The 288,358-nt window shown below is 42.7% G+C and overlaps 4 protein-coding genes and 1 long non-coding RNA gene across 9 annotated transcripts; 3 read left to right on the forward strand and 2 right to left on the reverse strand.

The window, feature by feature from the left end:
• Nucleotides 1-2,440: 2,440 nt before the first annotated feature.
• Nucleotides 2,441-8,978, reverse strand: angel2 (angel homolog 2 (Drosophila)). 3 transcript variants are annotated; one of them, XM_024420125.2, is made up of 9 exons: nucleotides 8,765-8,978; nucleotides 7,467-7,948; nucleotides 7,075-7,304; nucleotides 6,750-6,819; nucleotides 5,928-6,349; nucleotides 5,492-5,600; nucleotides 5,295-5,364; nucleotides 4,593-4,750; nucleotides 2,441-4,127 (listed from the first exon to the last, which is right to left on the reverse strand). In XM_024420125.2, the coding sequence occupies exons 2-9, from the start codon at nucleotides 7,939-7,941 to the stop codon at nucleotides 3,979-3,981; spliced, it is 1,683 nt and encodes a 560-aa protein (XP_024275893.1). In that variant the 5' UTR covers nucleotides 7,942-7,948; nucleotides 8,765-8,978; the 3' UTR covers nucleotides 2,441-3,978. The 3 variants fall into 3 exon arrangements, with proteins under 3 accessions (XP_024275893.1, XP_024275892.1, XP_024275894.1); XM_024420124.1 differs by lacking the exon at nucleotides 8,765-8,978 and adding an exon at nucleotides 8,199-8,374; XM_024420126.1 differs by lacking the exon at nucleotides 8,765-8,978 and adding an exon at nucleotides 8,199-8,374 and having other exon boundaries at nucleotides 4,125-4,443.
• Nucleotides 8,979-10,113: 1,135 nt separating this feature from the next.
• Nucleotides 10,114-140,046, reverse strand: galnt14 (UDP-N-acetyl-alpha-D-galactosamine:polypeptide N-acetylgalactosaminyltransferase 14 (GalNAc-T14)). The gene is made up of 15 exons (XM_042321712.1): nucleotides 139,656-140,046; nucleotides 122,580-122,749; nucleotides 64,349-64,447; nucleotides 55,515-55,582; nucleotides 55,203-55,268; nucleotides 48,364-48,485; nucleotides 43,656-43,743; nucleotides 41,946-42,030; nucleotides 34,897-35,000; nucleotides 33,129-33,255; nucleotides 31,313-31,405; nucleotides 29,565-29,648; nucleotides 28,330-28,474; nucleotides 13,038-13,157; nucleotides 10,114-10,587 (listed from the first exon to the last, which is right to left on the reverse strand). Exons 1-15 carry the CDS (start codon nucleotides 139,785-139,787, stop codon nucleotides 10,429-10,431), a joined length of 1,662 nt encoding a protein of 553 aa, XP_042177646.1. The 5' UTR covers nucleotides 139,788-140,046; the 3' UTR covers nucleotides 10,114-10,428.
• LOC121846500 lies at nucleotides 25,305-27,524 on the forward strand. Its single transcript, XR_006083391.1, has 3 exons — nucleotides 25,305-25,610; nucleotides 25,815-26,098; nucleotides 26,194-27,524. It is a non-coding gene; the product is annotated as an uncharacterized LOC121846500 (long non-coding RNA).
• Nucleotides 140,047-142,929: 2,883 nt separating the features above from the next.
• On the forward strand, nucleotides 142,930-186,024 carry LOC112250335 (EH domain-containing protein 3). Of its 2 annotated transcripts, XM_024420398.2 has the most exons (7): nucleotides 142,930-143,110; nucleotides 143,531-143,728; nucleotides 156,085-156,261; nucleotides 159,372-159,469; nucleotides 178,317-178,729; nucleotides 183,089-183,253; nucleotides 183,824-186,024. In XM_024420398.2, coding segments are annotated over exons 1-7 (1,584 nt in total). In that variant the 5' UTR covers nucleotides 142,930-143,108; the 3' UTR covers nucleotides 184,355-186,024. The 2 variants fall into 2 exon arrangements, with proteins under 2 accessions (XP_024276166.1, XP_024276165.1); XM_024420397.2 differs by having other exon boundaries at nucleotides 142,930-143,728.
• Nucleotides 186,025-251,781: 65,757 nt separating this feature from the next.
• LOC112250336 (protein stum homolog) lies at nucleotides 251,782-286,109 on the forward strand. 2 transcript variants are annotated; one of them, XM_024420399.2, is made up of 4 exons: nucleotides 251,785-252,196; nucleotides 283,382-283,561; nucleotides 284,848-284,856; nucleotides 285,368-286,109. In XM_024420399.2, the coding sequence occupies exons 1-4, from the start codon at nucleotides 252,028-252,030 to the stop codon at nucleotides 285,400-285,402; spliced, it is 393 nt and encodes a 130-aa protein (XP_024276167.1). In that variant the 5' UTR covers nucleotides 251,785-252,027; the 3' UTR covers nucleotides 285,403-286,109. The 2 variants fall into 2 exon arrangements, with proteins under 2 accessions (XP_024276168.1, XP_024276167.1); XM_024420400.2 differs by lacking the exon at nucleotides 284,848-284,856 and having other exon boundaries at nucleotides 251,782-252,196.
• The last annotated feature ends 2,249 nt before the right edge of the window (nucleotides 286,110-288,358 follow it).

Here is a 288,358-nt window from a genome sequence, read left to right on the forward strand (position 1 = left end):
CGGTACAGGATTCCATATCTCTATTAATCTGTTTTACAGCAGCTGTGACATGCAACGACACAGAGAGCATATTTATACTGAACAAAAATATAAACGCAACATGCAACAATTTCAAAGATATTATTGGGTTACAGTTCATATGAGGAAATCAGTCAATTGAAATAAATGTATTAGGCCCTAATCTATGGATTTCACATGACTGGGAATACAGATATGCAACTGTTGGTCAAAGATATCTTACAAAAAATGGGCCTCTGGATCTCTTCACGGTATTTCCATGCATTCAAATTGCCATCAATAAAATGCAATTGTGTTTGTTGTCTGTAGCGTATTCCTGCCCATAAAATAACCCCACCGCCACCATGGGTCACTGTTCACATGATGCCATACATGTGGTCTGCGGTTGTGAGGACGGTTGGACGTACTGCCAAATTCTCTAAAACGACATTGGAGGCGGTTTATGGTAGAGAAATGAACATTCAATTATCTGGCAATAGCTCTTGTAGACATTCCTGCAGTCAGAATGCCAATTGCAGGCTCCCTCATAACTTGAGACATCTGTGGCATTGTGTTGTGTGACAAAACTTTTAGTGGCCTTTATTGTCCTCAGCACAAGGTGCACCTGTACAATGATCATGCTGTTTAATCAGCTTCTTGATATGGCACACCTGTCAGGTGGATGGATTATCTTGGCGAAGGAGAAATGCTCACTAACAGGTGAAACAAATTAAACAAATTTGGGCACAAAGTAAGCTTTTTGTGCGTATGGAAAATTTCTGGGATCTTTTATTCAGCTCATGAAACATGGGAGCAACATTTTACATGTTGTGTTTATATTTTTGTTCAGTGTATAAAATGAATCCCTCGTTTCTCATCTCTCAAGCAGCTCAGGGAATGCCTCCCTCTCTCTAAACTCGGAAATTAAACTGTAGATTTCAAAACGTTCTCACCTTGTTTACTGTCCCTCATTCCAACTGATCTAAATTACACAATAGGCAATAACTAACAGGAAATTAGGGTAAAGGACAAGAGCTAAATAAAGGAAGCATCTTCAAAGTATTGGGATTCATCCAATATCTAAGCAAGAAGAGTCATCCCCAATGAGGCTGGATCTCACCAACCATCAAATGATAAGCCTGTAAACACTCTCATCCCAGAAATCCCACAAAGCAGCAGTAGCAGCAGAGACTTTGCAGATGTCAGCAGAACATCACTTAACTCTAAGACCAGAGACTTGAGTCCTAAAGGCTTTCATTCACACCATCAGCCAGACATGTCAGCCAGGAGTAGGTGGTGAGGAACCAAATGAAATTAATACTTTTGGCACACAAAAAAGACAAAAGTCAAGAACAGCATCATTTTAGAGATTCAAATTTAAAATGAGTCAAAGGAGATGCAATAAATCAAGTCCAGAGAACGTATTTGAATGGGACGTGTGTATGAAGGGGCTCATCTTTTTATTTACAACCGTTGGCATGTCACTGGCAAGGCATCATAGGCTAATTCAATTTGGCTTCAGACTTTATCACATTTTATTGAGAAGGTGAGCAATGTCAAAACAGAAGCAGGGCCAATTAGTGAAACAAGACTAACCACTTGATATTCACTACATCTAATTCAATGGTCTTCACAGCAGCGGTTTGTGTGCTTGAGAATGGCAGTTTATAGCACTAATGTTGCCATTATATAAGGCAACCAAAATAATACACATTAGAGAGCTGCTTCTATGCCTATAAGGAAATCCAAATTCAATGTCCTTAAACTCTGACTTAGTTTCGGTCTAAAGAAAAAGATTGATGTGCAATATTGGGAATAGGCTTGAGGAATCTGCAGTGTGGTCTTAGAGAAGTGTGTAGAATATTAAAAACACAAATACATGTTGAGAGAAGTTGTCTTGTCAGGGACTGACTCCAATGGTTCCTCATCTAAAGGCAGAGATGGCTGTTCTTATCAATGAGCTGTTCATACTCCCAAGGTTCTGCACCCTGGGTTCACCTTCATTCCTCTCTAGGGGCCTCGTTTATCAAAGGTGCGTGCACACACAAAGGTGTGTCTATCTCTAAGTATATCTCAAACCATGTGTGCACACAACTTCTGGAAGTATAGAATATGGCTGTGATTTATCAATGAAGACATCAATGTTGCAAATCCCAGAATCTCCATGTACCCCAGAATTGAGTATGAAATTGACACACGGTTGATAAATGAGGCCTCAAGTGAGAAAGATACATTTTTTCTGATCATCTGCATCGCTTGCCGTTCGGGGTTTTAGGCTGGGTTTCTGTACAGCACTTTGTGACATCGGCTGATGTATTTATGAAGCCCTTTTTACATTTGACTGATTGATTCTCTGTCCACCAGTGTGCCTTAATCTCTGAGAGGTACTGTTCATACAATCCCTGGAACTCATTCAATGCAATGTGATATTATTACAGAGAGCTGAACAGGTACAGTGTGTCTTTAATTGCAGGTCTATTATTGTGTTACATGCGGTACAATAGCTGTGACGGACACAGCCTTCATTTTCAATACTAACATTATTTGATTTGAATCTCCTTTAGCCCAAAGGCTAGTCTTCCATGAGTCCTTAAGAAATGTAAAAACATCCAGAAATGAGAAAACAAAAGCAAAATAAAAGCACAAAGATCCACATTCCTATTACGAGTTACACCCCCCAGCCCGTGTGCATATATGAATTGAAATACAACATAGCATACAGTGTTACAATAACCTTAGACCGACTCTAGTTGTTCAAGATATTTTATGAATTAATCTCGTAAATCAACTATTTGGCAAGTTTTTTAAAAACTTTCTGCCAAGGAGTTCCGGACTTCACTGCTCTGAAACTAAAAGCTATTTTGCCCTGCTCTAATTTGGGTTTTGGTGGTCTTGGTTCTGCTCCATGTGTTTACATCTTTGACCATATCCATTTATATAGTGGTTGGTCTACCAGAGTGGTGAATTTCATGAAAAAGGCTCTTACATTACTCCAGACGACAGAGCAGTAGTTCATTTGACAATGGATGATTTTCTTTATTTAACCAGGCAAGTCAGTTAAGAACAAATTCTTATTTACAATGACGGCCTACCCCGGGCCAAACCCTAACAACGTGGGCCATTTGGGCTCCGCCCCATGGTACTCACAATCACGGCCGGTTGTGATACAGGAATCGAACCAGGGTCTGTAGTGACGCCTCAAGCACCGAGATGCAGTGCCTTAGACTGCCTTAGACTGCTGCTCCACTCGGGAGCCCGATGATAGCTTTTTTATTTGAGAATTTGCTCTGGCATATATTTTGCAATCCTTCTGAGATTACAGGAGGTGCCGATGATTTTGTTGCAGACCTGTGAAATGTGTGACGACAGAGACTGTTGTCTAACAGTACACTTAACAGCCTAGTCTATAACAGCCTAGTCTATAAAACCTATTCTATGGTGTCCCGCCAGCTGCAAGGTAGTTTCTTCCTTCTCTTCGTATATATATTAATTCTTCCTTGGTAAGTACTTTGCATTCATTTGTGCTAATTATCAAACCCAATAGTACTGTATGACATTAAGATATATATATATATTTTTTTTAATGAATTTATCAACATTTATAAAATCATTCAAATCTAAAAATGTATATTTTCATATCTTCAACCAATGTAAAAATAACACAAAAAAGTTAAAATGTGTAAACATCTTGATGCAGTAGCCTAGATCTACACACTAGAGTCAGGCCACTGCAAAGCTCCAAATTCATCAATAATGTCTTTGAAATTAAAGTTCAACATCTACCAGTGTCAGTGTTTGTACCTTTCCAACATTTCCTGGGGATATGAGATCATGAGAGATGAGAGACAAAAGCCATGGTGAGCTTGTGTACAATTGGTGTTTGGCTGCTGGTGAGCGGTATGGATGGATTTATGGGTCTCCCCAGGTCTTTGACCCCCAGTTCTGTCCAAGGCGCTAACCCCTGAACCCTAACATCCAGCCTCAGGGGCAGAGGCGGAAGCAGGCCAGTATGGGCAGGTGGTCGGAGGAGTTGTGCTCATTGGGCAGCCCGTTGACGGCCTCCAGGTCTGTCTGTCCCACCAGGGCCAGTCTGGCCAGCAGCTGCAGCCCTTGTCTTGGCAATGGACCCTCTGGGAGGAAAACAGACATGGCTAAAGGGATACTTAGCATGATAGCAGATAGCACGATGACTGGAAGTCTATGGGTAACACTAGTTAGTTTTGTAAGCTAATGCTAACTAACTTCCTTCATACTGGAGACATAAAAATGGTATCCACTAGTTCATCTGACTATGGGGAAGTAAATAAAGTGCCCCTTTGCTAAAATCCCCAAGTATCCTTTAATTCCCTGAGTTTTTCCAGATGCGATCTTGATCAGGGAAAATGTAGTCATAGTTCCTTAATGCAGCCTGGAAGTCTCACTCCACAGCCCACTGCACTGCAGCATCTACAGAAGTCACATTGCAGGACCGATCTTATTATAAACAACATTGTTTATCAGATGCCACCCTGCTCCAAGACCTGTGTAACAATCAATCAACAAATCCTATGTGATGTATATAGTGTGTGTAATGTTATGTGGTATACTGTGTGTACCTGGCTGAGTGGAAATGTCCCCAGTTCCTGCAGAGTAAAAGATGTAGTCCACAGTGATGGCTGTCCTGGAGTGACAGGTGGTGATCTCAGGCCTGCTGTCCTCTGTCAGGTAGTGGGAGTAAGCTGATGTCAGCCTCAGACTGTGCTCTATACTGGGTCTGGACATGGGGAGAGACAGTCACACAGGGCACTGGCGTCACTTCAACCACTAATTAAGACAGACAGTTGCTGCTTGTAGTTCGGACTACACTGGACAAACAACAAATCATCCAGACATAGACACTTCTCCCTATGAGCAGTTCCACTTGCTTCAAATTAACATTGTAGGGGAATGATGTAGCTAACTGCTGTCTCCTCCATTCTCCAAGGCATGCAAACGAGAGAGCGAGAGAAGGGGGGAGGTGAGAGACGGGGAGACAGACGTGGAAAAAAAAATCAGCTCGGCTGTCAGATGTGCAGACGCCAGTCAAAACAGATTACAGTGCTGTTGAACGGCAGAGACTCAACTGTTTGAAAAGCATTAATATTGAAGGCTGTTAGTCAGAGGAAGTCCTGGTGTAGCACCTCTGACAGGATCAGATCTCTTACAGTTACGTGACAGAATTAAGAACTAACTGACTGTAAAACAGCAGAGACTGGAGAAATCAAACTGTCTCAACTAAATGATTATTTAACCCAGAAATCCAACCGGAGATAACGGACCTGTTCATAGCTGCCATAGGTGGTGCTGCAAAGTCCTGCACAGACAGGTTGGTGATTCCCCTGTCAACATCTGGGAGGAAAGAAGAGTATTAACGTCATATGCAGATCAGAAGAAAGAAAGGTGCATTTCCTCAGTGTTGGTAACGGCCAGAGGCCCTTCACTGAGACAGTGTGGTGGATGGACTGCGATAGGTCACCTGTAGGGGCAGTCGCATACTGGCACTGCTGGGTGACGCCCAGGCTAAGGGGCCAAATGGGCACGGTCAGGATCCGCTGGCCTCTGGGATTCTCCTCCTGCCCTGACACCTGCACACACACGCTTGCTTTAAGATAGACAAAACGGTGTGAACCTAGCGCAGTAAATCAACTTGCTGTACACTAATGTGGTTATTTGGTGGTAAGCACAAAAATCATACTGAACGGGCATTCCAAACGGGTTGAAAATGAATGAGAAATACTAGAGCATGTCTGACAGAGAAGAGCGCAAGGAACATTTCATAGCAGCTCACATTTTATAGCAGCTCTCTCTGAACATTATGTTCCCTCTGCAGTAATCAGCATCAGCCAATGAGCTTCTTATCTCACTGCAGAAAGTGACAGAAAGAGGCTGGGTGTGTAGATGATGGCCCTCACCTTGCCTATGGGAATACCGTCGTACTCCAGCCTGCTCTCCCTAACAAAGCTGTACAGGGGAGACCAGGGCACAGAGTTAAAGTCCCCACAGAGGATGATGGGACAGGAGCTGCCGTCAGGGAGGCGGGACACTGTACTGATCTCTGCCAGCAGCATGGCCAACTGGGCCAGCTTAATGTCCCCGCGCCGGGGGTTGTACAGGAGGTGTGTATTGGCCACACAAACGCAGTCCTCCGGCCTGGAGGATCCTGTGGGGCGCAGTAACAGCACCAGGCCCACGTTATCCCGGTCTAGCAGGGGGATGCCCCGGCGGAAGTACTCCACTGGGTGACTGGACAGCAGGGAGAAGCGGTCCTTCTTATAGACCACGGCACAGCCGTCAGGCTTCCTGCCTGTCCTCCTCTTGTACTCACACTGGTAACCTGGGGAAAGAAATGGGAAATAAATCACTACATCAAAGAAAATAGAACACATTTCTCATAAACTGTGATTATTTTTTTTTGACTTTAATGTTTTTTAATTATTGAAAGAGGAAATATGTTTTGGAATACCTGAAGCGCTGGTGCTACTTAATTTTCTTCAGGAAAACGAAGTGGTTTGAGAAAATATTAATTATCTATGCCAGTGGCTCCCTCTAGTGGTCATATCATATGTAACCTCCAAAGGCAATATCACTTGCAGTATTGTTGTTGTATTATTTGACAGGCTTTCAGATTTCAATAGGCAGAGCTACAGCCCTGTTTACTAAGAATAGGCTTAGTAAACAAAACAATATGGGCACCACCGAATACAAAACAGTAAGGGACCAACAGGGTGAATTACCTAATGCTTCTAGAGAGGGTTTGATCTGTTTTTCATAGTGGTCCTCTTGAACCTCCTGCAGACACATTATCTATAGAGACAAAGTTTGACTTCATTTCACAGTACACATCTAACATTAAAACAATCGGTGTCATCACTACTTTGACTTGCTTGAAGGGAAACAGACTTAAACTAGTCAAAAGAGGGCCACTATGTTGTGTTTTCTGTTCCTTGTGATGATAATCAATGTTGGTAAATCTGAATCGATCACAAGCCAATAGATCATGTAAATGGTGGGAGATACTTTCTTGTACCATCAGTAATGATTCATGAACCATTCACTTACATCTGCGTTGTGCTCTTTGAGCTCTTTCAGGATGTTGGAGAGCCTGTGATTCCAGTTGAGGATGGAGGAGCTACAGTGTTTGTACAGGTAGTTATTGTCATGTAGTAGGTCCTGGGAGAGGATGTTATACGACATCACAGAGAACTCAAAGGGTGGTTCTCGCCTCCCACCACCAGACTGGGGTCTGGACTTATAGCAGTGTGAGAAGTCCTCCCATTGTCTCTTCAGCTCTGGAAAAGCACAAACAGCACAAAACAATACAGTTAGAAAGTTAATGACACTGCTTGACATGGCCCATATTGGACTAAACCTAATCCACCTCAGGTTCATTCCAGATCAAAGAATAACAGTGTTCTCAAGAAAAGCGGCAGTTTTTGAAACTTAAGTATTACCCAATGCCTGTCTTGGCGGACTTGTCCCAGGAGGCGGTGGTTTCCCGTCTTTGAACCAGCAGTTGGGGCTGGTTGTGTCACTGCGAGCCTGTCTTGGTGCGTACTCTCGTTTGGGGGAGCCCTTGGATCTATCCCCTGGAGCCCTCTCCTCTGAACTCCTCCTCCGCTTGTATGGAGGCTCCTTGTCTGAGCACTCCATCAGTCCAAGGTGGAAGTGTCGATGAGGAAAACCGTGAAAAGGGAACCCTGGTGGGAGGTGTTGTTTGGACTGTAGTCTTGCCCAGTTGGTGTTATGGGTATCTTGAGGTTGGAAGGCCCCTGAGAGGTGCCTGGTGGGATGGGAGAGTTGAGGTGGAGGGGGCACACCCGGCCGACATGGATAACTGGGGAAATGTACGTTCCTCCAGCCGCCGAATGGGGCCTGAGTTGGGGGCAACCAGTGAGAGCCAAACGCGGTCAGGTGTCGAGAAAACATGGGTTGACTGCGGGAGAGAAATTATATGCACTCAGATCAAGCAAGCAGCAACGCATAGCGTTTTCTTTACAAAAGCATATCCTGTCATTCAATAGCATCCGGTCATTCAATAGCAAGGATTTGCATAGGCTAACGAACTACCTGTGTTAGTGATTATGACCACCAACCATACTAGCTGGCTAAGCTAGGTAACTAGCAAAATAGCATAATCACAATAGCTAGCTCTTTAGTTGTCTGAAATGAGCGTTACAACTTACTTTTGTTGGGCGTTTGGATAGACATGGTTTAGGTTTTGATGTCGAGACATGGAATATTATCTGCAAACATCACAGTGTATTCTACAACACAGCGAACAAGTGTTTCTGCCCAAAACAAATCTGAATCTAGTGCTTCAGCGAATTTCAGCAGGCCATCTTCGAGTCCTCAAATTATGACGTTGGTAAACATGACGCAATAATAAAGCGCTCCGTTCATTGTCATGGGATATGTAGTGTTTTCCATTATGAATCTCCAATCCAACATAATCAAATGTTCCGGAAAAAACTACATCTACCATTATGTTCCAATACGATGCAGACAAAAATGTCATAACGGAGGACATCGAAAACTCAACAAATGTCACTTTCAAATTGTAAAGAATTCAGTCGACTATACAATTATATTATTGGACAGATTTCAGAGAAACTAATCGTAATTGATTAGCAAAATATGCTCGACAAAGACTAGTTTATTTAGAAAATGTCTTACCCAAATAACAAGGGCACTAGATAGCTATTGCTAACATTACACCGGCCGGTATATCTGATAGCGTGACATAACATACCTGCGAATGATCGTTTACCCATAGAAGTTAGCCAGGCATTTTCCTTTGAGTGAGTGGTTATTAGGCTATTTATTCTCAAATCCTTCCCTTTAAGCCGTGTTGCGGTCAACACCTCTTGACGTTCGCCTGTCTTTGTAAATCCATTGATATGCGGTACATTGTGGTCTATTCCTCACTGGGCTGATGTGTCGCTGCACCGCACTGGAAGATGCTGGTAATGCCTACCGAGCTGCCAGTGCTGTGCTGGAAACAGTAGCATCATACAATATTTATGTAGTTGAATAATTGAAGAACATTTATACTAATTATACTGAAACTGTAATTCATCAGGTAAGGGGCCATTCCACCTTCACCATTATAAAATGTTATCAATATTCTTACATAGTTTACATGTATCACTGACGAACACAAAAATAATAACAAATGTTCTGCATTTCTTTTATTTCCAGGTTTGACATCGCAGCACTGGCTATTACAGTCTCTGTGTGTGTGTCTCTGTGTGTTTTCAGGATCATAGACATTTTGTGTAAAGATCATCTCCATTTCAATGAAAAAGAAATGGGAATCATTAAATGTTTTTCACAAATCCTAAATTAGGATATAAAAATATTGTCATTTGACATGTGCATTCAATTTGCTGTCACAAATTCCACCACAGCTGCAAACCATCCCATATTAGATCACCATTGAAATGTAATTACGAAGACAGGATTTCTACATTTGAAGTAGCAGTTAGAAAAATAGTTGTGAGTGACAGACCACATGTGTTTCAATGACAACTGCAATGAAAAATGGTGTCCCTTGTATTTCCATCTACAGTATATTAGCCCAAAATACATGACTTCAGCCCTGCTGAGTAGTGGTGTAAAGTACTTAAGTAAAAATACCTTAAAGTCCTACTTAAGTCGTTTTTTGGGGGTATCTGTACTTTACTTTACTATTTATATTTTTGACAACTTTTACTTTTACTTCACTACATTCCTAAAGAAAATCATGTGCTTTTTACTCCATACATTTTCCCTGACACCCAAAAGTACTCGTTACATTTGGAATGCTTAGCAGGACAGGAAATTGTCAAGAGAACATCCATACTGCCTCTGATCTGACGGACTCATTAAACACACATGCTTCATTTGTAAATTATGTCGGGTGTTGAGTGTGACCATGGCTATCCTTAAATATATATATAGATATATATTTTAAATAGTGCCATCTGGTTTGCTTAATATAAGGAATGTGCAATGATTTATACTTTTACTTTGGATACTTAAGCATATTTTAGCAATTACATTTACTTTTGATACTTACGTACATTTAAAACCTAATACTTTTAGACTTTTACTCAAGTAGTATTTTACTGGGTGACTTTCACTTTTATTTGAGTCATTTTCTCTTTCTTCTTTACTTTTACTGAAGTATGACAATTGAGTACATTTTCCACCACTGCTGCTGAGTGTCTTGTTGAACAATTGCATGTGCTGACGTCAGTCCAAGTCCATGCCATCTTATAAAGACTAATCTCAGTGACCAAAAATACCCTTTACGCCAGTGTCCAACCTCCTCCATCTCTTTCTAAAAGCTCTTGGCTACAGTAAGTACTGCAGTAGGTCGTGAGTGCTCGTAGTGTAGTCCTCCTCTACAGGAAGGCTTGTGTTGTGGATGGATCATGAGAAGGGCATCTCCCATCTCTGGGTGTAGGCTGTCAGTTCACAGGGGCTGATCACCAGCATCTTGCTGCTCTCGATGCCTTCCAGGGCCATCTCACTGTCCAGGCAGAAGTGGGAGACCAGGTGCTCCAGGTGGGTGCCTGACTTCTGCCATCGCTGGAACACAACAGGTCATACAAAGATCAAGAAACTATACTGTACACAGAGACAGGCATTCTAATGCAATGAAACTGTTATTGTCCATGAATTGTTTCTGAACGCCATTGGTTCAAATAAATACTGTAAAAGAAAAGGAGTTTGGGCAACTATTGTCCAATATTGACCCCGTAATGTCGACTTCTTATTTAGCTAATGATCTTTATTGCATGGCATGTGCATGGATGGCACTGTTACAGTATGGGATGCCATTATCTACCATTTCTACCTCCCACTACTCACCACTAGATGTCCCTCTTGACTTAATTTTTGCCGAGTTACAATAATCGTTCAGAGCAGGGAATTAGGCTACTCTTTGCTCAGAATTGCTGATACCGTTGAACTAATTAGCATATAAACAAAACTACAGGATATTAACAAACATGCAAGGAATTTGTCATTGTCTCATGCATCCATCACTGGTTAGATAACTGACAGGCAAAGTCTGTTGCCAAGACTAGTGGGGCATATCAGGATCATGTATCCCTCCTGAGTGGTAGAAAACAATACATTGAATATGTGACACTGAGATACAGCTGTCTTTGTTCCACTGTATTTAGACTCAGTGAACAGAAACAAGCGCTGTTCCATTGTACCCCTGATCAAAGCAGCAAAGACTCAAATTGCCATGACACATTTTTTCCTTTTTTTTATGAAGCAAAGGGAGACTACACTTTTTAATTAAAAAAGAAAATAATTCAAACTAAATCAATTAGTATTCAGTGCCTGTGGTGCCTTGAAGTCATTGTTCTTGTTACTGGCTGTTGAAGCACAATTGATAGTAAAGCACATTCGTGGGATGCTGAGAGCCTCTCTGCTGTAGCCTGCAGTGGCCTGAGGGAACACATGAGCACGGTTGTAATTATCTATCTTCATTGCACAGTTTCTGTCTTGTGTGCCAGGGGTGGAACATACTGCTCTGGGAGCCTTCTTAGCAGGAGGAAGTAGTTTATACCTGAGCAACTTCTGATAGCGTGAGGGCTGGGGCTACTGTTAACAGAGCACTGTTAATATACTGAACAAAAATATAAACGCAACATGTAAAATGTTGGTCCCATGTTTCATAAGCTGAAATAAAAGATCCCAGAAATTCCCCATATGCATAAAATGCTTATTTCTGTCCAATTTTGTGCACAAATTTGTTTATATCCCTGTTATTGAGCATTTCTCCTTTGCCAAGATTATCTGTCCACCTGACAGGTGTGGCATATCAAGAAGCTGATTAAACAGCATGAACATTACACAGGTTCACTTTATGCTGGGGACAACAAAAGTACACTAACATTTGCAGTTTTGTCACACAACACAATGTAAAAGATGTCTCATGTTTTGTGGGAATTGGCATACTGACTGCAGGAATGTCCAACTGAATGTAAATGTCTCTACCATAAGCCACCTCCAACGTCGTTTTAGAGAATTTGTCAGTACGTCCTACCGGCCTCACAACTGCAGACCATGTGTAACCACGCCAGCCCAGGACCTCCACATCCGGCTTATTCACCTGCGGGATCGTCTGAGGAGTTTTTCTGTCTGTAATAAAGCCCATTTGTGGAGAAAAACTCATTCTGATTGGCTGGGCCTGGCTTCCCAGTCAGTAAGCCTAGCTCCCAAGTGGGTGGGTCTGTGTTCTCCCAGGCTCACCCATGGCTGCACCCCTGCCCAGTCATGTGAAATCCATAGATTAGGGCCTAATATATTTATTTCAATTGACTGATTTCCTTATATGAATTGAAATTGTTGCATGATACATTTATAGTTTTGTTCAGTATAAAATCTACCTGCAGATATAGAGCTCTAGAATGTATCTATCTATGAAACACTCACTTGACTCTGACGGAGCTGTGTATAATGTTTTAAGCATTATATGTATAATCTAATTCCCTCTCACGATCCCAGACACTAATCATTATCACCACATATTCATGATTCATCTGTCCCTGCAGTCTCGACCCAAACAACAATGTTAACACATTTTACAGTCATGCATGCTGCTCAAAACACCCTCCAACTCATAAACAGTATCTGAAGACATTCTGCACAAACCAACTCCTCTGTTTCTTGTTTTGTTTTCCTTATTGTTTACCATGAATGTCATAAAGCATGTATGACCTTTTCAGACAGCCTCAAACCATGTAAACAGCATCGCCAGCGTACTGTTAGAGAAGCTGAAATAGACTGAGGACCTTGCCTCTGTCTTAGGGTGCAGCAGCAGGCTGGTGATACAGCCAGAACTCAGAGCTCTAAGGTAGCTCTGCTGGGGCCTCTACACTGTGTGAAAGCCTAAGTGAAAGATGATTTATGGCTTTTAGAAGTGTCTTTGTTTACGGCAGGGGGCTGCGGTGGCAGTGGCGGGCCAGCATGGTGTGGCATGCTGGGTGTTCAGGAGAGGACGGCGCCCTCTGGGCTCTTACTTGTTTCCCGTCGCTGATGTTGCAGGGCATGAGCATGACCTGGGAGGCAGGGAAGGTGGTGGAGAGAGAGAGGCAGTGCTGCTGCTGACGGATCTGCTGCCCGTGGGTGTAAATCCACTCCTGAGGAGAGAGATACACTGCTATTACAAACAAATACCACAACAACAACACACTATTCATTCAGTCTTATACACTCTCACTACACAAAAAGCACAATGTACACCTAGTGTACAAAACAGAATCCAGGTGAAGGCTATGATTGATCCCTTATTGATGTCACTTGTTAAATTCACTTCAATCAGTGTAAATCAGGAATAGGCAACTAGCATGCGGCCCGCAGCCCAATAAAAAAAGTTTTGGTCTCAACTTACTGTTGAGAATAATAAAATACACAAGGTGCAATTTTGAAATTTGGTTGTGCATCAGCAATCACTCAATTAACCCATGTCAGCTTAATTTATTTTAGATTGGTAAATTAGTCTAGCGGCTAATTTACTACATTGGTAAATAGTGGCCCTGGGCCACTGCGACCCCTCATTTATTTTGTGGGCCCCACCCTCTTCAAAGTTGCCCATCCTTGGAGTAGATGAAGGTGAGGAGACATGCTAAAGAAGGATTTTTAAGCCTTGAGACAATTGAGACATGGATTGTGTATGTGTGCCATTCAGAGGGTGAATGGGCAAGACAAAATATTGAATATTGAAAATATTGAATATTTGAACAGGGTATGGTAGTAGGTGCCAGGTGCACCGGTTTGTGTCAACATCTGCAACGCTTCTGGGTTTTTCACGTTCAATAGTTTCCCGTGTGTATCAAGAATGGTCCACCACCCAAAGGACATCAAGCCAACTTGACACAACTGTGGGAAACATTAGAGTCAACATGGGCCAGCATCCCTGTGGAATGCTTTCGACACCTTGTATAGTTCATCCCCCGACGAATTAAGGATATTCTAAGGGCAAAAGGGTGTGCAAATCAATATTAGGAAGGTGTTCCTAATGTTTTGTACACTCAGTTTATATGCGTGTGGACACATTTACACACAATCATGAGATACTGATAATACAAAATGACATATTTTTTTTCCCATTATTAAAACACCCTCAGATGACAGACTGGGTATGTATGTGTGTAGGCTACATCCAATCATGAGGCAACCCAATCCCTCTACCCGGGCAGAATGTGTGTCCCCAGTCCAGCACACACCACTACCCACGCCTCCAGTGCATCTGTCTCTGGTAGTGGGTTCACTCTACAGGAACATTCCATACATCATGAAATAATAAGAGTCTGTCTCTGTAGGTCCAGCCTGGGGAAATGTTACTGAAATGGCATGCTGGAGATTGACACACACGCACATGTGCGCGCCAACAGTTGAGACAGTCGAGTCTCAACAATGGCAAAACCCCAAATGAAAAACAATAAATACTTTATGTCCCATGTCCCAGACCGAGACATTCTAATTTCATTGACCACTTAAACTCGTAAACGATGTAGAAGCAATGCTGCTAAGCCTGTCTGTGTATGGTGGTGCATGCACATCCAGACACTTTCCATGGTCTAGCTAGCTTGCAGAGGATTTGATATTGATCCAAGAATCAAATTATTCACACATATTAAGTCATGAATCCTAGTGTTTTATGGTAGAATGTCAGACAGAAAGCCTATTTTTAAACGCAGTTATTAAAGTCCCTCCTGGTACCAGCTGCCAGGTGACATCTCTGTACCCATATGTCCTATACAGGCCAGATGCACTCCATAACAAACTGTAGTTTCATTTGATTTTATAGTTGTGGCTAGGTCTTCTTCCCCTGAGCCCAAAAAGAAACAATAAAGCATCTGTGTCCTTGTCTGGTGGAAAGCTTGTATTCTTGTAACAGTTGTCATGTTCTTGGATTTGACTTTTGTACACTTCCTTGGTTCCATTACATATAACCATGTGTTTTGAAAAGATGTTGTACATGGTTAGTCTGTGTAAGTTGTCTAAATATGGCCGTTCCTCGCCAAGCTATACAATTGACCACTTATGTATGTTTGCTTTCATTGATTTCCCAACAGCAAGAGCAAATTGAGAGCTGATTTCACTCAAGGGACTCATTGAATTACATGTTGAAACGTTAGATCCTGTCAACGGTTTTGTTTGGTATTAAAGAAACTTGAGTTGTTAGCAAGCGACATCTGAGGGCCAATGCCAAGACATGAAGAGGATTCTGGCTATGAACAGTGCATTCGTAAAGTATTCAGACCCCTTGACTTTTTCCAGAATTTGTTACGTTACAGCCTTATTTTAAATGGATTACATTTTTTTTTTAAATGCTATGAGACTCAAAACTGAGGTCAGATGCATCCTGTTTTCAACGGAGTCCACCTATAGTAAATTTAATTGATTGGACATGATTTGGAAAGGCACACACCTGTCTACAGTACCAGTCATAAGTTTGGACACATCTACTCATTCCAAGGTTTTTCTTTACTTTTACTATGAGAAACAAGATTCTCTGGTCAGATGAAACCAAGATTGAACTCTTTGGCCTGAATACGAAGCGTCATGTCTGCAGGAAACCTGGCACCATCCCTACGGTGAAGCATGTTGGTGGCATCATCATGCTGTGGGGATGTTTTTCAGCGGCAAGGACTGGGAGACTAGTCAGGATTGAGGGAAAGATGAACGGAGCAAAATACGGAGAGATCCTTGATGAAAACCTGCTCCAGAGCGCTCAGGACTGGAGTGAAGGTTCACCTTCCAACAGGACAACGACCCTAAGCTCACAGCCAAGACAACGCAGGAGTGGCTTCGGGACAAATCTCTGAATGTCCTTGAGTGGCCCAGCCAGAGCCCGGACTTGAACCTGATCGAACATCTCTGGAGAGACCTGAAAATAGCTGTGCACTGACACTCCCCGTCCAACCTGACAGAGCTTGAGAGGATCAGCAGAGAAAAATGGGATAAACTCCCCAAAAACAGGTGTGCCAAGCTTGTAGCGCCATACCCAAGACTCGAGGCTGAAATCGCTGGCAAAGGTGCTTCAACAAAGTACTGAGTAAAGGGTCTGAATGCTTATGTAATGCTTATTTCAGTTTTTTATTTTCAATACATTTTCAAAAATGGCAAAAAAACTGTTTTTGCTTTGTCCTTTGCATTGTGTGTCAATTGACAAAAAAACTATTGAATCCATTTTAGAATAAGGCTGTAACATAATGTGGAAAAAGTCAAGGGGTGTGAATACTTTTCGAATGCACTGTAATTGAAGTCAATTAGGAAGATATGTAGTGAGTGAGCACTGAGCAGCAGCAGTAATGACAACCTTTCCAACTGGTGATTCCTATTCTAGATGTTTATCAAGGGCACACAGCAGGAAGTGTCGGTGTGTGTGATAACACAAGAGCGATCCCATGGTGATCACTACATGGGCATGCTATGAAGCACAAAGTGGCTATAGTCATACTTGATGAGCAACATGACCAATTTGCTTTCGACCACAGTGCTGACCAGGTGCCATTGATATTGTACCAATCTCTGATCACTAGATATATTAACCAATGGAGTGTTTGAAAAGTAATGCCATTTTCTGAAGTGGCGATCTTAGTGGTGGAGGTGTCAGAGATGAGGGAGCCCGGAGGAGTGAGTGGGTCCAGAGTGAGGATTCATAATGAATGCTAAGAAATAAAGACATGACCCTCAATAAACATATTCAGTTTACACATTCTCAAATACCATAAATATATACACATTACAATTACTACTGGAGAATCCTGCATTAAGAAGAAATAAACTAGGGTACACATTATTCTATCAATTGGGATTTAGCAACCATTGCGCATGTGTTAATCCTGTAGCATGCTTCCTACATGAAACAGTTTGCTCATATTTTATGATGACGTTTTTGTTCGTTTTGGTCTAGGCCACTTCGTCTGTGATTGGTCAACAGTACTAATCCTAGTAAGAGTGGGATCTATGGAGGGATTCTTCAATTAAGTGTTTTTGTCATTCAACGAGAGACAAACAGTTTTCATGCACATTTTTACATTGAGAAATACTGCATCATACATCTCAGTTAGATGTCAAATTGCACTACTAAGACCTCGCAAAAACGTAGAAATGAATGACATATTTCTTCATTTATCTTAGATCACTTCAGACTATTTTGAGGATGTGTACTGGCTATATTGTAGCTACAGCGTCTCAAGTGGGACAAACAGTAATATTGCCGCTTTTTTCTAGTTTTTCAAGTGACTGTCTTTTAAGGTAGTATGCAAGGCACAGACGTTCACTTCGCGTAGCTGGGTTCTGCTAAAAGCAAACCGAACCTAGTATGCTGGCGCCTGTAACCAAACCATAGGATAATTGGCGCTCTCGAACACAGAAGGAAGAAGGAGCACTGCTGAAGGAACAAACATTTCACCTAATCAATAACGAGGAATCAAAGGTAAGTTCTTACCATTACTTAATTTAGAAATAGCAATCTTATTACCAAGGCATGTGCACTTTGTAGTGGTAACATTTATACACAAAAAAACATGATTCATTTAGAGTGAAATGTTCTATCATCCGTTTCTTTCTCTTTACAGGTAATTATAAACATACCGGAGGACACCCCAGGCAAACATCAAGCTGTGTAACTGACATGAAGAGAGAGGAGCAGCTGAGGTAGGCCTAGAAAGTGGGTCAAAGGAGTTCGCGCTACGTTCAGCCGTCTATTGTGTGGACCACGTTTCCAAGGGTTTTCCTTCCCCAAGGACAGGCAGAAATAAAAAAGGTCACACAAAAACAAAGTCCCATCCAGTCTCACAGCCACAAACGTTAACACTTTCAAATATATTTCAGATTTTATATTCTTCAAAGTAGCCACCCTTTGCCTTGATGACAGCTTTTCACTCTCTTGGCATTCTCTCATCCAGCTTCACCTGGAATGCTTTTCTAACAGTCATGAAGGAGTTCCAACATACGCTGAGCACTTTTTGGCTGCTTTTCCTTCCATCTGCTTTCCAACTCATCCCAAACCATCTCATTTGGGTTGAGTTTGGGTGATTGTGGAGGCCAGGTCATCTGATGCAGCACTCCATCACTCTCCTTCTTTGTCAAATAGCCCTTACACAGCCTGGAGGTGTGTTGCGTCATTGTCCTGTTAAAAAAACAAATTATAGTCCCACTAAACGCAAACCAGATGGGATGGAGTATCACTGCAGAATGCTGTGGTAGCCATGCTGGTTAAGTGTGCCTTGAATTCTAAATAAATCACAGAGTGTCACCAGCAAAGCACCCCCACAACATCACACCTCCTCCTCCATGCTTCACGGCAGGAACCATAGATGAGGAGATCATCTGGTCACCTACTCTGCGTCTCACAAAGACACAGCGACTGGAACCAAAAATCTCAAATTTGGATTCATCAGACCAAAGGACAGTTTTTCACCAGTCTAATGTCCATTGCTCGTGTTTCTTGAACCAAGCAAGTCTCTTCTTATTATTAGTGTCCTTTAGTAGTGGTTTCTTTGCAGCAATTAAACCACGAAGGCCTGATTCACACAGTCTCCTCTGAACAGTTGATGTTGACGTGTCTTTTACTTAATTTATTTGGGCTGCAATTTCTGAGGCTGGTAACTCTAATGAACTTATCCTCTGCTGGAGAGGTAACTGGGTCTTCCTTTCTTGTGGCGGTCCTCATGAGAGCCAGCTTCAACATAGCGCTTGATGGTTTTTGTGACTGCACTTGAAGAAACTTTCAAAGTTCTTGACATTTTCCAGATTGACTGACCTTCATGTCTTAAAGTAATGATGGACTGCCATTTCTCTTTGCTTATTTGAGCTGTTCTTGATAATATGGACCTGGTCTTTTACCATAATATGGACCTGGTCTTTTACCAAATGCTATCTACCATATACCACTCCTACCATGTCACAACACAACTGAAGCGGCTAAAATGCATTAAGAAGGAAAGAAATTCCATAAATGAACTTTTAACAAGGCACACCTGTCACGACTTCCACCAAAGTCGTTTCCTCTCCTTGTTTGGGCGGTGTTCGGCGGTCGGCGTCACCGGTCTTCTAGCCATCGTCGATCCACTTTTCATTTTCCATTTGTTTTGTCTGGTTTTCCTACACACCTGGTTTCCATTTCCCTCATTAAGTGCTGTGTATTTAACCCTCTGTTCTCCCCATGTCCCTGTGTGGAATTGTTTGTTTGTAAGTGCTTGTGCACTATGTTACTGGTGCGCATCGGGTTTTGTACCCATGTAGGTACAAAACCCGATGTACCCATGTACCCATGTAGGTTGAGAGAATGCCAAGAGTGTACCTAGCTGTCATCAAGGCAAAGGTTGGTTACTTTGAAGAATCTCAAATATAACAAATATTTTGATTTGTTTAACACTTTTTGGTTACTACATGATCCCATATGTGTTATTTCATACTTTTGATATCTTCACTACTATTCTACAATGTAGAAAATAGTAAAAATAAAGAACAACCCTGGAATGAGTACAACCCTGGAATGAGTCCAAACTTTTGACAGGTACTGTATATGAAAAGCATATGGTAACCATAGTAGCAAGCTATTGAAAGGGAACTATATGGAGATAATGGGAAAATTGTTAGACCACACTTGTTGCAAGACTGGATCCAAACCATTACACTGTTGACTTTATTTGCATTTTACATTTACTGTACTTTTCGCCGCAACTATTCTGGATATATTATGTAACATGCTTAGACTATTCATGGAAAATGTGGGGTAGGTGCAACATGAGACCAAAAAAATACAATGGTTTGAGTAAGAGGACTAACTGGTGTCCACACACCTCTCCAGAGTGTGCACAGTTCCTAAGCACTTTTATGACTCAGAATCTTCAACTACAAGGTACTTTTTTCAGCTCTCCTAGCTGTGCTGTTGAGGAACTAGAGCAAGCACACTTGTCGCTGTTTCGTTTGGAACACAACCCTGTATACCCACCATCACACAATGACGGTTGTTTACGGAATCCAAAAACGGTTGATTATAACTTGTAATCTGGGTCAGGTGGACATGATTTGATGGCTTGTTATATTGCCAAGATGACTAGCTAAGTTATAAAATAGGATCTTACAGTGTTACGCTTTCACAAGGCAATTCAGAAAACCAGAAAATGTTGGTGCGCATAGAAAGGAGTTATAAGTGGATTCAGGCATGTGTGCTGCTGCAAATTTTCTTCACAATAAACAAAGATACGCTCGCTCTGACATCATTTATAGCATGTTACTGTACCGCCACTATGTTCCAATTTAGGTGCTTGTTAGAGCCCAAGTCGGCCATTTTCAACCTGTATACAGGTACAAGTGTAAAGGGCTACCAAGCTCTGCAGTAGCATACACTAACAAGTGTACAATATCACAGCTAGCATTTCATGATTTTTAAGGCTCTTTTTTGTACATAGGCCTACATCAGCATGAAATGTTGATATGCTATTTTACACCCCATTTCTTATGAAATACACTGCTCTACCATGAGAATACAGCCCATATTGTTTATGACATGTTTATTGTAAGAGCTGGTCCACATGGATCATCAGTGATTATCTTTCCCTGCAGCAGTCACATCATTAGATTACAGCACTGCTCCAATAAGAATCACATCACCTGGAAACACATCCCAGAGGATAGGGCCTAGTGTGTGTGTGTGTGTATGAGTGTGTGCACATACGTTATTTGTGGCAATGTGCGCACAAGTGTGTTTGCGAGCTCGTGCCTATGTCTATCAGTAACAGCAGCCTCGCCAAAGGCCTGTGTGGAGGTGTTTCACTGTGGAGGTGACAACAGTAGGCCAGTACAGCCCAGTACAGTAGGTCTCTCTCTGGGCAGAACAGAGCGGAGGTCTGTAATAAGAAGGCCCAGCTGGGCTGTGTGTGTTAAACGGCAGGTGGGTGGAGATGAGGCCTGCTAGCAGATGAACAGGTCAGAAGGCACAGGGTATGCACATATCACTGCTTAATAGGATAAACTGCACTGTGTAAATGTGCTCTGTATTAAATCTAATTACCCTGCGGTAATGGCACAGCTTTTTTACGATGTCCGTTGTGGCACGCCAATGTTCATTTAATATTAATCTAGCATGGCTCGAAGTCTAGGGGAAGAAGCTGTGTGCTACTTCTGGAGGCAGACGCACAGTTGCTTTTAGGAGCTTTACACAAGAGCGCAGACAGACTGGTTGAATAAAGGCTGAGTGAAAACATCACTCGAGTCCTTCATATTGGAAGCTGTGTTTTTGTCTGAATCTCCTTCCACTTCCCTGTTTTAATCAGAACACCTGACAACCATCAGTCTGGATCATAAGGAACAGCTGTGGCCATACTAAATGTACTTTGAGTGAAGCCTAGCTAACAATTCTAGGGAAATAAATGTTTTTGTAATGTTACTCATAATGTTCACCTAATGTTTGAGTGTCCACTTTTCTGTTATTTAGTGGAACGTTCTATCTATTTTTAGAAAAAACCTTCTGAGAAACTTTTAAAGCATGTTTTTGTGTTAAAGTTAGGGGAACCCATAATGTCTAACAGACCTTATTTACAACGTTCTTATTTACAATATTCTCAGAATATACAACACTGAAGTTCTAGACGCCTTTTATGGGACGTTGCAAGAACATTCATGTGTCCAGTTTTCTGAGGGTTCGGAGAATATTACATCAATGTATTACCAAACATACACAGAACATGGTTGCCATGTTCTCATAATACACTGCTCAAACAAATAAAGGGAACACTAAAATAACACATCCTAGAACTGAATGAATGAAATATTCTTATTAAATACTTTTTTCTTTACATAGTTGAATGTGCTGACAATAAAATCACACAAAAATTATCAATGGAAATCAAATTTATTTAAAATTTGTTTAAGTGTTCCCTTTATTTTTCTGAGCAGTGAATATATACAATATATAATATATATACAATATTAATGTTTTAGAGCTCTGATCTTCCTGCTACTCCACCATGTCCATGTCAGAGACCAGTTAGTCTGACTATTCTCTCATCGTTGATTTGATTGACCTTTTTCATGAATTTAAGGGCTTTCTGTATATGTATCTAATTGTGGGGCATAGTAACCTGTTTAAACTTATAATCCTGAATCACTATGATCAATAAAACATTATGAGTGTACTTTTATCACATTTACATCCAAATGCATTCATCCTATTGCTTACACCTATCAAGTTGTTTCAGTTCTACTCAAAGGCCTAGGGAGGAGGGGTTAGGGTTTCTTCTGGACAGGGCCTAATTATACTGTCCCTACGGATATCCATTATTGGTACAGTGATTACGGTGTTGTGCTTATTGGGCCGGTATAGTTAGGCCCTGTCCAGAAAAAACCTTAACCCCTCCTCCCTGGGCACTTGTGTAGATCTGAAACAAATAGATAGGTGTAAGCAATAGGGTGAAATCACTTCGAAGTAAATTTCAGCTCTGTTAAAAGTACACTCAAGAAAAACTTATATTGATCATAGTGATTCGGGAGTAAAATTAACAGGTTAATATGCCCCACCAACACCAGCTATACAGAAAACCCTTATATTTTTGAAATACGTAAATCAAATTTATGGTGAAAGAACAGTCAATTTAACTTCTTATGGCTGGAGGCAGTATTGAGTAGCTTGGATGAATAAGGTGTCCAGATGTGCCCAGAGTAAACTGCCTGCTACTCAGTCCCAGTTGCTAATATATGCATATTATTAGTACATTTGGATAGAAAACACTCTGAAGTTTCTAAAACTGTTTGAATTATGTCTGTGAGTATAACAGAACTCATGTGGCAGGCAAAAACCTGAGAAGAAATCCAACCAGGAAGTGGGAAATCTGAAAAAATAAGACTTCTGAACATCTAATCAAATGGCCACCCAGACTATTTGCATTGCCCTCCTCTTTTACACCACTGCTACACTCTGTTGTTATCATCTATGCATAGTCACTTTAATAACTCTACCTACATCTACAATATTACCTTAACTCACCGGTGTCCCCGCACATTGACTCTGTACTGGTACCCCCACGTATATCATCTCGCTATTGTTATTTTACTGCTGCTCTTTAATTACTTGTTACTTTTATTTCTTATTCGTGTTTTTTAAAACGGCATTGTTGATTAGGGGCTCGTAAGTAAGCATTTCACTGTAAGGTCTACACCTGCTGTATTCGGCGCATGTGACTAATACAATTTGATTTGATATCCCTAACCTTGCCACAGACAAAAAGAGCTGTGAATGGATCAGTGGTTCACCAATCAGGGCTTGAACAAGGCGTGATGTGTAATTAAACATTAATTTTTTTGAGAATACTTCTTTGGAACCATCAGGCGACATCCCGTCAATTGATTCACAGAAATGTTCTTGCAACGTTCCCATGAAACCCATCTAGAACACAATATCTTACATTCTGAGAACATGGCAAACATGTTCTGTGTATGTTTGGTTGGACATTGTTGGAATATTCTCCTAACCCACAGACAATGGATACAGGAATGTTCTTTCAGGAATGCCCTGACCCTCAGAAAACTGAACACGAATGTTCTTGCAACGTTCCCCTGAAACGTGTGTAGAACATTAATATCTTATATTCTCAGAACATGGCAACCATGTTCTGTGTATGTTTGGTGGGACGTTGATGGAATATTTCCCTAAACCACAGAGAAATGGACTAATGAATGTTCTTGCAACGTTCCCATAAAACATGCATAGAACATTAATACCTTATGTCCTGAGAACCTTCCTTGCACATCAAAGCAACATTCTTATGAAAATGTTGGTTACTAACCTAATAAGACTCTTAAGGGAACCTTCTCTAAAGTTGTGGGGACATGTGTTGTTAGCTGGGAGTGTCCTACCTAGATCTAGACATGTCTGCTATTCTTATACACTGTAATAATAAAATATAACTCTTGGGCTACTACAGTACTGCACAAGCATAATAGGCCAAGACTTAATTACTGCTGACACAATCATTATACAGTACCTTGTTTTAGCATGTCTCAGCACTGAATTATATCTAAATAAAGCACAATGAGCTTCCTAGGGAAATGAATTTGGAGAGAGAAAACACCCTCCTCCTATCCAAAACAAGTCTGATATTTTATTCACTAATTGGTCTGTTGAACAATCAGATTTGAAACATTTCTGATGTGAAAAGATCTGGTCAAAATATCTGATGTGATTGGTCAAAAGACCAATTAGTGGAAAAAAGATCAGAGTTGGCTGCCTGTGTAAACGCAGCATAAGTTCCTTCCTGCCTTTTGCATAAGACATCTAGCTTTGTGATATCATCTGATTTACATCAACTATATGACACGTCAACAGGTAACACTTGGTCTTAGACCAATCTTGACCACTGTGGGGAAAGGTCTTACAGTTTTTCTCAATTGCTAAAACAAAATTTCTGAAACCTTGTTCCATTTCCTGAAAACATTAAACACAAAACCTCATCTTCAAGCACTTAACCTCTGACTCCTCTTGCAAAATGAAACATTCGCCTCAAAACAGTTTTACCTGTGTTCAAAATCAAACACTGCTCTCAAATCATAAACAAAGTGATCAAAATGATATACACTCTCAAGCAGTCAGTAAACAATACACCGAAAAATAGAAAACACATTGTTCAAAACATACAATTCTCAGGGAGAAGTACATTTTTTATCTAAAAAAATATTCATATTTTTCCGTCATTGTCTTTTGATGAACGAAAACATGTTCTATCATAGTAGCTCAAACTTGATCAGAAATTACTACTCTGCTTTGCTCTTTGCAATTTTGTTTTTTGTTCTTCCTCCTCCTTATACCCCTATTTTTACAGTACTGTACCCTGCATCTCACAAACTTGTCCTTTGTCTCTGTGATACTGTAATTCTTGTTCTTTGTTGATGTGAACCTGCAACCAGTCAAAATCTATTGAGCTTTCAGTACTGTTACAGTTTTTTCCAATTGCTAACACACTAAAATGACATGCACAGCACAATTATTTAAACTGACACACAGAGAGCAAAACCTCTTCTCAAGTCTCCAAAAGTCTAAACACATTTTCTGCTTTACACACATTTTGCAATTCAAAATGGCACTTATTAAATGCACTGCACACGGTTCTCTGCATAAGACACAACAATCTGACATAAAGTCACATGTGTGCCATTTCAAAACACTGCCATTCAAAATGACACTACATGAGCTAATTGGCCAATACATGTGCCACATGGCCACACACTTCAATGGTTAATTGTTACCACTTCAATCAGGAAGTAAGCATTATGAAAAGACCACAGGTGAGCACCTTTTGTTTTACAACAACAATGGAAGCCGTTGCAGAGAGAGGAAGAGGAAGAGGAAGAGGAAGAGAAAGAGGGAGGGTGAGAATGAGAGGGGGAGGAAAAGTGAGAGGTAGGGGTAGAGGAGTTCATGGCCAAAGAAGACAACAACTTTCAAATGAAATCAGAGCAACCTTAGTTGATCATGTCATCAACCATGGGCTGACAATGTGAGAGGCTGGACAGAGAGTGCAGCCCAACTTGAGCCGTTTTACTGTCGCCTGTGTCATCCGGACATTTAGACTGGAGTACAGGTATGTAACCAACATTTCTTTCACACTATGTAGTACACCCCATGTCATGGTGTATCAGTTGGGTGACACCTGTTTACTTCATGAATGGCTGATGTCATACACTAACTGCACAAATTTCCTGTAGAATTTACTCTACTGTGGAGGAAATATCTTTAGGCTGCATTGTCCAAGCCCTATATTTATTTATTGATTTTTTTTCTAAAGGGCTGAGAGAGGCAACCATGGTGGAGGAAGGGGCCAAATGTTCACCGGGGTACAGGAAGCTGCCATTGTAAACTTGGTTTTGGAAAATAATGGATTCAGATTATGAGAAATTCAAAGCCACATCATCCAAGACAACACATATATTCAACAACATTCAACGAGTCAGTCTGTCCACATTGGCTCGTATTCTCAAGCGAAACCAAATCAGAATTAAACAACTTTATAAGGTGCCGTTTGAGAGAAACTCTCAAAGAAACAAAGAGGTCAGACGAACATATGTGGATGTAAGTACAATATTGACTGCAGTACACTACACGCAACATTGTTTCCCAGTGTACTGGATAACACCATATTGACTGCTTTTGTTCTTTGTTTTCAGGGAGTACTGGAAATGGATGCTCAATCCCACATGAGTTCATCTTTATAGATGAGGCTGGGTTCAACCTAGCAAAGAGCAGAAGAAGGGGGAGAAACGTCATTGGCCACAGAGCCATTATAGATGTTCCTGGCCAACGTGGTGGGAACATCACAATGTGCGCTGCCATCTCCAATACGCATGGTGTCCTCCACCGTCATGCCAACCTTGGACCATACAACACAGCCCATATTCTCACATTTCTGGACAGACTCCACAACATTCTCATACCACCAGAGCGTATGAATGATGCAGACCATCAAAGAACCCGGTACGTTGTAGTATGGGACAACGTGAGCTTTCATCGTGCAGCCCCAGTCCAAAACTGGTTTGCTGACCACCCACCATTTCTTGTGCAATGACTCCCATCATACTCACCATTTTTGAACTCCATAGAAGAGTTATTTTCGGCATGGCGGTGGAAGGTATACGACCGGCAGCCCTTTGTGAGCATGCCTCTTGTGGAGGCTATGGAAGAGGCATGTGATGAGATTGATGTGGGTGCGATTCAGGGATGGATAAGGCACTCAAGGCACTTCTTCCCTCGATGTCTGGCAAGGGAAGATATTGCCTGTGATGTGGACGAGGCGTTGTGGCCAGACCCAGCTGTGACGTGGACGAGGCGTTGTGGCCAGACCCAGCTGTGATGTGGACGAGGTGTTGTGGCCAGACCCAGCTGTGCGGCAAGATGCTGCCTAATTATTTTTCTTGCCTCTTTTTTTCTCTATATTTTTTCTGCACATTTTTTCTGCAATTTTCTTTTTCAGTTTACTGTTTTTTTGTGAGCATATTTTTGTTCAGTCCAATGTAAATATATCTGCTGTGCATATGTTGCACTGACTTGTTTGGTGAAAAATGAAGAAATACTTTTTTCAACAGCATGTGTGTGTATCTGCAAATATTTCTGTGCATCTGAAGAATTTTCAACAATTTGAACTATTTTAGTATTATGGCAAAGCATACTAAAGATGAGAGTGCTTTTCATTATGCCCAACAGTGTGTAGTTGGTTAGACAAAAATCTGGTAATATGAATGAAGTGTGTGCAATTTCGTGCAAACGTTTGATTTTGATAATGCTATATGTAGTTTTGGTTGCAGTGCTTCATTTTGTAGGATATATGAGGTATTTTGCAGTTTGGGGGTGTGGTTTTGTGAGTTGTGTTAAGTATTTTGATAAAACCAGCCTAGTTTGCAAAATTGTGCTTTAGCAATTGGGAAAAACTGTAATAAATGGAAAGCACAATGTTCAGGGCCATACAATTTGCCCATTGTACAGTATACAGCCTACAATGCACTGTACTACAGTATCCATTCTCAGACTTCTCCTTCCCACCTTCAACAACTTGTTTGCTCTCTGAACTGGCTTATATTGGTTGTGTCGCATCATTTGAAACAGGTTAAATCCATTTTCAGTGGTTGTGTTCAATCAATGACATATGTTCTCTATCTGTATTTGATTGTTGCCACTTGTGTTTACCAGTATGGATGACATGTGCATTAGAGTGCAGAATGTGTTTTGAGAATGAGAATGTGTTTAGAGTTTTGCTGAAAAGTCTAAGTGAGATCTGCAAATTGTGTTTTACCATGTGAAATGGTTTAAGGTATTGACAACAGACTGCATAATTAGCTAAATGAGTCCAGGCAACTGAGAACTTTGTTCAGCCAATGGGTTTTAGTGTTTTAGCAATTGAGAAAAACTGTAATGATTTTTATGATCAATAAAACATTTTGAGTGTACTTTTAGCACAGGGTGTTTGTGTGTGTGTGTGTGTGTGTGTGTGTGTGTGTGAGAGAGAGAGAGGTAAGTCAATCAAATCAATCAATCTAACTTACAGTACAGTACATTAGTTAATTGTCACAAAGTGCTGTACAGAAACCCAGCCTAACCCCAAACAGGAAGCAATGCAGGTGTAGAATAACATACGTTTAGGGAGAGGTGCTATGATAGCCTGTCACAGCAGTGAGAATGAGCAGAGAGAGAGAGAGAGAGAGAGCTGCATTGGCCTGTAGCTCTGTTTATGAGTGTAGAGTCTTGCGCGGGGCATAGGTCTCCCTGTTGGAGATTGAGTGTAGGCCGTCTGAATGTTGTTTAGGCCGTACCTGGTTGAGTGCTGGCACAGCTTTTGTTCCGATGCAGGGTGCTAGTGTGAGAGAGGAGAGGTTCTGTCCCTCCACCCTACGGGACTCCAGACAATTCTGTCTTTGACGAATCACCCCTGACTTAGAGTCCGAATCATCTGGCACTCTGAAAATACACAACGTAAACTTTTCACAGGTATTTTCTTGCTTTCTTGTATATTCACCAATGCAGACAAGTCTGGATACGAGGTAGATGTATCATCTCTGACTGTTATGTTTTCATACTCACGCGTGGGATAGATTCATGGTGGCATTTATACATGCAAATGAATAATGATTTATTGTAGAGATTAACGTTGAGGCTATTTAGAGTGTCATGTTCCGTGGCCTGGCATAAATGCTTCCTCAAACAACGTCTGAACGGAATTACAATCAATTTTCAAATGTACAAAAAGAAATAGCTCATCACATGGCCATTCATCAGAGGTAGGAAGAACCCACTTCTCTGGGTGGGGGGGCTGTGTATGTGTGTGTGTGTGTGTGTGTGCGTGCATGCGTGCGTGCATGAGAGTGTGTATGTGAGAGTGAGTGAGTGAGAGAGAGAGGTAAGTAATGGGATCTGCTGCCAGTGTGGGTCTGTGGAGGCTTTACAGCCCAGTTCATTCACTTAGTCAGCAAACTGAAACCTGGAACCAACAGTAGTGAATCCATCACACACACACACAGCCCCCCATAGGTAACATCACTCATATCCCTCATATCCTGCTAGCAATTTAGCCTATGACTGTACTTCTCTCTGTATATTGCTCTCGTATGGCTTCACCATTATCTGTGTATACTCTCTCTCACGAGACATGTCCCCACCCTATAAACTTTTTCAAATCAAATTTTACTTTTCACATGCACTGAATATTAGCTATTTCTCAACTTGTGTCAATTCACCTGTTCTTCAACTATCTTTTTAAAGTAGTTTCTTCTTAGTATGCAATTATTAGTCGATCCAAGTCATCTAAAGGTCAGACCATGCCCTCTCCTCTCTCCCCTGAGTCCACATTGTTAGTTTCAGTCCATGGGATTAACCTAAACTCCATCACGCCTGGCTGTTGTTGTATCAGTCAGATTGAGCTGCAAGCCTGGGCCTCGGACCAATCAGGGGGCAAAAAAAGAGAAGCCTGAGTAATAAAAAAAATGATCATGAATCTATTCTGAATTAAGCATAATGGGATGTGTGTGATTAGCCGGCCACACACACTCACTTGAGCTCTGGGTAGACGTTGTCCAGATACCACTTGAAGGATTTGCACTTCAGACTCTTACGGAGCTCTTCCCTGCTATGAATGCTGATAAGAGAGAGAGAAAGAAAGGGAAATGAATGTTAGAGAGAGGAACCTTTTTTTATAATGCAGTCCTGCTCTTATCACAGAAAAGACAGTGCTACACACTCACACACAGGGAGGCACACACACACACACACACACACACACACACACACACACACACACACACACACACACACACACACACACACACACACACACACACACACACACACACACACACACACACACACACACACAGGGAGGCACACACACACACAGGGAGGCACACACACACACACCTTATGGTGAACCATGTGGAATCCATTGGTGCAATATGTAATGCAGGGAGAAGAAAAACACTTTTAAATAACCTAAAGAATATGGTTTGAACTGAATTATCCAGGTTATTCATGCTATTCTAGGTGCAATATGGGTTTGTATTCTCTAATCTGTCTCTTTTTCAGCCTTTGCTTTTCTCTATTTGTGCATATTTTTGATACTGAATGTTGAATCAGATCTTCAACCCAAACCTAATATTAGATAACGGGAACCTAAGTTTACAAATTATTTTATTTATGTAATTGAAAAAGTTAAGCAACACCCCCTGTGTGAAAAAGGAATTGCCCCCTCACACTTAATAATTGGTTGTGTCACTTTTAGCTTCAATGACTGCAACCAAACGCTTCCTGTAGTTGTTGATCAGTCTCTCACATCGCTGTGGAGGAATTTTTGTCCCACTCTTCCATGCAGAACTGCTTTAGCTCAGCGACATTTGTAGGTTTTCAAGCATGAACTGCTCGTTTCAAGTCCTGCCATAACACCTCAATTGGGATTAAGACTAGGCCATGTCGTCCAAAAAGCTATACTTTTGAGTCATCTGTCCATAGAACATTCTGTCCATCCAGGTGCTTTCAGGTGCTTTTTGGCAAACTTGAGTCAACTTTTTGGATGACATGGGTCCCATTATGTCTGGTGAAAAACAAACACTGCATTCCCCAGTAAGAACCTTATACCAACGGTCAAGCATGGTATGATGGTTTGGGGATGCTTTGCTGCCTCAGGACCTGGATAACTTGCCTTAATAGAAGGAACCATGAATTCTGCTCTGTATCAGAAAATTCTACAGTAGATTGACAGGCCATCCGTCTGTGAGCTGAAGCTGAAGTGCAGCTGGGTCATGCAGTAAAACAATGATCCAAAACACACAATCAAGTCTACATGAAAATGGCTATAAAGCAACAAATTTGAAGTTTTGGAATGGCCTAGTCAAAGTCCAGGCCTAATCCCAATTGAGATGTTGTGGCAGGACTTGAAACGAGCAGTTCTTGCTTGAAAACCCACAAATGTTATGGCAACTCTGCATGGAAGAGTGGGCCAAAATTCCTCCACAGCGATGTGAGAGACTGATCAACAACTACAGGAAGTGTTTGGTTGGAGTCATTTCAGCTAAAGTTGGCGCAACCAGTTATTGAGTGTAAGGGGGCAATTCATTTTTTACACAGGGGGCATAACTTTGTTTATGAAATCAATGAAATAAGAATTGGTCATTGTTGTGTTATTTGTTCACTCAGGTTTATCTAATATTATATTTTGGTTGAAGATCTGATAACGTTCAGTATAAAAAATATGCAAAAGGTGTAGGTGTAGAAATGCGGTGTAGAAATGTATGGTGGTGTTTCACTCACTCTCCGTAGGACTTGCCCCGTGCTGCAGGGCGAGCAGAGTAGTAGAAGAGCTTGAACTCATCCATCCACACCTCCGCCGTCCGTCTGGTGTTCCTGCAACACAGCCAGTACAGCACACAGTAGGAGTCGGTAGGCGTTTTACATTAAAGCACTTCATCTCAGGGTGGGCCAGACTGATAGTGTGAAAACACCTAGCACGTATGTGACCAAAATAACCATAAGCCAAGCCTGCCCTCACATACTGGTCTCAAACACATTCCAAGAAAATGAATCATCTCGTTTGCTGGAAGAAAGCAGAGAAACAATACATGTTCTGAGAGTCAAATGTACACATCCTATTCTCTGCATGTCTAGCTCACACTTTTAAACATTCTACGAATGTGATTCCGCTGACACTGCTGCTGCGTACTGTGGCCCTCCTCCCGATAGATATGTATGTATCTTGATTTAGACTTTCATACACCTCTTTTGACATTTGAAAGCCTCTGGCAAACTTTGGATTTGGGGTGAAGACACATTTACACGTACATTTCAGTGCATCTCTAGCGTTCCACACTGTCCTGTTCAGCTCATTAAGCTAGTCTACACCCCTATCCTATGCTATCCACTTGACCCTCACAGGCAGGAATAAGACAGCCTACTTTCAGAACTCACATCACTCCTTTCCACCTTACACGGTCTCAGACGGAAGCATACTCAACACTACTGCGACACAGCCTGGCTTCTGAGCAGCAGCAGAAGATTTTGGGACAGAAAAGGGAGTAGCAGCTTGTAACACAAATTACAGTGATATTGTGCAGAGAGCGGAGCATGGAGAGTGCAGGTGAATAAATTACATATAATTATCAGAGAGCATGCTGAGCCACCAGCTGCCATTAGAAGCCTGGCTTTCTTTTCAGGACATGAAATCAAACATCATACTTGGAGTAATTATTCATTAACTTGGCTGAACTATGCTACACATACAAATTTTGTTGACAGGATTCATTAATTATTCATTGGGGGGGCCTAATGTGTTTTGTGTTGTAGGTAAAGAGGGAAAGCTCATCAGTGAATGAACAGTGAACACACACTGCCAGTCAGTCAAAGGAGAGGCAGCCAAGTCAAGGGTGATTTTTGCACAACACATTTTCTGAAAACGGCTCTGTAATCAAATCAAATAGTGCGTTGTTCACTTGACATATTCAGTCCATGCCGTGACTTTCCTGAAGGCTAAATGCAAATGAGAAATACAAATGAAGAAAACTGATTCTGTCAATAATTGCATTGTTAACCAAGGGCAGCATTTCTGATTCATGCCAAAATTGAACATTTGATAAAGAATGACATATGTAGACAAAACTTTTCAGAAAGAATAACAGAAATTGGGTGTGCACTCGTACGATCAGCTAACTAAAGCTTTGCCAAACACAGCAAGAACATGATTCTAATCCCCAATATGGAAAGAGAGCCAAACTACTCTGATGTACAGAAGAGAATAGAGCTTAGCATAATGCATTCAAAAGACAATGTTTGGCAAAGCTTTAGAGAAAACTACAGCAAGTCTTCAATTTGTATTTGCCACGTTCGCTGCAAATCCTATCCCACTATTGGGTTGCATTGCACGAATACCGGCCTACAGCTCAACAACTCACACAGTACATATCGAGTGGTACCGTGCAGCACTTATTTTGGTTGTTGTAGGCTGCCTTTTTATCTTGGAGCATACGGATAGATACAGTAAGATATAGGTCTTACTTGATGTAGGTGTTGGGTGCCTTTGTATTTTGGAGCAGGCTGTGAGATAGGATACAGTACAAATGGAGTCAAGTCTTACTTGATGTAGGTGTTGGCGTTGCCCTCAGGGAAGATGTAGGGGTGTTTCTTGCGGAAGACGTGGCCGACCCTGCTGCAGGGGATAATCTCTAGGCTCCCTCCACACATCCACACCCGGAACGAGATCTCTATAGGGTTTCACACACACAACACAACACACACCCCACACAACACAACACACAAAACACAGCTACCATTAGTTATCATTGTCCCATGGAATTACTATATTGTATGTTGTATGTTCAGTGCTTGTAGACTGTATGAGTTATGGCTGAGAGGAGGTGCAGTGGGACAACAGAGTCCTAAGGAGAGAGCGCTCATATACTGTAAGATGGAGAATGGTTACAGGGGATAGGAGAGGTTCAATTCTAACACACAAAGTTTTGCATACAATGTCTTGATCATCTACAAGTGAAACCAAATTAAGCTATACTCCTGTTAAGACGTTATACTATTTCTCATCCCAATACAATCCATACACATTACTCATCATCTTTATCAGCATCAGCATCTGTATATGGGGCTCTGATGCCTTGAATATTAGATAACATGCTTGCCACCTCATATCTCATGTTTAAATCTGCCATGTCCAATGCTCACTTAAAGAAGCCACAAGAATGTAAATGAAGTCCTTCCATTGCCTGGTCTAATTTAGCCCAGACTAATATACTAGCCTAAAGACATCCGGCTGTTGCTACACACCTGTCTTTCAAACCCAACAAAGTTGAAGTTTCATAGCCTCATTATCATTGTATATGCTGTGTTTTTCTTTTTCAGAGTAACATCTTCAACACTTCCCCAACAAGCCTATGAGTTTTTTCTGCATTTCAAAGTGTCAAAGGGAGCAGCATAGGGAATATTTTCCATCTAGGAGAGAAAGCGCAAGAGGGAAAAATAAACGAGAGATGTGAAAGAGAGATGGAGAGAGAGAGAGAAAATAAAAAAAGACTGGGGAGAGAGATAAAGAGAAAGTGTGAGAGAGAGAGCATCCTATTCAAGTCTTACTGTACCCCTGTCTCTGCTTTGTTCTCTAATGATCTGAAGCCTCAGCAGCAGTACAGACAGTGGAACCTGTCTGTCTAATATATGAACCCCAGCATCCTTCTGCCAGAGATACATGGGAGAGTACTCGTCAGCCTCCTGGCCTTTTTAGAATCTGGAACACACTATGAATCATCCCCACCACTACCACGGTTAGCTCGGGCTGCTGTGCACACCTCGCCTGCAGATGTACCTGACAGGAGCAAACATGAAGCAGGGAAGAGAACTACTAATGCTACCTATTGCTCCAGGGTTCTGGCTATGACTGGAATAGCTGAAATGTTTACACTCTCTCTAGCTTATTTGACAGTGGTGTGATGTTATGCTGGACACTGATTGGTCCTAGAAATTCTGCTTAATATTTGTGTCTTCTTGACCATTGACACTTTATAGTCAACTAAACAGTAAGTGTTACAAGTCCAACATTTGGAGTGGATTTGATTGATTTGAAAAATTATAATTTTTGGGATTTGGGGATTTGGGACTGTGGTAAAATAACCATTACAAACCCAGAGAGTATCCCTCAAAAACTTCCAACACAATACATCAACTGTCCCACTTTAGTAAGGAAAGTTCTCATGACGGCAACACCCTTTAGCAGACAGAAGGACTGGTGTCAGCTATAGAGGCAGGCTATAAGTGCTGACAGACTGACACGCTGCTGCCACTCGGGTGCTCTCAGGCAGCCTAATCCCCCCAGCTCCAGCCCAGTCAGCTGACTCACTCACCAAAGTTCTCCCCGCCCCAGATGTCCATGGCTGTGTCATACTTCCCCAGGTGGTTGAACCACGACTTGTCAATCACAAACAGCCCTCCGGCAATGATGGGAGTCCTGAGAAAGAGAAGGCGAGAGAGAGAGTACTCAGGGGATATTATTTTATGAAATATTGACCAAATAGGATATGATGCCTTCTCCCACCAAAATGTCAGTCAGACATGAGGTAGTTTGTTGATGTTTTTGGCGATACTAAGAACACATTATTATAAATCCAAGTCGCTGGTAGAAGAGTCCAACCTATCTTAAATCCGTCTCCACACAGTTGAGTCTTGCTGATGTGAATAATGATGCTGGCCCGGCCCGGCGAGTCTCAGTGAGTGTGTGTGAGCCGCTGAGTAAAATGTAAATTGATTGAGTGATACAGGAGCCAGCCGGCGACAAACCCGGGCTGGACTGGCTGACAAGCAGAGTTTAAGCGGATACCTTCTCATTATCAGGCGGAAGCTGCAACCAGGCCCTCCACGGTGTGCCAACTGGGGCCTATCTAACACAATAGACTCACAGCACATGACCAGACAATGCAGAGGGAGAGAGAGCTGAGAGAGAAAGGGGAGGGAGAGAGAGGGGTAGAGAGAGAGAGCTCTCATGTTGCTGACTTCAAGGCAAGCCATTTTAAAAGATTTTTGATTCTTTCATTTTGAAAGACGAGGAGCATCGTCTTGTCTCTAGAATAGACACGCTGTGATGCTCTCTGGCGTCAACAACATATTCTCCACATTCATTTTCTCACAGCGGTTTCTCATTCCCTGTCTCTGTCTCAAGAACCTGAGTAATTTACACTGAACAAAAATAGAAACGCAACATGCAACAATTTCAAAGATACAGTTCATAGGAAATAAATCCATCCAAATAAATAAATTAGGCCCTATGGATTTCACATGACTGGGAATATCTGTTGGTCACAGATGCCTTAAAAAAAAGTAGGGGCGTGGATCAGAAAACCAGTCAGTGTCTGGTATGACCACCATTTGCCTAATGCAGCGTAGAGTTGATCAGGCTGCTGATTGTGGCCTGTGGAATGTTGTCCCTCTCCTCTTCAATGGCTGTGCGAAGTTGCTGGATACTGGCAGGAACTGGAACACGCTGTCATACATGTCAATCCAAAGTAGAGGTCGACCGATTATGATTTTTCAACGCCTATACCAACGCCTATATTATTGGAGAACCAAAAAAGCCAATACCGATTAATCGGCCAATTTTTATTTATTTATTTGTAATAATGACAATTACAACAATACTGAATGAACACTTATTTTAACTTAATATAATACATCAATAAAATCAATTTAGCCTCAAGTAAATAATGAAACATGTTCAATTTGGTTTAAATAATGCAAAAACAAAGTGTTGGAGAAGAAAGTAAAAGTGCAATATGTGCTATGTAAGAAAACGTTTCAGTTCCTTGCTCAGAACATGAGAACATATGAAAGCTGGTGGTTCCTTTTAACATGAGTCTTCAATATCCCCAGGTAAGAAGTTTTAGGTTGTAGTTATTATAGGAATTATAGGACTATTTCCCTCTATACCATTTGTATTTCATTAACCTTTGACTATTGGATGTTCTTATAGGCACTTTAGTATTGCCAGTGTAACTGTATAGCTTCCGTCCCTCTCCTCGCTCCTCCCTGGCTCGAACCAGCAACACAACGACAACAGCCACCATCGAAGCAGCGTTATCCATGCTGAGCAAGGGGAACAACTACTTGAAGGCTCAGATCGAGTGACGTTTGAAACGCTATTACCGCGCGCTAGCTAGCTAGCTAGTCATTTCACTTCGGTTACACCAGCCTCATCTCGCGAGTTGATAGGCTTGTAGTCATAAACAGCGCAATGCTTAACGCACAACGAAGAGCTGCTGGCAAAACACACGAAAGTGCTGTTTGAATTAATGTTTACGTGCCTGCTTCTGCCTACCACCGCTCAGTCAGATACTTAGATACTTGTATGCTTGTATGCTCAGTCAGATTATATGCAACGCAGGACACGCTAGATAATATCTAGTAATATCATCAACCATGTGTCGTTAACTAGTGATTATGATTGATTGATTGTTTTTTATAAGATAAGTTTAATGCTAGCTAGCAACTTACCTTGGCTTACTGCATTCGTGTAACAGGCAGTCTCCTTGTGGAATGCAACGAGAGAGAGGCAGGTCGTTATTGCATTGGACTAGTTAACTGTAAGGTTGCAAGATTGATTCCCCCAAGCTGACAAGGTGAAAATCTGTTGTTCTGCCCCTGAACAAGGCAGTTAACCCACCGTTCCTAGGCCGTCATTGAAAATAAGAATGTGTTCTTAACCGACTTGCCTAGTTAAATAAAGGTACACTTAAAAAAATATATACAGATTTCCGATTGTTATGAAAACTTGAAATCGGCCCTAATTAATCGGCCATTCCAATTAATCAGTCGACCTCTAATCCAGAGCATCCCAAACATGCTCAATGGGTGGCATGTCTGGTGAGTCTATTATTTCAGCTCATGAAACATGGGACCAACACTTTAAATGCTGCATTCATATTTTTGTTCAGTGTAGTTTGACCAATATTCTTGAGGCAATACTACCTTCTCTGGTAATTTATAATGTCTCCAGAGTGCACTCGAGGCTACGTCTTAAAAAGTTAGCACCAAAATAGATACAGTACATTGACATCTGACAAAATACAACTCTCGACAGTGAGAACCTTGGCTGCACCCTGAAAACAGCTTTAGGCTGCATGTTTTCCTCCTTCATTTAAAGTCTTGCATCAGGACATTACTATTTCTGGTAGAAAACATAAAGATTCATGATTTATTGATTCAGCTAACTATATATCAGCATAAAGTTAGAAATAGCGTATGAGGAGGCCTTGGGAGAGCCATTATTTTATTTAACCTTTATTTAACTAGGCAAGTCAGTTAAGAACAAATTCTTATTTACAATGACAGCCTAGGAACAGTGGGTTAACTGCCTTGTTCAGGGGCAGAATGACAGATTTTTACCTTGTCAGCTCAGGGATTCGATCTAGCAACCTTTTGGTTACAGGCCCGTCGCTCTAACCCCTAGGCTACCTGAGAACATTCAGCCTAGAAACACAATAAAATAGAGAACTTGATGCTTCTCTATTTTCCAGAAAGAGACATCCTTTGTTGTATATTTCCCCTGCTGCAACATAAGTACAGTACATGCCAGACCTGAAGGAAGTATTACAAGAGGAAAACCTAATTTGACAATGCTGTAAAACCCTGAGGTACATGCATCACCAAATCCTCCCTAGTTATTGGTGTCTGCCATGAACTACTGCTGCTGCTTCCATTTTCAGATCCCACTTTTTTTCAGACACTGTCCATAAATAGACACCCCCTCCCACTGGAGAGAAGAAATGACAGAAATTGACATGCCTATGACAAACAGATGATGATGATGATGATGATGGGATTGAATGACTGGGTGATGATGTGCCGGCAGCGACAGGAGAGCAACAGGCTAGTAAGAGATGGAAGATGGGGGGATAATGACACATTTGTGACTCAACATGCCCTACGGAGTCTTGTTAGCAGTGCTCTTTAAGTGATGTGTATTATTGGGTGGATGCAATGAAGAAGAGTGATTGGCAAAGCAGAATCTGTCTCCATTGACCTTCTCTCTAACACTGTGCACGCACACACACACACGCATGCACGCACCCACACACACACACACACAGACACACACAGACACCCACAGACACACGCAGACACACGCACGCATGCACGCACCCACACACACAGACACAGACACACGCACACACACGCACGCACCCACACCCACACACACAGACACACACACACACACCCACACACACAGACACACGCACGCACACACGCACGCACCCACACACACACACGCAGTCACACACACACACACACACACACACAGGAACCCCATGCTCCAACCATCTGTGCCTCTTTAGCTCACCGCCTCTTCCAACACCCTCTCAGTTTCAGTCCCACCACTCCTGGTAGGTCTCTGCTAAAAAGTGTGTGTGCGTGTGCCCGAAACCACACGTCTCTATCTGTGTGTCTATCTCTACCAGTGTGAGGAGCAGACTCCATGTGACACTGCACCAGTCTGGGCACTTGGCCCATGCTGCCAGGCTGTGTGATGTGGGATCGGCTTCCCACCAGGCCTGGGTCTGTGCCTGGGCTATTAGAGGGCCTTATTATTCTAACACCCCCCAGGGGCTGGGTGTTGGGGTGGGCACAGAGGGATGTAGGGTATTATACAACGGGTGGATCTAATCCTGAATGCTGATTGGTTAAAACCACTTTCCAGCCGGTGTCTATTCCACAAGTTGCCACAGGCTAAATCTATGACGTTAAAATGCCCATTTACTCTGTTCCATCTGACTGTGCAATTCACTGTCTAATCAGCCCAGGCAGGCAACTTATGAACTTGATCTCCGCTATAAGAAAAATCATCTAGACATTATCTCACATTTCTTTTAGAATAACATACCATTTTCAACAGCGGATATTTGAATAAACCTTACCGTCTGGCTCTCTAACATTTGCAACATTGTTTCAATATTCAAATTTGATTTCCTGCTGTCCCATAGTAATGAACATGTCGGGAGTCGGGACGAGACAGACTGGCGGGCAGCTTTTCTCAGCCAGTTGAAATCATGAATCAGCCGTCATCATTTTTATTGATATATACAAAGAAATGTCAATTGAAAAAAGGTACAATGGAACACAGCTAATTTGCAGTCTTTCCAGCTTCAGTTTGAAGTGATTGTGTTACTGTAGCTGTGTTGTTGGCTAGCTCCTCTGAACAAGTGTCCTGACGAGAGAGCACATTTTCTATGTCAGGCAAAATCGCGCCTCATTGGCTCATTGTCATGGATGTATCCAAATAAATGTCACTAGAAAACAAAAGCAAATGCAGCTACTTTGGTGTTATTCTGGCTGCATTTTGATGTGACTGTAAGTTAGCCGTAGATGGCTAGCTAGTAAGCAAGGGATAAGAACGTTGCCAGCCAGTATGGCAATGCAACATTTAGAACGAACGACTGGGTCGAGTATCCAGCAACCCTAGATTTGTGTCGGGACTATATCTTGTGGAAGGATGAAATAGTATGAATAAATTCATCAAAATAAGAGAGGAATGAAAGATGGAAGTACAGACAGAGAGCTGAGTAAAGAAGTATGAAGAGGAAACGTAGACGAGGGGAGGAAAGAAAAGAAAACAGAAAGAGAAGAGGAGGGAAGATGGCAGCCCACAGTCCAGCATCTCTGACACTCTCACCAGCGCTCACTGGCAGGAGCCAAGGCTCTCAATCCCCGCACAGCACAGTGAATATTCATGATGGAAACACGTGTGACGGACCGGCTCGATTTGGCCATATGTAGCCTCAGAGCTAGAAACACTACATTGGAGGAACAATGTGGGAAAGTACTTCTGCTTTGAAAGTTGATAAACTTGTAAGCTCACTTTTGAGAAAATGGCCCTTGGATGTTTTGGTACACCTACTGGAGAGCTCTTCTTGTCCACACCCACTCAGCATCGTTCACACCCTCTTAAGCTTTAGCTCCACCCATCTCATTAAGGGTTCACATCTGAGGCTAAACATAGTGAGTACGGTAATATACTTATTAACAACCAATGATTTCAAGACTAAATACTGGTTTATACTACGTCTATCGACATGTCTATTTACAGTTGTCGCAGTGACATCATAAACATTCTATTGTCGTCCGACATCAAACTTGTTGTAATTTTGTAAAAGTATAAACAGACAGCGGCCTGGTGGTCCAAAATAGCATAACTGGTGTATTTTAACACCAATAAACCCATCCGTTTACAAATGAATTTAGTATATATCAATCTAGCAAACCAGGTAACTAAAAGCAACTTTCTAAACAATATTTTGGTTAGTTCCTAGCTTGTTAAGTTAGCCGGCAATGTTTTAAATTGGGGCTAATTTGTATTCATTATTACAGAAACAGAAAGATGACCTACGAGTTAATGGCGAGCTAATTACAGAAAATAGCTTACGGTTGTGAGTGTGACGAAATAAAAGCAGGGCATTCTACCAGAGAATTTTAGAACTGAGACACTCGTTGGCCTAATGTTATATCCTAATTTGACTTTGGTGCAGGTCATGTTGTTCTCCACATTACCGTCTCTGTTAAACACACACTATATAAAATCAAAGTTTATTTGTCACGTTCACAGGATACAGAAGGTGTAAATGGTCACTTGCATATTGGAGTCTTTTGTTTAGACATGTAGCTGGCTAGCTAAACAATTGACCATCATTCCAACTCATAATGTTACTACCCTGCCTTAATTTTGACAACAGTATCAAGTATTTTCTTAGAAAATATGTTCCTTCATAGAAATGTGTGCTAGTGTTTTGAATATAAAAGTTGTTTATCTCTGTACCTGGAGAATAATTATTACCGCAAATGAACAGAGAGACTGAAAGGGAGAGAGAGAGATGTGTGAGAGAGATCAATCAATCATTCTAGCCGAGCATTAAAATGACCTGCCCTGGATTCAGAGCCAACCGGGGCCAGGAGGATTAAAGATGATCAACTATTTTTGGCTAAAATAATGCAAAGGTGCTTTAACTGGCTGTGGTCCGGTCCCCTCTCTGATCTTCTCTGGGCTGCATCCTCATTAGCTGTGCTGCTGCTATCTCTGCAGAGATCACTGGTTTAACTGCCTCTTCCAGCTGCTGCTGCTGCCTAGTCCGCCTCTCCCTCTCTCCTCCCTGATGGACTGTTCAGATCACAGTGCAGTGAAAGGCCACAGGGAGAGACTTCATTCCACTGTTCCTCCGCTCTGCTCCATCAGATGAAAAAGAAAAAACATGGCTGCATGCTGCCGGCCACTGGACTTAGGAACGGAGGGATGAGCTGTCAGGCAGCCACCCCCTACTCCCCTCCTCTATCCCTCTGTCCCTCTACTCTCTTCTCTTCTGCAGCCAGGCCAGACCGTCCCGTAATATCCGTCTTCATGCCTCCCTTCACTTACTTAATGGGTTCGGTGGGGTCAGCTCTCCTGGCTTTCTGCTCAGCAGACAACTGCTCCCACTTGAAATGTAGACTCCAGTCGAAGCCTGCAGCAGAGAGAGAGAGATAATCACAACATGAACTGGGAATGTGGGAGGGTGAGGGAGAGAAAGAGCGGGAGAGAGAGGGTAAGTCAGGGGAGGATCAGGAGGAGAGCATTGCAGGTCAGAGAGAAGGGGACCAAACGACTAACAACAAAAGGATGATGGGAGGAAGGGGGTGAGAAGGAGGGTGGACTATGAACTATAAAGGCGGGGTTGATTATATAAACGCTGCAGCAGCCTCTTCCTTCATCACACGCTTTATTAATCTCTGGCAGAACACTGTCAATAATTACAACCACCAGTCCTGCAACCATCTCCTATTTAATTACTCTAATGACTAATTATGGGCCCCAGCCCATTGGCTAATAGCTGATCTGGGCTGAACCTTGGGAATGACCTTTATCAGGCTTTACACAAGAGCTTTTAAATAGCCCTTCCCATCCTGTCCTGAGACAGACGCAGTGCCCTTGATGTCTTCAAATATATGCATGAGAGAGCCAATGAATATTTGTTCTATTAATAAAGTACGTGGGTGTGTGTCTGTTTGTGCACGTGAACATGTGTGTCCGTGTGCACGTCTTAGTGTGTCTGTGTACGTGTCTCAGTATGTGTGTGTGTCACACCCTGATCTGTTTCACCTATCTTGTGCTGGTCTCCACCCCCACCAAGTGTCTCACATTTTTTCCCCATTATCCCCTGTGTATTTATACCTGTGTTTTCCATTTGTCTGTTGCCAGTACATCTTGTATTGTCAGGTCGTACCAGCGTGTTTCCAGTTTCTTTTTGTTCTCAAGTTTTTGTTTCTAGTCTTCCCGGTTCTGACCTTTCTGCCTGCCCTGACCCTGAGCCTGCCTGCCATCCAGTACCTGCTCGGCTCTGACCTGGTTTACCAACTTCTGCCTGCCCTCGACCTGTCCTTTGCCTGCCCCCTGTGTTATATTAAATTATCTTAGAATCAAACTATCCGCCTCCTGTGTCTGCATCTGGGTCTTATCCTGAGTCGTGATAGTGTGTGTGTGTGTGTGTGTGTGTGTGTGTGTGTGTGTGTGTGTGTGTGTGTGTGTGCAGGGGAGAGAGATTGGGTCTGATTTGGAGCAGACCCAGGAGTGCTGGCGCAGCAGTCTGCAGGCAGGCAGGGCTGGCTCTCAGTGGATCCATACGGCTCTATTGACACCACATCTTTTTCCTGTTATGAGCGATGGCTACATCAATAATTAAAACGTCCAATCTGAGAAGGCCTTGGACTATTATCCCCATTGGCTGTCGTATCCAGTTCTCTGGGAACACTGATTGAAGCTGTTCATCTGGCTGTGTGTGTGTGTGTGTGTGTGTGTGTGTGTGTGTGTGTGTGTGTGTGTGTGTGTGTGTGTGTGTGTGTGTGTGTGTGTGTGTGTGTGTGTGTGTGTGTGTGGCCTCTACTATCCAGGTAATGGAGACCCAGAAGCCTGGGGGAGGAAATGGAAAGAAGGAAGGGATGGGGTCAGGGATAAGGGATGAAAAGAGGGATGGAGAAAGGGAGGGTTGGACAGAGAGCTGGACAGATACAGAGATTGATAGACACAGAGAGAGGGACATGGCTGTGGTGATAGCGATGAGGACAGGGAGGTCAAGTCCCTGTCGCTCCATACCTCCACGGAGGTCAGAGGAGGCTGCTACGTAGGCGAAGGTATCCATGTTGATGATGTCAATCACTGGGCTCACCACACAGGTCGGGTCCTGGTGAGACGAGAGAGAGAGAGAGAGAGAGAGAGAGAGAGAGAGAGACGGGAGTCAGAGACCATGTTCAAAACTCACAGTAAGAGCCAATGGCACGATTCCTTATTTACAGTTCAGAAGCTGAAGTTAATGAAAAAGATATGGGAGTAATGGGAGGCATTGATGTGCTACAGGGCACTGATTAAACATACATTATGTTCATACAGTAGGTCGCCCAGTAGTGTGGATGATGTTTCAGTTAATGCTCTGGTGCTCATTCAGTTGTCATAGCCTTGTAGTCCTGAAGTCAAGGAAATAACCAGGGAAAATGTCCACCTTTAGGACATGTGATACATCTGTTGGGATGTGCTGATTAATTGCTGTTAGGGTCACTTGAAAGACATCATAGTGGCTTGGGGTCATTGTCTTGTCTTTTCTTCTTCCAGCTAAAGGAAAGTACATCGATCAGTGTCTGATCAGATCAGACAGAGTGAAGAGGAGGTTAACAGGCGGTGTGTGTGAAAGTCATGTCTTGAAATAGTCTGCTCACACACCCATGCATGCCATGCACACACACACCTGTCAGAACTCACAGACACACACACACACACACTAAGTCTCAGTCAAAGGCCATGACAGAGTCATCTTTAGGAGCTGACGCACGCACGCACGCACACACACACACACACACACACACACACACACACACACACACACACACACACACACACACACACACACACACACACACACACACACACACACACACACACACACACACACACACACACAGTCCCTCTCTCTCACTCACTGTCCCTCACTCACTGTCCCTCTCTCTCTCTCTCTCACGCACGCATGCACACACGCACACGCACACACACACACACACACACACACATTGACAAGCAGCATCCTGGGCGGTTTGACCACATTATCTCACATTTGATTGGCTCGTCTGCTCTTCTTCAGACATTCACTTTCTCTCATCCCTCTATTCCCCTCCTCTCCCTCTTATATTTTCTCTCTGCCAAGGTGATTTACCTTGACCAGCACCCATGCTTCACAAGACTGCTTGGGTGCGCTTTCCATTTTCCATGAGACTGCTGAGTTTTCGATCCCTTTCAACCATTTCAATTGCAAATTATCTTCTGTTCTCAGACATTATGCGGCTCTGAGAGGAATGCCCCTTTACAGCGGCGTGGTGTGTCATGAATGTTACACATGCGTCTTTGTGCCTGCATTTACATAAATCAATAAGTAATACATTTAGAAATAGATATGTATATATGTGGATAGTGATGGATGACTCCCTCAAAACAAAATCAGTTCTGTTTATTTGAATATATTGATTGTTTGTAGACAAGAGCTTCCTGTATTAGTACACCCAGTACAAAACATTATGCTATGCCTCGCAGCGCCAAATCCAAAATAATGATGAGACGTTGTTGAGAACTTAACGCTAGATATCGGCAGCCGCACCAGGGAATTAAGATGCAGACAGCACTTTGAAATCAGACATGCATGAAGGTTAGTATATAATTGAATATAACATGTAAGCCCCCAGTATTAGGGGGAGTCAACCCTCTGTCTTAGCCTGGGGGAGAGGAAGAGTGAGGAAGAGTGAGGAAGAGTGCTGTTGGTGTAAGTTGAGGGAGGCACTTCTTCCAGATTAGGGGCAATGAGAGGAACAGCAGAAGGTAAACTGCCATTTTCTCCCCAGTCACAACACACTGAGAGCTCTGAGAGCTGCTGGAGAGCTGCTGGAGGGGTGGTGGTGGTCCCGGAGACAGTTCACAATGCTACAGTTACACACCAGCTAGGAGGGAGTTTTTCATTCATTCCTGGAGATATAGACATATACTGTATCAAAAAGAGAGAGTATGTGTAGGAGTCCGAGAGTAGGGTGGGGGGTTCTGTTGATTGAAGTTCACAAAAAAACGGACAGTTAAGTCACCTGATAAAAATATGTTGCAAGAACAAATATGCATCAGAGTTCATTTTTCGTCATGAATCTTGTTCTTGAGGCAGTTCTGCAGAGTGGTCACTAACTGGCACAGTCACAAAGTAACCCTAATGCCTAACTGAATTTTTACAATATACTAAATTTTGACTTTGCAGATGGACTATCTAAGGGGAAATCTCTTAGTTCTGCCTCCATGACAAGACTCATGACAATAAACATCAACCTGCATTTTAAGGTTGGACTTTTCTCTCTGAAGTTTGCAAGTAGCTTTATTCTGTCTAGGAAAAATAATATCAAATGAGTCTACGAGAATGGGGTGTATTTTCTTTCTATTCTGGGAGATGTATCAGAAGGTGCAGATTAGATGTAGGAGGTGTCACTGCCTGTACTGAACAGTACTGTTACTGTAGATGTAGGAGGTGTCACTGCCTGTACTGAACAGTACTGTTACTGTAGATGTAGGAGGTGTCACTGCCTGTACTGAACAGTACTGTTACTGTCGATGTAGGAGGTGTCACTGCCTGTACTGAACAGTACTGTTACTGTAGATGTAGGAGGTGTCACTGCCTGTACTGAACAGTACTGTTACTGTCGATGTAGGAGGTGTCACTGCCTGTACTGAACAGTACTGTTACTGTCGATGTAGGAGGTGTCACTGCCTGTACTGAACAGTACTGTTACTGTAGATGTAGGAGGTGTCACTGCCTGTACTGAACAGTACTGTTACTGTAGATGTAGGAGGTGTCACTGCCTGTACTGAACAGTACTGTTACTGTAGATGTAGGAGGTGTCACTGCCTGTACTGAACAGTACTGTTACTGTAGATGTAGGAGGTGTCACTGCCCTTACTGAACAGTACTGTTACTGTCGATGTAGGAGGTGTCACTGCCTGTACTGAACAGTACTGTTACTGTAGATGTAGGAGGTGTGTGTCACTGCCTGTACTGAACAGTACTATTACTGTAGATGTAGGAGATGTCACTGCCTGTACTGAACAGTACTGTTACTGTAGATGTAGGAGGTGTCACTGCCTGTACTGAACAGTACTGTTACTGTAGATGTAGGAGGTGTCACTGCCTGTACTGTTACTGTAGGAGGTGTCACTGCCTGTACAGAACAGTACTGTTACTGTAGATGTAGGAGGTGTCACTGCCTGTACTGAACAGTACTGTTACTGTAGATGTAGGAGGTGTCACTGCCTGTACTGAACAGTACTGTTACTGTAGATGTAGGAGGTGTCACTGCCTGTACTGAATAGTACTGTTACTGTAGATGTAGGAGGTGTCACTGCCTGTACTGAACAGTACTGTTACTGTAGATGTAGGAGGTGTCACTGCCTGTACTGAACAGTACTGTTACTGTAGATGTAGGAGGTGTCACTGCCTGTACTGTTACTGTAGATGTAGGAGGTGTCACTGCCTGTACTGAATAGTACTGTTACTGTAGATGTAGGAGGTGTCACTGCCTGTACTGAACAGTACTGTTACTGTAGATGTAGGAGGTGTCACTGCCTGTACTGAACAGTACTGTTACTGTCGATGTAGGAGGTGTCACTGCCTGTACTGAACAGTACTGTTACTGTAGATGTAGGAGGTGTCACTGCCTGTACTGAACAGTACTGTTACTGTCGATGTAGGAGGTGTCACTGCCTGTACTGAACAGTACTGTTACTGTCGATGTAGGAGGTGTCACTGCCTGTACTGAACAGTACTGTTACTGTAGATGTAGGAGGTGTCACTGCCTGTACTGAACAGTACTGTTACTGTAGATGTAGGAGGTGTCACTGCCTGTACTGAACAGTACTGTTACTGTAGATGTAGGAGGTGTCACTGCCTGTACTGAACAGTACTGTTACTGTAGATGTAGGAGGTGTCACTGCCCTTACTGAACAGTACTGTTACTGTCGATGTAGGAGGTGTCACTGCCTGTACTGAACAGTACTGTTACTGTAGATGTAGGAGGTGTGTGTCACTGCCTGTACTGAACAGTACTATTACTGTAGATGTAGGAGATGTCACTGCCTGTACTGAACAGTACTGTTACTGTAGATGTAGGAGGTGTCACTGCCTGTACTGAGATGTTACTGTAGATGAGGTGTCACTGCCTGTACTGTTACTGTAGGAGGTGTCACTGCCTGTACAGAACAGTACTGTTACTGTAGATGTAGGAGGTGTCACTGCCTGTACTGAACAGTACTGTTACTGTAGATGTAGGAGGTGTCACTGCCTGTACTGAACAGTACTGTTACTGTAGATGTAGGAGGTGTCACTGCCTGTACTGAATAGTACTGTTACTGTAGATGTAGGAGGTGTCACTGCCTGTACTGAACAGTACTGTTACTGTAGATGTAGGAGGTGTCACTGCCTGTACTGAACAGTACTGTTACTGTAGATGTAGGAGGTGTCACTGCCTGTACTGCCTGTGTCACTACTGTTACTGTAGATGTAGGAGGTGTCACTGCCTGTACTGAACAGTACTGTTACTGTAGATGTAGGAGGTGTCACTGCCTGTACTGAACAGTACTGTTACTGTCGATGTAGGAGGTGTCACTGCCTGTACTGTTACTGTAGATGTAGGAGGTGTCAGTGCCTGTACTGTTACTGTAGATGTAGGAGGTGTCAGTGCCTGTACTGTTACTGTAGATGTAGAAGGTGTCAGTGCCTGTACTGTTACTGTACCTCCTTGATCCTCCGGAGCAGTGGGGGCAGCCAGTCCTTGTTGACCTCACAGTGACTGTCCAGGAAGGTCAGGACCCCAGCCTTCGCTGCATCTGCCCCACGTACCCTGGAGCGGATCAGACCTGGAGAGAGAGAGATCAGAGACAGAGGGGTCAAAGGTCAGTCTCATCCATAACGACTGCTCTGTGTGTGTGTGTGTGTGTGTGTCTGTCTGTCTGTCTGTCTCCAAACCCAACCACTGTATCTAAACCCAAACACCAATACTATCTGATCTCTAGATGATGTTGCTAAAATATACACTCAAATACTCTGAACACAATGTCCCTTTATTGTCCACCTCGTGCGTGGAGACAAGGGAGGTCTTAAAAAGGCCATTTGTGTCTGTTTATGACGCAATTAAGGCCCTTAGACATGATGGTCTGAATGGGACATCACACTGTTAAGAGGTCTCAATGATTGAAGGACATTCTTTCCGGCTAAATAGCGAAATCAATAGTCTCTGACATAGGACAGAATGTCATTGTATGAAATTGTAGGACTCTGTAACTTTCGCACTGCGCCGCGACTCCAGCCAATTAAAAATCCCATTTCATCCTCAATAACGCTTTATTTTCTGGATGGGTGAGCTCACCCTCCCCCCTCAACAGTTGCTAGTTGAAGGCTGACTGTGTAGCTGCCAGAGAGAGAGAGAGAGAGAGAGAGAGAGGGAGAGAGAGAGACAGAGAGAGAGAGAGAGAGAGAGAGACAGATAGAGAGACAGATAGAGAGACAGAGAGAGAGAGAGAGACAGAGACAGAGAGAGAGAGAGAGAGAGAGACAGAGAGAGAGACAGAGAGAGAGACAGAGAGAGAGAGAGACAGAGAGAGACAGAGAGAGAGAGAGAGAGACAGAGAGAGAGAGAGAGACAGAGAAAGAGAGAGAGAGAGAGAGCGAGAGAATTTACTACTAAAGCTTGATAGAGACGACATGGCATGACAGCTTCTGCTGTTTGTAGCATTAAAAAGACAATCAAGTCTAAATGCCTCAAACCATTTACAATTTAGAGTGTGAGTTGAGGCCCCGGGGACTGTTAACTACACCCAGGCCCCTATACACACACAAGTTCATCAACACTGTAGTGGAACACTGAGGCTGGGTAATGAAACCTCCGGCTCCAGGAATAAACAGAGGACTGCCTAACAACAGCCTAACGATACCATTTGTTACAATCTAATTGTGGTTGTAATGATTTTTACACTTGATTAGGTATTGTCAGAGAGTCATTTCTTAGTTTTGTAGATGGAACCTTGGAAGTTGTCGTCTTGAGATTAGAGGTCTCTGCTTTTCATTAGCAGAGCAGGAATCTAATTACACACAATGCCTCACACACCTGTCTCACCACTACAACGTGCACAAGAACAGCTATTTCAAGGCTATTGATTTCAAATCATCATACTATTCCATTAAAATGTGCTCCATCGTTAAAAGTCAGATCTGACTGCAGAGTGCATAAGAGACTAGCATGTTTATAACTTGCCAGCAAAAGCCTATCAGTCCCAGGGTCTGAAACAAAATGATAACAAGACATAGCAGGACCTGGCAGCCAGACCTGTGATTGCAGAGCTCTAAAAATCCTCACCACTGCACGCGCAAAACGGCCTGGAGGACTATCCATCAGTACAACGGCCAACCTGCTGAGTAATCACAGCATGACAGTCACCCTCAGCTCATCCTCCTCGTCCGCACCCTTCTCACCCCTACATCCATCCCCACAACCCCTTCAACCTCCCCCCCCCAAGTCTATGACTTGGGTGTCTGGAGTCTTTGACAATTTTGTTCGTAGAGGGCCAATGTCAACATTATGCATGTCCATTTATCTTGGCTCAAAGTGGAGGAGAGATTGATTGCATCAATTCTTGTTTTTGTGAGAAATTCTCATGTTGAAAATTACACATTTTCTGTATAATCAACTTACATATACTGAGTGTATAAAGAAAACAGGAACACCTTCCTAATATTGAGTTGCACCCCTTTTGCCCTCAGAACAACCTTAATTAGATGTGCTTTGGGTGGTGGACCATTCTTGATACACACAGGAAACTTTTGAGCATGAAAGACCCAGCAGTGTGGCAGTTCTTCACACACTCAAACCGGTGCCCATGGCACCTAATACCATACCTTGTTCAAAGGATCTTAAATCTTTTGTCTTGCACATTCACCTTCTGAATTGCACACATACACAATCCATATCTCAATTGTCACAAGGCTTAAAAATCATTATTTAACCCGTCTCCTCCCCTTCGTCTATACTGATTGAAGTGGATTTAACAAGTGACATAAATAAGGGATCAGAGCTTTCACCTGGATTCACCTGGTCAGATTATGTCATAGAAAGAGCAGGTGTTCCTAATGTTTTGTACAGTCAGTGTAGCTCTAACAGACACACTTACCCCACCAGACATGTCACTAGGGGGTTTCTTCACAGACCCCAAAATTCAAGAAAATGTACAGTATTATATAGAGCCATGATTGCATGGAACTCCCATCTCATAGAGTGTAAATTTGCTTTCAAAAAACAAATAAAGTAACACCTCACGGCACAATGCCTCTCCCCCATGTGACCTACCTTTTGTGTGTATGTACTGACATGTATGTGTAACTGATAGATGCACACACACACACACACACACACACATTAACACACACTGCACACTCACACGTTATTATTTTGGATTGCCTTGGCTTGTTATTTAAAGCAGGTAAACAGGCATCGAGGTATTCAGTTATTGGTCGATTGAACGTTAGAACGGCCAAAACGAGTGACCTAAGCAACTTTGAGATGGTATGATCGTCGGTGCCAGGCGCGCCGGATCCAGTATCTCAGATACAGTATGTCCGCCCTCCTGGGCTTTTCACTCACGATAGTGTCTAAGGTTTACAGAGAATGGTGCGACAAATAAAACACATCCATTCAGCGGAAGTCCTTTGGGTGAAAACAGCTGGTTGGTGAGAGGTCAAATGAGAATGGCAAGAATTGTGCAAGCAATTCGCCACAAGGCGAGCCACAAACAAGGCGGGCCACAAACAGACAAATAGCGGCGCAGTACAACGATGGTGTGCAGAACGGCATCTCGGAACGTACAACTCGTTGATCTTTATCACGGCTGTGCTATTGCAGCAGACGACCACACTGGGTTCCACTCCTATCAGCTAAAAACAAGAACAAGTGGCTCCATTGGGCACGCGATTACCTACACTGGACAATTTGGGGGTATTTTTTGGGGGGTATTTTATTAGCATCCCATTAGCTGTTGCAAAAGTAGCAGCTACTATTTCTGAGATCCACACAAAACATGAAACATGACATAATACAGAACAATAATAGACAAGAACAGCTCAAAGACAGAAGCACATACATTTTCAAAAGGCACACGTAACCTACATATTTCATACATACACACAAACTATCTAGGTCAAAGAGGGGAGAGGCGTTGTGCCGCGAGGTGTTGCTTTATCTGTTTTTTGAAACCAGGTTTGCTGTTCATTTGAGCAATATGAGATGGAATGGAGGTCCATACAATAATGGCTCTATATAATACTGTACACTTTCTTGAATTTGTTCTGGATTTGGGGACTGTGAAAAGACCCCTGGTGGCATGTCTGGTGGGGTAAGTGTGTATGTCAGACCTGTGTGGAAGTTGATTACGGAAGCAATATGGGATTTAAAGAGTGGAAAAACAGTGCTTGCAACATGACAGCGAGTTCAGTTTACTTGAGTGGCCTGCACAGTCCCAAGACGTCAACCCAATAGATTATCTTTGAGATGGAACGGGCTGTTCGTACAGTAGCATGAATGTACTCCCGTCCAATCTGCAGCAACTGCGTGATGCCATTGCGTCAGCATGGACCAACATCCCTGTGGAACATTTACGACACATTGTAGCATGTCCCAAATAATTCAGGCTGTTCTGGAGGCAAAGGGGGGTCCGACCCAGCACAAGTACCAAACAACCTGGCCGGTGAGTGTGTATATACAGTACAGCATTGTAGAATAATAGTGAAGACATCAAAACTATGCAATAACACAAATTGAATCATGTAGTAACCAAAAAAGTGTGAATCAAAATATTTTTTATATTTGAGATTCATCAAAGTAGCCACCCTTTGCCTTGATGACAGCTTTGCCAACCCTTGGCATTCTCTCAACCAGCTTCACCTGGAATGCTTTTCCAACAGTCTTGAAGGAGTTCCCACATAGGTTTATTTAGAATTCAAGGCACACCTAACCAGCAAAGCTCCCACAGCATTCTGCAGTGATACACCATCCCATTTGGTTTGCGCTTAGTGGGACTATCATTGGTTTTTCAACAGGACAATGACCCAACACACCTCCAGGCTGTGTAAGGGCTATTTGACCAAGAAGGAGAGTGATGGAGTGCTGCATCAGATGACCAGGCCTCCACAATCACCCGACCTCAGCCCAATTTGGAATGAGTTGGACCGCAGAGTGAAGGAAAAGCAGTGAATAAGTGCTCAGTATATGTGGGAACTCCTTCAACGCTGTTGGAAAAGCATTCAAGGGGATGCTGGTTGAGAGAATGCCAAGAGTGTGCAAAGCTGTCATCAAGGCAAAGGGAAGAATCTCAAATATAAAATTCACACTACCAGTCAAATGTTTTAGAACACCTACTCATTCCAGGGAGTTTTCTACATTGTGAAATAATAGTGAAGACATCAAAACTATGAAATAACACATGGAATCATGTGCTAACCAAAAAGGTTTTAAACAAAATATGTTTTATATTTTATATTTGTCAAATAGCCACCCTTTGCCTTGATGACAGCTTTGCACACTCTTTTGTGTATTTTGATTTGTTTAACACTTTTTTGATTACTACATGATTCCATATGTGTTATTTCATAATTGGGATGTCTTCAGTATTATTCGACAATGTAAAAAAATTGTAAAAATAAAGAAAACCCTGGAATGAGTAGGTGTGTCCAAACCTTTAACTGGTACTGTATAGATACACAGACAGATATTTAAAAGTCTGTGATGTCTATGCTAATGTTTTAAATGTATGTAAATTGTAAAGTATTTTCCGACAATTCGTTGCCATTGGCAGCAACCACTCATATCTATCCCAGGCTGAGAACAAGTCAAGAAGGTACACTAGATTTTAGGTTTGTTTGCAAGAGGAGGTTTATGACCTTTCAGGCATACTTGCACCGAATACAATGACAACTATTTATTTGTTATTTTACCAGGTAAGTTGACTGAGAACACGTTCTCATTTGCAGCAACGACCTGGGGAATAGTTACAGGGGAGAGGAGGGGAATGAATGAGCCAATTGTAAACTGGGGATTATTAGGTGACTGTGATGGTTTGAGAGCCAGATTGGGAATTTAGCCAGGACACCAGGGTTAACACCCCTACTCTTATGATAAGTGCCATGGGATCTTTAATGACCTCAGAGAGTCAGGACACCCGTTAAACGTCCCATCTGAAAGACGACACCCTACACAGGGCAGTGTCCCAATGGAAAGTGTGTTTCCTACTGGCCCTCCAACACCACTTCCAGCAGCATCTGGTCTTCCATCCAGGGACTGACTAGGACCAACCCTGCTTAGCTTCAGAAGCAAGCCAGCAGTGGTATGCAGGGTGGAATGCTGCTGGCATAGTAGTGAACTACAACTAGTGAATACAACTAGTGAATAAACATAAACATATTTTGCACTTGCCTAGAATGACATACTTCAAGATACTGAAGACTTCAACAATGATGAAAACTGCACCCTATCTTGTGTTATACAGTAAAGTGAGGTGGATGCTGTAAGATAGTATCCATATGCCTTGGTGTTATTAGCTGAAACTGGCTGCTTTTGGAGTCTTTTGGAGGTAAGATTGTCAGCCTGTGAGGTGAGATGGGGTTCATCTCCAATACCTCTACGCTGAACTCTCTGATCAGGGGAACTTCAAACGCCTGTGAGAGCTGGGGCTTGCGCACCTCTATCCACGCACAGCAATCTGCATCTCGTTACTGTCTGAGTTCACATCTCAGCATTTCAACATATATTTCACCTCAGACTGTATAATGTGCTGAAGCAGAGGCAGATAGCGTAGAGGGGTTTTAACTAGCAATCAGCACACGCTGCTTTTTAGTATTCCATTTTTTTTGTATAAACTGTAGTCTATTACAACAGTGCTGTATGGCATCGTAGAAAAGTCCTCTGTGGAGTTATATAAAGGTGAAACAGGAAGCATCAACATGATAACCATGATAAATATGTTTCCTGAGCACCATGACTCATAGATGCAATATAATAGGGTTGCATTTGTGCTCAGACTATGTTCCAGTCAACCTTTTGATGTCTTGCTATAATCAAATCAATCTATTTATATAGATACACAGACAATTCCCACGTTGTCTAGATGGGATCACGGTGTGTCTGACACAAAAAGATCCAACCCTCTCGAGTCAACACATCCCTGAATCTGCTCTCTTGTCTCACAGCTGTTGCTTGAGCTTCTCCCTGTGGTCTAACCTGAAATCATCTACTGTGGGATACTAGTGGGGAAACATCCTCCTCACAAAAACACTTGCATGAGGCTCTAATGCTGATCTTCCCTCTTAGGCTTGGCAAAGGCAAGTGGTGGTGGGCTCTAAGGTGTGTGTTCAAGTGGAGGACACAATTGTATATTGCACGGATGAAATACTCTCCACACACACACACACACACACACACACACACACACACACACACACACACACACACACACACACACACACACACACACACACACACACACACACACACACACACACACACACACACACACACACACTAACTAGGTTACCTTCTCTCCTGTCATTCCGAAGACACTTTACTTTGGGCAACTTGGTGAGTAGAAGGCAGTCATTTGCTGAAAGGGAACATTTGATGCAGGGTGAGATGCAATGTTCACAAAACCGTCACCCACACAGTGCATGGAATTGGAATTCAATTGTAAAAAACACATTGACAGAGACAGGGGAAATCTTTTCAATCACTGATCCTTTTTCTCCGGCAGCTGAGCCAGAATGGGAGAGCTCATCACATCCATCTCCAATCCATTTCCTCCTGGAATCAGATCTATCTCTGCTCACAGCTGCTCTTCTGTTCTACCCACCATCCCCACTGTAGTCATCTACCAGGATGATCTCGTGAATCAGGTGGACTGGCGTCCTGTTCAGCACACTGCAAATGAAAAAGAGAGCAGCAGTAGTGTTAGAAACTATTGTATTTCTTTTAGACGACAATCTTTATAGAGCAGCAACCACTGAAATCTACTTTTCCCCCCGTGTTATGTGAATTGTTCTATTGGAAAAATGGAGAATGACATTATCGTTCTGAGAATGTATTACGGCTTAAATAAAATAACAATATTTCATTAGTTCTGGAGATGACTTTTTTTTATAACTATAGCTCCCAAAATGTAATTTGGATGATTTTCTATTACAAGGGTATGGGAAAATACAGGACCACTCATTTTGGCACCATCCTCTGACACTAGAATCTCTCACTATAAGAACCACACATAAATCTCCCTCTAATATTCTCTCCTCTCCTGGGGTACATGGCTGAACAGCAGGTGATGAGGCGAGGAGAGATGGAGGGAGAGGTACACCACCTCCCTCAGATTACTTCACCTTTAATCCCAGTCTGAATCAAGGCATCTACCCTCTCCTCCTCCCTCACACCGTATCTCTCTCTCTCTCTCTCTCTCTCTCTCTCTCTCTCTCTCCTGTCTGGGTGAGTAATTGGAGCGCTGTCAGGCTCGTAGGTCTGTTCTTCCATCGTCGCTGTGCATGCTGGACCCATTCATCACTCCATTCCCCCCTCCTCCTTTCCCCCTCCTCCTCCCTCTCTCTCTCTCTATCCCGCTCCATCCACTGCCCCTGGATCCTCATGCCTTTATTAAGGCCCCTGACAGAAATCCGTTCCTAGTCGTAACAGGTAAAGCTTTACAGCAAGACAGAGAGTCCTGATTCAGCCTCTAAGTGCAGCCTAATCAGGGGACGTGGATGACTATTGCCCTGTGGGTTATATCTAGAACAGCAGCAAAACGAATGATTGCTGTAGACTTCTAGACTGTATTTCTTCTAGACTGCATTTACAACCTCTTTTTGTTATAAACTGTCTGTTTCATATAAAGATATTGAAGTTAAAGTTGTCTTGAAACCATGTGAAGTACGTCATATAGCGTGTGAGTCAGTGGTACAAACACAATAGAGTTGAGTCTCATGTGGGAGTTCCAAGGCTGGGTCCAGCCCAACACTGATGTAGGATCAAAATCAATTCAAATCAAATCGTATGTCACATGTGCTGAATACAACAGGTGTAGTAGACATTACAGTGAAATGCTCACTTACAAGCCCTTAACCAGTAAAATAACAATAGCGGGGCTATTTACAGGGGATGCCGGTACAGAGTACATGTGCGGGTGCACCGGTGTCGAGGTAATTGAGGTAATGTGTACATGTAGGCGGAGTAGCCTTAAGTGGTGATCTTTTACTAGGATTAAATGTCAGGAATTGTGAAAAACTGAGATTAAATGTAGAGTTGAAGTCAGAAGTTTACATACACCTTAGCCAAATACATTTAAATTCAGTTTTTCACAATTCCTGATATTTAATCCTAGTGAAAATTCCCTGTTTAATGTCAGTTAGGATACCACTTTATTTTAAGAATGTGAAATGTCAGAATAATAGTTGAGAGAAGGATTTATTTCAGTTTTCATTTCTTTCATCACATTCCCAGTAGGTCAGAAGTTTAGCATTTGATAGCATTAGCTTTAAATTGTTTAACTTGAGTCAAACATTTCGGGTAGACTTCCACAAGCTTCCCACAATAAATTGGGTGAATTTTGGCCCATTCCTCCTGACAGAGCTGGTGTAACTGAGTCAGGTTTGTAGGCCTACTTGCTCGCACATGATTTTTCAGTTCTGCCCACATATTTTCTATAGGATTGAGGTCAGGGCTTTGTGATGGCCACTCCAATACCTTGACTTTGTTGTCCTTAAGGCATTTTGCCACAACTTTGGAAGTTTGCTTGGGGTCATTGTCCATTTGGAAGACTCATTTGCGACCAAGCTTTAACTTCCTGACTGGTTTCTTGAGATGTTGCTTCAATATATCCACACAATTTTCCTGCCTCATGATGCCATCTATTTTGTGAAGTGCACCAGTCCCTCCTGCAGCAAAGCACCCCCACAACATGATGCTGCCACCCCGTGCTTCACGGTTGGGATGGTGTTCTTCGGTTTGCAAGCCTCACCCTTTTCCCTACAAACATAACAATGGTCAATATGGCCAAACAGTTCTATTTTTGTTTCATCAGACCAGAGGACATTTCTCCAAATAGTACGATCTTTGTCCGCATGTGCAGTTGCAAACCGTAGTCTGGCTTTTTTATGGCGGTTTTGAAACTGGCTTCTTCCTTGCTGAGCGGCCTTTCAGGTTATGTCTATATAGGACTCATTTGACTGTGGATATAGATACTTTTGTATCTGTTTCCTCCAGAATCTTCACGAGGTCCTTTGCTGTTGGTCTGGGATTGATTTTCACTTTTCGCACCAAAGTACGTTCATCTCTAGGAGACAGAACGCGTCTCCTTCCTGAGCGGTATGATGGCTGCGTGGTCCCATGGTGTTTATACTTGCGTACTATTGTTTGTACAGATGAACGTGGTACCTTCAGGCGTTTGGAAATTGCTGCCAAGGATGAACCAGACTTTTGGAGGTATACATTATTTTCTGAGGTCTTGACTGATTTATTTTTATTTTCCCAAGATGTCAAGCAAAGAGGCACTGAGTTTGAAGGTAGGCCTTGAAATACATCCACAGGTACACCTCCAATTGATTCATATTATGTAAATTAGCCTATCAGAAGCTTCTAAAGCCATGACATCATTTTCTGGAATTTTCTAAGATGTTTAAAGGCACAGTCAACTTAGTGCATGTTAACTTCTGACCCACTAGAATTGTGTTACAGTGAATTATAAGTGAAATAATCCGTCAAAAACTACAGTTTGTTAACAAGAAATTTGTGGAGTGGTTAAAAAACGAGTTTTAATGACTCTGACCTAAGTGTATGTAAACTTCCGACTTCAACTGTCCCTGGCCACCATGAGCGTCGCCTCTGGAGGAGCGTTCTCCTGTTTGCTTATGGCGGTATACAGCTCATAGAGTGCGGTCTTAGTGCCAGCATCGGTCTGTGGTGGTATGTTGACAGCTTAAAAAAATATAGATGAAAACTCTCTCTGTGGATAGTGTGGTCTACAGCTTATCATGAATTACTCTACCTCAGGCGAGCTAAACCTCGAGACTTCCTTAGATATCGTGCACCAGCTGTTGTTTACAAATATACATAGGCCGCCGCCCCTCGTCTTACCAGAGGCTGCTGTTCTATCCTGCCGATAGAGTGTATAACCCGCCAGCTGTATGTTATTAATGTCGTCGTTCAGCCACGACTCTGTGAAGCATAAGATATTACAGTTTTAAATGTCCCATTGGTTGGATATACTTGCTTTCATTTCATCCCATTTATTTTTCAGCGATTGAACATTGGCTAACAGTACGGATGGCAAAGGCAGATTAGCCACTAGTCGCCTGATCCTCTCAAGACACCCCGATCTCCCTCCACAAAATCTCAGTTTCTTTCTCCTGTGAAAGACGGGGACGAGGGCCTGTTCGGGGGTTTGGAGTATATCCTTCCTGTCAGACTCATTAAATAAAAATTATTCGTCCAATATGAGGTGAGTAATCGCTGTTCTGATGTTCAGAAGCTCTTTTCGGTCATAAGAGACGGTAGCAGCAATTATGTACAAAATAAGTGACAAACAATTCGGGAAAAACAGACAAAATAGCACGGTTGGTTAAAAGCCAATAAAACATCAGCCATCCTCTCCAGGACCATCATTACATTGGGCATTAACTATGAAACACTGACGGTCGCAAAAACATCAAACCCACTGAGAAAACAAAGTGTGTCCTTGAAAGTTAGTTTGTGAATATACTGTACTTGAATACTGTATAAAATATATTATTGATTGTCGGATAACCTCAAAATGAAATATTGACAGACTAATATTTCTAAAGCATTTTTTTAACAGCCCAAAATGGACAAATATTGGGCAGTTAACACTTTCCAATAGCATACAAATGAGATGAATAGTTATCATGCCAAAACAAGGTTGTGTAATCGTTCCTTTCAGAACTAAGGGTACACAAATGATGTAGAATTACTACCCACAATCAAAAGGCCTGAGTTAGTAGAGCAGTGGAAATGTGTTTAATGTACATTGCGCTCTTAGAATGTCATTATATTGATTCCTGCGGTGTTTATGGGGCGGCTCTGCACTTTGAGCACAGCGACTTTGAAGCCCACACTCACCACCCAAACACAGGAGAGAAGCACTTTGACTGCCTAATGCATTTCTGTTTCTCCTGATGCATTCCAAAATGCTTTTCATTTGGGGGGAAAAACCATGAGTAGGAGGAATACATTACGACCAAACACAGCATCAATGAAATCTATTGTGGCACATGCAGGAACAGGTGAAATTTGAAAAATAGCCTAATCTACACCATTTTCTAATTTCTGTGATTTGTTTCGTACTGATCGTCATGAGTTTGTATTGCGGACGCAAGCCATTTACACAAGTTATGATGACCTACTTCTGCTCTTGTACTGTTTGGAACTCCGAGTGCCCCGCTCTCCAAACATGACTAGAACATATAGCATCCCAGTGCAATATGTGGCCAGTGACTGTTTCCCCTGTAGTTTTCTCTACCTGCTGGGGCTATGAAAACACAGACAGATCTGTCCTTCCTACTACTCTTTCATATTGTTCCCCTCATTTCTTCTCCTCTACTTTCCCCTCTCATCCTCTGTATTCATTCCCTCTACCTCTCCTCCCTTAAACTACCCTCTTCTCACATCCCATATTATCCTCCCCTTCCCCTCTCTTCATCTCTCCTCTTCATCTCCTCTCCTGAACTATCGCTCCCAGCTCTGTCTGGAAGAGCAAGCTCCCAGCCTATTCCCCCTCCACCTCAGAGGGTTCTGAGGGCTGGATTGTGGTAATAGCCTCTGTCAGCACTAACACAAATCAAAGAGAGAGGCCCACGGCCTGCTTTTTAAACCCGTTCTGTATCAATGTTTGGTTCTGGCGCAAGCTGAGGTAAGAGAGAGGGGGGGGTAGGCTAACAGACAGACAGGCTGAGGAGCCCTTGGTGGGCTATGCGTCAGGGGGTATAACTGGGTCTAACCAGCCCATGAACCCCAGCCAGCCTCAGTTTACAGGAAGGTTCCAGAACACACAGACAACCTTATTAATGTACAGAAACCTCAGAAGATTAGTGTTGTTGTTGTTTTTCCTATTATCTACATCACTGGTGGCGACGGCGTGTGGCAGAGGGCTGATTGAGGCTGAGGCTGTGTAATTACAGACAGGCAGGCCACCATGATGACACAAACATGCTGGCAGCCATGAAACACTGTGCTAATTAAACCCCACCCTGACGTCCCTGAGGGCCACGGGAAGGGTATTGGTACTGTACCCCCTCAGGATGTCTTTAACAGCGGTGATATGTGACTCTGAGTGCTACAGTACACTACCCTGGACAAAGATGTACTATAATGAGGAAGGCACACTCGTAGAGAGAGAGACGGTGTGTTCTGTAGATTAATTTATTATCAGGAAAGCAAACTTCCATTGGTGTTCTTCCATTGCTATTGTAAGGGATGGAGCCTGAAGCTAAAGACCATTATTTCCTGAGCCTGCAGAGTGGCTACAGGCACAATTACAAACTTTATTGCAGGAGAAATTAGTAATTGTGAAAAAGTTGCAAACAGACAAGTCATCAAAAAACCAAAGGGATGGGCAGGCTGAAACCTACTGGGAGGGATTGTCTTTTAATTGGTTGAAACTGCAGCGCTTTGAAAAAGGTTTGGGGCGGACACATAAACAGGACAGTTTTTTCCCCGGTGGAGTGGTGGTCAGGACTCAGGAGTCTTCTCTGTGTGATCATTAAGAGACAGCCCGGGTCTCTGCCGACTACTCAGCTGTAATGAGCTGAACCGGCTCCAGGAGACATTGGCAGGAGAGGGGAGGCCTGCATTGTGCTAAGGCAAGCTGCCGAGGCAAGCTGCTGACACCCAGGGACAGGTGAGGTGGCGGTGAGGCAGCTATGGGAAAGGTCAAGGGTCAGGCTGGGAAGACAATAGAGGGGTTTGGCACTTGGGTGTCAGGATTAAATGGAGAGTCCTTATGAGTCAGGCACAGGTCTGAGAGCAAACGGACAGTGACCTAGTCCAGGGTCAGTAACAGGCAGTGGTTATGCGTCCTTCAGGGAAGGTGGGGCAGAGCTTTTTGTTGTGTGCCTGTTTTGTATGTTATTTTTGTGGCCTTTGTACCATTGTTGCCTTTGTACCAGATACAGTCTCTTACGACGTTCGTTTATCTCCTTTGGAAATTGGTAATTGAGACCGAATTTGGTCCCTTTAAGCTCCATTCCCCTGCTTTTGATCAGCTCCTTTTGTTGGTAGTGTTCAAATTTTGCGATGATCGGTCGGGGACCCTTGGTCTTGTCGCTCCGAACTCCAAGTGTGTACTCGGTGGAAAGCTACTTTGCTCACAGTCTCTATAGAAAGTTTCAAGGCGCATTGCCTGAATTCTGTGATCGCGCCCTCTGGATGATTGGATGCGTCCTCAGGAATCCCAGAAAAAAAAAGATTTTCACGCATGCTACGACTTTGTATGTCTAGTAGCGACTCCTTCATCACCCTGTTTTCCCTGAGTAGACAATACATGTGGATTTTTTACCTTGGCTGTGAGTGCCTTGTTTTCTCCTTGGAGTGTGAGAATTTCACTCTGGCTAAACTCCAAACTCCCCCTCAGCCCTGCTACCTTCTCACACAACTATTCCAGTGTTGCATGGATTCCAGCCAGAACACTAGCCTCTACTTCAACGGTAAGTAAATCATCCATGTCTGTAGATTAATCTGCCAAGCCGCACTGTTTCTTGACACACTGCTCGCTTAACCCGGAAGCCAGCTGCACCAATGTGTCGGAGGAAACACCGTCAAGCTGTTGACCGAAGTCAGCGTGCATGCGCCCGGCCCGCCACAAGGAGTCGCTAGAGCGCGATGGGACAAGGATATGTCGGTCAAAACCTCCCCTTACCCGGATGACGATGGGCCAATTGTGCACCGCCTCATGGGTCTCCTGCATAAATGATGTAATATGCCAGTGTCACGTCTACTCCCCCTCTCTGGCGCTCGATGTCACCGGTCTACTAACCACCGGTCCTGGCAACCCATCATTACGTACACCTGCGCCCCATCATAAGGCACACCTGGACTCCATCACTACCCTGATTACTCCCCCTTTATCTAGCATCCCTCTTCAGGCAGTATTGGTTATGTTTCACTGTCAGACATGTCTCTTGTTTTGTATTGTTCATTATTAGTAAACTCACTAACTGCACCTGCTTTCTGACTCCCTGCGTTGATGTAACAGCCAGGGAGATCTTTTAATTGTTTTATTTAACAAGGAAAGTCAATGAAAAACAAAATCTTATTTACAATGACGGCCTACCCCATCCAAACCTGGACGACGCTGGACCAATTGTGCACCGCCCTATGGGACTCCCAATCACAGCCAGATGTGGTACAGCCTGGATTCAAACCAGGGACTATAGTGATGCCTCTTGCACTGAGATGCAGTGCCTTAGACCGCTGCACCACTCGGGAGCCAAGTATACTGTAGCCAAGAATGTAATACTAAGTGTATCTTGTGTAGTAAGTTGTTAGTAGCCCATGTGTCTCACCCTAATAATTTGGTACCTTTTCTCCTCATAACTTAGCCTACTGTTCTGACTTGGTGGTGCACATGTTTTAAAGAAATTCAATCATAGAATATTGTAAGAGCTTTCATTGTCTGCATATAAACCCCCTTTATTTATCCTACGGTTCTGACTTGGAGTACAGGAAGAATACTGTAAGAACGGCTCATGTTCTGAATTCTGTCGCTGTACATTTCAAAAGTGCTGAACAAATGTTTATATTGACTGCGTCCGTCCTAGCTCGCTCATTAATGTCTTAATCGAAATTATGGATTGCCTCTGTTGGAGTCTAGCTTGAAATACTTACCATACTAGACGTAAATGATTACATGTATGAGGAATGTATATGGTGGGGTTAATGGAGGGTGGATAAGAACGAGGGGTTTGGAAAGTTACTGAGTGAGGGAAAAGGCAATCACTTGGTTGTGGTCATTGATAAGGGTTGCTGTGGATTAGTGAGGAATGTGGGCTGAGTTCGGGTCAGGTTAGATGAAGGCAGAAGGAACAGTTTTATTACACACATCACTTAACTTTCTGCTTAGCAACAAATATGCAGTGCTTAGATGTGCAAGGAGGAGACTCCGCCTAAAGGAGGGTATAAATGCTTGTGCTGGTGGAAACAAGTCTGTCTTTTTCAGCTGTTTGGCCCAGTGGGTGAATAAACTTGGTTTGAGCTTCACTAGTCGTCCGTGAATTTTACTCTGTCAGAACACCTCTTATCCGCTCGTCGTCCCCTTATGCCATAGTTTGTGCATCTCGATTGTCAGTAGAAACCACATTTGTTTAAGCAAGTGAGTCATATCAGCTCTGTTTAAAAAAATAGTAAATGAGGCTGAATGAACTGTTTTGCTGCAGGGCAAGGCTCCGCTGATGCCCAGGTGCAGCGGTGGTAAGGATTCACTCCATGGTGCCCGAAAAGAAAGCTCTGCTGTTGGGACAGCTTTATGTAGGCCCTAACAGTTTGTGGGCACCATTTGTCATCGTTATAGTGCAATGAATGTATTGTTTAGTGTTGTGTCATGGCTTTCTTGGCATTCATCACTGTTTTTTGTTTGTGCCACCAAGATTTACATGCTAGAATTGCCACTGGTAACAGGGCAGAGGGATCTCTTACCTCCTGATGGTCCGTAGCAGAGTGGAGCGGGCCTCGTTGTGGAAAGTGATGACGATGGAGGTGGAGGGCAGATCTGGGTTATAATGCAATGTGGTGCATCTGATGGAGAGAGACACAAAACAATTCAGGAGACATCAGCCAGCAGGTCAACTCAGAACTACTCAAAACAGTTCATGTTGGCTTCAAAGCCAAAGTTGTGCAGCTATTGACTTTGTCTTTCTTTTTGACGGCTTCACAGACTGTAAAACCAAGTGTCTCTTCTCCATCTTAGCAGTCTCTGATTGATATTCCAAAGTCAAAGACGAATAACAAAGCCAAGGACAGATAGACAGATTGTCCTGTACTTCCTGTAAACCGTTCAAAACCGCTTCATAATTAAGAGAACAGTGTTGCTAAGGGTAACTAGACAAAAGCTTGCTGTTGTGGGAGGAAGGACAGTACTATGAATATGTGATGAGAATGATAATGACAGCCATGGCAGGACAGAAACTTGAGGAGGTGCAGTTCTATAAATGATAGATGAGCAGAAGATGTCATTATTAAAACAGCATCCAACACCACAGCTACCTCTGACCAGACAAGGTGTGGGAGTAGCTCACACTGAGGTGGATGGCTGGTCATGGCTAGTGTAGTAGCAAATGTCTCAGAGGACACACACACACACACACACACACGGCTGAAGAGAGGGTAAGATGCTAATCCATCTGTGGCCAATATGGAGAACATCAACACTTCTGTTCAAATGACACCAACAACCAACACAGTAAACATTATCTCGCTCTCTTGCTCACTCTCTCTCTCTCGCTCTCTCTCTCTGTCTTTAGCTGAAGGTGATTTGTTCAGTATTTCCAGCAGAGTGATAAGATAACAAGTTTGGCTTGTGCTGAAAGACAGGCGATGGGGATGATGATAAAGTTACCATTGTTTTCTGCTGTCGTCAACACTACTGTTTTTGAGTCATTAAGCCATGAGTTTGATGTGCTTTCTCCTCAGCAGTCTGCTCAGTGTGTGCTGAGATGCACAGAGAAACATCAAGGGAGCTGTGTGCCAGACAGATAAGCACAGGAAAGAACAGCAAACAAACACAAACTGTAATTTCATATTTCTTTTCAACTTGGCTTAAATCAAATTAGCCATTACATTCAACAACTTTCCTGTTGCTTTAATAAAAAGTGCTTTAATAAAAAATGGAGTGCCCAATGACAAACACTGGATGTTTTTTCTCATCCTTTCAGAGCCTGGCAAGCAGATATTTTCTTTTCTGTCTTTCTGGGGTGGCAGGTAGCCTAGTGGTTAGAGTGTTGGGCCAGTAACCAAGAGGTTGCAAAATCAAATCCCTGAGCTGACAAGGTAAAAATCTGTTGTTCTGCCCCTGAACAAGGCAGTTAACCAACTGTTCTCAGGCTGTCATTCTTCATAAGAATATGTTCTTAAATGACTTGTCTAGTTAAATTTAAAAAATAAAGTTTCAAAGCCTGGGTGGATGAAGAGAGACGTTGTCCAGATTAGCATGCATATGGTGCTGGAATCAATTCATATTTTATCACTGCTGTTTGGGAGACCACTTGACCAGTCTGTGTGTATACAGCCTCTGTTATTGAAGCCTTCTAAAAGTTTTATATGAGGCTGAGAGAAGCAGGAGTGTGGTGGGGTGGTCAGGCTGACACATGGACACCTGATGCCCATTGACCCCTGTCTGTATTTATGTCTGCGCCTTAAGGTCCTTCTGTACCTGTTCCCCTATCCCCCCTCCAGTGTTATTCTGAGGGTGGTACCGACTCGGCGCAGCCGACTGCAACACCTGTCACCACATTTGCTTCGGGCAGAAAAACACTGATCGGTTGAGATGTACCTCGCAGATACTGTCAAGTCTGTGCTGTTCCTCTGGCACAGGGAGGCAGAGAGTGATTCTCAATAAGCTTTTCCCAGCCAGCCGAGCATGATTCATCCCCAATGCTGCCGCTCCTCTCCTATCTCTAGCTAAAGCCTACATCTATTCAAAGCTTTCTGCTTTCTTAACTCGTTTCAAGAGAGCGTTATCTCAGGAGGCATATTCAGCAGTGCAGAGCCACAACAACAGTTTACCTCAGACACACACCTCTCAACACTGGGCCTTGAGAATCTCTTAAAATCTCTGGTCTCCTCTAGTTCACTTAAATGGAGCACAATGAATGTTCATATCACTTTCTGGGAAGCCTCCAGTAAACTAAACACTAGATACAGTCATGAAATGGCAACGTACAACAGAATCGCATTTAGTTCTGGCATATAAATAGACAGAGAGAGACAGAGAGAGAGAGATGTCCTCATGACCCTAACATCAAGTCATTTGCAATTTTCCTGCTCCTAACAACAACAATAAGTAACAAGTAGCGCAGGTAGCCACATTAGAGAAGCTGTTGTTTAGATGTTGGCCGGCCAGGTGGGCGGGCAGGGAGCAGGGTGTGGTCAAAGAACATCCATCTCCTCTAACAGAGAATGCCTAAGTATCCGAATCTGCAGTCTCTACCACAGACAGCTGGCAGGCACTGGACACACACACATATAAACGCCTCTAACCCCAAAGGTCAGCCTCAGGATCGGTTGTTCCGTTCCATCTCCTGTAATATAGACAAGACTCTTTCGAGGGACTATCTGGGTGAGAATATTGGGCGTAGTGAGGCAGCCTGGGTCAAAAAGCAACACTAACCACAGAGGAGAAGAGGAGGAGACAGTGGGGGCTGTAGCAGAGCTCTCTGTGTGTGGATCCCTCCAAAGGAGAAGAGAGAGACAATCCTTGAGTGTGGATTAGTAACTGAAGGACAGAGGGACCCTGTAAGTAGTGAATAATCGATTATTGTACTGGTTGTGTGTTTCTTGTAGTGCTGAACGATTAACTGAAATGCTGGTTATTTTTGGTTTTTTTGACCAATGGGTAAATTATTTAAACATTATTGAAAAAATGTCTGTGAGCTTAATGCACACATTACACAGTTTCTCTAGCAATAAATCAGATCAAGCCCGAACTGCGGGATGTAGTAGGGAGTTATAGTTTCCAACAGGCCAATATTCTACATAGTTTAGCGAGGAAAACATGGTAATTAATTACAATGACCAGTGGCGACCCGTCATTTAGGGCAGGTGGGGCAGAAGCCTGTCACTCATGGGGACACTACGTCACCTCCAAGTCTAAGGGTAGACCTCGAGAATTCAAGCCCCTTGGGTGCTGCCATATACTGTAGTTACATTAGAAGTGCCCGTCCAAGAAGTCTCAAGGTCATTGGACAGATAAGAATGACTTCAAATCACGTTATATCTACAGTAGCTTTGATGGGACTGATCATGTCAACATCATACTTTCAAAATCTTAGCTAGCAGTCATCATCATCAATCAAGTCGACAATCCACTGGCAAATCCTTTTAAATCCTTGTCAAATGAAGAGAAATAATGGAGAGAAATTATAGATAAAACGCATCGGCCATTGGACATAAATATTACACAACAAGTTGGAAATCGCAAATTCAACAATGAGTGGTTTGGAAGGAATCAATGGCTAACTGCAAGCATTGCAAAGCAATCATTAGCCTGCTATTCAGTGGAGTGTGTGTGTGGTCCCAAGTCTAAGATGAATGGTATCTTTTCCTAGTTAAAAATTACAAACATTCAACATTGGCCATGCTGTCAATGAAGCATGATTTGTGCCGCACTCAAAACAACTGTAAACTCGGAACTGCAAAATCTGACTTTAGTGATTTCAAGACGAATGGGAACTCGGGGAAAAACGAGTTCCGACTGGGAAAATGCGTTTTTAACTTTCATCCAACTCGGCATTGTAAATCGGGAACTCGGGCCTCTTCTAGAGCTACGACCTGAAGATCACTGACGTCATCATGATTCAACCTTTTTTCATCCCATGTTCCCAGTTGTCTTGAAAGCACCATAAATCCAGAAATTGCCAGACTTTGATGACAAAGTTTGAATTTGCCCACAAAGGACCGCCACACCACCTTCCTGTTCAAGTGAGCACAGCACAACAAGGTCAGTCACAAAAATGTATTGTATGCTGCTGCATAAATGATGTAATATGCCAGGGAGATATGTATACTGTAGCTAAAAAAATAATACTAAGTGTTTGTTGTGTAGTATGCTGTTAGTAGCCCATGTGCCTCACCCTAATAATTTGGTCTATTTACCCCTCTTGTTTTCACCTACTGTTCTGACTTGGTGGTGCACATGTAGCCTATAACATGTTTTAGAGAAATGTAATAATCACATTTTTTAAGAGCTTTCATCATCTGCTTATATGCCCTTTATTTATCCTACGGTTCTGACTTGGTATACAGGGAGAACACTGTAAGAACGGCCCATGTTCTGAATTCTGTCGCAGTACATTTCAAAAGTGCTAAACAAATAATTATATTGACTATGTACGTCCTAGCTCGCTCATTAATGTCTTAATCGAAATTACGTATTGCCTCTTATCCGCTTGTTGTCCCCTTATGCCATAGTTTGTACATCTCAATTGTCATTAGAAACCACATTTGTTTAAGCAAGTGAGTCATATCAGCTATGTTTTTTTTAAGGCAGTAAATGAGGCTGAATTAACTGTTTTGCTGCCAGACAAGGCTCCACTGATAGCCAGGTGTAGCAGTGGTAAGATGTTGGAACAGCTTTACGTAGGCCCTAACAGTTTTTGCCCCACCAAGATTTACATTCTAAAATCACCACTGACATTGACCATAATCCATTGCGTTCCTACTTACCCAGTCTGTGTGTTTCTTTTATGCCTGCTACCTTACATTAGTGCGGGCCAGACACAGAGAGGGAGAGAAGAGAGAAGAATGCATGATTTAGAGGGATAGAGAGCAGTTGCTTCATGAGGTATCTCTACCTGAAAATAAAGGATCTATCTGGTTGATAGTTGCTATTCAGCAGTTGTAAAAGGATGCCTTATTTACTTTGAAGCACTACTAATATAGGGATTATATCAGACATCATAGGCAGCAGCTCTATAGAGATGAGATGAAGACTTGGAACGAAATTATAAAGTCATCAAATAAAAACATTTTATATAGAAAAAAAAACTGAAATATTTTATTAAAGTAATGTGAATAAATGATGGTAATAAGTGACAAGCAGTAATGGGCAGTCACTACCATCATGGGAACTTTTATTCATTGTTTTATTCTGTGTTACAGCATCCAACCCACATAATGCATAGTGCATTTAAGGTTCAGAAAAATAATTGAAAACTAAATCAAAAACCGTGATTATTTTTGTTATAATCAAACCGAAACCGAACCGATGTCAGAAAGCACTAATCGCTCAGCACTAGTTTCTTGTTCAATGTTAATACAGCAGGCACATTTAAACTGTCATTATGTACTGTAAGACTGTATTTTCTGGTAACTTAAGAGTTGCTGATCAAGAGAAATTAATCTTCAAATGACATTCAAAAATCATCTTTCACAAAATCTACGATGCATTACACCACCTGCCCCAAGACTCTCAAAGTTCCATCGAAGATCCATAGAATTGTCTTTCTCATCATCATCATCACAAATGTACAGTATACCTGAATACCATTGTTTATGGGACTTTTCCTAAAAGATGTATGAATTAGTTGAAAATATCCAGGGAAGCTAGGGTTAATCAAGGATATTAAAAGCCTTCAGTCATGAATCCAGGCCACCAGGTCTGAGAGTACCAGGCAGCTCAACCCACTGCTCTCCCTTCCTGACATCAAAGCCGCTCATCAGGATTTATTTTTGTTCAGGCGCATATGTGCGACATCCTCTCTCTGATGAGATTTGAGGATAGGAGAGCTCTCCTCTCCTAATCATCTCCTCTCCCTATCATCTCCTCTCGTCTCCCCATCATCTCATCTCCTCTCCCCATCATCCCAACTCATCTCTCTCCATCATCTCCTATGTGCGACATCCTCTCTCTGATGAGATTTGAGGATAGGAGATAGAGCTCTCCACTCCTAATCATCTCCTCTCCCCATCATCCCATCTCATCTCTCCCCATCATCTCATCTCTCCCCATCATCTCATCTCCTCTCCCCATCATTTAATCTCTTCTCCCTATCATCTCATCTCCTCTCCTCTCCCCATCATCTCATCTCCTCTTCCCATCATCTCCTCTCCTCTCCCCATCATCTCCTCTCCCCATCATCTCCTCTCCCCATCATCTCATCTCCTCTCCTCTCCCCATCATCTCATCTTCTCTCCTCTCCCCATCATCTAATCTCCTCTCCCCATCATCTCCTCTCCTCTCCCCATCATCTCCTCTCCTCTCCCCATCACCTCCTCTCCTCTCCTCTCCTCTCCCCATCATCTCCTCTCCTCTCCCGATCATCTTATCTCCTCTCCCCATCATCTCATCTCCTCTCCCCATCATCTCCTCTCCTCTCCCTATCATCTCCTCTCCTCTCCTCTCCCCATCAACTAATCTCCTCTCACCATCATCTCATCTCCCCATCATCTCTTCTCCTCTCCCTATCATCTCATCTCCTCATCATCTCCTCTCCTCTCCCTATCATCTCATCTCCTCTCCCTATCATCTCATCTCCTCTCCCCAACATCTAATCTCATCTCTCCCCATCATCTCCTCATCATCTCATCTCCTCTCCTCTCCCCATGATCTCCTCTCCTTTCCTCAGCAGCATTCATTCTCAGGAAATGCTGAATGTTTTGGGACGGGATCTTTTATCCACCGTGTCTGGTCTGCACATCTATCACATACAACACAGTCCTGGTCCACAGAGGCAGCCCAATAATAAGTATTCTCATCTCCCTTTCTACTTGAATGGGATTTTAAACATTCATTCAAATTCACAGCTGCTCTCTGAGGAGACTGGATATAGTGATTTATTAACGGAAACAAGTACAGAGGAATGCCTGTCTTGAGGGCGGATAGTACCTAGGCCATGGTCTCTTTTGAAAAAAGCGCTCCCCTGAGTAGTGTTATCGTATTCATCTGTTAACTTCTTGGTGACAGGGGGGCAGTATTGAGTAGCTTGGATGAATAAGGTGCCCAGAGTTAACTGCCTGCTACTCTGTCCCAGATGCTAATATATTTATATTATTAGTAGTATTGGATAGAAAACACTCTGAAGTTTCTAAAACTGTTTGAATGATGTCTGTGAGTATAACAGAACTCATATGGCAGCCGAAAACCTGAGAAAAATCCAACCAGGAAGTGGGAAATCTGAGGTTTGTATTTTTTCAACTCTTTGCCATTCCAATATACAGTGTAAATCGGGTCATATTGCACTTCCTATGGCTTCCACTAGATGTCAACAATCTTTAGAATTTTGTTTGAGGCTTCTACTGTGAAGTGGAGGCGAATGAGAGGGGATTGAGCCAGGTGTCTGGCAGAGTACCATTCCATTGCTTTTCTACAGACATAGGAATTCTCCAGTTGGAACATTATTGAAGATGTATGATAAAAACATCCTAAAGATTGATTCTATACTTAGTTTGAGAAGTTTCTACAGGCTGTAATGGAACTTTTTGAACTTTTCGTACGACGTTCAGCTGGACCTGCATGCGTGTTTGGATTTGTTTACCAAACGCCCTAACAAAACAAGCTGTTTGGACATAAATGATCAACTTTATCGAACAAATCAAACATTTATTGTGGAACTGGGTTCCTGTGAGTGCATTCTGATGAAGATCATCAAAGGTAAGTGAATATTTATAATGCTATTTCTGACTAATGTTGAGTACACAATATGGCGGATATATTTTTGGCTGCTTTGTTGTCTGAACGCTGTACTCAGATTATTGCATGGTTTGCTTTTTCCGTAAAGCTTTTTTGAAATCTGACACAGCGGTTGCATTAAGGAGAAGTATATCTCTAAATTCATGTGTAACACTTGTATTTTCATCAACATTTATGATGAGTATTTCTGTAAATTGATGTGGCTCTCTGCAAAATCACTGCATGTTTTATAACTACTGAACGTAACGTGCCAATGTAAAATGAGTTTTTTTGATATAAATATGCACTTTATCGAACAAAACATACATGTATTGTGTAACATGAAGTCCTATGAGTGTCATTTGATGAAGATCATCAAAGGTTAGTGATTAATTTTATCTCTATTTGTGCTTTTTGTGACTCCTCTCTTTGGCTGGAAAAATGGCTGTGTTTTTCTGTGAGTTGGTGGTGACCTAACATAATAATTTCTGGTACTTTCGATCTAAAGCCTTCTTGAAATCAGACACTGTGGCTGGATTAATGACAATTGTATCTTTAAAATGGTGTAAAATACTTGTATGCTTGAGGAATTTTAATTATGAGATTTTTGTTGTATTGAATTTGGCGCTACCATCCCACATATCCCAGAGAGGTTAAGTCACAGTTCGTTAAATGACCAGCAAGAGTTCTTCCTCGGTTTGAAAAACACGAGCCAGGGATATTATCAATACAACACTAATACTATATTTACAAATATTTATAATAGGAGAGTTTAAAACTATGCTTTCAGTGACACAGCAAAATGGAGTCTGTAGCATGGTATTTTTCCTTTCATTATTGTCCCAACTAAACTACCATATATGTCAATTATATTCCAACAGAGAATTATGAATTCAAAATCTACTGTAGCAAAGCCTGATTCGTTCTGCAAACACTGATCTTCATTCTGCTCTTTAAGTCTGACTATAGCAATAGAGTGATTGACAGGTTTTCACAGGTCTCTGCAGTGCTTTGTGTGTGAGGTCCCCCAGTCAGTGCACCACTTGAAAGCCAGATTGAAATGAATATTACCATGCATTTCCCCAGCCTTGGAGTATGACTCTCTCTGTAACTCCTACCTACCTGCCACGCAAAGAAGTGATTAAAATCTGCCAAATCAAAGAAGCTTTGAACAATAGCAGCCCTGGTGTGCTTCCTGGCTGTGAGGCTCACGTTAAATCTCTCCTCTGCGAGAGAGGAGAGAAAAACCAGCTTATGAAAATGCAGGCCTACCCCCGGAACGACACTACCTCAGTAAACCCGCGCCAACAGGACTCCAACAGTCTGCTGCTGCCATATAGTAAGCTCAGTGAAGAGGACTGCATCTAATTATCATGAGGAGAGAGACCATCCTGTTGAAGTGATGGCACACTGGTACAGGGCAGCAGAGAATATACTATGAGACCCATAGTTTCAGGCACAAGTATTAGTCCAGTTTCATTGCTGATGTGAGCAACATTAGATGAGATGTACATGGTAGAAGAACACGTCAGTGACGTTGACAAACTAGGGCATAGGCAATGTCCAGTAGGCAATATTCCTATATACTGTATAACAGCAACGTGAGAATAATCTGATACGGCTTGTGGAGGAGGAGGAGGAGGAGGAGAGGAATATATAAACTAGTGTAGCTGCTGTGTATGCCTCTGGCTTTCTGGGATAGCGGCTGCATCTTGGTGCGCTGCACAGAAACCATCAGTCACTTCAGCCATAGCCCGGAGTGTACTTTACATACAAGGCTTTCTTAAATAGCACACAGCATATTACTAGGCACTCTGTCAGACACAACAGCTGTGAGGGGACTGGGAAGGGAAGCAGCGTATTGCTGCTGGTGGACTTGGTGCATTTTCTGTAGGGAAGATAAATGTGTCCTTGCGAAGCAGAGAGAGAGTTTTTCTGGTTGGGGGGGTTCCATAAAATGAATCTCTGTTCCCTCCTGCGTTCTTGCTTAAAACAGTTTCTGCTGAGGTGATGATTTAAGCAATATGTGGGTATGATATGTTGGGCTACAGTACATTCAGCCCATATGTTGTTGAGGAGCGGAGGGAACCCATATGTATTTGAGGAGAGGATGGAACCCATATATTGTTGAGGCGAGGAGGGAACCCATATGTTGTTGAGGAGAGGAGGGAACCCATATGTTGTTGAGGAGCGGAGGGAACCCATATGTTGTTGAGGAGCGGAGGGAACCCATATGTTGTTGAGGAGCAGAGGGAACCCATATGTTGTTGAGGAGCGGAGGGAACCCATATGTGAGATTATTATTACTGAACCAGATGGCCAAACAGAGAGAGAAGACAACAAGTTGTGGACTCGGGGCAAATATCAATATACATATGAGGCTGGCAATGAACAGCAAAATCTCACATTCCAGATTACACACATACACTGTGTCTGAGCTTCTGAAAAATAAATCTAATGCAAAAAGGCAGGGAATGAATATAAGCTATTACACATTTATATTACTATCATTAGTAATTCTGTGTGGACCAGTGTGCAGTAGTAAATATGTACCTGTCTGGCAGTGTCTCTTGGTGGATAAGTGAATGAGTGTATAGAATCCCATGAGTGTATAGAATCCCGAAAGTTCCAGCTAGGGCAGAGGAGCTGTGATGCACTATGGGATTGAACAGAGGAACTCACATTCTGTTTGGATTACCACTGACTGTTGGAGGGGTCTGTCTTCAGCCCTGCTGCTGCCATGGATAGACTCATCCTCTCTCTGTGGACCCACACAGCAAACATGAAACATAATCCAATGAGAAAGGCTGGTACACCGAGACAAAGCACAGGAATAATGTGGAAAGAGACGTTGCTTTCTGAAAGCTGCCATAGCTTTCCAATGTGATTGCAATGAATCTCCTCCTCACACCAGCTTGTTGTTTACAGGCTCCAGGTTGTGTGTGGGTAGGCTACAGCCAGCGTGTTATTTACAGGCTCCAGGTTGTGAGTGGTTAGGCTACAGCCAGCTTGATGTTTACAGGCTCCAGGTTGTGAGTGGGTAGGCTATAGCCAGCTTGTTGTTTACAGGCTCCAGGTTGTGAGTGGTTAGGCTACAGCCAGCTTGTTGTTTACAGGCTCCAGGTTGTGAGTGGGTAGGCTACAGCCAGCTTGATGTTTACAGGCTCCAGGTTGTGTGTGGTTAGGCTACAGCCAGCTTGGGACAACGGCTACCTACAGTACCAACCTCCACTCACCATCCCCCCTTCATTCACCCTCCCTCACCCTCTCACCTCCCAAACAACCCCATCTGAGTGTGTTAGCTAGGCCATAGCCCCCGGGTCAGATAAAGTGTGCCAGTCTACCATCCTAACGTTACTGTACCACACTGTCATATTAACCTAAAATAGGCCCTGGCATGTGATGCCAGCCTGGGATAAGGCACCGTTTTTTTTATAGCTGGCCCACAGGTATTGTGACACAGTTTACTTGTCCTATTTGCTAAATTCATATTGGATGCTTTGATTTCTCAGTCCAGAAATAGGTCCTAAATGTAGAATAGACAGTTCTATCAACGACTTTGCCATAAAGGTAAATATCATTCAGAGAGGAGGAACATGTTGGGCTGGGCTGAGACAGGCTAAGGATTCAATCGCACACCACTGGCGATGAAACATGCCTGTATAGTACATTTAAGGAAGTAATAATGAAATGATCATGTATCATTTGAACTGATACACACGTCTCTGATGATGGTTTGTCCAGTCTTGTCTTTAAACATCAGTTATCTCATCGTATCCCTCAGGAAGAGATGGTGTGGAGAGCTGTGTTCAGCCTGCAGGTTGCTTCCCTAGTTTGTTTCCCACATGAGAATCAGCTGCAGGGAACACTGAGGCATTATGGGTACTTCCACTGACATGACTGAAGGTCAATTGGGAAGTGTGTACTCGCCTCTAGCCACTGATCTAAAGTCAGTTTTGCCCTTCTACTCCGTAATGGTTTTGGTTAGGGTTTGGGAGGGTTTGCTGATCCTAAATTTGTGTTTAAGGGCAACTGCTACTTCGTTAACTGTCAGGAACTGCCCTCCAACTAAAAAAGTAATCCTCTAATACAGCATGCAAAACCATACCAGAGACCAGGTGGTTATGCTTTCTCATTAAAAATATAAAGAGGACTCTCAAACCTGCTCTGCTTGTGTCACAATGTGCTTGTTTCGAATCCTTTTAACTTCAAATCTGTCTCTCGGTGCGTATTTTAACATCAAATATCTAACATTAAACATTTAATGCATTGTCAAGGTTCTGGCACATCTTCGTGTGGCAAGCAACCACTTCACAATAACACTCATGACTATTCACTCTCGGTGGTTGTTTGTTGAAGAATTTCCCCAGGTGTTTTTCAACCTTAGGTATTTAACAGTGGCTTGTATGTGTGTGTGTGTGTGTGTGTGTGTGTGTGTGTGTGTGTGTGTGTGTGTGTGTGTGTGTGTGTGTGTGTGTGTGTGTGTGTGCGTGTGTGTGCGTGTGTGTGTGTGTGTGTGTGTGCGTGCGTGTGTGTGTGTGTGTGTGTGTGTGTGAGAGAGCCATCACACTGAGGTTTCTCTGAGAGTTGCTTCTTAGTTTGGGGTGTCTCATTGCCTGTGCTGATTTAGTGGGCAGCCAGTCGTAGCGCTCTCTGCCTGTTCCTTAATTGGATCCTGTCACCAATCTCAGGCCTCTCTCCTCCAGCCTCCAGCCACCCTCCACAGATCCCTCCACATTGGCAATCGTTATTGATAACCAAATGTGATGCCTGTAATATCCGGTAAGAGGGATGGAAATGGCGGCTAGATGAGTAGGCGAAGGACAGCAGTGATTGGAGATAATTGCCCTGTTGAAAAACGGGTCCTGACAGCTATGTGCTATCTGAGTTAAACATCTGGCTGAATCAATGCTTTGATTTGCATTGGAGGAGTTCCCAGTTGGAGACAGATGCCTGTGGGCCGCAGTTAGAGAGGCACGGTGGGACTGAGCCTGAGGACCACCCCTCCTACTCTCCTGGGTCTGATATTACACTCACACACACACACACACACACACACACACACACACACACACACACACACACACACACACACACACACACACACACACACACACACACACACACACACACACACACACACACACACACACACACACACACACACACAGCAGCTGTGGAGCCTGCCGCACCTATCCAAGGTCTGGGAGAGAAGTGCAAACACTACCCGTGTGCTCAGTAAACCTGCCCCCATTTCTTTTACACATTAGAGGTGAAGTCAAAGTGAGCCCAGGGCATGATATGTGGCAGGCTTATTAAGAACAGTTCAACCATCTCTCTATGGACCCATTAGCACCTCTCCCAGCCATTGATCCACACATCATTCTCATCACGACAGCCCACTGCTGTCACATGATACCCATAGGAACAACGGGAACATTTAGGAGCCGGAGTAAGGCAAGCACAATACTCCAGTTCAAGCATGATCTGAGCTTAATGTGCAATGTGAACTGTGACCGAACATATCTCAGGGGTTTCATGAAGGTAATGGTAGGTGCACATGCTAGTAGTGATGTTGAGTATGACAGCTGATGCATGGGAAGAAGATTAGCCAGATGGTATTTGAAGTAGCTCTTGTCCCTATGGAGCAGCTGTCCAATGCAGAACACCCCAGAAAAGACAGCCTCTTCACCAGGACTGCTCGACGTTGGTTACTAAGAGGGAAGGGGTTATTTTACTGTTCTGACACACTCAAGGTTTCAGGTGAGCTAAGTTCATCTTTATTCTATGAGCAACAGCTGTTTCATTGTCAAATGAGGTTCTCTTAACTTAGTGTGTCAACGTGGGTTTGCTTTCTGACACAGGTGTCAAACTCATTCCACGGAGGGCAGAGTGGCTGTGGGTTTTCTCTCCTCCCTTGTACTTGATTGATGAATTAAGGTCACTAATTAGTAAGGAACACCTCACACTTGGTTTTCTGCTGTTTAATTGAAAGGAAAAAACAAAAACCTGCAGACACTAGGCCCTCCATGGAATGAGCTTGACACCCCTGCTTTGACTTCATTTATCTATGTCCTTGACAGACAGAAAGGGGAATGAAGCAATAATATCTCCTGAGATGAATCTAGCAGTTGATGAATGATAATCTAAAAGTATGGCCTCCTCTTGGATTACTGCCTCATCAACATTGAAACATTGAACAGGCTGTTCCAAACACCAGAGACCGACTTCTCTTTGCCCGTAACTGTGACCCCAGTGCTAATGCTATTGGTGGGTCTGTGTCTGTTATAGAGTTAATTTCTCCCCCTCAGTGAGCTCTGATTGCACTAATTGCTCAGCTAAGAGGCACCAGAGGTTGAAGTGATAAACACAGAGACAGGAGCCATCCTTCCTGATGTAACCCGCTCTGACCGCTCAGTGTCCAGCTCAAAATAATAGATCTCAAAGCGCTGGCAGAAGTGATGGGCATGGCAGGTTCAGGTAACTAAAGTAGAAGACATCTGCATGGAAATCTGCCATCTCCTGAACTACTTTCTGCTATGTTTAGCATAAGAAACACAAGCTGTGATGTAGTGGTGGAATGGCCAGTGACTGTTTATAATTGGTTTTGTATGAAACAGTAACTTCTGTCTTTTGATTGATCTGTCCTACATTGATGTATTTCATCAGTATTGAACAAGAAAATCCTGTAATAGAAATAGAAATAGAGAAGCCTCAAAACGAACTTCTCCCGTTTCCAGTAACAGAATATATATATTTTTTATGGTGCTCTTAGGAATATGTGCTAACCATGTCTAGAGTTATAAATATTAAGAAAAGTATATTGCACTAGTAAAGCTGTGATTGCTCCCCTGTGAGGCAATGCCCTAGGACTGTCACGCCCTGACCTTAGTTCCTTTTTTATGACTCTATTTTGGTTTGGTCGGGCGTGAGTTGGGGTGGGCATTCTATGTTGGTTTTCTATGTTTTCTTTTCTATGTGTTTGGCCTGGTATGGTTCCCAATCAGAGGCAGCTGTCTATCGTTGTCTCTGATTGAGAACCATACTTAGGTAGCCTTTTCCCACCTGGTGTTTGTGGGTAGTTGTTTCCTGTTTTGACCGTTCAGGACTGTTGCGATTTTTCATTTCTTACATTCATGTTGTTATTTTGTGTGTTCGGTGTTAATAAATGATCATGGACACTTACCACGCTGCGTTTTGGTCCAATCCTTCCTACTCTTCATCCGATGAAGACGAAGATCGTTACAAGGACTGCCCGCATGGCCCTGCATTTAACCACATATTGGGAAATGTCATGACCTGTAATTGATATGTGCGCTTGAATAAATTACATCAATTTGGTTTTTCATTGCGGCCGTCCTCACAACGTTAAAAATGGCCCCAGAGCTCAGCGTAACGGTTTCCTATCATTAACGACATCTATTGGTTGTAGCGCCCCGGTTTCTGTATTGATTTACAAATGTAGAGTTTCACTACAGCTGTGTAGGCCATTTGGATGTCATTAAGTCGACCAGTCATAACTTACAACATAATTGGTTCAAGGTACAATTTCACTCACAAATAGCCTTCCAGGAGCTTCAATCAGTGAAAGAGAGAGAAAAATCTTTCCGTGCTGACACTAAAGATTTAGAGCAAGACAAAACTGCAATTATCTGAGTAGCTAAAACTCTGAATGATGGCTCTCTCCAATCCAATGAACTTTGGAAATCCGGGTTGAGAGTGAGATCCGTCTTTATGCAATACTTACTTCCTTGATGATTCAGTAACTGAGATCCATACATTGTTAATTTTCTAAGAGCTATTTCAATGAGGTGTACAGTAGAGTCAGTGTAATCACTACAGGGCCTGTGGCTGTGGGGAGAAAATCTGAACTACATTAGAATGGGGAGGGAGTTTTGGTCTAATGGTGTAGAGCAGAGATTCCCAACCTGTGGTCTGTGGACCAATGGGGGTCCTCTGGGTACAGTAGCTACTGCCATGTGTTTGTCCTGTGGGCCATGGGAGAAAATGTTTGAGAAGCACTGGTGTAGAGAAACCGTCTGTTTATTAAGTTGTACTGTATTGTATAACATGCCATGTTGGTGTACCAACCTAGTGAGAACCAAACACTCCTGTTGATTCTGTGACATGGCAGTGGGGAGAGCAAGGCACCCAGTGAGTGCTTATCAGTTAATAGCCCTGGGGAAATTCTCTAGTATGCATAGAATCTCTCGGAAATTCTAGCTACTCTGCCTAATGTGTGAGCTGTGGGTACCTATTACAGCAAGAGAGACGAGGTGGTGGAGTGAGAGAGAGAGAGAGATGGGGGGAGTGAGAGAGAGAGAGATGGGGGGAGTGAGAGAGAGAGAGATGGGGGGAGTGAGAGAGAGAGAGATGGGGGAGTGAGAGAGAGAGAGGGACGGGTGGAAGCGAGAGTGAGGGAGGGGGAGGCCTAGCGACAGATGTTTGTGTGAGTCTAATTTTACATGTGATTTAATGCTCTGCTAGCTCACCCAGATGAGTCCACCTTCTCATTATCTGTCCCCCTCAGATGGCCACACACACTGACCTGAAGACACCTAAAGAATGGGCCTGCCCACAGCCCATAGCCAATGATCTCTGTGGATTTATCACCTTGACACCAGCTCTGCTCTGTCATCGTTCCACATTCATCTCTATGCAGACTTCAGAATGGCTTGGAATTAACCTTCTTAATCTCCGGACAATGTCATAAAAATCTCTCATGCAAAGTCAACGCTTTAAGTATATTCAAACATTTGGATTATATGCAGCCAGGGAAAGGATTAAGCAAATGCTGCATTCATGTAAAACTGCAACAGTCTCAATATCATTGAGTCCCCTTTGCTGTCTCAATATATATTGGTTTCTCTGGCTGCCCTGGCTGGACATTGGGGGAATTTCATTCCAGAGAGCAGAGAATGTCAGTACCAGTGGTGCTCCACATTTGGCCTCTTATCTTAGCATGGGGAATCATCTACAATATCCCTCCATTTCCTCCTGAGTTAGAGTCAACACTAGCCAAGTTCATTTACATTTCTTTATCTCCTCAGAAAATGTTAATCCCACAGCACTAAAATAATCAATCAGGCCAGTTCGTTTTCAACTTCTCAGGCCTAGATATGCAAGCGTGGGGCGACCAATATTCTCCACAGCAATTTAATCTAGCAGATCATTTTATATCAAAGCCAGCTTCCAAACAGGGCTGGGCTGTAGTCCCCAGCAGAATGGGGTTGTTCTACTCTACCTCTCGCTTAGAGCAACGGGAGGGGATGATAAGGATAGGAGGAACATGCTGATATCTGACATCCCCCTGTCAACATGCCTCTCAGACTGCTCCTCCTGGAAACAGAAGAAATGGGCCTGAAAGAGGCTGTTCATATCTGACAACTGTACATCATATGTGAGGAGTCACATCAAACAGACAATAATATTGAGCTGGGCGCTACTAAACACACACACATGCACACACACGCACACACACACACACACACACAGACTCTGACATGGATTTTCCTTGCCTCTGTTTTCCCTGTTATTCTCTCTGTCACGCCCTGACCTTAGAGATCCTGTTTATGTCTCTATTTTGGTTTGGTCAGGGTGTGAGCTGGGGTGGGTATTCTATATTCTATTATTTGTATTTCTATGTTTTGGCCGGGTAGGGTTGTCAATCAGGGACAGCTGTCTATCGTTGTCTCTGATTGAGAACCATACTTAGGTAGCCCTTTTTTCCACTTTACACTTTGTTTATGGCACATAGCCTGTAGCTTCACGGTTTGTTTTGTAGTGTTTATTGTTTTGTTCGGCGTCTTTTCTAAATAAAAGAATATGTACGCTCACCACGCTGCACCTTGGTCCTCTTCATTTAACGGCCGTGACACACTCAAGCAGATGAAACCTTGTTTCTGAGTGTAAAATATGTGACAATGAGCCAGTCAACTTCTTGAAGCAGCTCGTTTAATGAAAAATATACATGTTTGTGGTATATGTACATACTGTAAGTATGGCTTGAAGAATATCTTCATTTAACTGCAGCCATTTCAGTTTAAGTGAAACAAAATCTATACCTTTATGTACACTTTGATGGCCTTTTGTTCAATGCAGACAGCTGTGGGCAGCTAACTGTTAAAGGCTTTTTCTGTAGCCTTGGAGAGTCTAGACTCTACACCCACACCTTCTCTCTAGCTCACCTCAGACAAAAAACACATTATAGCAAATTAAAGGCACACGCTACAGCAAGAGAGGGCAATCCTATAGTGTTAAGTGTTCAAGTGTATGATCAGATTCCACTAATCCGGGAATGTACGGGTGGTTCAGAAGCCATTCCTGGTGAAACGAGGGAGGGGGACACTGACAGTCACGGGACACATCGATGCACTTTAACACAGAGAAAATATAGGTGCAGGGGGTAAAAGATATCATCTGTAGAAGCCTGCAACAGCCACTGAAAGGAAGCACACAAAAGGGTCAAAACAAGAAAAAGCAACTAAACCAAAACCACAGAGCCATCCGGAGAGTAAGAGAAAAAGACTATGGTGTAGCCATGAGGTCTTCTATCCGACAATGGTAATCAGTGGCCCAAACACACCCACAGTACCAGTCTGTCTGTCATCTGTATCTCCCGCTGGTCACAATGACAGCTCCATACAGGGCTACCACAGAGCTTACTAGGTACTTTACTGCTCCTCTCCCTCTCTTTCTCTCTCCCTCTCTTTCTCCCTCTTCCTCCCTTACCCTCCCCACCTGCGCTACAGGGCCAGGCCCAGCGCATCATGACAAGGCTGGGTAATGGGTTACCGGTGAGGAAGCAGAGGGTAATATAACCCTGATACACAGACAGCAGCGGGAGGAAATGAGGTTTGAAGGAGGTTTCTACAGGAGCAGATGGGTGAGTAGAGAGCATCTGGGCAGAACAAGGAGAGTGTGTAGCAGGAAGAAAACAGTGTTACCTGGTGGATGTGATAGTGTCTATGAAGAGGTGAACAAGGTAAGAGATGTTGGTTGTTATTATTCTCAAACTAACATCATTCAATTTGTCCTACATGGCACTGTAGGGGTATTGACTGAGGAAACCAGCGCTCATACAGTGGTGCAAAAAAGTATTTAGTCAGCCACCAATTGTGCAAGTTCTCCCACTTAAAAAGATGAGAGAGGCCTGTAATTTTCATCATAGGTACACTTCAACTATGACAGACAAAAGGAGAAAAGAAAATCCAGAAAATCACATTGTAGGATTTCTTATGAATTTATTTGCAAATTATGGTGGAAAATAAGTATTTGGTCAATAACAAAAGTGTATCTAAATACTTTGTTATATACCCTTTGTTGGCAATGACAGAGGTCAAATGTTTTCTGTAAGTCTTCACAAGGTTTTCACACACTGTTGCTGGTATTTTGGCCCATTCCTACATTGTTGCTGGGCAACACGGACTTTCAACTCCCTCCAAAGATTTTCTATGGGGTTGAGATCTGGAGACTGGCTAGGCCACTCCAGGACCTTGAAATGCTTCTTACGAAGCCACTCCTTCGTTGCCCGGGCGGTGTGTTTGGGATCATTGTCATGCTGAAGGACCCAGCCACGTTTCATCTTCAATGCCCTTGCTGATGGAAGGATGTCTTCACTCAAAATCTCATGATACATGGCTCCATTCATTCTTTCCTTTACACGGATCAGTCGTCCTGGTCCCTTTGCAGAAAACCCCCATGCTTCACAGTAGGTATGGTGTTCTTTGTGTAGTATGATCTAAAATAAAGACGCGCGACAACGAGGTTCTAGCTCCAGCCTGTTTATTAACCTAACTCTTGCATGTCCTACCTAGGTACGGATGCCCCCAAGGGACATCCTACTACATCTTCCCCTCTCCCATGAACAAGAACTCAACATGCATAACCACTGAAGCATAACTGAAATGCAATTTGGAAACCAGTATTATTCTCTAACATGCTACTTCCCATCCTGAAACAGTATGAAAGCATTAAATCACACAGTATGAACATTAACTTAGGTACAGTCTCTTTTTGCTGGGTATGGTCCCCAACAGTATGTTTTCTCTTCACGTAACGTAGTCTTTCAGCCACTCTGGTGGCTTCACATCCCTTTTTGGGTGCGCTTGTGGCTCTGTGAGCATTCTCTCTCCTTCACCCTCTTTTTGTGCATTTTCTGTGGCCTCGGTCTGTGTGGCTGGTAGATCTGGAAGAGCTCTGAGGTGTGTTTTGTTCCTTCGTACCTCTTCTGAGCCTGTGTCCACCACATAGGAGCGTGGGGCATCCGCTTTCCTCAGCACTATTGCTGGTGTCTTTGAGTTTGTAATCCACACCCGTTGACCTTCGGTCAGCTCTGGCCTCTCCTTAGCACGGTGTCTCCGATTAAAGTCTCCAGTTGGCCTTTCTGTTAGGCCATCTGGGTTTGAGCTGAGCCGGCGAGACAGGCAATGGGGAACGCAGCCTCCTGCCCATCAGGAGCTCGGCAGGCGACGGCCCATGATGCAGTGGTGTAACTCTGTAAGCTAACAGAGCCCTGTATGGATCCCTGTTCTTTTTCAGCAGTCCCTTGACTGTTTTCACAGCTCTCTCTGCCTCACCATTACTCTGTGCATGGTAGGGGCTACTGGTCACATGTATGAAGTCATATTCTGCGGCAAAAGCAGAAAAGGAGCTCGCAGAGAACTGGGGAGCGTTATCTGTAACCAGGACCTCAGCGACCTCTTGCCTGGAAAAAATATAATTAATCCATTGATAACACCAGCTGATGTGGTTATGGGTGTCTTTGCTATTTCAATGTATCCTGAATAGTAATCTACCACTAGCAGATAAGTGTCATTTTTCCAATAGAACATCTCCGCCCCTACCTTTTGCCATGGCCGTTTTGGCAGCTCCGTTGCCATCATTGGCTCCGGATGACAAGGTTGACATTTTGTACAGACCTCACACTGGGCCACTAGCTTGGCAATCTGAGTACTCAGACCAAGCCACCACACTGACTGTTGAGCCCTCAGTCTGCATTTGGTTATCCCCATGTGTCCATCATGCACTCTGTCTAGCATTTCTGGTTGTAGAGTCTCTGGGATAACTATCCGTAGTCCTTTCATGAGAAGGTCTCCATTACAGTGGAAGTCACTTTGGTGCACCCAATAGGGCTTCAGCAGCTGAAGCAGTTCCTCCTGCCTGGGCCATCCCTTTTTGCACTGCTGAACTATCTGTTGGCAGATGTGGTCTCGTTGTTGCTCCTCTGCAATCTGCTGCAGTTTGGTCTGAGATGCAGGTAGACTGTCCCTTATTGCATTAATGGACACCTGTACCTCACCCTCTAGACATTGCTCCTCCTCTGATAATGGACGTTTAATTGGGGCCCTGGAGAGTGCATCTGCTGTGATCAGTTCCTTCCCTGGCACATACACCATCTTGTAGGTGAACCTCAGTAATCTGAGGCGGAAGAGCAGAACTCTGGGAGGCAAGTCGTCCAGTGCTTTTGTCCCTAACAGAGCCAACGGTGGTTTGTGGTCAGTCTCTGCTGTAAACTGCAGGCTAATAAGGTATTGGCTGAGCCTTTCACATGCCCATGTGATAGCCAACGCCTCCTTCTCCACTTGAGCATATCTTTGCTCTGTGTCGGATAAGCTTCGGGAGACGTATGCTATTGGACGCCACTCCATGTTGTCCTGCATCTGTGTGAGGACCGCCCCTAGCCCAAAGGATGATGCATCTGCTGATACTTTTGTCTTAGCGTGGGGACGGTACTGGGCCAGCACTCTCTGTGAGGCCAGATCTCCTTTGATTTTGTCAAACACTACCTGTTGCATGTGACCCCATGACCAGTCATTCTCTTTGGCTAGTAAGTCTCTCAGAGGTTTGGTTGTATCTGAGAACTGTGGGAGGAACTTACCCACATATGTGGCCATGCCTAAGAAGGCTTTGACTTCAGCCACATTCTGGGGTCTGAGCATATCTGTGATGGCGCTGATCTTCTCTGGGTCCGGCTCTATTCCAGCTGCACTGATTTTGTGTCCCAAGAACAAGACTTCTGATTGTGCAAAAGTGCATTTTTCATTGAGTGTCAGGCCAGTCTCCTGGAGTCGGGTCAGAACTGCTGTGAGCCTTACATCATGTTCTGCTCTATCCCTTCCGCACACGAGCACATCGTCCGCGTGGACTATGATGCCACTCAGCCCCTCCAACAGCTGGGACATACATCTTTGGAAATGCTCAGGACCGGAAGCGATTCCAAATGGCAAAACGTTAAAACAGTAACAGCCAAACGGTGTTATAAACGTTGTGAGTGCCCTACTCTCTGATGACAGTGGTATCTGCCAGAAACCTGAGCAGGCATCCAGCTTTGTGAAGACTTGTGAGCCATCCAACTGAGCCAGTGACTGCTCCACTGATGGTAAGATGTGTCTCTCTCTGCAGAGTGCCTCATTCAATTTAGTCATGTCCACACAGATCCTTATCAGCATTCTTTGTCCTCCAAACACGACGAGTTGAGTTTTTACCAAAAAGTTATATTTTGGTTTCATCTGACCATATGACATTCTCCCAATCTTCTTCTGGATCATCCAAATGCTGTCTAGCAAACTTCAGACGGGCCTGGACATGTATTGGCTTAAGCAGGGGGACACGTCTGGCACTGCAGGATTTGAGTCCCTGGCGGCGTAGTGTGTTACTGATGGTAGGCTTTGTTACTTTGGTCCCAGCTCTCTGCAGGTCATTCACTAGGTCCCCCCGTGTGGTTCTGGGATTTTTGCTCACTGTTCTTGTGATCATTTTGACCCCACCGGGTGAGATCTTGCGTGGAGCCCCAGATCGAGGGAGATTATCAGTGGTCTTGTATGTCTTCCATTTCCTAATAATTGCTCCCACAGTTGATTTCTTCAAACCAAGCTGCTTACCTATTGCAGATTCAGTCTTCCCAGCCTGGTGCAGGTCTACAATTTTGTTTCTGGTGTCCTTTGACAGCTCTTTGGTCTTGACCATAGTGGAGTTTGGAGTGTGACTGTTTGAGGTTGTGGACAGGTGTCTTTTTTATACTGATAACAAGTTCGAACAGGTGCCATTAATACAGGTAACGAGTGGAGGACAGAGGAGCCTCTTAAAGAAGAAGTTACAGGTCTGTGAGAGCCAGAAATCTTGCTTGTTTGTAGGTGACCAAATACTTATTTTCCACCATAATTTGCAAATAAATTCATTAAAAATCCTACAATGTGACTTTCTGGATTTTCTTTTCTCATTTTGTCTGTCACAGTTGAAGTGAACCTATGATGAAAATTACAGGCCTCTCTCATCTTTTAAGTGGGAGAACTTGCACAATTGGTGGCTGACTGTATCATGTTGATAAAAAAGTAGTAGGTCTACACTAAAAAACATTTTCAGGTGTTGAAACTGACTTCCTTTAATGTACTTCAGATCGGCCCCTTTCTGAGAGTAATGCAATACTGTTAATCAGGTAATGAAAGCCTGAAGAGGCCAAAGCTGGCATAGCTACAGCACTCATGAATAGCAGGAGGTCTATATTAGGTGCTTGACAACATACATTAGCAGTAACCTGATAGACCCCACTGGCACTTTAACAGTTTCTCCTTATGATGTCAGAGGGCACTGGATCAGTCTTATGAGATACCACCAGTCCTATTAAGCAACTCCGACCACAATCAGGAAGTGTAGAACATTCTTAGTGTATAAGTGTATAAATATGCACCGCCAGCCACACACACACACAGGATTGTTCAGCTGTGACTAGCCCAGAGAGAAGTGTCTGCTAACCAGCTGATTTGAACCCAGACTGAGAAGCCAGATCTTATCAGAAGTTCACTGTGGTATTTTATGTCAATCATCCAGCCAAGGACCATCCCTCTCTGCAGCCGAGGCACCTGAGAAAGTAGCTGTCAGTGGAGACATGCCGAGGAGGAGTGAGCTGAAATAGAACACCAAGGTGAGACGGGGTGAAACAGACATGACTGACACAGACAGAACCTACAAACTCTCCATCTCTGTGTACAAGACAAGAACTGAGGAAGAGATTTCTGTTACACCGTGAAAATGTCATTAGTCCCACAGCTAAAAATAAGGCGCTGACTGTTACGTGTGTAATAGAGGACTCCTTTGTTTTTCCCATTTTTGAGATAATTCAATCGGAGAGTTGAAGCTGGCGTTGATTGCGTATGCCTGGCTGCTCCCTAGAACAACAACAACAGTCCAGAGACAGCAATGTGAACCTAAATCCGGATATATATATAAATATATAAGAGAGAGAGAGAGAGAGAGAGAGAGAGAGAGAGAGAGAGAGAGAGTTAGTTTTAAATACTCTTTATTGGGTCTGGGGGCCCACCCCTAAGTAAATACTCATACAAAACCACAGTTACACATCAATTAAAAACACAACTCCAATTCCTCCTCCACAGTAACTACACACAACAGCCTCTGTATACCCCATATACTCAAAAACAGATCGATATTGTTGACAAGTTTGTAATAGGCAAACTCAACCCTTAGTCTCGCTGCCAACATTCCCTCCAGCATTCCCACCACATCCACAGACCCCTGTCCCCGAATGCTGTTCTTTCGGGTCTTCCATATCGCTAATTTTGATGCCCCTAACACAAAATTAAGCAACACAACTACACCCTTTTGACTGAACCTGTACTTTGGCCCAAATATATACAGTTGGGAAGAGAAAACCTCTCCCAACGTTGAGAACCAATCAGTGATCAGTTCAATCATCCCAACCAACCTGGGACACAATAAAAACAGATGTGCCAGAGATTCAGACTCAGCACAGAATGGACACCCCTCCCCAACAGTAGGATCCAGGTGTACCAGATGCATATTGGTGGCTATAGCTCCATGTATTATCCTCCATTGGAGGTCAGCTGTCCTCCTATCAATAGGCAGTTTATATAATGATCGCCAACAGCATTTTGGAGAGGCACCTGGACCAAGCACATCCGCCCACCTCGTCGATTTTACCCCTTCCAGGGAAGAGGCATGGGACACCTTTACACATATTCTGTACATGGCCTTCTTTCCCACCTCCTTGAACTCCCCCAGCTCCGGGGTATCGAAGGAAAGCAGCGTCCCCACGTCCTCTTCAAATGCCCCCATCGCAGCACTAACAATCAGTGCAGGGAACACATAATCCAGACCCTCCTTCCACCGATCAGAATTGGAAGTGTCAGTCACATACTGCAGATGAAGCACTGGCAAGGAATCGCACTCTTTCATGCAGAAACGACCTCAGTTCATGTCTCTTGTCCTGTAAGTTCATGACTAGTCCAGGGTCATTCTGAGTGAGCAGCTTCAATTCAATAGATTTGATGTCCTGTTCAAGGGCCTTGATAGTCTCTTTAAATTCAGTTTGAGACAGAGCAGTATACTGTTGACAAAAAACTCGTATTTGGGCCTTCCCAACCTCCCACCACTGTCTCAAACTCAAAATTCCCTTTTATACCCCTCCATTTTTCCCAAAACAACAAAAACCTGTCACAAAACATGACATCATGTAACAATTTAACATTAAAATACCAGTAAGGTGATGACCTTCGTGGACAGGACAAGTGAATATCAACAGTAACCATATGATGATCAGAGAAACCCACAGGAGTAATGGCACACTTTCCAACCCTACTACTGTATTGCTCAGATACATACAACCTGTCTAACCGTGCTGCACTGACACGACCTTCATTAATTTTTAGCCATGTGTACTGCCTAACTTTGGCATTCCTTACTCTCCACACATCAGAAAGCTCAAACTCAGTTAATAGGCCAGACAGGCAAGTGGCTGACCGCAGGTGAGGTTCTTCAGCGGTGCGATCAACAGTAAAATCCACTGTACAGTTCCAGTCACCCCCTAAAACCATACACCCCTCTTGGTCACACTGTCTTAACGTTTCCTTTAGTTGATCAAATACAGCAATACGCTCTGTACCCTCATTAGGAGCATAAACATAAAAACAAACAACAAAAAAAAACATAACATCCACCTTGATCAATAAAACCCGACCCTTGACAATCTCTGTTGTAGATACCACAGTCACCCCTAAGCCTGAGGAAAACAATATTGCCACCCCAGCACTGAAATTAGTACCATGACTGAGTACATGCTGCCCCTCCCACCACATACCCTAGTCAACCTCATTTTCCTCATCGCTATGTGTCTCCTGTAGGAAAACTACATTAAGCCTTTTCTGTTTTATTACTTCTAATACCCAAGTCCTCTTATTCCTGTCCCTTCCCCCATTCATATTGAGAGAACCTACCCTTAGTACCTCCATGTAGAAAAGAGAAACGAAAAGCAGAAGAAACTACAGAGAAACCAACGAGAAAAAAGACACCCTATGAAGCATGATCATCATCATTATTTTTTTTTCTTCTCTTAACCTGAACACGTTTCCCACCACCTTTTGCTGCTGCAACAGCAGTAATAAATTTCCTCAAGCGAAACCGCTTCTTCTCACTCAGCTGGTCTAACCCCACCGTCTTCTGTAACATCACAGCTGACCTCACAAACTTATCAACATCAAAATAATCTGTCAATTTGACAGATTTCCCAAAAGTCTGATCCAGAAACTCATTTACCTCCTCTAGATCATAAACTGAGTCCTCACCAGCAGCTGTCATATCTAAAGAGATATCCATATCCTTCGCTTGATCCTCCTCAGCTGAGAACACAGACAACTGACTCCCCTCTACCACATCCCTTTCAACACTCTCCACTTGCACCTCATCACTCGTACCAGGCATCTCCTCCACTATCTGGGAGACTAGCCCCACCTGAACATCACTACTCATAGTGGGCATCTTCTCCACTAACTGAGAGCCTAGCTCCACATGAACCCCAGCACTCGTAGTGGGCATCCCCATTCGGGCTGCCATCCCCGCCAAAATCAGGGTAATTTCGATACGAAAACAAAATACTTAATTCTACCACAACAAAAATAGTAACGTTAATCATGCATCAACAAAAAAAATGCCACCAAGAAATAGCAAACCGAAAGAAAGTTGTGAATATCTAACTCTCCACAACACACGCACTCCTTCACTCAAACAATTCCCAGCATGCACCAATCACTCCCAGCATGCAGAGAGAGAGAGAGAGAGAGAGAGAGAGAGAGAGAGAGAGTTTTTATAAAACCTTTATTTTTAAGTGTTAACATAAATAATGACACACTGCCTTTTCAGAAATGAAACAACAAATGTAATTCTTAAACAAAAATAAATACATAACATATACATTCAACTTATTTCATCAGCAAAAAATAATTTCCCCTCCTCTACAAAACAAAGCGCTCCTTCGTAGGCCCACTTCTCCGCAAATAATAGGAGATCTTTTACAGCTGAAAAGAACTCAAAATCTACTTTTATTCTTGCTTTCACTAATCCTTTAAAAACACATCTTACATCCCTCCCATATCCCGTTTCTATCTTATGTTTCCTACTCAGAAAAATTGACATCTTAGCTTGTCCCAAAATAAAATTTAACATTTGACATTTTCTTTTCTGTTGTTTACTATATTGAAACCCCAAAATAAAAACAGTGTTATTGAAAAACTCCCCTACAGCTTTAAACAAAGATTCCAGCATTTCCAATAGAGGTTTTATCCTCTCACACTCCATAAAACAGTGAAAAATGGTTTCTCTTATATTACAAAAAGGACATCCATCTCTAACATCTGAGTTAATAACAGATACAAAAGCATTAACTGCAATGATGCCATGTAAAACCCTCCATTGCATATCACCAGTACCCTTTTGTAACGGTGGCTTGTACAGTGCTCTCCATGCTGGCTTTACCTTGTCATCAATGCCCAATTTTACCCTCCATGGAGTGTTTTTTCTACTTTTCAATTTATCTTTATTCAACACCTTGACACACCCCCTATACAAGTCCTTCCCATTCACCTCATCCAAACCCACCTCCTCCAACCCTCTCAAATCCAGCAATAACGCCTTTCTTTCTGACTCTGGGATATTTGGTGTAATCCCTAGTCTTGGAAATGAGACGTCTTCATCTTGTACCTTCTTCTTGTGGCTACTAAGCATACCCCATTCTTCCGCTGACAGAGCCTTCCTGCAGCTCCCCAGCATTTGTCCGACAATCCTTTCCGACCTCATCCCCAAATGTTCTGCCACCCGTCTTCCATCCATTAAGGCGGGCCCAGCCATGGCCATTAACTGTTTTAAGGTGATGATTTTCCCCTTCGCCAGAATTTTTGAGAAATGTGGAACAGCTGCAGTTGTACAATCCAGTCTTGCCCCATACACCAGAGGTTCCTCCAACAGCCAATGCACTGACTCCGCTGAAGTTCGTCTGGACACCTTCATTATGCTCCACACTCTGAGAAGGCCTCTGTAAAACAGAGGTACTCCCTCCCTAGAAATCTGGCTACTATCAACCAGAAATAAAGCCTTCTTTAAACCTAATCCTCCAACCCGCTGTAATACAAGACCTGCCACCCCTCTCCACACCACATTTTCAGGTCCATAAAGAAACCTTTGAATAAACTGAAACCGGAAAGCAGCAGCCCTACTAGCAAGATGTACAAGACCTTGTCCCCCCTCCTCTTTTGACAAATACAAAACACTTTGTGGAACCCAGTGATATTTATCCCAAATGAAATCCACAATAATTGCCTGTATCTTAGCCAGAAGGCCAGATGGTGGTTCTAAAACTGACAACCGATGCCACAGTGCAGAGGCAATCACATTGTTAACTATAATAGTGTGCCCCCTATATGACATACGAGATAGTAACCAACGCCATCTCCTCATCCTCCCTTCCACCATTTCAACCACCCCACTCCAATTGTTTTCCATAGTCCCCTCATCTCCTAGGTACACTCCAAGATACTTAAAACCTCCCTTACACCATTCTAGCCCCCCTGGCAAAGCCAGTCCCAATTTACCTTTGCAGAGGATATTCCCCTAAAACGATCAACCATTAGACTCAAGCTATCCACCTCCACTTGATTTTTCACTAACACAACTACATCATCAGCATAGGCTGAGAGACGAATAGGAGGAATATCCTCTGAAAAGTACACCCCTGCAATGCGACTTCTAATGCTATTTAGTAGTGGCTCTATAGCAATGGCATATAACATTCCTGACAAAGAACATCCCTGCCTAATACCTCTACACGCTTTAAAAGGAGCACTCAAACCACCGTTAACTTTCAATACACTTTCAATGTCACCATATATCACCTTTATCATGGCAATAAAACCAGAGCTGAACCCAAACGCCTCAAACGTGTGCCATAAATATTGATGTTCAACTCGGTCAAATGCCTTTTCCTGATCAATTGAAATTAGACCAGCATCCAACCCAATAGCCCTAGAGACGTCCAAAAAAATCACGATTCAGAGAAATGTTATCCCCTATCTGCCTGCCAGGAACACAGTAGGATCCGTATGTATGATTTGCCCCATCACCTCCCTCAGCCTGTTGGACAAAGCTTTTGACAATATCTTATAATCAGTGCACAATAAAGCCACCGGCCTCCAGTTCTTCACCTCCCTTGGGTCACCCTTTTTGGGCAGTAGGGTGAGGACAGCCCTTCTGCAGCTTATTGGTAGTAACCCTCCGGTTAAACTATCATTAACTACTTCTAACCAATCCTCTCCCAACATAGCCCAAAAAGACTTAAAAAAGTCAACGGGAAGCCCATCAATGCCTGGTGCCCTTCCATTTTCCATGTCTTTTAATGCAGTGTATAAATCCTGCAAAGACAATGGTTGCTCAAGCTCAACCTGAGCTTCTGCAGCCACCTTTGGGAGCCCATCAAAGAACTGCTGTGTCACTGTTTTGTCCTCTTTGTACTCACACTTGTAGAGCTCAGCATAGAACTCTACTGCCCTCTTTCTAATTTCACTAGGGCTAGTGAGCTCTTGTCCAACAGCTGATTTGAGACAATGAATAATTTTTCTTTGTCCATTCTTTTTCTCTAAACCAAAGAAAAATTTGGATGAGGCATCCATTTCAGATATTCCCTGAAACTTACTTCTCACCAATGCCCCCTGTGCTCTGATACCCAGCAGGTTTGCCAATGCAGCTTTTCTCCTCTTGAGGGCCTGAGTATGGCCTCGATCTCCTGTGGTCTCAACCAACGTCATGAGTTCCACTATTTCAAACTCTAGGGCTTTCATTGATCTGGTGATATCCTTGGTGACATTCCTCGTGTATTGATTACAAAATTGTTGAATCTGGATTTTCCCTATATCCCACCACTGTTGAAGGGATACAAAACTGGCCTTTTGAGACCTCCACCTCTCCCAGAAAAAAACTGAAACAGTTCCTGAAGTGAGCATCACTCAATAAAGTTATATTAAAATGCCAGTATGCGCTTTTGGGTTTTACATCGTTAATGAACACCACCTCTGTTATTAAACAATGATCAGAAAATCCCACTGGGGTTATCACACTTGATTTACAGACCTGAGATTGATGCTCAAAAACATAAAACCTATCTAACCTGGCCATAGAGATGATGTTCTCTCTCACATGCGCCCAGGTGTACTGCCTTGTTCCTCCATGTTGACTCCGCCAAATATCACACAGTTCATGTGTTACAATGAGGCGTTTTTAAAAAGTCCTTGAGGCTAAATGAGGTTTTTGGTGATTTCTATCTAAATCGCTAACTGTGCAGTTAAAATCCCCAGCAATAAATAAATAATCTTCTTTGTTACATTTCTCAATGGTATTTGATAATGTCTCTAAAAAACATACCCTCTCAACTGTCACCACTGGGGCATATACATTTATCAGACACATAGTGATGTTTTCATACCTTGCTCTAACTTTTAATAACCTCCCCTCAACTACCTCTTCAACCTCATATGACAAAGGTAAAAACCCTTTTGAGAACAAGATAACCACACCCCCACTTTTTGAGTTTTTATGACTACACACCACTGTCCCCCCCACTCCTGTTGCCACATAACTTCATTTTCCAAATTACTATGCGTTTCTTGTAGAAAATTTATGTCACTTCCCTTTCCCCTAATTAACTCATACACCATGGCTCTTTTTTTACCATCTCTTGCCCCATTTACGTTTAAAGAAGAAATCTTAAAACTGCTCATGGATGAAAATAAAAATACAGAGGAAGATACAGCCACCACATCTCTTTACAGAGTTAAAACTGCAACTGAACTCTTTCATTTTCTTTAGAATTTACATCAATTATCACTCTTGTGACCACTTTCTTGAGTCTAGCAATTTCAGGGCTTTTCAAACTTCCCCCTGTAATTTTTGACATCAGAAACTTTGCTGATTCAATAAACAATTCACATTCAGGGAAAAAAATCAGTTACATTGTAATCCTGCATATATTTCTTCCCTTTTGTCAACTTCAAAAATTGACGTATCCTCTCGATCCCATACCTCCCTTCCACCCCATTTATCTCACTATATTGTTGTGACGCGTCAGATGACTCACTCTCACTATCCTCCCCAGAAGAATACTCCACCATCTCTACAACTTGTTCATCTTCAACTGATTTATCAATCTCTACCTTTCTCTTAGAATTAGACCCTTCACCACCCCTTAAATTCTTCCTTTTACTCCTCGGTATTTTGAAAACATCCGCTTCCTTTTCCGTTATTTCAATCTCCTCTTGACCTCCAATTTCATTTTCCAGCACCACCTCAGCGACGGCAGTCGCAATCTCACCTACTGTTTCCCCTCCCTCTTTGTTCTGATCTACCACAATTGCCCCCGTATCCACAATGCCTTCCTCTCCTACTTTTCCAACCACATCTGCCCACCTTCTCTCTTCCCCTGCACCCTTAGCATGTTCATCCCTTCGCGGTGGTGCGTTAGTTGCACCAGCACTAGAGCTACTACCAGGCTCAGCGCGCTCATTCTCGGGACAACTACGCACCAAATGCCCCTCTCTTCCACAGCCAAAGCATTTCATTGATTCAGTAGATGCATAGAAGACATAATCAAATCCATCAATCTTAAAACTGAACGCTAAATTCAGTTCATCTCCGTCCTTTTTTAAAATCATATGCACTTGTCTCCTATGAGACACGACATGTTTCAACAACGGAGATTTGCATCCAAAAAGAACCTTCTTTATTGTAGATACGATTTGACCATGGCAAGATAACTCTCGCTCCAACACTTCATCTCTAACAAATGGTGGCACGTTAGAAAGTATAACTTTCTTCGCCGGATTCATAAGCGGAAATACCGGCGTCTGTGTCTCCCGCAACACAACACCCCTCTCAACTATCTTATTCACCTTTTCAATTGAATCTAAGAATATCACTACAGCGCTATTCATCCTTGAGGCTGATTTGATGCTATCATACCCAATGATAGCACCCACAGCCAAGCTACATTCTTCCACTGAACACCCGACCGCAGCAGGAATCTTTACTCCATGCCTCCAACTAAGTTTTTCAAACTCTACACTTCCGCGAGTGGCCATTGCAACCAGCCCCACCCGCTGGTTGTGCCCTCGTGAAAAACCAACCTCAAAGATCCCACCACCCCTATACGTGCTTAGTGATAGTTAAACAATATACCCTTAAAACAACTAAACAATATATATATATACTGTATATACATACCAAAACCCAGTAGAGTGAAAAGAAATTGCAGAGAGAGAGAGAGTGAAAAGAAATTGCAGAGAGAGAGAGAGAGAGAGAGAGAGAGAGAGAGAGTTTGAAATACTCTTTATTGGGTCTGGGGGCCCACCAGAGAGAAAGAGAGAGAAAACCACAGTTAGTTTAAAAACACAACTTTGAAATACTCTTACCCCATATATTGGGTCTGGGGGCCCACCACATAATAAATACTCATACAAAACCACAGTTACACATCAATTAAAAACACAACTCCAATTCCTCCTCCACAGTAACTACACACAACACATATTGGTGGCTATAGCTCCATGTATTATCCTCCATTGGAGGTCAGCTGTCCTCTTATCAATAGGCAGTTTATATAATGATCGCCAACAGCCTTTTGGAGAGGCACCTGGACCAAGCACATCCGCCCACCTCGTCGATTTTACCCCTTCCAGGGAAGAGGCATGGGACACCTTTACACATATTCTGTACATGGCCTTCTTTCCCACCTCCTTGAACTCCCCCAGCTCCGGGGTATCGAAGGAAAGCAGCGTCCCCACGTCCTCTTCAAATGCCCCCATCGCAGCACTAACAATCAGTGCAGGGAACACATAATCCAGACCCTCCTTCCACCGATCAGAATTGGAAGTGTCAGTCACATACTGCAGATGAAGCACTGGCAAGGAATCGCAGACCTCATCGACGACCTTCCTCAGTAGACGAGATGATCGGATCCCCGCTCTTTCTCCCAGCTCCTCCAATCTGCTCCTGCTCTGCATCAGATGACCCAGCTTGGTACACCCCACGCCTAACAGGCATGAACGTAGGCTAGCTGAACCCAGAACACGGGACTGGATGGCAGTGTTGTGAAAAAGAGGCTCTTCAAAAAGCCACATCCCTGGTGGCGTGCAGGCCTTACGGGACTTGACAAAGACTCTCCAAGCCTGCATAACAGACTCATAAAATGGAGTCAGGCCAGTCAAATCACCCCCTCCAGCTTTAAGAGGAAAAGATGCTTGTCGAAGCCCAAACAGCCCGCTCTCCTCATCAATATGTAGGCTGTTTCGACCCAGCTAGAACAGTCTCTGTACAACAATCTCTGGGCTGCTTGGAGCCTGAAAGCCGTGATCCTAGAGGAAATGTCCACCAGGCCTTGCCCACCCTCGTGCAGTGGCAGGTACAGGGCTGCAGCTTTAATCCAGTGTTGCCCAGACCAGAAGAAATTGACAAGGGTCCTCTGAAGCTCTTGTATCAGACCCTTTGGTGGCTGTAAAATCATTAGTCTGTGCCACAGGGTAGAAGCAGCAAGATTATTAGCTACCAGGACCCGTCCCCTATAAGACAGCTGGGGCAACACCCATTTCCACCTTGACAGTCTGGCACACACTTTCTCCACTACACCCTCACAGTTCTTTTTTTGAAAGACATCAGAGCCAAGAAAAAACCCCAACGTCTTCATTCCATCTCTGCCCCACTGAAGCCCCCCTGGTAACCGTGGAGTAGACCCCATCTGAAGCTGACCTGCCCACAGCGCTTCACTCTTTCCCCAATTGACTTTAGCTGAGGAGGCCCCCTCATACACCTTTAAAGCGTTTGAGAGAACCTTAACATCCTCACCCCCTGTAATAAAAACTATCACATCATCTGCATACGCAGACAGTGCTATCGTGGGACCCTTCGTTACACCTGGCACAAAGAAACCAGTAAGCTTCGCTCTTAAAAAACAAAGCATTGGTTCAATCGCCAGACTATATAACTGCCCTGAAATTGGGCATCCCTGCCTGATGCCCCTTTCGACAGGGATGGGGCAACTTAAACCACCACCCACCTTCACCATACACGAGGCTCCAGCATACAGTAAATTCACCCAAGACAGAAAAACATCCCCAAACCCAAAGGCTTTCATTATTTTAAACAAGTACTGGTGGTCCACACGATCAAAAGCCTTCTCCTGATCCAACGAAAGTAAACCCACATTTACATCAGACAGTTTACAAATGTCTAAAACATCTCATATCAGAAACAAGTTGTCAACAATAGAGCGATCAGGTACACAGTAGGACTGGTCCTTGTGGATCAACAACCCCAGATACTCTTTCAACCTGTTTGAGAGACATTTAGAAACAATTTTATATTCTGCGCACAGCAAAGCAACAGGTCTCCAATTTTTTATGAGAGCCAAATCCCCCTTTTTGGCAACAGTGAAAGCACTGCACGTTGACAGGATACAGGAAGAGAACCCTCATGAAAAGATTCACACATCACTTCATAAAAGTCCTCCCCAATAGACCCCCAAAAGTGCTTATAAAACTCAGATGGTAAACCATCGATGCCAGGGGCTCGGCCTGTTGAGAGCTGCATAACTGCTGTGGACAGCTCCTGCAGTGTAATGTCAGCGTCCAATGCGACTCTCTGCTCAGGTCCCAATTTAGGAAGACCATGTAACAACTGTTCAGTACACATAGAGTCACAATCCTCCGCCTTATAAAGGGACGAGTAGAAATCCACGGCATGTTGACGCATTTCAATATCATTCGTGGTCACCTTCCCATCAGGGAGACGAAGGCAGACCATCTGTTTACGTTGAAATGTCGACTTTCCTAGGTTAAAAAAAAAAAAGCACTAGGAGCATCCATATCCTTGAGGGAAGCGAAACGAGACCTAATCAAGGCACCCTTCACTCTTTCATGCAGAAACGACCTCAGTTCATGTCTCTTGTCCTGTAAGTTCATGACTAGTCCAGGGTCATTCTGAGTGAGCAGCTTCAATTCAATAGATTTGATGTCCTGTTCAAGGGCCTTGATAGTCTCTTTAAATTCAGTTTGAGACAGAGCAGTATACTGTTGACAAAAACTCGTATTTGGGCCTTCCCAACCTCCCACCATTGTCTCAAGGACTCAAAATTCCCTTTTATACCCTCCATTTTTCCCAAAACAACAAAAACCTGTCACAAAACATGACATCATGTAACAATTTAACATTAAAATACCAGTAAGGTGATGACCTTCGTGGACAGGACAAGTGAATATCAACAGTAACCATATGATGATCAGAGAAACCCACAGGAGTAATGGCACACTTTCCAACCCTACTACAGTATTGCTCAGATACATACAACCTGTCTAACCGTGCTGCACTGACACGACCTTCATTAATTTTTAGCCATGTGTACTGCCTAACTTTGGCATTCCTTACTCTCCACACATCAGAAAGCTCAAACTCAGTTAATAGGCCAGACAGGCAAGTGGCTGACCGCAGGTGAGGTTCTTCAGCGGTGCGATCAACAGTAAAATCCACTGTACAGTTCCAGTCACCCCTAAAACCATACACCCCTCTTGGTCACACTGTCTTAACATTTCCTTTAGTTGATCAAATACAGCAATACGCTCTGTACCCTCATTAGGAGCATAAACATTCAAAAAAAAAAACAAAAACCCCATAACATCCACCTTGACCAATAAAACCCGACCCTTGACAATCTCTGTTGTAGATACCACAGTCACCCCTAAGCCTGAGGAAAACAATATTGCCACCCCAGCACTGAAATTAGTACCATGACTGAGTACATGCTGCCCCTCCCACCACATACCCCAGTCAACCTCATTTTCCTCATCGCTATGTGTCTCCTGTAGGAAAACTACATTAAGCCTTTTCTGTTTTATTACTTCTAATACCCAAGCCCTCTTATTCCTGTCCCTTCCCCCATTCATATTGAGAGAACCTACCCTTAGTACCTCCATGTAGAAAAGAGAAAAGAAAAGCAGAAGAAACCACAGAGAAACCAACAAGAAAAAAGACACCCTATGAAGCATGATCATCATCATTATTTTTTTTTCTTCTTAACCTGAACACGTTTCCCACCACCTTTTGCTGCTGCAACAGCAGTAATAAATTTCCTCAAGCGACCGCTTCTTCTCACTCAGCTGGTCTAACCCCACCGTCTTCTGTAACATCACAGCTGACCTCACAAACTTATCAACATCAAAATAATCTGCCAATTTGACAGATTTCCCAAAAGTCTGATCCAGAAACTCATTTACCTCCTCTAGATCATAAACTGAGTCCGCACCAGCAGCTGTCATATCTAAAGAGATATCCATATCCTTCTCTTGATCCTCCTCAGCTGAGAACACAGACAACTGACTCCCCTCTACCACATCCCTTTCAACACTCTCCACTTGCACCTCATCACTCGTACCAGGCATCTCCTCCACTATCTGGGAGACTAGCCCCACCTGAACATCACTACTCATAGTGGGCATCTTCTCCACTAACTGAGAGCCTAGCTCCACATGAACCCCAGCACTCGTAGTGGGCATCTCCTCCACTACCTGGGAGCTTAGCTCCACATGAAAACCCTCCTGTACCTCATTACTCGTAGTGGGCATCTCCTCCACTACCTGGGAGCCTAGCTCCACATGCAAACCCTCCTGTACCTCATTACTCGTAGTGGGCAACTCCTCCACTACCTGGGAGCCTAGCTCTACATGAACCCCAGCACTCGTAGTGGGCATCTCCTCCACTCCCTGGGAGCCTATCTCCACATGAACCCCCTCCTTTACCCCAGCACTCATACTGGGCACCTGCTCACCAGTCTGAGGAACTGGCTCTTCAGATACATCCTTACCTTCTACAACAATACTTTTCTGTAGCATAACATTTCCTTCTAATACAAGTTGCAACCCCGTGCCCTCAACAGGGATAACTTGTTCCTCAGCAACAGGTGCTTGTGGCTGCTCTACCGCTGTCAGCTCACCTCTCCCTACATCAGTGGGCCCAGGCGTTACGATGACCACCTGCGCCCCTCCCTCTGCCTTCTCCCTTTTCGGGCAAGCATGACGCTTATGACCAACATCCCCACACTCAAAACACCGTTGACTACCCGTACTAGCATAAGCCATATACAATCTATTGTCATACTTGATTTTAAACGATAACTCTAAAGTCTGCTCCGGTGAGTCCAAAAACATAAACACCTGTCGCCGAAATGACATTACCTGTTTCAACGCCGGGTGTTTGCAACCCAACGGGACAACCTTAATTGAACTGGCGAATTTCCCAAAGCGCAATAACTCGCGCTCCAATAGCTCATTAGGAATAAACGGTGGTACATTTGAAATCGTTACCCTTGTTGACGGAGAAAAAAAGCGGCGTAACTTGAATAAACATTCCTTTAAGAAGTACACCATGCTCAACCATCCGATCAACTAGACACTCTTCTTTAAGAAATACCACCACAGCTTTATTCATCCGGGATGCATACGCAATATTCTCATAGCCTACCTTCTCTCCTACGGCGACCAGAAACTCCTCCACCGTGACAGCAGCTTCAGTAACACACCTAAAGCCATGCCGAAGTGACAGGGACGGCATCCCCATTCGGGCTGCCATCCCCGCCAAAATCAGGGTAATTTCGATACGAAAACAAAATACTTAATTCTACCACAACAAAAATAATAACGTTAATCATGCATCAACAACAAACAAAAAAATGCCACCAAGAAATAGCAAACCGAAAGAAAGTTGTGAATATCTAACTCTCCACAACACACGCACTCCTTCACTCAAACAATTCCCAGCATGCACCAATCACTCCCAGCATGCAGAGAGAGAGAGAGAGAGAGAGAGAGAGAGAGAGAGAGAGAGAGAGAGAGAATTTACTACTAAAGCTTGATAGAGACGACATGGCATGACAGCTTCTGCTGTTTGTAGCATTAAAAAGACAATCAAGTCTAAATGCCTCAAACCATTTACAATTATTTCTCAGGATATGTGATTGTGAACGGACGTTGAAAATACGTATTTTCTAGAAGTCAAAATCATTTTCATTTTCTGTCCTGAAGGAAAGTTGAACATACATCACCTATTTTTGGAACAGAGTAGGTGAGTGGAGTTGAACGGGATTTAAATCCAACCGCTCCTCTAAAAACCGCATCTCACTCACAGGAAAAACAACTGCAGCTTCAAATTTTCTCTATTCATTAAAATCACAATTTAACCACATTTTGGTGACTATTTGATTCTACCATTTCGTTTTGAAGTATTGAAACCAAACTATATTTGAATGAAAATTATTATAATAAACATGAAAAGGTGAATGTGAGAAACGCTCATTTCAAATAGGCTACATGTCATATTAAACAGCATATAAACACTCTAAATAGGTCAGGACACAGACAGGGGGCCTAAGAAGGAACGTAAATGAATTATTTAGGCTATATTATTTATATTATTTCAAGGCTATAGCCTACAAAGAAATACATTGTGAAACATTTGCTTGTGCAACATACTAGGCTGGTAGGGAGTCAGGGACATTAAGCAATCAGCATTTAAACAACATCACGTTGTATTAAATCATTATAGTCTATAAATTGCACATATACTGTAGGCTGTGACTTACTTAGAATGAATTACAAATTGAACAAAAAATGCCTTATTAGGCTCAGTCTTTGAATTGATGTTTAGAAATATCAGTTTGGCCAGAGTCTGTGGCTTCAGGCTCATGCGATGGTTCCTGGAGAGCAGGCCAGCTGCAGAGAATATCCTCTCCACGCCTGCAGAGCCACTGGAGATGCTAAAACCCTTTTGGACACTCTTGCCAGGCTGGGCAGGGATGCAGAGTTTTTTTTCTTCTATAGGAAGGCCTGAAGGTTTTTAGGCAAAATAACCCAATCAAAACGGAAAGCTTCTTGAAAGTTGCAATATGCCAGGCCTATTGGGCCGAGACTTTTAAGTGATCAGATTTTTGTTTATAAATGCTTTTCTACTTTTCTGACACACTTACTTAGCGATCTACCTCATTCCTTTCTTTTAGCATTTGCACATATTTAAGTACACCACCATGCTTTCGGGATATGCGTCTATGCAGATTCCAAAAATGATTCTTCAGTTGTGGACATTATATCACCACACTCCCTCTCATGCTCTTGGTCCTCCTCCTCTTTGTAAGTCACCTTGATTTTGCACCTGTGTGTTTTATCAGACTGGACCAAAAATCTATGTCCGTGGATGTGAAAATCAAGGCCGGTGCGGACTATACCAAAAAATGACGTCCGGACAGACGTGCTTACTGAGGTGTAGCCTACAGTGTTGGCCCGAAATGGAATTTTATGATTGCCCGTCTATGTGATAGGCCTAACGTTTGTAAAACACCACAAAAAAAGACGGCTGGTCCACACAGGACAAGAAAAAGATGTCCAAAAGACATCGGTGTCAGTCCCTGCTTACTGGGGTGTAGTTTACAGTATCATTCCCCAATGGAATCTTGTGAATGCCCATCCATGTGGTAGGCCTACCGTTTGTAAAATAGGCAGTTGCATTGGCTTTACGAGTCCTGATTCCTGTGACTGTGGCTCTGAATATCCTTCCCAACTTTATCAGGAGTTTTCCTGAGCCTATTTGCAATGAGAATCAATGTGTTTACAGTGGGAAATGCAGAAATATTTTCTTTTTCACTATGATCAGCTCATCGAAAATGTACAGATAGAACCTTGACACTACTGATAATGACAATTTAGCCCATGGGGTGAAACTCCTTTGTTTTGTTTTTACCAGTCAAGAACAAATTCTTATGTACAATGACGGCCTAACCCGGCCAAACCCTAACCCGGACAACGCTGGGCCAATTGTGCACTGCCCTATGGGATTCCCAATCACGGCCGGTTGTGATACAGCCTAGAATCGAACCAGGGTCTGTAGTGATGCCCCTAGCACTGAGATGCAGTGCCGTAGACCGCTGCGCCACTCGGGAGCCCATCCTGGACTGCAGTTATGAGTAGCCTGATTTTCCATTCCATATTGCCATTTCACTTTGACTGCATGGGAGGACAAGTGAAATATTTTGCACCCCTGCCTTTAACATAGTTGGCACTGCTTATCATAGTACAGCATTAGCACTCACCTAAAATGCCCATACGCCTGGCCCGGCTGATCAGCCTCCTCCTCGTCTTTCATCTGCCCTCCACTCGGCTCTATTAGCCCACACCATTTGCATGAATTATTTCATTAGGCAGCAGGACAAGAAATAAGATTAAAAAAGAGAGACAAAAGAGAGGAGACACGACAGTGAAACGGCCCTGGAGGATAATACCAGACCTCTCAGGCTTCTGACAGCCCAATTTCCTCTCTTTCACATCACAGGACTGGAGAAAGCAGCCAGGGGGCCCTGCTGGCGTTAATCAGGGGCTCCTCTCTCGTTCACTTTAGTCTTTGATGAGACTGCCATAAAGAGGGAAACACTGATCCATCTCTCTGTGCCTGTCTCTGTCTTTGTCTCTCCTTGCCCCCCTCTCTCTCGCTCTCTCCTGCTCTCTCTCGCTCTCTCCATTCTTTCTTTCCTTCTCTATGCAGAGTGCAGTCCGAAGTCCACCATAGTGCAGGGGGTGTATGGTGCAGCAGGATGCTGGAGAGGGAAAAAGAGGGCATTCTGCTCAGCCACTCCGTAACCTGAGTCACGGGTCACTGGCTGGGACTGAACAGACCATGGCTGAACCCCAGTCCCAGCCATATGATCACAGGTCCTGGTTAAACTAGCTCCAGTTAAGGAATGGTAGAGTTGATGTTTGTACTAGTGCAACAGCAGAGGTAGAGATTGTGTGATGTCTATGTAAAAAAATACATTTTGGTAGCCAGCATTGTATTATATTTCAATATTCAATGCAGCCCCCCTTTTTTAAATCAAAGGTGAAGAATTCCCCTTCTTAGAAGAGAACTCACCCTGTTCAATAGCCTTCCCTGGCATCTTAATCAAGCCTGTGGAGCTGTGTGAGCTGCAACAATGTTTTACTAGGAGACTGACAGGAGACTGACAGGAGTTGAGTGATTCATGTTGGATTTAGGTACAGTGGATTGCAGGCTCTACACACAACAAGAGGTGGAGGGTGGAGGACATTATTGTATATAGATGATGGTAGTTTATTTTTAGAGTCAACATTGAACTGTTCAGGTATAAACAGGCCGGCCATAAGTGAGTCAGTAAAGACTGCTATATTTTCAGGACACATTTAGACCGAGCTACAACAACAACCCAGGTGGTAGCAGAGAGAGAGCAATTAACTTATTTTCTGCGCTGTGTTTTCTGTGTAATTACTAAAGCACCACGCTGCAATGGAGATCGATGGCTGACTGACAGGCGGAGGGAGGGGAGTCTGTGGGGAAATATGGAGAGCAAACTAAGCACAGCTGCCTTCCTACACCACCGCCCGCACTGAGCCACCCTGCACAACATACCAAATGTCACAGCAACGTTTCCCCCCCACTCTCAAAGCAGCCTAGCTACCAGGAAGAAAGGCACTAGGTGTGGTGACTGCTATGAAAGGCTTTGCTCTAGGAACGTCACTCTGGGTTGAAGGCAGGCAGGCAGCTCGTAACAAAATACAATGGGTTAGTGTCTGTCTGCAGGGAGGAATGACAGTGGTGAATATTCACTGGCATCAATTCAACATAAATATTACAGTGAAATGAGACAGGCAGACATCGTGAGGATATACAGTATTTTCAGACCTGCTGAAACGGCATAATGCGGCTGAGGTTTCTGTTTTAGAGTAAATATGAATCCCTAAACAACAGATGGATGCCAGTCCCAGTTTTTTAAACTGTTTATGATGTGTCCCAGAAGGTGGCGAGGCTGCTTGTGTAATAGCAAAGGTCCCGGTGACCGGCTGACCGTAGATCTGGTGTCAGCCAAATACAGAGGAGCAATCAATACCTGACTAATTTCTATCGCGCACACACAGTCACACACACACACACACACACACGCAAGCGCTCACACATTTCCTCCTCTCTCCGCAGGGGGACCTGAAAGAAGCGAGAGGGAGTGAGACAAGTGGTTGTCTTGTAAGCGATGGAGCGATACGATGGCTGACAGACAGGTTGAAGCCAGGTCAATGTGTGGACAAGCCTGAGGCTCCCTTTGACTGACCTGATCAATGACACAGGAAGGAAGGGCTTTCTACCCTAAGCTCAAAAGCAACAACCAACCTCCATTCAAAAAGCTCCAGTGACATACCTGGAGAAAAGCTTTAAATCGCAATTTGGCTTTTAAAACTGGATCATTGTGGTTAGATTTGTGCTCAAAGTACATGTTTGTAGATCACGAAATGCAAATAACTGTTTCTGTGGAAAGCTTTTCCATTTATCCTCACGTATCCTCAATGTAAAAAATACAAATAGTTGATATTTCTTCTCTCTGTGTTTCGTAATTTTCCTTCAATTCGCAAGAGGATAAATGTATCTCACAGGAGAAAGCATACGAGCGAGCAAAAAAACGTCCCTATGTCTCTCCACGTGGTAGCCATCTATCTGATACTTTCTGGTCCAAACGAGTATGACATTGTTGCCGTCCGTAGCATTGAAGGCAAGGGAAGCCAGCAAGCATCTGGCCTCCCTTGATAAAAAAAAATATAAAAAATGTGCCAATCAACATTGAGCGAGCTCAAATGTGAATGGTTCTGGCACACCAAAAATAAAAAATAAAAAGTGTCAGAGGAAGCCAGCTTGGATTTTGGCGTCACTCATATCAAATCCCAGAGAGCCTACGTCAATGACAGAAAAACTTGAATTGTTGCATCTCGTTGTGTTGTTGTCCTAGCTAGATAAAATGGACTCTTTCCTAAATTAGCCATGGATGGAGATAGGGATTTGGACTTGTGGTTTTACTAAATTCTCCATACTGGCCAATGATTATAACAGCGATTCTGATCCAACCATTAGTTCGTACATTGTTGTGCCCCTGGCCTGAGACGATGGAAGTTCAATATGTAGCTAGATGTAGCCAGGTAGCTGAAATGCTGTATGTGTTTGCTGTATGACAGAGTCATAGACAGGTTCGTCAACTTGAAAGAAATGAAGATGGCATTGACGTTTCTCTACAAGTAGGGTGAGTCAACATGATTTTTCTACAAACACGACGTGCGCGCGAGACACACACACACACACAAGATATCCGATCCATGGACAGCCAAGTCATATTTAGCCTACATTGATTGAACTAAATCGTTTTTGGTATACTTTAGTTGTCACTGTATTAGACTAAGCATAGATGATTTGATTATGTTTGTCATGTCTCCTCTGCTCCAGCGTTCAATGTCGCCGGTTTACTAATCACCAGTCCTGGCAAACCATCATTACGCACACCTGGCAACCCTCATTACGCACACCTGGCAACCCTCATTACGCACACCTGGCAACCCTCATTACGCACACCTGGCAACCCTCATTATGCACACCTGGCAACCATCATTATGCACACCTGCGGCCCATCATGAGGCCACCTGGACCCTATCACTACCCTGATTACTCGCCCTTTATCTAGCACTCCCTAGCATCACTCTTCAGGCAGTATTGTTTCTGTCCAGACATGCTCTTGTTTTGTATCGCTCTAAGTTCATTATTATTATTAAACTCACCACCTTCACTTGCTTTCTGACTCCCAGCGTCACCGTTACAATGTTGAAATGTTGAAGTTGAATGGTACTGGAATAGTGGAGGCAGCTCCTGTTTTCTTTGTGACTTGCGGTAACTCTCCATGGTTCTAAATCAATAGTTGTTTAGTGGTCTGAAAATATCGTAAACATTAACTTGCTTGACCATGTTGATAGTCATGTAACTGTTTGTTACATGCAATACGCTTTGTGGAATTCACTGGACAGATGTTGCTCTCAAGTTTTGGGATGAAACAAATGTGTGGTTGAATTTATTCTGCCACTGTGTCTTCTTATTGTTATTGGCCTTAGGCCTATATATCACGGTCACAAGGCATATGAACTAAGAGGTTATCGAGGAAACAACGCAATTATCACAACACATAGGCTGCAATGGCTTTTTGTCTGGCTTCCACTGCTACTTCCTCTCTTGTGTATCCAAAAGATACTAACTCATAACGCAGTTTCCTTGTTTAAACTTTCATGGTTTTACAGTAAACTGGGCCTTCAAATAAAGCTAGCTGACCCAGATTGGGGTGTTCAGTTGTTCATATGAAAATATCCCATAGCTGTAAGCAATTTAGAGAAATGTTACAAATTGGTAATTGACCCATTTTCATCAACATTGCAGCAGCCATCTCCCCACCAGTGAAAATGCATAAAACAGATGTGACGATCAGCACATGTCCAACCAGATAACTAAACTCAGAAAAAAAAGAAACGTCCTCTCACTGTCAACTGCGTTTATTTTCAGCAAACTTAACATGTGTAAATATTTGTATGAAGATAACAAGATTCAACAACTGAGACATAACCTGAACAAGTTACACAGACATTGGACTAACAAAAATGGAATAATGTGTCCCTGAACAAAGGCGGGGGGGGGGGTCAAAATCAAAAGTAACAGTCAGTATGTGACTGTGGCCACCAGCTGCATTAAGTACTGCAGTGCATCTCCTCCTCATGGACTGCACCAGATTTGCCAGTTCTTGCTGGCAATGTTACCCCACTCTTCCACCATGGCATCCGCAAGTACCCGGACATTTCTGGGGGGGAATGGCCCTAGCCCTCATCCTCCTATCCAACAGGTCCGTTGTCAGGATGAGCCTGCAGGAAGGGTACCACATGAGGGAGGAGGATGTCTTCCCTGTAATAAACAGCTTTGAGATTACCTGCAATAACAACAAGCTCAGTCCGATGATGCTGTGACACACCGCCCCAGACCATGACGGACCCTCCACCTCTAAATCGATCCCACTCCGGGGTACAGGCCTTGGTGTAATGCTCATTCCTTCGACGATAAACCCGAATCCGCGATCACCCCTGGTGAGACCAAACCGCGACTCGTCAGTGAAGAGCACTTTTTGCCAGTCCTGTCTGGTCCAGCGACGGTGGGTTTGTGCCCAGAGGTGACGTTGTGGTAATGCCCTAACCTTACAATAGAGGTGACGTTGTGGTGAGGCCCTGCCTTACAATAGGCCTACAAGCCCTCAGTCCAGCCTCTCTCAGCCTATTGCGGACAGTCTGAGCACTGATGGAGGGATTGTGCGTTCCTGGTGTAACTCTGGCAGTTGTTGTTGCCATCCTGTACCTGTTCCGCAGGTGTGATGTTCGGATGTATCGATCCTGTGCAGGTGTTGTTACACGTGGTCTGCCACTGCGAGGACGATCAGCTGTCCATCCTGTCTCCCTGTAGTGCCGTCTTAAGCGTCTCACAGTATGGACATTGCAATTTATTGCCCTGGCCACATCTGCAGTCCTAATCAAATCAAAATCAAATCAAATCAAATGTATTTATATAGCCCTTCGTACATCAGCTGATATCTCAAAGTGCTGTACAGAAACCCAGCCTAAAACCCCAAACAGCAAGCAATGCAGGTGTAGAACCACGCCTCCTTGCAGCATGCCTAAGGTAAGTTCACGCAAATGAGCAGGGATCCTGGGAATCTTTCTTTTGATGTTTTCCAGAGTCAGTAGAAAGGCCTCTATAGCGTCCTAAGTTTTCATAACTGTGACCATAATTGCCTACCGTCTTTAAGCTGTTAGTGTCTTAACGACCGTTCCACGGGGGCATGTTCATTAATTGTTTATGGTTCATTGAACAAGCATGGGAAACAGTGTTTAACCCTTTACAATGAAGAACTGTGAAGTTATTTGGATTTTTATGAATTATCCTTGAAAGACAGGGTTCTGAAAAAGGGATGTTTCTTTTTTTGCTGAGTTCATAATGAAGGGCAAAAAAATCTAAAATGAAATTAAAACTTCTAACATTACACTATAATGTTTGTGATGAAGACAAACATCTCTCTTTCTCCTTGGTTTGGTCTGAGCAGTTCAGATGGATAACATAAGCAGCGTTTGCTGCTGAGGCTAACAAGCAGACGGCTCCTGAGTGCTGGAGACAAACGCACCGCTCATAGTGAAAATCAATAGAGGTCCTTCGATTCTCACCCTTCAGTCCAGGGTGGATGGGAGAAACCGTGGGAGATGGGAGTATGGCTGAGAGGCGCGTCAGTGTCCTTAACTGTCTACCAAAGTCAAGAAGAACTGAGTGGGCCTAGAGCCAGAACCATACTGAGCCTGAGATCTCTACAGACAGCAGGGTCATACACTGTACTGTAGGCATTGGAAACAATTGCTTGTTATACACACGGGCACACACACATGCAACAAAACAACATCCACAGAATACACACACGCACACAGCTTAAGCAGCTAATAGTCCTTAAAACACACTGGAAAAGAAGCTTAACATCACTGTCAAATTAGGTTGAAATAGTATTGTGCTCTAAAAATGAACATTTCATGCCAGCAGATTAGTCTGTGTAAAGTAACATGATTTTCTCGCCTCCTAAGGGTTTTAGTATGTAAGTTAAATATTTAGAGGGTAGGCTGTGTCAGCATAATGTTAAACTGGTTTCATTAATGAAAACATCACATCAGTGAGTAGGTCGTTGCCAAGTCTGTGTTTATACTGTATGGTCAAAAATCATCCTATGATATTTGCAAACAGGGTGTTTGATATCTGCGGGTTTTCCACTTATAGTAGCATGCAGGGCGGTCCTGGCCGTTCTGCCGCCCTAAATACATATTTTGTAGATGTTGAAGTTAGGTTTAATTTAGGTTCTGAATACTTACAGTATTTTCTGGACGTTGAAATCAGGTTCATTTTCAGTTCTGAATGAAAGTTGAAAATACGTACAGTACCAGTCAAAAGTTTGGACACATCTACTCATTCCAGGACTTGTATTTATTTTTGACTATTTTCTACATCGTATAATAATAGTGAAGATATCAAAACTGCTTGTAATAAATGTACGGATATAAACTTTAAACTACTGATCATGATATTTTACCCCATGGGATGAAACTAGGGGACAGTAGTTGTGAGTAACCTGATTGTCCATTCCATATTGTCCATTTTACTTTGACCTGTCCTGTTGTTTGTTAACATGTCAGCACATTTTACTCTGACCTGTCCTGTTGTTTGTTAACATGTCAGCACATTTTACTTTGACCTGTCCTGTTGTTTGTTAACATGTCAGGACATTTTATTTTGACCTGTCCTGTTGATTGTTAACATGTCCGCACATTTTACTCTGACCTGTCCTGTTGTTTGTTAACATGTCAGCACATTTTACTCTGACCTGTCCTGTTGTTTGTTAACATGTCAGCACATTTTACTCTGACCTGTCCTGTTGTTTGTTAACATGTCAGCACATTTTACTTTGACCTGTCCTGTTGTTTGTTAACATGTCAGCACATTTTACTCTGACCTGTCCTGTTGTTTGTTAACATGTCAGCACATTTTACTTTGACCTGTCCTGTTGTTTGTTAACATGTCAGCACATTTTACTCTGACCTGTCCTGTTGTTTGTTAACATGTCAGCACATTTTACTTTGACCTGTCCTGTTGTTTGTTAACATGTCAGCACATTTTACTTTGACCTGTCCTGTTGTTTGTTAACATGTCAGCACATTTTACTTTGACCTGTCCTGTTGTTTGTTAACATGTCAGCACATTTTACTTTGACCTGTCCTGTTGTTTGTTAACATGTCAGCACATTTTACTTTGACCTGTCCTGTTGTTTGTTAACATGTCAGCACATTTTACTTTGACCTGTCCTGTTGTTTGTTAACATGTCAGCACATTTTACTCTGACCTGTCCTGTTGTTTGTTAACATGTCAGCACATTTTACTTTGACCTGTCCTGTTGTTTGTTAACATGTCAGCACATTTTACTCTGACCTGTCCTGTTGTTTGTTAACATGTCAGCACATTTTACTTTGACCTGTCCTGTTGTTTGTTAACATGTCAGCACATTTTACTCTGACCTGTCCTGTTGTTTGTTAACATGTCAGCACATTTTACTTTGACCTGTCCTGTTGTTTGTTAACATGTCATGTCAGCACATTTTACTTTGACCTGTCCTGTTGTTTGTTAACATGTCAGCACATTTTACTTTGACCTGTCCTGTTGTTTGTTAACATGTCAGCACATTTTACTTTGACCTGTCCTGTTGTTTGTTAACATGTCAGCACATTTTACTTTGACCTGTCCTGTTGTTTGTTAACATGTCAGCACATTTTACTTTGACCTGTCCTGTTGTTTGTTAACATGTCAGCACATTTTACTTTGACCTGTCCTGTTGTTTGTTAACATGTCAGCACATTTTACTTTGACCTGTCCTGTTGTTTGTTAACATGTCAGCACATTTTACTTTTGACCTTTTATTTTGTCCTGTTGTTTGTTAACATGTCAGCACATTTTACTTTGACCTGTCCTGTTGTTTGTTAACATGTCAGCACATTTTACTTTGACCTGTCCTGTTGTTTGTTAACATGTCAGCACATTTTACTCTGACCTGTCCTGTTGTTTGTTAACATGTCAGCACATTTTACTTTGACCTGTCCTGTTGTTTGTTAACATGTCAGCACATTTTACTCTGACCTGTCCTGTTGTTTGTTAACATGTCAGCACATTTTACTTTGACCTGTCCTGTTGTTTGTTAACATGTCAGCACATTTTACTTTGACCTGTCCTGTTGTTTGTTAACATGTCAGCACATTTTACTTTGACCTGTCCTGTTGTTTGTTAACATGTCAGCACATTTTACTTTGACCTGTCCTGTTGTTTGTTAACATGTCAGCACATTTTACTTTGACCTGTCCTGTTGTTTGTTAACATGTCAGCACATTTTACTTTGACCTGTCCTGTTGTTTGTTAACATGTCAGCACATTTTACTTTGACCTGTCCTGTTGTTTGTTAACATGTCAGCACATTTTACTTTGACCTGTCCTGTTGTTTGTTAACATGTCAGCACATTTTACTTTGACCTGTCCTGTTGTTTGTTAACATCTCAGCACATTTTACTTTGACCTGTCCTGTTGTTTGTTAACATGTCAGCACATTTTACTTTGACCTGTCCTGTTTGTTAACATGTCAGCACATTTTACCTGACCTGTCCTGTTTTTGTTAACATGTCAGCACATTTTACTTTGACCTTCATCTTTATGTATTTGGTCAGGCCAGGGTGTGGCATGGGGTTTTTGTAATTGTGGTGTGTTTGTCTTGGGGTTTTGGTGGTGGTATTGGGATTGTAGCTTAGTGGGTTGTCTAGCAAAGTCTATGGCTGTCTGGAGTGGTTCTCAATCAGAGGCAGATGCTTATCGTTGTCTCTGATTGGGAACCATATTTAGGCAGCCATATTCTTTGAGTTTGTCGTGGGTGATTGTCCTTAGTGTCCTATGTGTACTCGTTGTTAGTTTGCACCAGATAGGCTGTTTCGGTTTCGTTTATTGTTTTTTGTAAGTTCGTGTTTTTTTGTTATATTAAACATGGATCGCAATCGACACGCTGCAGTTTGGTCCGACTCTCTTTCATCACCACTAGAAAACCGTTACAGAATCACCCACCACCAACGGACCAAGCGGCGTGTCAACAGGCAGGAGCAGCCGAAAAAGGAGATGCTCACCAAGGATTTCTGGTCATGGGAGGAGATCTTCGACGGGAGAGGACCCTGGGCTAAACCAGGGGAGTGTAGCCGCCCAAAGGAGCAACAGGAGAAGAGGCAACAGAGGCAGCAGCAGCAGGAGCAGCAGCAGCTACAGTGGGAGAGGTTGCACCACCTGGAGTTATGGACATGGGAGGAGGAATTGGACGGTAAAGGACCCTGGAATGAGCCTGAGATTATTGTCGCCCCAAAGCCGAGCTGGAGGCAGCAAAAGCAGAGAGGCGGCATTATGAGGAGCTAGCACGGCAGAGCGGATGGAAGCCCGAGAGTCAGCCCCAAAATTTCTTGGGGGCTTACAGGGAGTATGGCTATGCCAGGTAGGAGACCTGCGCAAACTCCCTGTGCTTACCGGGGGCTGGAGAGACCGGGCAGGCACCGTGTTATGCTGTGGAGCGCACGGTGTCTCCAGTGCGGGTGCACAGCCCGGTTCGGTATATTCCAGCTCCGCGTATCGGCCGGGCTAGATTGAGCGCCGAGCCAAATGCCATGAAGCCGGCTCTACGCATCTGGTCCCCAGTGCGTCTCCTTGGGCCGGCTTACATGGCACCAGCCTTGCGCTCGGTGTCTCCGGTTCGCCTGCATAGCCCAGTGCAGGCTATTCCACCTCGCCGCACTGGCAGGGCAACCGGGAGCATTCAACCAGGTAAGGTTGGGCAGGCTCGGTGCTCAAGAGCTCCAGTGCGCCTGCACGGTCCGGTCTATCCAGTACCACCTCCACACCCCAGCCCTCCGGTAGCAGCTCCCCGCACCAGGCTTCCTGTGCGTGTCCTCGGTCCAGTACCACCAGTACCAGCACCACGCATCAGGCCTACAGTGCGCCTCGCCTCTCCAGCGCTGTCGGAGCCTTTCTCCTCTCCTGCGCTGCCGAAGTCTCCCGCCTATCTAGCGCTGTCGGAGCTTTCCTCATCTCCAGCGCTGCCGGAGTCTCCCGCCTGTTCAGCGCAGCCAGAGCTGCCAGTCTGCATGAAGCAGCCAGAGCTGTCAGTCTACATGAAGCAGCCCGCGCTGCCAGTCTGCATGAAGCAGCCAGTCTACATGGAGCAGCCAGAGCTGTCAGTCTGCATGGAGCAGCCAGAGCTGTCAGTCCGCATGGAGCAGCCAGAGCTGTCAGTCCGCATGGAGCAGCCAGAGCTGTCAGTCCGCATGGAGCAGCCAGAGCTGTCAGTCCGCATGGAGCAGCCAGAGCTGTCAGTCCGCATGGAGCAGCCAGAGCTGTCAGTCTACATGAAGCAGCCCGAGCTGCCAGTCTGCATGAAGCAGTCAGTCTACATGGAGCAGCCAGAGCTGTCAGTCCGCATGGAGCAGCCAGAGCTGTCAGTCTACATGAAGCAGCCCGAGCTGCCAGTCTGCATGAAGCAGCCAGTCTACATGGAGCAGCCAGAGCTGTCAGTCTGCATGAAGCAGCCAGAGATGTCAGTCTGCATAGAGCAGCCAGTCTGCATGGAGCAGCCAGTCTGCATGGAGCTGCCAGTCTGCATGGAGCTGCCAGTCTGCACGGAGCTGCCAGTCTGCACGGAGCTGTCAGTCTGCACGGAGCTGTCAGTCTGCACGGAGCTGTCAGTCTGTAAGGAGCTGCCAGTCTGCAAGGAGCTGCCAGTCAGCACGGAGCCGCCAGAGCGGTCAGTCTGTAAGAAGCCGCCAGAGCTGTCAGCCTATATGGGGCAGCTAGTGCCGCCAGTCTGCCCAGCGCCGCCAGTGCCCCCAGTCTGCCCAGCGCCGCCAGTCTGTCCAGCGTCGCCAGTCTGCCCAGCGTCGCCAGTCTGCCCAGCGTCGCCAGTCTGCCCAGCGTCGCCAGTCTGCCCAGCACCGCCAGTCTGCCCAGCACCGCCAGTCTGCCCAGCGCCGCCAGTCTGCCCAGCGTCGCCAGTCTGCCCAGCGCCGCCAGTCTGCCCAGCGCCGCCAGTCTGCCCAGCGCCGCCAGTCTGCCCAGCATCGCCAGTCTGCCCAGCGCCGCCAGTCTGCCCAGCGCCGCCAGATCTGCCAGTCTGCCCAGCGCCGCCAGATCTGCCAGTCAGCCAGACTCTTCCAGATCTGCCAGTCAACCAGACTCTTCCAGATCTGCCAGTCAGCCAGACTCTTCCAGATCTGCCAGTCAGCCAGACTCTTCCAGATCTGCCAGTCAGCCAGACCCTTCCAGATCTGCCAGTCAACCAGACTCTTCCAGATCTGCCAGTCAACCAGACTCTTCCAGATCTGCCAGTCAACCAGACTCTTCCAGATCTGCCAGTCAGCCAGGATCTGCCAGTCAGCCAGGATCTGCCAGTCAGCCAGGATCTGCTGAGACCACCAGCCAGCCAGGAGCTGGTAGATCTATTTACCGGAGCCTGAGCTTCCTCTCACTCCTGAGCTTCCTCTCACTCCTGAGCTTCCTCTCACTCCTGAGCTTCCTCTCACTCCTGAGCTTCCTCTCACTCCTGAGCTTCCTCTCACTCCTGAGCTTCCTCTCACTCCTGAGCTTCCTCTCACTCCTGAGCTTTCTCTCACTCCTGAGCTTTCTCTCACTCCCGAGCTTCCCCTCAGTCCCGAGCTGCCTCGGTCCCGAGCTGTCCTTCAGTCCCGATCTGCTCCTCAGTCCAGTGGGGTTCTGGGTGAGGACTACTAGGCCATGGTCGGCGGCGAGGGTGGACTATCCAGGGACGAAGGGAGAGGGGACTAAGACATTAAAGGAGTGGGGTCCACGTCCCGCGCCGGAGCCGCCACCATGGACAGACGCCCACCCGGACCCTCCCTATTGTTTTGAGGTGCGTTCGGGAGTCCGCACCTTAGGGGGGTTCTGTCACGCCCTGGTCAAAGTATTTTGTGTTCATCTTTATGTATTTGGTCAGGCCAGGGTGTGGCATGGGGTTTTTGTAATTGTGGTGTGTTTGTCTTGGGGTTTTGGTGGTGGTATTGGGATTGTAGCTTAGTGGGTTGTCTAGCAAAGTCTATGGCTGTCTGGAGTGGTTCTCAATCAGAGGCAGATGCTTATCGTTGTCTCTGATTGGGAACCATATTTAGGCAGCCATATTCTTTGAGTTTGTCGTGGGTGATTGTCCTTAGTGTCCTATGTGTACTCGTTGTTAGTTTGCACCAGATAGGCTGTTTCGGTTTCGTTTATTGTTTTTTGTAAGTTCGTGTTTTTTTTTTGTTATATTAAACATGGATCGCAATCGACACGCTGCAGTTTGGTCCGACTCTCTTTCATCACCACTGACCTGTCCTGTTGTTTGTTAACATGTCAGCACATTTTACTTTGACCTGTCCTGTTGTTTGTTAACATGTCAGCACATTTTACTTTGACCTGTCCTGTTGTTTGTTAACATGTCAGCAACATTTTTTACTTTGACCTGTCCTGTTGTTTGTTAACATGTCAGCACATTTTACTTTGACCTGTCCTGTTGTTTGTTAACATGTCAGCACATTTTACTTTGACCTGTCCTGTTGTTTGTTAACATCTCAGCACATTTTACTTTGACCTGTCCTGTTGTTTGTTAACATGTCAGCACATTTTATTTTGACCTGTCCTGTTGTTTGTTAACATGTCAGCACATTTTACTCTGACCTGTCCTGTTGTTTGTTAACATGTCAGCACATTTTACTTTGACCTGTCCTGTTGTTTGTTAACATGTCAGCACATTTTACTCTGACCTGTCCTGTTGTTTGTTAACATGTCAGCACATTTTACTTTGACCTGTCCTGTTGTTTGTTAACATGTCAGCACATTTTACTTTGACCTGTCCTGTTGTTTGTTAACATGTCAGCACATTTTACTTTGACCTGTCCTGTTGTTTGTTAACATGTCAGCACATTTTACTTTGACCTGTCCTGTTGTTTGTTAACATGTCAGCACATTTTATTTTGACCTGTCCTGTTGTTTGTTAACATGTCAGCACATTTTACTCTGACCTGTCCTGTTGTTTGTTAACATGTCAGCACATTTTACTTTGACCTGTCCTGTTGTTTGTTAACATGTCAGCACATTTTACTTTGACCTGTCCTGTTGTTTGTTAACATGTCAGCACATTTTATTTTGACCTGTCCTGTTGTTTGTTAACATGTCCGCACATTTTACTCTGACCTGTCCTGTTGTTTGTTAACATGTCAGCACATTTTACTTTGACCTGTCCTGTTGTTTGTTAACATGTCAGCAACATCTCAGCACATTTTAACATTGACCTGTCCTGTTGTTTGTTAACATGTCAGCACATTTTACTTGACCTGTCCTGTTGTTTGTTAACATGTCAGCACATTTTACTTTGACCTGTCCTGTTGTTTGTTAACATGTCAGCACATTTTACTCTGACCTGTCCTGTTGTTTGTTAACATGTCAGCACATTTTACTCTGACCTGTCCTGTTGTTTGTTAACATGTCAGCACATTTTACTCTGACCTGTCCTGTTGTTTGTTAACATGTCAGCACATTTTACTTTGACCTGTCCTGTTGTTTGTTAACATGTCAGCACATTTTACTCTGACCTGTCCTGTTGTTTGTTAACATGTCAGCACATTTTACTTTGACCTGTCCTGTTGTTTGTTAACATGTCAGCACATTTTACTCTGACCTGTCCTGTTGTTTGTTAACATGTCAGCACATTTTACTTTGACCTGTCCTGTTGTTTGTTAACATGTCAGCACATTTTACTTTGACCTGTCCTGTTGTTTGTTAACATGTCAGCACATTTTACTTTGACCTGTCCTGTTGTTTGTTAACATGTCAGCACATTTTACTTTGACCTGTCCTGTTGTTTGTTAACATGTCAGCACATTTTACTTTGACCTGTCCTGTTGTTTGTTAACATGTCAGCACATTTTACTGTCAGCACATGACCTGTCCTGTTGTTTGTTAACATGTCAGCACATTTTACTTTGACCTGTCCTGTTGTTTGTTAACATGTCAGCACATTTTACTCTGACCTGTCCTGTTGTTTGTTAACATGTCAGCACATTTTACTCTGACCTGTCCTGTTGTTTGTTAACATGTCAGCACATTTTACTCTGACCTGTCCTGTTGTTTGTTAACATGTCAGCACATTTTACTTTGACCTGTCCTGTTGTTTGTTAACATGTCAGCACATTTTACTGTCCTGTGACCTGTCCTGTTGTTTGTTAACATGTCAGCACATTTTACTTGACCTGTCCTGTTGTTTGTTAACATGTCAGCACATTTTACTTTGACCTGTCCTGTTGTTTGTTAACATGTCAGCACATTTTACTTTGACCTGTCCTGTTGTTTGTTAACATGTCAGCACATTTTACTTTGACCTGTCCTGTTGTTTGTTAACATGTCAGCACATTTTACTTTGACCTGTCCTGTTGTTTGTTAACATGTCAGCACATTTTACCTTTGACCTGTCCTGTTGTTTTTGTTAACATGTCAGCACATTTTACTTTGACCTGTCCTGTTGTTTGTTAACATGTCAGCACATTTTACTTTGACCTGTCCTGTTGTTTGTTAACATGTCAGCACATTTTACTTTGACCTGTCCTGTTGTTTGTTAACATGTCAGCACATTTTACTTTGACCTGTCCTGTTGTTTGTTAACATGTCAGCACATTTTACTTTGACCTGTCCTGTTGTTTGTTAACATGTCAGCACATTTTACTTTGACCTGTCCTGTTGTTTGTTAACATGTCAGCACATTTTACTTTGACCTGTCCTGTTGTTTGTTAACATGTCAGCACATTTTACTTTGACCTGTCCTGTTGTTTGTTAACATGTCAGCACATTTTACTTTGACCTGTCCTGTTGTTTGTTAACATGTCAGCACATTTTACTTTGACCTGTCCTGTTGTTTGTTAACATGTCAGCACATTTTACTTTGACCTGTCCTGTTGTTTGTTAACATGTCAGCACATTTTACTTTGACCTGTCCTGTTGTTTGTTAACATGTCAGCACATTTTACTTTGACCTGTCCTGTTGTTTGTTAACATGTCAGCACATTTTTTGACCTGTCCTGTTGTTTGTTAACATGTCAGCACATTTTACTTTGACCTGTCCTGTTGTTTGTTAACATGTCAGCACATTTTACTTTGACCTGTCCTGTTGTTTGTTAACATGTCAGCACATTTTACTTTGACCTGTCCTGTTGTTTGTTAACATGTCAGCACATTTTACTTTGACCTGTCCTGTTGTTTGTTAACATGTCAGCACATTTTACTTTGACCTGTCCTGTTGTTTGTTAACATGTCAGCACATTTTACTTTGACCTGTCCTGTTGTTTGTTAACATGTCAGCACATTTTACCTTTTTTGACCTGTCCTGTTGTTTGTTAACATGTCAGCACATTTTACTTGACCTGTCCTGTTGTTTGTTAACATGTCAGCACATTTTACTTTGACCTGTCCTGTTTGTTTGTTAACATGTCCTGTTGTTTGTTAACATGTCAGCACATTTTACTTTGACCTGTCCTGTTGTTTGTTAACATGTCAGCACATTTTATTTTGACCTGTCCTGTTGTTTGTTAACATGTCAGCACATTTTACTTTGACCTGTCCTGTTGTTTGTTAACATGTCAGCACATTTTACTTTGACCTGTCCTGTTGTTTGTTAACATGTCAGCACATTTTACTCTGACCTGTCCTGTTGTTTGTTAACATGTCAGCACATTTTACTTTGACCTGTCCTGTTGTTTGTTAACATGTCAGCACATTTTACTCTGACCTGTCCTGTTGTTTGTTAACATGTCAGCACATTTTACTTTGACCTGTCCTGTTGTTTGTTAACATGTCAGCACATTTTACTTTGACCTGTCCTGTTGTTTGTCAACATGTCAGCACATTTTACTCTGACCTGTCCTGTTGTTTGTTAACATGTCAGCACATTTTATTTTGACCTGTCCTGTTGTTTGTTAACATGTCAGCACATTTTACTCTGACCTGTCCTGTTGTTTGTTAACATGTCAGCACATTTTACTTTGACCTGTCCTGTTGTTTGTTAACATGTCAGCACATTTTACTCTGACCTGTCCTGTTGTTTGTTAACATGTCAGCACATTTTACTTTGACCTGTCCTGTTGTTTGTTAACATGTCAGCACATTTTACTCTGACCTGTCCTGTTGTTTGTTAACATGTCAGCACATTTTATTTTGACCTGTCCTGTTGTTTGTTAACATGTCAGCACATTTTACTCTGACCTGTCCTGTTGTTTGTTAACATGTCAGCACATTTTACTTTGACCTGTTCTGTTGTTTGTTAACATGTCAGCACATTTTACTCTGACCTGTCCTGTTGTTTGTTAACATGTCAGCACATTTTACTTTGACCTGTCCTGTTGTTTGTTAACATGTCAGCACATTTTACTCTGACCTGTCCTGTTGTTTGTTAACATGTCAGCACATTTTACTTTGACCTGTCCTGTTGTTTGTTAACATGTCAGCACATTTTACTCTGACCTGTCCTGTTGTTTGTTAACATGTCAGCACATTTTACTCTGACCTGTCCTGTTGTTTGTTAACATGTCAGCACATTTTACTTTGATTGGGCGCAATTTAGGTTAGGCTATTTGATCGGAGAAACCTGCATGATGTAAAAGGTTTCCGTCTCATTACATTGTCAAACATTTCATCTCCAGCCTGTAGGCTACAGAAAAGGCCACCCTCTTTCTACAATATCCTATATCTGTTACATGATTTATGTTAGATCATCTTTTTTTGACAAAATGTTGGTGGAGCGCCGCAGTGATGAGTCTCTCCAACAGCACCCTGGAGATGCGCCCTGGGAATGGACAAGATAAATATTTTGTGTCCCAGCCTATGACAAAGTGGGCACTGCTTATCACTGGGTGTCATAAGCGCTCATCTATAAAGCCCATATGCCATTGGTTGAGAGAAATTGACATTGTTTTTGGGCAGAATTATGTGAGGTTTTATGGGTTGTTGGAGGTGCGTGTTGGTCAGTTTAGCTCAGATAATGCCGCCCTCGTCAATCTGCTGCCACAGGCGGCCACCTAATCCTGCCTTATGAGCGGGCCGGCCCTGGTAGCATCCTCTGTGTTCTTTTCATTCTGGTGGAAATCAGTGTAAAAGCAGAGGCTTTCTTTGATGGATTCATGTAGGATTAGTTGGTTAATGGTATTTGAGACATCAGCAGTGCACTGAGGATTTGAATAATATCCACTTTAAGACTAAAGGCCTTAGTCGTATTGGAAGCATACAAATGAAGGCAATGTTATGGGAGCAATGAAGTAGGAGTGTTTTCACACAAACTGCTACAGCGCATGTGGCAATTATCTCTTTCTATGCAGCTTGTAGCTGCCACTACACAGCCTTCCCTCTGACACGTCAACTACCTCTCATCTGCTAAAAACCATGTCCTCCTCCCCAGGAGGAGCAGAGCCACAACGTGGGGAAACAAGCCATCGTTAGCTTACACAGAAGTAGATACATGCAGCCCTGTCACAGCCAGTGATCTGGCATAATATGGGCTATTTAGACGGATATTATTCATCCTCGCAAATGCCTTCTTGCATACTTAAACACACACATGCGTGTACATGAACACACACACACACACACACATCAATGGGCTATGTAAGTGTACTGTGCTGTGTAGGTTACCTGTAATGTCGTGTGTCTCTGAGAACTCTGTTGCTGGGTATCCTCTCACTCTCTCTTTGGTTGAAGGCATACAGTTTGTAAGGGTCCTGTCCTGGTTTCCATCGCCTGGCGTTGAGGTAGTTCTTCTCTTCAAACTCTTCCAGGAGGTCGTCCCATTCTGCCTCCGAGATCTGAAACATAAAAACATTCAACTCATCACACAAACACTGTAGAAACTCAACAACTTGCTGGGGTAGAATTCACTTTCAAACATGCAATAAAACCCCAGTTTCCAACTGTGGAAGTTGTGCTGTAAGCTCATGTGCAGATTTTTGGCTTGTTATGATATTAAGTCTACACTGTCATGAATATAACAATTGATGGCAGCATTTTGGCAAGTCCTCATCCTCGCAATAACTCCTCAATATAACGACGACAATTCGACAACCATGGAGACAAACAGGCAGACGATGCACCTCTGCATTTGCTGGTGCAGAATCTGGAGGGCGTATCAATTATAGTCTAATAAAACCAGCCTATTTTGTGAAGCAGCAGCAGCTTGAAATCACCCATAAACCAGAGCCTCATATTTCCTGTTATCATTTTCTTTTTCTTTTTTTGCTGATGTGCCAGATTCGGCAGCTCCAGCCATTAGGACTGAAGGTAGCCAGGGGTATATGTTCCACTCAGCCTGGATGATGCTGGTGATTAGCAAGCTAGCAGGTTGCTAGTTTCTCCCGATTACAGTTTGAATGGAGTCTACTGAAAAAGCCCCAGCACAGGCTCATAAACGCACGCACACACGCACACAAACACACAAACACTTATCCTACTGCAAGCCCAGAGTAGAGGCAGGCAGGCAGCAGGGGAGGGCTCTGGGTGAAGCTGTCATGTTCCCCATGGCCTGGGGTAACAAAAGGCAGCCGACTTTGTGACTGAAGGATTACAAGGCTCATGAATCACTGCCTGCTGATGCTGAGTGATTAAATCTGATTTCCATGCAATGCAGCGCAGGGGTAATTGTTGGTCATTGAGAGAATAATAAAGCCTACTAATATGTTCCCTGGGCAAGGGCTTTTTGCATCAATGCACCAGAAACTTAATCCACCTTCAGGTAGAACCTGCTGGAGGTCGTGGCAAGGAGTTGGCTCTCTGTTTTGCATACAAAACGCAGCAAATTCAATGTAATCTTTTTAAGCAGAATGACATAGCTTAGAGTCCTCAGGCAAAACTCAGGGGAGATGCAGGTAGCCTGAGGGAGCTATTCCAGAATTCCATCTTTTATTTCATGGTGCTTTGTTTGTGGCCTATACACCTGGAACAGAGAATCTGCTCAAGGTCCTGTGGATTCATTATATTTACCAGACTTGTCTCCCGGCGCCATCGTTATGACGCCTAGCCAGCCATCTCAATGCCTCTTCCCATTACACAAACAGACATTAAATAAATGACCTCCAGAAACAGGAATCATGTAATAATGTCAAAATGCAGCATTATCTTATTGAACACTACAAAACAACTAAAGATCCCATTACTTTCCCTGACATGACTGCTTCCATTTAAATCACAATGGGAAGGGCAGTATTAATTTCATACACAGGTGATGAAATGGTGATGCTATTTATTGCTTGCTCGTAAGAAGGATCATTTCACGAGACAAAGCCATTGAGGAGACGATGCAGTAGATAGAAGGTGATGGGGTTCGAACCTAAATGAGGCGATACAAGCACAAGGGCACTTGGCAATGACCACAGAGCCATAGGGGGGCAGCTCACATCAGCTCCTCTGTCGTAACTGGCCAAGCCCATTATTCCCAGAGGACACTGCTGGCCTGTGACTGTGAGAAGAGACTGAGAAGAGAGGGGAGAGAACAGGAAAGAGAAAGGGAGGAAACAAAGGAGAGGAGGAGAGAGAACCGGGGAAAGACTAGGGTAAACAAGTTGGGAGATAAGTGGGGCATCCTACCCACATTAGGAGGACAGTAATGAGTCGTTAGGGTCTTTAAAGCAGGCTATCTGTCCGTCCGTGTGGTGGGTCAATTCCCTCGTTAGCATGCTGCCGATATCTTTCACGGCCTTGTCAGTCTGGCGGGAGATGTCATGCTCTGCCACTTTACAAGACTTACAACAGCATCCTACAAGCCTGTAATAGAGGTAGATAATTGCAGATGTCTGCTTTCTGCATTAGTTAGACCAAATGGCTGGGGGGTGCAAACTGGAAAAATAGAAGATAATATATTTTCATTAAGGCATATCTTCCTGTTATATATTTCCCATAATAAAAGTTGATGTAGTAAAAGGGAGTTATGTGTACAGAATATTTGAGGATGAAATCTGTTTTCTTCATTTAATGATCTCTACAGAATGAAGTTATCTGAATGCAGACCAATTCAACTCCCCAAAAAGCTTGAGAACAACATTGACACGTCACCAATGAATGTTTTGCCTTCAGAGGTTTTCTCAGAGTTACGATGGTTGACAGCTGAATCCACAGAGGGAATGCTAAACTGGTGCTCACCTATTCACTTTGTCATCTCCAGCAGTATCAATCTCACCCCATGATGCCACCCACCAATCTGGGCAAAGTGGTTGTGTTTTATTGGCCCAGGCAGCAAACAGAATTCAATTCTAATTGGACAACACAGACAATCTGCCTGCAAATCGATCTGTCACAACAAAGTTGAGCGGCTTGAGCAAATTCCAACAGTCCCTAGCAGCCGACCAAGGATCCATTTCTCAAGAAAGAACCGGGTGAGTCTCAAGATTGGAATTCCCCCGGGCTGCCAGGCAAGGCAAGGCCTCCAGAAATACCCCTGTCTTTGGTGCAGTCATCATCCTGCCTTTGCCTCTCCTCTGTTGTTGAGGCAGGAGCAAGGCAGGCAGCTCAGCCACCAGAGAGCCAGGTTTCATGTGGAGGATACTGCAGCCTAATTGGATGTGATGCCTTGGTGGAGGGAGAGAGGGAGGGAGGGAGTGAGGGAAGGAGGGAACAAGTGAGACAGAGCAGCGCAACATTTCAACCTCCAGCAGTTAGCGGGCTCGCCTGGCTCCCTCCTCAGACAGAGATGTGTGTCCTAATGAGTTGTGGATGACAGAGGGAGCTGTAATGGGATCCTAGCCCCCCCTCAACCCCTCTACTCCTCCCTGTGTCTGGTATGTGTGTTTGTGTATGTCAGTCCTATTTCTACACCCCTGAACTCCACCGCAACCCTTCTTACCCAACAGAGATAACTAAAGGAAAACTATAACAGGGGGAATCTCTTCATAGTCTGTCTATATAGTCTTGGTGGTACGATAGGAGGTGCACATCCGTATAGCTCCAGTATCAAAGCTATGCAGTAATAATTGCACAGCCTCCTGTGACTCACAGCCAGGTAATGAGATGAACCCTAGCAGCTCATTTACAGATCTCTGTCTGGCTCGTCTTATCTCAGATGTGATGTTCAGGACTGCACAGTGCACGCACGCACACACACACACACACTGACACACCCACTGACACACACACACACACACACAAACACAGATATTATTAGGAGTCCACGTGGTGGTATTATTTAGTGCTGGGGGTCATAGCTCATAAACCAGCGGATGATAAAGTACAAATGGGAGCCAAGGCCGAGCTGACAGCCCAGACACCAATAACATTAAGAGGGCGTGGAGAGTCCAGCACAATAACACACATCCTGTCTGGTTGATTTATCCCTGAGACCTACAGGCTCATTCATCATCCTACTGGTCACATTAGGACTAATGCCTCAGCCCTTTACACCACTATCATCATAATGTCATCTCTATTTTTTATTGTTGCGTCTCTGATGTCATCAGAGCGATTGAGATATCGAAGTTCCTGGGCATGGTGCATGGTGGGTAAATTATAGATGCGTGTCTAGTCCACTGCAGGAATAGTTTCCACCTGCTCCAGGTACCACAGAAACAGTCGTTATGGCGGGCAGAGGCAGCCCTGACCTATAGAATGTTAACACATCCTCTTGCTGATGACAGCCAATTCCTTTTTCAACTTTCAGGGTTAGCACAATGTGCAGAGGTGATTGCTTAGGGAGGGAAAATTCCCCTCTGTGATGCATTCTCCTCCCTGCATTGGAGGGTAAACAGAGAAATACAGAGACTAGGAGTATGGACAGAAATGTTCATCGCAACACAAAATACAATTCATTGGATGTTTCATTCAGTCGGTGTCACCTGAAAGACTCATCTGTATCTGATGTGTGGGCCAAAGTAATCCTCCTTCTCATAGTCATTGCCTTTATCCCTGCCCTTTGTCAAGGGACACATTGATTCAAGGTGGAAAAGCAGGATACATAGAAATAGTATCATTGCATCATCGTCATTCATTTTTCAAATCAGTTTTACTTAGTTTGACTTGTTTTTCTGCTTTCCTGAGCTAGTGCTTATTTAGCTTGGTTTCTGCCCAAAATTGCAGAGCAAGGTTGTGTCAATATTGGTGACAGGACTATCTTAAAGGAGCACAATCAAGTAAACCAGCACAGTCATCAATTAAGAGCCTGGGGAAATCTATTGCCGCACAACCAAAGACCACTTTTACATTGTTTTCTGTTTGCACCAATCTATCTCTGTCTAATGCTATCTTTATTTTTCAAGGGGTACTGTTGGAGTGGTGCCTGGCGCTCTACAGGATGGAGAAAGCACAGTCAGTCTTATGAATCATTGCAGGAGGGTAAGAGGGTGTGATATTGGTCTGGCAGCTGTTATGTGGAATGTGCTGTTTTCTGCGACTGTTCGTGTGTGTGTATGTGTGCGTGTCTGTATGTGTACAAGTATGAGTCAAAAGCATGTCTAAATGTGGGAGGCGTGGTCAAGTATAAGTAAATACAAACATAAATAGGCTATCCTCCTGAGATCCAGCAAACAAAAAGGGTTTAAATTCTTAGAATTGTTTACATCGCGGTGAAACAAATATTTTTACAAAGAAAACATAATTGTTTATTTAATTTATGTATTTGTATTTTATGTGCACTGTAGCGCACATAAGGAATCGATTGATAGTAAATATGAAAAATGTAACCTTACAGTAGATAGGTAGTCGGCAAACACATAGTTGCCGCATCCACTACAAAGGACATTTATAAACAAGCTCTTTAAATAAGAAAATAAATATTACACTGCTCTGAAAACTCACCAAACTATTCCTGAGATATTTTCTCAATAATAATCCATTTGAAAAGCACAACTTTTCTTCTTATCATATAATATGCTGATTGGGCTGGCAGACATTGTGAAAGATCAGTAAGAGAAAGTTATCCAGGTCACACCCCCACACATGTGATATCATTGAAAAGCCCAGAATGTCCTGTCAAATGTACAATGGGACGTATCACAGTGGCATGTATGGCCTCAAAGATAAAGACCAAAAACCAATGTCCCTTAGAGTGGACAAAAATCAATTGCTGGGTCTCTTTGAGTGCTTTTCCCTGAGCAGGCCTCCATTCTGGGAGCAGACAAGTGTTTTTTTATTATCAACACATTATAGCTATATTCACTTATCCATCATACCTTGTACTAAAGCATAATGCCATTAAAACATCTAATGTTTCCCTACAAATACTATAAATGGCTTTCAGTCTCATATCTAAAATCCCATGCAAATCAAATGGGTGTGTATAAAGTTGATCATTCACTGGTAATTTTATTTAGCCAGAGTAGCAGTGGAAACTGGGCATAGTGGGTCTAGTTCAAACATGAAGAAGTGGATCTAAAATAATCAACAATAGAATTTGAGCTACACAGCACTGAAACCAATTGTCGTTAATCAAAACTCAATCATACTGTATGAGAGCTGAGCCGGCTGATGTTTCTATTAAATATTCCCTTTGATTCCAAAAAGAGATGTTCTATTTCATTAAGCTATTTTTTGCTTTCCTGCATTTGGCATCTGGGGTAAGCAACTTCTCCATTTTTGAACTAGCATAAACACAGCAAAATTGTTTATAGAAGAGTTTGCCTCCTGCCTCTTTTGATCACTGATGTACTGGGTTATAGCAGGCTTACTAAAGTTATGCGTTCTGGTTGACAACTTGTTGACTTTGCCATGATTGGCTGCTGCATGTGGACCACTTAAAATGAATGGAAATTGGATGCATGGATTGTTAATTTCTCAAGGAACTACCATACTTAAGTGAGTCATTTTTAATTGGTAACCCTGTGGATGACTCCACTCCAGGGTGGGGGTATGTAATGGACCCTATGCTGTATTTCAAGTTTACTAAAGCACATAATATGCTACCTGAATCTAATTTTGTTTACTTAATCGAATCTATTCAGAGCTTTTCTCCGTCCCCCTCCCCTAAACTGCTTTCCTTCAATTTTATCACTGAATATGTATGACCCATTGCTACTTATTACTAGGGGGGCAATTGCAATCATGGCTGCATACGTGATCTGCAAGCAAGATATATGGAACATTTTCTCATTTAGCTAAGGTCATGAAATAGAAAGAAATAAAAAATAAAACAGCATCAAGGTTTCTATGGTTGAAATTGTCCTCCTGTTGCCGTCCGTGCTGCTGCTTCCCGGGCTCCATATTGAATTATAGAACATGTCTTTCAAGCTGGGGAAACAATAAAGCAACAGAAAATGGCAGGTGACCCTTCCACTCTCTCCCTCTTCTCCCTCTTCCAGTAGTCTTCAGAAGAAGATCAGTGGAGAGGTTATCAAAGCGACAGCGGTCAACAGACAGAAAAACTAATAACTGGAACGCTTCCTCTGTGGACACAGGTCTGTAAGTGTTATTTTCGTAGCTGGGAAAGAAATTGGCTGAAAGGCAATAAGCTGAATAGACCCCATATTAACTGAATTCACAGAAATGTGCCAGAACCCATGCATCAAGGTGTATAGACATTGTGCACTTCTAAGTCTCAGATTCAGGCTGTGTTTGAGCAGAGATAAATCGTCTGGGCTTTCATAAGATAAAGTTAGAAGAAATATCCATATTTATTCTGTCTGAAAAAAGAAACTGTTGATCACATGAAAGTAACATGTTCATATTCAGCAATTGGTAACACTTTTTAACATGGCATAAACTGCAACTTTATTACATGGTTATGAATCTATCCTTAATTATCAGACAAACAACAACAATCCATGAAAGTGGATTTCATTTGAACTTATCTTATCATTCTCTATAGAACCTCTTTGAGGTTTGATTCATATGTGAGGCCTTCTACATGAATCATCTATGATCTAATTCTGCTTACAGTCCAGACACACTATGAAAGCTCAATGTGTACAGATGTCGGATCTTAAAATAGTCCTGCAGCAACAGGAAATGTGAATTATTATGTGGATTATAATTAATGGATATTTTTGTAGGGGTTGATATGTTTTTCGTAACGGAAAACCAAGTGTGAAAGATTACAAACTTCAGAAGCCGTTTTTAACATCAAATACACTACAGGTTTAAAATGTCATGCATTTTCCTGCAACAGGGTGATCAAATTAAGATCCTACATCTGTAGCAGCTAGGGCTGTAGCGTTCACAACATTTTGTTAGCCGGTGATTGTCAAGCAAATAACTGTTGGTCTCACAATAATTGACCGGTAATTAACATAAACACATTTAGCACCTCCTGGCTTCCACACAAGCCACTGATGCTGACCTTTGGAACATCTACATTTTAAAAGTCTAACAAATCCATGTAATATAGCCTAAACCTTCACAATAAATCCATTATTTATTTTAGACAGGTCTAAAGAAGCATGTTATGAAGAAAATGTAGTCTATTTCAGAAGAACAGAATAGCATACTGTCATGACGTTTCCCTCTTTGGGTACAGCGAGCACCCCTCCCTCTGTGCCAGCCCTTCTCTATGCACCATCGATGTTTTGATTGTAAGACATTGTAAGGCTGCATGATGAGACTCTAATGATGATTTGAAAAAAGTTGCTTGAAAGGCATGAGCTCTCTAGTTTTTTTGCGCAGGCTGTACACACAACATTAGTCACTAGAGGTCGACCGATTATGATATTTCAATGCCGATACCGATTATCAGAGGACCAAAAAAAATGCAGATACCGATTAATCGGCTGATTTATATATATATATATATATATATATATTTGTAATAATAACAATTACAACAATACTGAATGAACACGTTGATTTTAACTTAATATAATACATCAATAAAATCAATTTAGTCTCAAATACATAATGAAACATGTTCATTTTGGTTTTAATAATGCAAAAACAAAGTGTTGGAGAAGAAAGTAAAAGTGCAATATTTGCCATGTAAAAAAGCTAACATTTAAGTTCCTTGCTCAGAACATGAGAACATATGAAAGCTGGTGGTATTGTATGTTCTTATAGGCACTATAGTATTGTCAGCCTAATCTCGGGAGTTGATAGGCTTGAAGTCATATACAGCGCAATGCTTGAAGCACAGCGTAGAGCTGCTTGCAAATACAGGAAAGTGCTGTTTGAATGAATGCTTAAGAGCCCACTGCTGCCTACCACCGCTCAGTCAAATTGCTCTATATCAAATATCAAATCATAGACTTAATTATAATATGATAACACACAGAAATACAAGCCTTACGTCATTAATATGGTAAAAAAAAAACAATCATTTTGAAAACAAAACGTTTATTCTTTCAGTGAAATACGGAACCGTTCCGTATTTTTTCTAATGGGTGGCATCCATGAGTCTAAATATTGCTGTTACATTGCACAACCTTCAATGTTATGTCATAATTATATACAATTCTGGAAAATTAATTACAGTCTTTGATAGGAAGAAATTATCTTCACACAGTTCGCAACGAGCCAGGCAGCCCAAACGGCTGCATATACCCTGACTATGCTTGCACAAAACGCAAGAGAAGTGACACAATTTCCCTAGTTAAAAGAAATTCATGTTAGCAGGCAATATTAAATAAATATGCCCGTTTAAAAATATATACTTGTGTATTGATTTTAAGAAAGGCATTGATGTTTATTGCTAGGTACCCATTGGTGCAATGACAGTGCTTTTTTCGCGAATGCGCTTCTTAAATCATCACCCGTTTGGCTAAGTAGGCTGTGATTCGATGATAAATTAACAGGCACCGCAGAGATTATATGCAACGCAGGACAAGCTAGATAAACTAGTAATATCATCAACCATGTGTAGTTAACTAGTGATTATGTTAAGATTGATTGTTTTTAATAAGATAAGTTTAATGCTAGCTAGCAACTTACCTTGGCTCCTTGCTGCACTCCCGTAACACGTAGTCAGCCTGCCACGCAGTCTCCTTGTGGAGTGCAATGTAATCAGTCAAAATCGGTGTCCAAAAATGCAGATTACCGATTGTTATGAAACCTTGAAATCGGCCCCAATTAATCGGCCATTCCGATTAATCGGTCGACCTCTATTAGTCACTCATTCACAATTTGACAAGCACTTGATAATGCTTAGAATTTCAAGGCGGCATCCCTTTTGTGTGGCCAAAATGCACCCTAAAAGAAATCCATGCCTTTATTGCCAGTGGCCAGTGTACCATTCTCCCTGAGTGCTGTGCGCTCCATCACATGATCGGGTCTTTCTCACAGGCTACAAGTGAAGACAGACACATCGGGGATACAACTGCACGCGTCCTTATCCAATTCCGAGGTGCATATCGAAGAAAATGGAAGAACTGTCCACATTTACTTTTCGTCAGCCAACAAGAGTAGGCTTAACGAACAGCAAAATCACTAGCCTATGTCAATCTACTATCCCCATAGTACCATGGTCAACCTATTCTATTCTGTGCAATAAATAAATATTCCAAACATAGTCTGAGACAGTTGTGGGATGCGATAGATCCCAAATTAATACAACCACTACCATCAAAAAAACGTCTTCACGCAAGTTGGCTGACAAAACAGATCAGAACGTTTAGCTTAAGATGTTGATAAACTATTAGGCTTTTTTTCACATTATAAGCACAGGAATGTGGAAATGGCAGTAGGCTATAAGCGCAAATGTTCCATTAGCAGAAAACACAATTCTCAAAAGTGACAACAAATGTATTTTTATTGGGAAAATGATCTTTCCAAAACTTGAAACTCCCACACTGCTTATGTATGTCAGTTAGGCTCTACACCCCTTGTAAAGCTAATGAATGTGCTTAATTTAAAGAAGTTATTTGGCCACTTTAGTTGTGATTACAAACCTTATCAAAACATATAGGACAATGGGCTAGGCTACATGAGGTGTGCAACTTTGATTCGAAAATGTCACCAAAAAAAGCAATTTTTCTTATGCTGGGTATCATTCACATGTGATAATATATAATTCACAAGTGATAGGCTAATATTGTCACCCATCAGACTATTCTTGATTTAATATTTACATATACTAAATAATATATGTGTGAAATTTGTTTGGATTTATAATGGATCATTATCATGCACCTATATTGAAACTGGGGCAGCAAAAATACATGACATCTATGAACTTAAATAGCGAATGGAAAACAATTTAGTTTCACGCCAGCCAGGTAGGCTATACTCCTGTTGTAAATATAAGCAATGTGCTTATTATTAGGAAAGTTCAGGAATACATATAGTAAGCCTATAGAAAGCTGATGGGATCCTCCTCTTTTTATTAGTGGCCGTCACTCTGTTTTCTCGCGCAATTGCATAGCCTCTTGAAATGTTGCGCAACATGAGCTCATGGGCTCTCATGAAGTGCTTGATTAGATTGATGTCAGAGTGATTAGACGGACAATAAAGTGCAGGGTCCCAGGCAGTTCCCAGATCTAAAGCCATCCATTCAACACCCCCAATTTGTCATGTAAATACCAACGGTGACAAGTTAGAGTTTATTCCTTTCACTCAAGTGTGTGATCCCTCTGCACTGTCTTCCTCACTGACTCCTGATGAAATCAGATGCTTTCGCATAAATGACAACATAAAATATAAATGGTTATATTTGTTCTCTGTCACTACTCTTTGGAACTTAGCTTGCTCTGTCTGTCTAGCGCACTGAGGAAAAACCCTAATAGCAGTACTGACTAAATAAGATTGATAGCTCAATTCTTGGGAGATAAAGGTGATAATGACAAATGAGCAGTAAAACCAACCTTTTTGTAGCATTATAGAAAAACACATTGGTTATAATTGACAGCCCATTTAGAATTCATGTATATCATTTTTAAATAGTCTAGATAGAATCCCATCAGTCCTGTTTGAATGTTTCAGCATTTCAGCAGCAATATGTTTTTGTGCCATTGCAATGCTATATGGGTGGGAAGGTTATCATCATGTAGGCAATGTGTGTGTGTGTGTGTGTGTGTCTGTGCGCATGAGGATGGTCTGATTTATTGATCTGCTCCTCATAATAGGGGGAATTACTCCTCAGGGCAGGGTAATCACTGCAAAACAGCCCGATCACAGCACTTAGCTAAGAGTAACAGTCTAATAGTGTCTGCTAAAGCAATTTCTTTCAATATCATACTGGGAATAGCAAAATGATTAACTAACACGTATTAAATGAGGCGTGCTACTGTTTTTCTCTTAGCAGGAGACGGGTTTTGTGGAACACTCTGAGAGTAAATGATAAAAAGGACACTGCATATTTTGCTAAGTGTTTAAGTGTTTTCATAGTTCCTTCAGTAGCTTCCAGCTTCCATTCAGGAGGCCTGAGGAGCCATATAAAAACACAAGCTGCTGTTGATCCTTAGAAGCTACATTAACATTTAGGTCTTTCACTAGGTGTACTGTGATCACATGTTGTACACAAGGCTTACAATAACACTCACGTTTTACTCCTACTGTCCAAATGTCACGTCAGAGAAAATGAAAGACCTTGTGCACAAAGACAGGCATGTAATATGTTTCAGCCCAAAATGATGTTCAGACACAAGCCAAGCGTTGTCTTTACACAAACACGTGTTAAGACAACTAGTGCATCCTCTCTTCAGCTACTGTGTAATCCCAAACACTCGCTCTCTCTCTCCAAGATGACTCAATATCACACAGTTTGAGTCCCTCCACAGTAATCCTTGCACATTCTTATAACACCTACTGTACCAATCTTGAAGATCTTTTGGAGCAATCCTTATGTGTAAAACATCTTCATTCCAACCCTCAGTTTCAGTTATTTTTATCCTCGGAACTAATTTTCTTTCTCCCTCGTTGCTTTATCAGAGATGGGAAAAAGTACAAAAATGACATTAAATACAGGGCAGAAAACTCAGAATTCCAAACGTGTAGACTAGAGCATTTGGGGGTCATTGGCACTGTGAGACACAAGCTGAACACAGTGATTGGAACATATATCTTGTTTGCTCACCAGGCGGGAGCTCCATTGGAAACAGACACGATTTATGAAAATAACTCAGATGTTGAGAGCTGAAAGAATGGGAATGAGCTGTTTTTTTGTTGTTGAGAAAAATAGAAGCCAGTAAGAATAATAAAAATAAAAACAGACATAAAAACTACCCAATTATCCTATGGCTACATACAGGATATTATTCCCCATCCACAGCTCCAGGCGAGTCTCAACCACATGCAAAGCACTGTACAGAATAGTGTGCTGCTGAAATGACACACATAACGAGGTCAAATTAATAATAAAAGCCTGCCGGCACACAGCTGGTTCAGAGAAAGAGTACATTGTTGGGGATGGAAAGACTTAGCTAGGCACCCTATTGGATGCGTGCTTCATGTTGCAACAGCTCCCAATCTGGAGTTGAAAAAACTGCATCAGGAATAGCTCAAAGACCCCCAAAAGACAGAGCTTGAGTGGGAGAGAAACTGCTGTGCTCTTCAAAGTAAGGATGAATCCATGTTCTTCTACGGATATAGGCAGTCTGTAGCTTTTATTGTTCACAAAGCAGCTAGGTAAACAAACCTACATGGTGAAAGTACACTGAGTGGGACTGTTGCATTTGTATTTGAATTACAGATACACACAATATCCAGTACCAGTCCAAAGTTTGGACACACCTACCCAGGTGACTACCTCATGAAGCTGGTTGAGAGGATGCCAAAAGTGTGCAAAGCTGTCATCAAGGCAAAGGGTGACTACTTTGAAGAATCTAAAATCTAAAATATATTATAATATATTATTATTATAATATTATTACAGAAGGGAGGAAATCAAATCTTCACACTTATTATTACTGGGATGATTTCACGCTTCAACCTTAATTATTATAACGTTATCATTCTAACATACAAACTTACAAAACTTCACGAACTACACCCGAAGATATGAAAACTTAGCTCACACAGCGTGGGATTGCCTTCACTCCAGAGGTGTGCTGCTACGATAATAATACCCGTTACAACAGTTCTTAGCCATGTTGTTCCGCTTGTCTTGTCATTTCCCCCGCATAGCGAACACGTAAACATTTCAAACAAAAAAACAATGACATAGACTCACAGGTTAATTGTCAGTTACACTCCACAAATCATTTTTTACAACACTTCAACCCATGACTCAGCTTCTTGAAAATAGATTTATTGAATTTATTTCAATATTTTCCCCCACATTGACACTGCTCTGCATGAGCATTCCAACTCCAGAACCCCAAACAACCCTCTCAGGCTAGTTCTTCTTCAGTTGATAGAGGCCCCTCTACCATTTTGACACTGAATCAATCAAGCCAGACTTGAGTGCCTACTTCTCACGTCTAATTCCACCATTCAGCTCCTACACTGAAAAGCACTCACTTGCTCATTGACCCTAAGCATTTGCCGTGAACAACTTTACAAAACCCAGCATATATACCAGAATAACTGGCCAACAAAATATAATGAAATCTGTCTTCTGCACTTCAACAAAACAAATTTGAAGTCAAGGGGAAAAGTTGACTTAAAGCTGACTTTGTATACTGAACAAAAATATAAACGCAACATGTAAAGTATTGGTCCCATGTTTCATGACCTGAAATAAAAGATCCCAGAAATGTTCCAGAAGCACAAAAAGCTTATTTCTCTCAAATGTTGTGCACAAATTTGTTTACATCCCTGTTAGAGAACATTTCTCCTTGCAAAATAATCCATCCATCTGACAGGTGTAGCATAGAAAGAAGCTGATTAAACAGCATGATCTTTACACAGGTGCGCCTTGTGCTGCGGACAATAAAAGGCCACTCTAAAATAGAGGTTGACCGATTAATCGGAATGGCCAATTATTAGGGCCGATTTCAAGTTTTCATAACAATCGGAAATCGGTATTTTTGGGAGCCGATTTTTAAAATGTTTTTAACAATATTTTTTAAATACCTTTATTTAACTAGGCAAGTCAGTTAAGAACACATTCTTATTTTCAATGACAACCCAATCTTGCAACATTACAGTTAACTAGTCCAACGCAATAACGACCTGCCTCTCTCTCTTTGCACTCCACAAGGAGACTGCCTGTTACGCGAATGCAGTAAACCAAGGTAAGTTGTTAGCTAGCATTAAACTTATCTTATAAAAAACAATCAATCATAATCACTAGTTAACTACACATGGTTGAGGATATTACTAGATATTATCTAGCGTGTCCTGCGTTGCATATAATCTGACTGAGCGGTGGTAGGCAGAAGCAGGTGCGTAAACATTCATTCAAACAGCACTTTCGTGCGTTTTGCCAGCAGCTCTTCGTTGTGCATCAAGCATTGCGCTGTTTATGACTTCCAGCCTATCAACTCCCGAGATGAGGCTGGTGTAACCGAAGTGAAATGGCTAGCTAGTTAGCGCGTGCTAAAAGCGTTTCAAACGTCACTCGCTCTGAGCCTTCTAGTAGTTGTTCCCCTTGCTCTGCATGGGTAACGCTGCTTCGATGGTGGCTGTTGTCGTTGTGTTGCTGGTTCGAGCCAGGGAGGAGTGAGGAGAGGGACGGAAGCTATACTGTTACACTGGCAATACTAAAGTGCCTATAAGAACATCCAATAGTCAAAGGTTAATGAAATAGAAATGGTATAGAGGGAAATAGTCCTATAATTCCTATAATAACTACAACCTAAAACTTCTTACCTGGGAATATTGAAGACTCATGTTAAAAGGAACCACCAGCTTTCATATGTTCTCATGTTCTTAGCAAGGAACTGAAAGGTTAGATTTCTTATATATCACATATTGCACTTTTACTATCTTCTCCAACACTTTGTTTTTGCATTATTTAAACCAAATTGAACATGTTCCATTATTTACTTGAGGCTAAATAGATTTTATTGATGTATTATATTAAGTTCAAATAAGTGTTCATTCAGTATTGTTGTAATTGTCATTATTACAAATAAAAAGAAGGAAAAAAATCGGCTGATTAATCGGCACCTGCTTTTTTGGTCCTCCAATAATCGGTATCGGTATCGCCGTTGAAAAATCATAATCAGTCGACCTCTACTCTAAAAATTGCAGTTTTGTTATACAACACAATGCCACAGATGTCTCAAGTTTTGAGGGACCCCAGTGGGTGGACCAGGTGCCCAAGTCAAATCAAATCAAACTTTATTTGTCACATGCGCCGAATACAACATGTGTAGACCTTACTGTGAAATGCTTACTTACAAGCCCTTAACCAACAATGCAGTTCAAGAAAGAGATAAGAAAATATTTACCAAATAAACTAAAGTAAAAAATACTAAAAAGTAACACAATAAAATAACAATAACGAGGCTATATACAGGGGGTACCGATACCGAGTCAATATGCAGGGGTACAGGTTAGTCAAGGTAATTTGTACATTGAAGTGACTATGCATAGATAATAAACAGCGAGTAGCAGCAGTGTACAAAACAAATGGAGGGGGGGTTGGTCAATGTAAATAGTCCAGTGGCCATATGATTAATTGTTCAGCAGTCTTATGGCTTGGGGGTAGAAGCTGTTAAGGAGCCTTTTGGTCCTAGACTTGGTGCTCCGGTACTACTTGCCGTGCGGTAGCAGAGAAAACAGTTTATGACTTGGGTGACTGGAGTCTCTGACAATTTTTTGGGCTTTCCTCTGACACCGCCTAGTATATTGCTCCTGGATGGCAGGAAGCTTGGCCCCAGTGGTGTACTGGGCCATATGCACTACCCTCTGTAGCGCCTTACGGTCAGATGCCATACCAGGCAGTGACACATCCTATGCCCTCCCAGGCTGTGCCCCTTCCCAGTCATGTGAAATCCATAGATTAGGGTCTAATGAATTCATTTCAATTGAACGGCAACTAAGTAAAATCGTTCAAATTGTTGCATGTTGTGTTTATTTTTTTGTTAAGTATAAAATAGGAGTAAATAAGCACAGAAATGTGTGCGCTGTAAAAGGTTACACCTTTTATGGCTATAATTGCCACTGTCTGGCTGTCTTGGAAATGGTAGATATATTATTATTCCATCACATTATGTTCATCAGTTCACACAGGAACCACATATTACAAGTCAATTACTGAGCCTCTTGAATGGTTAATGCTGAATTTTCAGACAAGAGTATGTTACAGAACAGAAAGACTAATAGGCATAAATCTTTGGTTATGCTTTAAATTATTTTATTGAGGCTTTAAGAAATGCAAGTATTTGAGGAATTTATTATATCAGTGTTTAATAAATTGTGTAGTAGCCTATACTTTAGTGAAACTTTTGTTCATACCAATTTAGTGAGCGTCTGACTGTTCTTTATGAACGTACCATTACATACATCAGATGTTTATGCAGTTATATATTCTAGGATTATTTATTACAGTATCTTCGTTTCTGTTCGGAATGTACAGAAAGCGCATCTAAACCTCAATTTGCAAACTCATTATAACCAATTGAAACTGCACTTTGCAATACATACTGTATGGTATGGGATGGACACATTCAGTCAACCCGAATAAAAAAAGTTAGCAACAACTGGTTGTTGGCTTAATGTGCAAACTTCTAGAAAGCAATGTAGAGCAGAAGCCGTGATACACTGTAAGACGACACCTGAGTGGAAATTCTGACACCCTTTCGAGCCTAAATATTTTGTTTTACAGAGACACACGCAAACATAGCCTACATTTTACCTGCGCGCACTCATGCACTTGGTCCGAGTTTAGCCTGCACTATTGCTAAATGCATAGGAACTTATCTTACCTGCATGTGGGATATAGCTTAGATGCGATGATACAGGATAAGGAATGATAGTGCTGCTTACCTGTCTGTACTGTGCGTCTTTGGTGCCCAGGTCTGATACTTGCTGCCTACTTAGGAGTATCAAATACAGTAGTGCAGCAGTCCAACAAAGCACCACCAGAGCCAAAGTCAGTTTTCGAGAAAGCCGTTTCATTTTCCTATGAGTTCCTGGAGCAGATATCGCCCCTTTATTGGCGGGGCAACCTACGAGAAGCACATTTCTAGGAAAGTCGGTTCTGGAGACGTGCTTTTGCGCTCTACCCTCATTCTCCGGTTCGTCTTTTCGAACGCTGCACGCCCGCTTGCCCCAGACGCGTGCACAATGACTGCCCTGGTTGCGAGATTCTCTATGACCGAACTGATAGCTAGGCTGTGCGCTATGACTCGCTGGAGCTACGAGGTACGACACTTGATGCCGTCCAGTTTGAACAAAATCAGAGGTTGGCGGGGTACCTATAATATCCGAATTGGTTTAGCACCACCTACCGTGCAAATCATAATGTACAAGGATTTGTAGTATATTCTACTTGCAATGCTTATATCAATATAACTTGATTCCACCCAATTTAACGTCTTTAATGAATTATGTAGCCTAGTTCAGCTCCAGTGTTTTGTGTTTTTCCAGAGTTATACGGAAGCCTATTATAATACTGGTGATAACACAGGTGAGATGAGGTGTGGTTACAGAAGACTAATAGAATAGAATATAATAGAAAATAGTATCGATCTTTATCGACAATTCAGTGGGTTTGTGCATAGGCTAGGACCTACTTCTTTAACCTTCAGATACACATGCATTCGCCACTCTGCATTTTAAACTTGTACATATTATACTGTACTTTTGATATTGTCTAATCACACTAAGATTTACTTCTAGAGGGAACTTCTAGACTTAAAAATAAAACGCTAATGGATCACAAAAGTATTGTCTAGTTACACCATCTAGTGGTAATCAGTCCTCGAATAATCCATAAACCATTATATAAACTAGTGTAGGCCTAAATGTAGTCCAGCAGGTGTCATACTGGTATGTAAAATAGTCTGTAAGGAGAAGGATAGACACTGAGTTTACAAACACCTTCCTAATATTGAGTTTCTCCCCCTTTTGCCATCAGAACAGCTTCAATTCATCGAGGCATGGATTCTACAAGGTGTCGAAAGTGTTCCACAGGGATGCTGGCCAATGTTGACTCCTATGCTTCCCACAGTTGTGTTAAGTTGGCTAGTTATGCCTTGTGAGGTGGACCATTTTTGATACACAGGGGAAACTGTTGAACGTGAAAATCCCAGCAGCATTGCTGTTATTTACACACACAAACTGCCATACCCTGTTCAAAGGCACTTAATATTTTATCTTGCCCATTCACCATCTGAAGTGGAGAAGGTGGAAAGTTTTAATTTCCTCAGCGTACACATCATGGACAAACTGAAATGGTCCACCCACACAGACAGCTTGGTGAAGAAGGCGCAACAGCGCCTTTTCAACCTCAGGAAGCTGAAGAAATTTGGCTTGTCACCAAAAACACTCACAAACTTTTACAGATGCACAATCGAGAGCATCCTGTCGGGCTGTATCACCGCCTGGTACGGCAACTGCTCCGACCCACAACCGCAAGGGCAAACTACCTGCCCTCCAGGACACCTATAGCACCCAATGTCAAAGGAAGGTCAAAAAGATGATCAAGGACAAACTACCTGCCCTCCAGGACACCTATAGCACCCAATGTCAAAGGAAGGTCAAAAAGATGATCAAGGACAACAACCACTGCCTGTTCACCCCAAAATCATCCAGAAGGCCAGGTCAGTACAGTTGCATCAAAGCTGCGACTGAGAGACTGAAAAACAGCTTCTATCTCAAGGCCATCAGACTGTTAAACAGCCATCACTAACATAGTGGCTGCTGCCAACATACAGACTCAAATCTCTTGCCACTTTAATACATTTTATAAATGGAGGTATCACTAGTCACTTTAAATAACGCCACTTTAACAATGTCTACATATCCTACATTACTCTTCTCATATGTATATATTGTATTCTATACCATCTACTGCATCTTGCCTATGCTGCACGGTCATCGCTCATCCATATATTTATATGTACATATTTTTATTCATCCCTTTACATTTGTGTGTATAAGGTAGTTGTTGTGAATTTGTTTGAATTCTTGTTAGATATTACTGCACTGTCGGAACTAGAAGCACAAGCCTTTCGCTACACTCGCATTAACATCTGCTAACCATATGTATGTGACCAATAAAATGTGATTTGTTTTGATTTGAATGGAACACATACACAATCCATGTCTCAATTGTCTCAGGGCTCAACATTCCTTCTATAACCTGTCTCCTTCCCTTCATCTACACAGATTGAATTGGATTTAACAAGTGACATCAACAATGGATCATAGCTTTCACCCGTCAGTCTATGTCATGGAAAGAGCAGGTGTTCCTAATGTTTTGTACACTCAGTGTATGTCCTACTATGGCACTGGCCTTCTACCCCTCTCTCCAAATTTGGACAAAGCTACGACTTTTGACATCACTGTAGGCTACATTCTACACTGTAGACCTACCATACACTTGAGACAAATTGTTGTATCCTCTCTTCAATTTGTAAAATTCGTCATACCCTCCATCCTTTGGAGACTGCATCATCAGTACACCTTTTGTAAGCACTTTTGTGAACATTTGATTAAAATATTGTTTTAAGTTTTTTATAAAAAATATATAAATACATCAAATGACATAATCAATATAATGTATGCGTATGTAACGGATGTGAAACGCTAGCTTAGTTAGCGGTGGTGCGCGCTAAATAGTGTGCCAATCGGTGACGTCACTTGCTCTGAGACCTTGAAGTAGTGGTTCCCCTTGCTCTGCTAGGACCGCGGCTTTTGTGGAGCGATGGGTAACGATGCTTAGTGGGTGACTGTTATTGATGTGTGCAGAGGGTCCATGGTTTGCGCCCGGCTATGGGCGAGGGAACGGTCTAAAGTTATACTGTTACACGTAGGCATATGAAAATGTTGACATAGTACTTTTCTATTTTTCTTGGTAATGTACGATGCAGCTGATGACTGATACAATGTAGCGATTTCGATGATTTGGATGTTGTAATTACGCCTTGCTGGTTACTCTGTATTACCGCTAGAGGAGCACCAACAATGAGATGGATAGATTCAACTTGTCCCTCATCCGCCAATATGGCGCTGCCATCACTGCCTTCAGTCGTTGTAATACTGGGAGGGGCTTTGCCAGTAGTTGGGCATTTCCTTTCGGATCAGGTTTCGTTGTCAGACAGGCATTTAAATCTGCTGCAGTAACGAAGCCGGGGAAGCCAGTGACCGCACAACATTCTACGCAGCAGTAGGAATAGTGCTTTATTATAGCTATTTTGTTGTTTCTTCATTTGACTCGAGAAAGGTCTATTATTTAGGACAGTATTTTGAAGCTTCAACCGCTTCAGTATTCAAATGTAAGACGAGATCACAATTTGACAGCTAAGCTTGATACGTGCATCATTTTTGGAATTCCTCTACAGCCTGAATGAAAATCGTGCATTATAGCTGTGATATGAAAATATGCATGTAGAAATGATTTAGCATCGCTAGTATGTGTCTAGTTAATTAGCTGGCTTATAGTCGTCTGAATGCATCTGTGTCTCGTGTTTGTCTTGTAAGGACTTGAGGAACGAACGCTTCCATTGAAGGATGTGTCTGCATATAGTTTGATTGAAAGGAAAAACAAACCATCTACTAAATCAATGACAAAGAGATCCTCCGAATTATTTGAATAGGAGACTAGAATAGAAATAGAAAAATAGAGATCTCTATAGAGTATAAGGTTGTCCATTATCGAATTGCATCATGTTCAGCTGGTTGGGTACCGATGACAGGAGGAAGAAGGATCCTGAGGTCTTTCAGACAGTCAGCGATGGCCTCAAGAAGCTCTACAAAACCAAATTGTTGCCATTGGAGGAACACTACAAATTCCACGAGTTCCACTCGCCCGCCTTAGAGGATGCCGACTTTGACAACAAACCCATGGTTCTCCTTGTGGGGCAGTATTCCACTGGAAAGACCAGCTTCATACGGTAGGTCTGTGTTTGAAATGTCACTGGTAGGTGCTTTGCTTGCCAGTCAGGGGGCCAAAACACTAGTGAGTTATGGTCTGATATGCAAACAGAGGGGACATGAAATGCATTGCAGACACACTGCATATTCACAGTTTGATGCAAACATGAGCTTTTATTGAACAACAAAAATGATCTAAGGGAGATAAATGTGTTAGTTTTTGGGTTGACTGGATGGTTGTCTGTGTTGCAGTTCAACCTTGGGCAGACACAGGTCAAATATTGACACAGTACTCTGACTTGAAAAGAGGGATAACACATTCCAACAGACAAAAAGGTTTTCCTGGTTATATGGCATTCACCTGGTACTGTATAGATGATTTTACAAAAATATACAAGTAGATTATGGGAATCTAGTGTTATCATATGTTATTATCATTGGTGTAAAGTACTTAAGAAAAAAGTACTATTTAAGTATTCATTTTTTTTTAGTATCTGTACTTTTCTTTAGTATTTTATATTTTTGACAACTTTTACTTCACTACATTCCTGAAGAAAATAATGTACTTTTTCCTCCTTACATTTTCCCTGACACCCAAAAGTACTCGTTACATTTTAAATGCTTAGCAGGACATGAAAATGATCCAATGTTCAAGAGAACATCCCTAGTCATCCCTATTGCCTCTGATCTGGCGGACTTACTAAACACAAATGCTTTGCTTGTAAATTATGTCTGAGTGTTGGAGTGTGCCCCTTGCTATCCGTAAATAAAGAAAAAACTAGAAAATTGTGCCGTCTGGGTTGCTTAATGTAACGAATTTGAAATGATTTATGTTTACTTTGACTTTTGATACTTAAGTATATTTTTGAAATTACATTTACTTTTGGTACTTAAGTATATTTTAAACCAAATACTTTTAGACATTTACTCAAGTAGTATTTTACTGGGTGACTTTCACTTTTACTTGAGTCATTTTCTATTAAGGTACTTTAACTGAAGTATGACAATTGTGTGCTTTTTCCACCACTTGTTATTATATGGTTATAGATATCATCCCATAATTCTCATTTTATGATTACATGTTACTCTTCTCCAGCCTCTCCAACCTAATGTGTGTTTGTATATGGGAGGGGTTGGGGAAATGATCAGAGGACATTTTTCCATCTCATATGGACTAACGCTTCGAAACACACCGACGGCGTCGTTGCGCAAAACAGTACGCAGCATCATCTGGATATGTGTGCAACAAAGTTCAACATTCACCTTCTGCTACCATTTCTGTCAAGCTGTCAAAGCATACAGTTTGGAGTTGGTCCCCCATTAGCTTCTATAACAGCCTCCTCTCTTCTGGGAAGGATTTCCACTAGATGATGGAATATTGCTGCAGGGACTTGCTTCCATTCAGCCACAAGAGCATTAGTGAGGTCAGACACTAATGTTGGGCGATTAGGCCTGGCTCGCAGTCGGTTTTCCAATTCATCCTAAAGGTGTTCTATGGGGTTGAGGTCAGGGCTCTATGTAGGCCGGTCAAGTTATTTCACACCGATCTCGAAAAACGATTTCTGTATGGACCTCCCTTTGTGCACGGGGGCATTGTCATGCTGAAACAGGAACGGGTCATCCCCAAACTGTTGTCACAATGTTGGAAGCACAGACTCTTCTAGAATGTCATTGTATGCTGTTGGCACTATGCATTGGGGCAGGTAGCGTTTCTCCTGGAATCTGCCAAACCCAGATTAATCCGTCGGACTGCCAGATGGTGAAGCGTGATTCATCACCCCCAGAGAACGCGTTTCCACTGTTCCAGAGTCCAATGGCAGTGAGCTTTACACCACTCCAGCCGACACTTGGCATTGTGCATGGTGATCTTAGGCCTGTATGCAGCTGCTCAGCCATGGAAACCCATTTCATGTTGCTCCCGGTGAATAGTTCTTGCGCTAACTGCTTCCAGAGACAATTTGGAACTCGGTAGTGAGTGCTGCGACTTAGGACATATGATTTTCACCCGCTACCCACTTCAGCACTCGTGGTCCCATCCTGTGAGCTCGTGTGGCCTACCACTTCACGGCTGAGCCGCTGATGCTCTTAGACGTTTCCACTTCACAATACAGCACTTACAGTTGACTGAGGCAGCTCTAGCAGGACATCCATTTTGCAAACTGACTTGATGGAAAGGTGGCATCCTATGACATTCTACTGCCAATGTTTGGCTATGGAGATTGCATGACTGTGTGCTCAATTTTATACACCTGTCAGCAACGGGTGTGGCTGAAATAGCCGAATCCACTAATTTTAAGTGGTGTCCACATAATTGTGGTATATATAGTGTATATCTTCTCTTATTTTACACTAATTAGCTGCATCAATTTTCCCTTGTAGTCACAGCCCAAACACAGGAATGTCAGCTACTCCAATGATTTGTCTGCAAACTTGTCCATGACCATCAAACAGATCATGTTTCCATGCTAAATTCCAACATTTCCCTATGGACTGCTTAATGGTATTCCAACCATCCCACTTAGTGCTCATCAAAGGAATACAAGGGCAGATGCAAAAACATTGGACCTAAAAGCAAGTGTTATGGTCTCTCTGAGCCTATGACAAAGCACACTTTGTTTTGAAGATGGGAGGCTAGAATTAAATCAAGCTTCCATGCAGTGAATGTCACTCATTTGATCTAATAACAGTCACCATGACTGCCAGCCAAACATGCCAAATATAGGACAAACACCTTAACTGAACTATGAATTAAATAAAACATTTTACCCCCAAAGTAACAACATGGGAACTCTATGCATGTCTAGACTTTAACCACTGAACATTTTTCTTTCCTAACATGCAACAATTTCAAAAACGTTACTGTTACAGTCCATGTAAGGAAATCAGTCAATTGAAATAAATTCATTAGGCCCAAATCTATGGATTTCCATATGCATCTGTTGGTCACAGATACCCAGAGCATGGGTCAGAAAATCAGTCAGTATCTGGTGTGACCACCATTTGCCTCATGCAGCATGACACATCTCCTTTGTATAGAGTTGATCAGGCTGTTGACTGTGGCCTGTGTAATGTTGTCCCACTCCTCTTCAATGGCTGTGCGAAGTTGCTGGATATTGGCGGGAACTGGAACATGCTGTCGTACATATCGATCCAGAGCATCCCAAACATAATCAAGGGTGACATGTCTGGTAAGTATGCAGGCCATGGAAGAACTGGGACATTTTCAGCTTCCAGAAATTGTGTACAGATCCTTACGACATGGGGCCGCGCATTATCATGCTGGAACATGAGGTGATGGCGGCGGATGAATGGCACGACAACAGGGCTCAGGATCTTGTCACTGTATCTCTGTGCATTCAAATTGCCAATGATAAAATGCAATTGTGTTCGTTGTCTGTTGCTTATGGTTGCCCATACCATAACCCCACTGGCACTGTGTTCACCATGTTGGCATCAGCAAACCACTTGTCCATTCGACGCCGTACACACTGTCTGCCATCTGCCTGGTACAGTTGAAACCGTGCACACTTCTCCAGCGTGTCAGTGGCCATCAAAGCTCAGCATTTGCCCACTAAAGTCAGTTACGATCCCAAACTGTAGTCAGGTTAAGACCCTGGTGAGGACGACGAGCACGCAGATGAGCTTCCCTGAGATGGTTTCTGGCAGCTTGTGCAGGAATCATCTGTCTGGGTGGCTGGTCACAGATGATCCCGCAGGTGAAGAAGCCAGATGTGGAGGTTCTGGGCTGATGTGTTTATACGTGGTCACCGGTTGTGAGGCCAGTTGGACGTACTGCCAAATTCTCTAAAATGATGTTGGAGGTGGCTTAGAGAAATGAACATTACATTATTTGGCAACAGCTCTGGTGGACATTCCTACAGTCAGCATGCTAAGTGCACACTCCCTCAAAACAAAAATATGTTGCATTTTGTTGTGTGTCCCCAGCACAAAGTTCACACGTGTAATGATCATGCCACACCTGTCAGGTGGATGGATTATCTTGGCAAAGGAGAAATGCTCGCTAACAGGGATGTAAACAAATTTGTGCACAAATGTTGAGAGAAATAGGCTTTTTGTGTGTATGGAACATTTCTGGGATCCTTTGTTTCAGCTTATGAAACATGGAACCAACATTTTACATGTTGCGTTTATATTTTTGTTCAGTGTATAATTAACTCAAATCAGATATATATGCTGTATGGGCATATAAAAGGCAGAAAGTAGTTGAACCTCTTCTGTGTGTTGAGATGTGTAGCCTAGTAACCTTTTCCTGCTCTCTACTTGTCTCATTGCCTTTGTGACGTGTTTCCACATCAAACTTTACCAGTGAGACTAAGTGCATCCCTTTTGCTGTGCAGTAATGCCAGAGCATGCTAGTATTTCTCCTGCCATCCTAAGACCAATGGTGAGATGCAGTCTTCTGGTGTCACTGATAAACCCTGCTGTCTCCAACCCTCCAATCCGTTCCGTTATTGCTATAGCAACTTATAGTCACTAATAGTTTCCAGAGCGAGTAGTCCAGGCGTTATAGAGAGGCAAGTGCGAGACATCAGTCTGGAATCGTGTAGAGAATGCCCCTGGCCACGGAAAGCACTTACTGTGTAGAATCAGGTTGTAAGGTCTGAAAAGCTTTGGGGCACTTCCTAAATGAGCTATTAGCTTTAGGTTGTAGTACTTATTTGCAATCAAGTAATCATATTGCGGTTATGTAATTGTATAGCAGGAGATGAGTAGAGCTTTGTTCTCATGCTTTTGCATATGTGGGTGAGAATGACAGCTGGCTGTGGGTTTGTTGGTAGGGTTCTGTCTCAATCTGGCAAAATGAGTGATCTTAATTAGGCAGTCCTTTGAAATCCACAGTGAAACTAAAACAAATCAAAATCAAATCGAAAGTTATTTGTCACATGCCCTACCGAATACAACAGGTGTAGACCTTATAGTGAAATGCTGTAAGTGTTAATTAAGTAAAACATTTTTTTTTAGTACTTAAACAACAGCAGTAAAATAACAATAGCGATTCTGCAGCATATACAGGGGGTACCGGTACAGAGTCAATGGGCGGGGGCACCGGTTAGTCGAGGTAATTTAGGTAATGTGTACATGTAGGTAGAGTTAAAGTGACCATGAATAGATAATAAACAGAGAGTAGCAGCAGTGTAAAAGAGGGGTCTGGGTAGCCCTTTGATTAGCTGTTTAGGAGTCTCATGGCTTGGGGGTAGAAGCTGTTAAGAAGCCTTTTGGGCCTAGACTTGGCGCTCCGGTACCGCTTGCCGTGCGGTAGCAGAGAGAACAGTCTGACTAGGGTGGCTAGAGTCTTTGACAATTTTTAGGCCCTTCGTCTGACTCCGCCTGGTATGGAGGTCCTGGATTGGCAGGAAGCTTGGCCCCAGTAAAGTACTTGGCTGTACACACTACCCTCTGTAGTGCCTGCGGTCGGAGGGCGAGCAGTTGCCACACCAGGCAGTGATGCATCCAGTCGGGATGCTCTCGATGGTGTAGCTGTAGAACCTGAGGACCCATGCCAAATCTTTTCAGTCATCTGAGGGGGACCATGATAGTTTGTTGGTGATGTGGACACCAAGGAACTTGAAGCACTCAACCTGCTCCACTATAGCCCCGTCGATGAGAATGGGGGCGTGCTCGGTCCTCCTTTTCCTGTAGTCCACAATCATCTCCTTTTGTCTTGATCACGTTGAGGTAGAGGATGTTGTCCTGGCACTACATGGCCAGGTCTCTGATCTCCTCCCTATAGGCTGTCTCATCGTTGTCGGTGATCAGGCCTACCACTGTTGTGTCATCTGCAAACTTGATGATGGTGTTGGAGTTGTGCCTGGCCATGCAGTCATGAGTGAACAGGGAGTACAGGAGGGGACTGAGCACGCACCCCTGAGGGGCGCCTGTGTTGAGTATCAGCATGGCAGATGTGTTGTTACCTACCCTTACCACTATCGTGTTGAACGCTGAGCTGTAGTCAATGAATAGCATTCTCACATAGGTGTTCCTTTTGTCCAGGTGGGAAAGGGCAGTGTTGAGTGCAATAGAGATTGCATCATCTGTGCATCTGTTGGGGCAGTATGCAAATTGGAATGGGTCTAGGGTTTCTGGGATAATGGTGTTGATGTGAGCCATGACCCGCCTTTTAAAGCACTTCATGGCTACTGACATAAGTGCTATGGGCCAGTAGTTATTTAGGAAGGTTACCTTAGTGTTCTGGGCACAGGGAGACTATGGTGGTCTGCTTGAAACATATTGGTATTACAGACTCAGTCAGGGACAGGTTGAAAATGTCAGTGAAGACACTTTCCAGTTGGTCAACGCATGCTCTGAGTACACATCCTAGTAATCCATCTGGCCCTGCGGCCTTGTGAATGTTGGCCTGTTTAAAGGTCTTACTCACACAGTCGTCTGGAACAGCTGATGCGCTCATGCATGTTTCAGTGTTACTTGCCTCATGTTTCAGTGTTACTTGCCACAACTCGCGGCTGTGCTTCCCTTTGTAGTCTGTAATAGTTTGCAAGCCTGCCACATCCAACGAGCATTGGAGGCGTTGTAGTATGATTCAATCTTAGTCCTGTATTGACACTTTGCCTGTTTGATCGTTTGTTGGAGGGCATAGTGGGATTTCTTATAAGCTTCTGGGTTAGAGTCCCGCTCCTTGAAAGCGGCAGCTCTACCCTTTAGCTCTGTGCGATGTTTCCTGTAATCCATAGCTTCTGGTTGAGGTGTGTACGTACGGTCACTGTGGGGACGACGTCATCAATGCACTTATTGATGAAGCTAGTGACGGATGTGGTGTACTCCTCATTGCCATCGGAAGAATCATATTCCAGTCTATTCTAGTAAAACAGTCCTGTAGCTGAGCATCTGCTTCATCTGACCACTTGTTTTATTGACCGAGTCGATGGTGCTTCCTGCTTTAGTTTTTGTTTGTAAGCAGATATCAGGAGGATAGAATTATGGTCAGATTTGCCAAATGGAGGGCGAGGGTTATATTTGTACATGTCTCTGTGTGTGGAGTAAAGGTAGTCTAGAGTTTTTGTCCCTCTGGTTGCACATTTAACATGCTGGTATAAATGAGGTAAAATAGATTTAAGTTTCCCAGCATTAAAGTCCCCGGCCACTAGGAGCGCCATCTCTGGATGAGCATTTTCCTGTTTGCTTATGGCCATATACAGCTCATTGAGTGTGGTCTTAGTGCCAGCATCGGTTTGTGGTGGTAAATAGACAGCTACGAAGAATATAGATGAAAATCCTCTTGGTAAATAGCGTGGTCTACAGCTTATCATGAGATACTCTACCTCAGGCGAGCAAAACCTTGAGACTTCCTTAGATTTCGTGCACCAGCTGTTGTTTACAAATAAACATAGACCACCTCTTACCAGACGCCACTGTTTTATCCTGCCGAAAAAGCGTAAAACCCGCCAGCTGTATGTTATTAATGTTGTCGTTCAGCCACGACTCTGTGAAACATAAGATATTACAGTTTTTAATGTCCCGTTGGTAGGATATACACGTGATCGTAGTTTGTCTATTTTTTTTTCTATTGATTGTACATTTGCTAATAGGACCGATGGTAAAGGGAGATTACACACTCACCATCGGATCCTTACAAGGCACCTAGACCTTCGTCCCTGATATCTCTGTCTCTTTCCCCTACGAATGACAGGGATGAGGGCCTTGTCGGATGTCTGAAGTAAATTCTTCCCATTCCTCGGTAAAGAAAAAGTATTCCTCCAGTACGGGGTGAGATAATCGCTGTCCTGGTATCTAGAAGCTCTTTTCAGTCATAAGACACAGTGGCAGAAACATTATGTACAACATAAGTTACAAATAACGTGAAACAACACACAATATCACAATTGTTTAGGGGATCGTAAAACAGCATCCATCTCCTCTGGCGCTATTATAACATTCTGTAACCAGACGTGGTCGTGGTCCCTTGGTACAGACAGAGAGAGAAATCCCTGAAATGTCTCTCTGGTTGCGATTGTACCAGGCTTACGCTGAATTCCAGGTATACCAATCCCTGGACAAGACTGGATTGGATATGGATCACAGTTCCCCGGATAAAAATCTTTCTCATCTCTGGAAGCTTTTAATATAATTATACTGATTATTTTTGTTGCTTGTGCACTCTATAGTTTACTTTGCTAAATCATATTTTGAAGCATCATAAAGCACTGACAAATCATTTATGCTGAATCCCGGTGTCACGTTCTGACCTTTATTTCCTTTGTTTTGTATTTATTTAGTATGGTCAGGGCGTGAGTTGGGTGGGCAGTCTATGTTTGTTTTTCTATGTTTTGGGGCATTTCTATGTTTTCGGCCTAGTATGGTTCTCAATCAGAGGCAGGTGTCATTAGTTGTCTCTGATTGAGAATCATACTTAGGTAGCCTGGGTTGCACTGTTTGTTTGTGGGTGATTGTCTATGTTGTAGCTTCACGGTCGTCATTTGTTTATTGTTTTGTATGCAGTGTCAGTACTTTCTTGATTAAAGATTTACCATGGACACTTACCACGCCGCATATTGGTCCTCTGATCCGTTTCGCCTCTCCTCTTCAGATGAAGAGGAGGAAATCCGTGACAGAATCACCCACCCAACTCGGACCAAGCGGCGTGGTAAACAGCAGCGACGACAGCAGCAGCAGCAGCAACAACAGCGGCCAGCATCACAGGACTCCTGGACATGGGAGGAGATACTGAACGGAGAGGGACCCTGGGCACAGGCTGGGAAACATCGCCGTCCGAAATCAGAGCTGGAGGCAGCGAAAGCTGAGCGGCGGCGATATGAGGAGGCAGCACAGCAGTGCGACAGGTACGAGAGGCAGCCCCAAATTTTTTTTGGGGGCAGACGAGGTGTGGTACTAAGCCAGGTAGCAGACCTGAGCTCACTCCTCGTGCTTATTATAAGCAGCGCATTACTGGTCAGGCACCGTGTTATGCGGTTAAGCGCACGGTGTCGCCAGTGCGTGCCCATAGCCCGGTGCGCTATAGGGCAGCCCCCCGAAAGTGCCATGCGAGTGTGGGCATCGAGCCAGGGCGTATGGTGCCTGCTCAGCGGGTCTGGTCGCCGGTAGGTTATCCTGCGCCGGCTCTGCGTGCTGTGTCTCCGGGGCGCTGGGAGGGTGCAGTGCGTCCTCTGCCTGCGCTCCGCTCGTGTCGGGCGAATGTGGGAGTGGAGCCTAAGGGAGAGGTGCGTGTAGTAAGCACTAGATCTCCCATGCTTACCCACAGCCCGGTTCAACCTGTGCCTGCACTCTGGAGGGTCCGGGCTAGAGTAGTTGTCCAGCCTGGGGAAGTGGTGCCAAGGTTGCGCACCAGAGCTCCAGTGCTCCCCCACAGCCCGGTCCTTCAGGTGCCTCCTAACACCAAGCCTCCTGAGGGTCTCCCCAGCCTGGTGGTTCCTGTGGCAGCCCCACGCACCAGGCTGTCTCTCTGTCTCCTCCCTGCAGGTGGTCCTGTCTGTCCGGCGCTGCTGCCGGAGTCTCCCGCCTGTCCGGCGCTGCTGCCGGAGTCTCCCGCCTGTCCGGCGCTGCTGCCGGAGTCTCCCGCCTGTCCGGCGCTGCTGCCGGAGTCTCCCGCCTGTCCGGCGCTGCTGCCGGAGTCTCCCGCCTGTCCGGCGCTGCTGCCGGAGTCTCCCGCCTGTCCGGCGCTGCTGCCGGAGTCTCCCGCCTGTCCGGCGCTGCTGCCGGAGTCTCCCGCCTGTCCGGCGCTGCTGCCGGAGCCTCCCGCCTGTCCGGCGCCGCTGCCGGAGCCTCCCGCCTGTCCGGCGCCGCTGCCGGAGCCTCCCGCCTGTCCGGCGCCGCTGCCGGAGCCTCCCGCCTGTCCGGAGCCTCCCGCCTGTCCGGCGCCGCTGCCGGAGCCTCCCGCCTGTCCGGCGCTGCTGCCGGAGTCTCCCGCCTGTCCGGCGCTGCTGCCGGAGTCTCCCGCCTGTCCGGCGCCGCTGCCGGAGTCTGAGGCGCCAGAGCCCGTCAGCCCAGATGCGCCAGAGCCCCTCTGTCCAGAGGTTCTGCCCCTCTGTCCAGAGCTTCTGCCCCTCTGTCCAGAGCTTCTGCCCTCTGTCCAGTGGGGTCATTGAGAGGGGTGGCCATGGTGAGAAAGCCACGGAGGCGGACAATAAGGCGGACTAAGACAATGGTGAAGTGGGGTCCGCGTCCTGCGCCAGAGCCGCCACCGCGGACAGACGCCCACCCAGACCCTCCCCTATAGGTCAAGGTTTTGCGGCCGGAGTCCGCACCTTTGGGGTACTGTCACGTTCTGACCTTTATTTCCTTTGTTTTGTATTTATTTAGTATGGTCAGGGCGTGAGTTGGGTGGGCAGTCTATGTTTGTTTTTCTATGTTTTGGGGCATTTCTATGTTTCGGCCTAGTATGGTTCTCAATCAGAGGCAGGTGTCATTAGTTGTCTCTGATTGAGAATCATACTTAGGTAGCCTGGGTTGCACTGTTTGTTTGTGGGTGATTGTCTATGTTGTAGCTTCACGGTCGTCATTTGTTTATTGTTTTGTATGCAGTGTCAGTACTTTCTTGATTAAAGATTTACCATGGACACTTACCACGCCGCATATTGGTCCTCTGATCCGTTTCGCCTCTCCTCTTCAGATGAAGAGGAGGAAATCCGTGACACCCGGCCATATATGTCAGTTTCAAAAAGTTGGAAATGTTTGAATATTTAATCAGCTACGGTTCAGCTCTGACCAAGTGAGGTGATGGCTTTGTGTTGGTTTCCTATTCTGCCTCTGACGGTCATGGTTCAGTCCATTGTCAAGAGTTTCCAGAGCTAGCCTCTCTAATGGCTTGGGGATAGAGGAAACTGAGAGGTGGACTGGGGCTAGTGTGGCTACTCTCCATTTCTCTGTGGTTTGTGCCCTATGTGAGGCCACTGTCCTGCAGGGTAGGGCCATAGGCAGCGTCTTCAGTTTCCTGTGCTGTGGTGCATTATTCATAGAGGATGTGCCTATGTGGAGGCAGCAAGCAGCAGCGGCTGCAGTAGGAAAAGTGGCAGTGAAAGAGCTAGGCCTGTGTGTGTGTGTGTGTGTGTGTGTGTGCTGACTCCTCAGTCCTAAGTGTCATGAAAGCACACAGGCTTAGCTCTTTCCTCTCTAGTCTGTTTCCAAACACACACGCGTGCACACACACATACACACGCACGCACACACACACTTGCACACACACAAGGTCATTCATTAACATTGCCATCATGATGGACATAACACAGTCCCTCTGCCTCCCTTCATCTCACCGAAGCCTCAGTGGCAGAGCTGTGGGAAGTAGGCTTGGGCGGTATACCGTTTATACCGCACGCCGGGGTATTTCGGAATACCGACGGTATGATTTTAAATGCAATAAATAACAATAACAATAATAATACTTTTTTTTTTAAATGCGGGGGGTTGGGGGCACCAACGTCTCACGGGGGCTGCGGGGGTGCATGCTACGCCACTCCTTAGAACTATAAGTTAAGAATAACTGGAACAATTCTAAGATGTGTCAAATAAAGGATATGCAGCTCAGGGCTCCAGCTATTCATTTGGTTTGCTAACTATCTAGCGAAGTAGCTAGATGTCAAGACCAAGCTTCTTGGTGATAGTAGAGACATTTAATCCCCACTTGGATCAAAATCCTTGTTGCCTAAATTATTTTGTGGGTCAAAAATGTATACACTTTTTGGGGGGGTATAGCGCCCCTTGTGTGCACTTCCGGTAATACCGTATACCCCGGTATGGTACAGAAACGGTATGACGGTATGGAAATCTAGATACCGCCCAACCCTAGTGGGAAGGATAAACATCTGGGTCTGGACAGTAAGACAATATATTATGGCTTGTGTCAGTGCTCCTCATATCTATCATTGCAATGGCACTGTGTTATGGAGTTAAACAGTGTATACAGAGAAACTGTACTAGCCAGCTCTGTTGACCCCTATGACAGGGTGTGTGTAGAGTGGATACATAGAGTATCAGCTGGTTGACCTCACATCTGTTGGTGCTTTAAGTGTTGAACGTGATTTAAAATGACAATTTATTGCCTTGAGTAATGAATCACCAGAGAAATCAAGTATTTACGATTCAATGCATTTGTAGGATTCTGCACATTCTATAGAATTATACTAAATCTTTACAATATTACACACAAATCTCTATTTAGAAGAGATTTGACATCTGTGATATCAATTCAGACTCTCATTCAAGTATAAACTCTTGGACCGTGACCCTATAATTCAACATTGCTAATATTTTATTTTAAAAGATGCATTAGTACAAGTTTGCTATGTAAAGGACAGGTGTATAGGGGTTGTAAAGTAACAGGTCAACTAAGATAGTGGACAATAAAGAAAAGCATAACCAGAGATCCATGTCTCCTATTACTTCCCAGATACCTGTTGGAGCAGGATTTCCCTGGAATGCGGATCGGGCCAGAGCCCACCACAGACTCCTTCATTGCAGTGATGCATGGAGACACGGAAGGGCTGATCCCTGGCAATGCCCTGGTGGTCGACCCCAAGAAACCCTTCAGGAAGCTCAACGCCTTCGGAAACGCATTTCTCAACAGGTGAGACTATAACAGTCCACATGTAGTGTTTTTTATTCATCTATTCAGTGGTTCCCTTTTTATAGTCCTGTACAACTTCAAACATTCAACCTCCAGCTGCGTACCCCCTCTAGCACCAGGGTCAGCGAACTCTCAAATGTTGTTTGTGGCCATCTTTGTAAGCCTGCCACACACACACTAAACGATATGTTTATTAAACATAAGAATGAGTGGGAGTTTTTGTCACAACCCGGCTCGTAGGAAGTGACAAAGAGCTCTTATAGGACCAGGGCACAAATAATAATATAATAATAATCAATCATTTTGCTCTTTATTTGACCATCTTATTTGTTAATCTAAAATTGTGATTAACTCACCACAGGTTAATGACAAGGGTGTGCTTGAAAGGATGCACATAACTCTGCAATGTTGGGTTGTATTGGAAAGAGTCTGTCTTAAATCATTTTCCACACACAGTCTGTGCCTGTATTTAGTTTTCATGCTAGTGAGGGCTGAGAATCCACTCTCACATAGGTACGTGGTTGCAAAGGGCATCGGTGTCTTAACAGCGTGATATGCCAAGGCAGGATACTCTGAGCACAGCGCAATCCAGAAATCTGGCAGTGGCTTATGATTAAATTCAATTTTCACAGAACTGCTTGTTGCAATTTCGATGAGACTCTTGTTCAGATATCGGTAAGTGGACTGTAGGCAGGGCATGAAAGGGATAACGAATCCAGTAGTTTGTGTCATCCGTTTCGGGAATGTACCTGCGTAATTGCACATGCAACTCACTCAGTTGCTTTGCTATATCACATTTGACATTGTCCGTAAGCTTGAGTTCTTTTGCACACAAAAAATCATACAATGATGGAAAGACCAAATTAGCTCCAATTCTTAATCATAGCCTGAATTTTGCCCCGCACATTGAATATAGTTGCGGAGAGTCCCTGTAATCCTAGATTCAGATCATTCAGGCGAGAAAAAACATATCCCAAATAGGCCAGTCGTGTGAGAAACTCATCATCATGCAAGCGGTCAGACAAGTGAAAATCAGTTAAGACAACTTTAAGCTCATCTCTCAATTTGTCCATACTTTGCCCCTTGATAACCAGCGCACTTCTGTATGATGTAAAAGCATTACATGGTCGCTGCCCATATCATGGTGCAGAAAAGAGCGAGAGTTCAGGGTCCTTGCTTTAACATAGTAAACCATTTTCACTGTAGTGTTAAAAACATCTTTCAAGCTGTCAGGCATTCCCTTGGCAGCAAGAGCCTCTCGGTGGATGCTGCAGTGTACCCAAGTGACGTCTGGAGCAACTGCTTGGACGAGCGTTACCACTCCATCTCCCTGTTATGGCTTTTGCGCCATCAGTACAGATACCAAAATGAGCAGCATCTACGTTTGGCTACATATGGACCGTTAGTGGAGAGAGTATTGGTTCATGTAATTGGATGTTAATTATTTGACTAGGCTACCTGTATTTGACATTGTATTGTTTTTTTCACTGAACACTAGATGGTTTAAGTTTATTTTTGGCAGTGAAATGAGGCTACTCAGGCGAGAGAAAAAAACTTACCCAAATGTATAGCCCCGTTGAAAGTAAAAATGGACTGTTTTTAAATGTGAATCACATTTTTATTTGGCTTACCCCGACTGCGTTGCGTGTATCCCAATTTGGGAATACCTGCTCTATATAGTTGGATGACTCATGTTTGTATACAGCAAATGAAAAGCGCACTGTTACTGCTTGTTTTTAGATGCCTCATCAAAGATAGAATGGTGAATGTTCAGTAACTTATTAGCATTGAATAGCAATACTGTGCATCAGTTTTTTGAGTTCCACATTCTAAAGGCCCCTGGGAGAATACGTTCTCAAACTTGCTTTGAGCTCAAATGGCCAAAAGATTTCTCTGAAACTCTACTAGTTAGTCATGTGAGTGTTTCTCTGTGCTCCTGCTGAGTTTCCAATAAGTTTCAGATTACAATTTAATTTGAAATTCCAATTTGTTTGAGAATAACCCCACGCTTTGATTTATGTAGGGAAGCAATGAAAGTTGCTTAGCTTACTGATGCCAAAGTATTAAATATTTCTCAGTTGGCATGAAACTCACAGTCCTTGAGAGAAGGAAAGGGAGGGAGGCGGACTGAGTGCAGGAGCGAGAGTGAAAGTTAAGTTTAGCCTGCCTCAACGGTAGCTGTGTTTACTATGTCACAGGATGATATCATGTCACAGGATGATATCATGCCACGAGGAGAGACCTGCTACACAAGCTCTACATTCCACCTCTGATTGAATTTCCCTCTGCTCACCGTCCAGGTGTTTCCCCTTTTAGTGGCAGACCGTCAGTGGGTCTGTTAACCCTTATCATCTGATGTGCGCGTGTCATACATACCTCACACCTCGCTCTGGGTAAGGGCTCGCTGCTTATTGCCTTATTACCTATGAAGTGTTTCTTAAATATGCTATTCATACTTTGGATCAACGTAAGGCTTCCAATGTCAGCACAAGGCTGTGGTCTAATAGCGTGTGTCCTAAGGGAGATGATATGAACACATGGTTTGTGATGGTTTCAGCAGGTGGCTCTGATGTGAAGTAGCAGAACAAATGTGTGGAGTAAGGTTTGTTAGGGTTCTTGGCTTACGGCCGCTCTTTGTCGTACCACAGTAAGTATACAGAAATTTGCCTTGGCTCAGAAAACAGTTTAAACAGATAAACATGTGTATAATGCATGTTCCCTAAGCAGTGAAGACTCCAAGAGTAAAGGGTAGAGTTCAGCTCAACTATGTATCTAACATTCTGATGTATTATCAGTTGTATTTCCGACATCCGTGTGAACAAGTTTCCATAGATAAGAAAAAGCCAATGTCACAGTTGGAACATGGTTGAATGTCAAACATTACCAGTTGCCTTTTTGAATCCTAAGACAAACTGTGTCCAAAGTGGTCAATACTTTGTTTTACATGAAGAAAACCCAACTATCTGTCTGTGTGTCTGTGTCAGTCTGGGAGTGTTTGTCTTATGTCCGTCCGACTCTTTTTCTGTGTCAGATTTGATCATGTAGGCTCTGTAATTCTTCAGTGTTGGTCTATCTAAAGGGTTTCTTAAATCTTGTCTTATGTCCTGTAGGTTTGTGTGTGCCCAGCTGCCCAACCCTGTTCTGGAGAGCATCAGTGTGATTGATACTCCTGGTATCCTGTCTGGAGAGAAGCAGAGGATCAGCAGAGGTACGGCTCTCAACCTCTCCACCCCTCTCTCAACCTCTCCACCATTCTCTCAACCTCTCCACCCATCTCTTTACCACTCCACCCCTCTCTCAACCTCTCCACCCTTCTCTCAAACTCTCCATGCCTCTCTCAACCTCTCCACCCCTCTCTCAACCTCTCCACCCATCTCTTTACCACTCCACCCCTCTCTCAACCTCTCCACCCTTCTCTCAACCTCTCCACCCTTCTCTCAACCTCTCCACCCATCTCTTTACTACTCCACCCCTCTCTCAACCTCTCCACCCTTCTCTCAACCTCTCCACCCTTCTCTCAACCTCTCCACCCATCTCTTTACTACTCCACCCCTCTCTCAACCTCTCCACCCTTCTCTCAACCTCTCCATGCCTCTCTCAACCTCTCCACCCCTCTCTGTACCTCTCCACCCCTCTCTTTACCTCTCCACCACTCTCTTTACCTCTCCACCCTTCTCTTTACCTCTCCACCCTTCTCTTTACCTCCACACCCTTCTCTTTACCTCTCTACCCTTCTCTTTACCTCTCCACCCTTCTCTTTACCTCTCCACCCCTCTTTACCTCTCCACCCCTCTCTTTACCTCTCCACCTTTCCCTTTACCTCTCCACCCCTCTCTTTACCTCTCCACCACTCTCTTTACCGCTCCACCCTTCTCTAAACCCACCACCCATGTCTCCACCCCTATACCCCTCTCTCAACCCCTCTACCCCTCCCTCCACCACTCCACCCCTATCTCTACCCTTCTTTCAACCTCTCCATCCCTTACAATCCCTCTACCCCTCTCTTCACCCCTCTCTCAACCCCTCTACCCCTCTCTCCACTCCTCTACCCATATCTCCACCCCTCTCTCAACCCCTCCATCCCATACAATCTCCTCTCCTCTCTCCACCTGTGCTGCTGAACCCACTGAGACATTTGCATAGCCAGTTCTGGATCAAAACCGTGTAGCTGTGGCATTGTTTAAATCTGCATTCAGTCATGATGTGTTGAAAGACACCAGAGATCAGCGTGAGATACTCTATGCATCACCCCTATGTTTATAGGACTGTGTAACATGGTCCAGCAGCTCTTTCCACATGAATTCCAGTAAACAGTAAAGACCATTGTCTATTAGTCTCTGAGTACACTCTGCTTAATCCTAATAAGAAATCTGTGTTTTATTTCAGTGATGACTCTCATAGGGGTTTCAAAGCTGCAAAGTATGTAAATAAACGTTCATTTATGCCCTCTGGTATTCTGAATGCATCTGTGGCTCTGCGAATGGCAAAGGGGACGGGAGTACTGATCAATGTCACCATGATGTCACAGTGTTCCAGACCTCTTATCAACAAGGACATCAAGACTCTGCAGTAGACATATGTGGTGCTTATCACTTAGCCTAGCAGGCCGCCATAGGCTGACCCCATAAACAGTCTCTGGAAGTACCTGGCTAGAATGGATTGTCAACATTATATGTACATGGTGCATTACTTTTTCTTTTAGTGTGTGCCAATGTTTCCCTCACTCTTGTGTCTTTCTTAGAGTCCTCAGAGGTGATTGAACGGAAGTATGTCTTGGCACACGCGACACACCAATATTCTGGGAAAAAGGGTCTCTTTGTTCCTTGTCAGGGAGAGAAAAGAGAGAGTAACTCTGGCTTCCTGTGAACCAGTCCAGTCTCATTCCTCACCACAGGGTCAGGGTTACCTTCAGCTGATAGCAACCTGCTGCGAACTCCTACCCTACTGTACCTTATCTCTCATCTCACCTTGCCGCCTACACCTCTACTCTTCTACTGTACCTTAGTTATCATCTCATCTCACCTTACCACTACACCTCTACTCTTATACTGTACCTTAGTTATCATTTAATTTCATCTTACCACTACACCTCTACTCTTCTACTGTACCTTAGTTATCATCTCACCTTACCACTACACCTCTACTCTTCTACTGTACCTTAGTTCTCATCTCTTCTTACCACTACACCTCTACTCTTCTACTGTACCTTAGTTCTCATCTCTTCTTACCACTACACCTCTACTCTTCTACTGTACCTTAGCTCTCATCTCATCTCCCCTTACCACTACACCTCTACTCTTCTACTGTACCTTAGTTATCATCTCACCTTACCACTACACCTCTACTCTTCTACTGTATCTTAGTTCTCATCTCTTCTTACCACTACACCTCTACTCTTCTACTGTATCTTAGTTCTCATCTCTTCTTACCACTACACCTCTACCCTTCTACTGTATCTTAGTTATCATCTCCCCTTACCACTACACATCTACTCTTCTACTGTGCCTTAGTTATCATCTCCCCTTACCACTACACCTCTACTCTTATACTGTACCTTAGTTATCATCTCATCTCCCCTTACCACTACACATCTACTCTTCTACTGTGCCTTAGTTATCATCTCCCCTTACCACTACACCTCTACTCTTATACTGTACCTTAGTTATCATCTCATCTCCCCTTACCACTACACATCTACTCTTCTACTGTACCTTAGTTATCATCTTATCTCCCCTTACCACTACACATCTACTCTTCTACTGTACCTTAGTTATCATCTCATCTCCCCTTACCACTACACATCTACTCTTCTACTGTACCTTAGTTATCATCTCATCTCCCCTTACCACTACACCTCTACTCTTCTACTGTACCTTAGTTATCATCTCCCCTTACCACTACACCTCTACTCTTCTACTGTACCTTAGATCTCATCTCACCTTACCACTACACCTCTACTCTTCTACTGTACCTTAGTTATCATCTAATTTCACCTTACCACTACACCTCTACTCTTATACTGTACCTTAGTTATCATCTCATCTCCCCTTACCACTACACATCTACTCTTCTACTGTACCTTAGTTATCATCTCATCTCCCCTTACCACTACACCTCTACTCTTCTACTGTACCTTAGTTATCATCTCCCCTTACCACTACACCTCTACTCTTATACTGTACCTCAGTTATCATCTCATCTCCCCGTACCGCTACACCTCTACTCTTCTACTGTACCTTAGTTATCATCTAATTTCACCTTACCACTACACCTCTACTCTTATACTGTACCTTAGATCTCATCTCACCTTACCGCTACACCTCTACTCGTCTACTGTACCTTAGTTATCATCTAATTTCACCTTACCACTACACCTCTACTCTTATACTGTACCTTAGATCTCATCTCACCTTACCGCTACACCTCTACTCGTCTACTGTACCTTAGTTATCATCTAATTTCACCTTACCACTACACCTCTACTCTTATACTGTACCTTAGATCTCATCTCCCCTTACCACTACACATCTACTCTTCTACTGTACCTTAGTTATCATCTCACCTTACCACTACACCTCTACTCTTCTACTGTACCTTAGTTATCATCTCTTCTTACCACTACACCTCTACTCTTATACTGTACCTTAGATCTCATCTCCCCTTACCACTACACATCTACTCTTCTACTGTACCTTAGTTATCATCTCACCTTACCACTACACCTCTACTCTTCTACTGTACCTTAGTTATCATCTCACCTTACCACTACACCTCTACTCTTCTACTGTACCTTAGATCTCATCTCACCTTACCACTACACCTCTACTCTTCTACTGTACCTTAGTTATCATCTCATCTCCCCTTACCGCTACACCTCTACTCTTCTACTGTACCTTAGTTATCATCTAATTTCACCTTACCACTACACCTCTACTCTTATACTGTACCTTAGATCTCATCTCATCTCACCTTACCGCTACACCTCTACTCTTCTACTGTATCTTAGTTCTCATCTCTTCTTACCACTACACCTCTACCCTTCTACTGTATCTTAGTTATCATCTCTTCTTACCACTACACATCTACTCTTCTACTGTATCTTAGTTCTCATCTCTTCTTACCACTACACCTCTACCCTTCTACTGTATCTTAGTTATCATCTCTTCTTACCACTACACATCTACTCTTCTACTGTGCCTTAGTTATCATCTCCCCTTACCACTACACCTCTACTCTTATACTGTATCTTAGTTCTCATCTCTTCTTACCACTACACCTCTACTCTTCTACTGTATCTTAGTTCTCATCTCTTCTTACCACTACACCTCTACTCTTATACTGTATCTTAGTTCTCATCTCTTCTTACCACTACACCTCTACTCTTCTACTGTATCTTAGTTCTCATCTCTTCTTACCACTACACCTCTACCCTTCTACTGTATCTTAGTTATCATCTCTTCTTACCACTACACATCTACTCTTCTACTGTGCCTTAGTTATCATCTCCCCTTACCACTACACCTCTACTCTTATACTGTATCTTAGTTATCATCTCCCCTTACCACTGCACCTCTACCCTTCTACTGTACCTTAGATCTCATCTCTTCTTACCACTACACCTCTACCCTTCTACTGTACCTTAGTTATCATCTCCCCTTACCACTACACCTCTACTCTTCTACTGTACCTTAGTTATCATCTCATCTCCCCTTACCACTACACCTCTACTCTTCTACTAAATCTTAGTTATCATCTCACCTTACCACTACACCTTTACTCTTCTACTGTACCTTAGTTATCATCTCATCTCATCTTACCACTACACCTCTACTCTTCTACTGTATCTTAGTTCTCATCTCACCACAACACATGTACTATTCTACTGTACCTTAGTTATCATCTCATCTCACCTTACCGCTACACCTCTACTCTTCTACTGTACCTTAGTTATCATCTCACCTTACCGCTACACCTCTACTCTTCTACTGTACCTTAGATCTCACCTTACCGCTACACCTCTACTCTTCCACTGTATTCTACCATATCACACTGTGCTGTGCTCTTCTTCTCTTCTCTATGAACTGTCTGAGACCCATAAAACCTTACCTCACCACTGTATACTCTACTGAAGCCAAGTCTATAGGACATGTGGTGTGGCAGATAGATGTGTGCCTCTGTGTTTGCATCAGGCTCAACTAGGTTGTAATCTCCCCCTGAGATCAGCCAGCCAATCTCTGCGGGGGTCTGTGTCCTCCTGTTTGTTTTGTGCATGGTTAGTTACTTCATTCCACATTCAGCAAAAGTCCATCACCCACCCGATAGCCCACAGTAATCACCCAGCACGGCCCACCCGGCCGTCAGCACTTTCCTTTGGGCTGCCGGTGTGTGTGTGTGTTGCAGTGGTGTGGTGGCTTGTGTGTCTGTGGCTCTGTGTTTGGTGAGCTCACAGTCCAGTCGGATTAGGGCTCATTCAGGGGAGCAGAGAGGAGAGAGGAAGCAGAGAGAGAACCCAGCTTTAGAGCTATACACAGGGAACATGGAGTAGTCAGAACCAGAGCCCCTACATACAGAGCAACTCCAATGTCGTCACATAAGCACAAATGTCCAGTAAACTGTGTAACATAATTTGTGCCACAACCAAACTCAAAAGAGCTTATGGAGACAAATTGTATGCAGCAGTTTATGCAGAGTAGGCCTATGTTGGATCATTGAATGTGTATTCAAATGTAAAGCTTAGCATTTACTAGTGAAATCAATCCCTGTTTTGGGACTACTGGAAATGCTTGAATGACTAATATGCTGAGGATCTTACTTTGTATAGTCAAGTAGTTCCCATTTTATTAGACCTTAGGCACAAAATTGTGCCTACATGTACTTTCAAATTCACACTGCTGGTCGTGTATCTAGATTCTAGAGTTAAAGTATAGGGACTCTAACGTGGCATCATCAAAAGCCTGTGATTGCAGGTTACTACTTGTTTGTCCTCGTATTCTCCCTATAATTTGGCCCGGTTGTTATTGGTGATGCACTTGTGCCTTTCATGCCCCTAAAGCATTCATAACAGGAAGTGAGCGTGTCCCAAAGCCGATGTTAACCAAGTGGCCCTTAAAACCACTCTCATGTGTGTTATAGTGGGTATTCATAAAATGTACTCTTGGACTCAGTTTGAGTTTCCTGGGGATCTCAGGGTGTTTTCACATATGCAGTAGTCCTCTTTAAAAGAAACAATCTCAGTCCTCTTTAATGTGAAGTCTGTGATTAAAAAAAGGGATGTAACTCAGTTCTCTTTGCATTCACATTTGCTATCTTTAGAAAGGAAGGCTCGTGCTATCTGGGATATTTGGGACGTCCCTATGCTAAATCCTAACCCTAACTGTAACCCCTACCCTTACCTTAACCTTAATCCTTACCGTAACCATTTTAAATGACAACTTCAATGGGGTACCGTCAGAGTTGTGATGTCCCAAGGATTCTGGATTGCACGGACCTTGATTTTGTACCTTCCCTATGTTGTGATACTCTCCAAATGTCTTTGTCTTCTCACACTATTCAAACCCCATAATCGAATAAACAGCGTATGAAGCTTTCTTAGCTTATACTAGATCACATATTGCAAAAAAATTATCAGAAATTCGTGTCAGTACAAAACTCCACACATATTTTGGAATTTCTGTGCATCCTTGACAATCGCTTATCAATATCCAAAAACATTTATTTTCCACGAACCTGCACATCATCATGTTCTTGATTTAGTGGCACCAATGTGAGGGGTTATGGCAGGGGAAATAGTGTTGCGGTAGTCTAGTCTGTCGTGCGGGAATAATGACAAGTGAACCTGGGGAGCTTTGTGTTCACATTGCCTTAAAGAGCACTGGACCGCGGAATTCAAACGAACTGAACCCACCTCTCGAGACGGTCTCAGTTCGGTACGCTTCAAGGGATCTTTTGAGGGGTCTGAGTTCTTTGGCGTGTTCACACTGAATAACAAAATAAGCGAACCACATTGAGTTCACCAAAAATATCTGAAAAAGACCAAGTGTGAAAACACCCTCAGAGAGTTGGATAACTTCGAAGCTCTTTTCCAGGTACAGTTTAGGCATACACTGTACATCAGAAGCTCTCCTCCCAATACAATTAATATATTACATCACTGATAATGTCTAAATGTTCTATCCATAGCATCAGTGAAGGCTGTGGTCTTCCTCCCCCTGTACATTCCCATTAGGAGCAGAGAAGTCATTAGGGCAGGCTGGGCCTTAGGCCCTGCTCTCTCATTAGCCTCTTCCTGTCGGTCTCGCGTGTAAAGCTGCCCGTGTCTCGGCCCTGCAGCCTGAAGCCCTGGTCTGGAATCCCTGGACTGCTGCCTCCCTCTGGCTGACTGTGTGTGATGCTTATAATCTTATCCCTCTCATTCTCTTGCTCTATCTCTCCCTCTCTCTTCTCTCTCTATTTGTCACTCACGTGCACACACACTAATGTGAGCACACAAACACACTGTGTTACAGTATGTGTGATGGTAGTTCATGGCAAGCTGTGCTCTCTCCCATGCTCTGGGTCAGGCTGCTCTCTCCCTCTCGTTAGTGTGTTAGTGTGATGTTCAGATTTAGCACTCCTAATGAGAATGGCTGCCTGGCTGTGTGAGGAGCCTTAACACTGCACACCAGGTTGGGTCGCACTGTGAAATACTTGCCTTTTACAATCGGGTGTTACAAGATAGCAAGATAGGCCCTCAGTGTTTGTCTCTGTAGAGACTACTTTAAAACCCAGGAACATTGTTTATAACAGGTATATAAACCTTTCTGTTAAACAGCTGACCCGCTGTAAGCTTAATGTGGTTTGGAGATGTGGGTTGTAGTCTTGTTGAAAAGATGCTTAACAAGTGTAATCCTTTTAGAGCAGACAGGTGCATGTGTGTGAGTGTCTAACATGCCTGTATGTGTGTGTACTGCGTGTACTTGCTGCTGTTTTGTCTCCTCTCCCACTGTGCTGCGTGTTGGCCTGACAGGGCCTGTTGGATTAATGGTGCTGAATAATGCGTGTAGTACAGCTTAGGATCCTACGTACAGCACTGTAGTGGACAGAACCGGGGATACTTTTCACAGCTTGTTTTTGTCTTAGGATTCCTGGATCAGTGGACAAATTAACATAACATCACTCATGACCATGTTTATGTTGCAGTCATCAACTGAATAAGATGGCTTGTGTCAAACATTTAGGAAAGAGTGGTGGGTTTGAAACAGGTTAAAGTTGAGGGACAATTACTGCTTGATACTTTCAAGTACCTCACAGAACGTATTACCCTTTAGTACCAGTCGTAGCTAAGTAGTAAACAGGGCATATCTCTGTTAACTACTTCAGTCCCAGAGGCCTAACGACAGTTGGCCAGGGACAAGTACTCATGTATGGGGACTGGAGAGGGTTGGCACAATAAGTCATTGTATTACTTTGAACAGAGATATGTCACACCTTCCCCCTTCATGGCAGCACGAGTACAAGGAGGATGACCATCTGTGTATGCTTAGAACTGAACCATAGGATAGAGAGACGAGAGAGAAGCAGGTTTCTTAAAAACACAGACTTAACTGGCAGATGGGCAGGATAATGACCTCAGTAAGGATGCCCAGAAGGGACAATTATAAAAAAAGTCTCTAATCCCACACACTGTGTGCCATATCCTTGTAGATATAGAGAAATGGAGAGCTGGTTTGTTTATGGGCAGCCATCGCTAATTCCCCTGTTGTTTTTATCCTTTGGTAAAAAAAAATGAAAAAAGCAGTATAATAAAAGTTTGTTAAGAGTAATTCCCGAAAATGACTTGGATCTTTTTAATCATGTATCTCCAGTATTATTATTTTTCAGGAACTCAGTCGGGGTCTCAACTTACAGTTGCGAGTTAGAATAGTAGAATAAACAAGGTGCAATATCGAAATTTGTTTGCATGTCATCAGTTTTTCTTGTGTTATGTCAGTCACTGATAGTCAGTTAATTGATAGTCAGTTAGTGAGCAACTGCGGCCCCTCATGATGAGGTGAACTGAGTTTATGAAGTCTTTATAAACCATTTGATCATGGATTTTCAGCTTGCTGAATTTGAATCAAACAAAGAGATCCACAGTCTCTTCTTAATTTATTTATCTACTAAGTGGTTTCCACCCTTTTAAGTTAAACAATCGTCATCTTCAACAGGGGGCATGCCTGCCCGAAGTAGATCGTTGTCTGATTACAGTGTTTTCACAGCCAAGGGCCAAAACTGAGTTCCCATGTCAACCAGTAACACAGTTAAACTTCTGATGGCCAAGGAGTCAGAAGTACAGCACTAAGAAAGACATGAAGACTATCCCTTACTTTTGTACTGTCATTGAACTGTGGAAAATGACAGATTCCTGGATCTGATATTCCATTCCAATCACTCCCTATGGCTTCTAAAGCCCAAGTGTAGGCAAAGTCATAGAGCTAGCTGATTGTGTGTTCAGTTCGGTTCCAAGTCAGTGATGTGAACAAAGTGGGAGTTTTGATATATAATAGTTCTGACACTTGTTACCTTTGGATTGACTTTGGACCTTATAAAACATAGTCACTCTTTCCAGCTGATTTGGAAGCAGAGCATACAGAACATTGGCTCCAGGTTTGTTAACTATTGTATGCCAAGGTATTCAATTCTTTATTAACGCAGGTCCACTTTTATGATGCTTCCAATATTGATATATTACATATAGTCGTCACTTTTAATATTTAGTTCAACTACTTAAAATATGGTAATGTCTTAAAATGTTATTCTACCATGGCTGTTCACCCACTTAAAATCAATGTGTAGAACAAAGTCCCCCACTCCAATGTGTTCCCATAGCAAAGAAATGGAGGCTAAATTTACCTTACTCACAGTCAGCACAGCTATGTGTTTGTGTTTGTGTGTGTGTGTGTGTGTGTGTGTGTGTGTGTGTGTGTGTGTGTGTGTGTGTGTGTGTGTGTGTGTGTGTGTGTGTGTGTGTGTGTGTGTGTGTGTGTGTGTGTGTGTGTGTGGAGCCTGTCCTTGCCAACTGGACTCAGGGGTAGATGTAACATAGAGGAAATAAAATCTGGGACACTCCAATTAGTATGATATCTTAAGTTTCGTATGATATGAATTCATTTGTGGATGTCCATCATCCATTTCGTATGATTATGTCACAAATTACAATTCATGTGATATTTTAAGACTTGCAGTTCTTACAATATGTTATGAATTGCAATTGATACAATATGTAACACATTTGCAAAATGTATGATATGCTACAAATTACAATTTGTTGTGGCTAGGTGGCTATAATGTTAGCTAGGTAGCCAACGTTAGTTAGGCCTTGGGTTAGCGGTTAAGGTTAGGGTAGGAGTTAGGTTAAAGGAAGGGTTAGCTAACATGATAAAAAGTAGTTAGTACTTGCAATGTTGCTAATTAGTTAACATTTTCTGTGAAGGTTCTTGACGGTCTCTGTCTGAGGCTTGCCCTATAGTGTGAATGGTACGAGTATGCATATATTTGCCATCTCTGTCTCATTCCCCCCTCTCTGGTTTCTCTTATTGCTGTGGTAACCCCACAGAATATATGTTTTCAATCAAAATGGTCAAAAATGAAGAGAAATATCTGTCTGGGAGTGGTCTGAGTGGGGAGGGGGAAACTGGAAACTAGCTGTTATTGGCAGAGAGGTTTGGAACTCTCTTATTGGTCTATTGACTCATTTACCACCTGGTGATATCACCAGGCAGGCCAGAACTACATCCCAGCAAAACAGGCAGACATTTCAGGCGTTCTTTTCAAACAGCTCTTACACTAAAAGGGCATCAATTTCACAATTTCACAGTATTATTCCAACATCATAGTGTGTAAATATATATCAAAGAAATACCATGTAAACGCATAAGGAACATTTATATTGTGTAGTTACAAAAACTTGACAAAATAATGGTATTGTGGCCATCATATAACATGTTTATTAGCTCCTACGAAGCAATGAAAGACATTACGGGACAGCAATAGGTGGGCTATTACAGGACTGCTGCCTTAGTTTTGTAGTCTCATTTTTGACTGCACTAGGTCTTTAAACATTTTGCCTTCTATTCTACCAGGACCCTGACTGTGTTTCAGTACTGGAGAGGTGCATTACTAGACTGTATTGTGTTTATCATAATGTACACCCATACGTCTCCATCTCCACTTGAAGCACTGAACCCCAATTTTATTTTCCTTCATTTCATTTTCACCTCTGTTTGTGTCTCTCTCTCCCCATGTACAGCTGCGAATGAACATGGACCCGGCTATAGCGAGTATCGTAAATGCCCATATGGAGGTATTGTAGTGAAAGCACAGTGTTAACCAATGCAGCTTGCCTATACTACTACACTATAAACCCTATGGAGTTTCTGCAGTGCTGCGTCAAGCCAGACCTGCCATGAAATAACTGGGTTCCCTGACATTAACCTCTATTGTTCCCACATCGTTTTATAATCCCTGCCAACCAGTTTCACTGCTCTTATTGTCCTTCCCATTATTCACGTATGGTCTCTTACCTCCTGTGCGGCTGCCTATATGTATCAACGTCCCTGCTGAGGTGAAGGAGCAAGGAGACGTAGTGTTTAGTTCATTTTAAGCCCTTACAGTAAATGTTGATCCACAATATCTTTCGGGTAAGTCTAGTCAATAAACTCCAGAGAAACACTAGAACAGGCGTAGGAAGTAGTAAGTAGGTAATAAACACCACCACCCTTGTAAGAAAAGGTAAGAGAGATATATTGTCCATCCCTACTGCAGGTAACAATAAAGCCCCATAGTGAAACTGCCAAATCATCAGGGATGAGGCCTATGCGTCTCTATCCCCTGTGTCGGCATGGGATAACATCCTTCCCTGGAAACATGGCCATGGCTGCCATATTCCATGCCTGTGATTTGAACAACATTAACACACTAATCCCAACCTCTGGTACGGTCTTCAATTCTGGGAATTCTGTGGAACTCTTCCTCTTTGCTGTAAGTGCTCCAAGGTAAGGAGGAGCTCTGCCTAGCACCCCTGGAGTTGGAAAGATTGAAGAAGGTGCTTCGGGAGGCAGGTGATAGATGGTAGGCATATGTGTCTTGATATTGAAATATTCAGTGTCTCTGCAAAAACACAGTTGCAGGTTGTGTTGTTGTGTCTATGATGTGTCTATGCACAAACAATCAACCTGAAATGGAAGTCCTGGGTGGTCATCTTAGTATTTTTTCAACACTGAACAAAAATATGAGCACAACATGTGAAGTGTTGGTCCCATGTTTCATGAGCTGAAAAAGCTTTAGTATCTCACAGATGTCTGAAGTTTTGAGGGAGCATGCAATTGGCATGCTGACTGCAGGAATGTCCACCAGAGCTGTTGTCAGGCAATTGAATGTTTATTTCTCTACCATAAGCCACCTCCAACTTTGTTTTGGAGAATTTGGCAGTATGCCCAACCGTCACAACCGCAGACCACGTGTAACCACGCCAGCCCTTCACATCTATCTTCTTCACATGTGGGATCGTCTGAGACAAGCCATCCAGACAGCTGTGGGTTTCCACAACCGAATAATTTCTGCACAAACTGTCAGAAACCAACTCAGGGAAGCTCATCTGCATTCTCATCGTCCTCACCAGGTTCTTGACCTGACTGCAGTTCAGCGTCGTGACCGACTTCAGTAGTCAAATGTTCACATTCGATGGCCAATGGCACACTGGAAAAGTGTGCTCTACACGAAGGAATCTCAAATTCAACTGTATGGGGCAGATGGCAGACAGCGTCGTGTGGGTGAGCGGTTTGCTGATGTCAACGTTGTGAACAGAATGCCCATCGTGTCGGTGGGGTTATGGTATTGGCAGCTATGGACAACGAACACAACTGCATTTTATCGATCGCAATTTGAATGCACAGAGATACCGTGATGAGATCCTGAGGCCCATTGTTGTAACCATTCATCTGCCGCCATTAGCCTGATAATGCACGGCCCCATGTCGCAAGGGTCTCTACACAATTCCTGGAAGCTGAAAATGTCCCAGTTCTTCCCAGACATTGATGAGGAGTGGGAATACATTCCACAAGCCACAATCAACAGCCTGATTAACTCTATGCAAAGGTGATGTGTGAGGCAAATGGTGGTCACATTAGATACTCACTGGGTTTTTAAAATACGCTCCCCTACCTTTTTTTAAGGTATCTGTGACCAACAGATGTATATCTGTATTCCCAGTCATGTGAAATCCATAGATTAGGGCCCGATTCATTTATTTCAATTGACTGATTTCCTTATATGAACTGTAATTCTGTAAAATCTTTGAAATTGTTGCATTTATGTTTTTGTTCAGTGTATTTCATAGTCCTTTCAATTGTCTCTCTTCTTTCAACTCAATTGTGTGTTCCTCACAGATGCTTTATCTCTCTCAAGGTACCCATAACCTGTCTGTTCATGTATTGTCCTCATAATGCTATTGCACGTACAGTGGCAAGAAAAAGTATGTGAACCCTTTGGAATTACCTGGATTTCTGCATAAATTGGTCATAAAATTTGATCTGATCTTCATCTAAGACACAACAATAGACAAACACAGTCTGCTTAAACTAATAACACGCAACCAATTATACGTTTTCATCTTCATTGAACACACTGTGTAAACATTCACAGTGTAGGTTGGGGAAAGTATGTGAACCCCTCGGCTAATGACTTCTCCAAAAGCTAAGTGGAGTCAGGACTCAGCTAGCCTGCCAGCAGCATACCACCCTGCATACCACTGCTGGCTTGTTTCTGAAGCTAAGCAGGGTTGGTCCTGGTCAGTTCCTGGATGGTAGACCAGATGCTGCTGGAAGTGGTGTTGGATGGCCAGTAGGAGGCACTCTTTCCTCTGGTCTAAAAAATATCCCAATGCCCCAGGGCAGTGATTGGGGACACTACCCTGTGTAGGGTGCTGTCTTTTGGATGGGACGTTAAACGGGTGTCCTGACTCTCTGAGGTCATTAAAGATCCCATGGCACTTATTGTAAGAGTAGGGGTGTTAACCCTGGTGTCCTGGCTAAATTCCCAATCTGGCCCTCAAACCATCATGGTCACCTAATAATCCCCAGTTTACAATTGGCTCATTAATCCCCCTCCTCTCCCCTGTAACTATTCCCCAAGTCGTTGCTGCAAATGAGAATGTGTTCTCAGTCAACTTACCTGGTAAAATAACAGATAAAATTAAAAAACCTGGAGTCCAATCAACGATACAGTGAAATACCATCACCATCCAATGGGAACTCCTCTGTCATTTCAATGGCATTCAAATAAACTATCATACTTATTGACGTCTACCACTGACATCTTGTCAGTGGGAGTCTTAGCTACCTTCTTCACTACGAATACATGCTTTGGGAATGGACTACTCATCATCTGAGAGTAGAGTACATTTTCATTTCTCTGCGGGTGAAATCTGTTTTCCCCCGACGGCTCTCTTTGTCTCTTGGCTTCTGGGATCACTGCCTTCAGATTAGACAGCTAATTGCTCCATTAGATTAGCCATCATTTGGGGGATTCTCTTTATCTGTGCTGAAACACCTCTGTCTCTATCTATTTGCTGATGGCAGGAGGAGAGTAAAGTGGTTCAGTTACCCACTTAGTGTAAAGCACAGGAGGTTGGTGGCACATTAATTGTGGAGGACGGGCTCATGGCAACGGCTGGAGCGGAACCAATAGAATGGTATCAAATAGTGTTTTCGCTGATTTTCAACCTCTCCCTGTCTGAGTCTGTAATACCAACATGTCTCATGCAGACCACCATAGTTCATGTGCCCAAGAACACTAAGGTAACCTGCCTAAATGATTACCGACACGTAGCACTCACGTCTGTAGCCATGGCTCACATCAACATCATTATCCCAGAAACCCTAGACCCACTCCAATTTGCATACCGCCCCAACAGATGCACAGATGATGAAATCTCTATTGCACTCAACACTGCCCTTTCCGACCTGGGCAAAAGGAACACCTACAGTATGTGAGAATGCTATGTATTGACTTCAGCTCAGCATTCAACATCATAGTGCCCTCATAGCTCATCACTAAGCTAAGGGCCCTGGGACTAAACACCTCCCTCTGCAACTGGATCCTAGACTTCCTGACGGGCCGCCCCCATGGTAGGTAACAACACATCCTCCACACTGATCCTCAACACAGGGACACCTCAGGGGTGCGTGCTTAGTCCCCTCCTGTACTCCCTGTTCAATCAGGACTGCACAGCCAGGCACGACTCCAACACCATCATTAAGTTTGCCGATGACACAACAGTGGTAAGCCTGATCACCGAAAACGATGAGATAGCCTATAGGGAGGAGGCCAGAGACCTGACCGTGTGGTGCAAGGACAACCTCTCCCTCAACGTGATCAAGACAAAGGAGATGTTTGTGGACAACAGGAAAAGGATGACCAAGCACGCCCCCATTCTCATTGACGGGCTGTAATGGAGCAGGTTGAGAGCTTCAAGTTCCTTGGCGTCCACATCACTAACAAACTAACATGGTCCAAGCTCACCAAGACAGTTGTGAAGAGGGCTCGACAAAACCTTTTCCCCCTCAGGAGACTGAAAAGATTTGGCAAAAGGTTTTACATCTGCACCATCGAGAGCATCCTGACGAGTTGCATCATTGCCTGGTATGGCAACTGCTCGGCCTCTGACCGCAAGGCACTACAGAGGGTAGTACGCACGGCTCAGTACATCACCGGGGCGAAGCTTCCTACCATACAAGACCTATATAACAGGCGGTGTCAGAGGAAGGCCCTAGAAATCGTCAAAAGACTTCAGCCACCCTAATCATAGACTGTTCTGCCTGCTATCGGTACCGGAGCGCCAAATCTAGGTCTAAGAGGCTTCTAAACAGTTTCTACCACCAAGCCATAAGACTCCTGAACATCTAATCAAAGGACTACCCCCCACACACACACTTATACGCTGCTGCTACTCTCTGTTATTATCTATGCATAGCCACTTTAATAACTTTACCTACATGTACATTTTATCTCAATTACCTCCGCACATTGACTCTGTGCCGGTACCCCTTGTATATAGCGCCACTATTGTTATTTACTGATGCTCTTTAATTATTTGTTCATCTTATCTCTTACTTTTTTTGTATTTTCTTAAAACTGCGTTGTTGGTTAACGGCTTGTAAGTAAGCATTTCACTGTAAGGTCTGTTGTATTCAGTGCATGTGACAAATACAATTTGATTTGATTTGAAATACATCAAACACATGGTTTCCAGGTGTTGTATGCCATTCCATTAGCTCCGTTCCAGCCATTATAATGAGCTGTCCTCCCCTCAGCAGCCTCCTTTGGTGTAAAGCCTGTTATCCAGCCAGTGAGGCCGAGGGTAGGTTAGGGGAGGCTAGCGCTCCAGCCCCTTGAGGTCAGGCGGCTAATGCTTCGAGGAGAGGAGAAGAGGGTCGTGAAGCTATATGCTGAGTCACACTGTCGTGTCCTGTCCTGTCCTGTCCTGTCCTGTCCTGTCATGTCAAGTAGTGAGAACTACAGTGCCTTGCGAAAGTAGTCGGCCCCCTTGAACTTTGTGACCTTTTGCCACATTTCAGGCTTCAAACATAAAGATATAAAACTGTATTTTTTTGTGAAGAATCAACAACAAGTGGGAGACAATCATGAAGTGGAACGACATTTATTGGATATTTCAAACTTTTTTAACAAATCAAAAACTGAAAAATTGGGCGTGCAAAATTATTCAGCCCCCTTAATTAAGTTAATACTTTGTAGCGCCACCTTTTGCTGCGATTACAGCTGTAAGTCGCTTGGGGTATGTCTCTATCAGTTTTGCACATCGAGAGACTGAAATTTTTTCCCATTCCTCCTTGCAAAACAGCTCGAGCTCAGTGAGGTTGGATGGAGAGCATTTGTGAACAGCAGTTTTCAGTTCTTTCCACAGATTCTCAATTGGATTCAGGTCTGGACTTTGACTTGGCCATTCTAACACCTGGATATGTTTATTTTTGAACCATTCCATTGTAGATTTTGCTTTATGTTTTGGATCATTGTCTTGTTGGAAGACAAATCTCCATCCCAGTCTCAGGTCTTTTGCAGACTCCATCAGGTTTTCTTCCAGAATGGTCCTGTATTTGGCTCCATCCATCTTCCCATCAATTTTAACCATCTTCCCTGTCCCTGCTGAAGAAAAGCAGGCCCAAACCATGATGCTGCCACCACCATGTTTGACAGTGGGGATGGTGTGGTCAGGGCGATGAGCTGTGTTGCTTTTACGCCAAACATAACGTTTTGCATTGTTGCCAAAAAGTTCAATTTTGGTTTCATCTGACCAGAGCACCTTCTTCCACATGTTTGGTGTGTCTCCCAGGTGGCTTGTGGCAAACTTTAAACAACACTTTTTATGGATATCTTTAAGAAATGGCTTTCTTCTTGCCACTCTTCCATAAAGGCCAGATTTGTGCACTATACGACTGATTGTTGTCCTATGGACAGAGTCTCCCACCTCAGCTGTAGATCTCTGCAGTTCATCCAGAGTGATCATGGGCCTCTTGGCTGCATCTCTGATCAGTCTTCTCCTTGTATGAGCTGAAAGTTTAGAGGGACGGCCAGGTCTTGGTAGATTTGCAGTGGTCTGATACTCTTTCCATTTCAATATTATCGCTTGCACAGTGCTCCTTGGGATGTTTAAAGCTTGGGAAATCTTTTTGTATCCAAATCCGGCTTTAAACTTCTTCACAACAGTATCTCGGACCTGCCTGGTGTGTTCCTTGTTCTTCATGATGCTCTCTGCGCTTTTAACGGACCTCTGAGACTATCACAGTGCAGGTGCATTTATACGGAGACTTGATTACACACAGGTGGATTGTAATTATCATCATTAGTCATTTAGGTCAACATTGGATCATTCAGAGATCCTCACTGAACTTCTGGAGAGAGTTTGCTGCACTGAAAGTAAAGGGGCTGAATAATTTTGCACGCCCAATTTTTCAGTTTTTGATTTGTTAAAAAAAGTTTGAAATATCCAATAAATGTCGTTCCACTTCATGATTGTGTCCCACTTGTTGTTGATTCTTCACAAAAAAATACAGTTTTATATCTTTATGTTTGAAGCCTGAAATGTGGCAAAAGGTCGCAAAGTTCAAGGGGGCCGAATACTTTCGCAAGGCACTGTAAGTGCAAATCAAGCAGTGAGTTCAAGATATATTAGCACGGGTTTAAATAAATAATGTCATCATGTTATGTTCTCACTGGTATGTGGTAAGATACCAAATGATCAACCATTACCTCACCATTACCTACCAAGCTCACAACACTCTTCTGGTTACTTAGCTGGACACCACTGGGCCGCCCTGGTCTTCCAACAGTCTGTTGTTCTGCTGGTTGTTGACCCTGCCTCTCTCCCGCCTCTCTCCCACCCCTGGCTCTCTCCCACCCCTGCCTCTCTCCTGCCTCTCTCCTGCCTCTCCCCTGCCTCTCTCCCACACCTGCCTCTCCCCTGCCTCTCTCCCACTTCTCTCCCACACCTGCCTCTCCCCTACCTCTCTCCCACTTCTCTCCCACACCTGCCTCTCTCCTGTCTCTTGCCTGCCTCTCTCTTTTCTCACTCCTACTTTTCCCCTGCCTCTCTCCTGCCTCTCTCTTGCTTCTCTCCTGCCTCTCACCTGCCTCTCTCCCACTACTCTCCCACACCTGCCTCTCTCCTGCCTCTCCCCTGCCTCTCTCCCACTGCCTCTCCCACACCTGCCTCTCCCCTGCCTCTCTCCCTCTCCCACACCTGCCTCTCTCCTGCCTCTCTCTCCCACACCTGCCTCTCTCCTGCCTCTCCCTGCCTCTCTCTTGCCTGCCTCTCTCCTGCCTCTCGCCTGCCTCTCTCTTGCCTCACTTTTGCCTCACTCCTGCTTCTCCCCTGCCTCTACCCTGCCTCTACCCTGCCTCTACCCTGCCTCTCTCCTGGCTCTCCTCTGCCTCTCTCCTGGCTCTCCTCCATCCTTGCCTTTCTCTTGCCTCTCTCCCACCTCTCCCACCCTTGCTTCCCCTCACCCCCTACGTGTCTAAAGGCTACGACTTCGCCGCCGTGCTGGAGTGGTTTGCAGAGCGCGTGGATCGAATCATCCTCCTCTTTGACGCCCACAAGCTGGACATATCAGACGAGTTCTCGGAGGTCATCAAGGCCCTGAAGAATCACGAAGACAAGATCCGGGTGGTTCTAAACAAGGCAGACCAGATTGAGACGCAGCAGCTGATGAGGGTCTACGGTGCACTCATGTGGTCGCTGGGGAAGATCGTCAACACACCCGAGGTGATCCGTGTCTATATAGGGTCATTCTGGTCGCACCCGCTGCTCATCCCCGACAACCGTAAGCTGTTTGAGGCGGAGGAGCAGGACCTGTTCAAGGACATCCAGTCACTGCCCCGCAACGCTGCCCTCAGGAAGCTCAATGACCTCATCAAGAGGGCACGCCTCGCCAAGGTAAGCTCTAACCTCACATATGCATGGACCAACACACGCGTGCAAACACACATTCTCTCACAAAAGTAAGATTGGCTAGTACTCCTAAGCACTATGTTATGTCATTTTGACCTAACTAGGAAGTTCTCTTTTATTAGTTATTAAGTCTTTTTTCGAAAGAGAAGAAAAGTACTTGTTAAATAGGTATTTTGAATGGAACAGAATCTCCATACAGGAGTTGCTACTGAATTTAATAAGCTACCAATCCTGACTGATGAGTAATGAAGAGTAATGACTGCAATTACATCCACTTTGTCAGGGCAAGATAACCTTTCCCTACTGAGCGAAGCTGCAATCCCTGGACATTGTGTGACTGCGTGGTGTGATGAGGGCTGGTACAGTGGGGGTACCAGGGTGCCTTCCCAACACTTTAATAGAGTCCTAAAGCATTGGTGGCACTAAGAACACAGTCACACCAAATCAATTATCAGTCACAGGTCACTACTGTTCATTTGGCATAGAGCGTTGATTGCAATTGGATGTAAACAAGGTATGGTAGATGGAGTTAGTCACGGGACAAAACTTGACCTCAGATTGACCATGTTTTTCAAATAATGAGGTGACAAAGTAGCATTGGTATGCTTTTATTGTCTTATGGCGATAAGAAGAATGTGTTACTATATTGATCATATTATTATATTGATGAATAATTTATTACAAACTAGATTGCAAGGTCAGTGGTTCTGTGATCAAGGCCTACAATCTTAGAATAAAAGGTTCTATCTAGAACCTTAAAGGGTTCTTTGGCTGTCTCCATAGGAGAACCCTTTGAAGAGCCCTTTTTGGTTCCAGCTAGAACCCTTTTGGTTCCAGGTAGAAACCTTTTGGGTTCCATGTAGGACCTTTTCCACAGAGGAATCTACATAGAACCCAAAAAGGTTTTACCTGGAACCAAAAATGTTTTTCCTATGGGGACAGCCGAAGAACCCTTTTGGAACCCATTTCTAAGAGTGTACTGGGTGATCGATAGATGAGCATCCTGGGATCCAAGCAGTGATCAGGATAAAGACAGGTCAATCAACACAGTACAGAGTGTCTGTGTTCATACAATCATCCTCACAGCCACTGATGATTAACAATCCGCCTCACATGAAGAATCTTTCTCCCCAAGGCTGTATTTATGGCATCAGCCTCCCAGACAGCCAGGGAATCCCTCAACCCCTTCTGTCGTTCTGTCTCTTTCTGTCTCTCTCTCCATCTGGTATCTTGTTAAGTTCTAGGTAGCACCGTAAGCATTTCACTGTAAGGTCTACCTGTTGTATTTGGCGCACTTGACAAATAAACTTTGATTCGATCTCCTCCCCCTTTTCTCCATCTCCTGAACTCAGACCAATCCACAGGCCCTAACACCACTCTGTCTCTCTGGTGGCCTAGCCGTGACTATATGGTGTTGTCACCAGTTACTGTGACGCCTCAAGCAAATTTGATTTGCAGTACAATCTTCTCCGCCCATAGCTAAATGATAGTGTGCGTGTGTGATCAGGAATAGTGGGGAGTGTTTAATTGATGAGGTTGTCAGAATTCCTGGGATGAACTTGGTCTTACCATGTGGTTCCAACTGGATATTTAAACATAAATATCACCTTCTTGTCCAGTTAGTGTGGAATGGAACTTCATGAGATAATCATCAGAGAGTAGTGAGACAGAGGAGAGACCGTTCTGATGTAAATTAGAGAGAGAGAGAGAGAGAGATTGGGTAGCATTGATTTGACATGCCATCTGAGCTCAGGAGGTTATTATGTCATAGCCTATACAGCGGCTTAACTCTGGGCTTCCTCTCCTATTAGCCCCACACCAGTCTATGTGACTGATGACCAGGTCCTCTGTTGTCATACAATACAGGCACCACCTCATCTCAACACTTCAGATGGCTGTTCTGGAGATCACACAGCCACAGCAGGATGTCCTGAGGAGGGAGTGTGTGTGTGTGTGCCAGTGTGTGCGTGTTTTGGGGGCTTCCCTTGGCCACAGTCCAAGGAATCACCCCCAAACAGGTGGTCACCTTGAGAGGAAATGGTAACACACCTCCGGCCTCCTCCTGTCCCCTGTCCCCCTATTCCTGGTCTATGGAACCTGGTCCATGTCCTGTCCTATGCCTCTGTCCTGACCAGACCAGAGAAGTGGGCTTCCTCTGCTGTCAGCAGCAGGGTGCTCATCCATCCGCCAAAGGGAAACAGAGGCAGAGGATACAGAGGTTCCACTGAAGGAGCTGGTTACTCAAGTAGTGCCAGCCTGTACACACACACACACACACACACACACACTATTGTTTTTTTTCCTTTATCAATCTCCACACAATACTCCATTATCATGAACCAAAACCTGTTTTTTAGAACATTTTAGCAAATTTATGCAAATTTAAAAACTTAAATATTAAATTTACATAAGTATTCAGACCTTTTACTCAGTACTTTGTTGAAGCACGTTTGGCAGTGATTACAACCTCAAGTCGTCTTGGGTATGACGCTACAAGCTTGGCACACCTGTACTTGGAAGGTTTCTCCCATTCTTCTCTGCAGATCCTCTCAAGCTCTGTCAGGTTGGATGGGGAGCATCACTGCACAGCTATTTTCACGTCTGTCCAGAGATGTTTGATCAGGCTGGGCCACTCAAGGACATTCAGAGACGTGTCCCGAAGCCACTCTTGTGTCCCGAAGCCACTCTCACGCGTTGTCTTGGCTGTGTGCTTAGGGTCGTTGTCCTGTTGGAAGGTGAACCTTCACCCCAGTCTGAGGACCTGATCACTCTGAAGCAGGTTTTCATCAAGGATCTCTCTGTACTTTGCTACATTCATCTTTGTCTTGATCCTGACTAGTCTCCCAGTCCCTGCCACTGAAAAACATCCCCACACATGTTGCTCTCACCACCATGCTTCACCTCTAGGGATGGTGCCTGGTTTCCTCCAGATGTGACACTTGGCATTCATGCCAAAGAGTTCAATCTTGGTTTCATCAGACCAGAGTATCTTGTTTATCATGGTCTGAGAGTCCTTTAGGTGCCCTTTGGCAAAATCCAAGCGGGCTGTCATGTGCCTTGCACTGATGAATGGCTTCTGTCTGGCCACTCTACCATAAAGGCCTGATTGGTGGAGTGCTGCAGAGATGATTGTCCTTCTGGAAGGTTCTCCCATCTCCACAGAGGAACTCTGGAGCTCTGTCAGAGTTATCATCGGGTTCTTGGTCCCCTCCCTGACAAAGGCCCTTCTCCCCCGATTGCTCAGTTTGGCCGGGCGGCCAGCTCTAGGAAGAGTCTTGGTACTTTCAAACTTCTTCCATTTAAGAATGATGGAGGCCACTGTGTTCTTGGGGACATTCAATATTGTAGAAATATTTCCGTAACCATCCTCAGATCTGTTCCTCAACACAATCCTGTCTCGGAGCTCTAAGGACAATTCCTTCGACCTCATGGCTTGGTTTCTGCTCTGACATGCAATGTCAACTCTGGGATCTTATATACACAGGTGTGTGCCTTTCCAAATCATGTCCAATCAATTGAATTTACCACAGGTGGACTCCAAACAAGTTGTAGAAACATCTCAACGATGATCAATGGAAACAGGATGCAACTGAGATCAATTTTGCATCTCATAGCAAAGGGTCTGAATACTTTTGTTAACAAGGTATTTCTGTTTTTAAGGTTGAATAAATTAGCAAACATTTCTCAAAGCCTGTTTTCACTTTGTCATTATGGGTTATTGTGTGTAGATTGATAAGGATTTTATTTAATTTGATACATTTTAGAATAAGGCTGTAATGTAACAAAATGTGGAAAAAGTCAAGGTGTCTGAATACTTTCCGAATGCACTGTATGTAATCTGTGTTCTCTTTTGAACTACACATACCATGTTCAGTTCTGCGTTCTGATATAGCACATGCATAACATGTTCTGGTGAAATATCTCTCAGAAATCTCAAGGGGAGTCAGTCGTGTGATGAGGTTATTTTCCCCTTCCCTCTCAGTTCTAGGAAACCCTAAGGAAGGGAAACCTCTTGTGTAGCTGGGTGTGATACCCGCCACATGCTCTCTCATAAAACAGCTTTAAGTGCTTCCTTCCTGTTTGAATGTTCATAATGTTAATTATTTCCAGTTTCAAGGACATCTGAGATATTAGGAGGAACATTGAAGAGCCCTTGGTGGCACAATAGACACATAAACAAAACTATCTTTCTAGCTATGACCCAATAGAAGCTGGCTGCAACACCTGTATGGGTCCCAATCCAGTATTTGAGGAAGCACTATATGAGTGATTTTTCTCTGCCCTACTCAGTCTTAACAGACAGTCCACACTGAGTAGACTGTGTACTGCTCTGTGCCCTGCTAGGTCCATGCCTATATCATCAGCTCTCTGAAAAAGGAGATGCCCAGTGTGTTTGGGAAGGAGGGCAAGAAGAAGGAGCTGATTAACAGTCTGGGAGAGATCTACAGCCGCATTGAGAGAGAACACCAGATCTCCCCTGGAGACTTCCCCAACCTCAAGAAGATGCAGGTGAGATAGAAAGATTGGGCTTCTCTTGAGTAAAGCTAAGGGTAGGTGTCAAATATGGGCTGGACAGACGACATCATACCATAAATACCTAAAAACCTTGAAATATAAAATGACTACGAACATGACTCACAATGCCATGTTTACCAAGGGAGTGATGGATAAAGCCCACAATCTGTGCTGTTTTCCTCAGATTACTGAGCTAACTCACAAACATGTCCTACTGGGACTACTTTGAGCCATGGTGACAAAACAAGCTCCTTTCTGATTGGCTGTGATCAGGAATTAGATCTGAACCACCCCCAGTCCATCTGGGCCTGATGAGCACCTCACTGAGAGAAGCACCAACATGACTTGGCTCAGAGAGTAACCAGTAGTCATGTTGATCCTTTCTGACATACTGTATCTCTGATGCACAGACCAGGACAGTCATGTATCTTGTTCTGACTCCCTCTCACACAAAACATAATGTAGAGATGCATCAACTAAGATCAGCTTGACCCCAAACTGTTTGTAGTGAGTAAGACACTGCTCTTTTGACCACTTACCTCTGCCCTCTCTTCCCTCCTATAGGAGCAACTTAACGCCCACGACCTGAACAAGTTCCAGCCCCTGAAGATAAAGCTGCTGGACACGGTGGACGACATGCTGGCCCACGACATCGCCGGTCTCATGGTGCTGGTCAGACAGGAGGAGACCAACCGACCCCAGCAGGTGGTGAAGGGAGGGGCCTTCGACGGCACCCTCAACGGGCCCTTCGGCCACGGCTATGGCGAGGGCGCCGGGGAGGGTATCGATGAGGCAGAGTGGGTGGTGGCCCGCGACAAGCCCATGTACGATGAGATCTTCTACACGCTGTCGCCGGTCAACGGGAAGGTGACTGGTGCCAACGCCAAGAAAGAGATGGTGAAGTCCAAGCTTCCCAACACGGTGCTGGGGAAGATCTGGAAGCTGGCTGACATCGATAAGGATGGGATGCTGGATGACGAGGAGTTTGCCCTGGCCAATCACCTGATCAAAGTCAAACTGGAGGGGCACGAGCTACCCGCCGACCTCCCCGGTCATCTCATCCCCCCCTCCAAGAGGAAAATCACTGCTGAGTAGACTTCCCCCCTGCACGCTCACCTCCTCAGGGCGTTGAACAAGAGAGGGAGTGAGTAAGAGGGAAGAAGAGAGGGAGTGGGTAAGAGGAAGGACAGTGAAGGATCTATGGGGGGTGTGGGATAAATTTATCAAGGTTGGACAACCACGCTTCAACATGAAACAAAGAAAAGCAGAAACTTTGTGTTTATGCTTAGTGGGAGCAAAGGGATTGGTTTGCTCTTCTGGGAGATGTCTGATTTATTTTTTTTATTTTTTATTGAACTGGGCTGAAGGGGGTAAAGGTCCTGGTTCAAAGTTCAGAGTCGAGGGAACTGATATTGGACTCTGCACCGCCCACATGCCCTATTGTTATACACCACTGAGAGTGTGCTATCTGTGACACAATAACCTGCATTATCATTGGATACATGAACACTGTCTGTTTCTCTCCAGCATAAATGATTTGTTTTTAATTTGTATTTTATTTGAGCCTGTTTTATAGTCTGCTTCATATCTCCCCAGAAAATGGGCATGTTTCAAAAGGATAAACTAATATCAATACTAAATCTTAATAATCCGTCTAGTTATCACTTTAAAACACAATAACGGTCAAATGTAGTAACAGGAATCCTTTTTATAAGTAGGTAGTGTAGGCATATGATATTTTCTTCTTGTGAACAGGCAGCATCCTAACACATGCAGGCCCTTCATAGCCTGACCAAGAGACTGTTACAACTGTATAGCTTGGATATCGGAAATCTAAGAGTTGGTAGACCTTTAAATGTATAGTGTTTGAAATGGCCTTCTAGTAACTAGTATCCTTGTCAAACATCTGTACCTATTTAATCTATTATTTAGCATACTTATGTAATTCTAATCACTGTTGAGAGAAAGAGACTTCAATCTTTCCATAGATATAAGGAGGTGAACTGACAATGGAGATGATGTTTATGTCCTGTTCTGGCGTTTCCAATTGGACATAGTACAGTATATATAGAAATATTCCCTTGTTCATCTACTCATTGGATGCATAACCCATTAAAAAGCAAAGGTTTCAAATCACTACTCGAGTCCAATTATCTTCGATTGCTTCCCTCGATAAATAGCACAAAAAACATACTATAGTTATAGTCTTGCTATACTCTGACGTTCAATATTCTATCGGCATACAGTGTATATCTATCATAGAGACTGTTCTATGCTCTATATTCTATGATATCCAGTGTTGTAGTTGAGACCACTTCTGGATATTATCCACCATAAATATTATGAAGTCATAATCCAAATACCCTGTGTTCTTGTACCTGATTATTCAGAAACTGAAAGGTGGAATAGGTCAGAAATATATGAGAATTGTATGTAGAAAATGTCCAGGGCAAGTTTAATTTTGTAGCTATAGTAATACAGTGACAGTTATTATTGGGATCATAGTGAGGGAACACTCATCTGAAAGAAGTTCCTAGGGGAAATTGAAATGTTGATAGACTATACTGCACAGTATCTAAGGGAGTTTATTCCACTCCACACACTGTACACAAGTGGTAGGTTTCTTTCCCTGACTGATATGACTGATACTTGCTCTACTTCTCTTCTGCTGTGTATTCATCTGTTGCTGCTGATAGTACGCTAAGTATCCTGTCGTCATCAAATTGAGTAGATCTTGCAACTAATAAAGGTGACAGAGCCAAGCATTTCTCATTCTGGTTCCTGCTTTTGTTTAGACTAATTACGGTAAGAGTCCTGAGTTATGAATCTACAAGATTACTTTTTTCATGCACACCCGTTAGAGATATACAGTTCCAGAGATGTAGAGTGCTATTATACTACATTGTAGAAGGAAAGTGACATCAAAACTTTGAAATGCATATGGAATCATGTAGTTACCCAAAAAGTGTTAAATCAAAATATATTTTATATTTGAGATTCTTCAAAATAGACACCCTTTTTGCCTTGATGACAGCTTTGCACACTCTTGGCATTCTCTCAACCAGCTTCATGAGGTAATCACCTGGAATGCATTTCAGTTAGCAGGTGTACTTTGTTAAAAGTTCATTTGTGGAATTTCTTTCCTTCTTAATGTGTTTGAGCCAATCAGTTGTGTTTTGACAAGGTAGGGGTGGTATACAGAAGATAGCCCTATTTGGTAAAAAACAAAGTCCATATTATGGCAAGAACAGCTCAAATATCCGAATAGAAATGACAGTCCATCATTACTTTAATTAAGACAATAAGGTCAGTCAGTGGAACATTTCAAGAACTTTGATCGTTTCTTCAAGTGCAGTTGCAAAAACCATCAAGGGCTATGATGAAACTGGCTATTATGAGGACCATCACAGGAAAGGAAGACCCAGAGTTACCTCTGCTGCAGAGTATAAGTTCATTAGATTTACCAGCCTCAGAAATTGCAGCCCAAATCAATGCTTCACAGAGTAAAATCTCAACATCAACTGTTCTGAGGAGACTGCGTGAATCAGGCCTTCATGGTCGAATTGCAAAGAAACCACTACTAAAATACACCAATAAGAAGAGACTTGCTTGGGCCAAGAAACATGAGCAATGGACTTTAGACCGGTGGAAATCGGTCCTTTGGTCTGATGAGTCCAAATTTGACATTTTTGGTGTCTTTGGAAAACGCACAGTAGGTGAACGGATGATCTCAGCATGTATGGTTCCCACCGTGAAGCATGGAGGTGGGGGTGCTTTGCTGGTGACATTGTCAGTGATTTATTTTTTAATTCAAGGCACATTTAACAAGTCTCAAATCAAATTTATTTATAAAGCCCTTTTTACGTCATCCGATGTCACAAAGTGCTATACAGAAACCTAGCCTAAAACCGCAAACAGCAAGCAATGCAGATGTAGAAGCACGGTGGCTAGGAAATACTCCCTAGAAAGGCAGGAACATAGGAAGGAACCTAGAGAGGAAAAAGCCTCTGAGGGGTGGCCAGTCCTCTTCTGGCCATGCCGGGTGGAGATTATAACAGTACATGGCCAAGATGTTCAAACGTTCGTAGATGACCAGCATGGTCAAATAATAATAATCACAGTGGTTGTAGAGGGTGCAACAGGTCAGCACCTCGGGAGTAAATGTCAGTTAGCTTTTCATAGCCGAGCATTCAGAGTTAGAGACCGCAGGTGCGGACGAGAGAGATTTGAAAAAAACAGCCGGTCCGGGACAAGGTAGCATGTCCGGTGAACAGATCAAGGTTCCATATCCGCAGGCAGAACAGCTGAAACTGGAGCAGCAGTATGACCAGGTGGACTGGGGACAGCAAGGGGTCATCAGGCCAGGTAGTCCTGAGGCAAAGTCCCAGGGCTCAGGTCCTCCGGGAGGGGAGGGAGAGGGAGAGAGAGAAGTAGAGGGAACATACTTAAATTCACACAGGACACCGGATAATACAGGAGAAATACTCCAGATATAATAGACTGACCCTAGCCCCCCGACACAAACTAATGCAGTATAAATACTGAAGGCTGAGACAGGAGGGGTCGGGAGACACTGGCCCCGTCCGAAAACAGTGCCAACTAGGCAGGATATAACCCCACCCACTTTTCCAAAGCACAGCCCCCACACCACTAGAGGGATATCTTCAAACCACCAACTTACTACCCTGAGACAAGGCTGAGTATAGCCCATGAAGATCTCCCCCACGGCACAAACCCGAGGGGGGCGCCAACCCGGACAGGATGATAACTTCAGTGACTCAACCCACTCAAGTGACGCACCATTCCTAGGGACGGCATGGAAGAGCACCAGTAAGCTAGTGACTCAGTTTCCGTAATAGGGTTAGAGGTAGAGAATCCCAGTGGAGAGAGGGGAACCGGTCAGGCAGAGACAGCATGGCTACCACATTATTCTGCAGCGATGCGCCATCCCATCTGGTTTGCGCTTAGTAGGACTATAATTTGTTTTTCAACAGAGCAATGACCCAAAACACACCTCCAGGCTGTGTAAGGGCTATTTGACCAATACGGATAGTGATGGAGTTCTGCGTCAGATGACCTGGCCTCCACAATCCCCCAACCTCAACCCAATTGAGAATGTTTGGGATGAGTTGGAACGCAGAGTGAAGGAAAAGCAGCCAACAAGTGCTCAACATATGTGGGAACTCCTTCAAGACTGTTGGAAAATCATTCCAGTTGAAGCTGGTTGAGAGAATGCCAAGAAAGTGCAAAGCTGTCATCAAGGCAAATATAACATACATTTTGATTTGTTTAACACTTTTTGGTTACTACATGATACCATATGTGTTATTTCATACTTTTGATGTTTTCACTACGTATTATTCTACAATATAGTACAAATAAAGAAAAACCCTTGAATGAGTAGGTGTGTCCAAACTTTTGACTGTATTGTATTTTCAGTTAAATTGCAGCTCCTGATTGTATCTCATGTCACCTGTGTTCAACAGCTACATGTACACAACCAGTTCAATGCTAACTCGATACAAACACTGGATGCCTGCTCTGTGTTCATCATCACAACTAAATCCATCACACAGCCACTTGTAAATAAGATCACACATTCTTCCCTCTCTGCTAGTGCAGAATACTCAGACAGATGTTGCGGTGACACTCTCTGAGCTAATGGCTAATGGGATGTATCACAAGTGGGAGTGTTGGTGTAGTTTGTGCAGTCTATTTTCTGGGTCATTGATATAGAGAGATAGAAAGAGTGAGTACCACGGGCAAATGGAGAGTGGGGTTCTGGGATATGGATCTGTTTTGCCAGTTGTATTTTTAATGACTAAAAATGAGAGGTCTCCTTGGTAAACCACTCTCAGTCTCTCAGAATTCTCCATGTGTGTGATTAACAGACTTACAGAAAGCTAGTGGCCATTTTCAAGTGTTTGTTGTTCTGTGTAACTGTTCTCTAATTGGTCTGAAGTTGGATGGTAAAACATTCCTCATAGTTCGCTCTGCTAGGAAAACGGAATAAAGACCTCATTACTTTACAGTATTACAAAGTGTATTGTGCTGTTTGCTTGTGTCCCTGCCTCTCTTCTTTAGTAAGTCCACATGGAGTAGTACCATGTCCCCACTATAACCTTTTTCCCTAATGTCATGTCTTTATTTTCAGAAACTGTGTGGAGAAGGAAGGGAAGATATGTTTTAGTGGTTGGAGTTTTGTTGTTGTGGTTTCCCTGCCAGAGATGTGGGTCACGATTGGTTGTTATGACTATAGGTAGAGAGCAGTGGGGAGGTCAAGAGCCTTAAATACAGCAACCAAAATGTTGGCATGTTATGGTTTTTCAACTTTCTTCTGGACTGGACCATAGATGAGAAGTTTGTAAAGTGGATGTCTCTTTCCATTTCTCTGTCCTTTGGATACAGTAACCAACAGACATGAATCAAACAGAATATTTATTGGAAGGACTGGAAAGATGATACAGGTAGTTAACTTTTATTTGGGAAATTCTTACAATGCATATTTTCGATCATATCCTCTCAATGTTAGTGTCTGCAGAATAAATCCTTGGTTACTGTCATGAAGTTAATCATAAGTGTCACCAATTCCGTGATTGATGTTTTCCTGTTTGTTGCATCACACTCTGCTCTTTCCCACACATTCACATGGCCGGTACATCCACATTTGTCAGCTGTGTTGGACACCATGATGTTGCCTGCATCCACCTTCCTTCCCACAGTCCCCCTCCCCTCCCCCTTCTATAGAGTCAGGGGCAAGCTATCCCGACTGTGTTGTTTATGTATACTTGGAGGGCAGAGAGTGGCTCCATCCTGGACCAGAGCAGGGAGACGGGACATGGGCTGGAGGGCTCCAGTGTGTTTCCCTCTTTCCTGGCCCAGCCCTGTGCCTCTTGGCCATGGGGAGGTGAGTCACCTCAGATACTGCCCCTGGTCTGCACAACATCCCAGCTACACACACACGCTAGGGTTGCAAAATCACGATAACTTTCCTTAAATTCCCCGGTTTTCTATAAATCCTGTTTGGAGGATTCCGGATTTCCTGCTTATTCCCTCTTTATTCCGGGAATCCTTCAAGTCACCAGAATTGTGCAATCCTAACACACGCACACAAACTGCCAGATTACTGTTACAACTGGGAGCCAAAAGAGTCATGGTCATAAGAAGAGACGTGGCGCCATGTGTCCCCTTGATGAGAACCCACCCAAATGACAAATTGGATGACATTACTGATTAATACTGAAGGTTCATATAATGACATGAAGAGGAAGATGTCTTCAGTTCAGACCAAACTATTCCACTTTGACTTTGACTGTATTGACTCAGGGTGCATTATATAGCAGCGACGATGCACCTTTTAGAAGGCATTTTGACCGGCGTTCGTGGAGATTGCATCCATAGTAAATGCTGAGCATGCATGCCTGCTTTACTTGTAGAAGTCAGTTATAGTGCGCTGCGCTATAATATTCCTTGCATTGAATCCCGACTCTCAGTATCAGCTGACTCCATAGGGTGTCATAACGTTGAGGAAAAGGGAAAGCTGAATGTTGCATGTTGTCACGGTCATGTAAGTGTGCGTGGGAGATATTTGGGGGAGAGGTGGGGGTTTAAGGGAACAGAGGGAGGCCCAGCCCTGATTCCAGGGCTGGCCAAGAGCAGGCCACTGGCCTTGACATACACACACGGACCTGCGGAGGTAGATGAGAAGTACAATATACGTTGCAAACATCCGGCAGTCTCTCCACTTCCTACAGGAAATGCTGCCCCCGTCACAGCTGTGCTCTCTGTCCGTGTCCCTCTCCAACCCCTGTCCCCTGACTGAGAATAAGGCCGACTACTCCTCACTGCAGTTCCCCCTACAGCCATCCACTATGTGGCTTGTGTTTTCACCCAGTACCAAATCCATAACTATGTCCACAATAATTGTATGTAAAGCTATGGCATACTATGTCTACTGAATAGAAAATCATGAGATCAAATGAGAGATCTGCTTTTGAACTCTTAATGTTGTCTGTGATATGAAAGTAGTAACCATCAGTGGCGTTATGCTCATAGTGGGCACAAAGGCTCCCTCAGATAGGTCCTGCTTTTACTAAACTTTATGTTTTAAATTGAACCTTTATTTAACTAGGCATGTCAGTTAAGAACAAGTTTTTATTTTACAATGACAGCCTACCCAGGCAAACATTCCCATAACGACGCTGGGCCAATTGTGCGCCGATCACGGCCGGTTGTGATACAGCCCGGGATCGAACATGGGTCTGTAGTGACGCCTCTAGCACTGAGATGCAGTGCCTTACACCGCTGCCCCACTCGGAAGCCCAATTTGTATCATAATTATTTATGAAAAATGTCTGACAGCTGTATTTTGCGAATGGGTCACACTGACTGGAACAGGCAAAGAGTTAGCCCCCTGTTCCCCCTAGTAAGTGGTCCCTTCCAAGGTGCACGGAGCAAAGAGATGCCAAGGCAGGACACTAGATACTCTGGTGAATGCAGTATCATCAGTGGAGGAGGAGAGAGAGTGTAGTGACACACAGCGTTTGATTTAATGTTAGTTGCCGGTGGTTGGTAGGAGGTATGTTTGTAAATTGATTTGATCAATTCATGCATTCAGAAAGTATTCAGAACCCTTGACTTTTTGAAAATGTTGGTACAGCCTTATTCTAAAATGGATAAAATTATTTATTTCCCTCATCAATCCACGCACAATAACCCATAATGAAAAAAGCAAAGAGGTTTTTAGAAATTTTAGCAAATTTATGAAATAAAAAAAACAGAAATACCTTATTTACCTAAGTATTCAGGCCCTTTGCTATGAGACTCGAAATTGAGCTCAGATGCATCCTGTTTACAATTATCATCATTGACATGTTTCTACAACATGATTGGAGTCCACCTGTGGTAAATTCAATTGATTAGACATGATTTGGAAAGGGACACACCTGTCTATATAAGGTCCCACAGTTGGCACTGCATGTCAGAGCAAAAACCAAGCCATGAGGTCGAAGGAATTGTCCTTAGAGCTCCAAGACAGGATTACGTCGAGGCACAGATCTGGGGAAGGGTACCAAAACATCTCTGCAGCATTGAAGGTCCCCAAGAACACGGTGTCCTCCATCATTCTTAAATGGAACACATTTGGAACCTTCAAGACTCTTCCTAGAGCTGGCCGCCCGGCCAAACTGAGCATCGGTGGAGAAGGGCCTTGGTCAGAGAGGTGACCCAGAACCCAATGCTCACTCTGACAGAGCTCCAGAGTTCCTCTGTGGAGATGGGAGAACCTTCCAGAAGGACAACCATCTCTGCAGCACTCCACCAATCAGGCTTTATGGTAGAGTGGCTAGTAAAAGGCACATGACAGCCCGCATGGAGTTTGCCAAAAGGCACCTCAAGGAGCAAGATTTTCTGGTCTGATGAAACCAAGATTGAACTCTTTAGCCTGAATGACAAGCGTCACATCTGGAGGACACCTGGCACCATCCCAATGGTGAAGCATGGTGGTGGCAGCATCATACTGTGGGGATGTTTTTCAGCCGCAGGGACTGGGAGACTTGTCAGGATCAAGAGAAAAATGAATGGAGCAAAGCACAGAAAGATCCTTGACGAAAACCCGGTCCAAATCATTCAGGACCTCAGACTGAGGCAAAGGTTTGCCTTCCAACAAGACAATGACCCTAAACACACAGCCAAGACAACGCAGGAGTGGCTTGAGTGGCCCAGCCAGAGCCCGGACCTGAACCCAATCGAACATCTCTGGAGAGACCAGAAAATAGCTGTGCAGCGACGCTCTCCATCCAACCTGACAGAGCTTGAAAGGATCTGCAGAGAAGCTTCCAAAGGTGCTTCAATAAGGTACTGAGTTAAGGGTCTGAATACTTCTGTAATTATAATATTTCAGTTCTTTAAAAAAAAAACATTTACACATTTCTACAAATCTGTTATTGCTTTGTTATTAAGGGGTATTGTGTGTAGATTGATGAGGGGGGGAAAAAACGATTGAATCCATATTAGATTAAGGCTATAATGGTAACAAAACGTGGAACATTTCAGAGGGTCTGAATACTTTCCGAATGCAGTGTATGTAGCCTATTGATTACTTCTTGGTGAATAAATAAAAGTACAATGTTTTGTTGTTTCTCTAATACTAGCAACCTTGAAATGTTATGATGTTGGAAATTCATAGACAATGAATTCAAATTCATTGTCTATGAATTCAGACTTTTTCTACTTTGAAATTCATAGCAACGGGTTAGCATGCAAAGATTATTTTCAAAACTCATTACAATAATAAGACACAATTTACTAAGACCTTTAATTCTTGAGCTATGATAATACACTGCTCAAAAAATGAAGGGAACTGTAAAATAACACATCCTAGATCTGAATGAATGAAATATTCTTATTAAATACTTTTTTCTTTACATAGTTGAATGTGCTGACAACAAAATCACACAAATTATCAATGGAAATCAAATGTATCAACCCATGGAGGTCTGGATTTGGAAAAATTTAAAGTGGAAAACTACACTACAGGCTGATCCAACTTTGATGTAATGTCCTTAAAACAAGTCAAAATGAGGCTCAGTAGTGTGTGTGGCCTCCACGTGCCTGTATGGCCTCCCTACAACGCCTGGGCATGCTCCTGATGAGGTGGCGGATGGTCTCCTGAGGGATCTCCTCCCAGACCTGGACCAAAGCATCCGCCAACTCCTGGACAGTCTGTGGTGCAACGTGGTGTTGGTGGATGGAGCGAGACATGATGTCCCAGATGTGCTCAATTGGATTCAGGTCTGGGGAACGGGCAGGCCAGTCCATAGCATCAATGCCTTCCTCTTGCAGGAACTGCTGACACACTCCAGCCACATGAGGTCTAGCATTGTCTTTCATTAGGAGGAACCCAGGGCCAACCAGCATATGGTCTCACAAGGGGTCTGAGGATCTCATCTCGGTACCTAATGGCAGTCAGGCTACCTCTGGCGAGCACATGGAGGGCTGTGCGGTCCCCCTAAGAAATGCCACCCCACATCATGACTGACCCACCGCCAAACCGGTCATGCTGGAGGATGTTGCAGGCAGCAGAACGTTCTCCACGGCGTCTCCAGACTCTGGCACGTCTGTCACATGTGCTCAGTGTGAACCTGCTTTCATCTGTGAAGAGCACAGGGCGCCAGTGGCGAATTTGCCAATCTTGGTGTTCTCTGGCAAATGCCAAACGTCCTGCACGGTGTTGGGCTGTAAGCACAACCCCCACCTGTGGACGTCGGGCCCTCATACCACCCTCATGAAGTCTGTTTCTGACCGTTTGAGCAGACACATGCACACTTGTGGCCTGCTGGAGGTCATTTTGCAGGGCTCTGGCAGTGCTCCTCCTGCTCCTCCTTGCACAAAGGCGGAGGTAGCGGTCCTGCTGCTGGGTTGTTGCCCTCCTACGGCCACCTCCACGTTTCCTGATGTACTGGCCTGTCTCCTGGTAGGGCCTCCATGCTCTGGACACTACGCTGACAGACACAGCAAACCTTCTTGCCACTGCATTGATGTGCCATCCTGGATGAGCTGCACTACCTGAGCCACTTGTGTGGGTTGTAGACTCCGTCTCATGCTACCACTAGAGTGAAAGCACCGCCAGCATTCAAAAGTGACCAAAACATCAGCCAGGAAGCATAGGAACTGAGAAGTGGTCTGTGGTCCCCACCTGCAGAACCACTCCTTTATTGGGGGTGTATTGCTAATTGCCTATAATTTCCACCTGTTGTCTATTACATTTGCACAACAGCATGTGACATTTATTGTCAATCAGTGTTGCTTCCTAAGTGGACAGTTTGATTTCACAGAAGTGTGATTGACTTGGAGTTACATTGTGTTGTTTAAGTGTTCCCTTTAATTTCTTGAGCAGTGTATATAACAGTGTGGCAGTTGTACTAAACTCCTAAGGCATAAAAGTTCTTAAATAATCAATGTGCATCATTAATTAAAATGACATTTGAACAGGTAAAGAGGCATGCTCAAAAAAGGCGGCATAATAATCACCTGTCTGGTGATGTCTTATCTTTGTTTGTGTATAATTGTGTATAATTTTAGAAACCAGTGTTTTTACAGCTCCTGAGGGGATGGGAGGGAGAGGAGGACTTCCAGAAAGTCCACAGAGAAGGAGAGACAATGTATGATATTTTAAAATACTATATGTTTCCTGGAATCCGTTCAGCAGCGGACACATAGTTCAACAATAGGAATCTTTTATCACCAAGGATGTTCTTGTCATATCACAGTAATTCAAAATGTCTGATTGAGTTTAACGTCTATATCTTCTTAAGAGCCAGGACAATAAAGAAGGTTCATTGACCTCAGACCCCAGTTTGACGCAGACACAAAGCTGTCAACTACAGGCTGACTTGCATTGTCTGTGAATTAGACTAGATACCATGGTATATGAAATACTGTACAATCGGTTACAAGTGGTTAACCTGTACATATAGGTACTTCCTTTTCATCAAAATACACATTGAGGGATTTAGCAAATACTGTATAAGAACATACACTTGCGTTTCTATATTTTGAAATATTTGCTAGATGGAAGTCAACTGCTTTAACAGCAGCTCTGCACCAGGCCCCTTGTCTATTCATCTTTACCCAGGCTGTCAGACCCTACCACAGTCCTTTGAATTACTGCAGCCAGAGACATTGCAGTGCCTTCACTTTAACCAAAAAGAACACCTCTGCTGTGAATCTAAAAATCTAATAACATTCGGTCACATACACTTGTTTAGCAGATGTTATTCCGGGTGTAGCGAAATGCTTGTGCTTCTAGCTCCGACAGTGCAGTAATATCTAACAAGTAATATCTATCAATTACACAACATATGATGGAATAATGGATAACATAATAACATAATGGAATTAAGCATATAAAAATATATGGACAAGCAACGTCAGAGCGGCATAGAATAAGATACATTAGAATAGTATAGTATACAGTATATACATATGAGATGGGTAATACAAGATATGTAGACATTATTAAAGTGACTAGTGTTCCATTTATTAAAGTGGCCAATGATTTCAAATCTATGTGTATAGGCAGCAGCCTCTGTGCTAGTGATGGCTATTTAAAAGTCTGATGGCTTTGAGATAGAAGCTGTTTTTCAGTCTCTTGGTCCCTGCTTTGATGCACCTGTACTGAACTCTCCTCTTGGATGATAACGGGGTGAACAGGCAGTGACTCGGGTGGTTGTTGTCCTTGATGATCTTTTTGGCCTCCTGTGACATCGGTGCTGTAGGTGTCCTGGAGGGCATGTAGTTTGCCCCCGGTGATGCGTTGGGCAGGCCGCACCACCCTCTGGAGAGTCCTGTGGTTGCGGGTGGTGCAGTTCCCGTACCAAGCGGGAACTTGCAAAAGTTTGTTAGGGTTTTAGGTGACAAGCCAAATTTCTGGCCACACACTCATGGGCGAACAGGAAGTACAGGATGGGACAGTTCACCCATGGAGATTTTAACAAAGCAAATTTGAGAAAAAGGATGCCGAAGTTCTATCAACATATTGACTGGAGTACTCACGCTGCCAAAACTCTCCACCCCCCCTTACTCCAACTTCCGCGATGCCTATAAGGCCCTCCCCCGCCATCCTTTTGGCAAATCTGACCATGACTCCATTTTGCTCCTCACTTCCTATAGACAGAAACTCAAACAGGAAGTACCCATGCTAAGAACTATTCAACGTTGGTCTGACCAATCGGAATCCACACTTCAAGATTGTTTTGATCACGTGGACTGGGATATGTTCCGGGTAGCTTCCGAGAATGACATTGATGAATACACTGATTCGGTGACTGAGTTTATCAGGAAGTGTATAGGAGATGTAATACCTACTGTGACCATTAAAACCTACCCCAATCAGAAACCGTGGATAGATGGCAGCATTTGCACAAAACTGAAAGTGCGAACCACCGCATTTAACCATGGCAAGGTCACTGGGAATATGGAGAGGGTAGTTATTCCCTCCACAAGGCAATCAAACAGGCAAACGTCAGTATAGAGACAAAGTGGAGTCGCAATTCAACGGCTCAGACACGAGATGTATGTAGCAGGGTCTACAGATAATCACTGACTACAAAAGGAAAACCAGCCATGTCACGGACACTGAAGTCTTGCTGCCAGACAAGCTAAACACCTTCTTTGCTCGCTTTGAGAACAGTACAGTGTCACCGACGCGACCCACTACCAAGGACTGTGGGCTCTATTTCTCTGTGGCCGATGTGAGTAAGAAGTTTAAGCGTGTAAATCCTCGCAAGCCTGCCGGCCCAGACGGCATCCCTAGCCGCATCCTCAGAGCATGCGCAGACCAGCTGGCTGGTGTGTTTACGGACATGTTCAATCTCTCCCTATCCCAGTCTGCTGTCCACACATACTTCAAGATGGCTACCATTGTTCCTGTATCCAAGTGTAACAGTATAACTTTAAACCGTCCCCTCGCCAATACCCGGGCGCGAACCAGGGACCCTCTGCACACATCAACAACAGTCACCCACGAAGCATCGTTACCCATCGCTCCACAAAAGCCACGGCCCTTGCAGAGCAAGGGGAACCACTACTTCAAGGTCTCAGAGCAAGTGATGTCACCGATTGAAACGCTATTTAGCGCGCACCACCGCTAACTAGCTAGCCGTTTCACATCCGCTACACTCACCCCCCTTTTGACCTCCTCCTTTTCCGCAGCAACCAGTGATCCGGGTCAATGTAACAGTATGACTTTAGACCGTCCCCTCGCCCATACCCGGGCGCAAACCAGGGACCCTCTGCACACATCAACAACAGTCACCCACGAAGCATCGTTACCCATCGCTCCACAAAAGCCGCAGTCCTTGCAGAGCAAGTGGAACCACTACTTCAAGGTCTCAGAGCATGTGACATCACCGATTGAAATGCTATTTAGCGCGCACCACCGCTAACTAGCTAGCCGTTTCACATCCGTTACACAAGCAAGCAAAGGCAACTGAACTAAATGACTATCGCCCCATAGCACTCACTTCTGTCATCATGAATTGCTTTGAGGGACTAGTCAAGGATCATATCACCTCCACCTTACCTATCACCCTAGACCCACTTCAATTTGCTTACTGCCCCCAATAGATCCACAGACGATGCAATCGCCATCACACGGCACACTGCCCTATCCCATCTAGACAAGAGGAATACATACAGTGGGGCAAAAAAGTATTTAGTCAGCCACCAATTGTGCAAGTTCTCCCACTTAAAAAGATGAGAGAGGCCTGTAATTTTCATCATAGGTACACTTCAACTATGCCGGCCAAAATGAGAAAAAAAATCCAGAAAATCACATTGTAGGATTTTTAATGAATTTATTTGCAAATTATGGTAGAAAATAAGTATTTGGTCAATAACAAAAGTTTATCTCAATACTTTGTTATATATCCTTTGTTGGCAATGACAGAGGTCAAACGTTTTCTGTAAGTCTTCACAAGGTTTTCACACACTGTTGCTGGTATTTTGGCCCATTCCTCCACGCAGATCTCCTCTAGAGCAGTGATGTTTTGGGGCTGTTGCTGGGCAACACGGACTTTCAACTCCCTCCAAAGATTTTCTATGGGGTTGAGATCTGGAGACTGGCAAGGCCACTCCAGGACCTTGAAATGCTTCTTACGAAGCCATTCCTTTGTTGCCCGGGCGGTGTGTTTGGGATCATTGTCATGCTGATGGAAGGAGGTTTTCACTCAAAATCTCACGATACATGGCCCCATTCATTCTTTCCTTAACACGGATCAGTCGTCCTGGTCCCATTGCAGAAAAATAGCCCCAAAGCATGATGTTTCCACCCCCATGCTTCACAGTAGGTATGGTGTTCTTTGGATGCAACTCAGTATTCTTTGTCCTCCAAACACGACGAGTTGAGTTTTTACCAAAAAGTTCAATTTTGGTTTCATCTGACCATATGACATTCTCCCAATCTTCTTCTGGATCATCCAAATGCTCTGTAGCAAACTTCAGACAGGCCTGGACATGTATTGGCTTAAGCAGGGGGACATGTCTGGCACTGCAGGATTTGAGTCCCTGGTGGCGTAGTGTGTTTCTGATGGTGGGCTTTGTTACTTTGGTCCCAGCTCTCTGCAGGTCATTCACTAGGTCCCCCGGTGTGGTTCTGGGATTTTTGCTCACTGTTCTTGTGATCAATTTGACCCCACGGGGTGAGATCTTGCGTGGAGCCCCAGATCGAGGGAGATTATCAGTGGTCTTGTATGTCTTCCATTTCCTAATAATTGCTCCCACAGTTGATTTCTTCAAACCAAGCTGCTTACCTATTGCAGATTCAGTCTTCCCAGCCTGGTGCAGGTCTACAATTTTGTTTCTGGTGTCCTTTGACAGCTCTTTGATCTTGGCCATAGTGGAGTTTGGAGTGTGACTGTTTGAGGTTGTGGACAGGTGACTTTTATACTGATAACAAGTTCAAACAGGTGCCATTAATACAACGAGTGGAGGACAGGGGAGCCTCTTAAATAAGAAATTACAGGTCTGTGAGAGCCTCAAATCTTGCTTGTTTGTAGGTGACCAAATACTTATTTTCCACCATAATTTGCAAATAAATTCATTAAAAATCCTACAATGTGATTTTCTGGATTTTTTCCCCTCATTTTGTCTGTCATAGTTGAAGTTTACCAATGACGAAAATTACAGGCCTCATCTTTTTAAGGGGGAGAACTTGCAGAATTGGTGGCTGACTAAATACTTTTTTGCCCCACTGTATGTACTGTAAGAATGCTGTTCCTTGACTATAGCTCAGCATTCAACACCATGTACCCTTCAAGCTCATCATTAAACTCGAGGACCCTGGGATTGAATCCCGCCCTGTGCAACTGGGTCCTGGACTTCCTGACGGGCCGCCCCCAGGTGGTGAAGGTAGAAAACAACAACTCCACTTCGCTCATCCTCAACACTGGGGCCCCACAAGGTCTGTTATAAACTGGGTGGTTGGAGCCCTGAATGCTGATTGTCTGACAGCCGTGGTATATCAGACCGTATATCACGGGTATGACAACACAGTTATTTTTACTGCTCTAATTATGTTGGTAACCAGTTTATAATAGCAATAAGGCACCTCAGGGGTTTGTGATATATGGTCAATATACCATGGCTAAGGACTGTGCTCAGGCGCTCGGCATTGCATCATGCATAAGGACAGCCCTAGCCTTGGTATATTGGCCATATACCGCACTTGCTCAGGCCTTATTGCTTAAATATACCACGGCTATCAGCCAATCAGCATTCAGGGCTCGAACCACCCAGTTTCTAATGCTGATTGGATGATAATAATTCCTCTTCTTAGACCTTTGAGACAATTGGTTGTACATTTGTTTCTCTTTTTGATGCAATTAAAGAAATTGAATGGGATCTTAAGCATTTTTTGTTTTACTTTTTTCGCAGGACGTAACATATCATACAAAATGGATGACGTTGTATACATTTGTGCAACATTTTCTGGGATTTGTTTTGGCTTGTGAGCGCTACTCAAAACTACGGCCTTAAATTATACAAAATCTTTAACACATCTTTAAGAGTTTAACACCCAGAAATCTTAGAATTGAGTACAGAAGCATTTTGGAATACAGAATTCCCATTCTTGTCTGGTACCAATGTGAATAATCTGGATATGGGCTTCAAGAGTTGGAATGATGCTGGTATTCTCAAGACGAATGCTCTTTTTGATAATGGTGAGACGTAGCCTTCATAAGGCACAAGTGTGACTAGTTTAAGTGTCATAGTGACTGTAAATACTGATGTGACTCCTATTAGTGCTGTCTTAAAGGAGGGGCACAGCCCCCTCTAGTGACTGCTGTTACTTTGCTAATATATACATATATATTTTTAAAATATATTTATTTGTTGTATTATCTTGCATATTGTATGTTCTGTGTTTTGTTCTCTCCAATAAAAAAAGAAAATTACATTTATATGAATTATTTGAAATGAACCTGTATATATTTGAAAATGAAAATAAAACATTGAAAAGAAACCCCCACAGCCTCCTAAAGTTTAGATTTGAGATTGTTCTTGATCTTGGGGGGCAGCAGGGGTCGATGGTTAGCAGGGGTGAGGTCTGAGACAGAGTCACATTATGATGGGGTGGAGGGTAGAGGGTGGAGTGAGTTGTGCCCGTGGTCCTGAGTTGTCACCAGGAAGGTTACCTCACCAACCTGGCAGTATGGGGAAGTCGCGTGACCGGCCCCGACCCTGGAACCATACCACCTCACACCCTGGTGCTAATTGACAGTCTCCAACAGTAATCGTTTACATGGCATTAATGAGGGTGAGCAGGACCACAGTAATGTGGAATGACTGTGTGGATCATTGAACCCAGGGCAAGTAGCCTTGTGAGAGGAGATGAAGAGTGGGACACTGGTTGTCGTGTACATGCCAGAAATGTTCACAAGACCAAAGCTATACCGTTACTGTTGACCTCTATCTGCAAGCTGCAGAGCTGATGACATTTTACAATTCATTAAAGAAAATCTCCCTTTTTCAGTGTAAAACATGGTACTGTATAATATCAGATTATGCACACTCTAAAAATGTGTTTTTATGTCTATGGCCATACAACAGCTCCTTTCAGAGAAAACACTGGTTTACATGTGAGAATGTCTTTCTCCTGTCATCACTGTGCACCAAAAAGCCACAACAGTCATAGCTCTATCATCAATTTAGGATGAAGTAAGCTTCAGCTCTTGAATGGCTTTGAGTAGTTGACGCCCCCTGTTGCATGCACAGTGCTAGACAACTACATAGCACTAGAACCTCAAGGCTATTGACCAACAACAGAGCAGTCAAACAAACATTCATTGCAGTACAGTGGGGGGTAGTGGGGTTGACAGCAGGCCAGGCAGGGTGAGAGTGGACACATCTGACTGCAGTGTGTTTAGCTGTGTCATTGGAGAAGCCCTGATAGCCCCCACACTCTCCCCTGTGGCTGGTGTAAGTATTCTGGGTAAGTATGTACTCCAGACTGTTGTCTCAGCAGTGGGGGGACAAGGAATATCAATAGCATGTACTCAGATACCCAACATGTATATAGGAATTATACAGTGCTGACACAAATCTTAAACAGAAAATTATAAACTATGTATTAGATTCCTTGAATAACATGTGGGTTATGGTCTTGTATCATTGACAGGGTGAATGCCGGAACTCATGTTCCTGTGATTGAAGTGACCGACCTTATGTCATGTACATTTCCCTTGAGCTCTTCCTCTGTTAATGTTAGAGGGCACAAACAAGGACAGTGCCCACCCTTCCCTAGGCCTGGCCCAAACTTCCACCACTAGCACAACCACTCCAATATTAAGCACAATGGCCCATTGATATCTGTCAATGCCTCTGCATTACTGCCTATTGCTTAGAGGAGGGTGGATGGAGGCTAGAGAGTGGGACTTTCCTTGACCATAGCAATGACAAGAACACTGGACTAGACTAATGATCTGCTGTTTAGGATTAGGAAAGTTAAGATTTCATCATTTGAGATACAGCACAATGTACTTTACACAGGAAAATGGAAGAGCGTGCCTCTTCTGCAGAAAGACCATTACATAATCCACCACATTTCATCAACATAGTAATTGATTAAAGAGAGATTTCAGGGAATACTCTGTACACTTCTTGAAGTGCTGAATTCTTATTTTATCAGATGTTTCATCTTAACCGATGGAAAAGGTATGGGCATTAGCAACATAGCAAGATAGGCCTTTGACTCCTCATACCTCCCTGGAATGGATGGAGGTATTTGCTATAAGTGTGGGAGCAACCACAAGCATCTCTCATAGGTGCCAGGCCAGTGTCTACTGGCAGCAGAGAGAATTAATGAACTGACCCAGCCTTTAGTCTGGGTGTGTTTGAGATGCCTGAGGAGGGAGAGGTGCTTGGGCGATACTGGCTCAGGGGTGTGGGAAGAGAGGATATGGCCATTTAAACTATCTGATAGGATTGGGTAATGAAGTGCGGAGTCTCCCGGAGTTTGGAGTCTGGAGATTGAGTACCACAGTATGAGTCATAACCAGTGGCGACCCCACCTCAAAACAGGGTTGCTTGTTTTGCATGTTATTTTGACATTAATACATGTCACATATCAGTTTGCAAACAATGTAAAAAATCAAAGCTTTTCTAGGCCAAAAGCATCCGTTTGCTTCACCAATAGAAGCAAAGAACTAGAAGAGGTAAGTGGATGTCATTGGTCCTCTTTGGAGAGTCACTCACGTGCCAAGAACAACAAGCACGTGCATGGTCCACTGTCAAAGGAGGAAATCTAACCAGCTGGAGAGCTCAACATTCCATTCTCTGATACTGTACGACAGATCTGGGACCCATCTCTTGTGCTGCTATCAAAAGCACCTAAGTAAATATGAGCTCTTCCTCTGGAGGTTTATATCTAGGTTATATTAATATAATATTTGTGTATATTATACATGAATCTACTTGCATCTAATACACAAATGCAAGACATGTGCAGTATTATTGGGCCGTTACAAAGCTGATTAAAAGTTAACATTCACATATTTTCTCATCCACATTTCCAGAACATTGTAGAGTAATTAACATGCTGCATAGTGCTTGTAACACAGTCTGTGTTACCTGTTTGGTGAGAATGTTGTGAAAATGTTATAGTCCCAACCCAAACACTGACCCCTGTGCTCTGAGTATAAGTGTCTGTTTGATTTATACTGCTCTAAGACACAGCCACGGGCCCCTCAGAGGCCCCATCATACCATAACAACTCCATATACATTCAATTCTGCACCTGTTTTATTACATCAAACACAGTGCATTACTCAGCTACAGCTGTTCAAATCATTGGCATGTTTGTGGTCATCTATGCCATACTGGGCCTGCTCTACCCACGAGGAGTCTGGGTTGTGTACATGTAGTTCTAGTAATCCTACTCGTTAATGTACTGAATGTCTGGGTGTTCAGTTTGAGACAATGTTTTACTCTTCTCTAAAGCTGGGTGTCAGCAGTAAAGCACAAAGGCTTTTATTAAATGTCAGGGATGTATACCTAGAGAGCTGCTCTTGATAATAGGCCTAGACCTGGAAAGAATGTTGTGCTATTAATCATTTGGGTTTATTCTGATGAAGGAAACCATATTTCAGATAAGGTATCTCCATGTTTTATTTAGACATTATAGAATTGTTCTTTTGTCTTATATAAGAGCTAGCCTATGGGAGACCATAGATATCCTATCTGTAAACCAATAATAGATCTAGAAATGATCCGGTGGTATACTGGCCAAGCCTGTCGAAGACGATAACAGTGAATGACAGGGAGATTGTGACCATTTTATGCTGAACTTCCTACAGAAAAGAGTCCTTTCTCTCCCACGGGTGACTGATAGTGATGATGAATGACATCCACTAAAACGGATACAATGATTGGGACACATTCCACACCCCTGACAGGTCATATAGCTGTTTGTTACATGCAATATTTACTTTGTGGACTTCACAGGACAGATGTTGCTCTCCGGTTTTGTGATGAAACAAACGTATGTGTAGTTTAATTTATTCACTGTGTGACTGTTGTTCTTTTGTTGTCACGGCTGGCAAATGAAGGAATGGGTTATAGAGCAAACATCAACATTATCACAACATGGGTTTTAATATGTATTTTTTACTGGCTTGGATTGGCTTCTTCAGTGATTTTACCCATACACCACTCGTGCCTGACACCTCCATTAGCTTGGCACTAAACACTACAGAAATAGCCAAGTTGGGAATAGACCGAGACAAAAAACAGAAAAGACGAGTGACAGACATCATGCCCTTTCCCAAGCAGCATCTTCCTGTTTTCATCAGTCTCCTATCTCCAGCTCCCATCCTGTGAGGAAAGGAATATTGCTCTGAGAGATCATGGCAGGATGTTTGGCTTGTGACAAGAGACTTCTTTCGTCATGAGTGGAGGGGCCTTGAATAAAAGGGATGTGGTCATAGAGCCTTGGGTTGACGTTGAGCTTCAGTATGCCAATGTGGCAGTATGACACAAGCAAAGAATGAGGTGTCTTCAATGACAGTCATGTTGCTTAAAATAGTGCCTTTGGTTGAGTTTCAGTATGACATTATGTCACTATGACAGAGGCCCTACTGTATAGACAGAGCAGTGATGCAGTTGACATCCTGTAGTGATTCCAAAGGAGGATTAACATGTTATACATCTTAATGGGTCCCACAGGCCTCCATAGTGAGATATTATCCAGTCTGGAGAAGGGAATGTCTGCTGAGATGGGTGCGGGAGAGGGTCCAGGCAGTCTGTGGTACTGCTTACTGTCAGGCAGTTTTATTAGTTCAGAAGTAAGATGTGTGGCTGAGGATTTATGTTGGTGTCAGACAAGTTAATCAAAGCTGAGACAAACATTTATAATTTCAAATATTGACTATATGCCGGAGTCAATTTCCCTGCCAATCCCTGGCTGTTGAATTCATTGGTTATTTCATTGCTGTTAAAAATAAGAAAATCAACACTGGTAATGTTAACCAATGGCACCACATAGTGGCCAATCAACTGAAGTTCTTTGGACTACTGTACTGCATGTCTGAAATTATCCTAAATTATCAGTGTGTTTAATGTCCCTGACAGTACAAAATAGCCAATGACAACAGACAACCTTTTAACACAGTTGTCACGGTTTTCTTCCTGGGAAGGAGAGGCGGACCATAACGCAGCGTGGTTATAGTTCATGGTTCTTTAATAACAAACCTCAAACATGAACAAACTACAAAACAATAAACGTGAAAACCGTAACAGTCCTAACTGGTGCATAAAACACAAAGACAGGAAACAATCACCCACAAAATACCCAAAGAATATGGATGCCTAAATATGGTTCCCAATCAGAGACAACAATAAACACCTGCCTCTGATTGAGAACCACTCCAGGCAACCATAGACTTACCTAAACTGAACACAACCCCATGAATCTACAAAAAACCCTAGACAAGAAAAAACACATAAAATCACCCATGTCACACCCTGGCGTAACCAAAATAATAAAGAAAACAAAGATAACTAAGGCCAGGGTGTGACAACAGTATGCTATTTAAAGAACAACTCCTCCAATTCTGATCTTGAGGTTATAATCAGATGAATAATGTCAGGGGCGGACTGGGACAAAAATTCAGCCCTGGCAATTTAGCCACACCAGCCCACATCACTGCGCAACTTTGACTGTACCAGTGACCGTTTAAGACAAATACAACATGTAAAAACACCACTGGAGATAAAACTCACCACTATAACTGTGCCTCGGTTACCTGTTGTGCAGTCTGTCTCTGCATCTTCTCTGCTGTTTGCCTGTCTATCACTCTGTCAGTCTGTGCTTTTCCTTGTCCTCCTCTTTTGTCACTTCATCTGTCTGCATGTCACCCTGTCTGTCACTCCTAAGTGTTAATTGCTATTACATAATAGAACCAACATAAAAGGGATGGCAGTACATCTGTGTCTCTCTGTTTTCTACCTTCACTGCACTCGCCTCTGTGCTGTCTCTGCTAAGCCTACCATCCTTTCCCACAGCACTTGTACCAGAAGACCAGGGGACCCCACTGCCTGTGCTGGGCACAGCAACATGACAGTTGTGAATGAATATGTTTTTTTAGATAAAGAAGAAAAATGACTGAGTACATGCCTAATAGATGACTATTGGTTCATAATAAATGGTAAAAGCCTAACTATTTATATTGCAAATATAAGTGCCTGGATTTCGTACATGTCCCCCCTATCCTAAGGGTTCATTACAAGTACATACAGTGCCAGTATTCAGACCTCTTGAATATCTTCACAATTTTATTTGTTCAAAGTGGGTGTAACGGTTTTCTTCTGGGGAAAGAGAGGCGGACCAAAACGCAGCGTGGTTACTTGTAAACATCTTTAATAAAGATGAACAATGAACAATCTACAAAACAAGAAATGTGAAAAAACCAAAACAGCCCTATCTGGTGCAACAAACAGAGACAGGAACAATCACCCACAAACACACAGTGAAACCCAGGCTACCTAAGTATGATTCTCAATCAGAAACAACTAATGACACCTGCCTCTGATTGAGAACCATACTAGGCTGAAACATAGAAATACCCAAAACATAGAAAAACAAACAGACTGCCCACCCCAACTCACACCCTGACCATACTAAATAATGACAAAACAAAGGAAATAAAGGTCAGAACGTGACAGTGGGATTGAAATGGATTTAATTGTACTTTTCTTTGTCAACAATCTACACAAAACACTCTGTAATGTTAAACTGGAAGAAAAATAATAATAATTTTGATAAATAAAACAATTCATAACTAAAATATAGTCTTTGCATAAGTATTCAGACACTTTGTTTAGGCAAACCTAAATTAGTTCAGTGGTAAAATGTGGCTTAACAAATCACAAAGTAAGCTACATGGACTCACTCTGTGTGAAATAAAATCCAATCAAATCACATTTTATTGATCACATACACATGGTTAGCAGATGTTAATGCAAGTGTTGCAAAATGCTTATGCTTCTAGTTCCGACAGTGCAGTAATATCTAACAATTAATCTAACAAATTCACAACGAATAAGAATATGTACATATCAATATATGGATGAGTGATGGCCATGTGGCATAGGCAAGATGCAGTAGATGGTATAGAGTACAGTATATACATATTTGATGAGTAATGTAGGATACATGTATGTAAACATTATTAAAGTGCCGTTATTTAAAGTGACTGGTGATAACTTTATTATTATTTCTTTTTAAAGTGGCCAGAGATTCGGTCTGTATGTTGGCAGCAGCCTCTATGTTAGTGATGGCTGTTTAACAGTCTGATGGCCTTGAGATAGAAGCTATTTTTCAGTCTCTCGGTCCCTGCTTTGATGCACCTATACTGACCTTGCCATCTGGATGATAGCGGGGTGAACAGGCTTTGGCTCGGGTGGTTGTTGTCCTTGATGATCTTTTTGGCCTCCTGTGACATCGGTGCTGTAGGTATCCTACTCTGTCTGTGTGAATGAAACATTTCAGTTTGTCCGTGATGAAGTTATTTCAGGGGACGTTGAGGTATCTGCTTTGGTGGAGAGAGATGTTTGTTTCTGTTGGCGCGATGCATGAGGAAACCGGGTGGCTGTACCGACTCAGACAACATATCCCGAATGAGCCATGTTTCCATGAAACATATAGCGTTACAATCTCTGATGTCTCTCTGGAAGGCAACTCGTGCCCAGATTTCGTCCACCTTGTTGTCTAGAGATTGGACATTGGGGAGTAATATGCTCGGAAGTGGTTGATGGTGTGCTCGCTTTCTAAGTCTAGACAGTAGGCCGCTCCGTCTGCCTTTCCTGCGGCGACCACGTTGTTTTGGGTCGGCCTATGGGATTAGATCCCATGTCCAGGGTGGAGGTCCGTACAAAGAATCTGCTTCAGGAAAGTTGTATTCCTGGTCGTAATGTTGACGTCACTTTTATATCCAATAGTTCTTATATAATAACACTTGATATTTTCTGGGCTAACAATGTAAAAAAAATACTGCATAGTTTCCTAAAGACCTGAAGCAAGGCAACCATCTCTGTCAGAGTCATCTTGCTGAAATAATGTCTGTAAGGTCTTTTTGCAAACAGGATACATGTTTTGGAATATTTTAACTCTGTACAGGCTTCCTTCTTTTCACTTTGTCAATGATGTTAGTATTGTGGAGTAACTACAATGTTGTTTATCCCTCCTCAGTTATCTCCTATCACAGCCATTAAACTCTGTAACTGTTTTAAAATCACCATTGGCCTCATGGTGAAATCCCTGAGCGATTTCCTTCCTTTCTAGCAACTGAGTTAGGAAGGGTGCCTGTATATTTGTAAGTGACTGGATGTATTGATACACCATCCAAATAACTGCACCATACTCAATGGGATCTTCAATGTCAGTGTTTTTTGTTGTTGCCCCATCTACCAACAGACACCCTTCTTCGTGAATCATTGGAAAACCTTCCTTGTCTTTGTGGTTGTATGTGTGGGGTACTGAGATGGATGAGGTAGTCATTTAAAAATCATGTTAAATTTGCTAAGATGTCGAATGCTTCCCCAGTCTGGACGACCTGCAATGATACAGAGAAGATTTCTAATGCTCACTAGCTTCGTCCTGCATCTCAGGATCCTGCCCATACTCTAAATAACTCAACCGTCTAGTTTGCCTGTCTGTAAAGAGAAGGATGTGTTGTACATTGATCCTGCTGCTCTGATTGGATAGAGAGAAGCCATCTCCATTCACTCGCTTTATATTTCACCCAATCACTTCTCATCACACTGCTTTCAGTTTTCACACAGTTTTTAACTGTAGTTTAGACACTGACAACAATCACCCAACTGCTGACCACAACCACACAACTATTGACCAAACAACTACTGAACGACACAAATACTAACCACAACCACACAACTACTGAACACAATTGCTGACCACAACCACACAACTACTGACCACAACCACCCAACTACTGACCACACAACCATTGACAACAACTACTGTCCACAACAACACAAATACAGACCATAACTACTGACCAGTACTGACCACAACACCACAACTACTGACCACAGCTCGTGACCCCAACTCGTGACCACAACCATACAACGACTGACCACAACCACACAACTGACCACATCTACTGACCACAAATACGGAACAAAACTACTGACAACAAATAATGAAGAAAACACCAACCACAACCACACAACTAGTGACCACATAAGTATTGAACCACACAACTACTGACCACAAATACTGACCATAAGCACACAATTACTGAACACAACTACTGACCACAACCACCCAACTACTGACCATAAGCACACAATTGCTGACCACACAACTACTGACCACAATTACTGACCACAATCAAACAACTGCTGGCCACAACCACACAATTACTGAATATACAACTACTGACCACACACTTACTGAACACAACTACTGACCACAACCACACAACTACTGAACACAACTACACAATTGCTGACCACACAACTACTGACTACAACCACACCACTAATGACCACAGCTACTGAACCACACAACAACTGACCATAACAACTGACCACATCTACTGACAAAAACTACTGACTACAACTACACAACTATTGACCACAACTATTGACCACAACCACACATTTGCTGACCACACAACTACTGACCACAACTACTGACAACAACTACTGAATACAACCACACAACTACTGATATGAAGGAAAGTTTAAAAAAACATAATGCGCGAGCAGCATTAGGGGAAAATGGATGAGAAATGGACAGATGGAAATAAAAACTGGGGACAGCCTGACAGCATTTAGCAAATCCTAACAGCAAGTTAATGTCATTTATTCCTTGAATCTGTGATGCAGCGCCGATAGCTTTTGATGTAGCTGCTGTCAAACAACCACACATTTCATGAAGCAGCATCAGCTGAAAACCACATTGACTAAATACTGCTGCTCACCATAGTGGAGACTCAACTGTGATGCTACTTTCTATAACCTGGCTGTCCCCTAACTCTTTTTCCATGGTGCATCATAGACATCCAACTTGTAATCAATTACTGTACCAGCAGGGTCAAATAATAATAATCACAGTGGTTGTAGAAGGGGCAACAGGTCAGGACCTCAGGAGTAAATGTCAAATGGCTTTTCATGGCCGATGAACTGACTACAATGCTTCGCAAAGAAGGGTGCCTATTGGTAGATGGGGGAGAAAAAAATTACTGGACCATGCACTAATGCTCACTGGCTTCGTCCTGCTGCTCTGATTGGATAGAGCGAAGCCATCACCATTCACTTGCTTCATATTTCACCCGATCATTTCTACTGAACACACAACTACTGACCACAACCACACAACTACTGAACACAACTACTGACCACAATCACACAACTACTGAACACAACTACTGACCACAACCACACAACTACTGACCACAACCACACAATTGCTGACCACTGCTACTGAACCACAACACTACTGACCCACACAACTACTGGTAACAACTACTGGCAACAACTACTGACCTAACCTAGTGACCACAACCACATAACTACTGACCACAGTTACTGACCAATATCAATGACATGAAAGTAAAGTTAAACTCTTTTTCCATGGTGCATTATAGACCGTTCTCACTTCAGTAATTTCACACTTAGCTTTTTTTCCCTAAGCTCTGACCTCGAGCACTCCTAAGCAGAGAGTAATGGTTAGATAGATGTGGTTTTAGTCATGGAAAATGCCCCGTCCCACGCATCTGAGTTAACTGAGAAAAGGGGACAGGGTATGAGAGAGGGATACCAGAGATCTAAAGATAAGCTACTGCTCAACACCTCAACCTGACTATGAAGACAGACAGCCATGAATCCCACCAGCCTGATCACCACTACTCTCCTCTTCTATGCATTGTGTGTTCTGGCTCTCTGTGAATGTAAGTTGTCATCTATTTGGTTCTCTTTGTCATCTCTTTGTGACCTTACTGTGTAATCTTTAGTGTGGTTTATGCTGATCCAGTGGTACTACAGTAATGTGGTTCTGTTATAGTATAGGAGAATGCCACGCTCAAGCTTTTCTTGATTTAAGTCAAATATATGTTTCACAGCATCCATTGATTCCAGTGTGCATGTAAATGAGAAGTGTAACGACACAAATCTTTACATTCACGTTACAGCCAGCTTTAGGGCATGTGAATGCTGCTTTAAATACTACCCCAAAATGCTCCCAAAAGATAGTGGTGAAAGGACTATTCTAGTCTATGCTCTATGGATGCTGTCATGTGAGTAGGCTATTTACTATTTACTACATATTCTACTTTACATACTATATTTGAAGGGAATCTCAATTAACCATTCAGCCAGTATGGGCCTTATGTGATACTCATAATTAGTATTTCAGATTTGCCATTAATGACGGTGTCAGAAGATGTGCCAACAAGGATCAGGAGTGGGTGCATGATTTGATGCGTAGAGTTGTGCCTGTAATACAGGAGGGGCCTCGGACCCTGGAAAACAGAATCGAATCACCATCTATTGTATTACCTGGACATCATGCCTGTACGCTTTTGTCAAGTCAAAGCAACCTGTAAGATTTACAGTTATTTCAACAAATTATTTTTTATTTCAACTTAGAGTACATAAAATATTGTTGGATATGACTGACGAGAGCGATAATATTTGTTCTGGGATGGTATGCAAATCTGATTTGTTTTGCTTTGTTATTGTGGGATGTACATTGAAGTTGTATAAGCTTATTAATTTGGAAAATAAAATATATCTAATTTTATACATGGCTTGATCCTGTAAAGATAATTTTCATAAAGAACCACTGATGTGTAATTTCATGTAGGTGTTAGACTGTGCTGTACCACAGAGGTCAATAGATGTCCCTGTTTTCTCACAGTCCCGCAGCTGAGCTGACACTAAACATCTGCAATGCAATGTTCTAAAGATTACATCCCATTGAATAGGCATCTTTATGGTACGCTCGTTACGCTATTAGGCCTAACAATAACCACATGATGAACTGATTGAGGTTGAATGGAAATAATACATCCTATTTGGATATGATCAGATGTTATTTCGGTTCTTGTCAGTTTTGCCACCCACTGTAATATAAGGTCTAAAGACCTCAGAATAACTGACCATATTGTTATTATCTACATGCACTTAATGTCAGGGGTACATTGACCTTGGTAATTGGCCTTGATGAAGGAAATTAAGAGGTCAGTTGTGGTGGAACAACATCATATTAACGTTAGCATTATTTATTACTCTGTGTGAGTAACATCCCGATGCAGATTGTGGCTCTCTCAGCTCCTAATACTGGTCTCTTTCTCAGAACAAGATTTTTTTTAAATGGAGGTCTCAGAACAAGATAAAAAATGGAGGGCTACTTTCTAAATAAACGAACATGGACGCGATCAAATCAAATGTTATTTTATTTGTCACATGCTTCGTAAACAACAGGTGAAATGCTTACTTTACTGGTCTTTTTCCAATGATATAGAGTTAAAGACAAAGATACAAATAATACAATAAAAATATAAATAGTGACATGAGGAATAAATACACAGTGAATAACGAATAAAAATAACGAGTAAAGATAACATGGCTATATACAGGGAGTACTAGTACAGAGTCAATGTGGAGGAGTACTAGGTAATTGAGGTAGCTATGTACATATAGGTAGGGTCAAAATGACTAGGGAAAATGATAGATTTTTATTTTATTTTATTTTTTATTTCACCTTTATTTAACCAGGTAGGCCCGTTGAGAACAAGTTCTCATTTACAACTGCGACCTGGCCAAGATAAAGCAAAGCAGGGCGACACAAACAACACGGAGTTACACATGGAATAAACAAACATACAGTCAATAACACAATAGGAAAAAATATATTTACAGTGTGTGTAAGTGAGGTAAGACAAGGGAGGTAAGGCAATAAATAGGCCGTAGTGACGAAATAATTACAATCTATCCATTAAACACTGGAGTGATAGATGTGCAGTAGATGAATGTGCAAGTAGAGAAAGTGGTGCAAAGGAGCAAAATTGAATAAATAAATAACGTGGGGATGAGGTAGTTGGATGCCCTAATTACAGACGGGCTATGTACAGGTGCAGTGATCTGTGAGCTGCTCTGACAGCTGGTGCTTAAAGTTAGTGAGGGAGATATGAGTCTCCAGCTTCAGTGATTTTTGTCATTCGTTACAGTCATTGGCAGCAGAGAACCGGAAAAGACAGGCGGCCAAAGATGGAATAGGCTTTGGGGGTGACCAGTGCAATATACCTGCTGGAGCGCGTGCTACAGGTGGGTGCTGCTATGGTAACCAGTGAGCTGAGAAAAGTCGGGGCTTTACCTAGCAAAGACTTAGATGTCCTGGAGCCAATGGGTTTGAATATGAAGCGAGGGCCAGCCAACAGGTATACAGGTCGCAGGGGTCAGTAGTATATGGGGCTTTGGTGACATAACGGATGGCACTGTGATAGACTGCATCCAATTTGTTGAGTAGAGTGTTGGAGGCTATTTTATAAATGACATCGCCAAAGTCGAGGATCGGTAGGATAGTCAGTTTTACAAGGGTATGTTAGTCAGCATGAGTGAAGGATGCTTTGTTGCGAAATAGGAAGCCGATTCTAGATTTAATTTTGGATTGGAGATGCTTAATGTGAGTCTGGAAGGAGAGTTTACAGTCTAACCAGACACCTAGGTATTTGTAGTTGTCCACATATTCTAAGTCAGAACCGTCCAGAGTAGTGATGCTGGACTGGCGGGCAGGTGCGGGCAGCGATCGGTTGAAGAGCATGCAATTAGTTTTACTTGCATTTAAGAGCAGTTGGAGACCACAGAAGGAGAGTTGTATGGCATTGAAGCTTGTCTGGAGGTTAGTTAACAGTGTCCAAAGAAGGGCCAGAGGTATTAAGAATGGTGTTGTCTGCATAGAGGTGGATCAGTGAATCACCAGCAGCAAGAGCTACATCATTGATGTATACAGAGAAGAGAGTCGGCCCGAGAATTGAACCCTGTGGCACCCCCCATAGAGACTGCCAGAGGTCTGGACGACAGGCCCTTCGATTTGACACACTAAACTCTGTCTGAGAAGTAGTTGGTGAACCAGGTGAGGCAGTCATTTGAGAAACAAAGGCTGTTGAGTCTGCCGATAAGAATGTGGTGAGTCGAAAGCCTTGGCCAGGTCGATGAATACGGCTGCACAGTATTGTCTTTTATTGATGGCGGTTATGATATAATTTAGGACCTTGAGCATGGCTGAGGTTCACCCATGACCAGATCTGAAACCAGATTGCATATGGGAGAAGGTACGGTGGGATTCGAAATGGTCGGTGATCTGTTTGTTAACTTGGCTTTCGAAGACGTTAGAAAGGCAGGGTAGGATAGATATAGGTCTGTAACAGTTTGGGTCTAGAGTGTCTCCAACTTTGTAGAGAGGGATGACCGCGGTAGCTTTCCAATCTTTGGGTATCTCAGATGATACAAAAGAGAGGTTGAACAGGCTAGTAATAGGGGTTTGCAACAATTGCGGCGGATAATTTTAGACAGAGAGGGTCCAGATTGTCTAGCCCTGCTGATTTGTAGGGGTCCAGATTTTGCAACTCTTTCAGAACATCAGCTATCTGGATTTGGGTGAAGGAGAAATGGGGGAGGTTTGGGCAAGTTGCTGTTGGGGGTGCAGGGCTGATGACCAGGGTAGGGGTAGCCAGGTGGAAAGCATGACCGACCATAGAAAAATGCTTATTGAAATTCTCAATTATCGTGGATTTATCGGTGGTGACAGTGATTCCTGGCCTCAGTGCAGTGGGCAGCTGGGAAGAGGTGCTCTTATTCTCCATGGACTTTACAGTGTCCCAGAACTTTTGGGAGTTTGTGCTACAGGATGCAAATTTCTGTTTGAAAAAGCTAGCCTTTGCTTTCGTAACTGTCGTGGGTCATGGGTGAACAGGGAGTACAGGAGGGGACTAAGCACACAACCCTGAGGGGTCCCCGTGTTGATGGTCAGCGTGGCGGATGTGATGTTACCTATCCTCGCCGCCTGGGAGTGGCCTATCAGGAAATCTATGTCATGATTCCTCCAGGCACCAGAGGGCGGCAGAGACAGCCCTAGAGACTTTGTTTGTTACCCAGGTGTTTATCATTTCATTATTGTTTCTCCTTTAAGATATGTGTGTTTTCTGTTCCCTTTTGTTAGCTCTTGAATTTAGTTTCCTGTATGTCTTCCCTATGTAGTTTTTGAGCATTAGTGTTTATTGTTTTGGTTTTTGATTTTCCTGTATTGTTCCGTTCTCTATTTTTTCCCAAGTCAAGTCTTTACGTTTTCTCAAGTCGCCATTTCCTGGTCTGGTTTATTCTCTGATCTTGGGTTCAACATTACCATGTCACAATCCAAGATTCAGTTGCAGAGAGAGGTGTTCAGTTCCAGGGTCCTAAACTTGGCGATGAGCTCAGAGGAGACTATAGTGTTAGTCAATGAACAGCATTCTTACATATGTATTCCTTTTTTTCATGTGGATGAGGGCAGTGTGGAGTGGGTCCAGGGTGTCTGGGATGATGGTGTTGATGTGAGCCATGACCAGCCTTTCAAAGTATTTCATTGCTATAGATGTGAGTGCTACGGGGCGATAGTCATTTATTCAGGTTACCTTGGAGTTCTTGGGCACGGGGATTATAGTGGTCTGCTTGAAACAAGTTGGAATTACAGACCAAACTAACATGCAAACTCGTCAAGTAAATATGGACACCCTCTAAAATATGACTCATGATTCTGACAAGGAAGCATGTTGACTTCTTCTCAAGTGGCTCAACTCTCAAGTATGACTCATGCTATATAGCTCCTGAAATAGAACACATGATATGGGAACACAGTACTGAGCTCCTGTTAACTCAAGCCATACTGTGTTCAGCTGCTGTAGCTTTGGTGTAGCAGCAGAAAGAAAAACACACAGACGAGCTCCAGCAACAGTTGCCTTTCATGGTCTTCAGCCATGGCCTGTCTTAGAATGTTTATACTCTGTCATTCTTTCCATTTTAAGTTGCACGTTTGAACATCTCAGGTTTTGCCTAAGACAAATGTGTTGAAGTTAACTCTTCTTGCACGCCTCTTTAATAACTGCTTATGCTCGACTTACGTGCTGTGATCATTGCAGCTGGTTACCTGACTAAAATCACAATCTAACACTTTATATACACATATATGAGCCTCATTGCTCATATAGACTGTTCTATAATGAGCCCTTTCTAGGCTTTCTGGGCATGTGAGAAGGGTTAGTAGAACATGGGTCATGCCATGTGAGCACGTAATCCACATGGCTTATTAAGAGGACATGATCCATTTGTGAAACAAAGATGCAACAGGGTTGAGTCTCTCCAAAGAGAATCCTTGTACCTGAAAAGGTAGCAAGAGCCAGAATCCAATTCCACTAATTGCCCTGTTTTTTTTCTGTGAATGCGATGATATGTATAGTGGATTGCTGCACAATCACCACAGTAATCATCCAGTTACAGCCTTCTGCACAATAGGGTACCATGGGCTTCAAACAAACCCTGGGGTCTCAGCCAAAACTCTGTGATGTCAGCTTTCACTGACAGATGGAACAAAGTCAATTAGCATCATGGTATTAAAGAGGGAGAGAGAAAGAGGGAGAGAGAAAAGGGGAAGGAGAGGGGGAACAGGGAGAGAGAGGGGGGGGGGTGTATTTAATTGCACATGGATCCTTTCGTGCACTCCAAAGTGTGGGCAGGGCGTATTTTCTGACAGCTTGAGCAAACAGCTCGTGCCGACAGTGCGGGCCGACAGCGCATGCCAACGCCAAAGCCATGGAGGAGAATGCCAGCTCCAGCTTCAACTCTATCCACACACTGGGGCCTATTTCTGTGCTGGAGACACAAAGGAACAGGCTTCATTATGCCTGTGTCTACTCCTAATTGCTGCTCATCGCTGAGAGACAATATCTCTGTCCAACCCCAGGTGTTAAGACCGTAACACAAAGCCAACCAATTAAACATTAGAATTTTACCATCATTAAGAGAAGTGTTGGCAGGGGAGAAGCAACGGAGCCCATAAATGTTGTGAGGTTTAAACTGTATCTAATGATGCAGTATCTATTATCCTTGTGTGCAAATGTCATGGTATGAATACATGAATTTGCAGTGTTGGGGAAGATACTGTGAAAATATAGTTTGCCAAGCTACCAATTGCTTCACACTGGAAGAAGTTAAGCTACACTAATGCTACCCTTCAGAAATATATAGTTTACTTCACTGAAGCTACTTTGAAAAAGTAGTTCACTACATCCAAACTACTTTGTGAAGAATTATCATATCTTAATCTGAAATGTCATTGAATACAAATGGCAAGAATAGATCCCTCTGTAGTCAGATGTTAACAGAATGTGTAATTAATCCTTTTAAACACAAAAAGGATGTTTCAGGTGAAAATTAGGCAGGTCTGATGCTGAAAAGAAAGGACATTCTTGCCTACTTCACCCATATTTTATTTTTTGCAAAGAAAAGTAGTTAGCTACACCCCTACATGGCAAAAAAAGTAATGAACAAGTGAAAACACTACCAAGATTTGTATTTAGTTCAACTAACACCAAAATACTGAAAAATGAAGTTTCATTACTAATTAAACTACATGTACTACACTGCTACCCAACACTGTGAATTTATAAAGTAATTTATAATCTACAGTGCGCCAATAACGCTTTACTCTACTTAATGGAATTTTGAGTCAAATAGAAACTATTTTTAAAACCGGTATAAGTTGATTTTGAAGCATAAACTGTAGATTTGATATTTTAGACCAATATTATGACTCTCTCTTTGTTTCATCGCTGCAAAGTAGTTAAAACAGTGTCTGTTCCACTTTAAGGTTAGGGTCAAACAATGCACTTGTAGAGAGCACAGTGCAGCTCGATTCAGGAGGTGGGTATAATGGAAAGAGATACATGGGGTGAAAAATTAATGACATTCCTTTGTTACATTTTGCCTATTGCGAACCAAACCACCAAGACTAAAGTTTCTGAATCACTATGTTGGCTTGATTTAGAGAGTGCACCCTGGATGTCAACTAACCTATGTGGTACTTTTAGATTAGGGTAATATACAGGAACCTGCACTTTACTGTAATGTAATCTCATCAACAAACCTGTTGAGAAACGTAATTGTGTTTCCTTGTCATGTGTGGCATCTCGGTCCCCCACACACTGAGGCATTAACACAATATTATTCCCGGCCTGCTAGACACTGGGACAAACTGGACTCATTTAGCATTGGGAAGCATTTAGACAGTACTTCTCTGTTGTTCTGTTGAATTGTAATCAAAATTTCCAGTTCAGTTGGCAATGCGTTCCGTATTGAACCTGTGATCAGTATGCACTTGCCCTACACTCTTAGAAAAAAGGGTTCCAAAAGGGTTCTTCAGTTGTCCCCATAAGAGCACCCTATTTGGTTCCAGGTAGAAACCTATTGGGTTCCATGTAGAACCCAATAGAGTGTATAGGTGTGGAGGGGCACCTATACAAAGAGTGTATAGGTGTGGAGGGGCACTCTGCCTTCCCAGAAACAACAGGAGAAGAGAACTGAACGCTTACATTATTAGAGTAGGGGTGTAATACAATTAAAACTGTGAACTATATGACCCTGTGATGCATTGAACTGAAGCTTGACAACCGCTGAATATAAGATGTTTTGCTGTCTGGGGTTGAAAGCACCTGTTGGTTGTGCCCAGTCGTGCTCACAAACACACTGGCATAGATGCATGACAAGCCGATGAATGTTTCTCATGCAACACATGCAAAGACGGTCCTTAGTTGACAGTTGTCAGTGATGAGGAATTTGGAAAGTCACTATTTTTGGGACAACATATACACACTGAAGGATATCACTTACTGTTTTCAATACATCACAAATCAGACAGGCAATATGATTGAAGGACGTAAGCAGAAAGTAGTCATGTCCCTCTTGCTGGGCTTGCAAGGCTCTCTCTCTCTCAGTGAGTGACAGGAAGCCTAAATTGTAGGCTTTTGAAGTTCACCCCAACCCTGCCTTGGGGTCCCAGCTCAGCTGGATCCTCCCCACCTCACCTTTCCAGCTCCCCCTTCCCTAGCCCCAGCCCCAGCCTCAGATCTGACTAGGGATTATCCATTATTTACAGTAGCATTATGCACAGTAACTGCTGCTCAGAACCAGAGGCGGACTTAATGATTTGGAGGCCCCAGGCAGAGGCCAGTCCAAGGCCCTCCCATGTCTCTTCCACACAGTCATGGCTACTGGACGAAGGGCTGTTCAGAGCTGGCTCTTTTAGGTGAACGAACCAGAATGAAAATGCTAACAGATAAGACTTGAAATGCCCTTCACTAGTAAAGTTCTTTGCAACACCACATAGAACAGGATTGGGCAACAATTCTTGCTCAAATTTAATGGAGGGTCTTACATTTTGGGAGGGGGGGCGATTTTTTGTCAAAAGCAATTTGTGGGCCAGAAAAAAGGCAGCTATTTAAAAATATAGACTATACAGTAGGTGCATTATCATTTCTGGATAATTGCTATCTGCTATTAGTTAGTGAGGGATGCACTGATGTAGAAACTCTGGGCTGATATTTTTCATTGCAATATCGACCTTCCTGTTCATACAACGAATAAACTTGAAACTGAAAAATACTTTGCCTTCAGAAAGTATTCACACACTTTGACTTTTTCCACATTTTGTTGTATTACAGCCTGAATTTAAAATCTAATCAAAATTAGATTTTTGGGGGCACTAGCCTATACACAGGACCCCATAATATAAAAGGGGAATTATGTTTTTCAAAATGTTTACAAATTAATAAAAAATGAAAAGCAGATATGAAATAAACAGACAATCATAATATATGCAATCCCCAGTTTATGCTACAAGGTTATATTTGACTCAACATTCCATGACGTACACAAAGGCACTGTTGGCAGAATAGATGGATGAAGTTCACTGCATGATTAATATAGTTCACCACTACATTACTTGGTAGTCCAAAAAACAGGTTGTAAATCACAGCTGGCCTGGTACATTGTTTGCTGCCTCCATTCGGGATGCACCGTTTCAGTTTCAATGAGTCAATATTTTGGACAAAAACAGACGAATGTAACTAAGGCTGGGAATGTCAATACAATCAAATTAGCAAGGACAATGATCACAAAGCAGTCATAACGTGGCTAATCGGCTAGTGTACTGTATCTATTTATGTAGCAAGCTAAAAACAAGGGGCCTAGCATTAGCTAGATAGCTAGCTGCTAGGATGTCATGTCATGTCATTGGAGGAATAGGTGAGTGACTGACTTTTTCCCTCCTATCATATTTTGGTGGCAATACACAGCTAGAGATGCAGGTGTCATTTGGTTAGCTAGCAATAACTTGAATAACTGCTATCCAGTTAGCATCTCTCTTGCGTTCGAAAATTCACTCTGGCTATCTATTCCGATTTCAAAGCACTCTAGTCCGAGTGTGCCAGATTGCAGAATAACTGATTTATGAACGAGCAATACCCGGTCAGTAAATGTAGATAACATGTAAACAACCTAACCAGCTCCGCTACCGTGAGTAAAATGGTCAGCGTGAGGTGTTCTCTCATTTGTGTCTGGAAGTAGCTAGCTAGTGATGGAGTCAAATTGGGGTCATGATAGGGGCTGTACCAAGTGTTTGATGTATTATAATAATTGATTATGCTTATGTTGTATTAATAGAAGAGGAAGGGTTATAAGACCCCTCTCCACTACATTTATAGGATCCTAGACTACAGATTAACAATATTTATTCATTATAAGGTTTTAAAATTGTTCCACAGTATTTTCTAAGTCTCTGCCTCTTATGAAGAAATGGTCTGAGAAATGTGTGAATTATTGCATGGGGTCTGTGAGAAAGCACTTCAAAGATAAACATAGAGCCCTTGGGAGTAAAAGAGATAAGAGGCTAGTCAGACATACCTCTATAAATCAACTTGGGGGAGTGGACATTTACTGCTGAGGCTTTAGAAAACACTGGAACTATTGTATCTCTCTTGCAAGTTTCTATAGCTGTGTATGTATGGGCTTGGTCTGAGGAGTAGCAGGTAATGATGTATGCAGTGACATCACAGGGGGTTGACTACAAGCATGATAAAAGTAACTTGGACTTTTCCTATTTTGCAGAACTCAGAGGAGAAACATGAATTGTATGTGTGATGTTTGATCTTTGACTTCTGTCTACTGCTGTATTTTGATTTGAATTGTTATGATTTATAAGTGCATATTTTGAGTGTCCTTATTTGTTAAGTAATTAAAACAGAGCACAGAAAAACGGAACCAACACTAGCAAGCAAGCCAACTTTAGCCAGTTAGCTTGGGTGCTTGGTTGGGAAAGAATGAATGCATTGGTTGCGGCAGGTAGCCTAGTGGTTAGAGCATTGGGCCAGTAACCAAAAGGTTGCTCGATTGAATCCCTGATTGTAAAAAAGAATTTGTTCTTAACTGACTTACCTAGTTAAATAAAAAAATAAAAAATAAAAAATGGTAAGCTGTAGAAGGACAAGTAGGCTACAATTCCCCATCGTTTTTCAGTGCAATTTTGACAGGCATCTAGCTGAAAAGGTTTGAGAGGGTTTATCTAATGTTCCTTTGTTAGATTTTAGCTAATCTTTCTCTGGCTAGCATTAGTGCTTCATCTTGTTGTTATTGATGTGCATAACTGAGGGAGAGAGAGCCTACTTTTTCATGGTTGTTTGATCAATAGGACTGTAATGTCACCAAATGTAAGAGGACTCCTGTGGTATTTACATATTGAAATCCATTCAGGTGTATTTTGTGGCTTTTGGCGAATGCGTTCTAATGATCTAAAATTGCGCTGTTGCAACTGCCTGCAAACACACAGTCCAGTTCAAAGTGAATGATGACAGGCCTGTGTGACAAATGGCTTGTTTGTATAAAGGCCTACTGTAGCTCTGATTGGCTATGGCGCACCGGTCTGCGTAGACGAGACACATGTTTTTATTAGGTTTTATTTCCTGCAGTGTCTAATGATTGTCCAAATGAACGGCCGCTTTCCCACTCTATATTGCTATAGAATTTCACAAATTCCTTAGTATACTTAATTCCCAGACATTCTAAGAGTTGTTGAAAATGTGAAAATGACCATATCTAAGTGCTTGCTTGTCAGAAAAAGGTTTAATATTATATTGTTCATGGGGGTGTATATGAACAGATTTGAATAAGATTTCATGTTGCTAAAATGCTGTTGGTTCCACTTTACGTCAATAAGTATTCAACCCCTTTATTATGGCAAGCCTAAATAAATCCAGGAGTAAAAATACCTCATCTGTTCTCATACAATACAATTATCTGTAAGGACCCTCAGTCGAGCAGTGCATTTCAAATACAGATTCAACCACAAAGACCAGGGAATGTTCCTTGTTTGCAACAAGGCACTAAAGTAATACTGCAAAGAATGTGGCAAAGCAATGAACTTTTGTCCTGAATACAAAGTGTTATGTTGGGGCAATTCCAATACAACACTTTACTGAGCACAAATGTCCATATTTTCAAGCATAGTGGTGGCTGCATCATGTTATGGGTATGCTTGTAATTGATAAGGGAGTTTTTCACAATAAAAAAATTTACGGAATGGTGCTAATCACAGGTAAAATCCTAGAGGAAAACTTTGTTCAGTCTGCTTTCCACCAGACACTGGGAGATTAATTCACCTTTCAGCAGGACAATAATTTAAAAAAAAAACAAGGCCAAAATCTACACAGGAATTGCTTACCAAGAAAGGAAAAGTTAAGATACCTAGTCAGTTGTACAACTGAATGCCTTCAACTGAAATGTGTCTTCCACATTTAACCCAAGCCCTTTGAATCAGAGAGGTGAGGGGGGCTGCCTTAATCGTCATCCACGTCTTCAGCGCCCTTGTTCAGGGGCAGAACGACAGATTTTTACCTTGTCAGTTTAGGGATTCAATGCAGCAAACTTTCGGTTACAGGCCAAACGATCTAACCACTAGGCTACCTACTGTGAATGTTACAGTTTGACTTAAATTGGCTTGAAAATCTATGGCAAGACCTGAAAATGGCTGTGTAGCAACAATCAACAACAAATTTGACAGAGCTTGAAGAATTTTGAAAAGAATAATGGGCAAATGTTGCACAATCCAGGTGTGGAAAGCTGTTTGAGACTTACCCAGAAAGACTCACAGCTGTAATTACTGCCAAAAGTGATTCTGAATACATATCAAATCCAGATATATTAATATTTTATTTGTCATTAATATTTCTTACAAATGTGAGAATTGTTCTTCCACTTTGACATTACAGAGTAATTTGTGTAGATCGTTGACAAAAAAATTACATCCATTTTAATCCCACTTTGTAAAACAACCAAATGTGGAAAAAGTCCTGAGGTGTGAATACTTTCTCAAGGTACTATTTACACAGTACCAGTCAACATTTTGGAAACACCTACTCATTCAAGGGTTTTTCTTTATTTTACTATTTTCTACAGTGTAGAATAGTAGTGAAGACATCAAAACTATGAAATAGCACATATGGAATCATGTGGTAACCAAAAAAGTGTTAAATATTTTAGATTATTTGCCTTGATGACAGTTTTGCACACTCTTGGCATTCTCTCAACAGGCTTCACCTGGAATGCTTTTCCAACAGTCTTGAAGGAGTTCCCACATATGCTGAGCACTTGTTGTCTTCTTTTCCTTCACTCTGCGGTCCAACTCATCCCAAAGCATCTCAATTGGGTTGAGGTTGGATGATTGTGGAGGCCAGGTCATCTGATTCAGCACTCCATCACTCTGCTTCTTGGACAAATATATGTATATACTGTATATATATTTTATTTAACTAGGAAAGTCAGTTAAGAACAAATTCATATTAACAATGACGGCCTACCGGAGAACAGTGCCTTGTTCAGGGGCAGAATGACAGATTTTTACCTTGTCAGCTCGGGGATTCGATCCAGCAACCTTTCGGTTACTGTCCCAACGATCTAACCACTAACCTGCCACCCCAAATAGCCCTTACACAGCGGTGTAAGGTGTGTTGGGTCATTGTCCTGTTGAAAGGTAAATGATATTGGGACTAACTACAAACCAGATGGGATGGGGTATCACTGCAGAATGCTGTGGTAGCCATGCTGGTTAAATGTGCCTTGAATTCTAAATAAATCACAGACAGTGTCACTAGCAAGCACCCCCACACCATCACACCTCCTTCTCCATGCTTCACGGTGGGAACCACACATGCAGAGATCATTCATTCACCTACTCTGCATCTCACAAAGACACTGCGGTTAGAACCAAAAATCTCAAATTTGGACTCAAAGGACAGATTTCCACCGGTCAAATGTCCATTGCTCATGCTTCTTAGCCCAAGCAAGTCTCCTCTTATTATTGATGTCCTTTATAATGGTTTCTCTGCAGCAATTTGACCATGAAGGCCTCATTCACGCAGTCTCTTCTGAACAGTTGATGTTGAGATGTGTCTGTTACTTGAACTGTGAAGTATTTATTTGGGCTGCAATTTCTGAGGGTGGTAACACAAATGAACTTAACCTCTGCAGCAGCAGTAACTCTGGGTCTTCCTTTCCTGTGGCGGTCCTCATGAGAGCCAGTTTAATCGTAGTGCTTGATGGTTTTTGAGGCTGCACTTGAAGAAACTTTCAAAGTTCTTGACATTTTCTGGATTAACTGACCTTCATGTATTCAAGTAAAGATAGACTGTCGTTTGTCTTTGCTTTTTAAAGCTGTTCTTGCCACGTGACTACCTCATGAAGCTGGTTGAGAGAATGTCAGGAGTGTGCAAAGCTGTCATGAAGGCAAAGGGTGGCTACTTTGAAGAATGTCTGTTTAACACTTTTATGGTTACTACTTGATTTCATGTGCTATTTCATGGTTTTGAAGTTTTCACTATTATTGTACAATGTAGAAAATAGTAAACATTTTAAAAAAACCTTGGATGAGTAGGTGTGTCCAAACTTTTGACTGGTACTGTACTGTATATACAGTGCATTCGAAAAAGTATTCAGACCTCTTGACTTTTTCCACATTTTGGATAATTGCTATGTTAGTCTTTTTTTTTAATGGATGAAATAGTTTTTTCTCCATAAATCTCCACACAATACACCACAACCAAAAAAGCTAAAAACATTTTTGTATTTTTTTGGCAAATGTATAAAAAATGTAAACTGGAATTTCACATTTACGTAAGTATTCAGAAACTTTAATCAGTACTTTGTTGAAGCACCTTTAGTAACAATTACAGCCTCAAGTCTTCTTGGGTATGACGCTACAAGCATGGCACACCTGTATTTGGGGAGTTTCTACCATTCTTCTCTGTAGATCCTGGCAAGCTGCACAGCTATTTTCAGGTCTGTCCAGAGATGTTCGATCGGGTTCAAGTCCGGGTTCTGGCTGGGCCACTCAAGGACATTCATAGACTTGTCCCGAAGCCACTCCTGCGTTGTCTTGGCTGTGTGCTTAAGGTCGTTGTCCTTTTGGAAGGTGAACCTTTTCCCCAGTCTGAGGTCCTGAGCACTCTGGAGCAGGTTTTCATCAAGGATCTCGCTGTACTTTGCCCTGTTCATCTTTCCCTCCATCCTGACCAGTCTCCACTCCCTGCCGCTGAAAAACATCCCCACACCATGATGCTGCCACCACCATGCTTCCTGGTATCGACCCTACGGTCGATACCAGGTTTCCTGCAGACATGACGCTTGGCATTCAGATCAGAGAATCTTGTTTCTCATGGTCTGAGAGTCTTTAGGTGCCTTTTGGCAAACTCCAAGTGGGCTGTCATGTGCCTTTTAATGAGGAGTGGCTTCCGTCTGGCCACCCTATCATAAAGGCCTGTTTGGAAGAGTGCTACAGAGATAGTTGTCCTTCTGGAAGGTTCTCCCATCTCCACCAATGAACTCTGGAGCCCTGTCAGCGTGACCATCGGGTTCTTGTCCCTTCTTCCCTGATATCTCAGTTTGGCCACGCGGCCAGCTCTAGGAAGTTTCTTGGTGGTTCCATACTTCTTCCATTTAAGAAAGATGGAGGCCACTGTGTTCTTGGGGACCTTCAATGCTGCAGAAATATTTTGGTACCCTTCCCCAGATCTGTGCCTCGCCACAATCCTGTCTCAGAGCTCTATGGACAATTTCTTAGACCTCATGGCTTGGTTTTTGCACTGATATTCACTGTCAACTCTGGGACCTTCTAAAGACAGGTGTGTGCCTTTCCTAAATCTAGTCCAATCAATTGAATATACCACTGGTGGACTCCAATCAAGTTGTAGAAACATCTCAAGGATGATCAATGGAAATATGATGCACCTGAGCTCAGTTTCTAGATTCATAGCAAAGGGTCTGAATACTTTTATCAATAAGGAATTTCTGTTTGTTTTTTAAAAATAAATGTGCAAACATTTCTAAAAACATGTGTTCACTTAGTCATTATGGGGTATTGTGTGTAGATTCATGAATCAAACAAATAATTTCATACATTTTCAAATTAAGGCTGTAACAACATTTTTTGGGTAAAAAGTCCAGGGGTCTGAATACTTTCCGAATGCACTGTATTTTCCTCAATGTTGATGGATAAGTCGAGGATGGATTCATCTTTAAATATTTTCATCAGTATTCTTAAAAGAGTCCTGCAGCATTGAGTCAGCCTCCTCTGTCCAGCACCTCACTAGAGACATGATCTGATTGGCCGATTGAAGGCGGAGGATGGCTTTGTATGTGTCACGGATGTTTGTATAAACATGTTCTAGCAAGTTGTTTCCTCTCTCGTGGGGCAGGATACATGTTGGTGATACTTTGGAAGAATTTGTTTTAAAATTGCTTGGTTAAAATCTCCCACGACAATAAAGACTGCTTCCGGGTGAGAGGATTATTTCTGGCTAATGTTCTTGTACAGTATGCTGAGTGCTGCCTTGATGTTTGCTTGTGAAAGTATGTACAGAGCTGTGATAATAACCCACGTGAATTCCCTCGACACATAGTGAGGTCGGCATTTTAGCATCAGAAACTCCAGTTCAGGTGAACAGGAACTCTTAGCAGAAGGCGTCATTCAGTACATACGGAAAATGGAAAAGCCGTCTGGTTGAATAGCAGAGTCAAGTGAATAAAAACAAAGACACAGCTTTGCCTGATGTCCGCCTGCAGTTGAAGCCTTAGCCATTAGGATACTAGGAAGAGGAAGCCGTGTATATACTGTATCAGCGATGTTTTATTTTATTTTATGGGCTTTAACCATTCTAGCACAGAGATAGAAACTTGGTTGCAGTTTATAAGGGTAATTTGAAAATATGCAATATGGACTTGAGTATGGGAAAGGTGTATTACTCAATCAAAACTGAATCAAAAAAAGAGTAATGCATAAGAAATATTGTAAAGTTCGGGAAAACATCAGGAAACATCATCAGGTAATACTTGTGAGTGTAGAAAAACAAAAGATAACGCCAAATTCAGAGAAATATATATATTTTTTTAAATAAATAAATAGCTCCATTTGTCACAACCTGAGACGGTCACAACCGCTATATAGCACACATTGGAGGAGTGACTTCAGCACACATCAGAAAAATGATGTATTATTAAACAAAATTAGGCCAAGTTCACGAGGCCCCTGATGATGTGAGGCCCCAGCCAATTGCCTGAATTGCCTAATGGTAAGTCCACCACTGCTCAGAACAGGGGGTATAGAGAATACAGTGGAGCATAGAGAAAAGCTTTCCCCTCCCATCAGTCCTGCCGATAAAGACCCTTCATTGAAAGGTCACTCTGACACGAACAGCGAGGAAACAGAGCAGCCCAACAACAGCCTAAATATGAGGAGCTGCTATCTCGGAAGTCTCACATACTGTGGAAAATATGAGAGAATAATCAACGCTGCTGTGCTCATTGAGAGACTCAAATGAAATATACAATTAATTGATTGTGCATCTCCTTGATGCAATGAGCCTTTGTGAATAAAGTCACAGTGCTGAATAGCGAGCTACTTCAAAGGGAGTGTTATGCTCTCCTGAGGTGACGAGACACAGTCGATGGAATAAGATAGTCTTTATTACATTAGAAGGGTTGCTCTTACTCCTCTCACACTGAGGCAGAATGGGAAGGCTAATGAACCACTGTTCATCTATTACTGTATCTAACCACGTTATTAAGCAAATGGCATTGCCCTGTGAGAAGAGAGATTCTCACCGAGAGGAGAGGTTCCTCCTGTACACCTCATGTATTTTTCAAAGTCAGGTATAGTTATTCTGTGTGAAATGCTTCATCATGTCAGGTTCTCTTATTCAGAACTGTAAAATCAGACTCTGGATCAGTGGTATTCAACGTCAGGGTCGCAACCCTTAGAGGGACGCGGGGGAACTGCAGTGGGGTCGCGAATATATATATCATCATCTATATATATACATACATATATATTTTATTATTATCATCATCATCATATATATATGATAATAATTACAAACAAAGAATTAAGAGTTCAGATTATTGTATGGGATAATATACAAACATTTTTGAGAAAGATAATTAGAAAAGTATTATTTTCATGAGTAAATATATTTCTTGGTTTCGCATTGATGGTGAACACTTACGTCGTTTTATCGCGTCATCCAGTTTAATCTGCCTGATACACAAGCTAGCATTGAGGCTAACCAGAAAACACATAACATGTCACTTATCTCAGAACATAATTCAGGAAATGGGAAATACATCTGGCATCCTAGAAAACTTTGCAAAGTACACTGAACAAAAATATAAACACAACATGCAACAATTTCAAATATTTTACTGCGTTACAGTTCACATAAGGAAATCAGTCAATTGAAATAAATGAGCTTCCCTGAGACGGTATCTGATGGTTTGCACAGAAATTCTTCAGTTCTGCAAACCCACAGTTTCATCAGCTGTCCCGGTGGCTGGTCTCAGACGATCCCGCAGGTGAAGGAGATCCTGGGCTGGTTTGGTTACACATGGTCTACGGTTGTGAGGCCGGTTGGACATACTGCCAAATTCTCTAAAATGACTTTGGATCATTTAACATTCAATTCTCTGGCAACAGCACTGGTGGATAGTTCAGCAGTCAGCAGGCCAAGTGCATGCTCCCTCAAAACTTGTGACTTCTGTGGCATTGTGTTGTGTGACAAAATTGCATATATTTTATTGTCCCCAGCACAAGGTGCATCTGTGTAAGGATCATACTGTTGAATCAGCTTATTGACATGCCACATCTGTCAGGTGGATTGATTTAAACAAAAGCGCACATCATTTTCAGACAAATAAGCTTTTTGTGCATATGGAACATTCTGGGGTCTTTTATTTCAGGTCATGAAACATGGGACCAACACTTTACATGTGTTTATATTTTTGTTCATTGTAAGTAATTGAGAGGATGACATGAGGAATTGGCCGCCAGTAGATGACTTGTGAGGATATTTACTTGGTGTGGATGGCTCAATACAAAACTACAGTAGGCTTACAACTGAGGAGGAATATCAGTACTTGCAGCGGCAAGGGACTTCACGTTATTTATAATGAGGGACACCAGGAGAAAATCTGACCTCTCTTAAATGAAAATGGATGGCCCTCCCTTCAGTAAAATATACCCTAACTGAATGCTTGAAAAAAAGGTGACCCTCCCCTTGAAGTCAGAAGATTACATAAACCTTAGCCAAATACATTTAAATTCAGTTTTATATAATTCCTGACATTTAATCCTAGTAAAAATGATCTGTCTTAGGATCACCACTTTATTTTAAGAATGTGAAATGTCAGAATAATAGTAGAGAGTGATTCATTTCGGCTTTTATTTCTTTCATCACATTCCCAGTGGGTCAGAAGTTTACATACACTCAATTAGTATTTGGTAGCATTACCTTGCCTTCCACAAGCTTCCCACAACAAGTTGGGTGAACTTTGGCCCGTTCTTCCTGACAGAGCTGATGCAACTGAGTCAGGTTTGTAGGCCTCCTTGCTTCCACATGCTTTTTCAGTTCTGCCCACAAATTTTCTATAGGATTGTGGTCAGGGCTTTGTGATGGCCACTCCAATACCTTGACTTTGTTGCCATTTTGCCACAACTTTGGAGGTATGCTTGGGGTCATTGTCCATTTGGAAGACCCATTTGCGACCAAGCTTTTCTGGAATTTTCCAAGCTGTTAAAAGGTACAGTCAACATAGTGTGTGTAAACATCTGACCCACTAGAATTGTGATACAGTGAAATGACCCACTGGAATTGTGAATTATAAGTGAAATGATCTGTCTGTAAACTATTGTTGAAAAATTACTTGTGTCATGCACAAAGGAGATGTCCTAACCGACTTGCCAAAACTATAGTTTGTTAACAAGAAATTTCTGGAGTGGTAAAACGAGTTAATGATTCAAACCTAAGTGTATGTAAACTTCCGACTTCAAATCAAATGTATTTATAAAGCCCTTCTTACATCAGCTGATATCTCAAAGTGCTGTACAGAAACCCATCCTAAAACCCCAAACAGCAAGCAATGCAGATGTAGAAGCACAGTGGCTAGGAAAATCTCCCTAGAAAGGCCAGAACCTAGGAAGAAACCTAGAGAGGAACCAGGCTCTGAGGGGTGGCCAATTCTTTTCTGTCTGTGCCGGGTGGAGATTATAACAGAACATGGCCAAGATGTTCAAATGTTCATAGATGACCAGCAGGGTCAAATAATAATAATCACAGTGGTTGTCGAGGGTGCAACAGATCAGCACCTCAGGAGTAAATGTCAGTTGGCTTTTCATAGCCAATCATTCAGAGTATCTCTACCGCTCCTGCTGTCTCTAGAGAGTTGATAACAGTAGGTCTGGGACAGGTAGCGCATCAGGTGAACAGGTCAGGGTTCTGATTTTTGCAATGTTACGTAGATGGAAAAAAGCTGTCCTTGAAAGAGTCTTGATATGTTCGTCAAAAGAGAGATCAGGGTCCAGAGCAACGCCGAGGTCCTTCACAGTTTTATTTGATACGACTATACAATCATCAAGATGAATTGTCAGATTCATTTCGATTGTCGTTTCGATTGTTTCATCGAAATGTACAGCTGTGTGTCATCTGCATAGGAGTGAAAGTTAACATTATGTTTCCGAATTACATCACCAAGAGGTAAAATATATAGTGAAAACAATAGTGGTCCTAAAACGGAACCTTTAGGAACACCGCAGTTTACAGTTGATTTGTCAGAGGACAAACCATCCACAGAGACAAACTGATGTCTTTCCGACAGATAAGATCTAAACCAAGCCAGACCTTGTCTGTGTAGACCAATTTGGGTTTCCAATCTCTCCAAAAGAATGTGGTGATCGATGGTATCAAAAGCAGCCCTTAGGTCTAGGAGCACGAGGACAGATGCAGAGCCTCGGTCTGACACCATTAAAAGATAATTTACCACTTTCACAAGTGCCGTCTCAGTGCTATGATGGGGTCTAAAACCAGACTGAAGCTTTTCGTATACATTGTCTTCAGGGATGCAATGAGTCGCTGTGCAACAGCTTTTTCCAATTTCTTTGAGAGGAATGGGAGATTCGATATAGGCCGATTAGTTTTTTATATGTTCTGGGTCAGGGTTTGGCTTTTTCAAGAGAGGCTTTATTACTGCCACTTTTAGGGAGTTTGGTACACATCCGGTGGATAGTGGATAGAGAGCCGTTTATTATGTTCAACATAGGAGGGCCAAGAACAGGAAGCAGATCTTTCAGTAGTTTAGTTGGAATTAGGGTCCAGTATGCAGCTTGAAGGTTTAGAGTCCATGATTATTTTCATAATTTTGTCAAGAGATATAGTACTAAAACACTTGAGTGTCTCCCTTGATCCTAGGTCCTGGCAGAGTTGTGCAGACTCAGGAAAACTGAGCTTTGGAGGAATACAAAGATTTAAAGAGTCCGTAATTTGCTTTCTAATGATCATGATCTTTTCCTCATTGCTGAAGTGAAAGCCATCCTCTTGGGGAATGCTGCTTTTTAGCTAGCTTTGCGACAGTATCAAAAATAAATTTTGGATTGTTCTTATTTTCCTCAATTAAGTTGGAGAAATAGGATGATCAAGCAGCAGTGCATGGTACTGTCTTTCCAAGCTTGTCAGAAGACTTCCACTTCCAGCCATTTCCGTTCCAATTTTCTGGAAGCTTGCTTCAGAGCTCGGGTATTTTCTGTATACCAGGGAGCTAGTTTCTTATGACAAATGTTTTTATGGGTGTGACTGCATCTAGGGTATTGTGCAAGGTTCAAATGTGTTCCTCAGTTAGGTGGTTAACTGATTTTGTACTCTGACGTCCTTGGGTAGGCGGAGGGAGTCTGGAAGGGCATCTAGGAATCTTTGGGTTGTCCGAGAATTTATAGCACGACTTTTGATGATCCTTAGTTAGGGTCTGAGCAGATTACTTGTTGCGATTGCAAACATAATAAAATGGTGGTCCGATAGTCCAGGATTATGAGGAAAAACATTAAGATCCACAACATGTACTCCACTGAACAAAACTAGGTCCAGAGTATGACTGTGGCAGTGAGTAGGTCCAGAGACATGTTGGACAAAACCCACTGAGTCGATGATGGCGCCGAAAGCCTTTTGGAGTGGGTCTGTGGACTTATCCATGTGAATATTAAAGTCACCAAAAATTTGAATATTATCTGCCATGACTACAAGGTCCGATAGGAATTCAGGGAACTCAGTGAGGAATGTTGTATATGGCCCAGGAGGCCTGTAAACAGTAGCTATAAAACGTGATTGAGTAGGCTGCATAGATTTCATGACTAGAAGCTAAAAAGCCGAAAAAAAAAACATTTTTGTAAATTGAAATTTTCTATCATAAATGTTAGCAACACCTCTGCCTTTGCGGGATGCGCAGGGGATATGGTCACTAGTGTAACCAGGAGGTGAGGCATCAGACTTCAACTGTATAAGTGGATAGCAGAGAACATGCCGACCATTTACCCTCACTCATAGGAGAGACCAGAGCCTTAGTTATGCGGTTCTAGAAACTGTTCTTTGTTTTTTTAAGAAGCATTCAGAAGGTTGTGATTCACAGACCACCGCAGACAAGGGTAGGTGTGAAAAGAGCTCCATTATAATAAAGCAGTGCATTAATCTATTATCTTATTTGCGGTCCTATTTATTTATTTTTTTATAAACACATTTCATGCAATTCTACGTAATTTTACATGACTGGAGACAAGTGGAATCTTTTTAAATTTTGCAACAGAGCATGACCACGAATGAGCGAATGCTGCATCACCTGGAACAGTGCTAAAGTTGTCTGTCAACTGTAAAAATGTAGCGCAACAGAACCAGTTACAACTGATCATCAATGAATTTGAGAAAAAGTCATTTGTTTTTTAACACAGCAGCCACATATAATTAGGTAGGCCTGCATGCACTTGTAACTTTTTGTTCATTTGGGAAACTATCATTTTCTAATTTATTCTATTTTATTACAAAACAGATGTGTTTACTATGACATGGGAATATAATAGCATCTTAAATGGCAGGCTATAGCCTTGAAATAATAATAATATAACCTAAATAATCTATTTTAATGTATTTCTCAGGCTACCTGGCTTGCTCCTGACTGAGTTAGAGTTAATATTCGCCTGTTGAAATGTTGAATGTCAATTAATAGTGACAGAATCACACATTACTTCCCAGCAAAGTACATTTTGTCTTCTCAGCTATAGAAGGTCTGAATGTCAATGGCACAGACAATGGCCCACATCAACACCATTATCCCAGAAACCCTAGACCCACTGTCACACCCTGACCTTAGAGCTTTTTATGTCTCTATTTTGGTTTGGTCAGGGTGTGATTTGGGTGGGCATTCTGTTACTTTTTCTATGTTTTAGTATTTTTTTGTTTTGGCCGGGTATGGTTCTCAATCAGGGACAGCTGTCTATCGTTGTCTCTGATTGGGAACCATACTTAAGTAGCTTTTTCCCCACAGGGTTTTTGTGGGTAGTTGTTTTCTGTTTCGGCACTGTTTTGGTTTTCGGTCATTCTCTTTTGTGATTTTTGTTATTTATTGTTCAGTTGAAACTAAAGTATGAACACTTACCACGTTGCGCTTTGGTCCACACCTTCTTCAACAGACGATCGTCACACCCACTCCAATTTGAATACCTCCCAAACAGATCCACAGATGATGCAATCTCTATTGCACTCCACACTGCCCTTTCCCACCTGGACAAAAGGAACACTTATGTGAGAATGCTATTAATTGACTACAGCTCAGCGTTCAACACCATAGTACCCTCAAAGCTCATCACCAAGCTAAGGATCCTGGGACTAAACACTTCCCTCTGCAACTGGATCCTGGACTTCCTGACGGGCCACCCCCAGGTGGTGAGGGTAGGTAGCTACAAGGCACTACAGAGGGTAGTGCGTACGGCCCAGTATATCACTGGGGCTAAGCTGCCTGCCATCCAGGACCTCTACACCAGGCGGTGTCAGAGGAAGGCCCTAAAAATTGTCAAAGACACCAGCCACCCCAGTCATAGACTGTTCTCTCTACTACCGCATGACAAACAGTACCGGAATGCCAAGTCTAGGACAAAAAGTATTCTCAACAGTTTTTACCTCCAAGCCATAAGACTCCTGAACAGGTAATCAAATGGTTACCCGGACTATTTGCATTGTTTGCCCCCCCCAACCCCTCTTTTTACGCTGCTGCTACTCTGTTTATCATATATGCAGTCATTTTAACTATACATTCATGTACATACTACCTCAGTTGGGCCGACCAACCAGTGCTCCCGCACATTGGCTAACCTGTCTATTTGCATTGTGTCCCACCCGCCAACCCCTCTTTGGCGCTACTGCTACTTTCTGTTCATCATATATGCATGTCACTTTAATCTACATACTACCTCACTCAGCCTGACTAACCGGTGTCTGTATGTAGCCTTGCTTCTTATATAGCCTCTACTGTATATAGCCTTTTTTATTTCTTTACCTATTGTTCACCTAATACCTTTTTTGCACTATTGGTTAGAGCCTGCTAGTAAGCATGTCACTGTAAGGTACACCTGTTGTATTCGGCGCACGTGATAAACTTTGATTTGATAAACCAAATATATCCCATATGCATCGGAGTCATGTCTTTCCCCGGCATCTTACACCTTATTTCTAGGCTAACAAGAGGTAAGACAATGCTTGTAGTCATTAACAAAACCTTCAATACCCTCACATACCCACTCAATTCAATCCCTGGTTTTAACTTAGCACACCAAGCCCTTCACTGAATCAGATATTTAAGGAGTGCGTGAAAGAATTGGCTGACAAAATCTATGGATAGTAGACTATAATTTCATAGGAAGAAATATGCTCCAACACAAAGCCCTCATGTTGTTAGTAGCCTAAAGTCTAAATAAAATTAGGACTGTTTAAATGAATTAGGCTTTCAGCACCCATGCGCTGTCCATTTCCGCAGCTGCTGCTTCATAGTAATGTGAATGACTTGAATATGGCTTATTGCGAGGTCAATAACTCTGATAAATAGCTTCATTACGGGCAACAAAACATTGCTACTGCTGTAATTGATTTTAATAAAAACAAACTTACCTCATGTCCTCATCTTCACACTATCCCTCTCAGGACCTCAGACCTAGCGCACAGATGTAGCATTTTTTGGACAAATGAATGAAACAAATTCCTAAGACTGACTCGCCTCCTAAAGTGGCACTGTACACAGCACAGTCATTGGTTAGGCAGCACAAAAGGGTTCACCTCAGCAAGAGCAGGGCAGTCCTGGGCTCATGATTGGGATAGCCTATCTGTAACGAATGTCGTCGGGAGAAGGAGAAGAGGACCAAGGTGCAGCGTGGTAAGTATTCATAATGCGTTTAATAAATACCAACACTTGCACAAAAACAACAAACAGTTCTGCAAGCTGCAATACACACACAACTACCCACAAACACAGGCGGGAACAGGCTACCTAAGTATGGTTCTCAATCAGAGACAACGATTGACAGCTGCCCGTGATTGAGAACCATACCAGGCCAAACACATAGAAATACAACACACAGAACAAAACAGAATGAAAAACATAGAATGCCCACCCCAACTCACATCCCCTGACCAAACCAAAATAGTGACTTAAAAAAGGAACTAAGGTCAGAACGTGACACTATCTATTGCAGTGTGTAATGCAGTGTAGCCTAGTTTTATATACACCATCTCAGCAGCACAAACTCGGGAAGTAAGCACATTTGATTAGAAATAACTTTTCCCTGTGCTACTCAGAGCATGTTCTTCATATAGCCTAGGCCTTTAGCCTATAGTATAGGCTATGGATCATTTTATTGAGACCACACTAGGCGCACTATTACAAGCCCAGCAGAGAATCCAGGATGAGGGCCAGCATCGGGCACCTCGAGATAGAATAAGCAACTAATTCTCAAACTCTGAGCAATATGACATTTAATTGATTACAAATGATATGACCCTCCACTGTGTCACGTCGTATAACTGATTGGAGACAGGTGCAGGAATACGTAATAGGGAGGTTTAATACTCCACCCAGATTATAACATGTCATGAAAAGGCACGGGGACGAAGCCCAATACAAACACGTATACAAAACACAGGGATGTAACCCAAACAAGAGTGTGAGGTTAAACCTCTACTAAAATACACAGGACGAAACCCGTAATGACAATACATGGGACGAGACCCGAAATAACTTGTGCACAACAATACCCGGGACGAGACCCATTATAATAAGTGCACAATACACGCAGCATGAAAGCCGAAACAACAAGGCACAGGTACTCACAAGACCAACGGACATGGGAACAATAAACGACCAGGACAATGGGGAACAGAGGGCACATATATACAATTACAAATCAGGGGGAATGGGAAACAGGTGTGCGTAATGAGACAGTTCAGTGACGCCTAGAGGCCGGTGACGTAGACCTCCAGGACTGGTGCACAGAATGAGCAGCAGTACCGGGGGAATTTGTGACACACTGGACTGAATAAAAAATAGTAAACCGTCATGCTGACTGAAATTGAAAAAGCATGACCCTCCCCTATTTAAAATTGGTTGTCACGGCTGTCGTATGGAGATAGAGAGGAGGACCAAGATGCGGCATGGTAAGTGTTCGTCATTTTAATGAAAAAAAACTGAACACTAGAAAACAACAAAGTGACAACCGTGACGCTAATCAAACACTGTGCTAACAAGCAACATAACATAGACAATCACCCACAACGGCAAAACAGGCTACCTAAATATGGTTCCCAATCAGAGACTATGACTAACACCTGCCTCTGATTGAGAACCATATCAGACCAATCACAGAAACAGACAAACTAGACATACAACATAGAATGCCCACTCAGATCACACCCTGACCAAACAAAACATATAAACATACAAAGCAAACTATGGTCAGGGCGTGACAATGGTGTACATTTTGACTGCTCCCTAATAATAATAATAATGATAATAATAATAACAATAATAATAACAATAATAAATAATAATAACTTATTACATTTCTATAGCGCTTTTCATAAGAATCTCAAAGCACTTCAAAAGCAAAAAACAAACAACCAGTACATCATCATGTGTAGTCTAGCTATAGCTAAGTATAACTAACTATAGTTAGGTCAACCAATAGAGGCCAAGTCTTTGAGTGCATACATCCTCCAAAGATGAAGAGGGAGGGTTCATGGCTTAATCAGAGGAAGATGGTCAGGGAGATGGTTGATGAAGAGTCTAGTGGCGATCATGTAGAGGGCTACTCCTGGGTCCAGCCTGTTGTGTAGCTACTGGACTTCTCCTTCAATCTGTGTATCACCACTTGTGTGATGCCTCAGCAGTTCTGTGCGCCAGAAAGCTCCCCACACACAGCTCAGAGTGGTAGCCAGTCGTCCTCACTATGAGTCCTCTGCCTCAGCACTGCATTCCTTTACTGCATTTCCCATTCCTCTCAAGCTTCAGGTAACTCTTCATTTGATGTTTTCAAAAGATCAGGAAATAGCAACCAGGTGAAACAAAAAAGCTGGTACAGGGTCCAGATGCATCATTCAAACAAAAACAATTAGCCAGCTATCTAGCTAACTAGCCAAGCCAGTCCATCTGCAAATCTGTGGGTCAAAACCACTAGAAATATGCAATAAAACTAAATGTTATCAAAATACATGATTAAAAAACACAATTAAAAACACTTACAAATAATAAAATATGTGCATAGTTAGATTTTATAAAGTGAGACCCATAGAAATATAATTATTTCTAACTCTATGGTGAGACCAACCAATCTTCATAAAATCCAAATTAGCGTCTCTTAAATGGATGCAATGCATCTTTGAAATGCTTTAGGGCTGTGTTGCAGGGATTTCAGCATATTCCCTTATTATAGTTTTAATGACACAAATCCCTCATACAGGACAGGAGGCGAGACAAGAAATCCCCTAGACACAATATGCCCCCTTCTATCTACAGTTTTCACTGTTGCTAGGCGACCTCGTTGTGATGAAGAGTGACTTAATGGTTGGAGGGTTAGGTTATGATTATTTATTGACAATTACATTTCCCGGTCCACTCCTTGTGAAACGCTATCTGTTTGACCTCTACCGTCTCACCACACAGTATCAAGGTCCCATTTCTGACAACAATTCTACACTCACAAATGGTTTAAATTGTTCAAAATCCCCAATTCGTATACAGCATGTTATATAGTACCATAATGGAATAATACCACTCGTACTTTACTGGAAGAATCAAATTTAGATTGCCAGAAAAGATTTCTCAAATTCTTATTAGGGGATTTCTTATTTCTGTCATAAAGACATTACAAAGCAATCATGTTCACAAGACAAGGACAACATAATTAGGCCTGCTCATGGAGGAAGGAACCAAATTACACCAACCCTAAAGAAAAAAAAACACTTCAGGCATAATAATAATAATAATTATAACCCTCTTCTAGGTTATGTGGGACGCGTCCCACCTGGCCAACATCCAGTGAGATTGCAGAGCGCCAAATTCAAATACAGAAATACTCATAAAAATTCATTAAAAATACAACTATTTTACATAGGATTAAAGATTTCAAACATGCTTTACGGCGAAAGCATATCGTACAATTATTTGAGAACATAGCCCAGCAGACAAATCATTACAAACAGTAACCAGCCAAGTAGAAGAGTTACACAAGTCAGAAATAGAGAAAAAAATGAATCACTTACCTTTGATGATCTTCATATGTTTACACTCAGAAGACATTCATTTATTCAATAAATGTTCCTTTTGTTTGATATCCGAAAATCTCAGTTTTGTTTGTGTGTTTTCTTCAGTAATCCACAGGCTCAAACGCAGTCACAACAGCCAGACAAAAAAATCCAAATTGCATCCATAAAGTTCATAGAAACATGCCAAACGATGTTAATATTCAAACCTCAGGTGGTTTTTAGCCTAAATAATCGATAATATGTCAACCGGACAATAACGTAATCAATATAAAAGGTAAACAAGAAAGGCACTCTCTCTGGTCGCGCGCATGAAAAAGCTCTGTGACACTGCAGGGTCCACAATCAGACTGCTCCTACTCCCTAATTTTTCAGAATACAAGCCTGAAACAATTTATAAAGACTGTTGACATCTAGTGGAAGGCTTAGGAACTGCGAGGATGTTCATATGGATGACATTCATTCTTCCTACTAAGCTAATTGGGAGGGAGATCCAGGTTTGGAGATCGTTCTTGATTCGATCCAGGAGTGGAAGATAATTTTCCTTGAAAAGGCTATTCAGATCTGGTGTTATGAAGATCCCAAGGTATTGAAACCCCTGTGTCTTCCATTGGAAAGGACATAGGGTCTTCATAGAGCTGGTGAGTGTAATATCGAGAGGGCAGACAGTGGATTTGTTAAAATTGATCTTATAACCTGAAAACTTGCCATACTGAGCAATTGTGTCTAAAATGGGAGGGATTTCTCAGGGTTGGATATGTAGAGCAAGACATAATCCGCTTAAAGCGAAATCTTGTGCTGCAGGCCGCCTGCAGAAACACCCATAATACTTGGATTGCTCCTTGTGAACTCTGCCAGAGGCTCCGCCCCCAAAAAGTAGAGCAGGGGGGACAGCGAGCACCCTGGTCTTGTGCCCCATTCCAAAGGGAATCTGTCAGAGTTCAGTCTATTAGTAGTCACCATGGCATTTGGATGAGAGTATAGTGATTTGATCCATTTAATAAAGTTTGGGCCCATATTGAACTTTTCTAAGACTGAAAATAGAAAGCTCCACTCCATCCTGTCAAACACCTTCTCAGCATCCAGTGAAGCCAGCAGGACAGGGGTCTTCTGTGCGTTTACTTGATCAATAATATCAAAAAGACGGCGAATGTTATCAGAAGAGTATCTGTCTCTAATAAATCCAGTTTGGTCCGCTTTTATTATTTTGGAAAAAAGAGTGTTTAGTCTTTTGGCGAGCAATTTGGTCATTATTTTGTAGTCGAAATCCAACAAGCTTATGGGCCGGAAGGACGAGCAGGATAGAGGGTCCTTGTCTTTTTTGAGCAACACTGTAATGCGAGCTGTGTGCATTGTGTCTGTGAGAACTCAGTTTTTGCAAAAATCCTCAAGCATTGGCATGAAGATAGGGCTGAGCTGGGGCCAAAAAGCTTTATACGGGAGTAGGTGTTATGGACATTAGAGTAGTATGTATAGTCCATAGATGAGCTAATAGTCTCTCTCCAGATATCTATCAGTCCCATCTCTTTAGTGAGAGAGTTCAACATCTTTGCAGATCTAGGATTTGTGGTGGGGACTTGAGATGATTTGTCTTGGGTTGGGTTAAGGGTACAATTAAAATCTCTGGCCACCATGCCAAAGGAAACACAATGCTCATTGAACAGGGTTATCATTTTTAACATGAAAGCAGGAGTATCAGTGATAGGGGTGTATATGTTTAAGATAGTAATTGGTTGTCCATACAGTAACCCATTTATCAAAATAAATCTCCCCTCCGGATCAGATATGTTTTTGTCAATTATGAATGGAACATTCTTATGGATAAATATGGCTGTACCTCTACTGTTTGATTTGAAAGATGAGAAATACACCTTTACCACCCAAGCTCTGCGGAGTTTGACATGTTCGGCATCACAGAGGTGTGTCTCTTGTAATAGCGCGATGTCTGCTTTTTCCTTTTTTAGAGCACATAGTATCTTTTTCCATTTTATTGCATGCCCTAGACCTTGGCAGTTCCATGTCAATAGATTTAAGGTACTAGTCATCGTCATCGAATAGTAATCAAACTTCAGTGCAAGTCATCTCTGTGTAAAAGTGAATAATAGTTACAGCTGCGTTCACATAAAAGGAAAATAAATGGTGTACATAAAATAATAATCTCTGAACACCCCAGGCGAGTTCCCAAACAATTCGATACATCCCGTTGGATCTATTACCCCCTCCTCAGTCTCAATTCTGTGTTCCGAAAAAAAAAACGTCAACAGTTAGCAACGCACCATGTCTCCCCCTCCCCACCAAAGAAATGCCTCATCCTCTCCGCCTCGCATTGAGTAAATGACTCCTTGGTGAAGAATCCTCAGCTGGTTTGGGTATTTGAATCCCCTGAAGATGCCTCGGTTAATGGAGTATTTCTTCACCTCCTCTGCGCTTTCGGCGTATTCCAGCTGACAGGTCCTGGTGTAAAGCGAGTTTGGCATTTCCCACTGTGATGGTGTTGTTTTTTGCCGCCTGTAGGACTCGTTCCTTGTCGGTGAATCTCAGGAAACGTATGGTGAATGGGTGAGGTGGTTGTCTGGCTGCTGGTGGGGGCCTCAGTGCTCGGTGAGCTCTCTCGAGTTCTATGGGCCTGTCAGTGGACAGGTAGAGCCACTCGGGAAGTTTGTCTTGCAGGTAGCGGATCAGTGGCATGTTTCCCTCTTCTTTTTCGCCCAGATTTAATAGAACACAATTATTCCTTCGCCCCCTGTTTTCCAGGTCCTCTGTTTTCTCTTCCAGATGCTCTATTTTCTTTTTAGCATATGCTATTGTTTCCATGGCATATGTCAATAAGTTTTCCATGGATAGGATTCGCCCCTCTGCCTCGCCCAGACGCCCGCGTTTATGGTTGTTTATCTTGTTGTCGATGTCAGGCAAAGCATTTTCCAAGATTGTCACCTTATCGCACTGAGCTGAGAGTTAATGGCATCTAATTTAATGTTGAGTTCTGTATGTTGGGATCTCAACTCAGAAAGGATGTATTCGACAGAGTGCGAGGTTGGCATTCATTGGGCCTCGGGGGGATGTCCTCTAGCTCCTGGCTAATGGCGCTAGCTTTGTCTGAAGCTAGCTGCTTCTTGGAGGCTTTTTCCGTCGCTAATGCTCGAGTCCGGGTAAAAATGTCACCTGTAGTGTCGCCTTTTGTAGCCGCCATTACTTTTTTACTAAAGCTAAAGGAGTTTAAACTTGATGTGGAGGTAAGATTAGGAATTGGAAACTACTTGTGCGGAGTTCATAGTTCATGCGCCATCTCGTTCAAGGGTCACGTGATCCCCCCCTGGGCATGCTTTTCATCCAAAATGTCAAATGCTACCCCCTACCCTAGAGAAGTTAAGATTAAGGTTAAGTTTAGGATTAAGAATTAGGTTAAAGGGTTAAGGGTTAGGGGTTAGGGGAAAGGTTAGCTAACATGCTAAGTAATTGCAAAGTAGTTAAAAAAGTAGTAAGTAGTTACAAATGTGCTAATTAGCTAAAATGGTAAAGTTATCCGTGATGAGATTTAAAACATGCAACCCTTACGTTGCTAGACATTCGCATTACATGCCTACCCATCCACCCCAACCAACCATCCCCCTTTCATTTCTGCCGTTTTTGCCTAAACATGCCCCCAGGGGAAGTTGCAAACACTATTTTGATGTAATTCCCTGTCCTAGAGAGGAAATGCATGTTTAGTTTTCCCCTTCGAAGGCTACATATTCATGAATTGGGTGTGGGAATTTCCACATGGACTTGATAAACATCAACAATTAGAGCTCGCCAGCTTGTAGTCCTAAAAAATGTAAATTATTTACATCTGGTTCATTCAGCTATTCCTATGTGCAAAATTAATGGGGACAGAATAAGGTTTTGGAATAAATGCTGAAAATAAGGTCTGAGGTTAACAAAGGCTTATGAGAATTTATACATTTTGTTCTATGAGATAATATCAGTCACTTAACATGACCTTTATGAATTTTGAAGGCTTTATGTGTGTTGTTTTTTTTATTGCATACATTTTTTTTTAGGGTTCGGGGTTAAGGTTAAATTCACTAAAGTGACGTTAGCTGATGAAGTTTACCTGATAGAAAAAAACATATAAGATCTCCTAAGCCTGTGTTTACCACGGACCTTATTTTCGATGTTCAGCGAAATACCCTACAAAAACTCAACTCCATTAATTTTCCCATAGGCTTTGTTCAACGAACCCTGGCAGAGTTAGTACCAACAAAAAGATGCCATTGCTATTTCTCTCTACAGGCTACACTTGTGTCCCACATGGATTGGCTTGTACAGTACATAAAATAGGACACTGGTAGCTGTCAGTATAGCCAGCTATCATTCTAAACTTATCTAGCCAGCTAGCTATCTTGCTAATCTTATCTAGCTAGCTAATGTTATCTGTTGTTGCTGGGGGGGTTTTATGCACCGTATTCAAAAGTTTTGCCAACTAGCTCCATGGCCGGTTCTGGAGCTGGATTTGTCATAGGCATTGATTAATGGAAAACTTTGCCACAGATAGAAAGCACTGGGCTATCTTTGACTCCGAAGTTGTGGTATCTTCCATAAATTGTGTCTGCTAATCTGCCATAAAAATAGTTAGAAAGAATAAGATAACGCTCCGGTAAAATGGATAACTATTAAAAATAGCTGATGTGCATTTTTTATACATTGTAATGGACACGGTGCAACTATTGGTAGGTAGGTTGCTGACAGGCTTTGGTTGTGGTACAGTAAAGCCAAGTTAGCCCATGCTCATGGTTCTCACAGGGGAATTGAAATAATTTGTATTTATTTGTATTTATTTCACCTTTATTTAACCAGGTAGGCAAGTTGAGAACAAGTTCTCATTTACAATTGCGACCTGGCCAAGATAAAGCAAAGCAGTTCGACACATACAACAACACAGAGTTACACATGGAGTAAAACAAACATACAGTCAATAATACAGTAGAAAAATAAGTCTTTATACGATGTGAGCAAATGAGGTGAGATAAGGGAGGTAAAGGTAAAAAAAGGCCATGGTGGCAAGTAAATACAATATAGCAAGTAAAACAATGGAATGGTAGATTTGCAGTGGAAGAATGTGCAAAGTAGAAATATAAAAAATAATGGGGTGCAAAGGAGCAAAATAAATAAATACAGTAGGGAAAGAGGTAGTTGTCTGGGCTAAATTATAGATGGGCTATGTACAGGTGCAGTAATCTGTGAGCTGTTCTGACAGCTGGTGCTTAAAGCTAGTGAGGGAGATAAGTGTTTCCAGTTTCAGAGATTTTTGTAGTTTGTTCCAGTCATTGGCAGCAGAGAATTGGAAGGAGAGGCGGCCAAAGAAAGAATTGGTTTTGGGGGTGACCAGAGAGATATACCTGCTGGAGCGCGTGCTACAGGTGGGCGATGCTATGGTGACCAGCGAGCTGAGATAAGGGGGGACTTTACCTAGCAGGCTCTTGTAGATGACATGGAGCCAGTGGGTTTGGCGACGGTGACAAAACGGATGGCACTGAGATAGACTGCATCCAATTTATTGAGTAGGGTATTGGAGGCTATTTTGTAAATGACATCGCCAAAGTCGAGGATCGGTAGGATGGTCAGTTTTACAAGGGTATGTTTGGCAGCATGAGTGAAGGATGCTTTGTTGCGAAATAGGAAGCCAATTCGAGATTTAACTTTGGATTGGAGATGTTAGATGTGAGTCTGGAAGGACAGTTTACAGTCTAACCAGACACCTAGGTATTTGTAGTTGTCCACATATTCTAAGTCAGAACCGTCCAGAGTAGTGATGTTGGACAGGCGGGCAGGTGCAGGCAGCGATCGGTTGAAGAGCATGCATTTAGTTTTACTTGCATTTAAGAGCAATTGGAGGCCACGGGAGGAGAGTTGTATGGCATTGAAGCTCGTCTGAAGGTTTGTTAACACAGTGTCCAAAGAAGGGCCAGAAGTATACAGAATGGTGTCGTCTGCATAGAGGTAGATCAGAGACTCACCAGCAGCAAGAGCTACATCATTGATGTATACAGAGAAGAGAGTCGGTCCAAGAATTGAACCCTGTGGCACCCCCATAGAGACTGTCAGAGGCCCGGACACAGGCCCTCCGATTTGACACACTGAACTCTATCAGAGAAGAGGTTGGTGAACCAGGCGAGGCAATCATTTGAGAAACCAAGGCTATCGAGTCTGCCGATGAGGATGTGGTGATTGACAGTCGAAAACCTTGGTCAATAAATACGGCTGCACAGTATTGTTTCTTATTTTCTTTTTTTGGAATGGAATTCAAATAGATTTTTGGAGGTTTGTATCTTTTGATTTACACAACATGACTCCCACTTTGAAGATGCTATATATTTTTTTATTGAGAAATAAGACAAAAAAGAAATAAGACAAAAAAGCTGAAAACTTGAGTGTGCATAACTATTCACTCCCCCCACACACACACACACATCTAGCCACTGGGATTGTTGCCCATTGTTCAAGGCAAAACTGCTCTGGCTCATTCAAGTTGGATGGGTTCCTGCTGGTGTACAGCGATCTTTAAGTCATACCACAGATTCTCAATTGGATTGAGGACTGGGCTTTGACTAGGCCATTCCAAGACATTTAAATGTTTCCCCTTAAACCACTCGAGTGTTGCTTTAGCAGTATGCTTAGGGTCATTGTCCTGCTGGAAGGTGAACCTCCATCCCAGTCTCAAATCTCTGGGAGAATGAAACAGGTTTCCCTCAAGAATTTCCCTGTATTTAGAGCCATCCATCATTCCTTCAATTCTGACCAGTTGATGATGCTGCTGCCACCACCATGCTTCCCTGTGTGGATGGTGTTCTCGGAGTGATAAGAGGCATTAGTGTAAGGGGTGCGTAACTGGTGGCAGGGAAGTCAGACGCAGGAGAGCAGAACTAGTTAATAGCCGGAGCAGTTTAATAGTAAAACCAACGGCATAAGAAATACAAAATATGGGAACAATAACCCGATGCGCACCAGTCAAACAAATGTGCACAAACTTACAACTTACAACTTTCCCACACACTTACAACAAACAATACTGCACAAAGACATGGGGGGGGGACAGAGGGTTAAATACACAACACTAAATGAGGGAATGAAAACCTAGGTGTGTGGGAAAACATGACAAAACAAATTGAAAATGAAAAATGGATCGGCGATGGCTAGAAGACCGGCAACGTCGACCACCAAACACCGCCCGAACAAGGAGAGGCACCGACTTCAGCAGAAGTCGTGACAGTTAGGTTTGTGCCAGACATTTGTGCCAGGCGTTTTCCTTGATGGCCAAAAAGCTAATTTTCAGTCTCATCTGACCAGAGTACCTTCTTCCATATGTTTTGGGAGTCTCCCACATAACTTTTGACGACCACCAAACGTGTTTGCATATTTTTTTCTTTAAGCAATGGCTTTTTTCTGGCCACTCTTCTGTAAAACCCAGCTCTGTCGAGTGTACAGCTTAAAGTGGTCTTATGGACAGATTCTCCAATCTCTTCTGTGGAGCTTTGCAGCTCCTTCAGAGTTATCTTTGGTCTCTTTGTTTCCTCTCTGATTAATGCCCTCCTTGCCTGGTCCGTGAGTTTTGGTGGGCGGCCCTCTCTTGGCAGGTTTGTTGTGGTGCCAATTAATAGTGCTCCGTGGGATGTTCAAAGTTTCTGATATTTTTTTATAACCCAACCCTGATCTGTACTTCTCCACAACTTTGTCCCTGACCTGTTTGGAGAGCTGCTTGGTCTTCATGGTGCCACTTGCTTGTTAGTGTTGCGGACTCTGGGCCTTTCAGTACAGTTGTATATATACTTAGATCATGTGACACTTACATTGCACACAGGTGGACTTTATTGAACTAATTATGTGACTTCTGAAGGTAATTGGTTGCACCAGATCTTATTTAGGGGCTTCATAGCAAAGCGGTGAATACATATGCATGCACCACTTTTCAGTTTCATTTTTGTTTAATTTTTTAAAATTCACTTCACCAATTTGGACTATTTTGTGTATGTCCGTTACATGAAATCCAAATAAAAATCTATTTAAATTACAGCTTGTGATGCAACAAAATATGAAAACGCCAAAGGAGATAAATACTTTTGCAAGGCACAGTAAACCTTTTACCTTATCATAAGAAGACATAATTGCAAGTTAAATCCTTTCAAAAGAAAAACTTAAAATGAGTTACAAATTGAACTTTAAATAAATGCGTTGACTCTTCACATGGGATGATTTCACTGAACAACAAAAGAAAGGGAATATTGAATGATCCCCAATGATCCATCGTATCTCCCAAAAACGTTTTCAACATGCATCTGTAAAATTATAGTCTCGAAACTAAAGCTTTGGCTGTGTTCCTCTCAGGCTTCCATGTCTGCTCTCTGAACCTCCTCAATGTCCACCTCTTGAACATCAGTTTCCTCTGCTTGGAGCAACAGTGAAGTAGGCAGGGCAGTACCGATTTCTTCTCTTACATCTGCAAGCAGAGTCTGAACATCAGACAATATGGTATTGTTTCCCCCAATCTGTGCAATGGCTACTGCTATAGGTTTCAGGAGTTTCAGGCTGCTTTACCACTCTCTCCCAAAATACATCATCCACGAAGATCCTCATGATGGGGCTGTCCATATCGGCAGACTGTGATATGGTCATTTCTTGGAAAGACTCCTTCCCCTCCAGGAGACTGTCAAACATGATGACAACACCACCCTAACAGGTGTTGCTGGGCAGCTTCAATGTGGTCCTCTTATTCTTCTCACTTTGCTTGGTGATGTAGATTGCTGCTATAACTTGATGACCCTTCACATACCTAACCATTTCCTTGGCTATCTTGTAGAGTGTATCCATTGGTTTCAGTGCCATGATGTCCATGGAGGAGCAGAATAAATGCATGAGCAGCACAGCCAATGGTGTGATGTGAGGGTAGGACTCCTCCACTTTAGACCAAGCAGCCTTCATGTTCGCAGCATTGTCTGTCACCAGTGCAAATACCTTCTGTGGTCCAAGGTCATTGATGACTGCCTTCAGCTCATCTCCAATGTAGAGACCGGTGTGTCTATTGTCCCTTGTGTCTGTGCTCTTGTAGAATACCGGTTAAGGGGTGGAGATGATGTAGTTAATTATTCCTTGCCCACGGACATTAGACCACCCATCAAAGATGATTGCAATACAGTCTGCTTTCTCTATGATTTGCTTGACCTTCACTTGAACTCTGTTGAACTCTGCATCCAGCAATTAGGTTGAAGGGTAAAGAGTTAGAGGAAAGGTTAGCTAACATGCTAAGTAGTTGCAAAGTAGCTAAAAAATAGTAAGTAGTTGCAAAGTTGCAAAGTTGCTAATTAGCTAAAATGGTAACATTATCTGTGATGAGATTTAAACATGCAAACTTTAGGTAAAGCATGTCTGGTTGATAAAGCATGTTTGGTTGGAGATGTGTATGCTGGGCGAAGAACATTCAGAAATCTCTTTCAATACACATTGCTTGTGAGCATCAGAGGTGAACCAATTGCATACACAGCTTGAGCAAGACATTCATCAGCATTTCTCTGACTACGTTCCTCCACTGAGTCAAAACTGATTCCAGGAGGACCATGAGCTGTTGCTATTGATAAGGTGTCCGATTCATAATTTTCACTTTGAATGGAAGTAGAAGGACTTTTGTCAGAGGTTGCTTGTTGTAGGCGCTGAGGGAACTTTATGCACTTGGCCAGATGATTCTCCATCTTTGCTGCATTCTTCACATATGATTTGACATAGTATTTGCAAATGTACCTAGCTTTTCCTTCTATGTTAGCTGCAGTGAAATGTCTCTACATATTAGATAGTGCCTGAGGCATTTTCCTGTAAAGATTAGAAAAAAATGAGTAAAAAAACCCAAATACAATTCCATGTACAGGTAAATATTTAAGCAGTTAGATTAAACAACTCCTTTGTGGGACAAATGTTTAAAATGAAACATGTATGGAAACAGGTGAATTAACACTCCTCAGTTAGCAGGCTCAAGCAAGCTGAAACCCACATGGTAGAAAAAACAAACTAGCAGAAATTGTTAACAAGTTAGAAATTATTTAAACAATAGGCTACTATTTATTAGTTAACAAAAATCTTGTATGTCATATAAAATATATTGACCCCACCCAGTATTGTAATCAAAGCTTACCAGAAAGCATGTAGTCCTTGGCTCAGACAGTGTAGTAGTGTGGGCTCAATAGCATCTCAATAGTGTGCAAGGTCTTGAGAATCAGCTGTACATGTGATTGAAGAGTGCACTGCACATGTGATGGAAGAATGCACTGTGCATGCAGAGGGTTGCAATTCCATTGAATTTGGGATAGTTTAACCAAAATATGTCACAAGACTTAGAATTGCCTTGTGTATCCCACCAAAAAAAGTAACTTTCTGATCAATTTAAGCAAAATTACCAAAATTCCAGGGCTTAACTTCCCATGGAATATTTACGGAAAAATTACAGAAATTTACCGGAAAGTTTCCGACCCTTTGCATCCCTACATGTAACTATAAATGCATTGAATTTTCTTTTGCGGGTGCCTTTTCATTATCTGGATAGACACTTGCAGTTTTTAGCTGACGCTACACCAATCAAAGCAGTGGAGCGTGTTGTGAAGCAAAACTTTAGTGGTAAAAAATATTCATCTTGGAGCGATAATTATACCATTTATAAAATGGTCAGATATACAGAATATATTTCTAATACACACTAGCAAAAAACAAGTGAAAATTGACAAATTCTCCAATGGATTATGAAAATATTCTGGTAAAAAAAGTGGCAAAGTGGAATAGCTTTTCAGCTTTTTCTGATTAATAAACAATGCCCGTGAACAAACCCAGTCCTGAAACGAAACGTATGCTGAAGAATTTGTATGTCATATTATAGGAAAATACACTGCATTCACACGGATTTGCACAAAGTCGGCAGTTAAGATTTGTCACTTCAAGCCCAATATCCTACGTTGATTAAAATAATGACTTATTGACTTAAATCACTGTGCAACATCATGGATAAGCTCTGGCCATAGTCTTCCAGCTCAAACAAGTGGATTTCTACAGGTGTGGGCATTTTAAGTAACCTTCTGTCTTATGTAACAATACCAAATGTAACATATCATGCTAATTTGAGTGTCATGTATGTTGTTTATTATGTTACGTTTAGTCTATGAGACCAGCCTAGTTGTTTTTGGTCTCTCTTTGTGTAGTGTTGTGTTGTCTCTCTTGTCGGGATGTGTGTTTTGTCCTATATTTATATAGCTATTTTAATCCCAGCCCCAATCCACGCAGGAGGCATTTTGCCTTTTGGTAGGCAGTCATTGTAAATGAGAATTTGTTCTTAACTGACTTGCCGAGTTAAATAAATGTTGAATAAAAATAAATAAATAATAAATAGTTAAACTGTGCAAGGGAGCAGATGCTCAGTGCTTGTTAGTGATGAGCATTCCTAGTTTTTTTGGTGAGCCGGATCTTTTGGCTCCGTTTACCTTATGAACGCCTCTTTGTTCAGTAGCACAGTGCTAAAAAATATGAAAAATATAAACAGTCTAATGTAAACAATAAAAAGTTGCATACCGTTATGTCAGATTGTGAAATGTGAGTTAAAATTAAAAAAAAATGTACATGGCGAAATGAAATCGCTTGCAAAAACACTACCTTTTGCTCCCGCAGTGAGGATTTACCATCTTCAGATAATGTTTTTTATAATATATACATGAAATGTCTCGCGCTCAAAAGGCAGCAGTAGCAGTACGCAAATCAGTGAGCCAAATGAACGGCTCTTTCACGGATGCGATTCGTTTCCCAACAAAAAGAGCCGTTTAAAAAGAACCTTTCGTTTGCGAAAGTGCTTGCGCGCAGCTTACGTGCACACAGTCCACTTCATGCAGTTGGTCATTTTTGGAGAGGTGTGCTCTTCCTGTGTTGCGGAAGGGAGTCTTTGAGAGATAGAGAATCAACAGTAATACATATTTCACACTTTGCCTGTTTACGCTCAACATGGACCAAAAAGACACCGAAATGAATGAGAAGGGAGTTACTTCTTCGACCAGTGGAGTTGTGGTCCAAGTAAGAGAGAAGAAAGGACCTTTGCGTGCAGCTATTCCATACATGCCATTCCCAGTAGCTGTATTATGCCTATTTCTCAACACATTTGTACCTGGTTTAGGTGAGTTTACACTTTGATGTTGCTACTTTTTAATCACATCATGTGTTGTAGTAACACTGTCGAAAACGTACAGTGGGCATATATGGCACTGTTTAGAATGTGATACTTGCATAATTTTTGCAAACGTTTTGTTGTCATCAGAACTTCGTTTTTATTATCACTATATTTTACAATTACGCTCGCCTGGGGTGTATTCATCACGGAAACCGTTTACCGTTTAAGAACCAAATGGATGCAAACAGCGCAAATGGAACGAAACGGGGAGGGACTTACCAGAATTTGTCCAATAGAAACTGTCGTTTGCGTTTTCTGTTTGGAGTTAACGATTTCTGTTGCAAAACGTTTTGTAGCAACATAATCGGCGTAATGATTACACCCCTGATGCATGTGGCGTTGTTGTAATGTTTGCTCTAGGAGTTGCCTAAACATTTTTAGAAAACGAGACAGTAAAACTGATAGAAGTGTCTCTTTTGGTAAAGTTTACAACCTCGGGAGTTTGGACAGCATGGTGCGAACCAGTCCTCTGGTGAGATGTTCCCTCCTTTGCCAGTGATGCAAGAGAGGTTATAGCTTTAAACAAAGCAAAATACACATTAGTGATACAAACCCCCAAAAGGCAGCCTTATGGCAACAGTTGTGGCAAACCTTTGGCCAGTTTGTCACAAATTTGCTGCATACTCATATTTTCACATTTTAAATTAGCTTTGTGGCAATCTGTTGTAACTTGCGAACTACTGGCAAACAATTCTGGGAAACTTGTGGTGAACATTTTGCAGATTTGCTCCAAACTCCATATGAATATGCTAATTAGATCCGGTTTTGGTTACTGTGTGTTAACATTTCAATGTTGTTATGTACATTAACCAAATCACATAACTTAGTTCTCTGAGAAAAAAACTTAAATATTAAATGTGGTAAATATACTGAACATTTGTACAATAATCATCAGCATGGTAATGAAGAAAAGAGTAAAGACTGGATATTTCTCAAATAAATTGTTTAGTTAATGTTTTTATGTAGCTTCAACATTTACATGAGAGAAATTGGAAAACTTTGGGGATGTTGACCTTAGGATGTTTAAAGGGGCAACTAGATAATTATTTACATGAGCCAAGTGATAACTGAGCAATAGATTTCACCCATTGGAAGTTTAAAAGATAATTAACAATGTTATGAATTACAAACAAAAACAAACCCAGTTCAGAACTATTGCCTTTTTAGTGAACTTTGGAGATGGCAGCCCTGTGGAAGTCCTTTGTCAACGCTTGTTGAATGCATGCATTGAAACAAACTAAATCAGGACACTGAAAGCAATTAATTTTGCTTACACATTTTTGTTTCTCTACCATCCCAGCCCCTCCCTTTCCTACACACAATCAAGGTACAGTGTTGATTAATTAATTTGTTTTGCCTGCATTTCAGAAAATACATCACATCAGAGAATTGTCCACAATGTACAATAATATATATTTTTTTTAAATAGCACATTGAAACAAAGCCTTATTGTCTAAGTATGTGTTATTTCATAAGATAACAATCAATCATATCTTATGAAATCTTAACATGTATTTATATTATTTCATGAACAAAACAGTCCAAACAGCTGAACTTGATGTGCACACTCAGATTGCAATCTGATAAAAACAAAGCATGTGTGTGTGTTACACTGTCCTAAGTGGTATCAACACAGATCTGTCTATCAGACTGTGCCAGAGCAAATCCATAGATATTCACTGACACACTTCAGCTACAGTATCTTAGGTGACAGCACACATAATGTTCTATATTTGGGTAGAGTCAAAACATTTTTACACAGTTAACAAGTGTAAAATATTACGTTTGAAGGTCACTCTACTAAGGACATGGACTAATGACTGTCATTACTTAAAGCACTTTTCACAATTTCCAAAATGTAGCATTTCTATTTAAAATAAATATTTGTGATAGGTTGAAAGGGTAGAGGAATGTGCTTCAGCCCAGCTTGAACAAAACATGTCATTATATATGTTAATCATACACATATTTAAAGATATTAAAACAAAGGGGATACCTAGTCAGTTGCACAACTGAATGCATTCTGCATTTAACCCAACCCCTCTGAATCAGAGAGACACTCATGGCTCATCCATTCATTGAGTTAGTCTACGAAATGCTACCAAATAAACCACAATTCATTCATAATACTGTGAATATATAGTTTCACAGACATATTGTTATTTTTTTCTGGTTTGTCGGAAATCGTTAAAAATAATATAAAACCAGTCTGCACACCACCAAGGTGAACTGGTTTAGTTTTGACTCTTGGTTGACGGTGTTGGGGGATGGGTAATGTATTGATGCTCAGTGCCAAATCAACACAACTGGATAAGAAAAGGTCTAAGCCATCAGGTGCCCAGTTTAGGAAAAAGAGGAAAGAAGAGGAGAAACACTCAAAAGATAAAAGGTATGCAGCTATGTCATCTCTTTATGTGTATAATATTATGCATGTAATGAAGTAGGCTCGTATAACACTTATGTTTGTTAGTCTGTTGCTTGCTATGCTATTACACATAGGGTGACAATATTCCATTTTCTGTCCAACGAGCTTACATATCATTGGATATAATTTCACACAGTTTCATCATGATGATGTGTGTAACCTGCAGCAAAACGATTACAACCTAACTAGCACACCATTGATTTGGTTCACTTTCATTGAGGTGACATCATAAAGGTGAATATGCACATTGTATTGTGTTGACTAGGTCCTGAGCTCAGTAAGGGGAATTTCCAATGCTGTAGGCCATCTTATGACGTATATATTATGCTGATATCTTGTATCTTTTGTGATATATTGCGTCTTTTGGGGTGTCTTATGCCTAGAATTGGCCAAGGATGTTGTATGGTTCATTTGGTTCCGATTCTGAAAGTTTGATAAATTGTGCATAATGACATGTATATTTAATTGTGCAACAAATGGATTTAGGGTGTCACTCATATACTGTATTCCAATGCAAATTCAGGGGCACTTCTGAAATATTTTGGAGCACCCTCTGGCACTGGCCAGGATGAGAAGCCATCTACCACCTCAGCCACACAGGCCTCTTCAGAAATTATCTCGGAGCCTCAGGATGAGGAACCATCCACCTCCTCAGCCACACAGGTGTCTTCACAAATGTTGTCAAAGCCTGAGGATGAGGATGAAGACCCATTCACTTCCACTTCTCCCCAGCAGGATTCTTCAGGTGTGTTTGTGCACACGCGCATGTGTTTGTGGGTACACACACATGTGTATATCCCTATATATAATTTTTTTTCTCCCTTTTGCAAAGTTGTACGTTTCCATTTTGTAGGTAAGGTAACAATGATAATTTTATTATGTACAGTGGGGCAAAAAAGTATTTAGTCAGCCACCAATTGTGCATGTTCTCCCACTTAAAAAGATGAGAGGCCTGTAATTTTCATTATAGGTACACTTCAACTATGACAGACAAAATAAGGGGAAAAAATCCAGAAAATCACATTGTAGGATTTTTTAATGAATTTATTTGCAAATTATGGTGGAAAATAAGTATTTGGTCAATAACAAGTTTATCTCAATATTTTGCATTTCGCTACACTCGCATTAACATCTGCTAACCATGTGTATGTGACAAATCAATTTGATTTGTTATATACCCTTTGTTTGCAAGACAGAGGTCAAATGTTTTCTGTCAGTCTTCACAAGGTTTTCACACACTGTTGCTGGTATTTTGGCCCATTCCTCCATGCAGATCTCCTCTAGAGCAGTGATGTTTTGGGGCTGTTGCTGGGCAACACAGACTTTCAACTCCTTCCAAAGATTTTCTATGGGGTTGAGATCTGGAGACTGGCTAGGCCACTCCAAGACCTTGAAATGCTTCTTAGGAAGCCATTCCTTTGTTGCCCGGGCGGTGTGTTTGGGATCATTGTCATGCTGAAAGACCCAGCCACGTTTCATCTTCAATGCCCTTGCGGATGGAAGGAGGTTTTCACTCAAAATCTCACGATACATGGCCCCATTCATTCTTTCCTTTACACGGATCAGTCGTCCTGGTCCCTTTGCAGAAAAACAGCCCCAAAGCATGATGTTTCCACCCCCATGCCTCACAGTAGGTATGGTGTTCTTTGGATGCATTTTTTTTCTCTCATTTTGTCTGTCATAGTTGAAGTGTACCTATGATGAAAATCACAGGCCTCATCTTTTTAAGTGTGAGAACTTGCACAATTGGTGGCTGACTAAATACTTTTTTGCCCCACTGTATGTGGGATGTTCCACCACTACAAATAATGTGAATAACGTGTGTAAACTAATACCCATGTGCTCTCCATTAGAAATGCCTGTAGCAGCATCCCCATCAAATTCTGCTGCTGAGGATGAATCACTGTCTACAGACCCTGCTGACAGGCCTTCAGTTCTGACTGACAGAATTCGGACACAACTAGTTTGCAGAGGACCAAGTGAGGTACCACCTAAAACTTCCCATAATTAAAATTCCTCAAACATACAAATATTTTACACCATTTTAAAGATAAACTTGTTGTAAATCCAGCCACAGTGTCAGATTTCAAAAAGGTTTTACGATGAAAGCACACCAAACGATTATGTTAGGTCAGCACCTAGTCACAGAAAAACACAGCCATTTATCTAGCCAAAGAGAGCAGTCACAAAAAGCAGAAATAAAGATAAAATGAATCACTAACCTTTGATCTTCATCAGATGACACTCATAGGACTTTGTTACACACTACATGTATGTTTTGTTCGATAAAGTTCATATTTATATCCAAAAATCTGTTTACATTGGCTTTAATTTAACAATTGAGTATTGAATATTTTATGATTTTATTTAAACATTGAAAAGTTCCTTGTTTTTAAGTGTTATTTAAGTAATAAATGGAAAGCAAAGTTATTTGTCTCCCTCTTTTTCTGATCTGGAAAAAATATCCAATCCGTGACTCAAAACCGTGATCCGATCCGAACTATGAGTTTTGTGATCTGTTGCACCACTACTTGCCATCGAAGACCATGACCCTGCTCGAGCTGCTGATATTTATACATGAAAGGGATCTTTTCGAAATTTATCCAAATTTGTGGACTGCTCTCAGAATTTGTCTTCCTCTTCCAGTGACCGTAGCTGAAGCAGAGTGGAGCTTTTCAAAGCTCATCAAATTCTACCTGAGGTCCACCATGTCACAGGAATGCCTTAGTGGCCTTGCTGTCATTAGTATTAACCATGCAATTGCTGGGCAGATTTCTTATGATGATGTAATTGATGACTTTGCATCAAGGAAGGCAAGAAATGTCAGGGTTTAGATGGCAGTTGTGCAATTTAGTTTGTGTTTCTTGTTTGAAGTGCAATACACAGGTTCTCTTCTTTATAAGTGTATTCTAGTTGTGTATGTGTGTGATATAGGATTCGTGCAATTTAGTTTTATTTGTGTTTTTTTTGTTAGCAATAGGGAAATAGAATCAAATTATTACACTAACTTTTATTTGTAGTTATATACTACATTCTGTTTCATTATGATTATTTTTGTGTTCCAAATGTCTGAATAAAAATTACAGTTAGTGCAGAATGGTGCTTTTTATTTTGGTGGGGGGGTTCGCACAGGGAGCCATACAAGCTAGAACCGCCACTGGCCATCTGACTGTAGGCTATGGGATTTAAAACAATCCACAACTTTTTTAAAGAGGCTAATGATGCTCTGTGGCCAAATCATGCTTTCTGGTGTAGTAGCCTATTTTGAATGATTGTATTTATTTCTGTATAGACAGGAGTAAGCTAATTAGGCTATATAATATTTGCAATTTATTTTAGGGAAACCTTAGCTTCCCATAGCCTTATGGAGACGGCGCCTCTGCCTTTTAATGTGGCATTAACACAACCAGTCATGATGTTTTCATCTGATTGTAAAACAAAGGCGCTCCTGCAGGCTACTCGAGCACATTCGTTCACTCACAAAATCATTTCAGCATCCAAACCTCAACAGTGAACTGTGCACCCGCAATTTGATGAATGGAAATTGACATCTGTTACAAAACACTTACAGTGCCTTGCGAAAGTATTCGGCCCCCTTGAACTTTGCGACCTTTTGCCACATTTCAGGCTTCAAACATGAAGATATAAAACTGTATTTTTTTTTTGTGAAGAATCAACAACAAGTGGGACACAATCATGAAGTGGAACGACATTTATTGGATATTTCAAACTTTTTTAACAAATCAAAAACGGAAAAATTGAGCGTGCAAAATTATTCAGCCCCTTTACTTTCAGTGCAGCAAACTCTCTCCAGAAGTTCAGTGAGGATCTCTGAATGATCCAATGTTGACCTAAATGACTAATGATGATAATTACAATCCACCTGTGTGTAATCAAGTCTCCGTATAAATGCACCTGCACTGTGATAGTCTCAGAGGTCCGTTAAAAGCGCAGAGAGCATCATGAAGAACAAGGAACACACCAGGCAGGTCCGAGATACTGTTGTGAAGAAGTTTAAAGCCGGATTTGGATACAAAAAGATTTCCCAAGCTTTAAACATCCCAAGGAGCACTGTGCAAGCGATAATATTGAAATGGAAGGAGTATCAGACCACTGCAAATCTACCAAGACCTGGCTGTCCCTCTAAACTTTCAGCTCATACAAGGAGAAGACTGATCAGAGATGCAGCCAAGAGGCCCATGATCACTCTGGATGAACTGCAGAGATCTACAGCTGAGGTGGGAGACTCTGTCCATAGGACAACAATCAGTCGTATATTGCACAAATTTGGCCATTATGGAAGAGTGGCAAGAAGAAAGCCATTTCTTAAAGATATCCATAAAAAGTGTCGTTTAAAGTTTGCCACAAGCCACCTGGGAGACACACCAAACATGTGGAAGAAGGTGCTCTGGTCAGATGAAACCAAAATTGAACTTTTTGGCAACAATGCAAAACGTTATGTTTGGCGTAAAAGCAACACAGCTCATCACCCTGAACACACCATCCCCACTGTCAAACATGGTGGTGGCAGCATCATGGTTTGGGCCTGCTTTTCTTCAACAGGGACAGGGAAGATGGTTAAAATTGATGGGAAGATGGATGAAGCGAAATACAGGACCATTCTGGAAGAGAACCTGATGGAGTCTGCAAAAGACCTGAGACTGGGACAGAGATTTGTCTTCCAACAAGACAATGATCCAAAACCTAAAGCAAAATCTACAATGGAATGGTTCAAAAATAAACATATCCAGGTGTTAGAATGGCCAAGTCAAAGTCGACCTGAATCCAATCAAGAATCTGTGGAAAGAACTGAAAACTGCTGTTCACAAATGCTCCCCATCCAACCTCACTGAGCTCGAGCTGTTTTGCAAGGAGGAATGGGAAAACATTTCAGTCTCTCAATGTGCAAAACTGATAGAGACATACCCCAAGCGACTTACAGCTGTAATCGCAGGAAAAGGAGGCGCTACAAAGTATTAACTTAAGGGGGCTGAATAATTTTGCATGCCCAATTTTTCAGTTTTTGATTTGTTAAAGTTTGAAATATCCAATAAATGTCGTTCCACTTCATGATTGTGTCCCACTTGTTGTTGATTCTTCACAAAAAAATACAGTTTTATATCTTTATGTTTGAAGCCTGAAATGTGGCAAAAGGTCGCAAAGTTCAAGGGGGCCGAATACTTTCGCAACGCACTGTACTTGTAGTGTAATGTTGTAGTTCTGCTATTGTTATTAGGCCTACACATGTAGCCTGAATTGATGCATCCACTGTTATCCATGTGTGCCTCGGTCTCGGCCACTCATCTCTGCCTTGTCGAGAGCATCTCTGCCACTCATCTCTGCCTTGACAAAATGTAAGTGTTCTCCTCAAACCACAACTCAATTTGAAGCGTATACCACCCAGTTTCCAGTCAATTCCCTAATGTTTCATGTGGCTGACATGCATTAATAATAAATAATGGCCTAATAGCCTTAAGTTTTTTGGGCATGTTGTATTCATTGTGATAGGCTCATGTTTTACCGGTACAGTATACCCCCAATATTTATTTTACTGGACGCCGGACCGTACTTCCACCCCTGCTTTCAACAGTCTAACTGCGGGGGATTCTGTTCCTGATATACTGGGGTCTGTATAAAAGTTGATATCCAACACATAATAGGACTTGAAACACCCCAAGCAATGTACCATGCTCCAATGCCTGTCCACTAATGACTGTAAACACGTGTGAGCAGAGACAATTGTCCCCAAGAGCTAACACAAATGGGTAGGATCTGGTCACCTCCGCCTGGTGCAGTTACTCAACCATGTTGGTCCCATCCTGTTAGATAGAAATCATTCGATTTTAGAATATGAGAACTTGTGCAAAGCTTGGAGACACACTGACAATGCCATCTCACACCATTTATTTTTGTATACTAAATAACCATTTACACTTCAACATCAATATAAACACCCAATCCCTGTTTGATGCCCACATCTTCCATTCATTGGGGGCTTAGGCTCATAGGTTCAATTACATAACAATGTCTTGGTGTGTGCGTTTAACCAATTTTGGTAAGCTGTTCCTTTCATTCAAGGTTTACAAATGCTATCATCTAATTTCACCATCTATCTCCCTATGCCTATCCACTATTTAAACGTCCAGACCGCAAGTCAATGAAGGACGTTCTGGTCTCTTCGAAGGTGGGTCTTTCTGCCAGACTTACAGCACTTGCTCCTTCCATCAAGTCTTAAAGCGATGTCACCTTGTGTATGTGGAGAGAAGAATGGTTAGTGAATAACTTGATTGTTTCAGGCAAAACATTAATGAGTATCTGAGGCACCACCAGGAGGGTCATTTCTAACCATGCCTGCACTTCAAAGAGAAGATCTTGGGCCTGCAATATTTTTTTGTCCTTGAAGACAGCGATCCAGTTCTTAGTGAGTTTCCCCGAGGCATCGAAGCAATTACTTTTTCATTGCAGTTCATCATTAGTCTGGCTAACACCTAACTTTCAAAGTCCTCCTGACTTCAGTCTGGAATGGCTCTTTGATATTTTCGGCTCAATGCGACAATAATGAAGGGGGCTGTGCTTTTACTGGTTGACTCTCCTCTGTGTCTTTCTCACTCAAACACCCGCATGTACAGCCACACTCAAACCCGAACGCCGCCCCCTTGTATTACAATGGTTGGATATTCAAATCCAAACAATGGGAGGTCTCAACCCAAGGAAAAAACCCAAACCCTGTCGCACAATTTATGAGCGCATTAAAAAAACAGCCTCCTCTCCCTGCACTGAGACCCGTGGGTCGCCTCAGCCAGGCTAGTAAATCACAGCAAACAGAATCATATTCAAGTCTAATGCTTTTGTAAACAATTAAACCCACCATGCCTGGTGTATCCAGCAGACGCAAATCCTCAAACTATTTCGACTGTCTTGTCCTCTGAGCCCACTGGATCGCAGTCTACTTCATGTAATCTGCAACTTTGTTTGTAAGCAAAAGGTTGTTCTTCAACAACTCAGTCATCTGGGCTGTCCTCTCGAGCACAAAGTATTCAATCAATTAAAAATTCCTTTTAACAATCAGTTTTCAAAATAGACAACAATGCTTTCAACATGTACCTGGCAAGACCCGGCTAAAGCTTTGTGTCGCTTGGTGTGTCCACAGTCCTATCCACGTGTGTCCCGAGGACCTTCCCTCGTGTATAAAAAAAGGTGGCATTTACAGAATACTCACTGTGTGTAAGTCTTTCATATTCTTCCACTCCAGCCATCACCATGAACCCGTCCTCCCCAATTAAGGTCCCACCAACCTCCTGTGGTTTCCTGGTCTAACTCCTCCACTGCAAAAGAGAAAGGGGGTACCCAGTCAGTTGTACAACTGAATGCATTTAACCGAAACGTGTCTTCCGCATTTAACCCAACCCCTCTGAATAAGAGAGATGGGGGTTGGCTGCCTTAATCGACATCCACGTCTTTGGCACCCGGGGAACAGTTGTTGTTGTTGGGGGTTAACTGCCTTGCTCAAGGGGCAGAACAGCAAATTCTTCCACCTTACTGCCGCAGGGATTTCAACCAGCAACCTTTTGGTTACTGGCCCAACGCTCTTAAATGCTAGCCTTAACCACTAAGGGGGACATTTTAAGGAATAGTTTCACCCACATTTCTAAATGACATACTTAGCTAGCTACATTAGCTAGCTACCTAATTATGACAGGACAACCTATTTAACATGAATGACTATAAAATTCATAATTCATAACGTTTCTTACTTACCGTTCACAGTTTTCAGTCTGCCAGACACATTTCTCTGTCCTCAGTTTGATTGAAGGACTCAATCTGTATTTTTGCCTTGTAACTGATTGCTTCTAGAATGAGAGAAGGAACAACATGATCAAGATGAGCTAGCTGCTATTAGTTTAAAGAAATTAAAGATCTAATTGTTACAAAGAATGAATGTATGGGCTACATTTGAGAATACATGCATTTGCTTACCTTCTCAATCTTGAAGAGAATACACAAATGTATCACACACAAGTGTTGAGTGACTACACCACACATATTTCCAGGATGTTGATGCATCCTCCTCCCAGCCTTTAACAACACCACAGGTAGGGAAAGGGTACTGCAGAAGGGAAGTTTTTTTTAAATCAGCTCATTTTATTGCTACCTTAGCTGCTCTGCTAGCTAAACCGTGACAGTAGCATATCGACATGTGTATTGGTATAAAGACAGCAATGTATTCACCTAAGAAAATAAGATTTAAGGGAAATCATTAATTAGCCAAAAATTGTGCAAATTGTGCAAAAATATGAGCTAGTAAGTGTACTCACAGCATGGACATGCACTCAGAACATGAGCGGACCAGCTGGCAAGTGTCTTCACTGACATTTTCAACCTCTCCCTGACTGAGTCTGTAATACCTACATATTTCAAGCAGACCACCATAGTCCCTGTGTCCAAGAACACCAAGGTAACATGCCTAAATGACTACTGCCCCGTAGTACTCACGTCTGTAGTCATGACCCTGGTCATAGCTCACATCAACACCATTATCCCAGAAACCCTAGACCCATTCTAATACCGCCCCAACAGATCCACAGATGACGGAATCTCAATTACACTCCACACTGCCATTTCCCACCTGCACAAAAGGAACACCTATCTGAGAATTCTGTTCATTGACTACAGCTCAGCTTTCAACAACATAGTGCCCCTAAAGCTCATCACTAAGCTAAGGACCCAGGGACTATACACCACCCTCTGCAACTGGATCCTGGACCCCCAGGTGATAAGAGTAGGCAACAACACATCTGCTATGCTGATCCTCAACACAGGGGCCCCTGAGGGGTGCATGCTTAGTCCCCTCCTGTACTCCCTGTTCACCCACAACTGCGTGGCCAAGCACGACTCCAACACTATCATTAAGTTTGCTGACGACACAACAGTGCTGATCACCGACAACGATGAGACAGCCTATAGGGTGGAGGTCAGAGACTGCCAGTACAGCAACCTCTCCCTCAGCATAAGCAAGACAAAGGAGCTGATCGTGGGCAAAGGAGCTTCAAGTTCCTTGGTGTCCACATTACCAACAAACTATCATGGTCCAAACACACCAGTACAGTCGTGAAGAGGGCACAATAATGCCTATTCCCCCTCAGGAGACCGAAAAGATTTGGTATTGGTCCCCAGATCCTCAAAAATTTATACAGCTGCACCATCAAGAGCATAACTGCTCGGCATCTGACCGTAAGGCGCTACAGAGGGTAGTACGAACGGCCCATTACATCACCGGGGCCAAGCTTCCTCCCATTTCAGGACCTCTTTACCAGGTGGTGTCAGAGGAAGGACCTAGAAATTTTCAAAGACTCCAGCCACCATAGTCACAGACTGTTCTCTCTGCTACCGCACAGCAAGCGGTACCAGAGCACCAAGTCTAGGTCCAAAAGGCTTCCTTAACAGCTTCTACCCACAAGCCATAAGACTGCTGAATAATTAATCAAATGGCTGCCCGGACTATTCGCATTGACCCCCTTTATTTATTTTTTACGCTGCTGCTACTCGCTGTTTATTATCTATGCATAGTCACTTTACCCATACTTACCTCGACTAACCTGTACCCCCGCACATTGACTCGGTACCAGTAACCCCTGTATATAGCCTTGTTTTTGTTATTTTATTGTGTTACTTTTTTTACTTACATTTATTTAATAATTATTTCCTTAACTTTTATTTTCTTAAAACTGCACTGTTGGTTAAGGGCTTGTAAGTAAGCATTTCACGTTAATGTTTTCACCTGTTGTATTTGGCGCTTGTGATAAATAACATTTGATTTGATTTCAGTGGCACTGACAGATTGAAACTGGTATCAACAAAATGTTTTTCACCCTATCCCATAAAACATGATATTGCTAACTAGGCATCATTTAGCTAATAAAATGTTAAAGTTGATTGGGAAGCTTAATTAATAAGTTACTCACTCACTGGACAACTTTGTTAGGTAGCAAGCTAGATTGCTTGGCTTCCGTTTTCCAACAGATTTCCAACAGATCTCTAAGAGCCAACTCTTGTAGATGAACGTTGGGAGCTGGCTCGCATATCAGAAGAGCCGAATCTATTTATTATTATTATGAAAAGATTAAGATATGAATGATCAAAAGATTTAAATGAATATAACTAACTAATTCAAAGAACGAAAAAAATAAATAATAATAATATAGGTCAAAAAGCTACTGCAGTTTGCCTTACCACTGACTGCTGGACATCAAGGGTAACCACTTCTTACATGTCAGTTACATGTCACTTCATTGAAGATCTTTCGATGTCTAGCTGTCTTCTGGACTGCTTTGAGTTCAGTGACAGACACACCTCAGAGAACTTGGCAGAGGAACTGATGAGAGTGGCCTGAGAATGGCAAGTAGATGGAAAAGTGGTCTGTTGTGTTAGCAACAATGCAGCTAACATAACCAAAGCCATGAAGATGTTTAAATGGACCCATATTCCATGTCTTGCCCAGACAATCAACCTGATTGTAAGAGATGCTCTGAAGGTGATGAAGCCCACTGTGGACAAAGTGAAAGCAGCTGTGGAATATTTCCACAGAAGAACAGTAGGTGCTGAAAAACTAAAGTCTACACAACGCCAGATGGGGATGGCTGAGCTGAGGCCTAAACAAGACTGCACTACAAGGTGGAATTCAACATGTTTTATGTTGAAGCGGTTTCTTGAGTCAAATGATGCCATCATCTCTACCCTGGCCATTGTCAATGCACCTGTTGATGCCCAAGAGGAATGGGAGTTGGTGGAGGAGGTGTGCAGAGTCCTGGAAACCTTTTGAGCAGGGCACTGCGGAGATCAGTGGAGAGAGGTACAGTAAGCAGTTATTACTACATCATTATTTAATCCAGTATTATATATGTATATGAGCAGTAGATGAGAATGTAGTATCAGTAGACCAAACATAAACCTGAACTAAAGTTACTGTTCTCTCTTTTCAGCTCTGTGACAGCATCAAAAATGATACTCCTGTATAAGGGTCTGCAGCAAATTTTTTATTTTTTTAAATTTTTTTATTTCACCTTTATTTAACCAGGTAGGCTAGTTGAGAACAAGTTCTCATTTGCGACTGCGACCTGGCCAAGATAAAGCATAGCAGTGTGAACAGACAACACAGAGTTACACATGGAGTAAACAATTAACAAGTCAATAACACAGTAGGGAAAAAAGGGGAGTCTATATACATTGTGTGCAAAAGGCATGAGGAGGAAGGTGAATAATTACAATTTTGCAGATTAACACTGGAGTGATAAATGATCAGATGGTCATGTACAGGTAGAGATATTGGTGTGCAAAAGAGCAGAAAAGTAAATAAATAAAAACAGTATGGGGATGAGGTAGGTAAAAATGGGTTGGCTATTTACCGATAGACTATGTACAGCTGCAGCGATCGGTTAGCTGCTCAGATAGCAGATGTTTGAAGTTGGTGAGGGAGATAAAAGTCTCCAACTTCAGCGATTTTTGCAATTTCACAGGCAGCAGAGAACTGGAACGAAAGGTGTCCAAATGAGGTCTTGGCTTTAGGGATGATCAGTGAGATACACCTGCTGGAGCGCGTGCTATTGATGGGTGTTGCTATCGTGACCAGTGAACTGAGATAAGGCGGAGCTTTACCTAGCATGGACTTGTAGATGACCTGGAGCCAGTGGATCTGGCGACTCATATGTAGCGAGGGCCAGCCGACTAGAGCATACAAGTCGCAGTGGTGGGTGGTATAAGGTGCTTTAGTGACAAAACGGATGGCACTGTGATAAACTGCATCCAGTTTGCTGAGTAGAGTGTTGGAAGCAATTTTGTAGATGACATCGCCGAAGTCGAGGATCGGTAGGATAGTCAGTTTTACTAGGGTAAGTTTGGCAGCGTGAGTGAAGGAGGCTTTGTTGCGGAATAGAAAGCCGACTCTTGATTTGATTTTCGATTGGAGATGTTTGATATGAGTCTGGAAGGAGAGTTTACAGTCTAGCCAGACACCTAGGTACTTATAGATGTCCACATATTCAAGGTCGGAACCATCCAGGGTGGTGATGCTGGTCAGGCGTGCGGGTGCAGGCAGCGAACGGTTGAAAAGCATGCATTTGGTTTTACTAGCGTTTAAGAGCAGTTGGAGGCCACGGAAGGAGTGTTGTATGGCATTGAAGCTTGTTTGGAGGTTAGATAGCACAGTGTCCAAGGACGGGCCGGAAGTATATAGAATGGTGTCGGTTGCGTAGAGGTGGATCAGGGAAGCGCCCGCAGCAAGAGCAACATCATTGATATATACAGAGAAAAATCACAGCCAGCTGCCAGAGAGAAGCAAATGTGACAGAGTTGATGGACACCCTATGTTCATTAATGGACAGAATGTTCCACAGAATGGAATATAATCACGTGCTATCAGAATTCGCTGCACTTGACACCAGGTTTAAGAACTTAGCCTCCAGTGATGCCAGAGCAATTGATGAGGCTCTTCAAAGAATAACCTCAGCAGCAGGGAGGGACAGCCCCAGCAGTCAGCTGGCTCAGGCACCAGGGCAACAGGAAGAAGAGGGATCAGATGGAGCAGAAGCACCAGCAGTAGTGCCACTAACATCCGCTGTTTGGATGCTGTTTGATGAGAGAGCAACTGGGGATGCAGCACGAAGCAATCCCTCAGCAGATGCCATAATGGAGGTCCGGTCCAAATATCTGCAGATCCTTTGAGCTGGTGGAAGAACAAGGCCTCTGTCTACCCACGTCTTACTAAAGTAATGACAGGGAGAGACTGCATAGTGGCCACATCTGTTCCCTCTGAGAGGGTCTTCTCGAAAACGGGACAAATAATTACTGAGAAAAAAGTGAGGCAGCTTACATTTCTGAATGCAAATCTCTCATAAAAGCTAAATATGGTCAGCATTGCTGTCTGCTGCTGGTTATAACATGGCAATAAAGAAGAGAGAGAAAAGGGACCAGTTTAATGTTTTAAGTGGGATGCTGCAGTTTTGCACATTGTTATTTATTTTTCTTTGATATGGTGCAATATTCTATTATTATGTTGTTCAGATTGTATTTGTTTTGAATGGTTACATTTATATGCACTTTGTTTATATACATTAAAAAGTTATACTTTAAATGCAAATGATTAATAGCGTTCTTTTTCATATAAACCAATGCATTTTTAAATACATTGTGGTTAAGGTAGAGTATGATTTCATTTAATAATTTAATTAGAATTGTTTTAACACCAATCGTAGTCAAACTATCGCAAACTGTTTGACTTGAAAAAATACAAAACATATTTTTTAAAGAGCTGTTTGGGAGCCAAAAGAGTCGGCTCACTGAAAAGAGCCGGAATGCCCATCACTAGTCATCAGTGGTTACTGGTGTTTGAACTTGTTGCCACAGGTTTGCCACAAGTTCAAATTGAATCTTGAGAGAATTGTCTTTCAGAAAACAAAATGGGTGACAAATTCACCACGAGTGGCAAACATTTGCAAACTTCTGGCAACATTCTGTGGCACACTATTTAGTTTGCAGCAAATTTTCCGCAAACAAATTCATTTTTGTAAGGGTAATCATTAGAACAATATTTTTAAGACATACAGTGTAATTATAAAAAAATGTGTGCAATGTATGTTGATGAAAATGATACATAATTTACTTTAGAAAGACATTTCATCAGCAAACTATTAGGCCTACTCCCCTCTTCACCTCAATTAGGATGGATTCATTGAGAGTCCCCTATTGCTATGCAACCAATTACCTTCAAAAGTCACATAATTAGTTAAAGTCCACCTGTGTGCAATGTAAGTGTCAAAACGTCTTAGTCTATATACACCTGTACTGAAAGGCCCCAGAGTCTGCAACACCACTAAGCAAGGGAAACCACCAAGCAAGCGGCATCATGAAGACCAAGGAGCTCACTAAACAGGTCAGGGAGAAGTACAGATAAGGGTTAGGTTATAAAACATCCTACGGAGCACCATTAAATCTGTTATAAAAAATGGAAAGAATATGTCACCACAACAAACCTGCCAAGAGAAGGCCACCCACCAAAACTCATGGACCAGGCAAGGAGGGCATTAATCAGAACGGCAACAAAGAGACCAAAGATAACCCTGAAGGAGTTGCAAAGCTCCACAGCGGAGATTGGAGTATCTGTCCATAGGACCACTTTAAGCCGTTGTCTCCACAGAGCTGGGCTTTACGGAAGAGCAAACGCGTTTGGGGTTCGCCAAAAGGCATGTGGGAGACTCCCCAAAAATTTGGAAGGAAGATTCTTGAGGGAAACCTGTTTCAGTCTTCCAGAGATTTGAGACTGGGACAGAGGTTCACCTTCCAGCAGGACAATAAGCATACTGCTAAAGCAACACTCGAGTGGTTTAAGCGAAACATTTAAATGTTTTGGAATTGCCTAGTCAAAGCCCAGACCTCAATCCAATTGAGAATCTGTGATATGACTTAAATATTGCTCTACACCAGCAGAACCCATCCAACTTGAAGGAGCTGGAGCAGTTTTTCCTTGAAGAATGGACAAAAATCCCAATGGCTAGATGTGCCAAGCTTATGGAGACATACCCCAAGAGACTTGCAGCTGTAATTGCTGCAAAAGGTGGCTCTACAAAGTAATGACTTTGGGGGGGTAAATAGTTATGCACGCTCAAGTATTCAGTCTTTTTGTCTTATTTCTTGTTTGTTTCACCAATTTTTTTTTTTAACATCTTCAAAGTGGTAGGCATGTTGTGTAAATCAAATGATACAACCCCCCCCCCAAAAAAAATACATGTTTATTCCAGGTTGTAAGGCAACAAAATATGAAAAATGCAAAGGGGGGGTGAATACTTTTGCAAGCCACTGTATTTAGCAATTTGGGTTATAATCCTTCCCTTATTCCCAATCCTCATTAATCTTCAACTCTTCCTCATCTCCTAATTGTCAAGAGGGGTTGCTGGGCTGGCAATAGGTCCATCTGTACCGATGCCACTGTACCATGTGTGGAGTTAGAGAAGCTGGAGTAAGAGTAATGGGATCTGTATGGTAATGATTTCCAGTTTCTCAGTGGAATGGCACACTGCATGCACCACGTAGCATCAACATAACATTGATCTCCACACTATCCTCCACTGACCCTAATGAGGGCTGTGGAGCCCAGGCCCACTGATCCCTTTCATATCAGGCACATCTGAAAGGAGAGGACACAGGAGCGGCTCGGGACCCTGTTAAAAGAACTACTGCGCTGTTCTCTGCTGGGGCCATTCACTGACTGAGTCACTGTTATTATTTGATCATTTTTCTATTCAGTATCTGTTTCCCCAGAGCCAGATGGAGGCTACACCCAGTCTGTCTTAGTCTAATTACAGATACATGTATCCATGGTTATTGATCACAGTTATTGACCGTCAAGCAAGTGGCCCGGATACTAGTTATGACATGTCCGTCCTTAGACTGTCTGTGTGGTGATTCAATGGCACTGAGTGTGTAACATTAGAAATGTGTCTCCCATGTGACATACCTGTGGCATCCCAGTAATGTCGTTGTGTGCCTGGCTGGCCCAGATGTCATGGGGTGGTCGGTTCCACCAGTGAAAAAGAGCTGTCCTCCCCTCAGTCAGGACTGGCAGTAATGAGCATTGAGACTGAGACTGCCACCTGCCAACACGTATTCCCAGTTCCCACGTCACCCAGCAGCAGCTGAGGGCTCTGTGACTAGCGTGTCACTTCAGGTTTGGTCCAATCATCAGTCTGAGTCTTGTTGTTGTGGTTGGACCCATGCCCTGGCTGGCATACTAAACAGGCTACAGCATCTTCACACCACCTTAACACCACAAGGCCATCACGTCAACTGGGATGTCTCCAAGTCCGAAGACTGAAAGAAAATAAATACATGTAGCCACATTCACAGGAGCTGGGCTTAATTGATATTTTGTATTATTATGAGGGATTGATCTTTGCGAGGCCCAGATTTAGACTGGTCTCTGTTGGGCTGCTGAGTTGTCACACATCTCTTCCCCTCTTGAGTCAGTGAGCCATATCTAACACACCCTGTCCTTGTGTTTTCTGTCATTGCTAGTGGCATGTGCTGTGTGCCAAATTAAGTTAAACAAAATCTTGTTAATTTGCACTGGATTTGATATGGCTATAATTGAAATAAATATATTTGCTGAACTGACGAAATAAATTAAAATCTGCTGGCATGTTTGTTAGTACGTCACCAGCAGCTTTCTAGAGAGAGATAACCAAGTGGAATATTAATATTTATTATTAATTAGGCTGCCTTGCGAGGAAGATCAAATAGTGTGAGGACAGAGGGATGGGGATTCATTGACTGAGGGAAATGGCATTAGTTTTCATCCCCTGTGATCCTTATCTGTTTGGGGAGGCCCATCCAATTGGAATTCAGTTTCTCTATCAGCTTTCGCCTTTCATACTTCAATCGAGATCAAAGACTGTTCGTAGAAACACCCTTCAAAGATATGCCAATGGAAATGTTAAAATTAGACTTTGGTATCTGCTATTTTAACTGTTCAGCATAGACCTATCCTCATTGTAGGCTGCATAAAGGTATATACAAGTAAATACAGTATATTAGGTCAATTAGGTCAACTGTTCATTTGATTGGTCTTGATGGAGAATTAAAGAAAGACTCCTCTTTTAGTTAATTTTCCTCTAACTTTGTGTCTTCCCATTGTTTACATCATGTCAAGCTGTTGTGGAGAGAAAGACAGAGGAGAGACAGTTAGATACGTCATATAATGGTATTTTGACCATAGCAAACCATTACAATGGGATTCGCATAATGAAAAAGGCAGAATCAAAAACAACTTAGGAACCCAATTGGAAAACCCAGAGAGTCTCTTAAAAGTAAAACCAATGAAGCCCCTAACCTGTTACATAGCAGTTTTTAGTGCTTATGTTTATCACAAGGCCTTCTGAATGGTTACATGGCCCCTATTGTATCACTCCCATTGCACTCCCTCCCCATGGCACAGCTGCGGTTTCCATGACAGCAGCTAGAGCCTACCAGAACAGAAGGCTTTTCCTACCTGTCTGCTCCATGGACGGTTGTGCCTGTCTTTCTGGAGTAGGATGCATAACAGGGAGATTACGGGCTGTTTTAGGGAAAGCTAATTGCATACACTTGAAACGACCACTCACATTTTTAAACCCTAGATGAAGTGATTGAAAATGAATAATGACATAGTACTGGGCTTTAGTAAACTTGTAGTACAACCCATGACTGACATGCTTAGATTGAGCCCCTACATGCACAAGCATCAAATGCATGTCTAAGCTTCTCCACCGCCAGTCATGAATAAGATGCTGCACTAAGACTTAACGTAACCTTGACATCTCTAGAACACGAGTCATGACGTGAGTGAACACAGTAGGGCATATGCAGTATCTTACAGTACAATAGTGGTGCATCCAACACATGGAAAAGTGAACTAGCTTTATTAGGACTGTGTGAGAGAGATAAAAGTGAGAGAGTGTGAGAGAGCGTGAGAGAGAGAGTGAAAGAGAGAGCGTGAGAGAGAGCGTGAGAGAGAGAGTGAAAGAGAGAGAGCGTGAGAGAGAGCGTGAGAGAGAGCATGAGAGAGAGTGTGAGGGAGAGAGAGAGAGAGAGAGAGAGAGAGAGAGAGAGAGAGAAAGAGATGCCATGGAGATGCTTGGTCCTTGGTCCGGCACCACACCTGGCTTACATATCCTCATCCCAACAGAATCACAGAGGGTAGATTTATGTTTCACCCTTTAGATGAGTAAGATAATGTCAGGCACACTCCTTCCCTCTCTTCATCCATCCTGCTTTAATACTGTACAGCAACCAGGTGGCCATTAGAAATGTAAATACACTGGGCTATAAAACATTTGCCGTCCGTGGTGAGTGGTTAAAGTGAGGTGTCAGAGTATGTACGGTACCAGCTGAATGATTAATGACAAGCCCTCTCTAAGAAATACACATGAGCCTTCCTTCCTAGAAACAACTTAATCAGCTCCATCCGGACACATTCACATTTCCATTACTGAAAACAGAGGAAAATGAGGTCTGGGTACACATCACAAAAGGATTCATAAGAGTACAGATCCCTCATATGATGCACGAGCTTCGGGCTGCATGCGGACATGTTGATGTGCTCCCCCAGTCTCTAATTGTGTTGACTGAACTCCCATAATGGCTTTGTGTCTTGGGTTAGAAAATAGATTAAATTGTGGGTTTATTCAGATGCAGACAAGCAGACACTAGGTTACACTATTTGTGATCTTGGTTCAGAGTTGACTAATTGATCTTTGACAGTGGGAATGCATTAAATTCAAAACTCCTTGAGGAGCTCTGTTAGTCCATTTAATTAGATTAACTACAGGCTTTGGACCAATGCTCATGTTGTCCTTCTCTGTTCCACCTCTCTAGAAATAAGACTGTTGGTTGTCCTGTGGGAGACATAGCACTGGTATCATTGGCTGTCCCCCATCAGGAGAATCCTGTTCCAGTCTCTCCCTTAGAATTGACTGTATTGTAAGCTAACATTGTTAGCATTGATAAACATTGATAAAGTGGAGTCTAATACCAGTGGGAGAATGGTGTCTGTTGCCAAGTTTTTCTGACTCTCCTTTAGATGTAGAAATGTTCTACAACCCACCACAATTACAACAGATAAATGGAGTTGATATGAGATACTGTCTTTTATAACACAGTCAATCAATCTAGTATATTTCAATTCATACTGGATCTCTTTCTGTTCTAGATTCTGGCCATTCTCAATTAGACAGGTCATACATTGTAGCACCTGCAGCCTGTTAGTGTCTGGTGGCGATGTCTCAGGCCCAGAGTGCCTTCTACGCTTGGCCTGGAGCTTGAGCCCCTGCTTAATGTCATAAATTGAGGTCAGTTATGCTCATAGAATTGTCCATTTCGGGTCTGTGCACCAGGAAGACTTGGAAAATTGCACCATCAGAGCAGACTACACATCTGCATGTAACCGCAAGGCTAATACCATGTCTCCCAGGCACGCACACACACACACACACACACACACACACACACACACACACACACACTGTTACCAAGCTGTCACAGACAGTGTGTTAGCATCTGGGGACCAAAAACACACAGCAAGGCACAGGTATGTGGGTCATGCTTTTATGCAAGCCCAAATGTCCAGTATTTTTATAGTCTGTCGGCTGCCCCAATATGTTAGGAGGAGCCATAAAGACATAACCATAACACAATTATGTTTATGTCCCTCTCCAGCTTGCTAGAGCATGGATGTTGTGGTATGCTGCCTCAATGAGAGAGAGAGCAGATCTGGGAGGAAGTTGAGCCCAGGCAGGGAGGGAGTTGAGCCCAGGCAGGGAGGGAGGCCCAGTAAGAGTGGGTGCAGGTTCCTGGGTAGATGATTGATGGGGTGTGTCTGCTAGTAATGTTGACAAATGCCCTCACCTGCCTGGCTTATATAGGTCTAAAGTGAGTGGAGGTGGAGAAGGGATGGGAAGGGGGTGGTTGTTGTGAGGCAGGGTAGTATGTTTAGCAGAGGTCATTTTCCATCCTGGCGTATCCAATGGTCTCTCTCTGTATGGGTTAGCACACGCCTGTGAATGCTTAAGGGTTCAGTTTACTCGTGCATTTTTTGCCCAAGCCTTCGTATGTTTACTTTACAAAGACAGTGTATCTAAATATTGCGGGAAACTGACCTTTTTTAATCATTCTGAAACTACATCATGTACAATGTTCAATCATAAATGTGAAAATCTAAGCTTTAAGTAGCACAGGCAAAAGTACCATTCAAATCATGAAGAAAAAGCTTTTTAGGTTATCGAACACGTTCGCACCTAGACCGAAGTATGGAACAACATACGAGGCCCATTGTTGCTCAGTACTGTTGGCATTGAGTTTGAGTTGTTAAATAGGGCAACTGCAAATAATAAAACCCCTCTTACTGTAGATCAAAGCAACTCAACTTTCCTTTAAAAAAAGTGTTCTCTCTCTCTCTTTCTCTCTGGAAAGTAGAAGCATTCACAATACTGGAGGGGACAAAACACACACACACACAAACACAAACAGGCAGGGAGAGAGAGAGGCAAGAGAGCCTTTGTATAAAAGTTCTGCTTCCTCACTGAGCTTAGATGAGTTCCCCTTTAATTCTGTCCCAAGTGGTCCCTTCCAAGGCCACTTGCAGTGAAAGTTCTCTCTCTCAAAAAAAAACAAGGACTAAATGGGATAATTAACCTTCCACATTTTCAGTTGGCACTAAGTGCAAACGCTTCAGAAAATTACAGTCATCAGTGGTGTAATGCATGACGACGATGACACTAACCATACTCCTGGCTCTCACTCCACACACAGACTCTGTGCACGGGTGGGCGGGAGGAGGGAGGGAGGGATGGATGGATGGAGGGGTTGATGGGGGTTGAAATGTTGCTTATGAGGATTGGCCTGGGTGTGAAGGCGTTAGTAAGTCAGGGAGACAGTTGACTGTGGACAATGCTCTCAGTCTGTTAACAGCTTAGTGACACAGATATAGATATTACTGTTAATTTTTGTTGTTTTTCACTTTATATATTCACTTTGTATGTTGTCTACCTCACTTGCTTTGGCAATGTTAACACATGTTTCCCATGCCAATAAAGCCCTTGAATTGAATTGAATTGAATTATAGAGGGAAAGAGAGAGAGGATAAGAGAAGACAGAGACAGAAACAGAGAGTGAGACATCATTAGTGATGAAAATTCCACCAAGAGATTTAACTTTCGTTCACATTTCTTTGTCATTTTAGGATTCTTGAAAGACGGGACGATCTCGTATATTTTTCCCCCAAATATTTGTATTCATAACATTTTAAATATATATTTTGATAGACCAAAGTACTGTATCAGCTATCACACCAAATTATTGCATTTGTTTATTAAATGCAACTAACTGGATTTATGTCAACTCTGTCAGACACCATAAAAGGCATTTCATTTTTAAATGTATTGTTCAACAAGTGTTTTAAATGTCTTGATTGTTTAATCCTAACATTACATTATTCAAATATGTAATACAAGTCTCGAAACATGTTTTTATTTTATAGTGCTATGTAATGCTCCAGGGCTAATTTTGTTAGCATTTTAGTTTTTCTAGATTCAGAGCATAAAACAACATTTAAAAAAGCAAACATTATCTAGCACAGCAAATACTGAAATAGTTTAAGCATATGTTATTTTTTTTATTTTTTAGGGAGAATATTTTCAAAAAAGGGGGATCTTAAGGGCGTTAGCCATCAGTGACAGAGTTGACAAGCCACTGACAGAGTTGACAACAGATACTTAAAATAGACATATTTTTTCCTCTGAAAATAAAAGTTTAATGCAAGCATTTGTAAAACAAAGAAATGGTTCATTTGAAAATCACCCCAAAAAAGAAACATTCTATCAGATCTTTCAGCACTCTGATGGAGTTGACGATAGGCAAAAATCTTACGGAATTGTATTTTTCATCTTCATTCAAGTGGTACACAACATTTTTGTTGTTGTTTTTCCTCAGTTGCTTTATGACTTTAAAACCTAATTTAAATAAACATATTTGAAACAAAATTCACATGCTATCTTAATCTATCAGGTAGCTGGAGTTAACAGTTTATGGTTGTGACCTTGGTGATTTCAACTTTGTTTGTTTAAATATATCAAAAGTAGAGAACTTTACAAACCATGAGTGGTTTTGTTGTACTACATGTAATGAGGACATGATGGTATACAGTGCATTCGGAAAGTATTCAGACCCCTTTACTTTTTCCACATTTTGTTACATTACAGCCTTATTCTAAAATGGATTAAATAAAAATAAAATCCTCATCAATCTACACACAACATCCCATAATGACAAAGGGAAAACAGTTTTTTAGAAATGTTTGCAAATGTAATAAATATAAAAGACTGAAATACCTTATTTAAATAAATATTCAGACCCTTTGCTATGAGCTCAGGTGCATCCTGTTTCCATTGATCATCCTTGATGTTTCTACAACTTGATTGGAGTCCACCTGTGGTAAATTCAATTGATTGGACATGATTTGGATAGGCACCCACTTGTCTATATAAGGTCCCACAGTTGACAGTGTATGTCAGAGCAAAAACCAAAACATGAGGTCAAAGGAGTTGTCTGAAGAGCTCCGAGACAGGATTGTGTCGAGGCACAGATGTGGGGAAGGGTACCAAAACATTTCTGCAGCATTGGAGGTCCCCAAGAATGCAGTGGACTCCATCATTCTTAATTGCAAGAAGTTTGGAACCTCCAAGACTCTTCCTAGAGCTGACCACTTGGCCAAATGGAGCAATCGGGGGAGAAGGGCCTTGGGCAGAGAGCTGACCAAGAAGCCTATGGTCACTCTGACAGAGCTCCAGAGTTCCTCTGTGAAGATGGGAGGAACATTCCAGAAGGACAACCATCTCTGCAGCACTCCTCCAATAAGGCCCTTATGTTGTGAGTGGCCAAACAGAAGCCACTCCTCAATAAAAGGCACGTCAGCCCGCTTGGGGTTTGCCAAAAGGCACCTAAAGGACTCTCAGAACATGAGAAAAAAGATTCTCTGGTCTGATGAAACCAAGTTTGAACTCTTTGGTCTGAATGTCAAGCGTCATGTCTGCAGGAAACCTGGCACCATCCCTACGGTGAAGCATGGTGCTGTGGGGATGTTTTTCAGCAGCAAGGACTGGGAGAACAGTCAGGATGAAGGGAAATATGAATGATGCAAAGTACAGAGAGATCCTTTATGAAAACCTGCTCCAGTGCGCTCAGGGCCTCAGACTGAGGCGAATGTGCACCTTCCAACTGGACAATGACCCTAAGCTTACAGCCAAGACAATGCAGGTGTGGCTTCGGGACAAGTCTCTGAATGCCCGTGAGTGGCCCAGCCAGAGTCCGGACTTGAACTCAATCAAACATCTCTGGAGGGACCTGAAAATAGCTGTGTATGGACGCCCCCCCATCCAATCTGACAGAGCCTGAGAGGATCTGCAGAGAAGAATGAGAGAAACTTCCCAAATACAGGTGTTCCATGCTTGTAGCATCATACCCAAGAAGACTCGAGGCTGTAAACTCTGCCAAAGGTGTTTCAACAAAGTACTGACTAAAGGGTCTGAATACTTATGTAAATGTGATACATTTTACATTTTCGTTTACATTTTCTACTTTTAATACATTTGCTAAAATGTCTAAAAACGTGTTTTTGTTCGCTTTGTCATTATGGGGTATTGTGCGTAGATTGATGAGGAAAACAAACAATCCATTTTATCCAGTTTAGAAGAAGGCTGTAATGTAACAAAATGTAGAAAAAATAAAGGGGTCTGAATACTTTACGAAGGCACTATAGCTGATCCTGCTCATTCCTGATTCATTTAGGATTTTAGACAATTCTGACGGAGTTCAGATCTCTGAACATATTCTTTAGGAATCACAGTTTTGAGATAAATATTATTTAAATTCAGAGAGCACTATTGTAAGAAACTTCATAAGGCCCTTTTTCAGTTAATATGAATTCTTGCCTGTTTTAGGAGAGTTCGACGCTGGGATCCTTTGCTCTGGACAAGGGCATTTCAGAGCGTAGAGCTGACATGGAAATTAATAATATTGAAAATATTTATAAAATTCCAAAATCAAATTTCCCCTTATAAAATCCCCCTAAATGTTTGCCCAAATAATGCAACAAAATCTATTTTTTTTTCAATAAAAAAATGGTTTTCCCTGCCAGAAAAGGATTGTCCCGGTTTTCAAGAATCCCTGCATTACCAATTTAATATGCTAATGACAGCTCTAATGATGTATGATGTTATAAATGACATTGCAGAAAGCTCTTATACAGTGCCTTGTGAAAGTATTCGGCCCCCTTGAACTTTGCGACCTTTTGCCACATTTCAGGCTTCAAATCAAATCAAATCAAATTTATTTATATAGCCCTTCGTACATCAGCTGATATCTCAAAGTGCTGTACAGAAACCCAGCCTAAAACCCCAAACAGCAAGCAATGCAGGTGTAGAAGCACGGTGGCTAGGAAAAACTCCCTAGAAAGGCCAAAACCTAGGAAGAAACCTAGAGAGGAACCAGGCTATGTGGGGTGGCCAGTCCTCTTCTGGCTGTGCCGGGTGGAGATTATAACAGAACATGGCCAAGATGTTCAAATGTTCATAAATGACCAGCATGGTCGAATAATAATAAGGCAGAACAGTTGAAACTGGAGCAGCAGCACAGTCAGGTGGAAGTTGAAACTGGAGCAGCAGCATGGCCAGGTGGACTGGGGACAGCAAGGAGTCATCATGTCAGGTAGTCCTGGGGCATGGTCCTAGGGCTCAGGTCAGTTGAAACTGGAACAGCAGCATGGCCAGGTGGACTGGGGACAGCAAGGAGTCATCATGTCAGGTAGTCCTGGAGCTCAGGTCCTAGGGCTCAGGTCCTCCGAGAGAGAGAAAGAAAGAGAGAAGGAGAGAATTAGAGAACGCACACTTAGATTCACACAGGACACCGAATAGGACAGGAGAAGTACTCCAGATATAACAAACTGACCCCAGCCCCCGACACATAAACTACTGCAGCATAAATACTGGAGGCTGAGACAGGAGGGGTCAGGAGACACTGTGGCCCCATCCGAGGTCACCCCAGACAGGGCCAAACAGGAAGGATATAACCCCACCCACTTTGCCAAAGCACAGCCCCCACACCACTAGAGGGATATCTTCAACCACCAACTTACCATCCTGAGACAAGGCTGAGTATAGCCCACAAAGATCTCCGCCACGGCACAACCCAAGGGGGGCGCCAACCCAGACAGGATGACCACAACAGTGAATCAACCCACTCAGGTGACGCACCCCCTCCAGGGACGGCATGAGAGAGCCCCAGTAAGCCAGTGACCCAGCCCCTGTAATAGGGTTAGAGGCAGAGAATCCCAGTGGAAAGAGGGGAACCGGCCAGGCAGAGACAGCAAGGGTGGTTGGTTGCTCCAGAGCCTTTCCGTTCACCTTCACACTCCTGGGCCAGACTACACTCAATCATATGACCCACTGAAGAGATGAGTCTTCAGTAAAGACTTAAAGGTTGAGACTGAGTTTGCGTCTCTGACATGGGTAGGCAGACCGTTCCATAAAAATGGAGCTCTATAGGAGAAAGCCCTGCCTCCAGCTGTTTGCTTAGAAATTCTAGGGACAATTAGGAGGCCTGCGTCTTGTGACCGTAGCGTACGTGTAGGTATGTACGGCAGGACCAAATCAGAGAGATAGGTAGGAGCAAGCCCATGTAATGCTTTGTAGGTTAGCAGTAAAACCTTGAAATCAGCCCTTGCTTTGACAGGAAGCCAGTGTAGAGAGGCTAGCACTGGAGTAATATGATCAAATTTTTTGGTTCTAGTCAGGATTCTAGCAGCCGTATTTAGGCTTCAAACATAAAGATATAAAACTGTATTTTTTGTGAAGAATCAACAACAAGTGGGACACAATCATGAAGTGGAACAACATTTATTGGATATTTCAAACTTTTTTAACAAATCAAAAACTGAAAAATTGGGTGTGCAAAATTATTCAGCCCTTTTACTTTCAGTGCAGCAAACTCTCTCTAGAAGTTCAGTGAGGATCTCTGAATGATCCAATGTTGACCTAAATGACTAATGATGATAAATACAATCCACCTGTGTGTAATCAAGTCTCCGTATGAATGCACCTGCACTGTGATAGTCTCAGAGGTCCGTTAAAAGCGCAGAGAGTATCATGAAGAACAAGGAACACACCAGGCAGGTCCGAGATACTGTTGTGAAGAAGTTTAAAGCCGGATTTGGATACAAAAAGATTTCCCAAGCTTTTTTCCCAATCCCAAACATCCCAAGGAGCACTGTGCAAGCGATAATATTGAAATGGAAGGAGTATCAGACCACTGCAAATCTACAAAGACCTGTCTGTCCCTCTAAACTTTCAGCTCATACAAGGAGAAGACTGATCAGAGATGCAGCTAAGAGGCCCATGATCACTCTGGATGAACTGCAGAGATCTACAGCTGAGGTGGGAGACTCTGTCCATAGGACAACAATCAGTTGTATATTGCACAAATCTGGCCTTTATGGAAGAGTGGCAAGAAGAAAGCCATTTCTTAAAGATATCCATAAAAAGTGTTGTTTAAAGTTTGCCACAAGCCACCTGGGAGACACACCAAACATGTGGAAGAAGGTGCTCTGGTCAGATGAAACCAAAATTGAACTTTTTGGCAACAATGCAAAACGTTATGTTTGGCGTAAAAGCAACACAGCTCATCACCCTGAACACACCATCCCCACTCAAACATGGTGGTGGCAGCATCATGGTTTGGGCCTGCTTTTCTTCAGCAGGGACAGGGAAGATGGTTCAAATTGATGGGAAGATGGATAGAGCCAAATACAGGACCATTCTGGAAGAAAACCTGATGGAGTCTGCAAAAGACCTGAGACTGGGATGGAGATTTGTCTTCCAACAAGACAATGATCCAAAACATAAAGCAAAATCTACAATGGAGTGGTTCAAAAATAAACATATCCAGGTGTTAGAATGGCCAAGTCAAAGTCCAGACCTGAATCCAATCGAGAATCTGTGGAAAGAACTGAAAACTGCTGTTCACAAATGCTCTCCATCCAACCTCACTGATCTCGAGCTGTTTTGCAAGGAGGAATGGGAAAAAATTTCAGTCTCTCGATGTGCAAAACTGATAGAGACATACCCCAAGCGACTTACAGCTGTAATCGCAGCAAAAGGTGGCGCTACAAAGTATTAACTTAAGGGGGCTGAATAATTTTGCACGCCCAATTTTTCAGTTTTTGATTTGTTAAAAAAGTTTGAAATATCCAATAAATGTCGTTCCACTTCATGATTGTGTCCCACTTGTTGTTGATTCTTCACAAAAAAATACAGTTTTATATCTTTATGTTTGAAGCCTGAAATGTGGCAAAAGTTCGCAAAGTTCAAGGGGGCCGAATACTTTCGCAAGGCACTGTATCTGTGACCAGATGCTGTACTAATGGTTTTAGGCCTTTTGCAGTGTGTACCAATAGACATAACATTTGTGGGTGGTAGTTGATAGCTGCAGTTGGAGGGTTTGAACAAACCACCCCCCCCCCCAAAAAAATATATATATATTTATATAGCCCACTGTTGTATACAGTCCTAAAATGTTTTGCATGTCAGCAGTCAAGTTGATGCCCTCACATTCCTACGTGTTTGTATTTAGAATTACTGGGAGGAGACTGTTTTCTGTCATCTCTCATGAATTTATATTTTTTACTCTGCAGAACCATGGCATAATTTAGATTTTAATCACACTCGTCTGACTATCTCTAGATCAGTTTGTAACTGATTAATTTACAGCAGGATGTAGCCTTCATTAGAAAAGGACGCAGCAATTAAGCAGCATCTTAAGTCGGTCCGAAATCACCTGACCTGCCATGTTCAATCTCACATACATAACCCTCTAAATGATTTGGATGAGATCCTTATATCAATCAATTAAAGAACATATTACAAAGATTAAGATTATGGTCCTTCTAACATTTTGTGTAGAATTGATTCTCTATGACCCCCCCCCCATGTAAACCTACCAATCTGATCAAATTATTAAATGGGCTCACCATCTGAACAAGCCAAACTTGGCACAGGACCAGTGAACACAAGGACTGCTCGTTCCCTGCTGCCAATAGATTTTTGGGCTCTTTCCCTGTAAATGATGTTTATCTGTGTTTGGACGAAAGGCTATTCTTAGCCTGATTGGCCCGTTGTAAAGGAAAGGGAGGCAGACCTCTGGCACTAAGTACTCTATGTGTCTCGTTGGATTCTCGAGGATGATTAATGGTATGTCTCATTGATCAACCAGATTAAAATGAAACATAGTGGAAAAGGGGAAGGTTATTTATCCGTCCACTTCCTTTAGTTCCTATTTAGGGGAAGTAACCCTGATTTATTTGACGATTGAGAATAGTTCATATTGTGGAAGCACTGATATTTTCCTCTTAATTGTGGTTCTCCTCCTGGCAAATGACCCAGCAATGACAGAGAATAGATGTCCCTTGCTTCCATCCATCCATTTTGTTTTGGGATTATCTGTTTGATTTCCCAAAAAAAGGTAGACTGTGACTACTGCAGAATCAAGCTAGTTAAGCGGGCATTATCTTTGGAATTCCTTTTCCTCTCCTTCCTAAAGGCTAATTTAGGGACGGGTGTTGTAAATTAGCATTAGCTATACGCACACGCACACACACACGCACACGCACTCACACACACACTGTGGTCCCTATTCAAATCAACCATAAAATATGTTGATGCTAATTAAACATTATCCTAGTCACATGAGAAAGCTACAACCCAACCCTCTGACCTAGAACTGTAAATAATATGTAATTTAGCTTTAGATCCAGGGCTGTGTGTGTGTGGGGGGTGGGGGGTGTCAGGACCTGTATGAGTTGGCGATAGAAAGGGTTTGGTTCAGATCCCCAAAGGCACAAGGAGTTGCATCAGTCTCAGCCATATATACTTCAAGCTTATTATTCAACCTTAGCCTAATTGACTGAACAATGTTTTGGGCCATAAGTCAGTATACATAGTGTTACTCTGCTGCGTATGAATTCATACTGTATTTTAAACTGCCTTTTCTCTTTGATCTCCCAAAATCCTGTCTTTGTGAATTTTCTTTGTCCCAAGTCCTAATATGTGTGCATGTTTGCATGCGTGTCCTCTCTGCAGGTACGTTCGTGTCTGCCTTCACGGTGCTGTGCGGAGCGCGGACAGACCTGCCTGACCGCCACATGTGCTGTGTATTTTGGCTGAACATCGCGGCAGCCTTCATCCAGATCCTCACAGCCATCATCATGGTGGGCTGGATCATGAGTATTTTCTGGGGCATGGACATGGTCATCCTGGCAAGTATGTGTCACTCTGCATTATGCATTTCCACGTGATTGAGGTAACTTCAGAAAGTCTATGTGGATTAGGTTTATTATTGTGTATCAACGGTCTTTACGGGACATTTTCAAGGAGCCCATCATAAGACAGGTTAGAAAAGGTCCAGAAAGTTCATATGGGGACCCCGCACATGAACTGAACACACATGTACTGAACACACATGAACTGAACACACATGTACTGAACACAGAGTTCCAGCCGATGTCAGCAGGGAGGCGTTATAAGGTGTCTAGATGCAGGCGGAACAGATACGAACATTCCATGAACTAATGCATTTTTGTGTGGGTGGGGAGGGAGTGTATGATGATGGTGTTGTTTGTATGTTGCGTCAATTGATTTGATGTATTTATGTGGAAGCAGCAGCACTCTTATTGTCCAAGTCAACGTAGATAATATCATATCTATGTTCATGGGCAGGGTTAGGAGTTTTTCTTGACCATAGGAAAAGCTCCTGGTCCTGTTCATAGAGGGTTGTGTATGATATCCTCCCTATACACTTTGCAGCCCCAGCCCCAACAGATAGACAGGTTTTTACATGTGGTTTGATGGGTGCTGTAATTATCTCTCTCTCTCTTCAACGCTCACTGCAGATTGAATTGCGTAGCTAAAGGCACTTTTCTGAATGTGAATTTCAAAATATCTCCATCTCTTTAAGAGGAAATGACCAGAATAGATATATTAGCTCACATTGTGAATGAGATACTTGGCATATAGATCCCGCTCTTCCGCTTGTACTATCTTGTGTCTGCTTTATGTTATCACTTGAGGCAGTTTCATTCAAATGAACCATGCTCTATAGCTACAGAGTTCTCCCCATTGGTTCCACTGATGCTTCTCAGATTGGCTTGGATTTCATTAGTAGAGTTCTCTCTCTCCATGCCACATAAAGGGATGGATTCCTTTGAATCATGACAATTGCTATTGTTCGCAGAGAGCAGGCCTTTGTCAGGATAGCAATGTGGTATTAATTGCTGTGAGCGTGAGAGGAACACTGTTGAGCATATTCGTGTTGTTATTATTAATCCTGTTATTGAATTTAACCACTGAGCTCCGGATCTTGCCTTCTAACTAACTTATCTTCTTTTCATATCGAAGAGGGCTGTTTTCAACAGTGTTTGTTACTACAGTAATCTTTCTCTGGACATTTTCTAGAACATGCTGTTCCACTGTGTAACATGCAGCTTCTCACGAAATATTAATTGTTCTCATGTTTCTTCTCTCTGTTACTCCTCCTAAATGGATGAAAGTTTCTGATGGTAGGTACTGCATGCATAGTACTACACAGCTGCCTCGTCTCACTTGCTGCCACCACTGCTTTTTCCTATTCCATCAACTCTCCATCTCCGTCAATGTGCCTGTGCCTCCACCACCTCCCCTCTGGCTGTACCTCACACTGTTTGGGTTTGATGTCCTCCGTCGTGCTCATTATAACAGTCCCCTGAATATCCTCAGCTCTGTCCCAGTCCGAGCATGCTTTGCAGCTTGCATCGTCACAGATCAGCGAAGACACTATGCTTCTGAGCTGTTCTGGATCTGCAACTGAGATCAGGACTCTGCCTCAGCAGTGCATGTCTGGGAAGAGTTCTCTAAAGGATTTTCCAATAGTATATATTAAAATGTAATTATCTTATATCTTAAAGTTTCACTTGGAAACATTATGCCATACTCAGTTTACTCAGGTTATTCAGGGGTCACTTATACCCCAGGCCGTTGCACTCAGTTTATTCAGGTGATGTGTAACCTCACTACGCCCTCTCTCTCCTCCAGGCTATAGGGATCAGAGGGTTCCCCAGCAGGTTTAAGGCTGGCCCAGCCCAGCTCAACGTGAAGCCTTGATGTACAGTTGTCTCCTATCGCAACATCCCCCTGGGGGAGAGCCAAGGCAGGATGATATTCACAGGCTTAACCCCACCCTACCTACTGTACCATATCGCTTACTGCTACTACTGCAGCTGCAGCTCCCCTTCACAGCTCAGTGGTAGAATGAGGAGCACGTCAACATTGATGGAGAGGTGTTTTCTACATGTGCCCAAAGTGTCCTGTGAAGAAAATAACAGAATGAATTATGAATATGTGCTAACTGTATGTACAGTACTATACCGTGTGCTAAGGACTATCCATCCTGTCTGGGGCACTAATTCAGTTTTCAGGGGTCTTTATGAAAAAAATGAAATGTGCAGTTTATTCCTCTGTGTATGTTATCAGCTGTTCAACCACACTCTTATTATGACTAGTAGACTTCAGTAGACTGAAGATGGTATCAGTGCCTGTCAAGTCCGCCAGGATTGTATAGTATGTGATGTTATTAATGGTCCAATGCCACCGTTTTTATCTCAATATCAATTAACTACCTTACTGTTATAGTTTTCCATTAAAATGGTCAAAAAGAAACAAAAAGGGCTTCTTAGCGAAGGGCAATTACTCAAGCAAGAATTCCACTAGGACTGTCTGGGAGTGGTTTGAGTAGGGAGGGGAAAACTGAAAATTAGCTGTTATTGGCAGAGAGGTTTGGAACTCTCTTTCTTATTGGTCTATTAACTATTTTAACGCATGGTGATGTCACCATGGAAGGCCAAAACTCCATCCCACCAAAACAGGCTGAAATTTCAGGCAGCCATTTCAAACAACTCTTACACTATAAGGGCATTATCATAATTCTTATGAATTCACAGTATTATTCCAACCTCATAGTGTGGAAATATATATAAAACACAGACAAATCTCATTTTTGACTGCACTGGGCCTTTAAAACGTATGGCATATGGAGATGCACTTGATTTATATCCAGTAATATTCTGCATGGATACCTTTGTATCGTTTTTCAGATATGTCTATCGTATATAAAGACTACTCACATCACACGCACACACATTTATAGCCTTCTGTGACTTTTGTACTACTATTTAATGGTTGTTGTTTTTGTTGTTCAATGTCAGTGTATTGTTCAGTGAATCCTTCTGGGCCAGTTGCCATAGATACTGTCCATTAATTAAGTGTCTGTGTGTACACATGGGACTAAAATGAATGTAATTGGTTATTTTTGCCTCCTGCAAATGGCAGGAGAAGAGCGAGACACAACTACAGCGACCAGTTGTGCTGTATGATCCATTTAAATAGTGGTATTTTTAAGCTAGAAATAATAGGAAAGTGGAAAAACAGAGATGGTAGCATACACTTTGATTGTGTTTTGAAGACATCTATTTTTTAAACACGTTTATTACAGTCAGTTCCCTTAAATAGACCCAAGCGAGAGCTGACAGGAGAAAAAAGTGTCAGAGGAATGTAGCTAGCAGTCTGCCAGATATTATATTTTCTTCAGATGGATACTTTAAGTTATGCAGTTTAATCTTGTACTTTGTCAAGATTCAAGAATGGAAGCATTTGTCAGTGGCTTGTGTTTGAAGAAGAGTGTGTGATAAGTTTATTTCAGTATTACGGATAACAAAAGTATAAAGAAAAAGATTTAGCTCCAAGCATTGATATGTCACATTTCATGATCCCTGCACTTGGATTGTGAAGAATATAACATCCTCATTGGAGACTGAAATGACTTTCACAAAAGGAGATATTCAATGTATCTGTGAAATTTAAAGACCACTTCTAACTGTTCAATTATTTTACAGAATAAATAAGATGATTGCAACAAAAAGCTGTAATATCACATTGGTGTACAGAATATCAAATATAAGTGACACACTCAATAAACAAAGTATGTCATGAAAAACTCTGTTTTTGTACTGAATATGTGGAAGTTTTAACAGGCTCTCTCTTGTCTTGATCGGCCAGAGCTGTTACTAGACCATTCCCATTGAACCAGACCGTTAACAGCAGATAGTTAACCCAATTTTTCCCCCCCTCATAAGCAGACCTATTGTTGAGAGGTTTCTGGTACTTCTCCACTTGCTACGATAACAGCACTTGAACAAAGGTGCCATTGGGGGACACAGAGGCTTTGAGGGATGGGAGGATAGCGAGGGAGGGGTCAGCCATTGTGAAGAGCTGAGCGGGAGAGTTGATAGAGTGACAAAGGTGCCTGCGCGCTCTAGTGGTCAGTACAGGGCCCAAAAGTATTAGAAAACCTCGGTATGGCTTGTTGTGGATAGGCAGACATGGCTTCACAATTGTCCTAAGACCAATTGTCTAAGGTTTATGATGGAATGTTGTATAAGAGGGTATTTACGTAGAGGAATTTGTCTTTTGCGTCTCACATTTTATTGTTGAAAATGCAACCAGACTGTTTAACAATGTGTCATTGATGTAGCGTGCAGGATAATGGTTATCCTTGGATATCCTCTTTTTCTCTGCATTAAAGCAGCAGACAGACAAACATCATCTCTATTGAATCAACAGTAAAAAGGATATTGTTACAGTATTTGTCTTTCATATGTCTTGGAAGGATTCCTTCCCTCTGATAGCGGGCTATTAGTTCCCTTTTCTCCAAATTTGGAATTCTCTCTCCTGGTTGAACAGACATTTCATGTTGGATCTTTTCAGACAGCGACCGACAGTACACAGCATTCTATTAGTGATTAGGAGACAGTAAGGTGATGGTAAGATGGTGATACACCAAGACGGTAGAGATTTGATCCCAGAGCCTTCGGTGGGAGAAGAAAGAGCATTAGTCTATTGTTTCAACCATGACATTACAGGCCAGTAGGGGGCGCTCTGACCTTTATAAAACGACTAAGACACTGCTCATCTCAGCAATGGTGCCACTGAAAACCTGACTATGCTGATCTCTAGTAGAGTCTTCGTGGT

The sequence above is a fragment of the Oncorhynchus tshawytscha genome, linkage group LG05 (assembly GCF_018296145.1).
Source record: "Oncorhynchus tshawytscha isolate Ot180627B linkage group LG05, Otsh_v2.0, whole genome shotgun sequence".
NCBI classification, from domain to species: domain Eukaryota; kingdom Metazoa; phylum Chordata; class Actinopteri; order Salmoniformes; family Salmonidae; genus Oncorhynchus; species Oncorhynchus tshawytscha.

Bases quoted from the DNA above. Each gene is read 5' to 3' on its own strand.
- LOC112250336 (XM_024420399.2), top strand. From the start codon at position 252,028: ATGGACCAAAAAGACACCGAAATGAATGAGAAGGGAGTTACTTCTTCG. The intron at 252,197-283,381 runs GTGAGTTTACAC...TCCTCTCTGCAG, and splicing joins CACATTTGTACCTGGTTTAG to GTACGTTCGTGTCTGCCTTC.
- angel2 (XM_024420124.1), bottom strand. From the start codon at position 8,248: ATGTCTCGACATCAAAACCTAAACCATGTCTATCCAAACGCCCAACAA. The intron at 7,949-8,198 runs GTAAGTTGTAAC...TCTCTCCCGCAG, and splicing joins TATCCAAACGCCCAACAAAA to TCAACCCATGTTTTCTCGAC. The intron at 4,128-4,592 runs GTACACACAGTA...TTTTCCTCCCAG, and splicing joins GGACATTTCCACTCAGCCAG to AGGGTCCATTGCCAAGACAA.
- LOC112250335 (XM_024420397.2), top strand. From the start codon at position 143,502: ATGTTCAGCTGGTTGGGTACCGATGACAGGAGGAAGAAGGATCCTGAG. The intron at 156,262-159,371 runs GTGAGACTATAA...TATGTCCTGTAG, and splicing joins GGAAACGCATTTCTCAACAG to GTTTGTGTGTGCCCAGCTGC. The intron at 183,254-183,823 runs GTGAGATAGAAA...TCCCTCCTATAG, and splicing joins CCAACCTCAAGAAGATGCAG to GAGCAACTTAACGCCCACGA.
- galnt14 (XM_042321712.1), bottom strand. From the start codon at position 139,787: ATGAAACGGCTTTCTCGAAAACTGACTTTGGCTCTGGTGGTGCTTTGT. The intron at 35,001-41,945 runs GTAAGTGAAGGG...TCTCTTTCTCAG, and splicing joins GACCCCACCGAACCCATTAA to GACTCCCATCATTGCCGGAG. The intron at 31,406-33,128 runs GTAAGACTTGAC...GCTGTGTTGCAG, and splicing joins AACGCCAACACCTACATCAA to GAACACCAGACGGACGGCGG.